Here is a 267,544-nt window from a genome sequence, read left to right as displayed (position 1 = left end):
CATTGATAGTTTTAACTTATTTGTGTGGGCTCATACATTCTCCTACACACTTGGACTTGTGAATCATTTTCTGAAAGACTTGTGTAAGACAGGGCAGAGAAAGATTGTTTCCAGTTTCTTTTTAACCACCTTTATCCTGTTTAAAATTTATCATGCACATATATTAATTAGTTTTAACCCTGTTTTAAAAAAAGGAAGGGAAGAAAAAAATAGTTTAAAATTTGATTAATTAACTTTCCTTATGTACAGTATCCAGCTGGTTTCCCAATTACAGTGTCAATTCAGATTGGTGACAGAAATAATTACCCAAAGTCTATCTTCAGGGGAGAAGCAATGCCGTATTTGAACATCGGTCTATTTATGATGAAACTGAAATATGTACGGAAACATGACAGACCTTGCAGGGTGAAAACGCTCTTGAGAACCTCTAGCACCCCGTAAAGCCACTACCTTCACTAGGCTCCGCCCACCTTCTCCAGGGCACACAGAGAAGGGCAGGATAGAGAGGGGATAGGGCACTCCCCGTGTTGGACAGCAACCAGACAGGAACCCATCTTGAACTACTACTCATGTGCCTGAGTTGCTCGTGTTTCAGACGTGTTTGCCTCACCACAGGGCGACCCCACCCCAAGGATGCATGATTATAGAAAGAAAAGAAAAGCATCAATGACTGAATTAGGGAGTAAATGAATGAGTGAGTGAGTGAATGAGTATGGATGAATAAATGAATGAGTATGGATGGATGGATGAATGAGTAGATGAGAGGCTGAATGAGCACTAGCTCCCAGAAGAACTGGACAAAGATTTGATAAGGTTGAGGCCTGTCTCTCACTGTGATACTTACCCGCGTCCATGGTTTGCAAACTAGTCCCAGAGGCTCTCTGAAGAGGGTTCTGAACCAGAAGCATCCTCATCCATCGCTCATGTTCCCTCCTCCCTCCACCCAGTCCTCATACCTGGGGCAGAATTGTGCTGTGTGCAGGAACCTTCACACACACTCAAGGACATGCCGCCTCCGAAACAGCTCCCACGGTTGCCCTTGAGAAGGAGGCTGCAGAGTGGCCTGGAGCCAAGTGGTGATGCTACTCATCTGGGCCAGAGGCCAGAAGCAGGATTGGTGTCCCCTGGGATCTGTACGGGACTGTGACCCTCTCTCCTGTCCTCCCTCCTGAAGCTACAGTCATGGGCAGACATGATCATGTCTGAATGAGTGAGTTTAAGACACCACTGAGTTCTCTCAGTTCTCAAGGAACACCTGAGATGCAGCGGTGGGGCCGAGGAAGAAGAGGACACAGGGCTCAGCACAAAGAGCCAGCCAGCTACGGGGCAGGGGGAGCAGTCTTTCAAGTGATAACTCACTGTAGAAGTAGCCATAAGTCTGCCTTGGGTCACAGGATAGAGCTGGGAGCACTGAAATTCAATCAGACGTGCACCCTGAGGTTGCCACGGCTCATCTGAGAACAGGTCCAAACAGAGATCTCTTGGTCCTAGGTAAGGGTTAGCATCTCATAAGGAAGCAAGTCTCGGGGATCTGGATTTGAGCCCCTGAACAATGATTGACTCCCTTTATGGATCATACACTGGCCTGTCAATCTCCCCCCGCACACACATAGGCTGTGTGTGCTGCTTCCCATGTGGATCCTGATGCCCCCATGCCCTAATTCTCCCCTACGTTGTCTCCAAGATCCCTCCACTCCCTTTGCCTCTCTTGCCAGTCCCAAGCTCTCACTAGGGTTGCAATTATTATTAACATTTTAAGAAGAGAGAAAAAAAAGAACATTTAGGTCAAAGAGAATATTTCACATATATTATTAACACACTGTTCTCTTTATCAACACATTTGGAAAACGAACTTTTTTTTTCATACTCTTCTGGAAGGAGGGGCCCATGAAATCAGAAAAGCCTCTTCTCATGGAGCTCCTGAGGTCTGGGACTCACCCCGTAGCTTCAGTGCCTGTCAATGAAGGTCACCTTGTTCTCAGAGCATTGGCTGTGTGTTATCTGGGCAAAGTGGGACCCTCGCCCCTCACCTCCAAGGTTCATGTAGCTTGGCAGCAGCTCAAAACTCATGTTTCCTAATAAATCGCTCCCATTCCTACCGAAGAGGGCTCAGGGAGAGCGGCATCACACTAGCAGTCCCCTAGGTACCCTTTCTTCTCAGCAAAAAGCTGAAAATTACTCCCTAGTCCATGGGGAGCCACAGGCAAGCCAGGTGGCCACGTGAGCAAAACCCAGTTGATTGGCCCCTGTTCCCAAACCCTCCGAGAGACTTTGGACATAGAGACAACTGGTGGAGGAGGCTCATAAGAGGTTTACTTCCATACTGAGCCTTGAGGTCCTTGAGAAGTAGCCCCAGGAGAGCATCATGCCACATGGTGCAAATTTACTGTCACCGGGGCCATAAGTACAGGGCTACCACTGTCCTGCTGGGGGATAAGTATCCTGGTAACACAGGCCTATGTTAACTGGGTGGGGCCTGATGCTACACCTCTGCCATCTGGAAGTTTCCTTCATTGGTCTGCTGAGTCTGTCCTCAGTAACAATATCTGCTCCAGCAGAGGACAGAGCCTTCTCCCAGCTGCCAGCTGCCTTCCTGGTTTCTTAGGAAAACAGTCAGACTACGGGAAGCGGTGGGGCACCAACTCTGGCACGGTCTCTAAGTGGGGCTCAGAGCTTAAGGATGCGAATATGTGATAAAGATATCAGGCCAGGCCCCGCAAGAAGGATGTAGCTAGGAGGGTGAGGTCACAAACATCCCAGGCCAGTAAGCCTGGCTCTGCGGAAGGCCAGGGTCAAGAAGTAGGGTTACAAATACACTGGGTCAGCAACTCATTGCTGATTGGTCCTCCTTGGTGCAAGGCAAGAACAACTGAGAGGAGTCGGATCTTCAAAAGGCATTTGCTGGGGTAGGGAGAGACTGCTTTCCTGTGTTCCATCAGGACCCACCTAAGTCTATCCAGTCGGAAAGACGCTAGAATGGAGACACAGATCAGTAAGAGTGTCCCCGATGGTATTCATCAGTTGGTACCTGTTGAGTGGCCCTAGAATTTCCTTGCTCAGCCTGTATGGTACTTGGGGACATCTCACCCTGAAGAAAGTGGCCAGATGTTACAGGAAATGAGGGGTGTCTCATAGTCCCTATACCTTGATGCCAACAAAACTAACTTGCAGGCCAATGGCTCATGAAATCCAGGAGCCTAAACTAGGAAGCTCCCACCTCATTTTGCAGCAGGTTGAACAAGTCCAAAGACTCCAGAGGTCACCCAAGGATCCTAGGTGCTGTTTTGCTCCTACTCAGGGCTGGAGCTGAGCTCTGCTACAATGAATTTGGAATCGCCTAGGAGATTGGTACAGAACATCTTTTTGGAATGCCCATAAGAGTGTTTCTAGAAAGGATGAACTGAAATCTACCCTGGCTATCCTATCTCCACAGGCTAGGGGGTGTGGCAGGAATAAGAGAGAAAGAGGAGGAAATCTCATAGTGTTGATACTCTTTATTTCCTAGATCTTATGATGTGAGCCATGCCTTGCCTTGTCTTGCCTTCCCCATCATGGTGGAGTGTACCTTCTGAAACCACAAGCCCAAATAAATCTTTCCATCCTTCAGTTATTCTGTCAAGTATTTTTTTTCCACAAAGATAAGAACAATGATGCACAAGTCAAGGGCAACAATGTGCTTCCCAGGGAGGGGCAGACCAGGGTGGGGCCAAGAAGGCTGGGGCAAGATCTGCTGTCAACTGTGAAGACAAATGAGGGACAAGAGAGTCACTGTGACTTGAGAGAGCTTGGAGAATCCAGCCAAATTCTATTTCTACAAATGAAAGATGATAAGAGGCATAATTAGCTAATGGAACCAGGACAGGCCACGCAATGCAGTGTGCAAGACTGGGAGCCATGGCACTTCTGTGTTTAAAATACAAATCAGCCCCAAAAGCTGTTTTGAAGAGGAGAAAGAGCTGTACACAGGGTCCGGCCAACAGCCCAGTCAAGCCAGTGGGACCCGCAGCTCAAGCAAGCAAGATGTGCCAAAACAGGAGGTGGCAGGAATTGCCATGTCCACGGCTCTTTACATAGTACATCACCTCAGCATTCAAGTTTTCTTTCTTCTTTAATAAATTGTTAAATTATATGTATACCAAAGTCACTTCAAAATATAATTTATGATTTGTAGTCAATATATGTTTGACTTGTTTTTGTTTTGAGACAGGGTCTCACTATGTGACCATGGCTTGGCTTAGAACTTTCTATGTAGACCAGGCTGTCTTTGAACTTATAGAGATCCACCTGCCTCAGCCTTTGGAGTCCTAGAATTAAAGGCATTCGCCACCACACCCAGGTACATGTTTGATTTATCTATTGACTGTACCTACATACCCAGGTTGAGGTAACTTGGTGGGAACTTTCATAGGGTCCTGCTAAGCCCTTCTTGAAATCAATCATCAACATTCACAGGTTTGGGACTTTAGTGGTGTGTATGTGTGTGTGTGTGAGAGAGAGAGACAGAGACAGAGACAGAAACAGAGACAGAGATACAGAGAGAGAGGAAAAGAGAAAGAGAACAGAGACAGAGAGAGACAGGGAGAGACAGAGAGACACAGAGAGAGAGAGAGAGAGAGAGAGAGAGAGAGAGAGAGAGAGAGATATGAGCAGTGAGCAGATGGGGTCATCTGGAGCAGAAAAGTTTTAAAAACCCTGCTCCAGATGACCCCACCTCCATTTTCATCCAGGCCACAGCAGAGAGCACTTCTCCTCCCGTCCCAACAGAAGCTAGTGAAAAACAAACCATAATAAGCAGGCCATTTGGCTCACTTTTTGAGCCAGCTGGGAGGACCCCCTCACGTGCTGTTTCCTGCTGCTGCATCATTAGGTCCTTGAAAGGCTTTTCTGGGGCGATCTACTTGCCCACTTTTGATCCGTATCATTAGAGTGGGTTGAGCTGGCAACTTAGGAGCAGCAGCGGCGGCGGTGGTGGTGGCGGCGGTGGTGGTGGCGGTGGCGGTGGCTGAAGCAATGAGGCAGCAACTGGCGTTTCAGAGAGCAGCCAGGGCAGAAAAGACAGGGGCAATGGTGATGGAGATAAGGGTTGTGAACATGAAACTGGGAAAGTCCTAGGGACAGGCTGACACCTAAAACCAAGGATTTCAGCTAGTCAGGTCTGGAGTGGTTGTGGGATGTAGAACAGAGAGATTTGAGGCTGCAACACTAGCCTTGCCACACAGTGATGCAGAGTGGTCTCTGCTGCTGCTTTTAGAGCTTCTGGAAACGGAGAATGATGACACCTGCTGAGGTCAGTGTGATATCTCCGAGTCCTAGAATAACAGGTTCCCAGTCCTCAGGGCTCAGAGCCCTAAGTCTCTGCTCCGCCAGCCCCTGGACAGCCCTAGGCCTAGGACCCTGGAGGGTAGGTGCTGAGGAACCTCCTTCAGCCAATGACCTTTGAGATGCTGGACCAAGTTGGGCGTGGCTCACACACCTGCTCTCTCTCCTCTCTTGCCTAGCTGAGGGATTCGGTTCCTGTTCCCATTCACGCAGAGGACTGTGATCTGTGAGTCCCCCCTAAATAAAGAACCCCTTATTATACTCAGTTCTGAGCTAATGTGGGATTACTCTATGCGTGTTCACCTACATCTGCCGTCCAAAGTGGGTATGAGCCCGCACTTACTGGGACCAGCTCATCACTTCCTGCAGCTGCCTCCTGCCTGCTGCACGATGCTACAGCCTCTCCAGCCCCCTGGGTTTTGTTCCCACCATGATCCCGCTGCCGTCATGTCCGCTGACTGCACACAGGCCCTGTTCGCAACTCATGACTGCTGGCAAGCTTTGGGTTTCTTGATATTCTGGACACCAAAAAACTATCTCAGTGTACAGAATTGTGTTAATTGTTCTTAATAATTGCTCTTAATTTGGCAAGCAGAGCGTATTTGTCAGTATTCAATCAGGCACCAATGCGCAGCACCAACGGGACTGTTCATGGCGCCACTGGTCGTGACTCTCCGCCACGCGGCAGCAACCAAGACACCCGCTGGCCAATAAAGATTATTACACCTACAACAGTTTACTGAAATCTTCTAACAGAGGTAAGTATTAATAAATTAATAAATTTCAAAGTTATACAATTACAGACAATATCACCATGCAGGAATTTAATAACCATTTTGCTTACAAAATAGATGGTATTCTGCAAGGCTTATGTAATTTTTATTATACATCCATTTATCTGATTTTTGGAATTAGCTTTGTTTTTCATAATATATCCTCAAGAAAATGGGGGCCCACAACAGCGACTCCACCTGGTTGATACGATGTCATGATGTTAATAATAGCACTACTTTAAGACTGGTTTTCGGTACCAGCTGTCAAGATGGTTCCAACTTGGTTAGCTGAAATGGTGCCCCTTCTTACAATGTTTTGGTCAGAACTCCAAATTAAAACTTTAAAAAACCCTATTGACTACTCAGAGACTATTTGCAATTATACAATTGCAAATTGAAACTTAACCATCATTTTAGTTTTACAGGATCTCATAGAAAGAACATCACCCCCATGATAACTGGAAGTAATTCTAAAAGATGACGGCCCCTCTCCCAACAGAGTTTGTCCTCAGGGTTAGGAACATACATCAATTAGGGGTTGATTATAACTGATATAGGATTGGGGACTGGGGTGGAAGTTTTGTAGGCTCAGGAATCTCACTTTTTTAAAAAAGGAAAATTGAATGGAATAATAGATAGATTAGTGTGACAATACTCACACTATTAATAGTGAGTAATAGAGCAAATACGTGTGAGCTATTATTTATAGGCAACTTACATTGGTATAGATTCTTGTATATTAATACAAATTCAAATTATATTTGTTATATTGAATATGCTTCTATTTCTGTTTACAATATTTATACCCCTATGCAAAATTATTTTGTCATATTGTATGTATGCATGTTTCTACCTCTGTTTAAGATATTTTGTATATTGATATAATTTTAGGACATATTTATCATATTGCACTATACGTTTCTACCTCTGATCAAGATTCTTATATATTGTTTACATTTTGAGGTCATTTAAATAACTTAGAGTTCTGTTGATGTGAGACACAATTGTTCCTGTCAGCACTGATTTATTCCCAAGAAAATGTTGAGCACCAAAAACACTCCATTTAGAGCCTGTTTTCTTCCTGGAAAAATTGGTTTTGGGGCAAGGAACTGCCCATGCATCAACCACTGACAAAATGCATGGTGTCTGGACTGGACAAGCAGGTTACAAAAAAAAAAAAAAAAAAAAGACTGCCAAACCTTGCCAAGACAGGGTAAGACAGTTTTGAAAAATTTCCTACCTCTGAAAATGGCCAAAGTTCCAACATTGCAAATGAGACTTTGGGTGATTGCCCAGGTAGCCAGTCTCTGTCATTTACTGCACATTTTGGAAGCTGCTTGATTGCACTTCCTGCCTATTGACGTAATATTAGCTCCCTTCTCAGATCTTCAATGGGGTTAAAGACTAGATAGTCATAGTTACTTTCATCTCATGACTTAGCCAAGCTATTTCTAATACAAGACTTAGACTCCTTAGGATAGAATAATTATTAAAACATTTGGTATATGTTTCTTGCTTAAAATTGTTAATGCTGGTTGTAATTCTAATTTTTATACTTGACGTCTCTTCTTATTGTATATAGTTTTGTATTGGGTTTAGAACTTTTTTATTTAGACAAAAGGGGGAGGTGCTGGGGAACCTCCTTCAGCCAATGGCCTTTGAGATGCTGGACCAGGTTGGGTGTGGCCTTAGGTATCAAAAATGTGTGTGCTTGCACACCTGTGTGCTCTCTCTGTCTGTCTCTTTCTCCCCCCCCCTCCTCTCTTGTTTCCCATTTGTGCAGAGGACTGTGACCTGTGAGCCCTGCCTAAATAAAGAACCCCTTATTATACTCAGTTCTGAGCTAGTGTGGAGTTACTTTATTCGCGTTCACCTACAGGTCTGAGGTTGCTAGCCTATGCGTGATTCCTATCCAGTTAGGACAGACAAATAAGCCAGTCAGCTGGAGTAATGAGAGGATAAGGCAGGCAGGAGGCAGGGGCAGGACAGGTAGCCTGGGCCGGGGGACAGGTGGCCTCGGTGGGGACAGGCGGAATGTGAACCTCAACAGGTTCACACTCAGGCTGAGTGCAGGGTCTTTCCCATTAGACCAAAGCTGCAGACTGAACTGTCTAGAGCCTCCTCCCCAAGATGGACACAGACCATGATGAGCAGAAAGCTAACCACGAGCCCTGAGAACCTGGGAGGGCAGGTGGCACAGGAGTGGTCTGGAAAGGGCCTGCACCTGAGCTACAGCCTCAGCTCTTGGGAGACGTTCTCATGACTGCATTTCAAGATGAATCAATTAACTTGATTGATAAATATCACCTCAAGTCCCATGAACCAAATTTCCACTTACCCTCTCTTGGAGATCCTCAGCCTCATCTTGGCCCCCAGGTGGACTCCCTGGTGTCATGGTGAACCTGTGTGTTTCAGAAAAAAAAATGTATGAACGACAATTCTGAGCAACGAGGGTACATAGTTGCTTTTCCAAAGCTCCTCACACCTTTCCTGTGTATCTGCAAGATGCCTGCGGGTGAGAGGGTTCCTTGGCACCTCATGGGACATGGCACGAGCAGGTGCTTCTTTCTGGAGAAGGTCCCACCTTGAGAGCTTTGTTTTCTCGTGCCCTTTGCCACTCGGAGGATGGACAGTTCTCACCAGTGTTTATGGTCAGCTGGCTATTTTCTTCAGATAGTCGCTAACCTACAGAAACACTGAAGGGTTTGATGACATTGCAATTTTTGAGACAGGGTCTCATGTTACCCAGAAGCTAGCCTCAAACTTGTTATGGAGCTAAAAGTAACCTTGAACTTCTTCTTCTCCTGCCTCCACTTCCCAAGAGCTAGGAATCCAGGCATACACCACCATCCAGGTGTCTTAGGGTTTCTATTGCTGCAACGAAACACCATGACAATAAAGCAAGTTGGCTGGGGAGAAAGAGGTTTATTTGGCTTATACTTCCACACTGTAGTCCGTCATTGAAGGAAGTCGGGACAGGAACTCAATCAGAGCAGGAACCTTGAGGCCGGGGTTCATGCAGAGGCCATGGAGGAGTGCTGCTTACCGGCTTGCTCATCCTGTAGCCAGGACCATCAACCCAGGTTGGTTACACCCAAACCCATCAATCACTAATTAAAGAAAATGCCTTACAGACGTGTGTATAGCCTGATCTTACAGAGGCATTTTTGCAATTGATGCTCCCTCCCCTCTGATTTCTTTTTTTTTTTTTTTTTAATTTTCGAGACAGGGTTTCTCCGCAGCTTTTTTGGTTCCTGTCCTGGAACTAGCTCTTGTAGACCAAGCTGGCCTCGAACTCACAGAGATCCACCTGCCTCTGCCTCCCTAGTGCTGGGATTAAAGGCGTGTGCCACCACCGCCCAGCTCCCCTCTGATTTCTGTACCTTGCGTCAAATTGACATAAAACTAGCGGGCACACCTGGTTTATGAGGCACTGACAATCAAACCCTGGGCCTTATGTGTGTTAGACAAGCACCCTGCCAACTGATATGCAGCTCAAGGCCCCGAAGCACAATGTAAGAATTTGTATTATACTGCCTTATTTGTGTACATATGTGTCTGTCCATGTGTGTATTTGTGTGAGCACGCAGTCCACAGAACATGTATGGAGGCCAGAAGCCAACCTACAGGGGTCAGTTCTCTCTTTCCACCTGTGGGTCTCATGGAACTCAAGTTGCCAGACTGGGAGACAAAAACATTCACATTCTGAGCCAACTCGCCCACCCTAAAACAAATGTTTTTAAAGAGGTCAGGAGCAAGAGAAATGTCTAGACCAGACCAAACCCACAATCAGAAAATACCCTGTGGCAGGAGCCCCGTGACAGATGCTCTGGCTTGGAGCTAGGCATCTTTCTGACCCTGTAGTAGAGGAGGCCAGGCTGGCATGGAACCTAGCCTCTGACTAGATTTTTGTGGGGCAGCAACAAGAGGAGCTCTATGACCAGGTATGAAGTGGGGGCCTTGGCTGTAGGACATAGAGCCTGTCCCCAGGCTGCATATCCCCTGGGCAGGGCTGGATGGCCCCCTACATGGGTTTGACTATTGGCAACAGTGCCTTCGATTGCTGGGCCAGTACCTGGGAGCCTGTTTGCTGCCATTCAGGTCTGCTGCCCTCCACCAAACAGGGAGGTCACCAAAGGCCACCCATATACTTTTGACCCCCACCCCCCCCATGTGGCTGCCCCACAACTTTGACATTGATCAGAGTCAAATCCTCCTCGGGCTCCAGCATGGGAAACAAGCGCCAGGTGTTTCGTGATTTTTCTCCTGCAAGGAAGAAAGGAAGAAAGGGAGAGAGAGAGAGAGAGAGAGAGAGAGAGAGAGAGAGAGGAAAAGGGGCAGAGAATAGGGGATGGAGAAAGACACACAGAGAGAGACAGACAGACACAAATGCCACAAAACCCCAAACTTCCTAAACCTGCAATATTAACAACTGTTCTCAAGAAAGAAACCCTCAGCCGGGTGGTGGTGGCGCATGCCTTTAATCCCAGCACTCGGGAGGCAGAGGCAGACGGATCTCTGTGAGTTCAAGACCAGCCTGGTCTACAAGAGCTAGTTCCAGGACAGGCTCCAAACCACAGAGAAACCCTATCTCAAAAAACCAAAAAAAAAAAAAAGAAAGAAACCCTCTGTAAGTTCCCACCAAGATAAATTTAATACAGAGAACCAAACACTCATGCCTCGCTCACACGTTCTACCTGGAAACATGGAACCTGGAGAGAGATCAGGAAGCCAACTCACGGCCACCAGTGGACTAGAGTGATTCTCAGAGACCCCATGTCTCCTCACAGAACTCAGTGAAGTTGGAGCATCCCATCACCCTGTTAGAGCTACAGCAACTGGGGAGCCCATTCCCTCCAAAGACAGCCTGAAAATGGACAAGGGAAGGGTCAACATGAAGATGGCTGTCGGGGAAAGGGCAGCATGGATGCCCTGCCTACTGACCGCCCTGGGCAGGCATAGGGTTAAGGGCGGATGGAGGCTGTGATGTGTGTGTGGATGGGAGCCCAGGACATATCCTGGACAAACCCTGGGATTCCTAGCGCCTTTCTCCAATGTCACGGTCCTGTAAAGACATCACACATCACACCGGGCAGACATGTTCCAGAGACACGTGGGTAATTCCCCCGACTCCTGAGACATCACAGGATTCAGCAACCACTGCAGTTTGACTAGGACAGAGCAGGGCAGGGAGACAGAGGCTGAGGTGAAGCTCCGTACATCCCAGGCCTGGTAGCACAGGGAAGATGACTCACCCAGACAGGCAGGAAATAGAACAATGGGAGTGCGAGGCTCTGCCCAGTGACAGTGTAGCAGGGAGTCACAAAAAGAATGAGATGGACAGAAGGCGAGTGCTCCAGAAACCTGAGTACAAGACTCCGGGTCTCGCCCTCTCAGAGTGAAACGCAGGTTAGATACAGTCACGAGTCTGATCTGTGAACTGGAGAACAAGGGTGCACATGAAAGAAAAACAGAGGCGGCACAGTCATGAGAGATGGCGCACACCAGGACAGCCATTCTCTGAAAAATTAAAAACAATTCAGATATGAAAAAAATTAATTGCTGACTCTATGGCAGATTTTTCCCCTAAACCGAAGTGGAATCTGTGGATGTGCAAGGGTAACATTTATGATGACGTTTCTTAAAAGTCAAAGGGAGAAACAGATGCATGCTGGGAGTATAGAGTTTGAAACCATTCTGTGTGATCTAGAAAGGGGAAAACACCGAGCGAGGAAAATGCTGGTTACAGAAACAGCCTGCCCACTCTCCTCCAACGACAGCACACCTGCTGGGGAGGGAGGGAGGGTGTGAGCAGGGATAAGGGAAGGAAGGGGAGAGGGAGGCGGGCCCAGGAAAGTGATTGAGCTTGGAGTTTCAGAGCTACCATCTTGCCCTTCCCACTGGGTACCACAGCAGGGGATCAGCATCCTCTTCACACGGGTCTCCATCTCTGGAGAGAGGTACAGCTTCAATTCACAATGTTTCTAGGACAATGGCACAGTTACTGCCACACAGGGCTCACACAGGGCCAAGTACAGAGCAGTGCCATAGGGATATTAAGAAAGATAACTCCAGCAGCTAAGGGCTCCATGGGCTTTGCTGCGTGAGAAGAGACATCAGGACTGTTCAGAAGCACCCTCAAATCTCAAGGATGTTCAGAGCAAACTGCCTTATGTTTTCTTCCTTCTGTTCTTTGTGAAACCGAGCCAATTAGTTATTTCTTTGAAGGTAAACAATAGGTAGACCTGGACCCCAAGCCTTAAGAATCCTAGAGCTACAGGTCCAAACTGTGGTGTGGTCTGAACATTGATTCTTGAGTCTAGACAGTCCAGAAGAGAACCGACAGGTTCCAAGTTGTCTGGGCTCCAGTTTCATTGCACTGGCAGGCAGGGTTTCTTAAAAGGTATCCTCAAGGGAGCCTTCCTCACAGTATCAAAGTAGCCTTAGCAATCACGTTAGCATTTTCAGACTTCATCCCCTACCCAGGGCCATCCAAGAAAGAGGGGGCACTTCCATCTGCAACTTCCAAACACTGACCACAAAACAGCCTCAGTGGTAGAAGGGGTTTGCCTGCTCCAGAACAGGACCTGGGCAGAGGCTGGGCCCTGGGTTTCACAACACCAGGGCAGACACTCCCATTGTGGAGGGTGTATCTGCCTGGGGGAAGATGGACAGCCAGGCAGAGCAGGAGGAGGGGATATAGATATGAAGTCACAGGGAAAGGATGGCCGCAGTTGGCCTATCAAACCCAGACAGCACACAGTAGAAAGCAATCACTGCAGATTCCCAGTCACTGAGGCAACTGGGTATGCTGCTACCTCCATTCCTTCCCCTTAGCTTCTGCCCTTCCCTTAGAGCCAGAGCTGCTGCCCAACCCACATCCAGAATTCTTGCCAAGGCCCCTGCCTCCTTTACAATCCCTCTGCAGTCTGTTTTGCACGTGCCAAGTGGCTGGCTTTGACCTCTGACCCAGCTGCACAGCTTGCTCTGGGGAAGTTTGACCTGTTCTCCCTGAAAGCAAAACAGCAGGGCCGTGAAGATACTCACTTTACACGAGAGGAATGTGATGGCTGGTTGTTTACATCTTATAAAAATACCAAGAGGGCTCAAGAATGACAGCCACAAGGGATTTCTTTACTGACTACAGGGTACCAGAGACTGGACCCAGAGAGAATGCTTTGCTCTCCCAAGGTCACAGACAGGAGCCGGATCTTACCCCAAGCAAACTGCATTAAGGCAGACCTCTGAGCAGTTCTGAGATGCCAGACACACCTTCCCTCCTTTCCAACTGAGACGGGAGGAGGGTGTGCACGCTGAGCCGGCTCAGACTGGAGTCTGAAGGCTCCCCTGGCAGGGCCAGGCTGTGGAGCAATCTGATTAGCGCACAGCTCGGGAGCTGTGATCCGATTAGGCCCTCAGCCCCATCCTGGTTTCCCTGGGTGGAGGTGGCTGGAGACAGGCAGATGGCGGATGGGAGAGGGGTCTGGTTTGATGCAGGAGATTAAAATGCTTCCCTGGGGAGCTGCCAGGGTCCGCCTGGCCTTGGCAGCGGAGCTAACCTGGCAACTGGAGAGAGGTCCATTTGAAAAATTAAAGATGTGAGGGGGGTAGAAATATCTCTGGAAATTTCCGTTGGTGTGCCAGTGGTGGGGACCCAGCCTGGCCACCCCCATTAGGTTCTGTTACAGACTCCGGTCCTCCTTCCAAGCCATCTACCAGGTACCTACCCTGGGTCTGCCCAGGAAGTGAACAACACGGGGTTTGTTTTCAAACCCAGACATATTCAAAGACAGACATCTGCAGCTGCATGCAACTTCCGGCCTCTGCTCCACTCTACCCAGACTGCGGGCTGCGTAAGCAGAGTGGACGAGGCCTGGCCTTTCCAGTGGTAGAGCTTCCGCTATGTGAACCAGCACAGGTTGCTGGGTTTGTAGATTTGGGGAGCTCGAGTTAGTTATCACTTTAAAATCCAGAAAAGAGTGGCTGGAGAGGTGGCTCAGTAATTAAGAACACTTATCTTCCAGAGAATCCAATTTAATTCCCAGGAGCCACATGATGGCTCCCAACTGTCTGTAGCTTCACTTCCAGGGAATCTGGACTCCAACGTCACCAAGACACACATAGTACCCAGACAGACATGCAGACATAATACCCATATACGTAAGATAAAATGATAAAAAATATAATTAAAATTCAGAAAGAAAATGAACATACTGTGAGGGATGGAGAATAGCCAGGTTCTATGGTCCTGGAAATAATAGTACTACATCATAATTTGCCCCCCAAATCCTCATGCCCAGTGTCTTGTGTCCCCCTCTCAGATTTATTGTGGCCAAAATGGCACTCTTAACATACAATCTGACACGGCAGCTCTTACAAAACTGTCTTTAAGATCGATGTCATGAGCTGGGGAGATGGCTCAGTGGTAAAGCACTTAACTGCACAAGGTTGAGAACCTGAATGTGGTCACAAAATCCATGTAAAAATCCTGGGAAGGGGACTACAGAGAGAGATGGCTCAATAGTTAAGAACACTGGTTGCTCTTTCAGAGGTCCTGAGTTCAATTTCCAGCAACCACATGGTGGCTTACAACTATCCATAATGCCCTCTTCTGGTTGATAGGCAGAAGTACAGGCAGAACACTGTATACATAATAAATAAATAAAACTTTAAAAATAATCTCAGGAAAGGGTGGTTCATACTTGTAATCCCAGGACCGGGAAGGTGGAGCCAGGTAGACTTCTGGTGCTTGCTGGCCAGCTGGACTAGCCTAATCGTTAAGTTCCAGGCCAATAAGAGACTCTGTCTCAGAAAAATAAGGCTCCTGAGGAACAACACTCCAAGTAGACCTGTGGCCTCCACATGCATTTGTCCTGCTACACACCTGAACATGTGCCTGTGCACACGAGCGAGCACACACACACACACACACACACACACACACACACTAAGATCAAGATCATGTATACATTCCACCCAGAATTTCTCTGTGGTCTTGGAATCTGCTCCTTTTTTCTGGCATCTGTCATCCTGATCTGGCCATTGTAGATAAACCTGCCCTTTTCATAGATTTGTGGAGGTCAAAGGGCGGGGGGGGGGCACTTTGGCTCCGTCACTCTGTGTGATCTCTCTAAACATTGCCCACGTCGTGTGGGTCAGTAAATCATCCACTTTCTTAGTTGTATAGTGTTTCCCTCTCTGGATGAGCCCAGCCTACCCACTCATCTACACAAGGAGAGTTGGGGTCTAGATTTTCATGTCATAAAGCTGATCAAAACTTACTCTCATTTCTCTCTGGGAAACATTGGAAAGCCATGGCTTGACCACAGAAGAGGCCCATCATTATATTTTATTTTACTGCTTTGTGTGTATGGGTGCTTTGCCTTCATGTATGTCTGTGCACCACATGTGTGCAGTAGCCAAAGAAGCTGAAAAAGGGCATCAGATACCCTGGGACTGGAGTTACAGATGGCTGCAATCAGACATGTGGGTGCTGGGTTTCGGACCCAGGTTCTCTGCAAGAGCAGCTAGTGAGTGCTCTTAACCACTGAGCCATCCCTCCAGCCTCCCCACATTTAACTTTTGAAGGAACTGCCGTGCTGCGTTCTATAGAGGGAGTGGTTATTTTCCCACTACTAAGAGGGCAAGCCACCCTCTTCCTCACACCGCTCTGCATGTTCTGCTTGCTTTTGTCCTTGACCACATATTTTTTTTTTCTTTCTCTGGCACTTTTATGAGGTTCCGGGGACATAAGGTCTCCTACACAGTAAGAGCACTAGAGTGTGTCTTTAAGATTCCATAGGTCAAAACCATTTCACTTTGCCTGTTTATATATTTCAGTAAGATTCCTTGTATTTATGCCTGACACATAAAATATATTTAATAAGTAATTTTAATTACAGATATTAATATTGAATGTGAAATATTAAATACAATGAACAAGGAGCAAAAATAAACAAGGTCTCTGCAAGTTTCCACCTTCCAAAGACAATTAGTATACAGGTCACATCACTACTAATTAGAGCTCTGTACCTGATAATATTATGATGATTTCTAAGGTTAGTTATTTAATATGAAAACTTATTGATGTAATACAAAGTAATCATTGAAGGATTTTGTTTTCCTCACAAGATTGTATATGGTGTGTGTGTGTGTTTGTATGTGTGTCAGGAAATTTATGGTTTCATAACAGTCTTTAGAATAATGAAGTACATTGATCTTATACTAGATGAAATATGTTACCTGTTACTATTTTATAATTGCAGAAATAATCACTCTTGTCTTTTCAGGTTAAAGAAAACTCATGCTCACTCTGGAAAATATTCGTAATGTGTCTGTTGGCTTGTCTAGTTGCCACAGCCATTACAGCTCTGGCCTTTTTTTTTTTAATTTATTTATTTATTAAGGATTTCTGCCTCGTCCCCACAACCGCTTCCCATTTCCCTCCCCCTCCCCCGATCAAGTCCCCCCCCTCATCTGCTCGAAGAGCAATCAGGGTTCCCTGACCTGTGGGAAGCCCAAGGACTGCCCACCTCTATCCAGGTCTCGTAAGGTGAGCATTCAAACTGCCTAGGCTCCCACAAAGCCAGTACGTGCAGTAGGATCAAAAACCCACTGCAATTGTTCTTGAGTTCTCAGTATTCCTCATTGTCCGCTATGTTCAGCTAGTCCGGATTTATCCCATGCTTTTTCAGACCTAGGCCAGCTGGCCTTGGTGAGATCCCGATAGAACATCCCCATTGTCTTAGTGTGTGGGTGCACCCCTCGTGGTCCTGAGTTCCTTGCTCGTGCTCCGTCTCCTTCTGCTCCTGATTTGGACCTTGAGATTTCTGTCCGGTGCTCCCGTGTGGGTCTCTGTCTCTGTCTCCTTTCATCGCCTGATGAAGGTTAATATTCCTGAGGATGCCTATGTGTTTGTCTTTGGATTCACCTTATTTAGCTTCTCTAGGAACATGAATTATAGGCTCAATGTCCTTTATTTATGGCTAGAAACCAAATATGAGTGAGTACATCCCATGTTCCTCTTTTTGGGTCTGGCTTACCTCACTCAGGATAGTGTTTTCTATTTCCATCCATTTGTATGCAAAATTCAAGAAGTCCTTGTTTTTTACTGCTGAGTAATACTCTAATATGTATATATTCCATACTTTCTTCATCCATTCTTCCGTTGAAGGGCATCTAGGTTGTTTCCAGGTTCTGGCTATTACAAACAATGCTGCCATGAACATAGTTGAGCATATACTTTTGTTGTATGATAGAGCCTCTCTTGGGTATATTCCCAAGAGTGGTATTGCTGGATCCAGGGGTAGGTTGATCCCGAATTTCCTGAGAAACCGAAACACTGCTTTCCAGAGTGGTTGCACAAGTTTGCATTCCCACCAGCAATGGGTGAGTGTACCCCTTTCTCCACAACCTCTCCAGCAAAGGCTTTCATTGGTGTTTTTTATTTTAGCCATTCTGACAGGTGTAAGGTGGTATCTTAAAGTTGTCTTGATTTGCATTTCCCTGATCGCTAAGGAAGTTGAGCATGACCTTAAGTGTCTTTTGGCCATTTGAAGTTCTTCTGTTGAGAATTCTCTGTTCAGATCAGTGCCCCATTTTATAATTGGGTTGATTAGCCTTTTACGGTCTAGTTTCTTGAGTTCTTTATATATTTTGGAGATCAAACCTTTGTCAGTTGCAGGGTTGGTGAAGATCTTCTCCCAGTCAGTGGGTTGTCTTTTTGTCTTAGTGACAGTGTCCTTTGCTTTACAGAAGCTTCTCAGCCTCAGGAAGTCCCATTTATTCAATGATGCCCTTAGTGTCTATGCTGCTGGGGTTATACATAGGAAGTGGTCTCCTGTGCCCATGTGCTGTAGAGTACTTCCCACTTTCTCTTCTATCAGGTTCAGTGTGTTCGGACTGATATTGAGGTCTTTAATCCATTTGGATTTGAGTTTTGTGCATGGTGATAGATATGGATCTATTTTCATTCTTCTACAGATTGACATCCAGTTTTGCCAGCACCATTTGTTGAAGATGCTCTCTTTTTTCCATTGTATACTTTTAGCTCCTTTATCGAAGATCAGGTGTTCATAGGTTGACCACATATTTTTTAAATGGAGCTGGGGCTGAGCCCAGGCTTTCTTCATGCCTGGCAGGTGCTGAACCAACGCGGTACATTCAATCCTGTTCAGTTCATTTTTATTTTCACCCCTGCAGCAGGTGTTGGGCTACCTACCTATCAGGGGTTTGCTATGTCCCTAATGAATGACAACTTTTCGTAGACTTTTTTGCCACCAGCAAAATCTTTTCTAATATGATTATTTTCTTTTAAAATAAACCTTATTTTCGAGGCTGGAGAGATAGGTCTGCAGTTAAGAACACTGGTTGCTTTTCCAGAGGTACAGAGTTCAATTCCCAGCACCCACATGGTGGCTCACAACCATCTACAATGAGATCTGGTGCCCTCTTCTGGCATGCAGACATACATGCAGACAGAACACTGCATGCATAATAAATAAATAAATCTTTTTTAAAAAGCAGATTTTAGAAGTTAAATTTTAAAAAGAAAGGCACAGTGTTGGGGATAGGGAGATGACTCAGTGGTTGGGAGCACTGGCCACTCTTCCAGAGGACCCCAGTTCAATTCCCAACACCTACATGGCAACTCACAGCTATCTTTAACTCTAGTTCCAGGGGACCTGACACCCTCATACAGACATACATTCAGGGGGAAAAAACAAAACAAATAAAAACAACGCACATGAAATAAAAAATAATTTATAAAAATAAAATAAATAAACCCTATTTCCCTAGCAGCTTTTGATGCACAGGGAAGCTATGACGCTTCCTCGGAGTCCCCACAGGGCCCACACCAGTCCCACCATCAGCACCTCCCACTGGAAAGAGAAACTTGGCCTAGTTATCCACCAGGACTAAGGGACTGCCGCCAAAATCTGTCCTTCCGGTTTCCTCATTTCCCTCTTCTATCTTTTTCTGCTCGGAGATCACATTCAGAGACACACTGAAGACAATCCACACCCCCTCAGGCCCTTCCAGGCAGTGACAGTTTCTACACTCTCCTTGGTTTTGCCCTGGCCATACTGGTGCAGAATGTCCTGCACGAACACTTGTGGGTGTCCACTGCTTTCTTCAGAGTCATCTGGGCTCCTGGTTGTTGGGGAAAAGACACCCCAAGTACAGCCAGGCAGTGGTGGTGTATGCCTTTAATCCCAGCATTCAGGAGGCAGAAGCAAGTGGATCTCTGCGTTCGAGGCCAGCCTGGTCTACAGAGTGAGACCCAGGACAATGGGGACTACCCTGTCTCAAAAAAAGCCACATATGAGAATCAATTTCATCGCCATGTAAGGAAGCACACGGTTAGCCCAACTCAGCACAGTGTTGCAGGCCTGGCCCCTGCTGCAAGTGTCCAGGTCACTCAACTGCTCTATCTCTCCTTTCTCGGTGTCTTCTTCAGAAGAGAGTGTACCAGCAAACACACTCAGAGTGGGGCTTGGTGCCTGCCCCCTAGAGAACAGTCTCGCGGACTTTGTCTGTGTTCTCCTTTACATATTAACTCACCCACTACCTTGGCGTGGACTCTACTTTTCCACGGGTTCTATAGTCTGGCAATACTTCCCAGTGTTGGCCTCTGGTGTCTCCCTTACGGCTTCCATGCCCTCTCTACTGCCCATCAGCGTTGTGGTCCCTTGCTGTCAAGTGACTTCATACCCCTCGGGAGCAGACGCTCCAGGCTCGTCATGTACATTCATCGCTCAGGCTGGAGGCTCAGTCACTTGTCCTTGGAACCTTGGTTCCTGTCACAGAACGCAGATTTGAAACCAAGATCCAGGGACCTAAAGATGCAGCTGCTCAGGCGGTAGAGCGCTTGCCCAGCTTGCTCTGGGCAGGGTGTGTGTGTGGAGAAGGGTTCAGAGGTTGGCAGACCGCCTTTTATCTCTTACCTCTGTCTATGACTTCAGCCATCTTTGCCTCTCAGGCTCCTACCTCTGCGTCCTTAGCTGTAGGATATCAATCCCCAAAGAGCTCGGGCCTCCCTGCCCTGGTTTATCCTGATCTGTATCTAGTCCCCATCACCACCAACAGCAAGGGCAATGCCACATCCCTGACATCCAGGTCCCCAGCACCACAATGCCAAGTACCCGACCTTCAGTTATTTGAGGAAGAAGAGATTCGGGCTCAGAATCTACAGTTATCCCTCAGGTGGGATAGAGAATCTCAGAACTCCCTTCTAAACCCTCTCAAAGACCAGGCCCCTAGTAATTATTCAGACTTCCCTCTGAGGCATGTGTGACCTAGGAGCAGGCTTGGTGTGCTGAACGCTCCTTGTAGAACTGAGGGAGTCTTGCTGGATTCAGAGAATATGTTTGGAAGTACACCTTCCACACCTGGCCTCAGCTCTGATTTAGTGACCCAGTGGTGCACGCCTGGGAAAGGGGACTGTGATGTCATTTTTGCGCACAAGGACAGACACGAGCCCTGCCCTAACTGGAGTCTGATTTCCTCATGCACAGTGCCTCGGCAAAGGGGCGAAGGTCACAACCTGCCCCTTGTTACTTTAGTCTTGGGTCTGAGGCCATGGCCATGAGTCATCCAGGTCTTGAACTTGCACCATCGCACACGACTGCCTGGTGTCAGCGTCTCTCCATGTACAGTGGACAAGTGCAGCAACAGGAAGGTGGGGAGGGGACAGAGTTCAACCGCTTCCTGTCTTTGGTTCTTTCTTCTCTTGATTCCAAGAGTGACTGAGAATCAAAGACATCCCATAGCACAGGAGATCTCAGAGTGGCTAGAAGGGGGGGGGAGGGGGTCTCTGTCACTGCAGTCACCATATGGGGCTGTGGTCACTTATTTGAAAAGTCAAGCCTCAGAGCATTTGGCTCAATGACATAGTGGCCCCATCACTTCCGGAGCTTGCCTGAATCCTGAGGGACTCCCTTCTTTCTCTTGTCCCAATACTGAGCTCATTCCCGTGTGGTGGGCTCTAGCTGCGGACCACCACCTGGGTGCCTACCCCCTGGTGGGAAGCATGGGCTGTGAAATGATGGGGTTAAAATATATTTCTGCTTTGCCCTGGGCCACGGTGGCAGTGAACTCTGTGTCTAGCGATTTACCTTAAAAATATCCCGGTGTGCGAGTGAAGCCATGAATATTCAGGCAGTTCGTTCTTCGCTGCTGTTAAAAAAGAGCAAGGATGCGCTTTGAGAGCGAGTGTGGAGCGATCTCCAAGATGTTCAGTGTACAAGCCGCTGGCTTGCTGTCCAGTGTGTGTGTGCGTGCGTGCGCGTGCGTGCGTATGTGCACGCGTGTGCATGTGTGTGTGTGTTCGTGTGCATGTGTGTACTGGCCAGACTCTGCCTGGTAGCCTCTACCTGGGCACCTCGACCTAGAACTCCTAAATGGAAGCCTCTACCTGTGAGCTCTGCCTGGGAACTTCTGCTCCACACAGGCCCCTTGTTTCTCTGAATGGGAGCCACAGGTGGGAAACTATCCACACTGGGAACAGGGTATGGGTGGTAGGAGGGTTTGTACTTTTGTTTAACCTTTGAATTATGCAAATAAACTGTCCATTTAATAGAACAAAAGCTTTAAGAATTTTCCTGGCCAAAAATCCAGCCTTGATGGCTCACACCTATAATCCAGCACTTAGAAGGCTGAGACAGGAGGATCACTGTGAGTTCATGGTCAACCTGGATCTTACACCTCAAAAAAAAAAAAAAAACAAACCAGAAATCTGAATAAAATCTTTCAAACTCTAGAAGCTGGAGGCTGCTGCTCTTGTTTCGTATGCGTGGGTAGGTGTGCGGTTGTATGTTGGTTCCCTCTTATCCTCGTGATGCTCAAGTCCCCGTGATGCTCACCAGAGACACGTTTAGAAGGCTGTGGGGCCTCTCTGGGTCAGGGCTACCCAAGGGTTCTCTGGAGTGTCCAAATGCAGCGACCAAGTGCCAAGAGTATGTCTGACTCCATGGAAACCAGAGTAGACATTCTACTTAATTTAAAAGGTTACTTAGGCAGGGCAGAGGGTGGTCCAGCATGGGATGTCTGGAACAGCCCCTGCCTCACCCCTGCCCTGGAACAGCCCCGCCTCACCCCTGCCCTGGTATAGTTGGACCACCTCAGAGACCAGCAACCAAGCTAAGCCCAGAGTTTCTACTCTGGGAAGACAGAGAGGGCAGGGGGAAAAGAAGCGTACAGATAGTCACTACCCGCTAGCTCAAGGTCCTGGCTACAAGAGGCCAGGTAAAGGCTGCTCCTGGAGGTGAATCAAGGAGTCCAGAGCCACCTGCCATAGCCACTTCATACCACAGTCAAGCCCAGGTCAATCCACTGTACAACCCAGCATGCCAGTCACCAGAACATGGCTCCCCCGCTTGCCAGCTTGCTGAATGAGTCCTGGTGGACTTGTCTACCCAACTCCCCTGGAGAGCCTCTCAGCCCTCTGGCAGTTCTCAGGAGTCTCCAACTCTATGACAACGAAATCAAGTCCTTTCTTCTTCCCTGGGGCAAAATCAGAACTCAGTGACTGGAGGTGGCTAGCCACACCTCCAAACCAGTCACAAGGTGGGCTCGAGGCTGGCAGTCCCACCTGAGTATGCTTGTATGATAGCAGAACTGACAGACAGTCCAGCAAAGGAGCCCCCGCCATAGCCACCCTCACCCTAACCATCACCACATCCCAGAAACTCCTGCACTTCCAGCGGCAGGAGGCTGGGCATCGCTTGGTTTAGTCTGTGCAGCATTTCGAAAAGAATTCAATTAGTTTTAATTAGTACAAATTGAATCCATTTTAATTAGTTTTAACTAATTGTAAACTCTTAATTAGTAAAAAGTCAGGCTTTACACCCAAGAATTTCAGACTGGAGGCTCCTCTTTACGAGTTGGAAACAACATGGACATGGCAGATGTTGAGGGTGGCCATCAGGGCCTGACTCCTTCCCAAGACCTACGTGCCTCGCTGACTGCCTGCAATATGCCTGTCAGCTTGCATTCCCACCTGGGGATGCCTGTGTGATGCTTGCATCACGTGGACTGGGCCCTAAAGGCTTCTGCCTACATGATAGAACCCCATCACTCCCTACTCTTTCCACAGTAGAAAGAGTAGGGGCCTGAGAAGCTGTTCCTCCTGGCTCCCCAAGTCCCTGGTCCTGCTTCCCAGCTTTGTGTAGTCCTGTACGAGTGCCCATGTCATCTGGGGCTCTTTACCATGACCTATGAACTTTGAAGAGTTGTTCTTTGGTCCCTGCCCATAAAATGCTGAAATTCAGTACCTCTGCCACTCTCATCTCATCTACACCACCCCCCCCCGAAATATGTGGGAGCCAGGATGCTGAGGCAGTGTGAAAGGACTGCCCCTGCCTGGCCTCCCCCACACCACCGTGCCTCTTCCATATGCTGTCCTTCCTTACCTGTCTTGGTCCTGGGGGCTCAGAGGACAAAGAATGTAGACTGGGTATGGTGAGAAAATCCTGTAGGTCTGGAGTCAGGGCCCCGGATTTGGGGGGGCGGGGTCCTCTTGCCTTCTGTGCCCACATCAGGAACCCGCGTTAGCTCAAAGCCTCTCAGGCAGCGGGGTGGTAAGAGTCTCGAGGACACAGGGTGGGTAGACGGGCAGGCCAGCAGGCAGACAGGCCATCTTCCTACAAAGCCAATGGAGGCCGTGGATCAGTGCTGAGTGATTTCCCACCACCAAGAAGCATCATTCAGCTCTGTAACCATGGATCCCCAGCTCTGTCTACAACAGCTATGACCCCCACCAGCTAGGATGGTCCCTCAGGCCAGCTGGCATCAGAGGACCTTGAGTAGAGGGGACAGCTACAGACACTCAGCATGCATGGGCAAAGCAGAGGGTAGCCCACCCTACCCAACATGAGCGGGTATATTAGCTCACATTTCCTCCATCTTAGATGGCAGCCCAGCCTAGACAGGAACCACATATCCCAGGGTTCCTAGGGGCTACAGTCTCTGAAGCTACAGTCCTGCCTTTTGTAGTCCAGTTCCTGACTCTCACAGGCTCAGGTGTTCCTGAATCAGGGGGCCTGCCTGGAACCTGCATCCAACCTCAGCACCTCTGCCTCAAAGAAAGTGCTGAGCCAGGGACCCAGTGCCAGACTTTGACAGGGTTCCATGTCAACCTTGAGTTTCAAAAAAAACAACTAGAGAAAATCAAGTTCCCAGAGCGCAGCATGAGGAACCATCGCTAAGAAATACTGATGAAATGTCAGGGTGCGGTATTTCAGAAATGGGAAACTGTGGTTCTTTGATCCTTGCCAAGTAACGGTACCCTCAGGGATAGAGGGAGGCAGAGGAACCTTGATGGTTCTAGCAGTTTTCACTAGAAGAAAGAGAATCAACGGATAGTGGTAGAGTTGGCTAAATCAAGACAGGACACTGAAAAACCCAAACACTAGGGCAATTCTTACCAATCTGGCAATGGTGGTCATGGAAAAATGAAACTCAGTACTATTAGCAATAGCCAGAGGCAGAAGCCACCCACGCATCCATCATGGGTGATAGGGAAAGGGTATTAGGCCCACTCACACAATGGACTCTTATGTATCCTTAGAAGGGAAAAGCTGTCTAGAATATGCTACAGCACGGAAGGGCCTTAAAGACATTGTGCTAAGTGAAACAAGCCAATCACAGGAAAGATGGTGTCTTACTTAGCGTTTATATTGCTGTGAAGAGACACCATGACCATGGCAACTCTTACAAAGGAAAACATTTAATTGGGGCTGGCTTATAATTTCAGAGGTTTAGTCCATTGTCTCATGGCAGGGAACATGGCGGCACGCAGGCAGAGACGGTGCTGGAGAAGAAGAAGAAAGTTCTACATGTTGATTCGCAAGCAATAGGAAGTAAACTGTCTCACTGGGTGTGGTTTGAGCATATATGAGCCCTCAAAGCCCTTCCCTTGGTGACACTCTTCCTCCAACAAGACCACACCTCCTGATAACGTCACTCCCTCTAGGCCAAGCATTCAAACACGAGTCTATGGGGTCCGGATCTATTCAAACCACCACAGAGGCCATTGATTTCACTCTTGAGGGTCCTGCCATCATCATCCCATTGACACAGAAAGAAAAGAGGTGGCTGCATGGGATGGACAGAGGGAAGGGGGTCTGTGTTTAATGGAGGCGGAGCTTCAGTTTGGGGCAATAGGATATTCTAGAAATGGTGGTTATGATTGTACAGCAATGTAAAGGACTTCCGCTGCTTGACTGGTCACCTGAAAGTGCTTCAAATGATAAATGTCATGCTACATGCATTTTACTGTCCATTAAAAAGAATAAACTCATAGCAGACAACAACGGGGCCCGTTAGGGTGGGATGGGGGTCTGCTCTGAGAACGAGGACCATCCTGCTCTTCATCCACTGGGACTTGATCCCTGGGGATCATGTTAGCAGGGAGATGCAGCCTCAGACGTGATAAGTCTTAGATGTGTAACAATTATTCTCCCTAGAATAGTGCTCTTCAAGTTTTCTAACGCTGCAACCCTTTGATATAGTTCTTCATGTCCTGGTGACCCCCAACCATAAAATTATTTTTATTCCTACTTCAGAACTGTAATTTTTACTACTGTTATGAATTTTAATATATTATGTAAATATTATTGTATATTATGTACTATATTATTATATTGTATAATATTTACATATGTAAAATATGTAAATATTTTTGGAGACAGCGGTTTGGCAAGGGGGTTGCAACCCACAGGTTGAAAACCACTACCTTAGAACAAGGAGAGACTGTCCCCATGAGCTCTGTCAGTTCCTTTCTGGAGACACACTGGCTTCCCAGACCCTCTTGGGGGAAGACACGCCCTCTAGGGGAGGCCCCACAGCCTGCCAGCCACCAGCTTTAGCAGGGCCATGTCAAAAGCTAAGCTTCCCTGAGCTAACGAAGGCCTCCCCTCATCCTTAGATTCATCTTTGGATAGAGCCAGGTGAACTTTGGGGGTGCTGCATTAGGGTGCTGTGCACACACACAGTTTGAACTTGAGGAATTTAGACCCTTGGGTTTGCAGGGAGGTAAGAAGCTGGGTGTCCCAGGCCACTGTAGAAGAGATTCAATGCTCTTTGTCGCCTGAAATGTCTTCCTGCTGGCAACAATGAGGGTCGGCGGCTGGTTCCTTCTATCTGGGGGCCCCAAGGATACCTCCAAGTCAAGGATAGCATCAGGCCAAGATTTTGGAGGTGAAAGATTCTCTACCTTTCTGTCCTGGGCAGAGTACCTCCTTTATGCCACTGTGGGTGGTGTTGGTGATATGTCCCTCATCCTGGGAGTTTTGGGACAGTTGCATCCTGGGGTTGGAAGCCAGAGATGTCTTGGGACTATCTTGGCCTGAACTTGGGGAGACATTATCCCAAGGGGAGACATTAGGCCCAACCTGACCTGCTAAGACCTCCCCCCCCCCCCCCCCCCCCCCGCCCCGGACCTGCCCCGAAGCCATCGTGTAACCACACTGCCCCCTAGTGGCATAACCGCACACCTACATGCCCTGGCAACCATCGCTAATCAGTTCTGTTGGGTTTTGTTAGCGCAACATCACCGCTTTCAGCAGTGAAGGGAATGCTTCCTGCCACAGTGGAGCGACACAAACACTGAGATCCGAGGGTTCTTTGTAGGGCAGCTCCTGCTCAGTGATGTCTAGTATGCTACCCGTCTCTGCACTCTGGAAGAGCTTGCAAGGCCCGGTAGACCAGGAAGAGCAGAAAAGCTCCCTCATCCCAGGTCCCCGGTCCTTGGCTCCCCAGCGCGCAGTTAGACAACACTTGGCACTTGGTTTTCAGCTGCTGAGCTCTCACCATCTGTGCCCGTGCAGGCAGCAATGGTGGCTCCTGTGAAGTGGGTCAAGGAGTCTGGCACTACACTGGACGCCAGTGGCATGAGAGACTAGAGGATGTCGCCAACCTGTGCCTGATTATGGCATCTCCCTGAACCACAGCCAAATGCAACAGATGCCTGCCAAGGCCGATCCCCACCCTGCCTTGAATATCTGACTCTTTCCTGGTTAATAGGCCCATGTTAGGATTATTTTGATTGATTCCTTGTTTTAAGATCATTACAGATTCACAGGCAGCTGCACGAGGTGGCACAGAAAAGCTTCCCAGCATCCAGGTGAAGGGTACCCTGTTTTCCCCATGAGGAGCGCCGCTGAGTTTTATGGCAAGATCGCATCACTGCAATCCTGGACCAGTAACTGATGCTAGAGGGCTTCATCACATCGGGTCTAGCCACTCACAATATTGAGAAGATGAAGACCCCCATCCCCGTCATCTCAGCCTGTGTGATTGGGGGAAGGGAAAGAGGTGCTGCCGGTTGGTTTGATCACTGGTTCAGTCTTGGTTCAGCAAGGAAGCTCTGAGAACTCTTACTGCCCGAGGCTTCAGCGGATGCCTGTTGAGGTGAGCGTTCCCCTGGGCCATGACATCATCCCAGGTGATGTGATTATCTGCTCTCACGTTCCTGGAACCTAAGGGGACTGCGGGTCTGGACAGTGTCTGGAGAACACACCCTGGTGTGTTCTGAGGATTGTTCCTGGTTTCTGGGGTCTCGCTGGTTGGACACATTCCTTGGGTGGTTAGCATGCCTGTGTGTAGTGGGCCAAAGTACCATCCAAAGTGAAGAAGTCAGATACAAAACAGAGCTGCCAGGCTTCTTCCTGCTGTTAGTTCTCTCACGGCTAAGGCAAGGGTCAGGGCTTTCCGAAAAGGCAGCTTATCGGGATCTGCCGGTTATAATCAGAAACCACCAGCCTTGGGATTTACAGAAAAGCACAGAACTTGAGGAAAACACCCGACTTGATTGTCAGGACAGCTCTGCCAGGCTAGCTTCTGTCCCCAGTGCCAGCTGACTACAGGAAGTGGGTGCACAGTTGAGAGACTACCCAGGCCAGCTAATCCTCAAAGGCCAGAAGTGATCCTGCCCCAAGCTGAGCCTTCGCTCCTACCATCACTGAGGACCAAAACTATTCTGTCCTACCCTCTCTCTATTGTGAGCAGCCTGTGGGTACCGGGAACAGAATCCAGATTCTGTAAGAACAGCAAGTTCTCTTAACCTCTGAACCATTTCTTCAGCTTCCCCCACCCCAAAAAACCCATAAATCACAGATCTTAACTCTGCAACACCAAACAGTAACTAAACAACAACAAAAAGTACACTAAAGCCTAGCATTGGGGGGCTGGGAAGATGGCTCAGTGGGTACAGTGCTTGCTGTACTGAGTGTGTCCCCAGTACCCGCATAGAAGCCTGGTTAGCAGTGCGTGACTGAGACCCCCGCCCTGGAGAGTGGAGACAGGTGGGTTCTAGAGGCTGCCTGCCTAGACAATGTATCTGAAATGGTATGCTGCAGGGTTGGTGAGAGACCCTCTCTCACATAACAACACAGAAAGGCTGGCAAGATGGCTCACTGCTGCTCAAGGCTAGGGCTGGAGTTCAATTCCTAGGACCCATGGGGTTGAAGGGAAGAACCTACTTCCACAAGTTATTCTCTGGTCACTACATGTGCTCTACAGCAGGTGCGTGTGTGTGTGTGTGCGCGCACACACACACACACACACACACACACACTAAATAAAATACATTTTTTTAAAAAAGTGGAGAGAGATAAAGATACCCAATGTCAACATCTGGAAATGCATGAGAAGAAACACATTTGCACATGCATGTATACACAGAGAAAAAGATCATAGCATTGAAAATATTTTAATTCTTCGTCTGAGTCATGGACCAGAGGAAATCAAACAAGACCAGCATCCTGCTACTAGACCAATAGCCATGAGACCATGTCACACTGCTGATGCTCCTCACCAGAGAACATGCTGAAGAAAGTTAATCATTTAGTTTTCCTTAGTGTTATTATTCATGTGGAAATCTGTGTGGCTGAAACATACCAGACCTGAACCCTACATCTTGACTCTGGGACATTGTGTTCCGCCTGTGACCAAAGGCCAGAGTATCACCATCCAGCTGGCCAGTCCCTACCACCCATGGCCTCCCAGGACCCAGGTTCCTGCTGCTGTCTTCTTCATGGCTGGGTTGGCCTGAATCCAGTAGGACAGAGAGGAACCTGCAATCTGCCCCCACCCGAGGCCTTTTGCCCATGTATAGCATAACAGAAAAATCAATGTTATTGAGGTGTGGTTCACAGACAAGAGCCGCACGCACCGTTGATTAAAGGGGCTGTGACTAATGTTCACGCCCTTCCCATTCTGCCTGTCAGAGGGCTCCCACCTGAGCCGAGAGCCCAGCCCTCCTAGGATCCTCTGCTAACCACAGGCTTCCTACCACGACAGGACCTTGTCCCTGGACATCACACACAGGAGGGACTCTTGCCCAGGCTTCCTGTCACCAAGACTCAGCATTCCTGTGACACTGAGGAATCACGCAGTGCTCCTGTCACCATGGAGGCATTGGGATTGCCCTCTATATCCTGTGGTATGCCTGGGTTGCGGCTAATTGTCAGCAATTTTGAATTCAAGTATGACAACCCTGTGTGCATGAGCGCCATGGGAACACGTTTTGCCCTGTGTGAGCGGCACAGGGGGTTGTACACACTGGACTCTTTCTAAAACAGATGTACTGTTTTCACTCCCGAGATTGCTGCATGTCCTCACCAGCACTTAGCATTGTCTGATTTTTAAATATTAGCCTTTTCTGAGAACACGCTGTGGTCCCCATTGATCGGTGATGAATGATAGTGACATCAGGCATATTTTCACAAGCTCAGTACCCATCTGTTGAAATCTTGCATAATTTGTTTTTATTACATTTATTGTGTGTGCGCATGCATGTACACATGTGCTTGCCACAGCACACGTGTGGAGGACAGCAAACAATTTGCAGTGGTCAGTTTTCTCCTTCCTGTATGGGTCCTGGGAATTGAGTTCAGGTCGTCAAGTTTGGTGACAAGTGCCTTTAGCTCATCTGCTGGCACAGATCTTTCCTATTTTAAAATTCAGGCATCTCATCTTCCTAGTCTTGAGCTATGAGGGTCATTTATGTATTCTATACATATGCCCTGTATGTCTATTTTCTCCCAGATGTAGGTTGCTTTGTTATTCATTTATTGGTACCCTTTGATGTCTGCCTGGTAATTCTTCATTTTGGAGACTTTGCTTCCTGGATTCTGAATGCCTGCCTAAAGGAAGGATTCTTGCCCTTGGCATTCTAGATGAGGTCCCAGAACTTAGCACAACAGTTTGGATGCTGAATGTCCTCTGAAGGCCCGTGCATTGAAGGCTTTGTTCCCAGTGTTCCCCATTACAGAATGGGGATGGTACTTTCAAAGGATGGAACCTAACGGGAAGTCTTTAGGGTCACTGAGTGCACGACCTTGAAGGGGACTATTGGATCCAGCCTTTGCCTGGTTCTTTTTCTTCCTGGCTGGCTGATGAGCAGTTGGTATGTGGCTCGTCTGAAGTTGTTAATACAGGTGCATTGCTCTTCCCCCACAGGGCCTGGAATGGCATCCTGGGTGAGCTCCCGGTTTCCCGTTGTTTACTCTGTTCCCACAGGGACCTCGGGGGTTCTTGAACTCCTTGACATCCAAAGACTGTCTTTTTCCTCCGCAAGATGCTTTTGTTGAGAGCCAATCCTTTACAAACGCCTTTATTGTCCTGTGGTCTCTATTGCCATGTTTTAAAAGACAGTTTCATGTAACCCTAGGCTGTCCTTGAAATCACTGTGTAGCTGGGGTTGAAGGTGAACTCTTTTGTTTGTTTGAAACAGGGTTTCTTTGCACAGCCCTGGTCCTCCTGGAACTCACTACATAAACCAAACTAGCCTCAAACTCACAGAGATCCCCCTGCCTCTGCCTCCTGAGGGCTAGGATTAAAGGTGTGCACTCCCAAAGCCCAGCATTTAGTTGAGTTTCGGTTTGTTTTCGACCATGAACTTTTGACCCTTTTCTCTCCACTTCCCAACTCCTGGGATTGCCAACAGACTCATTAGGATTTTTGTGCTGTGAACTGTGGTTTTCAGAAAAGCCAAGATGTCCCACGTGCTTGTATTGGCGATTTCACAAGACTGATCCACTGATTGGAGCCTCAATGTTGCGAAGCTCCGAAATGTTGCGGATCCAGAGCCAATTTATCTCAGGCTATTTTAGTCTCCTGACAGCAGCCCATTGCCCTTGGCTGTGTCTGACCCAACACCTTTTAGATTATTAAGTAAAACCTTTAGAATATGTGTGTGTATGTGTGTATGCACATATATATAATTTTATTTACATTTTGACCACTGTTTCTCCTACCTCTTCCCCTCCGAATTCCTCTTCCCACCTCCCCTCTGCACCAGTTCCCCGCATCCACTCCTCCCATGGATAGCAAACAAACATGGCATATTAAGTTACAATAAGACTGGGTGTCTCCCCTAGTATTAAGGCTGGACAAGGTAACCCAGTATGAGGAATAGGGTCCCTAAAACAGGCAAAAGAGTCATAAACAGTCCCTGTTCCTACTGTTAGGAGTCCCACAAGAGGATCAAGGTACACAAGTGTCACATATATGCAGAGGGCCTAGGTCAGTCCCATGCAGGCTCCCTAGTTGGCGGCTCAGTCTCTGTGAGCCCCTGTGAGCCCAGGTTATTCGATCTGCGGGTTTTCTTGTGGTGTCCCTGACCCCTCCGACTCCTACCACCCTTCCTCCCCATCTTCTGAAGGATTCCTTGTTAGGATATATTGACAGCTTCCGCCAAGCCCCCAGCTAAGAACATCATCGGACAGCATTTGAAGCCTAAAGCAGAGACGCTCCTGCTTTTCTGTCACCTCCCTCCCCGATGTGTTTGCAAAATGCCTCAATTTATAACTTTCTTTTGTTCTGTGAGAATAAAAGTTCACGCCACTGCTTCTATGTTGGAGCATGTTATTCAGAGCAGCCCGAGTCTGCATTCCTGAGCCATGGTCCCTCATATTGGCTCAGAATAAACCATCCCATTCTCATAGGGGACAACGGGACAGATGGGGGCACCTTCATATTCTGTATTGTGAAGACACACTTGAACTGCACATTGTAAAAAGAGGAGTCAGGGAGCACATGTTACTCACAGCTCTGTGTGGACACACCTTAATTTTTTGTTTGCTCTCCCAGTTAACCCCTCCCGGTCCAGGCGGCTCTGAGGACTATAAGACTAGCACCAGCAGAGACCAACTCCTCAGCATCACGAGAGCTGCCTAAGCCAGGCATGATGGCCATGCCTTTAATGCCAGGACCTGGGAGGCAAAGAGGCAGGAGGATATCTGTGAGTTCATGGCCACAGAGTTCCAGGACAACCAGGGCTGTTACACAGAGAAACCCTGTCTGGAAAAAAACAAAACATAACAGACAAACCAACAAGAAATGGAGTAGTCCCTTAGCCCAGGCACCCACAGAACGAGGGAAGAGGGTGAAGGATGGTATCATGGGAAAGACAAGCATCACACGTTCAGGAGCGTGCCTGACCACCCGACCAGAGTGCCGGGGCTGAACTCTGAAGGCTCGCCACTTTAGGTTCCTCCCATTTTCTCCCCGGATAGCTGCTGGCCAGAAATGAGATGAAAGGTTAATGTCTAGGAAAGGGGTGGAGGAAAGGCCTGACCAGGCCAGCCTGGATCCTGAAGCCTGAAGTGGTACCAAGGACTGTGACACCGAGGCTGTGCTGAGGGGCCAGGGACAAGGAGGGCCTCACGCATCACCTTTCAGGACTTCAAAGGTGTGTGAATGCATACGTGTGTGTGTGTGTGTGTGTGTGTGTGTGTGTGTGTAGCACAGCAGGCCCTTCACCAGGTTGCCTGCTCTGTCCTCCTTCCTTGCTGATGGGGGTCTAGCATATGCCTTTCCTCCCCACTGAAAGCATCCAGACCTATGTTAGAGAGGAGGCCCCCTAAGGGGACCTGAGGATTGGGAGTGGGTAGCAGGTCTCCTAAGGTGCCTACTCAGACCATCCTGAGAACGAGAGACAGGTTTGAGATGACCTGCCCGGAACAGGAAAGCAGAACCTCCTAAGATGAGCTTGGGACTCTCTGTTCCACTAGGGCCTCTCAAACACGATCCTGAGCTCTCACTGATCTGGAAGTGAGTGTAGAGCCCCCCTGGCAGAGGAAACAGTTGCCTACTCTTCCTGTCCCCATGCCCATCCTAGGCCTGTGGACCTGTGTGCCCATGCCCATCCTAGGCCTGTGGACCTGTGTGCCCATGCCCATCCTAGGCCTGTGGACCTGTGTGCCCATGTCCATCCTAGGCCTGTGGACCTGTGTCCCCATGCCCATCCTAGGCCTGTGGACCTGTGTGCCCATGTCCATATGCTGGTTTACGCCTTGCTTCAGCAGCCGCATGCCACTGAAGCAGGGGCTGTGGAGGAGGGATATTCACATCCCACTGCCTTTAAGGCATTCGGGATTCATCCTGGCCACAGCGATGGTACGTATGCTCCTCCAACACATAGCACCAGGCCCCTAGTGTTCTACCCTGTGCTGTGGATACGCCTCGAAGTGCTCCCTCTCTGCTCTTTCTCTCTTTTTCCATACACCCCTCCCTTGGCTCTCTACTTTAGACCCAGGGTTCACTTTGCCAAGGTTGGATGGTCACCTTAGATCCCTTCCCCCTCACTGGATATGCTTTAAACTGACCATTGCCCCCGATCCTAAATGGCAGTGGGACTTAACTCCTCCACTGGCTGAAGGCCATCTGGCTGCCCTTTGGCACTACGGGCTCCTGTAAAACCAAAAATAAATGCTTGCTCACTCCAAGGGGGAAGAACCAGGGAATGGTCACAATCAACTCAAAGCAAAACCAAACTCCAACAGTATAAACAACTCAATGTCCAATGTCTGGGGTTCACTCACGGTCTTCCAGGCTCCTCAAAAAGGTCACCTCTCCGGCTCTCCCTCGGCAACACACAGTTTGTCTTCTAGGCTCTGGCTGGCTCCACTCATCCACTGCCGCTGTTCTTGGTGGCAATCCTGTGGCACTGACGTCTCCAAAACGCTGGGGTCTTCTGCTGCAACTGGGGTGCCCTTTCACCAATCGCCTCTCCTGGGCTCTCTCGCGTGGCTCCAACCCTGGCACACACTGCCAAGCTTCAGCTGGTCTCCATGACCCCTTCACACCTTCAAAACCAACATCACCTGGGCGACTCACTGAGCTCTCGACATCCAATGACTGACTTTCTTTCTTTCTTTCTTTCCTTTCTTTCTTTCTCTCTCTCTCTTTATTTTCTTTCTTTTTTTTTGTTTTTTTGAGACAGGGCTTCTCTGTAGCTTTGGAGTCTGTTCTGGAACTAGCTCTCCTAGACCAGGCTGACATCGAACTCACAGAGATCCGCCTGTCTCTGCCTCCTGTGTGCTGGGATTAAAGGCCTGTACCCCCACTGCCTGGCTCAATGGCTTTTCTATAGCTCAGTTCTAAAATTCTTCTACAGTCCTCCCCAAAACAGCATGGTTAGGCCTGTCACAGCAACACCCCACTATCCTGGCCCCAATTTGCCCTAGTTAGACTTACTACTGCTGCGATGAGACCATGAAAGGGTTTATTTGGCTTCCATGTCCACATCAGTGTTCATCATTGAAAGAAGCCAGGACAGGAACTCAAACAGAGCAGGACCTGGAGGCAGGGGCTGATGCAGAGGCCACTGAGCGGTGCTGCTTACTGGCTTGCTCCTCATGGCTTACTCACCCTGCTTTCTTACAGAACCCAGGACCACCTGCCCAGGGATGGCACCACCCACCATGGGCTGGCCCCTCTCCAGTGATCACTAAGTGAGAAAAGCCCCTCCAGCTGGATCTTATGGAGTCATTTTCTCAATTGACGCCCCCTCCTCCCTGATGATGCTCGTTTATGTCAAGTTGCCATAAAGGCATGGTTCAGACTGGGAGGGATGGCCTCTCCCACCGGTATACACTGAGATTTCCACTGTGTGTTGGGCTACGTTTTGCTGCTTACTGGTCTAGGAAGGTGGGTTCTTGGAAAGCAGTCATCCCAGTAGAGATTGGCTTGGCTCTGGTGCTGTGGAGATGTGAGGCCTGGCTTTCCTGGAGCTGGGCAAAGGCTTGGTCTGGAACATTATGGACTTTGGGACCACGGTTGCTGGGTTTCCTGGCTGGAGTGGGCCTGGCAGGGGAGCCCCATTCTGTTTTTACTCTTCCTGGATCTGTCCTAGGTGGACCCGAATGCTCTCAAGTAAGCCTGAACTGTGGGAGGTATTGACAATTGGGGTTCTTTCCTTCATGAGCCCTGCCAGGGGCTAGGATAGTGCCAAGTGCCCATCTCCTTCTTCAAACTCCCCTGCACAGCAGAACATAGCAGAAGTGCCACTCAGTCTCACTGATAGTAGGTTTAGAATTAAAGGGCTCCCCAGAGGCACCCCCAAGTTGAGGTGGACTGCTTGCTCCTAACCTCAGAGCCCAGACCCCACAAGACAGCCTTGCCTCTCACACTTCTACTGAAGAGGTAGGGTGTTTGTGGACTGACTTTGGATGATGCTGGGTGGGCAAGGACACTTGTTCTCTGGGGACAATAATGCTGATATGAGGAGACAAGTTGGGACCCTCTGCATGGGTTTGGTATCATATGGGATTCAGCTGCAGAGCCCACCCATGCTCCTCCAGATGTCTGTGGATCGTGAACTTGCAACGACAACTGTGGCTGGAAGCTAGAAGCTTCTGAGGTTGGGGCTTGGCTTCTGGTTCTTCCTGACCCCTCCAGCACATGGCACCATCCTGGGTCCCAGTCTTCATTCCCACAGCCCAGACTGAAAGCAATTGCATGCTTACACAGCACTTAAACAAATGATAGGTTATCATATATCCAAGAAGCCATTCCTCAAAATACTTGATCCATTCCCCAAGAGGACAGTGCTATCTCTCAGAGCCAGCATCTGCTGTCTTAGGAGGCATTCTAGAAACCTCCTTGTTCTACCTAAGTGGTTGTCTCCAAATGATACAGAGTCCATTCTACCCTTAGCCCACCCCACGGAACAGCTCCTTCAGGAATCCTCACACAGTGAGAGACTGGGTTGAAGGGAGCCCAGTACCCCGGAGTCCATGCTGAGCTTGTCAGGGTGCTCACCCCTCCATGACATATGGGTCATGTGGACTGGGTACCACTACCTGATCCTGTGTTTCTCATGGAGTCCCACGAGGGCACAGACCTGTCTGGCACACAGAAAGTCACACTCCGCCCCCCCCCCCCCCATTCCTCCATCCTGTCCACGGGGCAAGGTTCTTATAGGCTTCTCTTCGCCACTTACTCAGGACCGGTGCCCTGAGGCCTTGCCCTTCAGGCTGTAAGTAATGTCCTGATGGTACAGAAAACTGACAAGGCCAGATATGGGAGTCCTCCAGCTCTCCCTAAAATTCTTCCTGCTACCTGACTTACAAATAATTTGAGAGCTGTTCCTGTCCTTTCTACTCACAAGGACTCTGGCATGGTAACGTCAAGGGTCTTGCAGGTCTCTCAGGCAGGCTTGAGACTGTTTCCACTCTGCACATCAGGAGGTGGGGCGGAAGGCAGGGCACATGCATCGATGCTGCCAACATGCAGAGAGGATGCCTCGTGATACCACCACTGCTTTCCACAGCTCTAACCTGAGAAACATTCCAGCTTCCTAGGCAAAGCCTTGGGCTCAAGGGCTGAGTTCCCTTTGTCCAGTAACTAGGTGGCCAGTACGTTTGCAAGTACCACTGAGGACCCAAGTCCAGAGGGGTGTGGCCGCCATTGGCTGGGGGAGGAGCTGTGCTGTTGTGGAGAGAAGCCATCCATAGCTGGGACCCCCATACCCACAGGTGACCTGTGCATCTAACCACCCGGCATCCTACCACCTTGGGATCTGGTAAGCCAGAGTTGCTGATGAGTCATTACCCTTTGGACCCATGCTCCTCCCCGTTTGCTCCTAATGGGTATGGTTGTGACCCCCGCCCTGCACAAGTACTCCACCAAAGCCCATCAAGAGAGAGCTGGCTTGGGGACCCTGCCCCCTCCTACCTCATCCCAAGCTGCCAGCGGCCTTCCATTTGCTGAGTATTAGCTTAGTATCCTTGCTGGAAGGGGATTGGGAGGGGCGGGGACGTCAGAGGATGGGGGCAAGGGTGAGGTCGGTGGCCTAAAACAATTAGGCCTCTTCTGTCCCTGTTAACAAAATCTGGTTGATATAAGGTGGGTGGGGTGTGTGTGTGTGGAGAGAGAGAGAGAGAGAGAGAGAGAGAGAGAGAGAGAGAGAGAGAGAGAGAAGCGCCAGATGCTCCGTTCCTGGGCTTGGGGGTCTCCCTGCACAGCCAAGCACAATCCATCGGTACCCAAACGAGGGGCGTGCACTGGTGGTGCAGACAGTGCAACTCTAGCCCGCAGTCCATGGCTGGCCAGTGCCCAGGTCCCTGGACTACTTTAGCAGGTGGACCCGGGGCACAGAGCACGAGTTTTCAGACGAGCCTGAAAGAGCCGGAGCCGACTTCTGCAGCTAGTAGGGACAGGGGCGGATCCGGGGAGGGGCCTCGGGCCTAAGCCCGGCAGTCACCTCTGTGCTCAGCACTCGATCAGACCCGGCAGTCGGCTGTGAGTCACGACCCAGTCCATCCGGGTAAGGGGCTCGTTATGGGGCTAAGGTCGGCCAGGCGCGCTGGGGCCGAGGGGTCGGGAGTAGAGTAGTCGGGGGTGAGGGGTGAGGGGTGAGGGGCGGGGAAGAAGCGCAGTATGGAGAGCAGTGGCGTGGGGAAGGAGCACGGGAGAGGGGACGCAGGGAGAGCGTCCTGAAGGGGCAAGGAGTCTAGAGGTGTAGAGTGTGGAGTCTGAGCGTACAAGCTGGCAGACGCGCCGCACGCCGCCGCTCAAGCCACCGAGAAGCACAAGATCTAGATGGTGACTAACCGCGCAGTGTGGAGAGCGCAGGCACGACTCTTCTGCGGGTGTGGCCAGGTGTTTGCTCCGCCCCCTAGTACTTCCGCGGCTGCGGGCCCCCTTCCCGCCACGGTGGCCACGCTTTGGGGCGTGGTCAGTCTAGGTAGTCCCGCCCCTCCACGCTGCCCTAGGGCCCGCGCGGGTTTGTGGGTGTTGTAGTGTGCATGTGCGCGATCCAGACTGTCGGTGCTGACTGAATCAGGTACGGGCCTGTGGGGTGCAGAGCTGGGGAAACAGATCCAAACTGTGAGTGCCTGGGGAACAACGGGATAGCACAAGGCGCGGTTCTGGTTCTTCAGGCTTCCTGACGATGAAAGCGGGGCTCTGGCTGAGTTCTACACTAAAGGGTACTAGGGGGTCACTTGAGGCACTGAGAAACTCCGGGTAAGGTTTGCGGCGTACCTACAACCCGTGGAGTGAATGAAAAGCGCATGCGGGGTCTGCTGGGTGGAAGACCGGCAGAGATCTTTGGGATGCATAGGGGCAGTTGGGTGCGGGCCGCGGGCCGGTGTCTGCGGGGTGTAGAGTCCTTGTGTGAATGCCGAGCACAGGCGAGTACCTCAGCATTGGACGCCTAGGTTCCAGCGCAATGGTCAGTGCTGGCGGGCACCCTGGGCGCATAGTTGCAGACCGCTCCCCAGGGTAAATTCCCCAGGCTGCCTGGTGGGACCTCTGAGCGCCATTTCTCTCATCATCCCTCTGGAACCGAGTTTCTTTTGCCTTTAAAGTACCTTCCTGAGGTCAGGAATCGCCTGCCCCAGCCGCCTTAAGAGCACTTGTTGTCCGCAAGGAAACCCCGCTGCTCACGCCTGGTACGTGGCCAGTCTCCAAGCCCCATTGTTTAGCTTAGAGGTTTTAGGCACCAGACAGCTCTAACAACTTCCCCTTGGAACAGAGATTCCCGCAGCCTGCACAGCCACCTGCAGCCAGTGCTTGGTGTGCTTCCAGCATCTCTGTGACAGGAATCATTCCCAGGACTCCGTCCACATTCCTCTTGAAAACTCTTGAGGAGTGTGGCTAATAGCCTGAGCAGCAACCATATTCATGAAAACTCCTCACCCTGTGAAGCGCCCAGGCCCGACCTGCCTGTCTTCAGTATGCAGGTCAGAACCTAAGCAGGCCGTGAAGGAAGTTGTTTTGTGGCTTCCCTCCGTGAAGATAGACTAAATCTATCAGTTGCTTGCCTGACTTTAAAGAAGTAGCCTCCTCCCAGGGAGACTTGAGGACATGAACCCCAGCAGCCCAGATGAACCAAGCAGAACACAGGCAGATACTGCGACCTAGCAGAACCACATGTACCCCACAACAAGGGACTGCTTTGCACCTGCCGACTTCTTTCAGAGAGGCCTGTGTTCTGAATAGGCCGAGGCAAGAGGTGACTCTGGGCATCAGAGCCTGTGGCAAAGATACATTCAGCACTCAGCTTTCACAATGGGGGGCAACAGGGCTCCCCCACCCCCCTAACACGAGCCTTCCAAGATTAAAATAAACCTTCCTGTTTTAAGACAAAATGAAGGTGCTGTTTACTTTCGCTTTGATTTCGGGGTGCCATGGAAAGAATTTTGTGAATGGATGTGTTCCACACTCCCTACCTGGTCTTCTCTAGGTTGCTCAGAAAGGACTGTGTCAAGCCCCTCCCCTATACCACAGCCCTACAGGGCTGCCGAGGGTTTCTTTCAGTTGCCTGGAAGAGGTTGCAGGTTATGAAGCAACACTGCATTCGTATGGGGTATGGAGTCCAGGTTCAGATGTCATGCCTGCGTGGCATGAGCTCCTTCTACATTCAGTTTCTTCAGCTAAGCCGATGACGGGATCTCCCATCTTGCCTCTCGGGATGGGTTTTGTCTGAACTGAGCCTAGCTCTGCTAGGAAGAGCAACCTGGGCGCTGCTGTAGAAAAGGGAGGCATTGCATCATAGCCCGACTGACTCTGTAGGAATGATGCTGCCTAGGGTAGAGTAGAATAAACCGACTGGCAGTCTCTGCCTAGGTAACAGTCCGGGGCTTTAACAGTCCCTGGTTCCTAGTCACCAGGCAAGTAGGCATTTCTGTTGAACAGGTGTTTAAGGTGAAGGCATGGTCTGGCACTGGACTGTAGCCTTGCAATTGGTTCCCCAGAAATAGGAGATGCCTGTGTGTCCCCTGTGAGCACATCCTTGCCAGTCATGTGGTTTGAGAATAGTCCCTGAGATCTCAGAGGATCTTGCTGTGATGGGGTCATGTCCCCTTGAACAGATCTGAGTGTGGGCTTGGTGGGTAGGTAGGGTTTTCAGGACCTTAGAGGACAAACAGGAGTCCATTTCTTGGGCCTTGAGCACGAGAGCCACTTGCCCATCTGAGCAGCAGTCAGGGTGATGCAGCTCTTCCAATCTGATAATCCTAGATGTTCGTGTCATGTGGGTTCTAGGAGTTCTTGGAGTGACCCTCTTCCAGCTGTGGCTGGGCATTGAAGTTCTGAAGCCAGATCTTCAGACAGACCCCTGGGTAAAGCCGTGATAAATTCACTGTGTCCAGCTCCGACCCCCATCCACCTGGGTGTAGAAGCCTCAGGAGTCTATGAAGCTATATGTATGGGGTAATATGGAATTTGCTCTTTACTGGTGTCTGATAACGTCTGCTGTCTCTGGATACCAAAGGACACCAAGTAGACATGTTCCTTTCACCTCTGGGGATGGCACCTTTCCGATGAGGGCCAATTCCTGGGGCTTCCTAAGCCCATTCTGGGCACAGAGTCCTAGACTTAGCTACATTCCTGGCCACCACTGAGCCTGGGGACTGCTTTGGTTGAGCAAATGCAGTTGCCATGGACAATTGTTTAATCTGGCCAGCCCCAGCAATATGTGCTGGGGAACTGCTGAGCTCTGTTTGCATCTGCCTTGGCCTTTCTGGAGGGGTCAATGCCAAGGACTGAACCTCCTGGGTACCCTGTCCTCCTCGGCTGTTTGTGTAGCTCTGGGGAAGTTTTGAAAAGCAAGGCCAAGCAGGACAGAGGTCAGTCTGTCCAGCTGAGGAGCTGAAGCCTGCGTTTGTGTCTTCTCCAGCCAGGCCCCCTGCCTGGCTGCTTGTTTCCATTTGGGTCCTGTCCCAGGCTCTGTAGCTTCCGGGGCCACATTCCTGCCTTCTGGACCCCTGGAATTATGTACCCTGGCTCGCCCTTCCTTGCAGTTCCCAACAAGCAAACCCACAAACCCCTGCTTCTTTAGGGGCCCAGGTGTTACCCAGCTTTTGCCTTATCACAGAAACAGGATTTACAGGAAGGGCTCCTGGGCAGTCCTTACAGCTGCATGGTATAACTCTGAGTCCCAGTGGGACAGCACACACTGAGGACCCTACAGGTCCCTTTTCTTTCTTGAGCCTCTGTGTTTTGTGGGAACTCAAGAGGACATCCTAGGTCTTAGTGTAGGGTCCGTTGACTGAGAATCTGAACCCCCAAAGTTCTTACATCAAGAGAGTCTTCATTTGTCCTCTGCTCAGGGGTTGGAGAGGGTTCTACCCTAGTCCGGATCTGCAGATACTTCCTGGAGCAGACTGTAGTGAGGAACCTGTTATAGAGGAGCAGGCCATCAGTATAGCTCCCCCCCCCCATGCCACACACTGCCAACCTATCTTAGCTCCCCAGCTCCTATATACGATACCCACCCTCTACTCCAGGAGCAGGATAGCTTTATGATAACTCCCTTTTGACCTACACCAGTGCCCTGTACAGAAAGCCTGAAGCACATGAACCTGTGGCATAGATGCGGCTGTACAAATGAGCCAGGATAACGTGGGGTCCTGATGAGGGGATGCTGCTGCTGCCTTTCCGTTAGGAGATTGGCAGTGACCACCTACACCAGAGCAGCCTGTGTCCGGGACAGAATCAGGGAGAGAAAAACACACTGTCCAGGCTAGTCCTTATGCACCACAAATACCTGAGAGTGCTTTGGGCCTGTATGGCGTGAGGTCAGAAGGTCAGCAACTAGACAGGCCACACTGGTGGCTGGACTCCACCTGCCTTTGGGAGGAAGCCTGTAGTCATCTGAGCGTCAGCTCCACCCCCTCCTCAGGCTTCAGTCTGTTTCACTCTCGAAGTCCTACAGAGAACTATGGAGTCCCACAGGTCAGCTCCTACTCTGTCCCATAATCCTTTCCAGAGCTTGCTTTGCCTTGCCCATGGTGACTGTAAGCTCCTGGTGAACTCCTGCCCTTCCCCCACTGCCCCTCCTTCTTATGACAAGTGTTCTTTAGAACTGTATTCCCCTGCTGTGGGGAGAATGCATGTCAGATCTGTGTACTCATAGCCACCCCCACTGACCTCCCTGTTGTGTCTTGGGGCACCTCTGGTGTCCTAGCCTAGCAGAGCCCCCTCCTCTTGTCCTCGCTACGCCCAGGATACCGCTAGAACAGTCGCTATCAACACCAACTGACACCAGCTGTTCCTAAGACCTGTAGGGCCACAGGCTACCAAGCCCCTGGAATGAGGCTGAGGTGCTTCCAAACCTGGATTTTAAATGTTATTCACTTACGTAATAAAGTAAGATAATCAGTTTACATGACTTTGATTAACAGTTAAATAGGTCTAGGTGACTGAGGCTTGGCTTTGCTTGAAGACTCCTGGAGGCTGTGCTGGCCTGGTCTGAGGGATTAGGCTCCTAGTAGTTCTTAGGTTGACAGAGCCGGTTGATTTGGGTGTGGGGCCAGCAGCCCCTGAGGTTGACACTGGGTCTCAGCAGAGAGATTGGGGACTAGAGTGTCCCTGTGGGCTCCTTTGCTAACCCCAGACTCTTGGCTTTTCCTTCCAGGTGGAGTGCCATCTTTGGTCACCTAGTCTCATGAGGAACTGGGCAACATGGTGCCCAATGGCCAGGCGGCAGAAAAACAGGCATGCGAGGATCCCAGGCAAGACCGTGAACTCAAGTCCTGGCGATGTCTCGTGTTCTATCTCTGCTTCTTTGGCTTCATGGCACAGCTGCGGCCTGGGGAAAGCTTCATTACGCCCTACCTCCTGCAACGTAACTTCACAATTGCGCAGGCATGTTGTCGTCGGAGGGTAGGGGAGTAGCGGTGTGGGCTGGGAGTTCTTTTCCTGGTTTGATATATATTTGCAGCTAAGGCTGCAGGAGACTACAGGGGCCGGAGAAACTGAGTTGGTCCACCCTAAACCCCCCCCCCCACCTGCTCTACTTGGCTTTGATTTGTTAACCCAGCCAGACTACGTGTCACTGGGCTCCAAGAGAGGAAACTTGTGCCTGCTTTGGGGATGAGGAAGAATGCAGATGAAGGAGTGCTGACCTTTACTGCCGGGGTGGCTCATCTGCCATCCTGGTGAGAGAGCCCATGTCCAGCTACGCCCCACCTTGCTTGGCACCTGCCTCCGGGAGGGACTCAGCTGTTTATGTAAAGAGATTATTGAAGGCATTTTCTTCTTACTCAGCCACGGGAACAGAGGGTCCTATTGAAACTCTGCTAATGAGCTTAAATCCAAGCAGACCGGGAAGTTGTTTATTTTTTGAACTTGTGCTTCATGCCATCTTTTGATAGGGCTAGATGAAGAAGGGGGAAGAGAAGTCTCTGAGGTGTGGCTCCCTAGCTGCCTGAGGTAGCCTGCAGCTGGCCTGGGGATGTCAGCAATCCATCTCAGCTTGAGACCTCCCCTCCATACTGACCCAGGTTCTGTTTTGAGTCCTTGTTGCTAGTGGTTGGACTGAGTTAGCCTTAGCATGGGAGTCATTGGGACCTGAGTCCCCGCCTCTGGGAGCCTGGGAGTACCCATCCGGCTCCCCTATGTGCCCATTAGTCAGATTTAAAGTGAGGTCTAAGGGGGTCCCTGCTGAAACTCATCCTGGCCTAGGAGGAAGTGCCAAGGGAGAGGTCAGGCAGACATCTGGGCCTCACTGAGATAGAGGCTCTCCCTGCAGAGCATCCAGGGGGCCTAAGGCACCTGGTTTGGTCAGCCCATGCTACTACTGGGCCCTGGCACCTCCCCAGGCAGCAATGTGGAGTCTGAGACAATGCCTTCTGACCTCCGCCCTGCAGCAGGTAGCTCCCCCATCTTGAGCCACAGCAGGAGCGAGGTGAGGGTGGCCCCCAGAAGTTAGCCTCGGTGAAGGCCGTGAAGGTTGGATTTTGCAGGCAGCATGTCCACTTCTGCCTTATGGGGTGGGGTAGAGGGATGGCCTTGTCCTCCTCCAGCCTCCCTCCCCTGTGTCCTGCCTAGCTGTCTGCTGTGCTCCCCCACCCCCACCCCAACCCCGTTACTATTCTCTTGCTCTTCCTTTTCTTCCTGTAAAGAACTGAAGAAATCTGTACTGGGGTCTCCTGGCCATTGTACTATTTTCTACTTAGGTTTAAGAAGAGTGCCAGTCAGAAAGCTTGGGTTAATATGACCCACATGCAATGAATGGTAGTTGCTCCCAGTTTGCTAGCTTTCTGTGGGTTGGGCCTGGAGTCTGCAGTTTCTTAGGCTGGAAGACTGTCTTGGTTCCTAGACACCCTTGGATCCTGAACAGCCAGGTGTGGACATGGAAGGTACATTTGTCGTCATTAGGGAGACAGGGGCAAGAAAGAATTTGGCTTGCTAACTCTACTGGACTCAGTGGAGCAGCCAGTGTCGCTAATAACCAGTACTTGCCTACCCGCAGGTGACCAATGAGATCATTCCGGTGTTGCCCTACTCTCACATGACCGTGCTGGTGCCAATCTTCCTGCTCACAGACTACCTGCGATACAAGCCCGTCCTGGTCCTGCAATGCCTGAGCTTTGTATGTGTCTGGCTGTTGCTGCTGCTGGGCAACTCTGTACTACACATGCAGCTCATGGAAGTCTTCTACAGCATCACCATGGCCGCACGTATCGCCTACTCCTCCTATATCTTCTCCCTGGTGCAGCCCTCCCGCTACCAGCGCATGGCCAGCTACTCAAGGACAGCCGTGTTGCTGGGAGTCTTCACCAGCTCTGTGTTGGGCCAGGTGCTGTTGTCCCTGGGATACCAGTCCCTCAACTACATCTCCCTGGGCTTTGTCATCTTCAGCCTGGGCCTCTCCCTCTTCCTAAAGCGACCTAAGCACAGCCTCTTTTTCAACCGCAGTGCACTGGTGCGAGGAGCCTCGCCCTGTGAGCTGGACCAGATGCACCCGGGCCCTGAGCGACCAGAGCCCAGGAAACTGGAGCGAGTGCTGGGCATGTGCAAAGACTCCTTCCTGGTGTGCATGCTCCGTGAGGTGGTGGAAAATGCACGGCAGCCCCAGCTGCGCCTCTGGTGCCTCTGGTGGGTCTTCAACTCTGCTGGCTACTACTTGATTTCGTACTACACGCATGTCCTGTGGAGAGAAGCTGACCGAAAGCTCAACTACAATGGTGCCGTAGACGCTGCCTCCACGCTGCTGAGTATGCGCTGGAGGCCCCTTGTCCTTCCCAGCTGGGTTGTAGTCCAGCCCTATCACTTGCCCTGGGCTAGACCACCAACATAGGCTGTCCTGTGCTTTGCCCTACCCTGCCCTATTTCCAGAGCCACCCTAACTAAGCCTGAACCCCTACCCATCTGTCCCATGATTCTACTTGCCTAAGCTCAGCCATGGCTGATGCTTCCTACCTCCAGGCGCCATCATGTCCTTCTCCGCGGGCTTTGTGAAGATCCGTTGGGCTCTGTGGTCAAAGCTGGTCATCGCAAGTGTTATAGCCATCCAGGCTGGGCTAGTTTTCTGTATGGTTATCATGTCCACCAACATCTGGATACTCTACGTGGCCTACGTGCTTTTCCGTGGGGCCTACCAGTTCCTTGTGCCCATTGCCACGTGAGTAGGATGGTATGGGGAGAGGCTTCTGGAAGGTTCTGTTGGGGAGCACAAGGCAATGTGGACAGTTGTGTGGGAGGTCTAACCCGTCTAGACACTCAGCTGTGTCTACTGCATTGGCTTTCCTGGGCCCCACAACCCCCGTAAGGACAGTGAATCCGCTACCTCCCCCAGTTCCCTCCCATCTCCGCCAGTCCTTCCTGAACCTCTCTATAGTGTTGCTGACCCATAGGCTACCTAAAGTTGACTAGCATCCCACCTCCCTCTCCTGTTGTCCCTTATCCTCACCTTGGAGACCCTGTTACACTTTTTTGCCGGCATTTGGCCTGCCCCTCTCCTGGGCTTGCCCCACGTGCTCTCCCAGCTCCTCTGAACACTGTTGCAGAGTTTGATGGTACTTACTGCAGGTGATCTCTCCGGATGGCACTAGCATGCCTTTCCTGAGACCCTATCCAGACTGGAACTGAGAGAGCACACACTGCTGAGTGTTGAGGACACACTCAGCTCATGCCACATAGGCATCAATCATGCTTACAGAGCTGGGTGTGGTGGTGCATGCTTTTAATCCCAGAACTCAGGAAGCAGAGGCAGACTGATCTCTGAGTTCCAGACCAGCTAGATATATGGTGAGACCTTGTCTAAAAGAAACTCAAAATAGACTCTCAGACATATACTCATATCACCAAACAGACAACACACATACACCATCCATTCCATGTGAACCGGCACCATACAATCTATGTGTACAGTGTCCATGTACATGGGTTAGCATACCACATGCTACAGATAGATAGATAGATAGATAGGTGGATGGATAGATGGATAGACGGATAGATAGATAGTCACAGATATACACAGATTTCATACACCATATGTACTTAACACTGCACTGTGCATAGCATATGTACATGTGCTCACACCACACACAGGCACTTGCCTTCTTTTGCCTCCCTGTCCTCTACCCCTCTGGAAAGACTTTGGCTCTTACCTCCCAGGGCTGCATAATTCTAACACTTTCCCTCCTTGGACAGCCTGCTCACATTCTCTGGCCACAGCCACTGGCATACTTCTTCTCTCTCTGGCCACACAGCCACGGGCATACTTCTCTCTCTGGCCACACAGCCACGGGCATACTTCTCTGGCCACGTACTCCCGCCTCCTGAATTGAGAGTACCTTTCCGTTCCCAGTCTCCTGGAGTCAGTCTCTCTAAACACGTCCTGAGCCCCACTCCTACCCTGGGTCAGCTACCGTTCATTGGTGGGTGGGTATAGGGAGAGGCTGGGACCAGGAGCAGTGCTGTGCACAGCTGTGCTGGATTGGGGCTGGAGTAGGGGACTTGGTAGTTGTGGATGGGGATTTTAGAGTTGTGTGTCCAGGAACTTAACCATGAGTCTGGTGGTGGGTGGGGTTGTGTGACTTGGTACGTGGTGTGTCCCTGAGTAGATGAGGAGTCTCCCCGGTTCTGTGTTCTTCGTTTATTTGTTTGTTTGTTTAATTAGATAGCATCTCACTGTGTAGACCAGACTGGCCTGGAATGACAAAATTCACCTGCTTCTGCCTCCTGTGCTGGGTGAATGACCATGAATGACATTTGTCACCGTTCCCAGTCTGACTTTGTTCTTGCCCCTCCCTGTCCTACTCAGTGAGTTTGAGTAGCTTGAGTATGTTTTGGGTTCTTTGTTCGGTTGTTTGGTTGGTTTTTGGTTTTTCGAGACAGGGTTTCTCTGTGTGGCTCTGGCTGTCCTGGAACTCACTCGGTAGACCAGGCTAGCCTCTAACTCCGAGATCCGCCTGCCTCTGCCTCCCGAGTGTTGGGATTGAAGGCGCACGCCAGCCATCACCTGGCCACAGTGTGTTTTTCACCTCTCAGTTTTCAGATCGCGTCTTCCCTGTCTAAGGAGCTCTGCGCCTTGGTCTTTGGGATCAACACATTCCTTGCCACCGTGCTCAAGACCGTCATCACACTTGTGGTCTCCGACAAACGGGGTCTGGGCCTCAGTGTTCAGAGACAGGTAAGCCCCATCTTCAGTCTCATCTTTGGGGGAGGGAATCCATTATGTGGCCACAGCAAGGCCTCCTGGCATCCACGTTCTGTGATCCCTTCTCAGAGAGCACAGATCCATCCTCACGGGAGTATACAGAATGTGGCCCACATCGGAGCAGGGAGCGAGACTCTTGGGACAGGCTCACATTTCCAGGGGCACTTGATGTGGCAAGGTTAGCCACTTTTATCTACCCACGAGCCTCTACCCTGCTCCTGTCCAGGTTGGACTTAGCCCCCAAGTGGCTGGGCCTCCAAGGTTGACTGAATTGTCAGCCATTTCTGAGGAGTCTTTATCAGATCTTGAATGTCCTTTCCGGGGCCTGTGTCACTGAAAGTATACCGTCACAGTTCCTTGCCTTTTATCTCACACGTAAAGACCTGATAGCCTTAAGCCCAGGTTGAATGATAACTGAAGTGTCCATATCCAGGAGGGAGCTAAGGCGGAGCTACTTGGTTGGAGTTGGCATCAGGTGGCATTGGCCTATTGACTTCTCTTGGGATACTTAGTTTTCCCACCACAGCCAGCATTTTTCTTGTATCTGAGAAAACTTGACTCTTCTGTGAGGGGGGCGTTGTGATGGAGGAACTGGGCATCTACCAAGCCAAATGGGCTTGGTAACATGAGAGGGAGTGGTAACCGAGCTCCTTAGTGACTGCCCCAGGCTGTGGCTGGGCAGTGTCTTAGCAACCTGTGAGAACTGTTGGTCTTCCTGGAGCCCAGGTTTCCCTTGCCTGGAGGCCTGCCAAGGTTGGTTGGTGTATGTTCATGAAAAAGTCCCAACCCGCTGAGGATCCCTAGTTGGTACAGCCTTGTCACTGAGTCTGGCTGGCCAGTGAGGAAGCACAGATGGAGCAGGTGTTTGCAGATGCAGAAACAGACCATCCCGCTGGGAAGCTGGCTGGTACGATTTGAATAGACCTTTGAAGTGGGGATGCCAGAGTCTTGCCATGTAAAGCTTGGATCTGCTCCAGCCTGGCTAAATCCCTCGGTGCACACCCCTTCAGGCTGGACCCAGAACAGGCAAGTCTTTCTTGACCCACAGGGTGGTAGATCCAGACTGAGAAGCGGACATAATTCCCCGATACCACCCAGCTGCTCTGTGTACCCAAGAGCCTTGGGTTGACTCACAGTACTGGGTGAGGTCCTGGGTGGGTTGGGCTAAGAAACAGTTCACTGGCTTGGAAGGGCGTAAGTTCCTCCTCGGGGAGACTGTCTCTGTCCTTAGATGAGTAGTGGCTCCTCCAGTGGGAGAGCCGTCCAGAGAAACCCCGGGGGGAACCTAGTGTGGCCCAGCTTACGCTCACCATGTGATTTGTCTTTCAGTCACTGGCCTCTAAGGCTGGTGTGCTCCTTCTGTCTCCCGTCTCCCTCCACAGCCTTCCTCTCATTCAGACTGTGGGAGTCAAAAGGGTGGGACTTAGAGACTCGTGCTGCCTGTGTTCCCCCTCTTGCTTATGCCCCCCACCCATTCCAGCTACCCTGCAAGAGGCCCCCTTGCTAATGAGCCTCAGAGGAGTGGGGTACGGGGCTCAGTAGGAAGGGTACTGGATCAGCTCTTTCTCAAAGGCCACCAGAGAATCCCTTCCCTTCTTGGGGGCCCTTGTTCAGTCCTACTCATTAGCACAGACTGTATCTGGGGACCCCATGAGGGACGAGGGGCATTCTGGCTTTAGTCCCTGCTTCCTCCAGTCAGAGTGTGAGACGGGTACTGGCTTTTCCCTGGCTAGTGTCCTTCTGAGCATTGGGTTTTGTTCACAGTCAAGAGAGACACAGTCTCCTGCTCTGCCCTCTCCTGCCTCGCACCCTGAGTTCAGACAAGGGCCAGGGCAGAAGTTCAGGCAGTGGGACCAGAGCCGGAGACCACTGAGAACCAGGGTGGAACTTGGGACTGTGGCTGGGAGTCAGCCTCGATATTTGCTCTGTTTTTTAAGTTTGGCTTCATCCTACCCAGAAATCATGCAGCGATTCAGGTGCCTCGTGCTGTTCTCCTGCATTAGAGTCAGGATGTGATGTTCAGTCAGAATCCAGAAGATGTCACACACACACAGAACCTTAGGGTTGTTACATAGCCATAGCTACTCCCTTATCAACCCTAGAGATAGCTGTTCTCCCGGGCAGGTGACAGCTCTATTCTCCCGTGTGTGTGAGCTTCTCTGAGACAAGGGCAGATGGCTTCTGTAATTGCTGCAGGCTGTCAGTGTACCTGGGATAGCTGCTGACCTCGGAAGCACTATGGGCTGTGTTCAGTCCTTGGATATTACAAGTTCTTTCCTAGGTTTGGTGTGAATGTAGGGTTTATTTCTCTGGAAGGAGAGCCCGGAAGTGGAACTGAGGGTTCCCAGTGGGAGCTATTCCCATCTCACCAGCAGGGTATGAGAACCATTTCCCCAGATCGTGATCAGCATGCGATGCTACTTTTCCCTATTAGCCATTCTCATGGGTTGTTTTTAATTTGTGTTTTTTCCCCTTGAATTCACTTATGAAACCAGAAACCAAACTTGTGTTGTCTGTCTCTTTAGGAGCCAATAGCGGGCTGGTGTTTGGCGACTGCACGTGTATTACATTACCAGTTATGTGCCGTGTGGCAGCTACATCACCACGCCCTCTGTTGTTGACAGGCCACTTGCCCTGATGTTTTGCACATAGACCTTCAGAATCTCCTAAGACAGTGTTAATCAACTTAACTTTTCACCATCAAATTTAACGTAGAAAAGACAAGCCAGGCATGTGGAGGGGGCTGAAGCAGAAAGATTATGAGTTCAAGGCCACCTGAGCAAAGCAAGAACAAACAGAAATCAAGGACAGGAAGGGCAGGGTTTTGTTTGCTGTGGGGTCTCCTGTGGGAGTCCTTCCTCCTGTTTCATGAGCTCATCTCTCGTCAGTTCCTCTTGGTTCTGCTTCTTTGGCCTGAATCTTTGATTCCTCTTCCATCTCTCACCTCTCCTGATACCGTCTCCCTTTTTGTATTTCTGGGGCATTGTTGCTGCTTTGCTGACCCCTTTCATGGTTGCTCTGCAAATCTTTCTCAGATGACTTCAGGCCCTGCCGAAAGCATGAGGTCTGCAGCTCGGATGTGCTGAGCTGCAGCAGAGGTCAAAGACCTCTCGGTGTTGTGTGTTGAAGCTAAGGGGTCTAATGCCTAATCCTCACAGCCCTGGCAGTGCAGGTTGGTGCCCTTTGGGTAGAGTAGTAATTCTAACTCCCATAGTGGACCCCTCACTGCCCAAGGGCAGGACATCTTATTTCTTCTGTTCAATGGCATAAGGTCAATTCCACGTGGTCCCCTCTAGTGCAGAGGGCAGCGAATACCTCATAACTGCCAGATGTGTGTGTGTGTGTGTGTGTGTGTGTGTGTGTGTGTGGTAGGTCCAGTCACTGACACTGAATACTGACCTTATAAGGAACAAGGGTGAGAAGTGGGGTCATTACCACCCCATGGGATGCAAGTTTCTTCCTAGGAGTCTTGTCTGGCCCCACCCCACATCCTTTGATTTTGCTGTGCCTGAGGTAGGGTCAGGTGCTTTCAGAAAAATGTCTGGAAATGTACCTTGTCCTGGTACCTGCCCTCTAGCTGGGCTCTATCTGTGCTGGCTCTGTGGATAGAGAGAACAGCTATTCTGGACTTCTGACTGCTTCAGCTCAAGATCCATGAAACAAAAAGAAATAGCCAGCACTTGCCACTTGCTGGATCCTGAGGCTGGCTGATGCTTTTCTCCTCCCACCCCCAGTGAGTGTTGCCCACAGCACCCAGGGGTTTGATTGACCCGGGAAGAACGGGGAAAGGATGTCCATCCTGTCTTCTTGGGAACAAAAGTCTCTCATGAGTCATTTCTGGTTTACTCCAAATGTGGTCTTTTATGAAAGGGTCCCAAGGGGCTTCAGGATACTCACCTACCTCCAACTGGATCACTGCAAGTTCCAGGACCTTCATGGACATTTGACAGTAGTTAGGTTCCTCCCTGGGAGGAACATATCTGGTCCTTCAGGAAGGGGCATGACCTGTGCATGCCTGGCTCTTCTTGGTCACTGCTGTGCCAAGCAAGTCAAGGTTGTGCCCAGTTCCGATTAAGGCCAGGACCTAGAAGCCTGGATCATTGTCCTGGGGGCTAAGAAAGTCAGTTTCATGCATTAGAACCTGGGGACCAGTCCCCGAGGACCACACAGATGTCAGACCTATGTCAGACAAAAATCCCTGGGGAAGTGATAGGTACCCTTTGTAGTTGACCATGCTGTGGGGGATAGAGGGCAAGGGACCAAGCACTTTGGTATCTTCCCTTGGGCAAGGCCTATGACTCCTCTGGCCACCTGGTGGCTGAATGATGGAGAACCTTGCCCCTAGATGGGGCAAGAGCCGGCAGGGGTGGGGGAACAAAAACCTTAGGTCACCCAAACTCTCTTTCAGTTCACTATCTACTCCATGTACTTCCTGGTACTCTCCATCATCTGCTTTGTCGGGGCTGCGCTGGACGGCTTGAGGTACTGCCAGCGGCGGCGCCACCAGCCCCTGCCCCTGCCCCAGGAGCTGAGCCCCTTGGAGAATTCTGTGCAGGTACTAAGCCTGCAGGATGGAAACCTAAAGGGACCACAACCCTCAGCACCACCGCTACTCCCAGAGGATGGTGTGGAGGACAGCGTGGCAGGCTTGAGACTCGAAGCCAAGGCCTGACCCATCTTGACCTTCCTGGCTTCATCCCAGTTCAGCGGGAAGAACTCCTGACTCAAGCAAGCAACCCCTCCCATGTACCTCCATCCTGAACCAGCCTGGGCGGGATGCTGTAGACAAGACTGTACTGTCTTGAGTCCCACTGCCCAAGGCATGTGGGCAGTGTGTTGCCTTCAGGAACCCCTGAAATGTTCACAGGATTCACCTTAGGAGCCACCTGCTTTAACTGCGGGACAATAGTTTGTCCTTGCTGATAGCCTCTGAGGACCCTAAACCCAGCCTACTTCCTGCTTTAGCTGTGGCCAAAGCCCGCTGGGAACACTCAGAGCAGCTGCCTGGCTTTATGGGACCCATATGCCAGGCCACTGTGAACCTGAATTGCCTATTGCTTGCCAGGAAGAGCCTGTATTGGGGTCAACTGCGCCTACCAGGCCAGCTCGCCCTTAGCCCTTGGAAGCTCAGGACAAATTATCTCTGTCCCCAGGGCTAGTGGGGTACAGACACCAGCCAAGGCACGCTGGCCCTGCAGAGTGCTGGTCCTTCTATATCCTGGCTTCTGGCTATGCTGTCACTTCCATCATAGGAGGTGCTTGTCTGGATGACTATCTGATTTTTTTTTAAATAAAAATAAAAAAAAAACTGACATTAAAATTGAGAGCTCCTTTTGGTTTTTCTCTAGTGAAAAGCTGGAGTCAGGGGTTGATTAGCCTCAGCCAAAGCAAGGATACATTGCAGAGACTAGGCCCTCGGTGTCCTTGAGTTGACCTCCAGCTCCACTGCAAGATCTGACCCCCCTAGGGCATGCACGTCATATCCGTTCTGGCTGACTAACTCAGCAGAGAACCAAATTGCTGGTTATGGGGGCTGCTGAGTCAATTATGCCTCTAGGACCTACCCAGAGGTCCACTTGAGAAAGGTCATCTTGGGGACCCTGGGCTGAGGAAGAGGCTACAATCAGGGCTGGCCAGACATCCAACTAGTGATGGTTTGTGAGAACACTGGGCCAGCTGCATTCACGTCTGCCGCAGCACCCTGAGAGCCTTACTGGGGAGGGCTAGTTCCATCCCTTCTGGGCTTGGGGATCTTGTAGGACACGACTGATGGACACAAGCCTTGTCCTTTGCTTCAGGCAGAGATAGTGTGTGGCCACCCCTGCTATGCCCGTTCACCCGGGGCAGCAAGATGAGCCTCTCGCAGCCAAAGCCCTCCCCCGCAGCACCTGCCCACCCTGGCCTGCGGCTCTTTAGCCCTCACCTGGTGACCCATACTGGCTGAAGACGGTCACCTCTCTTATCCTGGGCCATTCTGTCAGCCACCAGCTGTTCTCCACTTGGCTGGAGGCTTTGGACATGGCCTTCTCTATTTGGCAAGCACAGTCTCTTAGAGTCAGCCTCGGGATGAAACAGTGAATACAAGAGGATCTTGGGCCCAATGAACAAATCTCTGCAAAATTTGGAGATTTATTTTATCCGTGTGAGTGTTTTCTTGTGCATGCACGTGTGTATGTATGTGTGTGTATCACATATGTGCCAGGTGCCTGTGGAGGGCAGAAATGGGTGTCAGATTGCCTGGAACTGGGGTGATGGATGGATGGATGGGATTTAAGTTGCCATGGGGGTGCTGGGAGCTGAACGCTGATCCCCTACAAGACCAGCAAGTACTCTCAATTGCTGAGCCATCTCTCTAGCCTCCTCGACATGATTTTGAAGTCACCTCATGTGCATTGCTGGGTACCAGATGGCGGGTACTGACGGCATTTGTACACATCTGTGCAATACATTGTATACCTGTGTATGCCCGCACACCTTGTACATACACACTTGCATATGCCTTTGTACACATGTGCACAGACATCTGTGTAACTAGGCATACCATGCACACCTCTGTGTACCACATACGTACACAACACACACACATTTATGCCTGCCATTATATGCCTCTGCACCCTTGTGACAACCATGCACATTTGTGTCTAACTGTGCCTAGTCTTTGTATACCCTACCCATCCAAACCTGTGCGTATACACACCTGACCACGTGTGCCACCACATGTACACATGCATGTCTGTTTGTAGAGGCCCGTATCCATGGACACATGACTATATCCACACTCACCTGTACTCCCTCTGTGGGCCTCCAGCTGGGGAGCGCAGGGACAGAGGCTCCCACGTCTCATTTTGGATGATTTGTCCTTTTCGTAACAGGGAAGGCAGCTATAAACCAAGTGTCTGTATAAAAGGTCACTTTTATTTGGTACCTCTTCGAAATGGCTTCATATCACACAGTCACAGAACTAGCCCCATTGGATTTGTCCCCATCCTTGGACATCAGAGCCTGAGGCAGGCATGGTGGCTCTGATCGGCCACTTGTGGCCCTGAGCACACATGTCTCTCCGTCAGAGAGGTGTTTTGTGCAGCTGCTTCAAGATTCGTGGGCCTCGGGCTGGTGAGCAAGGACAGGGTGCTCTCGGAACCTAGCTCTTGGCCTTGGTTGGGCTTGGGTTTCACTCTGGATGGGATCTCATGGGTCACCAGGGAGGCCAGTCTGAGAGACCAGCCTGAGGGTGGGCCCCATGTCGCATCTGGCCCCCAGCAAAATGAGCATGCGGCCTAAGCCTGACCACACTCCTGGCCTCTGCACAGTGACGGGACAGGGTTCAGATCCGGTCGTCACAGTGAGTACTAAGCTTGGAAACCAGCTCTGGCGGGAAGTGTTGTTACTGGAGACAGGGGGAAGCAGAAGAGGTGGTTCCCACCAATCAGCATGGGTGGTCCCAGTTAGCACCTGGGTGAGCAGGTGCCTGCCTGTACTGTTGGCAGTCACTGGGTGCTGAGAGGAAAGTCCCAGCTGCCCTGCGCTGTCCCGTGGTCTGTCCCCAGCACGCACATGGGACTGCCTTTTAAAGGCTCTGTGCCCGGAAAGATGCCAGGTTAGAGAAAGTCAGCAGGCTTGGGGCAGCAACCCTAGGGCAGTCCCCTGCCGACACCCAGCTATGGCCTGACTTCGCCCTAGAGCTCCACCAAGCATGGAGGAAGATCTGTGACCCCAGCCTGGCCAGTTCAAGTGGGAGAGGAAGAGCAGGAAGTCTATTTTAAATGTTTAAAAAAATATACTCTTTGGCTTCCTTTTATTTCTCGAGGATTACATAAAGTGTGAACTACACAGGATCGTATCCCAGCCAGGCCCTGGGCGCTGACCAGATGCTCCCTGCACTGTGTCCGTCCTGTGCCTCCCTGTCCACCATTCTAGCTGGCAGAGGCCCTACTTGGAGAAGGAAGTCATGAAACTATTCTCGATGCACAGGACAATGTAGGCGTTGTGGCAGCTCGCAGCTCTCTGTTCCAGCAGCCTGCCTGACAGCAGGGAGGAGGCCTGACCTGTGGCCTCACTGGCCTCAGTCCGCCATGTCTCACAGTAATTCTCCATCAGCCTGCGCCCGCTGGGGTCTGAGCCGTGCCATATACTCTTCTGAGGCCTGCAAGGCATAGAGGCTGTCAGCAACCTGCAGGCCTGTCCTTCCAGGTCTGCCCTCTGGAGCAAAGAAGATGGGAGGCCAGCCGCTATATTTGGGGGCAGTGGGACGACAGTGAAGAGCCCCTTAAGGACTTAGGTCACTTCCCAGATGTGTACTCTTGCAGAGAAAGAGGGTGTTGGGGTGTAGCCTGAGCCAGGGGATCTCTGGGCTAGCCTTTAACCCACTGACAAGACCAGGCTTCTGAAACTCTTGTTTGATAAATGCTAGGAGTGAACCCTGCTGCCAGGGTTTAGCCACTCAGCTCTGCCCACGGCTCATGTAGGGGCCAGGAGGGCCCTCGTGAGTGGGGAAAGCAGATGGTCAGGACTCAACTGCCGCCTAGGGACTTTTGTCTAGCTCCCCGAGCCACCCTTCAGAGAGCACAGTCATTGGAACAGGTGTCTGAGCTGCCAGGTGTAGAGACCCTGGGTAGGACGCCATTCTGAAGATAGCCCAGCCGTTTGTCAGCATTTCCGGTGCATTCTGTGACCAAGGGCTAAGGGCACGGGAGCTGTCTTGCAGAATCCATCCTTTTCCATGACACTTACATGGTGAGCAGTAGAGTTAATTTAAGTAGTCACAGGTGATGAACAAACATACCTGCCATGGCTTTGAGGGTGCTGACGGGGTAGTGTTTGAACATACTGTGGCCAGCCATTCTCATGGTCTTCTAAGGGTCTGTGACTTTTTTTTTTTAAGTTTATTTATTTATTTTACGTGCATTGGTGTTTTGACTGCATGGATGTCTGTGTGAGGGTATGGGATCCCTTAGAACTGGAGTTACAGACAGTTATAAGCTGCCCTATGGGTGCTGGGAATTGAACACAGGTCCTCTGGAAGAATAGCTAGTGCTCTAACCCACTGAGCCATCTCTCCAGCCCTGTGATTTTTCTGTATAGACTGTGTCAGTCTAGAGATAGAGGTCTTGACACCCTCCATCTAACGCTGGGAGACTTACCAGGCTGGGTGTCTCAGGACATCTCTGCCATCGAAAGAAAAGATGTGGGCCCCAGGCCGCAGTTGCCCCTGGGAGCCAGAAAACAGGGTGTCCCAGCTGGCAGATAGCACCTCATCCTACAGGAGACAAGCAGACTTCAGTCACTGTCACATCAGGCCAGAGGAATGAGTATTAGGGCAATCACAAGAGACCAAGGAACACGTTGAGGCAGAGGAAGCCCTTCTCCAAAGGTACACCCCATCACAGTGGGTGAGACCCATAGGTGCCCTCCTGAGCCTGAGACACTGGGATCTCTCAGTCCACATCACTGGTTCTGGGAAATACTCTATAAGAACATCAAGAATCCCAGCTCTTTTTATCATAAAGACCCAGGAATAAAGCCACACGATAGATCCTGTGGCAAAGGGCCAGGCTAGGTGGCACACAGAATTGGTTCCAGGCCACTTTGAGTTATGTAGTCAGTAACATAGGAACCACTAGAAACATCCATGGGACAAGAACCAGGGCCCTGGGAGGTTATGGGGTTAGAGGAGCTTTGTGGGGACTGTTGTGGGCATTTTGAGATCCCACTATGACTTCACACCTAAGGATAAGGCATGGGTACATCTGGGGACATGCTATGGACTTCTCAGAACAGACTCCACCCACCTTCAGGTTGACGATAGGCACAGTCCCCCGGTCAGCACGGCGCACAATACTGTAGAGGTCCTGCAGCCTAGAGGACAAGAAGGCACGGAAGGTGCCAGCCAGCCCCACGGCTCGGGCCTGCTGGAAGCACTGGAAGTCGGCCCCACGGATGCCATGCATGCCGCCTGACAGCGGGCTGTTCAGTGCCACCAGGTGGAGCTGCAGGAAAGGTCACATAGGATTATATTAGCAATGTCACAGGGCACACAGGCAGACTCCACTGAGTGTGCGAGACAGCAGTAACCTCGGTGAAAGCCTTCAAGCAGCCCTAGCTGGCCCCTTTCAGTCCAGGATATTGAAGGACAGGACGTCTGAGGCACTGTGGTTCCAGTAGCTCCCTAAGAGAGCTGTTAATAGCTATGAGCAGTGACAGGGACCAATTCAGTCTGCTGGGACTGGAGCAGCTGCCCATCCCTGGTTGTCCCAGCATCCTCTAGGGCAGAGGCACAGCACACATATGAACCAGTGTTTTCTCCTCTGCCATATTAAGGACTAGCAGGGACTGGCTCATAGGTGTTTGATCTCATGGATAGTCATTAAGGCACCAGAGGGAAGGCAAGTCCCTGGCCTAAGGGGATGCGTAGCCCACATTAATCAGAAGCTCACCCATAGATCTCTTTCCACAGTATTTCCTCTGGCAGCTCTGGGGGAATTCGCTCCATCCTGCCAGGACTAGGGCTGGATGAACACATGCCCCTTAACCCTGGACACTCACCACTGGCTGGAAGTCCTGGTGCGTGTGAGCAGGTGAGCTTGTGGGGCGGGCTGGCGGCTGGTGCACATAGGCACTGTGGTGGTGTGGAACTCCAGGGTAAGGTTGTGGATCCGGCAGACGTGGTGGGTTGACTAGGATGTCATCTGCCCGCCAGGGCCGAGCGGTGGAATAGGAGTGCTCCCGCCGGGTATACGGGCTGCCCTCGTGAAGCTGCACCAGTGGGGGCAGAGCCGCTACCTCATTGCCCTGAGAAGGAAGTACACAGTGCCTGGAGTAGCTCCTCATCTGGTACGATCCCTTCCCATGTCTGTTCTGTGCTCTTGGGTAGGACAGGGCTGGGCCCAAGGTGATGGGAAGAGAGCTGGACCCTGAGCCAGCCCGAGATACTTGAATGGATGGCACTGCCCTCTGTGCAGGTCCCCAGTCCTCCCTGTGCTTGGAAGACAGTTGTCACTCATCACAGCCTCCTTGGGGTTCCTGGCTACTGCTCAGGCTAAGACCCTACACTGTATTAGTCAATCATCACATGTTTGAACTCACTGAGAAGCTGGCTCTGGAAGTGATGTTGCCCCCCCCCCCCCATTTCACACCCAAGCATCTTGGTCTCAAAGTACCCTCCAAGGTCCCTCAACTGGAGATGGCCCCACCGACTGTGTGGCATGGAGGAAAGAGAAACAGCCCAAGAGTAAAACACGGTGCCCTTGAAGGCTAGAAAGTAAGCCATTTCCAACCAAGGTGACCATTGTTTGTCCCGTGGCATAAATGCCTGGTCAGCTGTGGGTAGCTCAGCCGTAAGCTCAGCCATGGGGAGAATGCTCAGTCAGGAACTCCAGCTGATGCCCCAACTTCCCCAGTCAGTTTCTGCTGGCTGCTGTGAATGTCCAGCCTGGTGACGTCACCTCCCCAGAACTCTCTTGGGAACTCCAGCTGGCTGCCTTATAGCACCCCCCCCATCATCAATTTCTGCCAAATGTTTGAGTAACCAGTTTGAAAATGCTTTATTTATCTGTCTATACGCTGTTATTTATTCTTTTACTTCTGTTTGTTGTATACTTTATAAATCCATTCATTCCAAGCTGAAAACTAAAGCTATTGTAGATCGTCCTGTACACTGCACAGAATGATCACAAACCTCCAGTCACGCATTTGGCTCCTGGACTTCAAGGAACCATGTGACCTTCCCGAGCTCTGCTACCCACGCTAACTTCTAACAGCCACACAGAGAGAAAAGGTTCCTCACCGTCCCATGTGGGAGAGCTGTCCGGGCCTCCAGCTGAAAGGCAACAGTGGGGGTTACTACAGCAGGCTTCAGGCCAGAGCCTCTCATCTGTCACCCTCTTCCCACGGCCCCTCCCTCTGGAAGAGGCCTATAGAGAGACAGGGATGTGACTACACCTCACTGGTTGGCACTAAGTGAACAGTGGGCACTGGTTAGACCTACTGCTGACGCCAAAGACTCTCCCAGGCCAGACAGAAGGGCTGTAATCAGGAAGGCACTAAAGAACAGGTCTGCCAGGCCCATAGACACAGAACCCAAAAGCTGGTACCCAGCAGCCATCATGCATTTCGAGGCATCCCACCAGTACTAAGGGCGTTCATCACAGTGGTGTTTATTATCATATGTGTCTACGCATAATACACATGTGCGCATGCCAGGATGTGTGTGTGGAGGTCGGAGGAAAGCTCTGCAGAACTGGTTCTCTCCTTTCACCTTTTGTGGGTTCTAAAATCAAGCTCAGGTTGACAGGTCTGTGTGGCATGTGTCTATGCCCACTGAGCCATCTGGCCGGCCCAGCAGTGGTGTTTATGTGACACAGTACTGGGTTCCAGAGCATATGTAGCCTTCATGCATCTTGAGGCCACCATGCCAAGACGAGCCCTGATGCTTTGTCGCATTGCATGCCCTGTAGAGGACAGCTAAGGACCTTGGCCATGAGCCACCTGGGCTCTAGAGTTAGGACCCTACCTCATGTTACACTGCTGTGGGTGGAATGTGAACTCTACCCCCCTCTGCCCCCAACCTAACCCAGGGTTATGTTGAACATTTGTTGTCTGGGAAGATTGTGGAACCTTTAGGAGGTAGAGACTCACTGGAGGAAGTAGGTCATAGCCCCACTTCCTATCTGCTTGCTGCCTGACGACAGAAGCCATATGACCAGTTGTCTGACACATCCTTGCCACTGCACCTTCGTCACTCCCAAGGACCGTACCTCAAACCATGAGCCAAAGTGACCTGCCCTCCCTTAAGGTACTTCTTGCTGGGAATTTGGTCTCAGCAATGATAAAAGTAACTAGTAAACATTCATTTACTGCTAACCCCAAAAATGCAGAGGAACTTGCTCACTATTCTTTAAAGAAAACCTTCATCCTTCTTGTGGCTGTTGGGGGGATGGTCCCTGAGAACTCACCAGCACCTTCCGGAAGCCATTTCTAACACGTACGTAGAGCTCTTCCCTCTCAGCCACGAAGATGAGCCAACCCTCCGGCACCTCGCGTACCTTGTCCAGCATTGTCTGGTATGTGGCCCAGATCCTCACCTGCTGGAACCCCAACCCAAGCCCAATGTCAAACCTACTATCCCGAACACCCAGAGCTCCCAGGATTTGGGAGACCAGAGAGTGACTCTCAGTAGGCACCCATCTTTGTCAGGCTATCACCAAGAAGAAGGAGTAGAGGTTGTAGAAGTGGGTACCTTGGGGACCCCATGATCCCAGACACTGGTCTCTGCACCCAGTTGACTGATGGGGAGGACTTCCTGAGATGCCACCCACCTCCCCAGTCCTAATCCAGATCCTCAGACCTTGGCCAACTGAACACTTACCCCAGCGGAAGCACCCATGGCTCCTGGGGGACCCGGAGGGCCAGGGGGCCCTGGAGGACCAGGAACACTGACAGCTACGAGAGAGATAAAGAGAGAGATAAAGCTGGGAACTCCTGGCCCCATGGGTAGCCCTCAGTGACCCAGGCCCAATTCCCATCTCCTACTTACTCTGCCTATGAGGACCAGGGAACGAGGGAGGTCCTGGCGGTCCTGGCGGTCCTGGGGGTCCCTGACGCCCCTCATAGCCAATACCAGGAGGTCCCTGAGGGCCAGGAGGGCCAGGTGGACCCCGAATGCTCTCTCCCTTTGGACCCTAGGAACAACAAGAAAGCCTTCCACTGTATCCCGCATGCGCCAGGTTGGGACTACCTGCTCATAGCCCTGGAGTTGGAACCTTTAAGACCAGTACGGCCTACCTACCACAGGGCTCCTTTTTCTGGGGATGTGATCCCAGGACAAAGAACCATCCCCAAGGCCTCCCAGTGTTCCTGTTCCCTTCAGCCCTCATGACAACTATGATGGTACACCCTTGGAGTCTGCTCAATGCTGCTCAAAGCCAGGTACAGTACCAGATGGGTAGCAGCAGGAAGAGTGGCCACGAGGAACAAATGAGGCCACCAGGATCCATATGCCCACCCAGCTTTGTGCCCAGAGGAGCCAATAGATGTGGGGTCTTAGACAGCTGAGTTTGCAGGGTTTGGTCTGAGTCTTTCAGGGCACACAGCCAGGCATGATGTGTGGATGCCTGCAGGAGGCCTGGGGTTCAGGCTTACCGGAATCCCAGGGTAGCCAGGCGGGCCAGGTGGTCCAGGCACACTTGAGCCGAAGAATCCACCACCAGCAGCCCCAGGTTCTCCCCGCTCTCCTTTCTGTCCAGTGTCCCCTCGGTCTCCCTTGTCACCCTACAGGTGGAAATAGTTATCTGAGCCAGGTGGGGATGACAGGCTGGCACCGGCCCCATGAATCATGGCACCTCCTTGGTCCCCTTCCAGATCCAGCTCGGCTCCCACCTCCTGCTGTCTCGACCGCACCCCCACCAGCCTGGGACAATGAGTGTCCAGAGGGAAGGACGCTACTGTAAAGCCAGCGTTCCTCATGGAGCCAGAAGAAAAGAAAGTGGCTTGGTTGAATGTCAGTACACTCTTGTCACCAGGGACAGAGGCACCTGCCTGGACACCAGCCACCCCATCAACTTGACCAGCAATCTCACCCACCTTCATTTCCGCTTCCAGGTGGAAGAAGTCGATGGGGAACTGCCCTGCAGGGTAGAAAGGGAGGTTGGAAGCGAACCGAGATGACAGTATCGACTCTACGGTTTATACCCCCCTCCCCTCCCCCACCTCCCCTCATGGATTGTGTAAGGATCACACATCTTCTTAAATTACTCCTGGTTAATGGATTTTTTTTTTTGTCATGGTGTTTCTGCAGAATTGCACCTATAAATGTTTATGACCAGCCATTGGCTTTTCTAATGGCTGTCTGTCCGGTGGCCTGGAGAGATGCAGTCCTTCCTTCTGTCACCCCACAGATCCTCAGGGCTGTATACAATGGAGACTTGGTATCTGTGTAAACTGGCTTCTTCTTTCCCTAGGCCCCTTGCTTCAAGAAGCCTGGTCCTGTTCCTGCAGGCATAGAGTCAGCAAGGCCCAGGGTCCCTCCTCTAAGCCATTCCCTGTTGTCTCTGTGAGTTTGCAGGGGTGGGGAGATGTTTCGGCATCTTCAAAGAATTAACTTCATCTCTGGATTTTTTTCTTTACTCTTCTTTGATCTCTGTTATTTTATACATAAATAAAACATGACTTTATTTATTTCTGTCTCTAAAATGCCTTCCTGTTTTCATCAAATGTGACGTTTGCTTCCCAGGACCTCAGCCTGGAGGCACAGTAACATTCCAATTAAGGCTGTATTTTGTGAAGAGGGGTTAACCCCTTTTTTCAGGGGTAGCAACCTTGGGTCAGGTTTTCCTGCAAGGCTGATGTCCTTGTGGAGTCTCTATCTTGGAGGCCCTTCGCTGCTACACAAGATGGTCAAGAGCAGTGATTCCATGCCCACCCCCTGCCCAGCCATCTTACAGGTGTGTCACCTGGGATTGGAGGTGACGGTAGCCACTAGAAGGACCCAAGCCTCAGCCCCTGTCCTAGGACCTCTGTAGAACTGGGCCATAGTCTATGGGATTCCATGACCTATGAGCAAGGGGTCCCACTGACCCAGCCCATAGGAGACTTAGAGGACCCAGCTATTCAGCTGAGAGAGGCTTTGCCAGAATCACCACCCCAGGCTGCTCGGGTCTTTTGCTTCTCCTTTGATGTGCAAGCTGCCCGGAACAGGGCTGCTGCTGGGGCAGTCCTCCAATGCAGGTGCTCCCTCACCATGGGCTTGTACTAGGTTCACGAGACTACCCCCCCCCCCCGCCCCCAAACCTGCAGAACACGCTTCTGCCTGTAGGGACTAGTCCCTGTGACTGGCATATGGCCAGAGATGATGTAGTCAAGCATTGGTGGCTGCTGAGCCCTTCCAACTCCAGGTTAATTTTTTCCAATGACGGCATGGTTTTCTTCCTTGTCTTCCCTATCCCGAGGTTCTGTGATTGTAGGCACACGAGTTCAGTTACTGGATTATTCTGGCAGATGGACTTGGATCAAGATGAGAGCCTCTTAAATTCCAGCCTTATTTCCTAAGATCGACTCGGTCATACACGCACACTTGGCCGACCATTGCTTGCTCCCTTCTCCTGGGACAATTCCCTCTATCCTGATCCTCTAACTTGCCCATGTCCTAAGGGAGAGGTCTCTCTGTGTCTCTCTGGGGAGCTAGTCCACTCCCATCCAACTGCCAACAGAAGCGCCCATGTTCAGCTGCTGAAAACCTGGGGGTTCAGATCTATTTTGCCCTCTACGTGCCTCTGCTCTGGGCTCCTTCTTCCTCTTTGTCTGGATTTGCACCAAGCTTTGCTCTGTGTTTTTGTATCATTTATCTGTGCATCGGGCACATTCTTCTGTTTTTGGCTTTCTTTCAAGTTCATCTGTACCCTTGACCTCAGCTAAACATCAGAAGGACTGCTCCAGAGAGTCCGGGAGTGGCCATGCAGCCTGTCCTCTTCCTGCTGTGTTGGTCAGCTACTGCCTGCCTCCCCCTTTCTGGGCACCGCTTGTCTCTCCCAGGAGCCTCGCGCTGCACATCAGGCTGCTTGCTGCTTAGGCCACCCTCTTGGTGCAGAGTCATACTCCTGGGCTGTGGAATTCTGTGGCGTGAGCCTCCCTCTGATGGTCTGAAATGTGCAGGGTCTTCCGGCTTTCCTCACCTCTGACGGTCTTCTTGTGCGTCTTTTCACTGTGAGAAACACTGCAAATCTTTTCTCAGTCTCGAAACTCTGGGCCATTTTGCCCTCAACTGCTGTCTCTCTTTGGTTCTCCAGTGACAAGCACGCTAGACCCTCGCTGTGTCCTCCCTCTGTGGACTTCATCTCTCAATCTGTGCTTCCATCGGCAAGGTGCTGAGATGGCCACTCCCAGCTTACCCTTGCTGTCCTCGGGGGAAATCATGTCCCCCAGTTCTCTGAACTCTTGTGTCCCAGGATTTACCCAGATAGCCCTCTGCTCTCTGAGATGATTCTCTTCCCTTTTAGCTTTGGGGCATGGTACACTCTAAGTCTTGGTCCCAGTCTGGTACCCACTTCCCAGGAGGCCTGGGATCTGGTCTCTCCATCTCTGGTTCAATCTTGGTTCCAGTGCCTGTGTCTTCTTTACCACACCACACACTGAGTGATGCTGATGGGGAGAATCGGGCTGGTTTTGAGCAGGGATCCCACTTGCCCATGAGTGCTAATGCTTTTGTGGGTCAAGGGAGTAGCCTCAGCTCTCTTCCCGGCTGGTCCTCCCTCCTTCTCACAGGAAGCGTCTCAACTTTTATCCTGCTTTCCCAGATGGTTTTGGTGGAGACTGGTCCCTAGATCCAGGTCTTTTCAGGACTTAGTGAACTTAGAGAAAGCATGTGCTTTGCTCCTCCAGAGCGTTGGGCAGCAACCATGGCGTAACGGGTATCCAGCACCCCCAGGTTCTAGTGCCCCACCTGGGGCTGGCTGTACCCCACAACCCTCAGCCTAGACCATGCAAGTATGCTCACCTGGAGGCCCAGGTGGGCCCACCTCTCCTTTGTCACCCTTTGGTCCTGAAGGCCCCTGCACACCTAGGGGAAGAGACCCCAAATCTATCAGGGAAAGTTCGGTCAAGGCCCCTCCCACTAATGTCCCCAGTCCTGGCTATTGTGTACATAGGGTGAGGCTAGACCAGAAAGGCTGTGGAAGGATGTGGGAGTAGGGGACATAGTTAGAATCAGAACTCATGAAGAGCAAATGTGTGTGCTGGGGAGAGCCATTACTCTATGTCCCTACTGACAGATGTCTGGGGCTGTCCCTGCACTTCTCTGAGAAATCTTGGATGGTCATGCCCGGTACCAGAGCCTCTAGTTAGACTCCCTGGACAGCTATGCCAGGTGTGTGCTATTAGGAGTAGGGTAGGCTTGAGGACGTGACCCGGGAACTGGATACCCAGAGTTAGTAGAGAGTCAAGTCCCACAGCTTCATCTTTTTCCTAATCAGTTTGAGGTTACTATCCCATTGCCATCTTCCTACCGGAGCCCCAGACTTCCGCATGCACTGTGATCCCCAGTGCCCTCACCTTGCTGTCCTGGTAGTCCAGGTCGGCCAGACTCCACAAACGCCTACAAAGAACAAGCAGGGAGGGGGTGGGGATGGGGAGGGGTTGCCGAAGGACAGTGCTCTAGAAAGCAAGACTACCAGGGTCCCCAAGGCAAGAAATCCCAGGGCCCCTCTCCAGAACCAAACAAGAACCCTTTCCATAGGCACTCTGAACGGGGCCAGGGTCTATGTCCAGAGTCCTTGTCACAGTGACCTGCCCTCATAGGTCACCTCTTCCCCTTGTTAAGGCTGGGTTTGAGGCTGTCTCCAAGCTGCAGAGTTACTCCTGTGGGGACTCACTGCTTGTCCACTGCCCCCAGGTGCAGCCTACCCGACAGACCCATTCCAGAGATACCCAGAGAGGATTCCAGAGGCAGCAATGGGAGAGAAGCCTCTGGAGAATGAAGCTCTGGCCACTTACATTGCTGTCATAGATGGGCATTCCCGGAGGACCTGGGGGGCCTGGAGGCCCAGGGGGGCCAGGCAATCCCTGTGGAGGGACAGAAGGTTCTGGTTAGTCAAGGTCACAGCTAACCATCAGTGTAGACTAGGGTAGCAGACATAGGCTGAAATTCTTCTGAGAAGTGGTCAGATCAGAAAGCTGAATGCGTTTGATGATGTAAAAATCAAGACTGTATTGCTGACTTATCCATGTGCCTGCCAGCTGGGCCTGCCTATTTCCTGCCCGGGCCAGTAGTTGTACTTCTCCTGAGATCACTCAGGAGCAGATAAGTCCCTCAAGAAGGCTTTGACTTGAATGAAAGGGACAGCCTGGCCCGTGCTCTGACGGTTATACACTGCTTCTGCAAAAGGCCTCTCGAGGACCCGCGTAAGGAATTGGCATGACCAGGTACCTTGCATGGCCCACCTTCCCCAGGACAGCTCCACGGGGGGAGGGGGGGAGGGCTGTGAGCATCAGGTGCCTCAGACTACGGGATACACTCCCCATAGGGAAAATGGTATTTAACCTGATTTCAAAAATCCTAGCTGAGAATAAAATCCAAGAGCCAATCTTTTCCATTGGGATGGATGAGATTGGCCCGTGACTGCCGGTCCTGCAGCTCTGCAAACGCCGGAGCTTGCTCTTGATTTTGCACGGGGTTAGTAGGCATTAGTGCACAGGGGAGGCAGCTGGCAAGAAACCAGCAGCAGCCATGATCATCACAAATGTGAACTCTCTGAAGTATTCATATCTGGATTCCCGTTCCTATCTCTGTTCTGGGCAAAGCAGGTGGGAGGTGGGAGTCAGAGCTGGACACAGCCATGCTGGGGGGGCCCCTGAGTCTCTGAGTGTCTGCCTCCAGTAGAAAGGCAAGCGAGGCTAAGTCCCTAAGGCAGCAGATGTTTCAAAAGACACAAACTTGTGTTGGTGGATCCAGAGAAGGTATGCCCTAAGACCCCATGTTTCTCTCTCCTGGGTATAGGAACATGCAGATGTGTGCATGTAGTTGTGAGTGCCCACAAACACATGTGAGTATTTATGCAAGTATAGTCAGGACAAACATGTCTAGCTACATCATCAGCCATTTCAAACAGCCTGCTAGATGACCTGAGAGGCCCTGACCTAGCCCTTCTTGTTCCCTGGTGTTCCAAGCCATCCATTTGCCATTGCAGGACACTTACCCTCATGCTGAACCCAAGGCTGGCATCTCCAGGCTCCCCTTTCTCTCCCTTTAATCCATTTGTTCCGGGACGACCCTGAACAGAACAGAGTAACAGGGCTTGTTGGGTACTGGACAGCCCGTACATAGCCCCCTCCTTCCTGGGTCAAGGCTTCACACTTTTGCCCAGAAGCTAGAGGAGGCAGGAGACTGACTAGAAGGTCCCAGGTCAGAGCCCCCTTTTTGCCCAGGGCCTTCTATGGGGTGCCAGATGAAGTGTACTCTTAGCCCAGATAAGTATTAAGACATTGGCCACATAGATATGATTGCTGTACCCAAGGGGAGGACAGGAGGGGCCACTGTCCACTTTCTCCAGAGCCCAGCCCTCTGCAGGCCCCAGGTGCTCTCCACCCACTATGTCCAAAATGTAGGCCACCAAATCCTCACCGGCCGTCCAGGGAAGCCGATTTCACCCTTGTGCCCAGGTCGCCCATAAGGACCCTACAGAGAGAATGTGGAGGGTGAGTGAGGTCTCCTAGTGAAGAGGGAGGGAAAGAGCCAGGGTTGCCATCTCTGAGAACTACCAGTTGTCATCCAGGTAACCAACCCCCACCCCATGTTTTCAATGTGGCAGTTGATACAAACCCTGGGCCATGAACCCAGTGTAAAGAAAAGGGCATTACTCACCGGGGGTCCTCGGAAGCCTGGTTCTCCCTGAATAGATAATCAGAGGTACGTCAGGGAGCTATGGCTAACCCTGCCCACTGCCTTCTTGAGTCTCTGTACCCATGTGGATGTGCTAGGCTGGCAGCCAAGGCTGCTGGCTATGCCAGGACAGGACAGAAACCAGCACTGGGACCAGGTCTGGTCTGAGACACAGATGGATGCGCCCTGGGTTGGTGAAGGTGGGACCCAGCTTGGACAATGTAGAGCTAAGTAAGGTCACCCAGGTCTTCTTCACCTACAGAGCCTCTGTGAGCAGGGGGTTCTCTGGGCCTGAGGAATCATCAGCTCACTCCCTGACAACACTGTAGGCCAATGAGGATCCATTCCTCATAGCCACCAAGGCTTCCCAAGGCCCTTCCCCTGGAACCTTCTTGGGAAGACCTGCTGGGGTAGAAGTCTAAAACGGTCTGAGGAGCAAGTCCTGCCAGCCAAGCAAAGGCTTGGGCTCAGGTTGCTGCAAGCTCAGGGCCACAGGAAGGAGGAGGTCTAGATACCTCGGTTATACAGGGTGGATGGTTGCTTACTCATGGGGTGCCCCCAGCAGGCTTTGGGCTCCTTCATCTCCCACAGGCAAAGGCCAGGAGGAAGAATGAGCACACTGGGCCATGGCCTATATCACTAACCTTCGTATAGGTGAGCTCAGGCCACAGCAGCAAGGGGATAACACAAGCCATTGGCAGGTTTGGGGTTGTGAGAACACACCCAGGATGGTTGCAAGAGGCAAAGGGAGGGGAACAGAATTAGGCTATGGGGGCTTGGGAAACCCATTCTGGAAAGGTTTGAGTGTGTTGTGATCCTGCCTCTCTGTGAGGACGCCCCCATTCATGCTGTCTTCACAATGTCAGGGAACCCCAACCCCATTCTCACCTTGGCTCCTTTCTGGGCAGGGCCCAGGGCTCTGCCATCAGGGCCAAAGATAGCACCTGGCTCGCCTTTCTCACCCTGAAATGGCAGGACAGGAAGGACAGGTCAGGGCTCAGCCATAAGGCCTCAGATACCCCCAAGACAGAAACAGAGCAGAAGGGGGTCCAGGCCTACGTGGGAAGGTTGTGACCAGAGCCTTCTGAGTTAAGGTAATAGAGATGTCATGTCCCAGTACCCCCAGGGCCCAGCCTGCCTCAGGAGCCTTCGGAGCAGGTCTGTGGTTCCTAGGAAAGGAGCAGATGGTACCCCAGCCCCTTACCTTGGGCCCTGGAAGACCCTGCTCGCCTTTGGAACCCAGGTCACCCTTCGGCCCAGCAGGTCCCTACAATGAAGACCAGATAGAAATGAGGGTCCCTGACCCAATATCCCTTGGACCCCATGTTCCCCCATATTCTGTCCCTGTGGTTGCTCACTGTTCACAAGGCAGCCCCTTCAGTGTCCTGAACAATTATAGATGGCGAGGGCACCATGCAATACCCTCCAGCCCCCATTATCTTCCTGATAGCATCATGTCCTCAAGGACAATGACCCAAGCTTACACTACCATCCTGTGTGTACCAAGCAGAAACCATACCCACCCCCCAGTGCAGAGCATTGCTGGGCAAGCATGCAGCTCTGAAGTAAAGCCACTTACAGGAAAGCCTGCGTACCCTGGCTTGCCCTGTGGAAAGAAAGGCACCGTGAGTTTTGGGGACACACTGCTCTCACGGGTGTTCTAACCCAGCTCCCCGGGACCCTCCGTGGAAGCAAGATGGCACTTACCTCAGGTCCTGGTGTGCTCACTACTGCTCTCTGTCCCCACGCCATTGGGAAAGAAAAAGTAGAGGAAAAGAAAGCTGCATTTGAGTTTAAAGTCACCTGTATCACACTAGCCACAGGCACACAAAAGGCATGTCCAAAGTGGAATTTAGGAAAAGCCTGTGCTTTCCGCAGTATGCCTGGGTTCTCTCTGCAGGTGCCCAGGTGACAAGTGACCCATTTCCTGGGGAGTCCCCTTCCCATGAAAGACCCTCCTCCCAGCATGGAGCAGCCAGGGCTGGCCTCACTCTCCAGTCCTGTTACACACTTAGCCTGGGGCACACACTCCTGTCCACCACATGCAAGCAGCCCCACCTGCTGGGGGCTTTTCTAATGCTTCACTCTTATACCAGTGCCCCCTGGATGAAGAGGACCAGCTGTTGTTTCTGGCTTTCCCCTGGTCCCAGAGCCCTGTGACCGTTCAGTGCCTTTCTCCCAGGACTGTACTGTCCCCCTCTCAGAACTGAGGGTACCAGGGCTGCAGAATGTGAAGTAACCAGCCAGGGTCACTGTTGACAACTGTAGCTGGGATCTGAGCCCAGTTGTCACCCCAACCAAGCTCTAGCTCTATCTAGGGCGGCCTGTTCCCTGCGGTCTCAGCTCCCGTGGGCCCTGCATCTAACAACCAGAGACTTGGGCTTCTTGCTGCAGAGAACTGAGCACAGGCAGCAGCTTGACCACCAGGTTCTGCATTGGGGCTTGGAGGGACCCACTGACTTTGAGGCTATGCCACTTGACTATGTTGCTGTAGGCACCACAAAAGGGCAGTGGTAGCCTTTACAACCAAGAAGGTCAAGAAGCTTTGGCAAGGAGAGAGCTTCTAGCCAGCACGGCCTTCTCTTGAGAAGCCAGCGCTCCTCACGCCATTCTGATGCAGTTATGATGTGGGAGTGTCATATATCAATCTGTTGATTTCATTGGTTAAGCAATAAAGAAACTGCTTGGCCCTGATAGGTTAAAACATAGGTGGAAGGAGTAAACAGAACAGAATGCTGGGAGGAAGAGGAAGTGAGCTCAGACTCGACAGCTCTGCTCTCTGGAGCAGAGATGCCGTGCTCCCCTCTCCCGGGCAGACGCACGCGATGAAGCAAGCCGCCAGGTCAGACATGCTGAATCTTTCCCGGTAAGACCGGTGCTACAAAGTTTATTAGAAATGGGTTGATCGGGATATCAGAATTAGCCAGTAAGGGCTAGAGCTAATGGGCCAAGCAGTGTTTAAAAGAATACAGTGTCCGTGTAATTATTTCGGGGTATAAGCTAGCCAGGCAGCCAGGGTGCTGGGGACGCAGCCCCGCTGCTCCTATTACTACACAGTTAGGTCAACTATGGGCAGTCCCTAGACTGAGGGATGAGCCCTGCCGCATTCCACAGTGTACTTACATCCTCATTTGACACATAGACCACAGGCCCTGGAGGTCCTGGGGGGCCAGGGAGGCCTGGAAGCCCCACTCCGTCTTTTCCTGTGTTTCCCTGGAAGAGAACCGTAGAGAAGTAAACATTCTAGTTCCTCTGGCCAGGACCCCAGAGCCTACCCATAGCCCAGGTACTAGGTTTGTAGACAGTGGCTGAGAGCTACCCCTGCTGACTTAAGGGTCTCTCCTCAACTCTCTGAGGTCTCATGGGTGGCCAGGTGGCTTAGGCCTGAAGCTGGGGCATGATGGGATTCCTCACCCTGAGGCCTAAGCAGTTCAACTCTGTTCACTGTGCACCTAAGGCTACAGACACTCACCTTTTCTCCCTGGGTCCCTTTCTCTCCTTTTGGTCCCTGCAGAGACAGAGAAAATGGGTCATCGTAGACAGAACCAGAATCCCTTCAGGGACCAGCCTACCTGGGCCTGGCTTCCAATGCAGATGGGGAGTCTGTGTTGCCTTGAACCTTGGAGAATAGAGATGGGCACCCAAACCCTGTCCAGCCTTGCAGTTGGCTCCAGGGGCCACAGTGTAGTAGGTAGGGGACACAGATGTCTGGGACACCCCAAGGGCCACTTGAGATGCCAGTTCTCTTCCTGGAGGCTTCTTTTACGCCTTTCGCCTCTCACTCACCGGGGGCCCAGCTGCACCCTCTCTTCCTGGGAGGCCAGGGATGCCCTGGATTCCATCTGCTCCAGCTTCTCCCTGGGGCAGACAAATAGAAGGGCCAGAGTCAGCCCTGCAGCAGGCAGCAGAGACTCTCAGAGAAGAGGTCACAGCAACCATGGGTGTGACCGTAGCCTAGGTTTCTGCAGGCTTGGCTCAGCCCCTGGATATATCTCCCTCCATGGATATAGCATGCCATCCATATGGGATGTGGAAGATGAAGACAGGGAGGATAGTGGCAGGGAAGGGGATGGAGGGAGGAAAGGGGAGGAAGCTCATTTCCCACAACTGGTGCGGGTGTATAGGGTTGTGCCCTAAGGTGGAGGCTTGACCTAGGTAGTTTTCTCTGAATCAGGCACATTAAATTATAAAGAAACAAAAGTATAAGGAACATTGAGGGCAAGACGGGAGGGAGAATGAGGCCAGGACTGTACAGGCATCTCACTCCATGCCTGGTATTCTCAGGCTGCCTCTGAGATGTGCTCGACACATGAGGTTTGTGGGGCATGCCTGCTGGTCCTTACAGGCCCCTCACCATCCCCAGTGGACAATATATACCCCACCCTGGGGGAAGTACCTACCTTGGTTCCAGGTTGCCCTGCCACTCCAGGATCCCCCTAAGTGGAAAAAAAGTTCTATGAGCTTGGGGTGTCAGCTGGCTCACCCCCAAACCAAGCTACATACTTCTTTGTTAATCACCCAAGATATCCCGGCCCCAGCACTTGGGCCCTTCTAGAACCCTCGGTGACCCAGGGGCCCACACTGGTGGACGGTACAAAATATATCCTAGCATCATGGGGATTGGATAGTTCCTGATATTGTAGAAGCTGGTAGCAAGTACCCCCATCCGCACGCCTTTAATCCCAGTACTTGGGAGGCAGAGGCAGGAGGATCTCTGTGAGTTCGAGACCAGCCTGGTCTACAAGAGCTAGTTCCAGGACAGCCAAGGCTACAGAGGAACCTTGTCTCAAAACAAAACAAAACAAAACAAACACAACAATGACAAAAATAAACAAGTCCTCTAAAGAGATTCCTTAAAGAAAAAAAAAAGTCTGCCTTTAATCACAGCACTTAGAAAGGAGAGGCAGGTAGATCTCTGGGTTCGAGGCCAGCCTAATCTACATAATCCAGGATAGCCAGTGCTACACAGAGAAACCCTGACTCAGAAAAAAAAAAATCCAATTTGGGCCCATCTAAAAATCCATCCTTTGAAATGTTCATTCAGTGTTTTGTAAGTCACAGAAAAGCATTCTAGAAGTAGGGAACAGCAGAGGCCAGCTAGGCAGTAAGGACACCCTGGTGGGGACTATTCTGCTGCTCTCCACCCTTGCCCCCACCCTGGGGAGCCTGACTGGAGCGCAAGGGAAGGTGGGGGCCAAGGACGGAGCCTAGTCTGTGGCTGGTGTCCCTAAGGATGACATGGGGAGCAGAGAACAAAACTCTCAGATCCTCTAGGGGAAGGGGACACCACCCTACGGGTCTCTAAAGCTGAGAACCATCGAGAGGTTCTGGTCTCCTCAAAATTTTAGCATGGTTCAGATGTGTGCAGGCAGGAATCTCATTTCCTGGGCTTGGAAAGATAGGGCATAACCCCGCTAATGCTCAGTGCATGGGAAGGCGCATGTGGCTATTTTTCCATGAAGCCGCCTGCTGTGTTTTGCAAACTTTCATGCTGAGCTCACAATGTATTAACTTGCTAGGCAGCTCTCCAAGAAAGGCCTCCCTCACTCACCTTGAGTCCTGGCAACCCCGGAGGTCCCTGCCAGAGTAAAGGAAACAAGTGTTAGTGAGTGACCCGGATCTGCTTTATCCCACATTCATTAGCCCTTTCCAAACCTCATGACCCCAGGGACAACAAAAACTGAGGCACAAGGCTGGCGTGACGGGAGCTCTAAGCAGAGCCTTCTATTGCTAAAGCTATAACAGGGGCAACTGAACTTTAACTGAGTACCCGGTTGAAAGCTACATGGGAGTTCTTTCTGTTGTCCTTAGAACCTGTCTACATTTGAAATTGTTTTAAAATAAAACTATATACTGAAAAAGTTACAAAGAATTATAGCAACGATAACAATGCTTTACTGTCACGGTAGCATCTGCCAGTGGTGGCCCCAGAGACTAGAGGTCAGCCTGATGTCCTCCAGGACATACTGCTGTTCCTCAGGGAAAAGCGGTATCCTAGGCAGGGCTGTAGAGTTTGTGCATGCCTGCACACAAGGGCCCTGATGTACCTGCCATTTGGGGACTTTGGGACTTCAGCTCCTCTTTGCTGACCTAATCCAAACTACACACAGGTCAACAGAAAAACTTGGGGTGACTCCCCCAGATGCCCCACTAACTCAAGCCTACTCTGGCCAAATATCTGTCACTTCTTCAAATTACAGCCATGGAAGAAATCAGAGAGGGAAAGGCCTATCTACCTGTCACCACCCCACACTGACCCCCCACCCCTAGGGACAGTTTGTGAGCAGGTCTTTCTGGGGTGGAGGGTACTATGGCTCACATCCCCAGGCTTCTGGCGGTTCCTTGCCCTACATAAGGCTGTCCCAAAGCCACCACTGGCCTGGGACCCTCCTCCTACCCCAGCCCACAGGCAGTACCTGCAGCCCATCGGAGCTTCGGGCTGTTGGCCAGAAGGGCATCCCAGAGCCTTCCATATCATCCTGGAGGGAGCACAAGAGGGATGCTCAGTGACTGAGCCTTACTAAGAAGGAGCCTTTCCTGAGGCCAGGAAAAAGGAGATGGGGGAAAGGGAAGTGGATGACCGACAGAGCTTGGGTCGTGTGTGTGTGTGTGTGTGTGTGTGTGTGTGTGTGTGTGTGAGTGTGTGTGTGTGTGTGTGTTTTATTCAAACCCTAGTGGGCACGCATCCTACTCAGTCACAGGGCTTTGGCCTGTGTGTGTGCAAGAGAAATTGTACTTGGGTTCATAGGCAGGTTTTCAGCATGGAAGGGTTGGGAACAGCACCCACAGACATCTGAGCCTAAACACATGTGCTTTGAGTGCAGTGAGGCCAATCCAGAACAGATCTAACCCATTCAGGTACTTGGGATCACACATGGAAGCCCAAAGAAGGGAACAGGAGAAACCCACGTGTGACAAGAGCTGTGCCCTGCTTAGGGAGTTCTGCTCAGGCTGTGAGCTGTCTGGAGGAAAGGCAGCTGTATGGCCCAGGCTTTCTGGGGGCCCCCCAGTGACTCACGAATCCAGCTGCAAATCCTGGTCCTGGTGGCCCCGGGGGGCCTGGAGGTCCTGGTGGTCCAGTTGGCCCAGGGGGTCCAGCCATGCCAGTCTTTCCAGGCACACCGACAGGCCCAAGATCTCCTTTGCTCCCCTGCACAGACAGAAGGACAAGGTCACTGTGGCTCTGGGCCTCGGCTAAGCTACAGGCAACGCAACGAACAAGCACTTCCTTGCAATGCTTTTCAAAAACCTGAAAACCCAGAGATAAATCACCTGCCACAAAAGCCATACAGGCAACTCACTGACTTAAAACAACAGGGTGAAGTGAGATTCACAGGCACACAAGCCTGACGTCATGGCTTTGGCCACAGCTCAAGAATCACAAAGCAGGCTGTCCACCATAGCCTGTAACCTTGGGTCCCAGCTCTTTGACAGTTGAGAACAGGGATAGCAAGAAGCAGATAAAGCAGGTAAGGAGGAGGGACAGGCCACTGGAAGGTACAGGGAGAGCAAGGTTCAGGGTGGGTCTGCAGGGGACCCTGTAGCCACCAAGTGCTTGGGGTAACGTAGGCACAGGTATTACTGTGACTTTGCGAGTTTGAAGAACTTGGGGAGCAGAAGCAAACACAGGTCATGTCTAGGAGTCTGAGGGATCAGATCAAGGAAGCAGACTGAGGCAGGGACTTGGCACTCAGGCAGGGAGGCCCTGGTTCAGAAAGCCCTACTCCAAGCAGGTTAGCCCTGAAGTTGGACCTGGTAGGCCAGCATGCCCCAGGGACCCTGCTGGTAGCCAAGTCACCTCTATGAAGTGGGAACTGAGACCCCCCACCATTCTCTCCTGGGCCGCTGAGAGGCACGAGTGATTGTATGAGAGATGTCCTGAACCCAGCTGGAACACAGGCAGCCTCGCTTGGCGTGAACCTTCTTATAAAGGGTCTAGCTGAGTTCAAAGACAGCCTGGGCTACACAAGATGCCACCTTTGGGTTCCTCCGGAAATAATGAGGATGCAGGCGTCTATTGTGGGTGTGGGATCTCCAGCTATGGATGTAGCTACTCCATTTCAGGTGGGTACCAGGTACAGCGGTTCACTCTTGAACCTTCCTCTTTAACCTCAGTAAAACACTTCATTTATTTATCCTGGAAGACTCTCCTTATGTGCGTGCGCAGATACAAGGGCGTGCGCGTGTACAGACAGGAGCACCTGAGTGCAGATACCAGTGTCTTGTGCAGAGACACAAGCGTGCGTGCAAATTTACATACTCAGCCCATGCCAGCCCATCTCTTATTTCTTTCTGACATGTTCATCTACCTTCTGATGCCCCTGTTGCTCTCGTCTCCCCGCCACTGGATTCTTCTATCAGCCCCAGCCTTTTCTTTGAACACCAGCCAGGATGCCTCTCAGAACACAGGAGAGCCAGCATGGCATTCCCTGTGCAACAGTGGGTGAGGATGCTGGGAGTGCCACTGAGGACCTCGATGAACTGGGCAGCTAACATCCTGAGGTCCCTGGTTGAGGCACCCCAGGAATTCCCAGGGAGCCTTCCCTTGTACCTGCCTACTGGGAGCTCATTTCTAAACCCAGCACCTCTGGTTCCACTGCATTTGCAGAACAGAACTGAGTAGATAAAGCCACACGCACATGCGCGTGCGCACACACACACACACACACACACACACACAGAGACTATGCATTCACTGGCTGGTGCCCCCTACATCCTGCCTAAATACTTTTATCAAGCAGGTAGCCCCAACTCTGCCAGAATGAAAACTGACTCATACCTTGGGTCCTGGGATGCCCACCTCGCCCTATGGGGGATAAAAGGATAGGATTACAATAAATTCAGACATGTATGTAGCAATCAGAGAAAAACAAACCAACAGCCCCATGGTGACTGCCTGCCTCACAGGATCCTGTCTTTGGTTTATGCTGACTCTAGTGTTCTCAGGGCCTGTTCCTGCTCCCTCCCTTGTCTTTTAGGGAGGCTAACCTCTGGGAAGCTCAGCAGGGAGGGGAGCCCAGAGAGCCCAAGGCCAGAGCCCCTAAGCCCACCAGCCCCATGAATGCCTCTAAGAACACCTCCTGAGCCGGGGAGCCATTTAGGCTTAGTTAAAAGCAGAGACAAGCTCTGGGAATAGTCCATTTAAAAGGATCTTCTGATGCTCCCCAAGCATGCGGGTCTTCCTCATCCCATCCCAGGAAGTGGTGGGAGCAGCTCTCCATCTGACCCCCCTCCCCCGGCAACCCAAGACCACAGTAGATTGTGGTCAGCAGAGATTGGCCGGCCTCTGAAGGCATCTACCAATCCAACTACACTGAAACCTGAAATCACCCTTTCAAACCAAATGAAGGGCCGCCCCCTAAGTTGCGGGTCCACATATGGAGACCCTGACTTGAACCCGAGCCCTGCCGGCCCCACGACTAAGCACCTCCCTAAGCTGAGGATGCAGGCTGTGTCCATGGGCTCACCCTATGGCACACACTCCCCACAGACCCCAAGCACGCAGTGCCCACCACCCACTGGCTACAAGTGTGTGCTGAGTTACACCACAGGAGCTCACTTACAACACTGCCTTTCTGGCCAGCCACTCCCGGTGGGCCCTCTTTGCCTGGAGGACCTGGAGGTCCCTGGGGGACAGAAGAACAAAGAGATGGGTGGACAGGATCCATGGTGAGCAGGTAACAGCTGGTACCCAGCCTTTCCGAGAGCCAGGATATAACCCCCCCCCCCCCGCCCCCAGGTGTATGCACAGCTCAGACAGCACAGTGTAGAAGCCCCTGTGTGTGCCCTTTAATGGAGCTGTTGATTATACTGGGGAAACTAAGTTGGGAGGCTCATGCATCCATTCGGTCTAGAGTGGGTAAAGGTGTGTCCCGGAGTCACCTAGTGTGTCAGTACCCTAGAACTAGAGGGTAGCCTACCCCCCCCAATCCTGAGAGTGACCCCAAATGAGACCAGCCTCCACCTCGAGGTGTGGAGACTGGAGCATGGGAATCCTGAGGTAGATCCAGCGAGAGACCTCATGTCATTCTCCCCTCCCCTGTTCCTAGCCAAGAGGATGCTCTGGGGAGGGGAGGCAGCAGAACTTACCGGGGGGCCAGGAAATCCGGGGGGCCCTTCCTTCCCAGGCACACCAGGAAGGCCTGCAGGTCCTGGAGCATAGGAGCTGTTGACCCCAAAGCGCCCTGGTTCACCAGGCAGTCCTGGGACACCAGGGGGTCCTGGGGGGCCAGGGAAGCCTCGTGGGCCCTGGACACGAGAGATACAGTCCATCACAGAATATATAGGCATGCTGGACAATGATCACATCCCCTGCTAGTCTTACCCCACCCCCAAGGGTCCCCCCTAATGTCTCAGATATCCTGCCCAGTGATAGTGGGTGTGGGGTGCAGCCACTTACCCTGAGGCTCTCCATATCACCACTGAAACCAGAACCTTCCATGTCAATGAAGGTCTGAGGGAAGGGCGAGAGAAGCCACCACAGGACATAAATGCATCATCCTGAGTACCAGATAGCATCACCCAGCTGTCCCCTAACCACCCAAAGATGCCTGCAATGGCAGGTGGGGCATCATGCTTTGCCCCACAGACTGGCCACCATCCCAAGCCTGCAGCAGGTACCCATGCTCTTGGGCCAACAATACCAGGAACCGGTTCGTAGGGTTGAGTACTGGGACCTGGTGTGGAGGAGGGAATTTACCAGCTTGTCCTGTCTGAAGGAGGGTCCTGGTGGCCCTGGAGGTCCTGGAGGTCCTCGAACTCCAACACCAGGATCTCCCTGGGACATAAGACAAATCTGTCACACTGAGGACACTGAGGACACATGGTCCCCACTCTCAGTTAGGAGCTGGGACAGGAAAGGGGCCATGCTGTGGTCTGCACACACGTACCTTCTCACCCTTGGGGCCCACTTCTCCTGGGGTTCCTGGAAAGCCTTGAGGCCCAGTGTCACCCTGGAAGACAAGGATAGGAGTTAGGCAGAGGGAAGTATCTCTCTTCCTTCATACAATGAATCTTGAGCCCCAAATGCTTCTCATTCAGGAGCAGAGGGCAGCCCTTCAGGGATTCTTGGAGGCCTAATAAACCAGGAAAGGCCATGCCACCAAGACAACCCCAGAGGAGAAAAACAGGATTTAAAAGTGACACCACTGGCTATGGATGGCACACATCCTCTTCAGAGAAATCATCTAAGGTAACCACAGATCTCCATGGCGGAGTGTAAGTCCACTGCATGTGTATGGGATACACATGTGTCTGTGCAAACGTGATGGACACATTGGGCTTAGGGAAACCTCCACTTAACACTGAGCCTGGACTGCACGTAGTTTCAACACAGCTCTGTCTGGCACAAAGAGCTCCCTGTGGCCACTCTGGCAGCGTGGGGGACCCCATCTCAGCACTGTGGCCCCTCTCTTGCACCCCGAGTTCCCCACTCTTTGTTGTGAGCCCTCACCCCAGCCCCTCAGGAAATCTGGGAACAACACTCTGTGGTTTTGGCAGTCACATTGTGCCTGCCTTTAGCCACCTGTAGTTGGTTAGGTCAAAAGTACAACCCAAGCTAAGCCTCCTTTTTAAAGTGTCCTCTCTGGGAAACCATGGCCCTGAGCTGTATACAGATGGCCCGTGGATCCCGTGGAAACACGGTACAGTGTCTGGTACAGAGAAAAAGCCAACTTACCGGCCTTCCATCCTCACCAGGGTCACCCTGTAACGTGCAAGAGAAGACATGAATGCAAATTGTCCTGAAGCCACTACACAAGACTGGGCACAGAAAGAGACCAAAAAGTGAAAAAAATACCTCTAACACGTAAACCTGGCACCCACTTTCCTTTTTCCTCCAGACATTGGAAAGTATCTTGTTGTTCTGTTTTTATTTTTTTTGAGACATGGCTTCTTTGTATAGCCCTGGCTGTCTTGGAACTTGTTCTGTAGACCAGGCTGGCCTCGAACTAACAGAGATCAACCTACCTCTGCCTTCTGAATGCTGGGATTAAAGGCAGGTTGAAGACTATTCTTAAATGGACTGATCTTGTAAAATTTGTTGTTCTAGTAAGATAGGTCATAAGACCAACTGTTATTTCGCTTTTGTAATCAAACTTGCTCACTCTGCTCAATGACTAGGACAAGGGCAAGACATTTATGTTCAAATTAGACCCCGCCCACATGTACACAGAATACATTTAATCGTGTGAGGTCTGACTTCATAAGCCATGGATTAACATAACTAGATGCTGCATCTTGGGAGTTCTCTTGGTTGCAGTCCTGGAGCCATGAGTAGCTGGCACCACTATTTAATAAAGCCTCCTTTTATTAAAATACATTCATGGTCATGGCAAATCTCTAAGTGACCCAGACCCACAACAGACAGCACTTCTGCAGTAGAGTTTAGGTCCAGGGTTGACTTGGGCATCCCTGACCTCCATGCTCTAACTACCTTCCGGCTCTAGTGCACAGCAGAAGGCTGGTAGAAATCCCAGCATCCGAGGATGCTGCTGCTCTGATCCCAACCAACTCTCCCACCATCCCCAGTCAGAGACCTCAGCTCCAGCCCAGATCACAAGGGGAGGCCAGGACTCACCGGTTCACCGTCCCTTCCTGGAGCTCCATCTTTTCCTGGTGGCCCCTGAGGCCCTGGGGGTCCTTGTGCTCCAGGGACAGGTTGTGCACTGGGGTTCTGTACCACTGGGCCTGCAGGACCCTGGGGACCAGCTGGGCCAGGTAAGCCCGGAACACCTGGCTCCCCCTTTTGTCCCTTCAGAACTCCCTAGAGACAAAGAGGATATCGGCTGCCACAATCTGCATACAAGTTCCCCTCATGCTGCTGCTACATTCTCAGGGACCTGAATCTCAGGCCTCCAGGGAATACGGAGGTGCAGGTTGGGGGTAGAAGCATTGTAGAGCACAGGGCAGCAGGCCAGGGGAGGGAGTGTGGGCCTGAGGTCACAGTGAGAAGCCACTGAGGGTTCCCAGGTGCCCTAGGACAAGGTCATGGGGAAGTGACCTCACCTTTATCAAGCCACTTCCATGATTCTGGACGCTCTCTTCCCGTGTACCGCTTGTGCCAGGAAGGGTCTCAGCTGGGAAGAGGTAGAGGTGGCATGGTCAAGCTTCAAGCAGCCCCAGGCTCTTGGCTTTGCTGCCCAAGCTTTGCTTCTCCACCCAGCAAGAGCCCCGGGGACGAGGCTATGAGAACAGCCATTTGCCTTTCCGCCCACCAAAAACCCTGAGGACAGGGACCAGGGGAATGGTGAGTGGCAATGGTCACCTAACATGGGCAACAGGACAGAAGCACCAAAGTCACCACAGCCATTTAAAGTAAGTCCAGTGACAACCGAAACCCTCGAGAAGATGCCTGAGTTTGTTTTAACATCTCTCCAGCAAAACTCCTTCTTATCACGTTCTCCTCTTCCAACGTGCAATTTGAAAAACAGAAAGCCAGCAGCAATTCTGAGATGAACCCCAGAGGTTCACCTAGAACCCACCATCCCCATGGTACCTCTGACACACCGAGGCACATGTGACATACATATGCACACACACACACACACACACACACACACACACACACACGCCACTTCTTCTGCAGAACTGTCTGGACATTTGTGGCATTTGCTATGACCTCTGCCTCGAAGACTGTGGTGTTTCGCAAGGGCAAGGCTATCATTCACAAGTCGGTCACGATCACATTCAGGGATCCAACCTTGATAAACGAGCAATGACTTGGTAAATGGTCCACACTCCCCTGGCTTCTCTGAGAACAGTAACCATGAAGACGCCAAACGAGGATCTCCTGCTATGTTGGTTCCATGTCTTTTACATGTGTCCAACACACGAGTGCTGCTGGAGCCAAAGTTGGGCCCAGTGAGCCTGCTACCGGGTTTTGGACAGTCTTTGAGCTGAGAGTGGGTCTTACAGATGTGCACAAACAAGAAACACTTCTAAGGTCAGAGACAGAAAATGCCACAGAAACATGGCTGACCCCAAGCCTGAAATAGAAGTTGGCCAACAACAGCAGTTGTCATTCCTTCCTTTGCCTCCCCTCAGGAGCCTGTCCTCACTGGAACCACAAGACAGGTCCTTCCTGAAAATACAGAGTACCATTCCCTAGTGATTAATAAAGGGCTTGTAGGGTGATACCCGGAGGCAGATCTTAACCACATCTCACTAGCAGCAGACAGTATAGACTTTTATCACGCCAACATGTCACACCTCTTAGACTCCAATTACGTCTCTAAGTAGAGTTTCTACTATTTAGAGGCATCTTGTGCTCCTCGGCTGCGGCACCGAGCCCCCCACCTTGGGTTAGAATTGATGATCACACAGTTATTCACGGCTGAGCTCAGTCCCTAGCAGGATATAGGATCTGTAGCCACAAATGAGCATTGGTCAAACTAGTGGACGTCCCAGGAGCTGCACAAACAGCGTGCTCAGGCCCCTTACTCATTCTCAGGGCTCTAGGGAATGCCACTCCTAGCCTCTGAGGCTGACATTGTTCTCTGGGGGAGGGGCGCTGCTGATGGACTTTGCCCACAGCGGGTCATGGGTTCATCAGCTGCTTAGTAAGGAGTAAGCCAGGTATCTGATCAGGATGACCCGGCCTCCCCCATCCACCACAGCCAAACTGCGCCACCTGCAGGAGCCACTGCCGTGTTTGACCACAAGAGGGCAGCATGGGCTCTCCCTACAGCAGCAAAGCTTTCCTGGAACTTCAGGTTCTCCAAACCTAAAAAGCACTGCCTTAGGGGGCATTTAAAACTGTGCAAACATGGCTAAGAGAAATCAAACAAGACCTAAAGAAAAGGCAACAACGGGTCTCGAGAGTCATTTCTCTGCCCCATTGAAACTCCAGCAGGCTTTTTCTTCTCTGCAGATGTGGCAACAAGCGGCCAAGACAGACAGGGAGAGCCATGGCTCAGAGAGGTGGGCAACAGACAGGATGGTACAGAGAGATGGGCGTGGAGATCTACAGCACAGAGGAGAGACCGGAAATAGACTCAAGTGTGGGAGGCTGGTGCCCCACATCTCAGAGTCGGCTCAGCAGGGGAAAGGGGGCTTCAACAGTGACAGAAGTTGGGAAACAGTTTTTTAAAGATTGAAAGTAGGTCTTTGGATCACCTTGGGCAGAGTTTCAGGTGACACTAGAAGTGAGATCTTTGAATTTCAGCAAAAATTAGAAAAGTTAGGCTTTTCTAAAGATGCTGTTAAGAAGATGAAGGTGGATATTGTGGCTCACACCTGTAATCCTAGCACTTGAGAAGCAAAGACAGGAGGGTCACAAGTTCAAGACTAGCTTAACACATGCTCACACACACACAATCACTCACACATACATGGAGATATCTCTCTATCTATCGATATCTATAGATATCGATAGAGAGAGATGTTATATCTATATTATATATATATGTTATATCTATATATTAGGTATTACATATAGATATTTATATAGATATAGATATATATCCTCAGAGGGTAGGATAGGAGAAGATGAAGAAAAAAAGGGAGTCCGGCAGTGGTGGTGCATACCTTTAATCTCAGCACTGGGAGGCAGAGGCAGGCAGTTCTCTGAGTTCGTTCAAGACCAGCCTGGTGTACAGAGTGAGTTCTAGGACAGCCAGGACTACACAGAGAAACCCTGTCTTGGAAAAACAAAGAAAGGAAGAGAGATAATATGAAGAAGACAATGATTGTGTTTAAATCCAGAATCTCAAAATTCAACAATAAGACATCATACAGCCCATTAAACTTTGGCATAAGATCTAGACATCTACTGAGATGTAAGCCCACAAAAAGATGCTGGTTATCACAGAAACAAGGGAGAGCACAGGGCAGGCCACCCCACTTCCATAACACCCATGTCTAATGACCTCACTGAGGTGAGGTGCACAGACTCCCACCTACTGGGTTGGGTAGTAAACACACAAATCATTAGCAAATGGCTCAGCAGCAGCTGAGACAGAAGACCCAGAACAACATCCTCTGAAGCCACCTCAAGCCGGACATAGTGCACACACCCATCGCCAAGTCCTCAAGCTGGACATAGTGTACACAGCGATCACCAGGTCCTCAGGCTGGACATAGTGTATACACTCATCACCAGGTCCGCAGGCTGGACATAACGCATACAGCCATCACTAGGTCCTCAGGCTGGACATAGCGCATACAGCCATCACTAGGTCCTCAAGCTGGACATAGTGCATGCACTCATCACTAGATCCTCAGGCTGGACATAGTGCATACAGCCATCACTAGGTCCTCAAGCTGGACATAGTGTATACGCCCATCACTAGGTAAACAGACAAATACACTGTGATCCGTCCATACTGTGGATGATAGGCCAACCACTGACTCTCTATAATGTCAATGCTCTTTCTCAAAGGGGCACAGTGCCAAGCAAACCCAGATGCTTACTGCTTTCCCCTGCGTGTGAAGTTCTGGGAAAGGACAGCTCTCTGTGCTGACAGAAGGCAGAGCAGTGGGGGAGTGGGGCTGCCCAGGGGAACCTGGCAGGGTAGGGGGTCATGCTTTGTTATCTTCCTGAGATCCACGAACACTGACAGAGCTCACCTCAAGGCCCGTGGGCTCACGCAGCCCAGGTGGGATGTAAGTCCCCACTCATGAGTCAGGAAGTGGCTCCTTTCCAGCCCTGCTTGACTTGTGGGTCAACAAAGAAAGGCAGCCATGGCTGGCGACAGGTGGAAATCTAGACCTGGGGTCACAGCTGGGAGTACTTGGGTTTGGTCAGCATCAGGAGGAGCTGGAGCTTGTTCTCCTTAGAACCTATGGAAGCCCTGGGGAATCCCAGACACTCCCAGAGACTCCCAGAGACTTTCATAGGCTCCACTGCGCTTCAGGCCAACAGAGCTGGAAGGAGACATTTATGCTGCTATGTTACCAGGTCTGTAATCAGCAGCGCAGAGAACAGCCCAAGACACACCATTCATAGCTGACACGCCTCAGGCGTTCCCAGCCCTGCCTCCTGCAGACCGGGAGCCTTGTGCATGTCGCCCAGACATCGGCTTCCATGCGAGACATATATCACCCTATAGGCTGACCTGTGGCACAGCCTGGACTAAGGATGTATTTTCTCCTACATCTCTCCTCTCTTGGACTAATTTACACTCTCCCAGCAAACCTGCTGGCCCTGAACCAGGAGATGGCATGTCTGGAAAGGTTCCTACACACGACAGACAAAGACAATACAGAGAGAGAGCCCGATGAAGGACATGTCACAACTACCTGGTTCAGAGTTCTCCTGGGGCCCAGCCAGAAACCTGCCTCAACAGGACCTTCTTAGATGGCAGAAGGGAGGCAGGTGGGGACAGGGTTGGCCCTGATGCAGTCTTCATCCAATACACCACACACACACACACACACACACACACACACACACTCACATATACATGCTCACACATGCACATATACACTCATGCATACACGCGTACACACATAAACACACACATATATACACACTCACACTCATACACACACTCATGTTCACACACACATACAAACATACATATGCACATACACACCACACATGTACACACACACTCACATACACACAGAACACATCCAGAAAAGTTTTACCTCCTATAGACTCTACCGTGGTTTCTTCCTCCGTTTCTTCTGTTCTAGAATCTTCCGTGGTGCTGCCTCCAGCCAGGGGCGGGGAAGTGACAGGGGGTGGCTGGGGGAGCCTGGGTGCTAGCGATATATCCTGCAAGAGGAGAACCAGGAAACCTGGCTGTGTTATTCAGAAGCACAACTATCCCGTGCATGTATGAGCCGGCAGTTCCGTCTGGCTTTGGGGTTTACAGCTTATGAAATGGGTTGCTTGACAGGGTTTTGAGGAAGATGAGGAAAGCATCACTCTAGTTGAGATGAATCACCAGGACTTCTGGCAGAGCTATCTGCTGAAGGTTTTCATCAGCCTGGAGGCTGGGTCCTACACCTCAATAGTCCTTAATTCCTAAAACTTGGCATCGCCAGAGGACCAGAGGACCAGGGACAAAGAGCCTTTCCGGGTCTAGTACAGATACTCCCTGTGGCTGGAGAACATCAGAGATGCTTAAAGTAGGGTCCTCGGGTATCACAGTAGGGTGTACAGAGCAGGTGTGCTCTCAAGGAGGGTCATGACAGAGACTTCTCCCTGGGCCGCCCCCCCCCCCCAAGCACTGGCCCAGCACTGACTTCTTATTGTTCTAATGGAGGCTGTTGGTCTACCCTGCAGATCCTCTGCCTTGTGCCAGTTTCAAACTCACCCAGGGGACCTGGTGGCACACAGCAGCATGACCTATATTCCTGATGACTTCTTATCGGTAACAGAGAGGTCCAGGTAGATGGGCCCTGGGGAGTATCTAGGCTGGGGTAGTGTTGGGGCTTGAACAAGGACTCCTCCAGACACTCTTGAGGCCACTGTCACACCACAGACATCACAGACCAGGGTGGGCATGGGACACCAGAGGTCTGCAGCTTTCACCCTTTGAAGGGATTGGCTAGGCCCTTCTGGGAACCCCTCACACAGTCCCTGCCTGTGACTGCAGGGTCAAGCTCCTGGCTGGAGTGAGCAGGTTACGAGGATGGATGACATGAGTGCCCAAGCTAGTTATTAGCTGGTCTACAGACAAGACGATACCGATGTGACATGGCACTCATAGGCACATCTGTGCTTCCAGCATCTGTCATGCCCAGGGCACCGTGTATAGAAGCAGAGTTTTGCAAATCTAATCCACATCTATGAGGAGAAGAGTTTATGACCATCAAGGGACACAGAATGTAGTCCCAGATTTCCAGATGACTATGTTCCCTATCCCTAAAATTTGCCTGTCTGCCCAGTCCACAAGTTAAGGGGGCCTCAGCACCTCTTCTAGACGTGGTGGCCATCCTTAGGCTACTTAACATCCTGCAGTCTTCTTGGCCCTAACACCCAAGGTCCACCTTAAAGACAGGCTCTTCGTACTAGATGCTGGGGGCCCAGAGGGGCCCGGGGGTTCACTCAAACATCCTTTTCCTATCTAGAGTGCCTCTGTGTTCTTGGGACCCTGGACTGGAAAAAGCATGCAATGAAATTCCCTGCAATGTCACTTGTCTGGTCCTCATGTTAGACACAAACCAGTTATGGTCCCATACCAGCCAAGAGCATCAACAAAATGCTGAGTCACCTCTGATGAGAAAGCTCTCTTTAGAGGAGAATTTCTGGCTCAGGACAAGAGGCAGCAGAGCCAGAGGGGGGACACAAGATCAACCTCAGACTGGTGCCTCCCTGCATGACGCAGGACTGCTGGGATGTCATACACACTTACACACGCTATGCACAGACCATATTTCCCCTCCCCTGCCTGAACAAAGAGATGGCCTCACCACCTACAGGCACTCACCTCCTCCCTGTGTGGCTTGCTGCTTTCTTCAAAGCCACTTCCAAAGTCTCCAGATGCCTGCAGGGCGTGAGAGAAGTGAGGAAGAAGTCAGGACCAGAGGTCCCATGACAGGATAGCAACTGGACAGCAAATAAGACTCCTCCTAGGTCGAAATCAGTCAGACTTGCTGCTCGGGCAAGCCCAGTTGTAGACCAGAAGGTTGTAGATCAGGCTTGTGCACTCTTGCTCTGTGACGTGACTGCCCTGTCCTTGCCATCCATAGGGGACAGGTAAGGGAGGTAGGAAGCTGCCCTAAGCAGCCCCAGTCCAGGCTGACACTGAAGAAGCATACGTGGAGCATACATACGTCACAATAGTGTCCCCCACCCATCATCTGCCTGGACAGGCTGCTTTCACGCTCTCCCTCCCTACAGCCTCCAGGAGCTCTTTGGAAGCCAGGGGCCAGCCCTTCCTCTTGCCAAGGTGGATAACTTAATATAAACCCAAAGGAGAAATACTACCTGGGCCCATAGAACCCATAGTGACATCTCGATGTCAAGGTGGCCCAGGAAGAATGGACTTGCAGACACCCAGCACGAGCAGCATGTGTCATGCCCACTGGATGGCATGCTCATGAGTGAACGTTACCCATGCACTAGAGACTGGCACTAGACAGAAGCCAATCACATCTCTGATTTTTCTCCTGGAAAAGGTAATAGCTGTTGTAGAATATTATTTTAAGATGTGTGACATTTGTTTATACTACAGAATGTTTGTTTAATGATGCAAAGATGTGTTACATTCTTTATATAGCATTTGTTTAACTCTGTGAAGCTGGGATTCTTCACCTGTCTAAAACACCTGATGGTCTAATAAAACGCTCAACGGTCAATAGCGAGGCAGGAGCAAAGATAGGCGGGCTGGCAGGCAGAGAGGATAAATAGAAGGAGAAATTAAGGGGGACGAGAAGGAGAAGCAAGAGAACAAGGTGAGGACACTAGGGGCCAGTCACCCAGCCACCCAGGCACCCAGGCACCCAGGCACCCAGTCACCCAGCCAGTCACCCAGCCACCCAGTCACCCAGCCAGTCACCCAGCCACCCAGTCACCCACCCAGTCACCCAGCCAGTCACTCAGCCAGTCACCCAGTCACTCAGCCAGTCACCCAGTCACCCAGCCAGTCACCCAGCCAGTCACCCAGCCAGTCACCCAGTCACCCAGTCACCCAGCCAGTCACCCAGCCACCCAGTCACCCAGCCAGTCACCCAGCCAGCCAGTCACCCAGCCACCCAGTCACCCAGCCAGTCACCCAGCCAGTCACCCAGTCACTCAGCCACCCAGTCACCCAGCCACTCAGCCACCCAGTCACCCAGCCACCCACCCAGTCACCCAGTTAGCCATGGAGTAAGAGTGAAAGGAAGATTACAGAAGAAAAGGAAAAAGCCCAGAGGCAAAAGGTAGATGGGATACTTTAAGAAAATCTGGCTAGAAATAAGTCAAGCTAAGGCCAGCCATTTATAAGCAATAATAAACCTCCATGTGTAATTTATTTGGGAGCTGGGTGGTGGGCCCCCAAAAGAGCCAAGAGGGTAAAAGACAAACAACATTTTGGCATTCCAACATAGAGCCAGGCTCTGCCCAAGAGGAACTGGTGACTGGGGTATTGTCATGTGCTATCTCCAGTGGGACATCCCCCCAATCCTGTCCTCTGGCAACAGTAGATTGTTTTCCTGATGATATTATACACATGCACACAGAAAACAGGGACACACAGAGATACAGTGCATATAGATCACACATGAAAGATGCCCAGCACACCGAAAATAAACATAACCAGCAACACGCAGAGAGACACACAGACTACTCGGCTCACATACCGCACATATAATAGCCGAGCTGTGCAGAGAGACAACACACAATATAAAGATAACAGCAGACAAAAAAACAAAGGCACATACACAGCAAGCAGAAAAAAAATACAAAGACCAGATGTACCCTACAAAAGACACACAGTACATCAAGAGCTACACACAATCACACAACAGACAGACATACCCTCCCATAAACACACATCCCACATAGCATCTAAACATACACACAACCAAGCACGTATGCACTTTCCACAGTGTGACCTGTCCATCACACGGTGTCGCTGTGGCTTGGTCTCTGACATTTACATTTTCCAGGTTGTCCGAAATGGCAAGTTAAGGCGAGGAGTGATGTCTGAACAACACATAGGTTCCTGGTACCCTACTGGCATCTTTTGGCTTTTCCCAGCATATCACTTTGGGACCCTTGCTCACAGGGGGAAGATACCCTCCCCCCCCCCAAGACACTCACCCTGTCTTCATCATCATCATCTTCATCCAAGCAGTGCACAGGGCTCACCCGGGGGTTCTGTCGTATCTTCAGCTCTGAGATCTTCCCCTGGAGGGAGGCAGAAGGTCATTAGTTTGAAAATGAAATGTTGCTCAATGGATCAGGTGTTGGGCCCCTCAGTTGCCAGCTGGTGGCACTGTTTGGGAAGGTGGTGGAATCTTAAGGAGGTGGAGGATCACAGAATTGGGTTACTGGGAGACAGACTTGACACTTTCCAGCCCTACTCTGCTTCCTGGCTGCAATGTGGCCAGCTGCCTCAGTCTTGCTCCCCCTCACGGTCACAGACACCTCTCAAACTGCAAAGCCAAAATAAATACTTGCCTTCTTTTCTTAAGTGGTTCCTGGTCAGATATTCGGTTACAAAAACAGGGAGAGAGAGTAAGACCCTGGAACCCTGGAGGCAGGTGCTCGGGCAGAGCCTCTGACTCGTGCTGGCTCGCAGCCTAGCCTGATGCTACCAGGGAAGCTCCCTTTTGTCAGGAGCAGACTCATTCAACAGCTTTCAAGTTGTGGCAGTTTCTGGGCCAAGACAAGGGAGGCCGTGAGGATCAGATGCACCCAGCAATGAACATCTCACACTTCCTGCCTAGATCGCTGGCTCTTACCCAGGCTCCGGGGTGTCTGTCTGAGGGAGCTCACACGCACTTTCCCCGTATTTATGTTCTTACTTTGATTGTACTCCATTACACTAATTTCAGTTTACTAAATAGAGACAGCACTTCCTCATTTCCAAAGAGATTTTCTAGACTCCTGTCACAGCCAGAACTGAGTGGATGGGGGCGGGCAGACTTCCATGTGGCCCAATGGGGAGAGTCTCCCTCTGGCTGTTCAGTCGGCTTGCATGAACAATACATATCAACACTAAGGGAAGGCTGTGACTGTCCTAACAAAACTTGACATGGAGACACTGAAATCTGGATTCCATACCCAGTTTCACACATCACAAAATAACTTGATTCTTCCAGCCACTTGAAAATGTAGCCATCACCCTAGCTTGGGAGCCTTGAGGGAGTCAGTGATGGCTGGCCCATGCTGCAAGAAACAGGGCTTGACCTCGCAGGACCAACATTGTGACAGGGGGGACTCCATGCCCTTTATCCCATGTGCTATGGTGGTCTGAGATTTGGGAGGCCTCTAGGTCAGGGGAAAAACAGAACTGACATCTGTACCCCCTAAAAAGATCAGAGGAGCAGCATTAGACCTGCAGGTGAAGAATGATCTGCCTGTATTTGGGTCCAAGGGGATTCTGGGAGTTCTACCAAACTAGTAACATCAGGACAACATATAAGTAAGTACACACAGTTGTGTGAGAAGGAGCATGTGTGTGTGTGTGTGTGTGTGTGTGTGTGTGTGTGTGTAAGGGTGGATATCACCCACGCCCAGGAGCCCTGCACCAGTCAGTCACAGTCACATTCACTGGAAGGGAGATGCACACTTCCTGTCAGCCAGCTTTTGGGGTCAACACAGCATCTGGGGACAGAATGAACATCTTCAGAAGCCTGCTCAGAGCTGCAGCCGGTGCCTTGGTGACAGTGGAGAGCTCCCAGGGTCAGGAGGAATTGGGCTTAAACACTAGAAAACTGCTTCCTAAGGGCAGAGCTGGCCAGGGGCGTTTCGCGTGGTCTCAGCAAGAGACACAGCGTTCCACACAGACGGGCTCACTGCTGTGGACGGGCCACACTCTCTGCCGAGGCTGTGGGTGCCTGCGTCTGGAAAAGGCCTCCAGAGGGCAGAAAAGACTTGTGTCTGCGCTGAGTTCAGCTCTGTATCCTGCCCTTGTGACTCCTCCACCCCCGCCTGGAGTTCTCCCAATGGCTAATGGGGACGATGTCAGTTGTACAAAAACCATAAGACCCACTGCAAATATTGAATGGACTTGGACCCAGAAGTTATGCAATCTGGACCTTGGGAAACAGGGGACTGTGAACATTTAGAGACGAGTGCCACGTGAAACTCTTCCTGCCACGCCGACCGGCAGTGCTTCAGCCATGGGGAAGTCACTCAGAACAGATCCCCGTCAGCAGGGGGCACAGCGCCGTCTTGGCTCACCTGGGCCTGCCATGGCAGAAGCAGTGTCTCAGCTAGCAGAGGTCAGAGGCTGAAGCCATGAAGTGGGGCCACCTGCTAGTGTGGTCTCATGGGCTGCATCCTCGTTTCCCCATGGCCTTCAGGGTGGCCTCTTTGCCCCACCCTTTTCCCCTCAGCCCATCTTCCCCTCCCTCCCTCCCTTTCTGACCTCCCATGGCCAGTTCCTGCTGCGGTGTGACCCAGCGTGCTGCCTGCTCTGCTTGCTAATGCCTGACATCCATCCCTGCTGCCCTCACACTCATTGCCCCACGTGGCTTCACGGGCCTCCGGCGTCAGGTCTCCGCTCCCGTGACCAGGTCCCGACAGGCCACGTCATCACAGCCAGCCTCCTTTGGTCTCTTACAATGCCCAGGAAGAAAATGGCGTACAAGCTGTGGCACTGTACCCACCACAGGCTACTTGAGATGCAAGAGGGGTCCGTGGAGCTTTATTTACCAGAACACTGAGCAGGAGCCAGTGGGACAGACTGCTGAGAAGCACGGGGAGAGACAGACTGAGAGTGGACCCATGAGGGCTCTGTCCTCAATCAGGAGCGGAACTGCTGGGGTCAGATTCTGCCCTCTGCTGCCTGCTCCAGCTCCCATACAGGAAGGCCTGTTCTGACATCACACACTTGAGGGCTGGGGCCACCTCTCAGCACCAGCACACGCATCCATGACTCTGATGATGGAGCCACAGCTGCACCCTGAGGAAAATTCATTGCCTCAAGTCTAGATGAAGGAAATGAAAATTGACCTTGAGATGCCCAGCTGAATGAAAACACTAGGAAAGCTGTACTTTGTGGGGTCTCTCCTGGGGTCAGAGGCACCAGGGGTTGCGGGGGGGGGGGGGGGGGCGTTGCTGGAGGTGGAAGAGAAACACAAAAGGAACCTTAAGCCAAGGTATGGACCTCATAAAGACAACACAGGGCTGAGCTGGGCTCCATGGGAAATACTGGCCCAGCATGTGGGAGGTCCTGGGTTTAGTCCTCCCTAGCACCCACACTAGGAAAGAAAGACAAAAGAAAGTCAAGAGAATAAGAAGTAGAGGCACCTCTGACAGGCAAAAATAGTCGAGAAGAATTATAACTACAAGTCATACAACATAACCAACAGAACACCTGCACTGAACACAGCCGGAAGCCACGCTTTGAGGGAACTGGTAACCAGAATGACGCTCACGACCAAACTCAAATGGATAGACAGGAAGACAATGACATCAAACTGTGAGGACCACCACCCAGCAAGGACCAGGTCTAGGTAGCTGTAGGCACAGCCCGGCTCTCCCTGGTAGTGCGTGGATGCAGGTAGGGCAGAGATGACTCAGAGGAAGCCTAGCTCCCCATCCCACTGGATTCCCTGCCAGAGCACTGGCTCTTCAGTTCCCTGGCTCCCTGACTCCCAGAGCTTTGGTCATGTCATGAGTCATATGATACAGTGACTCCTCCCCCAAAGGCCACAGCACCAAGTCTGCAAATCCAACTATCTCCTTTTCTGCCACCAGCACATCTCCCTCGCTCCAGCCGGCATCCTTTAAACGGAAAGGATCCTGAGACCTAGCGTACAGCAGCAAGCAGGGTCAGACTGCTGAGGTCAGCGGGGGAGGCGTCTATGGTCTGCAATGACCAGCACAGTTCCCTGAATGCTCTCTGATTCTCTCCTTCAAACAACAAAGAGTTTTCATATCCAAGGTTGTGGGTTTTTCTCTCCAGACCCAAAATTAACCAAACAAACTCCTTAAATGCCCCAATGGTGTTTTTTTAAGTGAACAGACAAATGGCAGGCTGGGAATAAGATGTGTGTATACACAGCCAGAGCTAAGTTTCTTTTAGATATGGAGAGCTGGATAAATCAATTAGGAATGGCTGAATTCTCCCACCAAAATCCAAAGGGCGGGGGGAGAAGCTCACGTTCACAAACACACTGAGAAATGAAAATGAAAACGATACAGCGTGTCTACATATCCAACTGGCAAACCTTTTTCACACAGCCCGGCAAGACCCAGGCAGTGATGAGGCCACCTCTCTCAGGGTGGCTGTGCCCCTCCATCAGCACCACCGAGTCTCACGTACCCTACTTCTCACCAGCTCTGCCGGGGAAGTCAGAGACAGACAGAACCTCTGAGGTCTGCCACCCCCTTGGGAAATGGTGGCAATAGCACAGCACAGATGTCTCACTCTGGAAACACTGATGCTCAGCTTTCTGGGAATCGCATTTGAAGAGCAGAAGGAAAACACACAGGGGCCCAGTTTGGTGCCAAAGTCCCGGTAGCTCTTGAACTCCGTGGGTTAAAAGTTCCTGCCAGAGGCAGAAGGTCAGCTTTCAGAGCTGTGGACACAGGACTTAGAACAACTTACAACAGCAGGCCCTTGTCTGGGTCATAATTGACTGTCTGTCCCTGGGGACATGTCCTTCCTTGCACACACAGGGACCCCTGTCTGGGTTGGGCAGGGGCGTCCAGCTGCTGATGGCTGGCGTACTGGATTCAGGAGCCATGAGTCAGTGCCAGCTGAGGGTCCCCACGCACTGGTTCTCAAGAGGCTGGGCTCCCAGCTGGGATCTCAGGAAGAGTGCCCTCCTACGAGAAACGTAGGACCCAGAAGGGACAAACGCAGGGACATGGAAAGAGTCACGGACCTCTCACTGTCACCCAGTGGGCCCGGAGCGAGTCGCAGTCTTCATTAAAATAATAAACATCCCGGAGCAGCTGACCTAAGCAGGTCTGTTGTGTGACGTCCCAGTCCCCATTCCCAGCAGGGTACTCCCTCGACTGTGCAGATAAAGGAAGACCCTCTGGGTGACTGCCTTTAATGAGTCATTTTGGTCATTAGTTTTGAGAGAGGGTCTTAAATGAGCCTGGAACTCCAGAGCATTCTCCTTCTGGCTCCCTGGTGGGTTAGGTGTACGGCCCCAAGCCTGTTTCTTCCACAAGATGCCTGAGCACTTGTTTTCCAGGTGAAGTAGCTGAGCCCCGACTAAGCCCTACACTCTCCTAGACTAAGCTTGCTGTCTCCAGCTCACCCCAGGCCCTGGCTCATATCTGGCGCATACTCAGGATGGGAGCCCGAGAAGAAACGGCCTCCAGCAGCCATTTTGTGGGTCCTGGGGTCTCAAAGAACTCAGAAAAGCCCAGTGGGGCATCCAGGGTATCAAACAAAGAACAAAAGTTGGAACAGAAGCCACTGCAGCCACAAGTGGGAAAGCCACAAGTGTGGGCGTCCAGGCTGCAGCATCAACTGGAGGAACTTGCTTTCCCTGGTCCCCCGGCCCCCTCCTCCCCTGGCTCAGCACACAGCAGGGCAGCATAGGTTACCTGGAACTTGTCAGGGTCAGCTGCTCCAGCCTGACCCACGAAGAGGCCAGAGTCGTGCTCCAGTTCCAGGCCTTGCGGGGACCGAGCAAACGGCACCTTCTGGAACTCTTCGCAGTCTATGTAGAGAGCCACAGAGCGGCCATCCACGCTGAGCGCGAAGTGTGTCCACTGGCCAACAAACGCAGGCAGGTGGAAGCTGGCGCCCGTGCGGGTCTGGCTAGCACCGTGTTCCGTGTAGAGCAGTGAGATGTTCTGGTAGCCATCTTGCACCCCCGAGAGCTTCACGCCCAGCGAGACCACTGTCTGCGCAGCGTCTGTGATGGCAAACAGCACCCCTGCGGCCTTTGTGGCCGGCTGAATATGAAACAGGATTGAAAAGTCACGGAAGAAGAGTCTAGGGAAGTGGTGCTGGGCCACCTGGCCACCACTGGAGTCTGGTCCAAAGACGTAGGCTGGCCCGACGTCGGGGTCTTCGATCTGTTGGATCTGCGGGGGCAGAGGGTCCCCGAGGAGCTGTGGCAGCCCCACCTCCTCAGCGATGGTCTCTGCAAAGAGAAAGACATCCAGTGGGGTGGCTGCACGGGAACAGACTCAGTCACAGTGGCACCCTAGGAGACACAGACCACGAAACCACCTTTATCCAGGTCTGCGTGGCCGTCTCTTTGTGTCTCTCCCTGTTTTCATGGACTTCCGGGCCAAAGCAAATATCCCAAGAAGGAAGTGAGGGGATGGGGCATGGAGTCCCCCCACTCTGACTCTATAGGAGGACAGACACAGAGTAAGACCTCTCTACGGCAAAGAAAGAGGAGGCAACACAAGGTAACTCCTGTCTGAAGCTCCACCTGGTCTGGGAGTCAGCTAGAGACAAATCGAACCTGGGAGACTCAAATGGCCAGGCTCCAAAGTCAGCTTTCCCTGGCTTTCTCTCGTCATTATGGTTTCTAGGTTAGCATCAAATTCTCACTCTGGTTCCCCACACGCCTGTTCCTCAGGAGCTCTTCCGTGGCCATTTCTGCTCCCTGAAGCTTAAGACCACACTACGGTGCAGAAGGCTGTCTGACAGCTGGCAGTGCCAGCCCAGTACAGACTCTCCCGGATCTAAAACTCTTCTAAAGTGCCCCGGGGTGGCCAGTGATCCATTTCACTTACAGACTTCACTCCTGGCACCATTTTGAGTTGGGCACAGATGTATGAGCTCTTCTCGTCTTTAGGCCAGGCCACCAGGGCCACTCAACACACTCAAGCAGTCCAGCATTACAAAGCCTGGAGGAGGCACTTGGGCAAGGAGAAGATTCACGGTCAAGAGCTCTCCTAGGAAGGAAAGGCTGGAGGCAGGCAGTATGTGCCTCATTGGTAGTATGTGAGTGTGTAAGGATAATATGCCTCAGATCAGGCTGTGGGGCTAGAATAACAAGGTCCCTACAGAGTAAGAGATGGGAAATACTGAACTCCCAACTTCACAGGGCAAATGGAGTCACCAAGCCCCTCAAAACCAGAAGACAAGAGTCACCATAGAGCGCATCCCTTAGGGGACAAAAGAACAGCTTTGTGTGCCGAGGGGGCATCCTGAACTGCTGCAAGGGTGGCCATAAGTCACATGCTCATCCTGTCACATGCTCTTAAGCCCTGAGTGCTGACCAGACATGGTGCTGGCCAGGAGCAGAGGGGACACAGCTTGGTGGGGGCACGACTTGCAAGAGCTGAGTGTCTGCAGCCTTCAAGATGAGAGCAGAGAAGGGTGGTGGGCTAGCCTTGGGAGCTCAGTGATCTGTCACAATCATAGCTGCTACAGTGTTTGCTTCTCACCAGAAATGCTGGGACCCAGAGTCCACACTTGAAATTCTGTAGCCAAGTCATGCATGCTGCCTGAGTGCTGGAGATGAAGCCGTTCTGCCCCTCCTTCTAAGACAGCAAAAATCCCTGGCGCCCCACTAGCCCAGCACACAGGACTCTACAGCTGCTGGCTTTCTGGGCTGGAAGGCACCAGTGTGTGCCAGGATGACCCCTGGGTCCTTAGAGACCTACAACCAGCTCTTCCCAAGCCCTTCCCTTTCCTTTCTATGAAATTCTTTTCTGCTCTGCTGGGAGTAGATGCCAAATGCCAGGGCAGTAAGATCACTGGCTCTGCTCCCTGGTTACAGGATCGTAGTGGGGGAAGGGCCTGGCTGCCTAGGCCAGGAAGCTCGTTTGTGGTTAAGGAGCAAGGCCTGTGCCATGCTCTGAGGGCTCAGAGGCCTTCTGGAGGACGGTGGTCCCTTTGCAAGCTGAGACTCCTCCAGCCACCCGTCTGACCTCAGATCCAGGAATGGGGGTCCTACCTGGTTAAGTCCACCTCCCCTGAAGTAAGCAGATACAGTTCTGAAAGGGCGGTATTTAAACATGGACACCCTTGAGCTACATGTGAAACCAATTACAGCCAGCATCCCTGTAGCACAAATAATAAAAACCCAGAGACAGATATTGGGGTTCAAGTTGAAGATCAGAAAAGCCAAGCGGCCAGCCACTGGCTCTTACCTCCACTTCAGACCGAAATGAGCGAGCCTGCCTCCACAAATCCTCAGATTGAGACTGAGCATGAGACCAGTCTCCTGGCATCTTATATTCTGCTCTAGCACTAGGATTAAAGGTGTGCACCACCACTGTCCGGCCTCTATGGCTAACTAGTGTGGCTGCTGAGGTTAAAGGTGTATGCCACCACTGTCTGGCCTGTATAGCTGACTAGTGTGGCTGTTTTGCATGCTGATCTTCAGGCAAGCTTTATTTATTTATTTATTTAGGTTTTGGCTTTTTATTTATTTATTTATTTTGCTAGTGAATATATTTTTGGAAGCAGAGATTCTTAGAAATATTGGTTTCATGGGGATTTTGGGCATGTGATGAAATTCACACTCTTCTCTATGTACAAAGGAAATTTATGCTTAAATACAATGCTCAAAATAGAAGAAAAATAAGTTTGTTTATACATACACACATACTTTTCCAACTCACTTTGTAAGAACAATTGTTTCCTAATTACTATTTCAATTTTTGAGGTAGCAGTGAACATAAATATCCTTTGAACTATTTATAAAACATTCATAACATATTAAAACACAAATAATGTACCACTATACATCCCCCCCACAAGAGCAGTCAAGACCTGGCTCTCGAGGGACCAGTAGGGAGAATATCTGGTACTCCCACCTGACTGGACCAGGCTCCTGGTGGTACAGGAGCCCATGCCAGCCTCCCTCCCGGGACAACAGCCAGTCCATTTCCCAGTGCGACTTTCCAGACCCTTGACTTTACGGCATCTTCACTGCCAACCTCAGCAGCAGGGCCTAGTTCTAGAACATGAGGGCAGACGGCATAGCCCTTAGGCAAACATGATGAGAAAAAGACCCTTCACTGGGACCGTGGCAGGCTGGATCATCAGCACCAGGACAAGAGTGCATCTCTAAGCAGGTGACACTCCCTCCCTCATCAAGGATCCTGGCCAATCCAGTCTGCCCGCCCTGGAGAACGGCCTCCAGCTAAGCCAGTAGCCCATGGGCTGCTCAGGGGTCCTTGACTCCTCCAATTCAATGAAGCAGATCTGTCTCTCTATATGTGCCGGGCTTCTGACAGCCAGGGCCCCCCAGCTCGCCAACTGGCTCTCCAAGGGATGCAGCCTGGGTACAGACTGTGCATCCACCCCTGGGCTGATCATTCACTTCCTCGCATATGCTCTGGGGCTGCTGTGTATAGGACTCAGGCTATGGCAGCCTGTCCCTAGTCTCTCTGGGCTCCCAACCATGTAAAACCCAGACTGCAACAGTCCTGCCCCAAATCACCTAGGCCTGGGTCCCGGCTGAGCATCCTGTGCTCCTAGAGTCCAGGGACAAACATTTTCCTTGAGTCAGAGGGAATCGTGGCAGTCCTTCCCTGCTTCTAAATTTTGTGGTCTATTCAGACACAAACATACAGTTGCTGTGTGGGGACTTGGGATGGACGGTAACATCTGTGCTGGACTCAGCCTGGGTACCCAATGGTCACCTAGTAGACAGCGGCAGAATCCAGAGGTACAAGTCCAGCAAGTAGTCCAGTGATGTGGGATGCCCCTCTGTATGCTGTAAATGTTTTATCACTATTGGTTAATAAAGAAGCTGATTGGGCCTATGGCAGGGCAGAATAGAGCCAGGAGGGAAATCCCAGAGAGAGAGGGGGAGAAAGAAGGTAGAGTCTGAGAGATGCCAGCAGCGGCCGGGGGAAACAAGACGTGAGGTAACAAGCCATGAGCATTGTAGTAAAGTATACAATAATAGAAATGGGTTAATTGAAGTTGTAAGAGCTAGTTAATAATAAACCTGAGCTAATTGGCCAAACAGTTTGTAATTAATATTAAGCCTCAGAGTGGTTATTCAAAAACCAGTGGGTGGGAGAGAAACCTCCAGAAACATTCCAGCCTGCGACTGTCTACACTGCTGTGGGGAAAGGCTCAAGAGAGTTATCTGAACTACGCAGCCAGCATGGAGAGTTTTATTACATCCACCCAGGCCACTGAGCTGTAGGCGATGAGCTGCACTAGATTCATTGTGGAATGAGGCCTTAGGGGCTAATTTTGTGAAGCCTTGAATGCAGCCGTTTGAAGAGATATTCAGAGTCCTTGTGGAATTGAGAAACTATAACCAAGCCAGAGCAGGGAAAAGGCAAAAGCTGGGGGGAAAGGAAATACCATCATCAATAAAAAGCATAAATGAGAGGGTGGTTTGGGTTCAGGTGGGCCAGCAACCTGAATATACTGTAAATTCTCAGGTGGAAGACAGACGTGAGTTAGGCCAAAAGTGTCCAGGTAAACACAGACAACGGCACAGCGAAGAAACGTCTGGCAAAAATTGCACAGGAGGCCTGAGGGGAAAGAAGCAGACAACAGGGACAAGGCAAGCATTGCAAGCACACCGCCTAGAACAGGGTCAGGTTGAAGCCGACCTTGTCTGGGAACTGCCCACATGGGTACACATGAATCTGTACAATGCAACTCATGACTGTTAACTCCAGTTCCAGGGGATCCTGAGCCCTTTTCTGGCTTCTGCAGGCACCAGGTATATAAATAGTACACATATATACATGTACCAAAACACACACATAAAATAAAAACAAATTAATTATTTTTTTAAAATCACCTAAACAGAGAGTAGAGCAGGAAATGAGGAACAGAAGTATTAGCACAAAGCAGCATTATCAACAGCAGTGAAATCCTCAAGAGCAGCAATTACAATAAATGTTAAACAGATTGAGTGTCAATCTAAAGAGAAGAGATTTGGGCCAGTGAAAGTAAAAGTGTCTGCTATTGATCCCAGGAACCCACACGGTGGAAAGATAAGGAAGAACTTCTTATCTCTGTGGGCGTGCACAGGGCACTGCCAGCCACAGTGGCACCTAGGCTCCTCTCCGGTGCAGATGTAACATGTCCAAGACAGACACATGTCAGGCCACTAAAAGCCTCAGCATATATAACATATACTCTCCAACCACTTTGAGATCAAGTTAGACATTAAAAACAAATAAAGCTGGAATACTTACGAATTTGTGAAGTTAGACTTCACACCCTTAAACAGCCATTTTAGGATACAAGAATCGAGAAAGACACGAAAAAAATATGTAGAAACGATAAAAATTAGAATGCTGTACACACACACACACATACCAACAAACAACAACAACAACAAAACCCAAAAAACCTGGTGGGGCAATTTTTTTTTTAAAAAATCATTGAAAGGGGAAATATGTGGTTACAAACATTTTATTAACAGACAGTGGTCACAGATGAACAACCCACTGTGCATACAGAATTAAAAAAAAGAAAAAAAGGAAAAACCAAAACAACAACAAACCTATACCAGAGCAAACAGAAGGGGAAAAATTAGGGAGAACAAAAAGCAAAGAACGGGAACACATCTGAGGGAAATCAATGGAACCAAAGCCAGTTCTTTGGAAAGATCAACAAAACCCATGGACCTTGTGAAGCAGACCCAGAAAAGAAAGTGACTCGTGGCGAAGGTCAGGAGAGTGAGGCCATCACTAACTGTGGGTGGAACAGGCTGTGAGAGACCATGGCAAAACCAAAACGAAGGGGGCAAATTCCTAGACATACAAAAGCTACCAGACTGAGCCATGAGGAAACTCAATGTTTGGACAGACCCACAGCTAGGCAGCAGACTGGAAGAATAATTTTTAAAAATCTCCAACAAAAGCCCTGCCTGGGCCCAAGGGTGTTGCTTTTGAGAAGTCTGTAAAACATTCAAAGAAATAACATCAATTCTTCTAAACTTATCCCAAAATACTGATGAGAGAAAACTTTCTATCTCATTCTATGAGATGGGTATTACTCCAATTCCATAGCCAGGTAAAGATGCTAAGAACAAGAAAAAAATCTACAGGCCAGTAATCCCAATGAAGAGTGTCTCAAAAATTCTCAACAAAATTACCAGCACGTTTTTCGGTATGTTGAAAGACCCGTGCATGCAGGTTAAGTGCGTGTATTCCTGGGATGCAGGGGTAGTCTGCACATAAAATCCATCAGTTCAATCATGCTGCATGCAGATGCAGGACAAGCACTGGGCAAGCTGCAGCACCGTTCCCCGATGAAAACACTAGAGACCGCCGCATCAGATGAGCCACACGTGTAAGCTGGGTGATGGAGCTCCAAGTTGGTAGAGCACTTGCCTAGAATGCATGGGGCCTTAGCTTCAACTCCCAAGTGGACATGGTAGTACATCCCTAAAATTGCAGAATTCCTCAGGTGAGCACTGGAGAACAGGAACTCAAAGTCATCCTTGGCTACGTGGTAAATTTGAGGCCAGCCTGAGCTACATGAGTCCCAGACTCAAAAAGATAGAAACCTTGTCTATAGGAAGCAGGAGCAAGGCAAGCTATCTTCTTAGCCATTGTTCAAGCTTTGTGCATGGTGTGATGTGTGTGTGTATATGGTGCGTGTGTGTGTGAGAAAGAGGGAGAAGAGGAGGAGGAGGAGGAGGAGGATGAAGAGGAGGAGGAGGAGGAGGAGGAGGAGGAGGAGGAGGAGGAGGAACAGCAAAGGCGGGGCAGGTTGGAAAGGAAGAAGTTGTCAGTAAAACCTTGAATATCAAGCACCCAAAGACTCTACAAGCTTCTTAGGATTATAAGCGGTCTGTGCAGAAATGAAACCACTCTAAAGAGACCCTTGTGTTTCTCAATATGTCAGACTGTTGAAACAAAAGGTCCCAAAGAAATGGGAATTTTCCCCCAGGAATTCCACACCGGGAGAAGGAAAGGCACCTGCCAAAGGGGGAATTTGTCTCCTGGAAAGAGATTTTACAAGATCCTCACATCTTGTCGGACCACCTTCCAGGATGAGATAGAAGCCCAGCATCCATCCCAGAGGGACCAGTGATTGGAAGGACCACATCTTGACTGGGGCTGCTTAGATGTGTACTTCCTTGGCTCTCTGTTAAACTTTGATCTCGCATCAGGACCTGAAGACAGACTTATGAGGTCTGCTGGATCTCCTCCTCCTCCTTCTTCCCAATGTGGCCGCTGAATAAATCTCCTTTTTATGCTTTCCATTTTTAATTTGGCTCTTTTAATTGCTTTTTGAGGATGGGTGACCAGACCTGAATTGGGGCACAGGCTGTGACTTTCAACTTTGATAACAGAACAAAGGGACGAGTAGGACACCCCTGCTAACAGAGAAATCACTGTGTTCATCCACAGCAACAAGCCGTCTGAAAATTCCACAACATAGTAACACCAAACAGAATAAAATGCTTAGGACCTGACTTAGCCAAGAAGGGGAAAGTCTTGTGCAGTGAAAACCACAAAAGATTGCCGAAAGACATTAAAGGCAGATAAATGAAACACCGCCCCCGCTCACGGTTCTGCTGGAGCAAACCAAGACTAAGCAACTCATACATAACAGAAACAAATTTCTCACGGCAATGGGCACCAGGCCAAGGCATTTTAAGACCTAGCCTGTGTTTCCAAGATGGCTCCACCTCACTGTGTCCTCAGGAGGGGACAAAAGGCTGTGTCCTTGCACACACAAAGTAAAGAACAGAGGGTAGGTAGTACACACACACCCTCTCCTTTCACGGGGGTGTTAAGCTCATTTAGGAGCCCAGAGCCCATAGTCACCTCTCCATGGCCACACCCCTCAGCAGCATCAGATTCTGGAGAGACATATTCAAACCACAGTCGGTGTAAAAGCCATCTGAGGTGACCTATATATTCTAAGCAATCCTTATCAAAATCCCAGTGATAGTTTTGGTTTTTGGCACCATTGGGGACTGAACCCAGGATGTTGCCCATGTGGGGAAATGCTCTACCACAAAACTATAGCCTCAGGCTTTCCAATGATAGCTTTTACAAAACATGAAAAACCCATCTTGAAACTCAAAACTGAAAAACCCAAATCTCAAGGATAGAGGAGGGGGGCTCGCTTGTTCATCCCGCCCGCCTGGCTAACTTAGACCTGAAATAATTACACAGAAACTGTCTAAATTAAATCATTGTTTGGCCATAAACTCTAGCTTCTTATTGGCTAACTCTTACATCTTAATTTAACCCATCTCCATTAATCTGTGCATCACCATGAGGTCGTGGCCTACCAGCAAAGTTTCAGCATGTCTATCTCTGGTGGTGGCCCCATGGCATCCCTCTGACTCTGCCTTCTTCCTCCTAAGTTCTGCCCTGCTATAGGTCCAAAGCAGTTTATTTATTCATTAACCAATAAAAGCAACACATATACAGAAGGACCTCCCACACCAACGCACTCTTAACAAGAGTAAAGTTGGTGGACTCACAATCTCTGGTTTTAAAACTTCCTCCAAACTACAGTCACCAACACTGTCTCTCCGGCATAAGACAGATATGTGAACCCAGTGTAGTGTTGCATATCTGTGATATCCTGTAACCATCACCAGAAAGGCCAAGCAGGGTCTCCTAAGCTATACTAGACTCTTCCTCAAGAAAAAAGACAGACAAACCCACAGCCCAATGAGATAGTATCAGCACCCAGAAATCACAAATACGACTAGATGATTATTTGCTCCAAAGCTATAGGCTTTAGTGTTGGCAGGTCCTCCTCACACTATGACAGTTTAAGCTTACATTCACACACACACACACACACACACACACACACACACATATACACACACACACATACACACACACACACACACACACACATGTACACAACACACAGTTGGTTTTCAAATGGATGGAAAGCTATTCTCAATCCCAAAGCCCATACCTTTTCTACCATCAGGGCTGCACCCACCTAGCCAATGCCCACAGCATCCTGGCTGTATAGCATCCTGGCTGTGTAGCATCCTGACTGTATAGCATCCTGGCTGTGTAGCATCCTGGCTGTATAGCATCCTCACTGTGTAGCATCCTGGCTGTGTACCATCCTGGCTGTATAGCATCCTCACTGTACAGCATCCTGGCTGTATAGCATCCTGACTGTATAGCATCCTGGCTGTATACCATCCTGTCTGTATGGCTTACACATGCTGCAGCTTACACATAGCAGCCTGGAGCCTCCAGACTGGATAAAAAGGAAAAGGCAACTTGAGCTCTCTGCTTCACTGATGGTGGTCTAACTCCTGCTGCCTCTCCCTCCTGTTGCCACACTTCCCCTGCCAGGTAAACTGTACCCTCAAATCGTGAGCCTAAATAGACTCTTCCTCCCCTGAGGTGCTTCTGACAGGTGTATTGCCCTAGCAACGTGAGTGGTAACTAGTGTAACATTTGATACCCAGCATGCAGGAGAGCATTTCAGACTTGACAACAGAGGAAGCCGAGTCAAAACAGAGCCAAGGACTAGAACACACATTCTCCCCAAAGGCAGATACATGGATAGCAGGGCTTGGGAGGGTTTAGTGTTTAAGAGAGACGGAGTTCCAGCTTGGGGATATGGGCGCTCTGGAGATGGGTGGCTGGTGGTGATAGCACTCTCCTCTATATGGAGCAGTGATCATGCAGTGTGCTTTATGCTGAGTACATTTTATCATCATAAAAAGATGTGAAAGCAGTGACTTCCCCGAGGCAGGAGGATAGACGGATTATCTGCCAATGGAAAGGATGGTATCAAGGAGCCAGTCTTTGGGCTCACTTGGAGACTCTGCTGGCTCCTGAGGTGAGGCGTGCAGAGGCCACGCTCCCATTCCTCCTCAAGTATCTTCTGCCAAAGCTGGCCAAGGCCAGAATCACGACACACACTGTCCCCACCTGCCTGAGCTGCTGCAGTGGGACCAGGCCCTCTGGGCTGGATCCCATCTCAGCTGTCCCCATCGGGAAGCAAGTGTTGTGGTCTGAATGAAAAATGTCCCTCAAAGGCTCCTGTGTTAAGGCATGGCCCCCACATTGTGCTGCTTCGGGGAGGTGACTAGGTCATGAAGGGAGTCACTTCTTGTGGTTGGTTAATCCAGGAATGGGCGGTTAAAGATAGAACCCGGAAGAAAGGTTTGTGGCGGTCTGTCTCTGAAGGCCACTCTGTCCCTGGTCCCTTGCTTTTACTGTTCCTAGATAGAGTGAGCAGTTTTGTTTTGCCATGCCCTTGATTGGGCCTCACCACAAACCATAAGTAATGCAGCCAGACACATACGGGCCATGAGCCAAAGCAACTCTTTCTTCCCTTAAGCTTTTAACAGGTAAACGCCACGGTGGCAGAAAGCCGCCACCATAGGTAAGCCCTGTAGACAAAGACGCCAACACCTCCATGTTGACAGCAGGAGAAAGAGATGACCCACAGACTGGAAGTCTGTCAGCCAAACAGCACAGGAGGAAAGGAATTCACACAGCTCAATATAAAAGCAAGCGACTGGACTTTAAAATGAACAAAAGACCCAGGCAGACACTTCTCCAAGAAGACCCGAGAGGTCTACACTTGCTCCAGGTCACAGGTCACCAGAGCCACAGACGAAATCCACAACAGAATGCCACCACACAACTGTTAGCAAGAAGCAACAGGTGGTGGAGAGAAAGGAGGAACCCTTTCCATTGCTGCCGGGAGTGGAATCTAGGTCAGTCACCAGGGGAGACGTGGAGAGGCTCGCTCACACACACACACACACACACACACACACACACACACACAATAGAGCCACTGTGATCTCCAGCATCCAAAGGGACTGAGGCCAGGCTGTGGAAGACACACCCATATCCCAGTTTTACTGCAGCCCTCGGTAGTCACAGCAACCATGACACAGAACCCACAGGGGTGTTCATGGACATGAGAAAGAGAAGGTGCTGTGCTCACACACAACACTGAACATGAAGGAATCCCATCCTGTGTCAACACAGAGACACCCGGTGAGCACTGTGCTAAATGAAACAATCGGGTCACAGAACAAACACCATGTAACTTTCCAGGTGGACTCTCACCACCTAAAGACGTTGAACCCAAGTGTGGCTTTCCGGCTGGTGGAGGTGTAGAAACAGGGAGACATTAGTCCAAGGCAAAGGAGCTCCAGTCTGGCAGTTGGGCAAGTTCTGCAGACCTGGTGTGCAATGGGTGACTACAGAGGGCGGTATATACCATGTGCAAAGACTTAGAGAGGGCTGGTGTGTGGTTCAGAGACCCTGCCTGACATGTGGGAGGCCCTAGGTTCAATCCCCAGTAACACACACACACACACACACACACACACACACACACACACACACACCTGCTCAGAGAGAACGGATTTTAAATGTAACCCTGGAAGATGATGGATATGCCAAATAACTCGGTGGTCACTGTTTCATATCTGCATATGAAGCCCTTGCACTGCACACTTTAATCCTTGGATGTTTATCAGGTCCAGGAGGTTCTCCAGGTTCCTGCCCTTCTATGGCTGCAGCTCACCTAGGCCCTAAGCCTGGAGAGCCCCAAGCTGCACAAGGATCTGGGAGGAAGCACCATACACAGAGTATTTATCTGCAGGTTGCTAGGAGTGAGAGATAAGCATTCAGGTATTTTTCCACGGAGGGGTCTTGTCTCCTTGGATCAAAGTTAAACAGAAACCCGAGTTAACTGAAGCGTCCTAAAGACCAGCAGCCTTTCGAAGACTCACATTTGATTAAGGAGCCAGATAAAAGTCTAGGTGAGAATAGCTGGGAGCCCGTAGGGTCCTGGGTGGAAGGAGCACCTGGGGCATCTGCGAACTTCCAGAGTGATGAACCCCACATAGCCCCCACAGCATACTCCCACCACTTTCCAAATGCTCCACGACCCGCCAGCATGGTCCACGAAGACCAGAGGTTCAGTCACACTGGGTGATTCTTAGTTGCACCTAGTATGTCTGCAAGCCTGTTGCAAGTGCAGGATTTGAACCCCCACCCCCAGACCTTGCTTTCTCCCAAGAGCTTTTCAGGCTCCCTGGGAAATTATACCTGTCTCTGTTGTCATTCATAGGGTAGACACGGAGGGGTGAGAATGAGGTCAAATGCCTGGTTCCATGTAGCCCCTGACTCAAGTTCTGCATCATTCCCAGACCCCACTCAGTCAAAGGGTTTCCTGGAGGTGGCAGCGGACCCAACAGTAGCCCTATTCATAGGCGGCTGGAGGTCAGTACTAGTGGAAGCAGGGGCGAGGACCCTGGGTACTATACTCCTGCACATCCCTCATTCTCTCCCTGTATACACCCAAAGGACAAGCTGATATACCTAGGACCCTTCCCAGAGACCCAGCTGCATGCTGACCAGCAGATCTAGCCATGTGGAAGAGCTCCCGTGGGGTGACCCTAACTCCCAGCTATCACCTCACATACCAGCTGAATGCTGTCATGTTTCCGCTGATACCCTCCTGGTCTCCTTCGGGGGTCAGAGGAAAAGACGTGGGTGTGGAGCTACAAGCTTGGCTAGACAAGCGAGCACAGAGGCCCCAGGATGCTAGACAGAGCCAGGTGTGCAAGGCGAGGTGTGTAGACGCAGACGGCTAGGCCTGTTGCACCAGGCGTATATAGGTAGGTAGTTAGGTATTTTTCCATAATACACCTTGTCTCTTCAGATCAAAGTTAAACAGAAACTCAAGTTAACTGACGTCAGGTGTGTAAGTCCAGGCACAGGGGGGTGCTGAAGTGTGAGTACAAGGCCAGGTGTGCAAGGCCAGGGGCTTAGAGTGAGCAGAGGGTCAGGCTATACCCACTGGCCTGGGTGAGGGGAATGGGGCAGGGCCCACATTATAGTGGGAAAGCCCCACCATGGATCTGGTCAAACCCTGAGGAGGAAGTGCATGCTCCCTGGCAGGAACTCATTATTCCCAATCCCCGTGCCCCCTGGTGTAGTCAAGGACTGTCCCTGCCCCAGCACCTCCCACTCTACAAGCTCACAGCTGCCACTAAGGGGTTAGAGAAACACCATAGGGGAGGGGTGAAATCTTCGTCCTCATCTTTCTTTCTGGTGTCCTTTTCCATGCTGGGGTAGGAGTGATCAGCCTGCCACAGAGGCCCGGCAGGAGTGGGGCTCCTCTGGAGTGAAGGAGCCCGGGAAAGAGAGGCTAATAGGCCAGAGGAGGTAAGGACTCTCCTACTCTGAACCCTGAGTTTCCATGGACGTCTCCCCCACCCACCTTGCCTGGAAAGGGGCCTTTGCTCAATGAGGCTTGGCACCCAGATGTGGCCTACAGGGATGGGGAGCATGAGTGCTGATGGACCAGTCCCCAGGACCTTGCTAGGGATGCAGCCCAAAATGTCCAGATGTTTAGCCCCTGGCTGACCAGGCAGCCGCAGTTAAAGACATCAGTGTCCCATGACGCTCCACTGTAAGGACCTCATGTGCCAGCTCTGGCCCTGCACCTGATGTGGCTGAGCCCTCACCCAAAGGAGGTGTGGCCTTCCTTCCAGCACCTAACAGGACCTATGCCTTTATAGCCTCTGGCTGCCCCTGAAGCAGACACATGGCCAGGCCCTCCTAACCCTGGCTAGCAGCCCACATGATTCCCCATCATCTTGCGTGGCCCCAACAGAAGATGAGGTAGGTTGTTCTCCTGTCAAGACACATCCCCGTGGAGCTGACCGTGCAGGATGGGCTCTGCCAGCTGTGGCCAGGTGCAGGCCTCCGCCGGGAGGTGGCCCGAGCCAGTCCACGTTCAGCTATTTCAAGGATGGAATGTGTGTGGGATTCATTGTGACACCAGCCCCACCCTCTCAGGTCCAGCTGTGGCCCCTAATGAAGCCTTGAGCATCCCCTGGGCTTCTGCACAGCCCAGGTCTTTCCTGGAGCAAGACCACACATCCAGCTCCTCTGCCTGTAGCCTGTCATTCACCCTCTGAATGCATCTTCTCAGCCAGAGTCCTGTTCATCCTCTGGGAAGCGACCCCAGGGCTATAGGCTCAGATTTTACCCAGCTGTGTCACAATAAGTCCCCCCCACACCTGTTCCTCCACTGCAGTTCCTCGTGTGCCTCTTTCCTGGGAATGAGTACTATCTATCTAGGGCTTGACCTTGCCCTACCTGTAGCCCCTTACTTGCTATACCAGGCTCTGAGCCAGCAACTTGTCAGGAACCATCCAAGTTCATCCTGCTGGCATCCAACAAGATGATTCCCAGCAGAGTCCCAGGGAACCCTCGTGGCTGCATGCCTACAAACTGACAGCAGACACCCCTTTGAGCCCAGCATAGCCTCCCAGCTCCTGAGCACATTGGCTAGAGGGCAAGGCCGCTTCCCCTCCCGCAGAGGACAGATGTCATGCCCTGCAAGCTGGCCAAGGCCTCCCAATGCAAACAGTAGCTGGAGAGTCAGGAGCACAGCTTGGGAGCACTATCTAGAGGCCTGGTCCCTGACCAGACACAAAAGGAAGCTACCTGGGACCTGGTCCAACTGTCCCTGCCCTGCCTTGATCCTGGGACTATCTGAAGAATGGCCCCCTCCTCTTTCCTACCCATCACATAGCATTGTATTGCAGAGCTTCAGATCTTGGCTTGGCAGAAGCACGTGGATTGTATAGGAGGCCAAGGCCTATGGTCCTCCTTGTGTGGCTAGCATTTTTCAGCCCTTTGCCTAGGCTGGCTGGGGCTACAGGGAGAGCTTCAGACAGCGTGACTCAGAGGCTAGGAACAAGGACGGAGCAGCTGGAATTCAGTAGGAGTCAAAGCTCCTCCACCACACTATGCTTGGGTTCTCCATTTCCAGCCTGTGACCGAGGCAGCACCTGGCTAACTCTGCGAGGACTGTCTCTCTGTCTCAGGTGATGACCTGTCTGTCACACTTGCTGCAGACATAGAACCTGTGGTCATAGCCACCCCCAGACCCCAGGCTCCTCCCCTTCACAGAACCCCATACTCCAGCACCTCTCCAGTGCCATCACCAGGCTCGGTGAGGCAGGGTGGGGATCCTATGTCAAGCTTTTCATCAGCCCTGGCTGAGCTCTCTTGACAAAGCCAAAAGGAAAGGGGAGGACGGTGGCCACTTGGTTACCTGCAGCTGGCCCAATGAACACACAGTACCCATCCTCCTGAGAAGGGAGCGAGGCACATTTGACAGGCAGCCTGCCCTCATCTAGGTGCTTCCAGCATCCATCCTCCAGGACCTCACAGAACTGACGGCAAGGTGGCAGGGCAGGTGGTGGGCCTGGGCCACACGAGGGAGCCAGCAGCAGACAGAAGAACCAGGCAAGGAAGGGATGGCAGTTTGTCTGGAGGAGGTGCCCCCATGCCTGTGCAGTGGCCTCCACCTCCTCACTGTTTTTGTGGTCTAGATGATTAGGCAGCCAGAAGTGTCCAATACCTAAGTGGCTGCAGATGGTCAAAGTGGGTGGCAGAGGCAGGCATCGGCTGGTAGAGGTCAGAGAGCCAGTTCCCAGCACTGCAGAGTCATTGGAAAGCTCAGAACCTGAAGAGGTAGCCACGTGGGAAACCCAAGCACCAGGGAGCCCAGGTAAAGCTGCTACTGGAGAGAGCTGGGCTGAGGGGTCAGAGGAAGGGACAGAAAGTAAACTGTGCACACTCAGAGAAGCCGTCACCAGGGGACCCGTCACCAGGGGAAGCAGAAGAGGTATGTGCCCGTGGATGTCAGAGTGGACATCAGAGTGCCGGTGCTGCTGGCTGGGCCTGGATGCCACAGGCAAGAGTCTGTTCCCCTCCAGATGCTGGGGCTGCCTTGGGGGCTTCTGGCTCCCCCAGGGAGGAGCCCTGATTCGTGTAGGAGAGAGAAAAGCTCTACCTGGGGGTGCTGATGGCCCTGGGGGTCTTCTCAGTGGCGCCTGGAGGCTGTTCAGGGAGGGAGGTGGCTGGGTGGGCACAGCCAGGGTGCCGACCTTGGTTGTCTGAACATCTGGAGAACTTGGAACGCCTCCGCTTTGCCAGAGAGTGGTCTCACCCTCCTGGGGGGTGCTGGAGAACTCGGTAGGAGTGAGGAGGACCGTAGGGATCGTGGAAGCCGAGGTTTCTGTCCCAGCAGAGTTCTCAGTAGCCGTGTCCTTATCCCACAGCTGAACGAAGCTCCGGATGCCCTGGGCCACATTCAGAATCTTGGCTCCAACGCCGGCAACATTCTCCTCCTTCATGTCTGGGCCTGCGGCAGAGGCCGTCGGGGGAATGGGGAGGGCAGGAGCTGTAGGGGTCCCATTCTGGCCAGCTTCCCGATCCTCCAGGGGTAGCCTGGGGTCGGCAGGAGTCGTCTGCTGATCTGTAAGGCCATCCTGGGGGACCACGTGCGTGGTGGGGCTCCCTGTGGACTGCACAGGTGAACTGATCTGGGGCTTGGAGACCGGATCGTCGGTCTTGGTGGGCCACAGCCACACCAGAGGCCTGAGGGAATTCAAGGGATTCAGGGGATTGTTGTCAGGCCTGGCAGGCTCAGGGCAGCAGGAGAGCAGCAACAGCAGCAGCCAGAGGCGTCTGCTGGGGTCGGGAGCCATCAGAGCAGTACAAGCCTCTGAGCTGGGGCGGCTCCTGTGGTCCTGGAGGTGGGGCCTGCCAGGTCCCCACCCTCCCCCACGCATGCTTCCCAGTCTCACTCCTCTGCCACTTCCCTCTGGCAGAAGGGAAGGAACCCAGCCTGAGAATCAAGGTGACCCACCAACTGGTACCTTCAGATTCCATTTAACTCCTTCCTTTCTGCACCTCCAGGAGCAGCCACAGAGCTGAAAGGCAGTCAAGGGATACCCGGTGGAACTCCAGTTTATACCACTTAGAGCGGCTGAGTTTTCTGCTGAGAGTGTGTGGGGGTGTGGGGGGCCTGGCCAGGGTCCTTGGGGACACAGAGGCCGCGCCCCAGCTCCTACTGCCTGCATTGGAGAACACCCGGAAGTCTTGGCTGCTGGCCACCATTCTGTGATGAAATGGAGTTGGAAGAATGCTCAGCTTGCTGTTACAGCTGTTGCTTCAGAGACAGGGTGGGTGTCTGTTCCTTCCCTCACCCCCTCCTTACCCCCAGCCCCCCAGTTAACCTGCTCAAACCCTAAATCCATCAATTTAGCCATCAATTCCTGTTCCTTGGATGCCAAGAGTCCCCACTGGGGCCTTGATGGGCATATTACTTCTTTCTCTAGTCTTAAATTCTCTCACTTGACCTGCCCTGTTTTCATTGGTGTCTCTAGGTCCTTGCAAGTGTTTCAAAACTAACCCTTCTCTTGGGAGTTTCTTCCAATTGACCGACTGGAGCAGCAGTTAAGGCTCAGGAAGAAGGTAAAGGAAAATGTATGAGGTTCATCCAAAGGCTATGATGTCAATGGTGGGCTTCTGCCTCCTGTCCTACGGAGTCCAGCTCTGTGTAGAGGGCATGGCATTGCTTAGTGGCCTGTGGGGACATTCTAATCACCCCAAGTCCTTCAAAGTGAGGCTAAGGAGAGAGTCCTGCCCACAGCCTCAGTGGAGTCCAGGGGCTAAAACAGAGCTAGGGGCCAAGTTCTTGTTGTGCCTTGGGGCGCCACCATTATCAGGCATCCCCTCAGGCTATGTTCCGGGAGAGGCGGAGTCAGGACACTGAGGTTGCTCCAGCATAGCTCAGGCGCACACTTCTCCAGGTCAGTCCGCAGTTCTGTGCTTTGTGTGCTGAATAAACCAGGAGCTGGAGGCGGCTTGTCAATCCCGCAGTTTGCTCTGGTCCCATAAGAAGTGGGACGGGACCAGGACCACTCACGGCGCCCATGCTCCTTACTCTACTGCATTTACCCATCTTGGGTGCAGCTGGGGTACATGTTTCACCCATTTCAGTCGTGATGGGAGCGAGGCAGAGAGCTGTGCCCTGCGGGGTCCTGGAAGCAGGACCATGGAATGTGAGGGCTTGCGGGGCATTCTGTCTCATTGGCTTCATTTCTGTGGATGTTGGGTCTGATGGGATGGGCTTGGCTTCTCTAGGATGTCGTAGGTACCCCATATCTGTCTGGACCCTTCCAACCAGAGCAGCACCTAGGACCCCCAACCCAGGAAAGGTCTGCATTTATGCGAGAATATTTCTCCTTCCCAGCTCTGCACCAAGTCCAAGCCAGTATGGATCCCAGCTATCCTGGGACAGCAGGGACAGCTGCTCAGGCTTCCTCCAGGCCCTCAGTGTCCCAGCAGGATGCTAAATGAGTGACTCCAAGGGAGGGCATGGTGCCTGGAGCCTGTGCCCTAAGGGAGGGTGGAGGAGGGCGTGGTGCCTGGAGCCTGTGCCCTAAGGGAGGGTGGAGGGCAGTCTCAGGACCAGGAGGAGCCTGGAGGCAGGAAGTAGCCCTCAGGGAAGTCCCCTCAGTAGATGGGAAGGAACTGGACCAAAAGGAACAGGTTAGCTACAGAAGAGGAGGGGCAGGAACTCGGTCCAGGCAGATACCTGAGAATGAGAGGCCAAAACATCACCATAAAAACAGGTGCCCAACAGCCAGCAGGCAGGAAGGTGGCGAGGATCACCCTGAGATGAACACTGGAAAGTAGCCGGTGCCAAGGATGGCCACCCTTAGTCCCATTCAGAAGGGCTCACCAGAGGGGACAGAGCTCAGCCACTCTCTCCCCAGCACTGGCTTCACCTCATTCATCCTTTCCCTGCCCTCGGCCTGGGGTTCCCAGCAATAATTCAAAGTGGGACCGGACCCCACTCCAGCGCTGCTTCCAGCTGTCACTCGATAGATTCTGTGGCTTCCTTCCTCAGTTTCCCCAGTAACGAAAGAATCTAGATGGACAGAAATGTCTTCCCATTCGTTCTCCACGAAGCTAGCAATCCTAGAGAAGGGAGTACAAGCATGGCCTCAGCAAAATCCCCACACCAGCCAGACACATGCCAAGTGCCCTGTAAGAGCCCATTCAGCGGAGTGAAGAAATAGAAACACAGAGGCCATGGGCCTGGCTCAAGAGCCCAGAACTTTAAGAGTGAAGAAATGGCACCTGGCAGCCTGGACATGAACAAAACCACACACATCCACTCTCGTGTAATGACATGCCATAGCTTGACCACAGGGTCTACACTATGTGGCTTCTCTAGCCTCAGCCAGCGGGCCCTTCCTGGCCCTACTGTCTCTATGCTGTCTCCAGTTACTGCCACCCTCCCCCAAGGTTGAGTGCAGTGGCAATGATGCCCTGTGATGAAACAGCCCCAAGGCATGTCCCCAACTGTCCTCACATCAAGTGTGGGGAGTCATCAATCAATGGCTGTCTAAAGGGCAGGGCTGTGTTGTTTGGATCAGAATCCAGCTGCAAACAGCTGGAGACCAAGTCCCTCTCTAGCAGCCGGGCAGTCATGTGCACACATCTGTGCCCCTGCGTTCTACGTCTCCAAGTTAATCCCCCACGACGCTCACATCTGTCGTAGACGTGCCCAGTGAACAGTCTGCTTGAAAATTCCCTAATGTGATTTCATGCCTCCAAGTGTCGCTGGAAAATCCCAGGACAGAGTCCAGAACCCTTCCCCTGCATGTGCGGGGAGAGGGGACTCAGCCCCAGGGCAGGGAAGACTCAAGCCATGTCCTCGTCCCCTGTCTCACTCAAATGGTTATTCCTCGAACCTCTTGCCTGGCAGGCTGGCTGTGCACCCAGGGACTCAGCAAGAAATTCCTGGGCGAAGCCAGGAGCCAGGGGTGGAAGCAATGAAATGGCAGCAGCTCCTATTTCAAAGGACGTGTGTAGGAGGGCAGAGGCCCTCTGGCCCTGAGTGGCCACTGTGCCCAGCACTCACTCATGCTTAGCATTCCCTGACCTTGCCGCTCATTTCAGAAACAAAATATTCAGCAATTCCCTCACGAGCACCATGGATGGATCCATAGCTCAGGCCCAAGCTTTGGCTTCCATCAGGAGTCTTGTGCAATCCATACATATGCACATGTGCACACACTCACGGACACACATTCCCACACAGGTGTACTTACACACACACACACACACACACACACGTACATGCCTATTCAATACACTCAAACACACATGCTCATGCTCACACAGTCACACATACACAAATGCTCATAAAAACGCATGTGTATTCAGGGAGCCAAGGTCCGAGCCTACCAGAGGCTGTCGTCTCTGTCACACCCAGCCCCACCCAGTCCTTTGTAAAGGGTCCCATCTGGTATCACTCTGTGTGCCCACAGGAGACCAGGTCAGGGTTTCAAATGCCATATCACCCTTTTGGGAGAGAGGACAGAAACTGAGGAGCTGGGAGCAGCACTAACCTACTTCCCTGCCACTGCCTGGTCAAGAGAGACCTCAGGCCCTTTGGAGAGGGACCGAATAGTGTTATGTAGGATGCAGGATCTGTGAGAGACATGGAGGCTGCCTGGCCCAGATGATAGCAGCCACAAGGCCAGGGAGAGAACCCAAGCTAAAGAGAAAGAGATCCCTACACCCAAAGGAAAGGTAGAGGGGGCACTGTCTAAGGTTAAGAACCTGGTGAGGAGGAGAGAGGCCTAGGCTAGAGTCCCTGCCCATCTGACTCAGGTTCATTCCCTGGCAGGTGCAGGTTGAGGGCTGAACATGGGGGCTGGGGAGGGGGGCTGTGACCCTGGAGCAAACATCTGAGTTCTTGAGGAACTAACTCATCACAAGCTCAGTCACACTGCCCCCCCCCCCGGCAGCCACTGAGAGTACTGCCTATCAGCCCCCACTCCAGCTCCTAGAGAACAGGAAGAATTGATCAGAAACCTGGGGATCAACACACAGTGTCCCCCAGGAAAGCAAAGCCTCAGAAGCAGGCCTCCCGCACAGTCCAGATTCCCAACCCTCGGCCTGCAGCTCCCTTTCTTCTTTCCGGAAACTGTGAGAACAACTTTCCTAGAAGCCCACGTCCACTGGCAACCCGTGACTTAAGGAAAAGCCTGAGGCCTTCTTGGACCACGCCTGAGTCTGCCCTTGGGCTGGCTTTCCTGCTGTTGCCCATCACCTTGTGAGGAAACACGTCACTTCTACCCCTAGGCACCCGTGCCTGACTTGTTTGACATAGCCCAGGTAGTCTGTCAAGTCTAACCATCCCGGAAGCCATAGCTGAGGCTCCTCTTCGCAGAGCTACTATAGTGTGGAACCTGGAAAACAAGCCATTCCACGGGACCACACGTGTGCTGACCTCTAGAGAGCCGTGTTCTATCCAGCTCGCTTATGAGGCAACCGAGCAGCGAACATAGCGCAGAGGACTTCCTGAGACAGAGGGCCTACGTGGCCTCCAGGACTGGTGCAAGCTTCCCTACAACAGCCCACAGTCAATGCTAGTCCTCTCTTGGCCACTATAGTCACAAGTGACTCCTCCTGCCAACAGGGCTCAAGAGTTGGTCAAAGGGGACAGTAGCAAAACTCTGGGGAACAGTCACCTCTAGCGAACCTAGAAGCACTTGGGAGGACAAATGAGTTTATCTCAGTTTCAGAATCAAGGTACCAAGATAGGAGCGGTCCCTCACCCTTGCCTGCCAAGGTCCTTGGGTGTGCCACAGCAAGTTCTTGCCATGCAAGAAGCCACTCCCTCTGCACCATCAGTGCCAGCTCTGGAATGACAGGGACTCGAGGGTTCTTGGGCACTCGAGAGCTACCAAATCGGGAACCTAAAGGTACCATTTCAGCTGTGTTTCAATCCGGCAAATTCCCCCGCCAATGCCAGGAGCCCAGACTGTCCCTGCTACTCTGCTACTTCCTACTTGCAAACCCCCCTGGTCCTCCTGTGTGCCATGGCGCATTCCTATAGCTCAGCTAAACACAACCCCTACACTCCCAGCAAACACCAAATCTTCACTAGGACAGGGTCACTTTGCCTTGGGGGCCACACCCTCCTCCCATCACCATGGGGACAAGGGGGACAAGCACCCATCTGAAAGGAGTCATTAGCTCTGTGTGCATCATTCCTCCCAGCACTCAGTCCCTTCCAGAAGGTTCCACCCTCTCACTGCAGCAGCAAGACGCACCCCTGCCCCAAGCAAGGGTTTGTTCTGTCTTGTTGGCCCGTCTGGTCTGGTTTGGATTCCTGAATAATGCAGTCTTTTATTTTCATTAAAAACTCCAAGACACCCACATTTGAGCAGGAACTGGCTCTCAGCAGAGTGAGCCGTTAAGACAGAAGAGGCTGTGAGCCTCAGGGTGGCTCTGGGAGACAGCTGGGAGTTCAAGGGTCAGAAGCATGTCCATCACTGCCAGGTGGGTCATATCTTGTGCCGAAGCCACCCTAAGACAGCCCATAGTAATCTCTGGAGTCCACACATCTCCACGGGCCTCTCAGGGCTAGCCACTGCCTGTCCCAAAGCTGAGTAGGGAAGAACAGTGGTGGAGGAGCCAGGAAGCGGCCACTGCCTGCATTCCTCGTGGCTCTCCCCCATGTCCACCAGCCCGTGTGAACTAGACCACTCTGGTAAGATTCAGGTCTTCTGTGGACTCCTTCCTTCGGAAACAGAGGCCACATGGGGGCCTGAGAAGGTCAGTCAGCACTGGAACAGTGTCCTGGTCCCACTCACTGACTCAGTCAGACCTGGCAAGTGTCCCCAAGCCTCTGAGGGGACACTGTCATTCCATCAGGAGACAATTCATCTCCACTCTTCTCTGTGCCAGAAACAACCCCACCATCTGAGCACAGCCATAAACTCTCTCCCGGTCACTGCACTCATGGCAAAGTTTTCCAACACAAGGATAAAGCATGGACGCTCTGGTGATGCCCCTTTAAGGCTCCTCCACTCGGAAAGGGCTCACAGACAAGCTGCAGAAGCTCCACGGGCTTCACAGACCAGGCTCCACACCAGTCAGGCAGTGCCTTTTCTGGTCCCTGACTGGCCGTTAGAGTCCCCTGGAACTTTGCCAGAGAGTAAGAAGAGGTGGTTAGCTGGACGGTGGTGGTGGGTGCACTTCTTTAATCCAAGCACTCCGGTGGCAGAAGCTGGAGGATCTCTGTGAGTTCAAGGCCAGCCTGGTCTATAGCCCAAGTTCCAGGACAGCCAAGACTATACAGAGAAACCCTGTCTCAGGAAAGAAGGAAGAAGGGAGAGAGAAAAGGAAGAAGGGAGGAGGGGAGAGGAAAGAGGAAGAGGGGGAGGAGAAGGAGAAGGGGAAGGAGAAAAAGAGGAGGAGGAGGAGGCAGTGGCAGCAGCGGTGTGGTGGGGGTGGCAGCTAGACAATGAGAGGCCAGGTGACCAGGGCTGCACAACAAGGCTCCAGGCTCTTCCCTCCCTGGTAGCTCAGTCACTGAAAAGCCTGCACAGCACCCACACACACACATATACCCCCAAACCAAACACCAACATCCAAGGCAAAAGAGGACACGTTGCAACATCCCATGTAATTTTTAACCACCGGCCTAGAACCCTCCTTCTGTCTCCACTCAGTCCTGTAACCCTTCCCCTACCAGGCAAGAGGCCAAGTCAACCCCCACCCCACCCCACCCCCATCATCATCACCCAGGCCCTGGTAGAGCACGGGAGACTGCAGGTGGGAAGGAGAATCTCCCAGTCCTCAATCCAGATTCTTCACTAGTGACATACCAGTGATACACTTTTGGCTCCGGATTAAAGGCCAAGCAGTGCCCAGTGCCACCCACAGGCTGAGGGTGTCTAGGAACACACAGGAAAGCTGTGTCCAGTGGGGTCTCCACTGAGCCTTCTTGAGGCAGGCAGCCAGGGTAATCAGGATGATGGACAGAAGCAAAAGGGGTTGGAGAGGGGTGGAAGGGGACACACGACAGGACCAGGCTTCCAGAGCTGTTCAGCCCTTTAGGTAGTCCTTTCCCCTGATCAACCATCGCAAAGACACATGGCCATCTGTCCAGAGATCTCAGCAGAAGCCGTTGAGATCATCACACTCCCCCAGATACATGGGTATCCAAAGATGCCTGTGTCTACCAAGTCAGGGTAAGGAGGAGGCTCCCAGTCATTGTCACCAACACATGCCACCATGCAGCCATTCTAGGAGGCCAAAACCAGATGAATTGGTGGTTCAGAGCACACAATGCTCTTATAGAGGACCCAAGTTCATTTTACAGTACCCTCATCAGGCAGCTCAGGACTGCCTGTAACTCCCATTCCAGTGAGTCTGACGCCCTCTTCTGGCCTCCACAGGCACTGCACACACACAATTTTTAAAATAATAAAATATTTTAAAATGAAACATATTTAAAGCATCTATAGCACATATTGGGATGATGGGGTAATGGGAACATCTGAATATCTCCTCTTCGTTGCATGGCAGACAGGTGTCACAAGCTTCTCAGGAAAGAGAATGATCAGAGGACACAAGCAAGAGTGCTAAGGGTGCAGCTTATCACAGGAAAAGGCCTGCAAGTGGACATACAAGGACGTGAGCCCATATGTGGACTCCCACGGCTGTGCGGAGACACAGACACAGGCATGGATATGCATACATTGGATTGTATGTAAGTGGCAGTATCCAGAGACACATGTTGCTCTCTGTGCATGAACTACAAGTAAATGACAGTGTGCAGAGAGATACATATGGCTCTGTGTGCCTGGGTTCCATTTAAACAGAAATGTACAGAGAGACATGTGTGGTTCTGTGTATGTGGATTGCATGTGTACATGTCTGGGTACGTTCATGAATATATATATATATATATATATATATATATATGTGTGTGTGTGTGTGTGTGTGTGTGTGTGTGTGTGTGTGTGTGTGTTGTGGTCGGAAAGAAAATGACCCCCAAAGGGAGTAGCACTATTAGGAGGTGTGGCCTTGTTAGAGTAGGTGTGGCCTTGTGAGGAAGAGTATCACTGTGGGGTGGTATCACTTTGAGGTCTCCTATGCTCAAGCTACTCCCAGTGTTACAGACCACTTCCTGGTGTTGGCACGATGTAGGACTCTCAGCTCCTTCTCTAGCACCATGTCTGCTTGCACACCACCGTGCTCCTCACCATGATAACGGACTAAACCTCTGAAACTGTAAGCCAGCTCCAAGGAAAGGTTTTCCTCTACAAGAATTGCTGTGGTAATGGTGTCTCTTCACAGCAATAGAACCCCTGGCAAAATGGTATAGTATATGCTATGCACAGGTGATACTTCTGTGTACAGATATTCATGTACATGGATATGTGTTGGTGTGTGCACAGGGAAGAGGGAGCCTTTAAGAAATGTGGCTAAAGCCGGGTGGTGGTGGTACATGCCTTTAATCCCAGCACTCAGGAGGCAGAGGCAGGCGGATGTCTGTGAGTTCGAGACCAGCCTGGTTTATAGAGCGAGTTCCAGGACAGTCTCCAAAGCTACAGAGAAACCCTGTCTCGAAAAACCAAAAGAAATGTGGCTAAATTTCCCGTGGATCCAAAAGAATGCAGCAATTGTTTATTAGGGAAACAGGTTTCTTTCTGATCCTCTTGGGACACTCCTTCCTCTCTTCCCCTCAGGGACTCAAGATGACTCAGCAGAGGTGGGAAGAGATGCATCACCCCCCAGGGCTCAAGACATTCTTCCTACAGAGCCTTCAAAACCACCAGGCAAAGTTTCAGGAGAAGTTGAGTGAGATACTGCCTTACAACTAAACTAGAGAGCGGTGAGTGGGGGCCCACGAGGGACCTAACCTCTCAGAGTTGAAATTTAAGTTCACTTGCCCAAAACCAATCTGAGTGTTCCCTGATGACAGCAGACTCTAGAACCATCCACACCTGTCCCAAACACAGCCTTCAAGAACCAAGATTATTTAGCTATTCTGGATCCCACGAGGCTCTGCACAGCTGGAATTCTGGTGAGAGTTGCGCGGATCTGTAAGCAGCTGGGCTGCACTGCTGACGCCTTCTCAGAATGTCCTTGATTGCTGTTGTTTAATGTTTGTGTTGTTCAATGGTTTCAAAATACACTTTACACTTTTTTTGTTAACTTTATCCCTTGATATTTTATGAATTTTTGAAGCTATTATAAGCAGGCTTTTTCTCTCGACTTTTGAGGGCTGTCTGTTGCCAGGGTACACACGCGCTGGCTCTTGACTATGGCTCTGGTGTCCTGCAAGCTTGCAGAACTCATTAGTCCTGACTGCTTCCTGGTGGAGTCCTTGGGACTTTTTATAATTCAAGGCCCAGAATCTACAAACAGAGATGGTTTCACTTCTTGCTTCCCAGTGTGGGTGTCTTTTATGTCCTTTTCTTGCCTAATTGGCCTGGCTGCTCCTTCGGGACCGTGGTGAATGGTGAATAGGAGGGGTGAGAGCGGACAACCCTGCCTTGTTCCTGACCTCAGAGGGAGTGTCCAGCTTTAGCTGGGTTAGCGCTCCGTTTTCCATAAATGTCATTTAATAAGCTGATAAAATTCTTTCGGGGGGGGTGGATTTTGCCAAATGCATTTTCTGGATCTTTTAAGAAATCCACAAGATATTGTTACTCTATTGATATAATGTGTTGTATTAATTTCAAGATGTTAAGACAACCTTGCTTTGCTAGGGTAAATCCCACTTGGTCATTGGTATATAATCTTTCTGATGTATTGCAGTCTTGACTGGCCTGAAGTTTGCTCTGTAGAGCAGGCTGCCTTGAAACTCAGAGACTCACCTGCCTCTGCCTCCCAAATGATAAAATTAAAGGTGTGCACCACCCATGTCTAGCCTGATTTGCTATCATTTTGTTAAATTTTTCTGTCTCCATGTTCATGTTTGTTACTGTAGTTCTTTCTTTCTTTTTCTTTTTCTTTTTCTTTATTCCTTCCTTCCTCCCTCTTTCCCTCCCCCCCTTTCCTTCTTTCAATGTCTTTGCCTAACTTTGCTACCAGGAATAATCTTGTTTTATCTCAAAAATGAGTCGGGGGTGGGCCAGCTGGGGCTACATGGTGAATCCCTGTCTCTCTGGGAGTGTGGGGAGTCCCTATTCTTATGTCTTTTGAGAGTTCCTGAAGAGCTGGTAGGTGGCTGGTTTTTCTTGACAGACCGTTTTCGAGTTATTCAGTCTCCCTTCCTGCTTTTGGTTTGTTGTCTCACTTCCTTTTCCTGTTGCCAGGATTAAAGACCCTGACAAGAGTAACTTCAGGGAGGAGAGACTGACTTAGCTCACAGCTCTCAGATCCATCACAGCAGAAAGCTAAGGCACCATGAATGAGTCAGAAGCAACTAGGCACAGTATAGCCAAGTCAGAATAGCGCATGCTTGCCAGCGCTCAGCTCACCATCTCTGGGATAGAGATACAGTCCAGGATCCCCTGCCAGAGAACGGTCCCAGCCGAAGATGGGTCTTCCCCTATTAATTAATGTAGTCAGGCAATCCCTGGCAGGCACGCCCAGAGACCTCTCTCTCAAGTGTTCTAGATTCTGTCCAGTTGACAGTTAACACTCACACATGTCGATCAAGTGTCCATTTCTTGCTGACTCAGTTTAACAAGATAGTATCGTTGTAGGAACACGTTCATTTCACTGATCACGTAAGTTGATTTCATCTGTTCGCAGCCCCTGTGTTAGAGCAAAGCTGGGGGACCGAGATGTCTGAGTTTCAACACTTAACTGCAAAGGCACCATAGAGTTGGACAAGCAGAGGTGTACAAATCGGAACAGCAGAACCAAAAGAAACCTACGGCTACGGTTTGCTGCCTCTTGATGTGAGCACCAAGACTGGCCAGTGGGGAAGAAGTCACCTTTGAACAGATAGTACAGTAAGGCAGGCATGTGTCAGGGACGATGCCAACCCCAGCCTCACACCATTTACCAAAGAAGACTCAAAGGTAAGAGCTAAACACACAAAACTCTTGGAAGAGGAGATGGGAATAAACCTTCGTGCCCTTGGATGTGGCAAATTCCTACACATGACCACAAACAGCTTGAGCAACAAAGGAAAGAAAGGCAGACCATGCCTCAGGGGCATGAAATGTCATCAAGAATGGAAGAAAGCAGGCTGGAGAGATGGCTCAGAGGTTAAGAGCATTGCCTGCTCTTCCAAAGGTCCTGAGTTCAATTCCCAGCAACCACATGGTGGCTCACAACCATCTGTACTGAGGTCTGGTGCCCTCTTCTGGCCTGCAGGCATACATGTAGACAGAATATTGTATACATAATAAATAAATTTATTAAAAAAAAGTTTCTTTAAAAAAAAAAAGAATGGAAGAAAGCCTTGCATGTGTGTGCTTGATAAGGATTTGTAGCTGGGATATACAAAGAACTCACAACACAAAAGTAGTTCGCCAATTCTATTATTAGTATCAAGGAATCCAAATAAACACCATTTTCAACAGAGATAAACTACCAGTACAGTCAAAGACGCTAAACCCTCAGCCACTGAAAACGCAAGTTTTCACCCACTGAGGCTTCCAGTCAAAAGGACGGAAAGATGGCAGAGCCGGGAAGCTGGCCCAGTGCAAACAGCCAATCACTCATCTGCTTCTGACCAGCGTGAATGTGGTCCGTTGAACAATGGAATATTATCCAGCCACATAAAGGAATGAAGCACCGGCATGTGCTATGCTATGGATGACAGATGATCTAGACTTCCCCAGAGACACCTTGCTGAGTGAAAGGAGCCAGACGCCGTGAGTCATTCACACAGAATACCCAGGATTGGCAATACTCCGGCAGAAAGCCAGAAACTGACGGAGGGGAAGAGGAGGGGAGGGGCTGAAAGCCAAACGGTTTAAGGAAACGTTCTAAAGTTGATAGTATTACCTCGGAATGCGCCAGAAACAATGAATTATATCTCTAAATGAGTGGGTTGCAGGCTTGTGAATAACGTCAACAAAGCTGTAAAAAGCAAGAAAACACCCACATTTCCAAACCCCAAGATCCTTAATCTGCATGTATTTGATCTTTAATGAGGCTGGTGTTTCTCGAGGATTTCACGAAATGTTTCTTTCACATCTCTTCGGTCTCGTTTTCTAAGGAAGTTATTCATAATGTCCTTAAATTACAAGTTCCCTTAGTGATACAGTTAACAAGCTTTCCCAACGCAACAGCGGCCTTTTCAGGAACCAGACTGCTGCTAAGGGCCTCTGCGGCCCCCACCGCGCCTCATCCTAAAGGAGCCACATGGGCTCCCAGCGCTTGAGGCTTGCTTTAGACATAGCTGCCGGGATCAGACCCTCCACCCACTATCACATAAACCCCCTACCATGACAACAGAGAGGACAGTAGCACTCTGTGCCCTTCTCCTCCTCCCATCATATGGACACATTTTCCTTTAGCCTTCAGCAACTACACCCTGGCTGCTCTGGGTTTTTGGATGTACCACACAATGGACGGTCTCAGTATCACAGCCTTAGAGCGCTAGCTATGGAGAAGCCCACTGCAAAATGCAAAAAGGTGGCTGTGGGTGACCATCAGGACAACTATGGGAGGGGAGGGAGCACAACAGCCTAGGCAGAGATGACATTTCCTTCCTAGGAGCCTTGGGGCTGTGATGCCAGGCCCCTGTGAGATGCACCGTGGGTTGGGCACATACCAAGGGCACTGCCCTGCTGCCCAGAATCAGCTGTCCCTCTCTGTGACCTCACACAGAGAGACTGGGCTTTCCCCCAAGCCAAGACTCTTGACCCAGCAAATTAATATTTGACTGGACACAATCACCTCATCCTTCACATGGGAGGGCAATGGCTCTCGTGGGGCGTGACTCTCACGCACCAAGTATAGGCACAGCACCGTCCTCACTTCCAGGACCTGAGTACCTAGGAGAACACACGGACCAGAGCAGAGGCAGGAGCCTGAGGCCTCCTGCCCAGGGTGGGGGTCCTCGGTAGTTGTGGGCTGCAGATGGTAAATAGCACGGAGGCCTCCTGGATGCCCTGGCTAGAAAGCCTTGGTGAATGCCCCATTTGGCTTTTAAGGCTTTAACAGTTGTTTATTAACTGGATCCTTTCACGGAAGGATGGAGCACATATTCACGCTACTAGATTCCCAAGGGTGGGGAGACGAGGGCTTGCCGTAATTGGGTTAGTGGGGCCTCAGTAAGGCCATGGGGTCAGGCACACCCTGGAGCCAGGACCCACACTGCATTACCCACAATTCTCTTACAAATCTAATACCTTTGCGATCCCACAGCCATGGCCTGGGCCTGCCTGGGCCACTCAGCGGTCCAGAAGGTTGGCTGGCTCTTGAGACTATCACTTTCTGGGGCCTGGGAACCTCAAGATTATGCTAAGCATAGACACTATTGCTTCCAAAGAAACTGGATCTGGCCTGGAGTTATAGCTATCACTTGACACAAGGCAAGTGTCTTCTTCCCGTGTACACATACGATGGGAGTAGGGACCCAGAGTCTGTGGCTGCCTGTCAAGGCCATTGTCAGCAAGGCTTCCCAGACACCTGACCTGCAGCTGGCCAGGGCAGAGTGAAGTCCCTGGGAATCAGGACAGTGATAACAGGGAGGGTGCAGCAACAGGAGCTGATGTGGGATTCCCCTCTGTATGATTGGTTAGTAAAGAAGCTGCTGTGGCCTATGGCAGGGTAGAATAGGGCTAGGACGGAAACTAAACTGAACGCAGGGAGAAAGAAGGCGGAGTCAGGCAGACACCATGGAGCTGTCAAAGGAGAAAGATCCAAGCCAGCCGCCAAGGAAACAAGACATGCAGAAAACTGAGATAATGCCAGAGCCTCACGGCAATACATAGACTAATAGAAATGGGTTGATTTAAGATGTAAGAGCTAGCTAGACATATGCCTGAGCCATTGGCCAAACAGTGTTGTAATTATTATAGTTTCTATGTGATTATTTGGGTCTGGGTGTCCGGAAAACTAAAGTACAGTCTCCGTTTACAAGGAACCACAATCCCTCCTATATCCACACCCATCTAGACCCCTTTCTCTTCCAAGACTACCCCAGTGCCTGGGATATATCCAAGTCTATCTATTGGGGAAACACACAGCACAGCGTGGGAACCCTATCACCATGGAGGAACTGGCTGAACTAGCCAGGCTAAGCGCTCAAATGAGGATGGACTGGAAGCCAGAGGGGCCATGGCAATGCAGCTGATGCAGTCAGGAACTACACAGCCTCATGACTTCTTTACAATCACGAGTTCAAAGCCCACAAGCAGACTTTAGATTCAGGGAGAAAAAGAGAGCCAGGCTCTGGAGAAGACTCTGGTTTTATTCACATCCATCGCATGCAGTGGCCAGGGGGGCAGTGGCCGGCCATGCACTGCAATATCCAGGCACAGGCTGCCCCTCCAGATAGCCAGAAACAAAGCCTGTCCACACAAAGTCCACACAAAGTCACACTGTTTGAGCAGTTGATCACAGCCCTCTGGGGACGATGCTAGGTGTTCCTGGGGACAGCTTTGGGGAGCACCCTACAAGGTCTGACCTCTCCTCTGGATGGACCCCGCCCCAGCCCTGTCTCACCTGTTCCTCTGCATCCACACTCTCCCCTGCATTCTGTAGGGGATCCAAAGCGGGTGAGGAGTATGGAGACCAGCCAGATGCTGCAAGAGAGCCACTAATGCACGGGATGTTGCCAGCTCCTCTCTGTCCTATCCGTTCCCTCCGGGGGGCCACACGGGGGCTCTTCCTTCACTGTATCTATGGCCGGACCCTCCTATGCTCACCAAAACCTCCCCTTGGAGACTCCCACACCTGGTGCCTCCAGGCCCATGGAAAGTAGATAAATGTTGGACCTTGGTTCTGTTGACTTTAATAGCTGGTATGGAAAGACAAACTTGGGGCTGGAGCTGATCTCTCTTCAGCGTTCCAGGGCTAATGGGAAAGAGGAAAGTGTTCGGGTCACTGTGGAAGCCGAGCTTCCTTGTCTCACCCAGGACCTGTGGACAGCCATGCAAGGACAAAGGAACGTGGCAAGTGTAATCCCTCAATGATCCCAAAATGAGACCCCCTGGATGACCAGGTTGGGCCTGGATTTGACAATCATTATTTCGAGGGGGATGCAGACCCAAGAGGACATCACGTGAGAACAAAGGCAGAGGGTTACACTGACATGGCCACATCCCAGGGACCCTGGGGCAGCCAGGATGAGGCCTGCAGTCCTGTTTGCAGCTGTTTAGGATGTGGAATTTGCTATGAGGCCCCAAAGGCACAGTGGGAGCGGGAAGAAAAGGCTGAACTTGCAGGGTCACAGTGGCCCCTGCTGGAGGCAGCCTAGGCTGGCATGTGGTCATTGCTCTAATTCACATCACATGACTGTAATCTCATTTTACCAGGCGTCCTGGCCAAGGAGTGGCCAGATGTCCAGCTGGGCCTCGCTGTCCACAAGCCTCCTTTCCGCTCCACACAGGGCAGCCCTTTGATTTCCTTGGGCCTTGGCCACCGTCCCAGGCTGTTCATTAAGCAAAGGGGGCCCAGCCCTGGTACCTTACCTGTCAGAGGCCCCATACCCCAGAGCCACAAACAAAGGCTTCTGCACATTTTATTCCTCAGAACGCTCTGTTTGAAAACTTAACGACAGTAGTATGGGCAGATATACATGGTGAGAACAGAAAAATATCCAGGGACCCCACAGCTGGGACCGAAGCGGGCTTTCCCTTTCTTCTTTCAGTCGTGGGGAAACGGAAGAGGCAGAGGCAAGAATGGGACTTGGAAGAGTGGGAAGGGAATATCCGGGGATAAGCTGTCACCACCTGAGTGTGCCCGCACACTGCCAATCTTCCATGCAGAGGCACCTGCTAGCCAGCCCAAGCCAGAGCTAACAGCAGAGCTGGGGTTTTTCTCGCTATCTATCCTTTCTCTATTCTCTTGCCTTCTTTCCCCTGACAAGTTGCTCTCAGTGCTGGCACTTTAACCACACATCAATATGGCCCCAGGACCTGGTCCCCTCAAAAGCTACCCTGGGATTCTACCTCCAGGCAAAACCACAATATCTTCCACCTTCCATGATCCCCCTCAACTGGCCCCAGGGAGTCTGAGGCCTCTCCACACACAGACCTGAGAGCTACTTGGACCCTGAGGGCCCAAAGTGTCTCCCCTAGGAGAGTCCCCTGTGCTCTCCAGAGCTATTCACACAGGGTGCTCATGTGGGCACAAAAAGTCTGCTCGGCCTCCCACACTGCTCACGCAACAGAGGCCGGGAATGTCGGCCTACTAAGGGATCAGGTGGGGAGACATGCCAAAGGCACAGAGAGAAGAAAGGCATCTGATGGCACTAACTCTTTGCCAGACAGTGACTAACAACAAAGATCTGGAAGCTGTGGAGAATTCTGCCCTCATCCAGCAACAGGAAGTTGTGGAAATTCCCAGGGCCAGGACGAGGGCAAGAGGCCCTTGGCAGTCTGTGTCCTGGAGACCCGTTGCTGTTTTAGCATGGTTGGAAGAAAGCGTCTCCTGAGGGAGGGGGCCACACTGTGCCTGGGCCCATGGCCAACGGTCAATTCTGTTTTCCTGGATGGCCATCCGACTCTTTGAAAACGTCTAGGTGATTCTCAAGCACAGCTGGGTTTGTCCTGAAGCCTCGGCAGGAGGGTAGGGACAAAGGTCCCTGGTTACTGGAGGTCAGTTATCTCTGGACCCCAGCCTGGACAGCTCACTTCCTCACAGTGGTAGCTCGGAAACCCACCAAGGGCCTACTAAGCCAATGCTGGCAGCTGATTTCCTGTCTGGTCACTAGCCACCTCGCCAGGTGGCACATGGTCAAGGATCACAAATAATTCCACCTAGAATCCATGGAATGCAATTAGGAAGGTTCAGGGATGCCAGAAACCAAGCAACCCAGCAGGGCCGGGCCACACACCCCTCATTCTCCATCTCCTGCAGCCTGGAAGCCAGGTGGGAGACACCTGGGCGTCAGCCAGCCCAGCCTTGGCATCCCAAATCTGCTTCCCACCAGCTCTGGGTCACTGACAACATGGGAGAAGTGGGTGGGTGGCCCAGGCCCTCACCCAAACATTTCCCAGGGGCTTTCTCCAAGTTCCACCCACACCACTGAGGTTGCTGAACCGCAGGCACGCCATGATTCACTGAGCAGGACCTAGTGAGCACTGAGCTGCCCACATGAGTCTCTTCTGAGAAACCTTCAAAGTCGGGCTTGGGCATCCTGAAGTGTGACAGCCTCCACATGTCCACTGAGGCAGGGACCCCAGGAAAACACTGTGGATCTGCAAACCCCAGGAGGTGCAGTCCTGCAGGCAAGACTGTCCAGACAGGCTCTCCACCTAGGCGCACACTAGCCACTAGAGGGAGATGCAGACACAGCATTTCTCAGCTGCTTGCAAGCTTTTCAACTAAGGTGTTTGCTTTGGCTCTTGGCAGGATACTGTGTCAGGAAAGAAACCTCATACAGTAATTCAGAAAGTGAGAGAATAACTTCTCAGCCCACAAAGCACACATAACACCTCTGTGCACACCTCCTCTGCTCTCACACACTCACACACATACACACACCGATGTGTCAGAGAGCAACATACGCCCACACTGACAATAGATACACGCACAGAACACAGCGACACACCCCACAAACTACACACAGACAGACACACAGGTACGTACATACGTGCCAGAAACACACTAGACACAGGCCCGCTGCACAGGCACACCTAGGAGGCGCCCATAGGCAGAGATGGAGCCTGATCCCTATGGTGCCCTGCCTTTATCCAGGACGTGTCGGGCCACCCTCAGATGAAGGCATATGGGCAGTTCCAGTCGGTCCAGCAGCTCTGAGCCTCCATCCCACCTGCATCACAGCCTGATCAAGCAGAGCTGCAAGCATGGTGTTGTGCCGTCTCCATCCCACCTGCATCATAGCCTGGTTGAGCATCACAGAGCTACAGTATGGTGTTGTGCCGTCTCCCGGCAGATGGCACAGGGCAAACTCCAAGATTGGGTAGGACCCTGGGGTGAAGGCATGGAGACCCTAGAATCCAGACAGCAAAGCACAGAGCAGCTCCCTTGCCCTACGCTCCACACTAGGAGAGAACTTGGTCCCTCCACCAGTGCTGGGGAGGAACCCAGGCCTCCTGCCCACCTAACTGGGTAAGCACTCTCTGATTGAGCCACCGCTCAGCCCAGCCTGGCTGAAATGATCCATTTTATCTTTTCCTCTGTGAGCTCAGCAGAACTATGCCCACAGGCCTGTCCTAATCCTTGGGGGCTATGACTGCTGTGCTTCCTGGCAGCAATTCCTCTGCAAGGGGACGTAAGGGACACTGCAGGGGTCTTCACTCTGGAAGCCAGGGAGATGAGGCAGCCTAACCCACAGGGTTCCCTTAGGAGGGAAGAGAGAAGAGGTCCAGTTTGAAGGACTCCCCACCAAGGCCATGCTAGCCTCGAGGCAGAAGAATCACAGGGGGTGAGTGGCTTCTAAGTGACAGAAAAGGCAGACCGGCTTCCCAGCAGGAACCTGCCTGTCACACTTCCTGACTGTAGCCAGTCACACACATTTCCTGCTTCCAGCTGGGCACTGATAAACACTTAAGCCAAAGGACTCAAGGTTGCTTATTAGAGCAGCCTCAGGAGGCCCAGTCTTACCTGTGTGAGGCTGTGTGAGCCTCCTCTGCAGCCTTGACCGATCTCCGGGATCCAGAGTTTCTGTGCCTGTCTCCACCCTGCGCCACTCCCACCGTCCCCTGTCCCAGTGACTCCCAGTTGTCTTCTGAGGCCTCCTCTGCAAGAACGTCTCTGTGTGAGGCCCTGGGATATCCTAAATGAGATTTGAGTGTTTCTTGGACTTCCTATTCATATCAGGACTCTGGGCCCCGCTTCTCTGATCATGGGAAGGGCTGGTCCTGCCCCTTGTCTGTAATTGACAAATAATCCTGTAAAATACAATAAAACTGTCTCGGCCACGCCAAGTAGCCATAAAGGTTTCAAGCATGTCACTTTTTAAACTAATCTCTGAACAAGCACTTTGTGGACTGCCCTAGGCTCAGGCCTCATCCTGAGGAGCCTTGGGTTTCCATCTGGAAGTCATCGTTACAGGCCAGCGTGGAGCATCTTCCAGCTGCAGACGGGTCTGCTAATGCCATTCGGCAAACACGCTGTCCTCCGAAAGAACTGAACAGAGGCTTCATCCCACGTGAGGCCCGGGAACTGTGGGCTGGCTCCACACAGAGGCCTCAGAAGCACACAGAGATCAGCAGCCATCAAAGGACCCAGGAATCCACCTTTCCCTTTGTGGGGAAGAAGCTGCCCACACACAAGACCAGAGCCCAGGGGACATACTTTGGAGTGTGTGCCTATGTGAGTGTGTAAGATGCAGAACACACACCCCTCTGGAACCCTGGAGACTTGGCCCATCATGCTTCAGGCAGACAGGACTATGAAACAGAGGCTGTGTGTCTGCCTGGCTGCTGGCCACAGGTCCGCTCAGTTCCACTACCTTCCAAGTCTGCAACCCCCACAGTGAGACAGTGAGCTGCCCATGTCTTGCTAGCCCCGGTCTGCAGGCCTCAACACAGCCCATTCTGCCAAGTTAAAGGTTGTTTCACTTGGTAATGGGAGCTAGGAATGGACTCTACTCTGAGCTTCAAAATCACAAGGACTGTGGTCTCAGGGACTTACAGAAGACACACAAGACGGACATGTTTTATAAGGGGCATCATAGACAGCGCTTCATTACATGCACCCTGTAAAGGATACAGGGATGGCTACCTCTAGGGCATGTGCACCAAAAAGGTTAAAGGTGACATGGTCACCTACTGCCCATCTATTCCTGACCCCACTTTGCAAAGAAGTTCCCCTTACAGCTTTAAGAAATTAATGACTAAGACCACCATCACTCATATAGATGGCGGGAGAAATGAGGAGGCTTTGTAGGTGAGACCGTTAAATGTCTTTAAAATCTTTCTCAGCATTGTCTTCAAGGGTCCCAAATCATTTGACCTTAGAGACATCCCCCAAGAAGACCCACAGGCCCCCTGTGCACAGAGCCTTCCCTTCTGACCAGACCCAGGTGAGCAGAACTCAGGCCTGCCCTGGCTAGCACTTCCTATTCTGGTGTGAAGGACAAACAGACAAGGCCTGGGTACCCGCATACTGCTCAGAGGGGCTCAAGGGAGGAGCAGAGGGACTTGGAAGGCAGCATCTTCATGGCTGCCCTGGGTAGCACACAAACTACCCTGACAATAACAGGACAGCCATCCCCACATGCAGCACTCACCAAACCTCTACACCTCTTGACTAAGCCACTTCCTCCTCCCACTTGACAAATATGAGCTCAGTGGGGTCTCCCTCTTCTAAGTAGGTGACCCTACCTCCCAAGCTAACCCGCACGGCTGCCTGGTCTCAGTGGGTCTCTGCTCAGGAGAGGCCAGGACTCTGTGACATGGCTGAGCACTGGACGCTGAAGGGGCATCAAACGGTTGCTCCTCCAAACCCACGACCAGCAACACCACCCACAGAGGCTCCCAGAGCCCTATCCACAAAGGGCACCTACCTCTGCAGGGGTGCTGTGCCTATCTATTCCTCTCTCTGCACATCTGCAGAAGAGAAACACTGAGGCTTAAAGAGGGCATGTGACCCAGTGGGGCCTCTGAGAGAAGACGGGGTGTTGTGACCCAGTGGACCATCTGATGGAAGACGGGGTGTTGTGACCCAGTGGACCATCTGATGGAAGACGGGGTGTTGTGACCCAGTGGGGCCTCTGAGAGAAGACGGGGTGTTGTGACCCAGTGGACCATCTGATGGAAGACGGGGTGTTGTGACCCAGTGGGGCCTCTGAGAGAAGACGGGGTGTTGTGACCCAGTGGGGCCTCTGATGGAAGACGGGGTGTTGCGACCCAGTGGGGCCTCTGAGGGAAGACGGGGTGCTGCGACCCAGTGGGGCCTCTGAGGGAAGACGGGGTGTTGGTGGTCAGTGTAAAGAAGACAGGACAGAGCTCACACCGGACTGGGGACTGGAGCCCTGTGCACACTGCTGCACTCCGGGCTCCCACTCTCTGAGAAGTGGTCCCCAGACAGAGGCACCGTCAGGTGGGCAAACTCAGGTCCTTAGCCTCCTGTCTGTGGACTTAGTATTTTAAAATCTTCTAAGAATGTCAACTATAAAGAGCTTTTTTTTTCTTTAACCAATGTCCCTTTATCCTCCAAGTGTCTATCACCATCTGAACAAACAGCAGGGCCCCCTCCTTGTCCTTCTGGATACTGACAAGGTCAAACAAAGTTAAACATTAAAGGGTTCCGGGACCCTTTCAGGAGGGAAGGGTTGTTGTTATTTTCTTTGGCTGAGCTGATTTCAGAGTTCCAAAGAAGACGATCGTCTGTGGGAACGGCTGGCTTTCAGACCCTGTCAAGGGAAGGGCCCGGGGGCCTCTGCCTGCAGGAGACATTTCCGGGTAGACTTTTATGGCATATTCAGTCACTCTAGAAGTCCAGAGGGTGGCGAGGGGACTAGGCAGGGTGTTAGAACCTTCTGTGTTCTCACTCTTCGGTTTCTGTCACGGGGAACATGACGGGTCTCAAGCAGAAGCTGTGAATCTTCCCCTCATCATCTCACCTTGAGGTTCTCAGGGCTCAGTGTGTACCTCTCAGCCTGCACATGTGCTGTACTGCATCCTTAAAAGATACACTTCAGGCCCAGGGAGGGCCCGAGAAAGCGTCCACATCCACAGTGATAGAATAGAAGGTGGTTCTGCCACTAGACCAAACAGAAAGCAACTGTTTGCCTGCTGGTCCTGGCTATTCCCTGAGCTGTGTGGCCCAGACAGGCCTCCTAGAGTCCAAGAACAGAGAAGAGTCAAGCTGGAGGACCTGATGCTTGGAGCACAAGGGTCACTCACATAAAAATAAGTGCAGATGAGGAAAGTGACCAGTGTGGCTCTCTCCAAAGCCTGTGTGAGCAGAGGTAGCATCAGGAGAACACGAGTGAGTGAGTGTGTGTGTGTGAGGGGGTCCCACCTGCAGACGATTCATCACCCCAGATTAAGCACCATTTACTCCTTTCGTATTTATTCAGCTTAAACCCAAAAGCAACTTACTTGGACCAAGCGGCCTTACGACATGGAGGCTGGGGTCAGCATCTTAGCTATTACCTTCTCCTGGAGTACCAGCTCTGCCAGCCTTACCTCAGCAAGACCCCATGGGGGGGGCACCAATTGCCTAGCTCTGGCAGGACCCTGCTGGGATCCTCCCCAAACCCTAGCTAAGTCATCCTACTGGAGGTGGCAGGAAGAGGCCTGGGGTCTGCTCTGGAGTGCTGGGAGGGAAGCCAGTGGGCATGGCGGGAGGGACCTATGGGGGCAGAAGCCCACAGAGTACTGGTATCCATGGGGCTCTGACTTCCTGGGTAAGGGAAGAATAAAGATGGCTGACACCCTGGGCTGGAAAGCAACCATTGAACAGAAACATGCTGGCCACACCACCCTTCTCCATTCCCACGTGAATTCATGGGTGTCCAAAGTAGGAGCAGCTGGTGTGTCTCTGCTGTGGCCCCAGAGACCAAAGGCAGTGACTCCAATGTCCCCGCCACCACTCAGGGCTCAGGCATTTAGACCACATCAAAGGCAAACACTGAAAGCCTTAGTGACCACATAATGCCCTCTAAATCCAAGACCTTGGGGAGAATCATACAGGCTTGAGGGGCCTTGAGAAAGTCACAATCTTCCTCCTGAGCCATAGCAGTCTGGCTTCTCCCTGGTTCGCACAGCTACCACATGGGCAGGTGATGCCTGTTGCCTCCCTGGTCCCTGTACCAACAGGTTCTCAGTGGGAGTCACTATTCCTCCCTCCTGCTCTCGGACCTCAGTGAAAGCATCCATCAGGCCATAGTGGAGAGGACAAGGAGCCTACACCCTGCTCTGTGCCACACCCCTCCCCAGACAATCTACAGACTAGACAAGCCACTGTGACCAGAATGTGACTCTCCCCGGCCAGCCGTCCAGATACAGACGCACCGGAAGAGGAATGACCCACCCTGTGGGCAGGTAGTTAGGGCTGGCTGTGGACTAGATATGGAAGGACCCCTTGGGGTTTTTTCTCTGCAGGGGGCCGTTCCTGCCCTTTTAGATTCTGTTGCTTGTCTATGGATCTGACAGGCTCGCCCACCTGACCAAACCTGCCTTTCTGGACATGTGCTCGGCCAATGAAGACCTGGGCCCGGGTTGCCGCAATAGCTGCCAGCTGCCCTCAAAGCTCCCACTCTGAGCACTTTACTAAGAATAAAAGTAAATACACACTACCCACCCCAGGACCCCAGGCTGAGAGGAGTCTGCTCTACATTCCTGGGCTTCCAGGGACTTAGCCAGCCACCCACGCTCTCCATCTGCCTCCGTAACCAGATCCAGGGTCACGAAGAATGACCCCAAGCCTGCCCTGGGTGGGCCTAAGCCCACCTCCCTCCTCGACTGCTTGTCCAGGCTCAGTGGAGAATCATTCCAGGATGTTCATTTTGATTGAGCCACTCAAACACACAGGTGGCTGAGGTCCAGGGCAGGCAGAAACGCCCTCTTCCTGCTGGTGACTCTCCACAAAAGGCCTGTCAACCACCAGAGCACTCCAAGTCATGGGATAGGAGCCTTGGCCGGCTAGGAACCATAGCTCTGACCCACAGGGAGAGCCCAGCACACACAACGAAGGTAAGAGGCCACTAGCGAGGCAGGATACCTCTAGCCATGGGGGTCACACCCTTGGACACGAACACACATAAGTTATCCCCACATAAGTATCCAGCAAGGCAGTAGAGCATGCTGGGAAACCAAGGAAAGAAGTGTCGGGGGTGGCCAGGGCTGGCCCAAGTGCCAAAGCAGAAGCTCCAGGAAGGCAGAAGAACTTAATATCAAAGTTGTCATCAGTGTCAAGCAAGGTGGCCATCCTATACCTTATCAAGAAACTGAAACCACAGGTCCAAGGGACATTAACAATGGGGATAGTGATCTGAAAAGAAAGCAACATCCTGAACATGGAAGAAAGAAAACACCTAGTACTGTCCATCCCTGCAGGGAGCCTGCAGCCTGAGGGAGTCACATGATCTGTTATGTGTGGGCTGTGTGAGCCTGGAACCAGAGAAGGATCCTCCATCCCCTTAGTGAACCTTGGGGATGGGCAGGAAGAGCTGGTGTCACCAAGACAGGGAATGTATTCAGAGCAGACAGAGGGGGATGAGGATGGATGGATGGATGAATGGGTGGATGGATGATGGATGGATGGATGATGGATGGATGGGCAAACACACCAGTGAATGAATACACCCTGAGAACTGTCCTTGATTGACAGTCTTCCCTATTTCTCCTTTCTCTTCCACAGGGAACTACCCCTCTCTCACAGGGGCACAGCAAAAGACCTGGATTCCCACAGTGTGGATGAGCTCCAACCCAGGGAATGGAAGTCCTCTATCCCTCCTAGGCACCTCCAAGGCCTTTGTGCCTTGGGACCTTCACTGTGATCTCCAAAGGCTGCTACTTAGGAGCCATGTGGAGAAGGAAGCCAGGAGAAACCAGGGCTGTAAAGAGGCCACAGTCTCCAATCAGAGACATGGAGTTCAGAAGACACATTTTCAAAGAGAGAATAGTGCAATAGATCACCAGGCAGCCGGCAGAGTGCAGCCTGACGCTCACTACACAGGCAGACCTAGAGATACTACGGTCATGAAGAAACCAGTCTCCAAGAGCACAAGCAGATTCCATCCATAAGAGTCCAGGACACACCTGGAATATTCTGCCCAGCAGGAGTCGACATTAGACAGAGTCAGAGGTGGCACAGATTAGAGGTTTCCTGGGACCATCAATGATGCAGGGTTTCCTTTTGGGACTATGAGAATGTTCTCGAACTAGATTGCAGTGATTACTACACAACATCAAATACCCCTGAACCATTCACTTGAGATGCTCAGTTTTCTGCTATGAGAACTTTCCCTCAGTGACAAAGTAGAAGGATCCTATTGTTCCCGTGCTGAGAAGACAAAGCACAGGACACTTGAGGAAGCCACCACCACGTGTCACGGTTGCTCTGGAAGTCTCCTAACCTGTAGACCCTTTCTGTACACACCCTGCGTTCCAGTCAGCCCAGGTGGCCCCTCCCAACCTGCCTTCCCCTGGAGTCTGCTCAGTTAAGTCTCCCAGCAAACATAGCACTGCCTGAAGCCCCAGATACCTTAACCTCCTCTTCCTCAGCCCATCTCTGTTAGTTACTTTTGCCTCACCTAATACCTGACAGAGACAAAGAGGAAAAGGTTCATCCGGACTTGGGTTCAGAGGTACTTGAGACCATCACGAGGGGGAAAAGCACAGTGAAGTTTATGGCCGTGGGAGTGTGAGGCAAAGGCTTGTTTCCCAGGTGCGGTCAGGAAGCAGAGAAACAAGGGACAGAATCAGGGACCAAACTTCCAAAGGTTCACCCCTAAAACTCAACTGTCAGGCAGGCCCTACCTCCTAAAGACCCCACGGCCACAAAGCATCACAATCCACGGACCACATGCTTAAAACATAAGTCCATAGGAGATATTTCCATTTTATACCATATATTTCTTTGGTCGGCCCCACAAAGGCTCCCAGCCATCTCTCATAACACAAAATGTTTTAACAGCCCTAGCACTGTTCCAAAGTCCAGAATATCTCTTGAAGCACAAGGCAAACTCCTTACCGGTGAGTCTCAGTAAAAATCGGAAAGGAACTGCATAGTCACAAGACACAGTACACAGAATAAACACTCCCACTCCCAGAGGGCGGAATGTGGGGGATAGCAAGGAAAAACATGGCCAAAGCAAGCAAACACCAATCCCTGCTGCTTCGTGTCCAGCATCTGTGGGATGCTGGGCTGTGAGCGCCAACTGGCTTAGCTATAACGCTGCCATTAAGGGCCTGTCACTGGCAGGAAACACAGCCTCCCTCTAGGAGTAGCTCTCTCTACCAAGTACCTACAGCTTTCCTTGGCAAATAGTTCATGTTCTTGACATTGTCCATGTCTTAGGGTCTCCACTTAACTTGGGTTTCACCCTCAAAACTTCCTGCATCCTTGCGTGTTTGGGGCCTCCACAGGCGCTCGGAACCCTGCTACACACTGCCTGGCCTCACAGTTGGGTTTGTTTGTTTGTTTGTTTGTTTGTTTTTAAGCCCTAGAACAATACCTCACAATTCTTTTGTTTGGTTGGTTTGGGTTTGTTTTTTTTTTTTTTTTTTTATGATAGGGTTTCTCTGTGTAACCCTGGCTGTCCAGGACCAGGCTGACATTGCACTCAGAGCTCCACCAGCCTCTGCCTCCCGAGTGTTGGGTTTAAAGGTGTGAGCCACCACTCCACCTTTCTTTTTTCTTTCTTTTAACTTCAACTCTTAAATGCTCCTCATGCCTGTAAAGTCAGCACTGCACAGACAATACCAAGTTCTGCTGCCTACTCAAGAAGCGGCTGGAACTGCTGGACCACAACTGCAAAGACCTGCCGTTGACTAAACCTGAACAAACCTTTCCCTTGGTAGCCCCTGGCTGGGCACCCTTTAGCTCTTGTCTTTTAAATGCAGTTCTAAAGCATTTGCATTTTGAAACCCCAGAGACTTTAATGGGAGGGATCTCTGCCACATACATCAGTCCATTACTTTTCAGCTCAACCTTATTCCAATTTTCAGGTTATAGGAAGAAGGCCATCCTGTTCCTCCCACGGTCCTGTAACCCGGTTCCTAGTGGAATCCTTGTTCCCATCTGAAACCTCATGAACACAGTGTTTACTGCCCACTTCTCTATCAGTCGGTGGATGGGTCTTCCATGCTCCCACCAGAACTGTCCACTACCATCTGTTTACTGAATTCTAGGTCTTCTACCAACCACAGTCCTTTGACAAATCAGTCACGGCCTGTAGACCACAGCGATGGCTCCAATTCCCAGGTGCAGGTTTCTGCTCTCAGTTAATTTTGCATAGACCAGACCGAAATGACGTCGGGATGAAAGGTTTGTTCTGACTCAGTTTCAGGGAAGGGGTTCAGGGCGGTGGGAATGTGAGACTCTGGTTACCCACGAGATGCAAGCAGCCATGACTCAGTTTCAGGGAAGGAGACATGACGGGGTTCAGGGCGGTGGGAATGTGAGGCACTGGTTACCCACAAGACACAAGCAGCCAGTCAAGACGAGCAGGAGCAGACTCCTCAATGCTCTCCTCCCCCTACCTTGCTCTACTCCCAGGAGCTTGTCCTCACCCTTGAAAGACTCCACAGCTTTCCTAGCATTCAAACCATGTGCCTATGGGGACAGCTTAGATCCAACCCCTAACACCTTCCAGCCTAAGCGGGCCCAATCCAGCCCACGGGAGGTACAGGGCACCACCCTGAACAACATAGCAAGGTGCACTGTCACGGTGCCCTACAGTGACCAAGCGTGGCTGCAGAGGATGAACCACGTAGGAAAGGTGGTGCTAATGGCCTTGACTACTCACTCTGAGGAGGCCCCCAGGGTCACCATCCAGGACGCTTCATGTCCACCCAGCTCTTTGCGGTAAGGGACCAAACTATCGAGGAGGCTGCTTCGGGCTCTCAGGCTGCTCAGGTGAGTCACTTCATTAGTCAGGCCGGAGCTCAGAGCCCAGGAGTGGCCAGGTGCCAGCGCATTCCTGAGCCTCCTGCTTAGCAGCGCTCTCAGCCTGAAGACCCAGAGCGGGCCCAGCGCCTGCCCCAGCAGACTGATGACAAGAAAATGGGAGTAGAGGAAACAGAGAAGGGAGCGCAGTGTGACAACCGCCAGAGCTGGGTGTTCAGAATCCCCCGGGGAACCTTCCCTGGACAGAGAAGAGAGCAAATCAAGTAACAGCAGGTCCAGACAGCGAGAGCCGGCACGGTTGGCGGCCCACAGCTGAGTTCATGGTCACTGCAGATGTGCAGAGCCTCAGGAAGCTCTACTCCCTACCTGGAGTCTGCGCCCGTCTGCCCACACCCACACAACTGTGGAGGCTTTGAAATTAGGGGAGAGCATGGAGAAAGAAGAAGCCTCTTCGGAGGATGGGGGGTGGACGGAGCTGGAGAACTCAGCCTTGAGCCCTGTAGATTCTGGTCGCTTAGATGAAAATGGGAGCTGGGGGAAACACCTCTGGACAGAGAGTGAACTATGGGTGGTCTCACTCAGCCTCCCAGGTCCATAGCCACCTTGAGTAATAAGAGATGAAGAAGAATAGGGATGCAACACAAGAAAGCATAAACAGGAAGTATGGTCCTTTGGCCAGTGGGCAGCCCACTCATGACCATGGACTTTGCATACTTTACTTGACTAGGAACCTCATGAGCATACCTGAGAACCTGGCTTAAGAAACGGCAAATATACAAGCACAGTTTAGAAAAAAAAGGTTAAAAGGGAAGTGAAGAGCATTTGGCGCTGTTAGGAGCCCATCCTCCTGGGTGGGCTCTCAGCCAATAGGACAGGGTTTTGGAGGAACATCCAGCCTGACAGTTCCTCCCCCATCCCTCGTCCCACCCCCTTCTCATCCCCACTCATGGGTGTGTGTGAGAGTTTCAGTGTCATGGAACACGGAACACAGACACACACACACACACACACACACACACACACACACACACACTTGATTTATCTTGGTTTCTGTAGCCCTTAAATGAACCACAGATCCCTGAGAAAAGACAGAGGCAGCCCTAGAACAAGAGCATGCCAGGCAAGAGACGGGTGGCACCAATGCCAAGAAACACAGCCATTAGGAGATGAACCTATGGCAAACCCAAGTTATCACCCAAACGACATTCTCTGCTAGCAAGCCATGTCCCATGAATAAACGACACCACCCCAGCCGGCCAGAAGTGCAGCCCACAATTGGTACATGGTAGCTACAAGCTCAACCCATATCATGGGGCACATTTCCTAACTCCAGTTTGGTATAGCTTCCAGTATGCTCTGATACCCAGCCAAAAGACTCTTACAGCGGAAGCAGAGGTTCGGCGGAGGGCATGGGGAAGGGGGGGATACGTCACATATAGACAACCACAGCTTCTCAAGTCTCCTTGGCTGAGGCAAAGGTAAGAAAGGCAGGCAGCGCTTGGCCTCAGGGAAGACAGCACACAGGGCTCCAAGGGATTCTGTGCAGATATACCTGTTCTGGTGGAAGCTCTACCCCCCACCCCCTTCCCCATCTCTCGCCAAACCCTGCTGTGTCTCAGAAAGCCCACCAAATGATGTCCCTTCCCCCAGAGATGCTCAAGACCACTCTCACAGGGTATTTAAACCCCAGCCCCTTAAATAGACAAATGTTTTTTTGGGTCTCTCTTCCCCGTCCTATCTCGGGGGGGGGGGGGTGGCTGGAAAACTATCCAGGAGCATTTTATCCATTAAACCTGGGCTTTTTCTAATTTGGTTTGATTTGGTCTGATTTGGAGTATTCCATCGGCAGACAGGCTCATCAGGGTGTAGAAACTTTTCAACAGCTACTACCCCAGTCTCTGGCCTCCAAGAGGTAGAGCAGGGGGTAACTCCCCAAAACAACTGCCCACCTGCATGGCAACCTCCTGACCTCATCCACAGAGGAAAGGCATGGGTCTCAGGAATGGGCCCTGAACGTGGGAGGAAAGGACACAGAATGACCAGAGCCCTCCAAGCTGAGCTCACACCAGGCCAAGCTGAATCTCTTGTAGGGCCACAGCCTGAGTGAAGACTCTTATAGCCTGAGTTGGAGCGAGCTGGGCAAAGCCTCAAACTTGCGGTAAAGAATGGCCGGCCAACCTATACATCCAGAAGAAGACAGACAGAGGCAGCCCACGTCCCCAGCAGATGCTACAGACCCACAGGCCAGGTCTCTCCTCAGTAGCTAGCACTCCAAGAGACAGGCCAGCACCTCTCAGACAGGACAGGATCATATCTGCTTCTGGAGTCAGGCAGGGCCAGTCTGGGCAGCTCAGCAAGTACACAGGCTCATGCTTTCCTCTGGCTCATCATGAAAGCCGTGAGATCTGGGCCTGCGAGCATCCCGGAAGGGACTGCCCCTACACAATGCCTTCTCTGTCGTGAGGGCTCTGTCATGACATCATGAGTGCCATCTCCTGATGCTGACTCCACCATTCAGGGCCACAAAGACCAACCAAAGGAAACGTGTCTGCCTGAAAACTCCAGCCCTAAGGCGCTCTTGGGAACCTGATGGCTTAGGGCCAAAGTGCCCACTTGCTCCCCTGCGAGCCAGTTTGAGTAGCCAGTGGCTGGCCAAGTTGTGGAGGCAGACTTAGGGGTGTGTTCTCAAAAGTTGCAAAGCCCCCAGAACTTACTCCAGGAAGCGCCTATCAGGACACGGCCACCTCTCTCAATGTTTCCAGGGTTCTTTAAGGCTTCTCTGCCATCTAGGAAGGTACACTGTCAAAGCTGCCACTGTAAGCCTTTTACACCAGATGTGGCCCTGTTAAGAGACACTCAGAGCCACATTCTTTTTGTTGCTTTGTTTTGTTTTTTGAGACAGGGTTTCTCTGTGTAACAGTCCTAGGTGACAGGGAACTCACTTTGTAGACCAGGCTGACCTCAAACTCACTGAGACCCTCCTGCCTCTGCCTCCCAAGTGCTGGGATTGAAGGACTGTGCCACCACCGCATGGCCCAAAGCCACATTGCTCGGCTTGCTACCTGGGTCCTCACCCCATCATTGGTGGATCACTGACTTTGCCCAGAACACTGGTTGGTCCAGCGCAGAAGATTTCCCTGCTTTGTGGTCGCAGGGCACGGTCACTCCTCACCTGAGTGAGCTGGGATCCAGCCCCTCCCTCCCTTCCCCAGCATCCTAGGGTCAGTTCAGACTTGACCATGTTGGCAGATGTCAGGAGGTGAAACCCTTGGCCTGGGGACTCTGTAGGCTCACGGTGCAACTCCTGCTTCAATCACGCATTAGACATAGTGTTAGCAATAAAAGGAGTGCACAGGGAACCTGCTTCATTGCAAAGAAACTCAAATCTTCAGGGCTCCCATGCAAAACAAGTGGCTTAAGAAGCGGGGGAAAAAAAGAAAAAAGAAAAGGACACTAACGTACACTCAGGTCAGAACCAGGAAGGAGGCAACCCTTTTCTAAATTCTCCCACATCAGAGGGAACAGTGTCAACCAGAACAGACATTGTGTCCAGGCCTGGGCAGCAGGTCCACTGTCAAGGTAGGTCCTTGACCCTTCACACAAGATGGCAGGCACTAACGAACCGCTCTGTGATTTCCAATGAGGACAGATGCCTTGATGGGACCTTTAGCATCGGTCTTTCCTCCTCTGTCATCCTTCCATCTTCCTCCCTGCATCCTATGATATGAACAGGGTTTAAAACTGAAACCCAAGTTCAAATCAAGGCTCAGTCATTTGTTTGGGGGCCCTGAGAAGAACCCTCACACTGGGTCTGGTCTGGTCACCCTGGGATATGGGGGGGATGGGCCCCAGTCCCTCCACAGCAGCTCTAGGCACACTTCCTTCCTGTCACCCTAACCCCAGAACCTGCCATCCTCATTCCTCCCTCACCAGGAGCCAGACCTAGACAGGCGGAGAAGCTGGGGGATGTCAGATGAGGGTGCCGGTAAGACTTTTCCCCACTCTGGTTGGGCTCCCTCTCTTCCAGGACACCTCAGGTTGCTGCGCAGTAGACACACAGGACAATGATGGGAAGGTGGCAGAATCCACATGGGGAACAAGAAGGTTTAGGGGTGAAAAGTCACAGAACAGGCCCAGACACCTAAGCCGCTTCTTCACCGGAAACAGGAGTGAGCTGGCACTGTGTGGCCCTGCCAGCCACATCAGCCCCCATTAGGAAGTGTAAATCTGTTCAGCTGCCTGGGCAAACCACAGGTGACTGGTCAGATGCTACCAGGAGGCTCTCCCAAGCCCACAGGTCAGTACCTAACCCCATAGGACTGTTCCGCCAGCCCCAACTGCCGGGCTTCCCAGACTTGGCTGTCTGCTGGACAGCTGCCGACAACCCAACACCATGGCTGTCTGCCCTGCGCATCTGAACCTTGGGGAAACAACTGCACCCACCGCCCACATCTCAGATTCCACATCCAAACGCCAAACAGAAGAAGTGTTCTGGCCGGGGGAGCCGGGCGTGCCCACCCACTGCCTGTAAGGACCATGCACACTGCTGATCAGGGTAGAATCCAAACTGGCAAGCTCCAGGGCACAGTCAGCCATGCCTTTTGGAACATCATAGCCTGGAGGGTAAGCGGGTTATTCTTCAACAGGGGCAGCTTCAACTGTTAATGTTTGACAGGAGCTCGAGTCAAGAACTCGGCGCTAATAGTGACTCAGTGGCCCAGAGCCCACAGCGTTGGGCCACATCTAGGGAGAAGAGGGGGAGGAGATATCAGGTAGACACAGACTCAAGAGAATGAGGCCACATTCCAGAGGAGTCAAAGGCCCAGCTTAAGTGTGACTCATGCTGGCTCCCACACCTTTCTCTCTGCCAAGCAACAGCAGAAGGCACCCATTTCAGTAAAAGATGGCGGCCCGGCTCAAGAACCGGATGATAGCAGACATGCACATGGCCCTCCTCAATTCCCCTAAGCTCAGAGGCCATTTGCAAATTCAATTTGCCTTGTGGATAATGAAAAGGGAGCCGCTGTGCCGGTGATTTAAACCCCAGTCGGATTACACGCAGTTAGACTCCCTTCTCCCCACGGGGTTCTACAGAACAGTACCCCACCCAAGTGGCTACATCTGCCTAGGGTGCTAAGCCAGTGTCCCAGAACTGCTACCCTGTCAAGAACAGAGACCAGCCCTTGCCTCCTCCCCACCCTCTGCCTCTCACCCCTACCCTGCACTGAGTGATAGCCAGGGAGCCAGTGTATGTCCATCCTGAGCTGAGACAGCCAAGCACACAGCAACAGTCTCTGATCCTGCTCAGGGACTGAGCGCCAAGCACACAGGAACTGAGTACCAACCTTGTCTGCTCTGAGTTGGCTGTAATAGCTGTCAGGGCAGCTGGGGCTCTGCAGAGACAGGGGAGAAAGGAGGTGGTCTCTGGAAGATCCCAGGGATTCAGCGTTCATTAAGCCTTAGGTTGATACGTACATACATATCACACACACGTACATAGATACATACGTATGCACACACATGCTAACATGGGATGAGATGAGGGCTACCATGCCATGGACAGCATGGAGCATGAACGAAAGCCCTACAGGTTTTACGTACATGGCATACAGTATTTAGAGATCCCAGAGGCAGGAGACTGAGGAAATAACTAAGCTGGTAAAGTACTTGTCATGCAAACATGAGGAACTGAACTTGGTCCCCAAAACACCATTAAAAATGTGGTCACAGGGGTACACACTTCTAATGCCAGTGCTGGGGAGGCAGAGACAGGGTGCCTGGGAGTCACCAGTCAGCCAATCTAGCCAAGTCGCTAAGCTCCAAACCAATGAGAAACCCGTATCAAAAAAACAGAAACAAGCCAGGGCTGTTACACAGAGAAACCCTATCTCCAAAAACAAACAAACAAACAGATATAAGGGTCTGGAAAGATGGCAGATGGCTCAGAGGTTAAGAGCACTGGCTGCTCTCCCAGAGGACCTGGGTGCAATTCCTAGTACCCACATGATGGCTCATAAGCACCTATAATGAGATCTGGTGCCCTCTTCTGGTGTGCAGGCTTACATACAGGTGGAACACTGGATACATAATAAATCAATCAATCTTTAAAAAAAAAAAAGAAGAACTAAGAAAGGTGAGCAGCACCTGAAGAATGACACCTGAGCTTGGTTTCTGGTCTATACACACACACTCTCAAGCATCAACTCACGCATGCATACTTGCACACATGAGTACACCCATGCACACATGTGCCCCTCCAGTCTTACAAAGAGTACCCGAAGGACCAGTGGGTGCCGAAGACCAAGTGTTACAGGACAACAGGTCCTGAAATGTTAGGGCCTGAGGTTTGTGCTTTGTCTTGGTTTAATTCTTGATTTTTTTTTTTTTTTGAGACACTCACTATGCAGCCTAGACTGGCTTTAAATTCAAAGCAATCCTCCTGTCTCAACCTCCCAGGTACAGAGACGATAAGTGAGCTCCTTCCCACATGGCAGGGCCTTGGAGTTTTAAAGCTGCCCTCATTTCGCTCATCCACCTGGCTACTTGATTCCTGGGAGGTGAAAACAACCAGGGACTCCACAAAAGGATGAGAATGTGTATAGCTGGCTAGCTCCAAACAGCATGGCCTTCCTTCCAGCCAACAGCTAACCACCAACCACCTCTGCTGTTCACCGGCGAAGCATGGGGTCTGATTGTTACTGCAGCTTCATCTACACATACCCATGTCTGCTTGTCCATCTGCAGAGCTGCCTCCTCCCTGCCTTCCCAAGGGTACCGATGTGAGCTACATGGCTTGGTCTGTGTGTCTCTATGGCTGATGCTGACTTTCACCCAGGACATCTGTGAGGACAATATTATATTACTTAGGGAAATTCTTTGGCTGTGAACCCAGCAGGAGGTCCCTATATAAGAGGCACAGATAGCTGACAACTGATTTGAACTGTAGCCCTCCTGTAATAAAGGCAAAACAAACACTTGGGAGGGCCACACTGCCTGAGGAGTCCAGTCCTGAGGCACAGTCCAGTCCCACGGAAAGCCAGCCTATCATTCTCTAAGGAGCCTGCAAAGTGTGGAGTGGACAGGCAGACACGAATCCCCTGGCACTGTGCAAGGGTTAATGCAGTCACAGTGGGAGCCAATAGAAGAGGTGGGGAGGAGGGGTACATGGCTGGAGTCTTCAAGTCTAGTGGAGTAGAGCACACCACAGGCAGAAGCCGAAAGAGGCTGCCCTCCGGTCCCTGAAAAGACAGCAATCTGCAGTCAGGACATATGAGCAGCCTGGGACAGAGCAGAGCAGGGGCCTGTCCTTGACCACAGATGGACCCCACCAAGGTCTTTGCTGCCCATGGCTCCTCGGGTTACTGCTCAGCCTCCCTGACTCCACTGTAGACCTTGGGGAACAGTGAACCCACCTTCACTTTACACCTGGTGGAGTCCAACCTCTTGGTTGCCAGCCTTCTGCACAGGGGCTTCCCTTACTGCCTCTGCCCTACTTCCCACACCAGAAAGTTGTATGGAATAGAAGGCGCTGGGGTCCCCTGGCCCAGCCCCAGAGACTTCACCCCCACCTCCCACCAATTGTAATCCTGTTGCTGGGATACAGTGCAGAAGAAACCCGATCTCAGGATTAGCGTCTAGACGGCACAACCTTTCCCCGGGTTCTCCACCTACAATTGGGACCCAAATCCGCAGGCACTGTGAGGTGATAGCAGGAATAAAAGAGGAAGTTGGTTTTTGGAGCCTCGTGGGGACATTCCTCAGCCAGGGCCATGTGCTACCTGCTCTGGGGGCTGCTGTCCGAGGCCGAGGCCGACCTAGGGCTGTGAGCCCAGCTGCCTGCTGACTCCACACAAAGAGGCTTTCATCCCCGGAATGTCACGTCTTCAATTAGCACAGAAAGAGCTGAAGAAGAAAGAACTGGAGATCGCGGTCTCCCAGCACTGGGCTCGCCTGCAGGGAGCCTGTCTGTTAACCCTGTGCTGCCCACAGTCCTGCTGGGCAGTAGGCACAGGAGCTAATGACCAGGTGTCCCACCTCACACTGCAAAAGCGTCCAACAGGTGCCCAAGGCTACTCAGGCAGGGATTCTCCAGCTACCAGCCTAGGACAGCATTACCTCAGCTGGCGACTGTCATGTGGGCTATGGAGCCAAGGCTAGCTCTGAAAGAGAGAACCCCCTTGCTCTTCCACAGCTGCTCAAGCACATGAGAAGTCATTCCTAACACGAGGTCTGGGAGGGGGGGGGGGACAGGACACACCTGATCCTAAGTTCATGGTCCTCCAGAAGTTGATTCCAGGTTCTATGTGCCCATAAATGGATCGAAACAGCTCATCTGAGCATCTGAGTCAGACCCACCTGAACCAGCAGCCAGGCCCAAAATAAGAATGTGGTTACGGATGTGATTAAACAGCCTGCATCTGGATACTGGTGGCTCAGTCAGGCATAGCAATGCGTGTGGGACATCCCAGTGCTCAGGCAGGGGTAGGGAAGGGTGAGTTCAGGGCCATGTTAAGCTACACTGTTTCAATGAAGAAACTAACGCTGGAAAAGAGCACGGCAGAACACACATGTGTCAATCAGTGGCTGAGACAGGGGGATCAAGTCTTTGAGGCCAGGGTGCAGTCTGGCGACAGCTCCTCCTGCAAGCACATGCTCGCTGAGGCTCTGAGGAGGTTTTTCCTCTATCAGCCTGTGTTGCTGGCCTTCATTTGAAATGTCCAGTAAACCTGCTAAGAAACACGCGCACCTGGTGGAAAATACCAAGTCCAACTTAGAATCCAGCTTCTGCCACACAACAAGAACAGGGAAGGGCAGCTACAGCCAGGCACCCAGTGGCCCCAGGGAGAGCGCTCACGTGAACTCAGTTCACTGTTCTCTGCCCTAAGAATGGAGCAGGCCACCAAGAGGACCTGAGGCTCAGCAGGAGGGTAGAGAACAGCCTCCTGGGCACTCTGTATACCTGTCACAAACCAGAGCACTGGCCTTCCATGGACCCAGAAGCTGTCTGACCTATCTCTGAGAGAACGGGAAAGAGAGTGCCTAGGCAACCCAGCTTCCCACCCCGCCCATCTCTTAAGACAGAACGAAGCCAGTTTATTGCAACCCCCATCTTAGGCTAAAGCCCCAAAAGACCATGGCCTTGGCTACTCTGTGGAGACCATTACTTCTCCATCCCCTGGCTCTGAGTGGTCCAGGAGGCCTTAGTGGGTCTGTGCAACACAAGCCCCTCTGTAGGGATCCTTAAAGGTGGAGCCTGCCATGCCAGAGATGCAGGCCTAAAGGAGGGACCACACAGAGGAGATGCACAGGGGAGGAGCTACACAGGGAGGATGCACAGGGGAGGGGCTACACAGAAGGGATGCACAGGGGAGGGGCTACACAGAGGGGATGCACAGGGGAGGGGCTACACAGAGGGGATGCACAGGGGAGGGGCCATGCAGAGGGGATGCACAGGGGAGGGGCCACACAGAAGGGATGCACAGCGGAGGGGCCATGCAGAGGGGATGCACAGGGGAGGGACCACACAGAGAGGATGCACAGGGGAGGGGCTACACAGAAGGGATGCACAGGGGAGGGGCTACACAGAGGGGATGCACAGGGGAGGGGCTACACAGAGGGGATGCACAGGGGAGGGGCTACACAGAGGGGATGCACAGGGGAGGGGGCTACACAGGGAGGATGCACAGGGGAGGGGCTACACAGAGGGGATGCACAGGGGAGGGGCCATGCAGAGGGGATGCACAGGGGAGGGGCCACACAGAAGGGATGCACAGGGGAGGGGCCATGCAGGGGGGATGCACAGGGGAGGGGCTACACAGAGAGGATGCACAGGGGAGGGGCCATGCAGAGGGGATGCACAGGGGAGGGGCTACACAGAGGGGATGCACAGGGGAGGGGCCACACAGAGAGGATGCACAGGGGAGGGGCTATGCAGAGGAATTGCAGAAGGGAGCCAGTGTTAATAGGGAACCAGTCTTAGAGATAGATACACTGGTTGGTTCCCCTGGGAGGTGATGGCGCTGAGCCTTAGATAGCCATGAGCCAAGGAAAACAGAGTCATGGATGAAAGAGGCAGAGGAGGATACGGGATGTGAGAGAGGAATGAGTAAGTCACAGGTGAGCAATCCGCTCGGCAGGAGGTACCAGTGTCTCCCAGTGTCAGGAGAAAAGGACCAGGAAGGTGCTGGTCCAGTGCCCACTAGGGAGTTCCTGTGCCAAATGCGCCTTCTGCAGCCTGGCTCCCTGACAAAGCTGGCAGCTCTGCAAGGAGACCTGGAGAGGCTGGACAGCAGCAGACACACTTAGGGCTGCTCTGTCATGCATGGGTGAGACGTGAAATTCTGTTCCAAGTATTTTGCTCAAAAATATACCTTTTAAAGCCGGGCAGTGATGGCACATGCCTTTAATCCCAGCACTTGGGAGGCAGAGGCAGGAGGATATCTGTGAGTTCGAGGCCAACCTGATCTACAAGAGCTAGTTTCAAGACAGCTAGGACTGTTACACAGAGAAACCCTGTCTTGAAAAAAAAAAAAAGAAAGAAAGAAACTTTTAAAATATTAACTATTCAATACTAACTGTGCATACGAATGCCTCAGGAACTGATCTCTAGCTTGGGACTCTAGGTACCACATGGAGTTGCACCTCCTCCTGTGGGCCATGTTAAGGACTTGAGGATCCCTGGGGTAGAAGAGAAGGTGAATTGTTCAAACAGGCATTGGTCCTGCTAAAGGTCACGTTTCTAGGCAGATAACAAAGCCCAGGAGGAAGCGCATGATCACTAGTACTTGTCGTCTGAGGTCATGCCCAGGGCCAGAAGAGACTGAGACCACAGATCTCCGAATGGTCAATCAGACACAAGGCCCATAACTGCAGACACCCCTCGGTCACTTCTTTCCTTTTTCATGAAAGAAGGTGGCATCCAGAAATGGCCACAAAAGGTTCAGTGCTGGCGGGTGGTCTCCTTTCCCTGGTACATGTGTGTGTTTCTTCCATTCATTTATTATGTAGCTGCAGACCTCATGTGACAATGACAGACACACAAGCATTAATGTGGGAAACCATGTCATTTGATGCTCTTGGCCTGTGTGGACACAACTGGGTGTCACTGGTTCAGGAGCAGGACTCATCAGCCACACGGAGGTCACCAAGACTTCCAGGAAAAGCTTGGGGTGGAGGGTGGGAAGTACTGAGGAAGAGTCATAGGGGGCAGGTCTGGGAGAGGCTTGGCGCAGGATTCCTCATGGAAGGGGCCTAGTTCCGCCCGACACAGAAAAATCAGAAAAATCAGTCCAAGCCACAGCCTTGCTGGCTGAGATCAGATTAATGGTGTGCAGGCTGTGTGGTCACTGATAACAGGTTCAGCATGGGATGTCAGGTGTTTTAAATATCCCCTTAAGTGTGGAAGGAATCAGAAGTGGGCACAGGCCATGTTAAACAAAGGCTGGGGGGCGCTTCAAGAGCCACAGTGACAGCAGAAACCCAAACTGCCCAGCCACAGGGCAGCAGGCAGGCAGGCAGGCGAGTGGGAGGGCAGGCGGGCAGGCGGGCAGGCAGAGAGACAGGCAGCCGGTCAGCCAGGCAGGCAAGCCAGGTCTGTAGAGTTTTACTCTAGGACAGCTCCAAGGAGGAAAGTAAAGAACTTCAGGTGAATGGGGAGTGGTGGCGCACGCCATTGATCCCAGCACTCTGGAGGCAGAGGCAGGCAGATCTCTGAGTTCAAGGCCAGCCCGGTGGGTACGAGTTCCAGGGTATCTAGGGCTACACAGATAAACCCTGTGTCAATCAAATGAACAAGCCAAACCCCAGGTGATTGTTGACAAGGAATGGGGAGCCCCAGTGAAGGTCTCAGGGGAGCCCAGGCTGCAACAGCTCCCCAGGAGGAGAGGTTAAAGTGGCCCAGAGCCTACGTGATGCCATTTGGTGACATTCTGGTCAGGTCTGAGTGAGTCAGGACACAGCCCAGGGGGACAGAGATGAGCGTGTATGCAGGGTAAGGAAGGCAGCTGAGAGTTGCTGAGCAATGGGCCACTCCATCTCAGCAGCTTCCTTCCCAGAGCAATCAATCCCCTGACAGGAAAGAAAACGGCTGGAACCCTTCACTGAAACTAGAGGGCAAAGGTCAAATAGAATGCTGAGAACTCAAGAGATAAAGCACAAGAAAGAATTGTATCTTTCATCTTATCTCAGAAGGAATCCTGGCCTACTGGTACAATGAACTGCAAAAGGAGGAAATGGAGTCTTCCAAAGGGGCTGGGGAAATAGGCCACCACACCAGGAGGAGCTGGCTGTGGCCTTATACTTCAACTATTAACTGTTGCCAAATAATCGACATTCAGAAACAAATTTGGCTTGAATGTAACACCTGCTGAGAAATAGGCTGGCCACAAAGGATGGGGGGGGGAGGGCGGTACTGGAAGGCTTGGAAAGATGAGGTGAAGCCATTAGGGGCCCTAGAGAAGGATGGGGACACTGGGGGGCTTGAAGAGAAGGGATAAAGGGATGAGGATGATAGAAGTGCAGGGGCAGGAAAGAATAGGGGTGCTGGGAAGGCTCGAGAGGAGAATCATGGGAACCTGGTAGGGATTGGAGGGGATATATCTGAAGGCAGAGAGGGAAGAGATGGGATGTTAGGAGGCTGGCAGGTTAGACATTTGGAGCTCAGCATCAGCACCTCGATCTAATACACACTGCTCTGAATCTTCACCCTTGATTCCTGACCTCAAGCCTTGTGCTATTTCCCTGGACACCCGAGCACGACAGCATTCCTATTCCGAAGTTTGCACGTGGCTCAGTCCTCCAGCCAGCTCGGGGCCCACAGGAGAGTTGCCAGGGCTCGTTGACTTTTGAGTCCAGGCTAACATGGCTGACTCATCACTGCGGACCCCAGGAGAACCTGGCATAGTCAGTCTGGTGCAATGCAAATAAAAGACGTAATTTAAAACTTGCGAGGTGGTAGGTGCAATTTGGTCACTTTCATAAGGAATAAGGTCCAGTTCCTAGATCCACATCTGCCACCGTGTCTCTGCAATAGACTGACTAAGGGTTTGTCAGGTTAATTCTGGATAACTGCGGACATATGAATCACTCTGGACAGCTGAGGCCCGGGCAGTGTTCAGAAAACCAGAGACTGGCAGCCGCTGGTCCACAGATAAGCTGATGGAGTACTGATAGCCTGCTGGGCACACAGCCATCTGCTTTCCTTTTGGAAAATGTTGCCAGTCCCACTGCCATTACCTCTCCGAGGCTGGCGTGAGCTGCTCTCTAGGGGTTGAAGGTACCAGACTGATAGGCAGAATGGAAAGGAGCTGGATTTTGTACTCAGTATCTCATTGTCCAAGGCAGTTGTCTGTCTGAGTTGGGATAGACTGACCCACTCTGCAAAGCCCAAGCTTGTGAGTCCTGTCTAGCTGAACTCCCTCTATATCTCAGGGACAGCAGGGAAAGCATTGGTGGCCATCAGTTCTCGGCAGCCCGGCAGCCCAGCAGCCACTCCCTGAAAGGGGGTTTCTGCTCACGGGCAGTCGCCCTCCGCTCTCCCACTTTGGCCAACTGGCTCTAAGCACAAGCCCTGAGGTATAGCCCAGAGGTTGCTGTGCAGGCTATGTTGGGGGGACCTGCCAACGAAAAGCCCACTGAAGGTCAGGGAGTGTGCTCAGGGTGGGGACTCATCTTTAGCTTGTTGATGGAGCACCTTCAGCCTCAAGTGCTATGCTAGTCCCTAGCTATGCTTTAAGGAACAAACAGCATCCTATCCAGGGGATCTTAGAGTCTCCATAGCATCCTGCTTGGGAAAAGACCAGACCTCAAAACATTTCAGAGGTCCTTGCACCAGGGCAGGCACCTTATTCCTCTAAAGTTGCTACTTCCTCCCCTTCAGCGACCCAATGAACTTCCACATCTGTTTCCAAGGGTTACGCGAACAAACGCCCACAGTAAGCAACACACAACACAAATGTATCCTATTACAGTTCTGGAGGTCAAACATAGAAAATCAAGGCACTAGCAGAGGTGGGGGTCTCCAGACTCTAGGGCAGACCACTACAACTTGCCCAGAAGGTGTCAAGAGGCAGGTATGTCACCTATTGGCTGCTTCCGTATTCAAGGTCAGCGGCACAGCATTCTCTGAATTGTGTGTCCTCAAACACCCACCTCAGGTGCCTACCCTGCAATCGCATCAACCACAAAGGCTGGTCATCTTCCCTCCCCAAAATCCTCACTCTAAACCCAGGTGCAATGTGCTTTTGAACTTGGAAGTTCAAAACAGTCTGCAGATGAGGATGAAGACCACTTTGGGGGACACTCATTATTCAACCTAAAATACATTACAGATGAGTCTCCCATCCTTAGAGTCTGGTCTCTCCTCATTAGTAGATTGGTTGTGGCACAGACCTGACTACTAACCGGGGAGCTGTCCACAAGGGGCCAGGCCTAGGCCAGCATCAGGACCAGGGTTCAAGCCTTGTCTATGGGTCTAAAGGACTGGCATCTCCCCTCTCCCACTTGCAACGACAGGAGAGGGAGAAGCAGAATGGGTGGGTGGTCTTCTCCTCAGTTACAAACCTCTCCTGGCGCTCCACTTTGGGGTTTGCTTTCCCTTTGGGGTAAAAATTCATTTCATCAAGAAAATAATTAAGTTGTGGGGAGCCTGAGGAAAGGGGTGCTCCCGGAGACAGGGCTGCTCTCCAAGGACCCAGAAGGAACCAGAGGTCATCACTAATGCTGCCTCCCAAGAGCAGGTGACCTAAGACCCCACCAGCAAGATGTAGTCCTAATGCATAGTGAAAGAGAAAGAGAGACAGGGACAAGCAGAGAGGGGGTCATGTGGCGGGGGATTGAAGTCTGGGCTCAGAGACCATTGGGCTCAACATAATCCCTCCTCCTCCTCCAAGGGTTAGTGGCTCAGAGAACAGTAGTAGCTCCTGAAGACATACAAGTGAGGCTGTGAGCTCTCAGATCTGAATTCTCCCAGCTTGGGGGACCTCACTGTTCACGGGACCTGTCCTGGGCCTCCTTGTCTCATCTAGAACCCTTTGCCCATTTGGGAATGTCCTAGTCACCTGCCTTCACAGACCCTCAGGCATAGGCTAGGCACAGATGTTTCTACAGGGGAAGGAGGTGACCATAAAGGAACCAGGGCCACCTCACAGTGAGAAGGGAAAGGGACGCTGCAGACAGACAGAGGCCTTGGCCTTACCCAGACCCACAGGCAGGGCTGGACCCCAAGCTTGCACAGACAGGAATTAATCGAAGGTTCAGTTCCTGGATGAAAAGCTAAGGTGACGAGGAAAAGGAAGCTGAGGGTTTTTTTTTTTTCTTCATTCCTCAGATAGGGCCTGAGTCTAGAACTCAAGCTCTGGATAGAACCCTAAGAAGAGGTACCAGCCCCCAGGAGTCTCCTGATGGCTCTGTGAATTCTCAGCAGCTTCTCTTAAATTATGCCAGCCCTAGAAAGATACCTGGTAAGTGGATGTAGACAGGTGGCCCTGGAATCTCTCTGAAAGGAGTTGGAAAGTAAGAGTCATGACACCAGGTACCTCAGGTTGTCTAGGAAGAACTCTGGGAAGCAGAAGTGGCTGTTTTTCCTAATGTGACGTGTAACAGTAGCAGGTCCAGCGACAGCTGGTTGAGACACACGTCCTACTCTCGTGGATGCCAATTTTTCCAGGGGACTGCCTGACAACTAGGACAAGGCCCCCACAGGGCATTATGGGTCCTCTGAAGCCAGCCGAGGACTGTCAGGACATCCTGGAACTCTGTGGACCAGGCTGGCCTTGAACTTACAGAGATCCACCTCCTTCTGCCTCCCCGAGTGCTGGGATTAAAGGCGTGTGCCACCACCATCCAGCACAACTATACTTTCTTTAGGGTGGGCACAGATTTCACATTGCCTCGTGGCAAGTGAACCATCACCAGCCCACTCAAAGGGTCAAGAAGCCATGTAATGTCACGCCACACTGGGAACAGAGCCACCATATCATCCTCCGCCTATGAGGGCACAGCTGATGGCCAGGCTTCCTGCCAGATGTAATCCCCAGGATCTGCTAACGCTACAAGGGTTTGCTACAAGAACTGGGCTCCAGCAGAAAGCAATAGACACTCATTGTACATCTCTCTTACAGCAGCGCCCAGCCCCCTGTGTGGGTATCTGGCTTCACTCAAAGCTTTCCAGAGCAGGCACCCAGCTTCATGGAGTCCTTTGCCTGCAGATGAGCAAAATGAGCAGACCCGCTCAAGACAACCTCCCTGAGCGGAGTCCATCCTTCAACAGAGTCTGCCAGTCTAGGCTTCCACCACCAGGGATGAGTTAGAAGTCATGACAAATGCTATGTATGCATTATAGGCTGACCACCAAGCAGGCCAACACACAAACACGGCATGCAGAGTTACTGCCACAAGCAGACACAAAGAAATACCCCCGAGAGAGGAAGGCGGTGGTACGATGGTTAAAATAGCATAACTTCAAAATGTTTGATAAAATTAGTAATGTTTTTGAAGTGCCGGTAGCTAGCTCTGGCATGACCTGAGGAAAATTAGCTCTACCCAGCTGGAAGGGCCCTACCTCTCCTGAAGGCCCAACCACAGCCCCCGCACCCAACCCCAGCTCTGACTGGAAGCATCCAAGATAAGGACCGTGAGAACACGGAGCTGGACGGAACCCAGGCCCCTGGCACTCTGCCTCCACAGAGATAAGAGAAGGCCCTGCTGCCCGTCGTCGCCACTCACTCTTCCCTCAGCCCCCAGACTCCTGGCGTCTGCAAGCGCACGCCGTCTACCTTCCTTCTGTCTCTCAGAGCAGGCACCCGAGGCGTCCAGAAACCCAAACAAGAGAAGAGAAAATCAATGACTGAATGGGACAGCAGCGGATTGGCATTCACCCTAAGGTACCTGCCCGGTGACCAGTGTGGCCTCTCTGCCCACGTCTCCAGGTATGGACGAGCCAGAGGTGAAGGGAAGCCACTGAGGTTGCCCACTAACGCTGGCAGCCACTCTGCTGGCAGCCACTCTGCTGGCTGGCCTCTTTAGCCACCTTAGAAATCACAGGTGCTGTTCCCATGAAGACATCTGGCTTACCTAGGATGAGAGACCTTCGGAGAAAGCAGGGCTACTTCAGCGGACCCCTTCATCTGAATGGGTTGGGGCTTTGTCTACCAAAGGCCCTAGAAGACTTGCACCCTCTCCCCACATCCATCCAAACTCTCAGTAGAAGGGTAAACACCATCAATACACAACCATCCCTATCTCCATCACCTCCCCTCCCCCAGCCCCACCAGGGCCAAGCAGCACAGCCATCCGAGTGCAGGCAGTGATTTCCCAGAAGGCATTCTCCATGGAAAGGGCTGCCTTTGTCCTAGAGGCATGGAGCACCTGGATTCTGGTGTGCAGGATTTCACACAGTGTCATATCCCTGGCCACTAAACCCACTCTTCTTCCCAAGTCCTCCACATGGAGGCTGAGTGGAAGGCTAACTACCACAACATCAAGGCAAGCTCTCACTCTGAGCTCGCTCCAGGTCGGCTTTCCCATCACTGCTCCTGCTCACAGTGAATGGCTTTGTGCTGGCAGGCTTTTTGAAGATGGGACCCTGCTACAGAAATCTGATACCGTTTCAAAGACATTTAAGCTCAGCTTTGAAATAGGAGGCCGGGTGGCTGCTAACTATGAAGCTACTCAAAAACCAAACAAAAACAGTGAGTGGTTCTAAACCAAAATTAATGGATAGATGATGGGTGGATGGATGGATGGATGGATGGATGGGTGGATGGATGGATGGGTGGATGGATGGGTGGGTGGATGGGTAGGTGGGTGGGTGGGTGGGCGGGTGGATGGATGGGTGGGTGGGTGGGTGGATGGATGGATGGGCAGGTAGATGGATGGATGGGCGGGTGGATGGATGGGTGGGTGGGTGGATGGATGGGTGGGTAGGCGGGTGGGTGGATGGATGGATGGATAGATGGATGGATGGATGGATGGATGTGGATGGATGGATGGATGGGTGTGGATGGATGGGTGAATGGATGGATGGGTGTGGATGGATGGGTGGATGGATGGATGAATGAATAGACAGACGGATAAGTAGATAGATGGATAGATAGAAGAATGGGTAGATGAACAATGTGATGCTACCTGCAGAATTTAAACCTTAGCAGGGTATGGTGGTGCATGCCTTTAATCCCAGCACTTGCAGGTGGATCACTGTGAGTTTGAGTCCAGCCTGTTCTACAAATGAGCTTCAAGACAGCCCTGGCTATTATGCAGAGAAACCCCATCTCAGGGGGTAAAAAAGAGGAATTTAAACCTAGGCTTTACCCATAACCCACCACTGATCCCCCTCCACAGGTAGCCTCATCTCATCTTCTTGTAGAATCTCTAAGCCTTTGTCTATCCGGCACCTTTTCTGTGGGACACCCTAGAGTCAAACCTCACCATGGCCAGAGCTGGTAATTAGTGACCCAGCACTTCTTACATGTACCTCCAGAACATCCTGACCTTCTGGAAGCTGGGGATAGCTGAGGACCTGCTACAGGCTGATGCTGGGTATCCATGACCTGACCAATTATAACACCTCCCCACACACATACAAAGTACCCACAGGGGATCAGCCTGGTAGTGACCCCATCTGCCAGCATGGAATTCCGGAGAGGTGTATAGGCTTGTGGGCTGCTTCTCCACGCTAGGGTTCTGACTGCAGCAGCCAGGATGCTCTGCTTAGGCTTGTCCACGTGAAGGAGCCAGGGAGAAGATACGCTCCCACAGGCAAGGACTAGACAGACGCCTGCAGCCTGAAGCTGACCTGACTCAGCGCAGCTGTGATCAAAAGCCACCCCACACGAGCACAGACCCACCAACCTGACATGCATCTCTCAGCCAGCAACCTGACTCCCACATCCCCATCCAGCCCACCCTATTGCTACAGACAAAAAAATACCTAGAGTCCCTGCCTAAAGGGGCTGTCTATCCCAGGAGGGACACAGTGTAAGTTGCACAGATACATTGTATGTCATGAAAACAGTCCTACAGTGAGATGGGGAGACATGATGAATCATAGGAAGACACAGAGCAGTGTGGATGAGAACCAAGGGTCCTCAGCTGCCCAGGACACGTAGCCAGGAGCTCTTTCTTCTCTCCTATGATGGGGAACCCATGATTCAAGGACAGGTGACAGCCCCCATACCATCTGACACACAGCACAAAGCTTGCCCCATCTTCTGCTGCCTCAGAAAACAGACCTGCATGACCTCACTCCAGTGCCAGGGAGCCTGCCAAGATGGCTCCAAGAAAGGAATCCAGGCCTGACCAAAGCTGAATCCCAAGCCCTGAAATGCTAGGGTGGGAGATAGAGCTAGAGAAAAAGCTGGCCTGGCCAGAGGAAAAGAGCCGTTCAGTCCATGGGGTGCATGCTAGGTGCCCCCAAACTGGTCTATTATCTAGCCATGCCACTTGTGTTTTAAAGTGTACCAAATTTTTAAACTTCATAGCATACCAAATATATTTTTATTTTCCTAGTGTTTGACACACACACTGCTCACACATATATATACACACGCACACACATATGCTCACACATACACGTGCATGTGCACACACATACACACATCCTCACAACCACACACACATGTTCACACATACACACAAACATACACATGCATGCACACGCATGCATACGTGCATATGCTCACAATACACACAATGCACACATGCTCACACGCATACACAAAAATACACACATGCTCATACACAACACACACTCCAGCATCCAATCTTGGGAGTTTCTGCTAGGCCCTATGCAGTAGGTCTATCTGGTGGCAGCCAGGAAACATCATTCCACTTTAGAGTACCGGGCTCACCCTTGAGATAGACACTATTGTTGCTACCTGTTTCTTCTCTGACTGAAAAACTGAAGCTTTACCCCTAACAGAGAGCCAGGGTAAAGCTCTGAGCCCTGAGTCTACATCTCTGGTCCAAGAGATGTTCATGGAGTAGTGGTCCTCGCACCATGAAATCACACAGGACCCTGACCCAGGGAACCCACCCCAGATGGAGACAGAACTCAGCACTTTACATGAACACAGAATATGTGTGTGTACATGTATGCATGTGTGTGCACACTGTTCTGGCATGCCCCATGATCTTCCATGCATGAGTGTATATTGTGTTTCTCTTTGTGGATGAAGTTTCATTGGCGGGGAGGGCTTGCGTGTGTGTGTGTGTGTGTGTGTGTGTGTGTGCATGTATGGTGTGCATTTGTGTGTGATTGTGGGAATGTGTGCCTGTTCATGTGCACTTTTGGGTGTGGAGGTTTGAGATCGGACAGCTCTGATTGTCCTGGAACTCGCTTTATAGACCAAGCTGGCCTCAAACTCACAGAGATCCTTCTGTCTCTGCCTCCTGAGTGCTAGGATTAAAAGTAAGAGGCACCACTGCCCAGTTCGTGTGCACATTTATGTATGAATGCACGTGTGGGCGTGGCACAAATGTAAATTAATTTATGTAAATGAGTGCATTGTGGTTTGCATTGTGTGAACATGTATGCTATCTGTATGCACATTTCTGCATATACATTTGTGTATGAACGTATGGGCACTGGAGCCCTGAGCACATACATGCATAAATATTCATTCTGTATAGTACATTTTCCAAGTGGAACAGTGGAGAGGGAGGCAGCACTCTGGCCTGATCAGCCTGCACTCTGGGGAGGTTGGCTCACTCCTTCTAGGTTTCCTTGAAGAGGGCTTCCCCTCTCTCAGTCCTCCTTTCCTTGAAGGAAAACAAGAGTACCCTGAAAAACAAGTTTTGCTGAAATTCAAAACTATCTTGAGGCCTTTGCATTTGAATCCTGAAGACTCCCCAGTGGGTGAGCCAACTGGGAGCCCTTTCCCACTAACTTAAAGCCTAGTGTTACCAGTGCCCAGGTGCTCTGTCCCTGCAGACCTACGGCGGCGGCGGGAATGCAGCTCCAGGGCACTGCTTGGCAGTGCAGTGCGCTAGCGCACCCCTGGGCAGTGGGACGTCTTGGAATCTGGTGGGGGAGTCAAGCACCGGAAAAGCTGGGGACAAGCAAGTGTAAAGATAGCTCCAGAGTGGCTGGCTGTGAGCATCCCCCAGATGCCTCCTTGGCATGTCCTCTTTCCTCACAGACCCCTCCCGAAAGTCCATAACCACATGGCACATACGTGAGTCCACAAGAGAAGAAACTACAGACAGATAGGGACCCTATATACCCTAGGAATCACAGGCGGTGTGGCAGCTTCAACACCAAAGGCAGTTTAAGGGTAAATGTACAATCTGCTGTTTCTGAACCATCTGAGCATCTGAACCACAGAATCACAGGACTAGTGAAAAAACAGAAGAGGGCTTTGCACAGCTTAGAGACACTGGGAGACACAGCACACAGCGAGGCCTCAAGGTAGGTGGGGGCAATTTCTACATATCCCAAGCAAATCATGCACCTTGCCATCCGGATTTCAGGCATATTAGCTCTTCCCCCAATAACTTAAAGCTCACTAGTTATCTTGGTTCAGGGGACTCAGCCCCCATAGGATGAGGAGCCTTGGCCCTGTTGGGGGAGGGGGCGGTGCAAGAACACAAGCCCCCGCTGAACAGCTTTTGGCTCAACCTCCAGGACACAGAAGTCTGCATTCCACGGGCCTCTCTAAAAAGACCTTCCTGCCCCCGAGGGTACAAGGCTGAAAACCCCAACAACAGTCACAGCGAAGTAGCCAGAGACACGCCACTTTCCCCAAGCATATCCTTAGATCTCACCAAAGCTTACAGACACACAGGTTTGTTCCACCCAAAGGCTAAAATTAAAACCCATCACACCTTTGTTTTCTAAGCTTGAAATCAAGTCTAGCTGGGGGCTGGGATGTGCTGGTTTCTCCAGCATCTTCCTTTGTCATCAGTGGTTACAGAAGAGGCCCCAAGCTTACAAATCCCTGTCTGCAGCCCCTGCCAGGCCTTCATTTGATTAATAGCCCCAAGTGCCATGTGGTCAGTAAGAACGGCCTGGCCGTAGTTAATACAAATAAATGAAGAATTAGCTGCTACCAACCAACAGGTGTTTTTCAGATCTGCTGTTTAAAAGAGCCTGGACTGCTATTTAGCCAGAAGTGACTAAGCCACAGAAGCAATGAACCAAGTCATTTTTCCCTCCCAGAGTGATTCCCCTCCTCTTTTCCTCTTTCATCCTTCTTGATGCTGTGACAAGAGGCCGGTGACCACCGCAGGTGACACCGCTAACCAGAGGATACGCAGAGTACCGATTTGGGGAGGTCACCCGCAGGCGCCTTTGTGATAAAGCGCGGGGGTTTCCAGCCTGGCAGTCTGGCATTGCACCAGCCCCCTACTCAGGGGCTTTGTGGACATGCTGAGCAGGAGAAGAGCAGCCAGTTTTTGGCTAGTTGCTGAATCTCAGAGCAAAGGAAGTTCTCGGTGCGCACATGGGACAGCGGAGAAGGCAACGAATCCGTGGGCTTAGGAGCATTGTTGCCGGTCTGGCTGCGCTTGGCGCTCAGCAGCATCAAAGAGGACCGCGAGCAACCCGACACCACCGCAGGCGCGGGGGACAGGGGCTTTGCGCAGCAGCGGCGCACAAAGACTAGCCGGCCACCGAAGTCCGGCCATGGGCAAACGCGCGCAGTTTTGCCTCAACAGGTTGGAAACTCCAAAGATGACGCTATGCACTTAATGATCTTCCTCGGTCTTTCTCAGCCGTGACAAATCCCGCCCACGGTCCCTCCTGGGAATCTGGAGGGACCCCGCGGCAGCCGCTAGCTCAAGCATTGCTGAGAATGAGGCCAGGGAGGGCGACGATGGCGAGGTGGGCCACTGGCGGATGCCTCCGCTCCTTACTGGCCTCAGGCAGCGCGCAGCTGACGAAGCGCACAAACTTCTCCCCAGAGCCGCTTAAGTTTGGTCATTCCACGAGGGACTCCAGAGGCGGACATCTCGCACCACCCTGGTCCAACCGCACCCCGGGAACCCCAGGCGCCCGGAGTCTAGAGAATGAATGGATAGCATAAGTGAGCGACACAACGCTGAAAGTGCCGGCACCGCGAGACTCCTGCGAGCTCCAGCCAGCACCCGCCACCTGCGTGTAGGCAGGGACCCGGCCCCTGCTGCCTCCCTGCCGAACGCGCAGAGTGAAAGGTGGCTATCGCCAGGATAAGCCAGAGACCTGCACAAAGGGCACGGGAGGCCGGCGGGCACTGGGGCACCGAGTTATATTTCCACCCGAGCTTACCTGGCTTTGCCCAGGCCACGCGTACCACCAGCAGCAAGACCAAACTAGTGAGCACGTCCAGAAGGTGCCGCCTCCGGAGCCTGTGCCACCTGTGGACAACAACCACAGGTTAGCGGGACCCGGGCGTCCCCCACCCCCTCGCACCCTTTAGCCCTGCACCCGCCAGCAGCCCGAACCTGGGCGCCATCTCCGCAAGCCTGGCGGTCTGCGCCCCCCTGATGTTGCGCCAGAGCCTCGGGGAGCCGCTTGCCCACAGCGCTCCGACCGCTGCAGCAGGCTAGGGCAGGGGCGGGCAGGGACGAGCAGGGGCGGGCCGAGGCGGGGCGGGGCGGAGACAGCTCAATGGGCGGGGCGCTGGGCGCTGGGCTGGGCCAGGAAGAGCCCGGTGAGTGGTCGGGTGGATTGGGAATCTAGGGACAAGCAAGTTGGACAAGGACAGGTATCTAGTAGCCCCTGAATGGCAATCTCTCCCTCCCCTCAATGTGTTCAATGCGTGTTCTTCCTCATACCAAGCTGCCTCGCGAAGCTGCCAGAGGCTACATGTGAGATCCAGGCTCAAACCCAGAGCAAAGTGTAGGGACAACCCACATTCATTAATTCCAGTCTATTGCAGGACATGTGCTCAATTCGTGAGGTGGACTGCCAGGAAGGCAGGCTATTTGAAGAAAGACGTCTACCCCCAGTGGCCACTGGAGAGAGACACTGGTCACTCCTTACCCCTCTCCTGCAGGTGTACAGGTGTTATGAAGCCTGCCATGCCCAGGGGTGACCCCTGCCCCCACCCCCACCCCCACACTTGATACACCCAGAGAGAAGGAAGCACCTTCGAGGACACACACACACACACACACACACACACGACCCTGTTTCTCTCCCACCAGGTTGGCACTCTTGGCGCCCTACCTCCTTCCTCCAGCAACTAGACAGCATGACCCTCCCGGCAAGGCCTTTAACAAAACCAAAGAAGCTCACATCCATCACACAGCAAATTGAGATTCCAGAAAGCCATTCCCACTAACCTAGCCACATTCCCCCAAACTCCTGGACCTCATCTTTGCCCATCCCCCACTGTCCTTCCTGGCCTGACTCCTCTGGACCACAGTGAAGAGCCACAGCCTGACTCCCCAGCCCCTCTCACAGCCCCACCCCCAGCCTGTAACACCTCAAGTGATTCCTTTTTGTTGTTGTAGACCAGAGACCAAGTCCTTCCCCCTCACCCCTCAGCTCCACCCCAGGCCCTCCTAAACCTCCCAGGCCCCTCTCAGGTCTCCCCCTATTACCTTCTGACCCAGGCTGGCTCTGCCCTCCCCCTGCCCGCTGCTCTGCTGCTGCAGCCCGAGGCCTGCTTGGGATTCTGATCCTCTCACATCATCCTCCGGCTTCAAAGGCCGGATCCTGCCCCGGACCCAGGGCCTGCCTGGTCTCGCCCATCCACCTGGCCCACATCCCCACTTCATCTGCCTTCAAACCTGGAGTCCCCGTCCAGGTGAAAAGGGCACAGAGAGGAAGCCGGCAAGCTAGAGAATTGTGATCTGCAGTGTTACAGAGTCAAAATGATTGATGGCCCCGCACTCATTTTCAAAACTATTTCAGGGGAGGATAGATCTAGGCACTGGCTGTGCCTGGCAGGTCTTTGTGTTTCTGAGCACCCCAAGTCCAAGTGTGTGTGTCTCCACAGTTACACACAGTAGGTGCATGTGTGTCGGTTGGCATGCATTCATGTATGCATACATGTAGGAGCAAGTCCTGGATCTCAGTGATCCTGTCTCTCTTTATTAACATGTTTACCTATCCGGAAGCCATGCCCCAAGTGAGGAGTCTGGGGCAGGCGCACAGGGTGGGGAGGGGGCTCTTGGCTCTTCTGCCTGCCTCCCAGGCAGGTCTACTTCCACCACGATAGAGCCAGCGGCGAGAGCTCAAGATAGCCGGTGAGAGCTCAACCGTGTGTCCAAAAGAGCAGGCCTCTGCAGGTGGCAGGATGGAGCCCCCCCAGGGCTGTCTGCAGTTTCTCAGGGGAACCCCAGAAAAGGGTAGGGACCATGCTAGTCCCAGTCACCTTTGGGCTTCAGAGTTAGCTGACAGCCTCCTTCCCCTGTTGGACACCTCTGGGCAGAGATGAGTCCATTTGGGGGGAATTTGGTGGGGGAGGACAGGGAGCAGTAGGAGACCCCAAGCCTGGTTGTCTTCCCCAGACACAGAGAAGATGATTCTGCAAAGGACCTGAGTACCAAACGGTGGCAGAAAAGGGAAAGCACCAAGATGAGCTCTCAGATCTAAGCATCGTGATTGGATGCAACGCTGGATGCTAAACACATTCTCCACTATCCTACCCCGGGCCGTCACAGTGTTCCCATCATCCCCATAACATTCACAATTTTCTCCTATTAGAGTTTTGTTCCCTTCAGAAACACAAGGAAGAAGTAATTGCTAAAGATGGGGGAATGGGCAATGAAAATACAGATGTGCACTTAGGGAATTCTCAGTTAATGCTGTGTGCCCTCCTCTTCCACATAAACATGGGATTTGCTCAGGGGAGCAGGGCTCAACCTCCTGCCCTTAGTTGATCCTCCGCAGCTGGGGGCACAGAGGAGAAAACACAGAGGGGGGGAGGGAGGGAGGGAGAGGGGGAGGGAGGGAGATGAGTCCCCAACATGGTGCCTGGTTTTCCTAGCACAATGGGATCAGGCGCAGGTTCTGCTGCTCCTCCTGTGTCCAGAGAGGCACCGTGGAGTTGGATGTGGACCACATGTGAGTCAGCTTCCTACCGCTGTCGCAAAATACGTGAAAAACATCAACTTATAAGGAAGGAAGTCTTGTTTAGGCTTGTAATTTCTTAGAATTCAGACTATGGTTGGCCCAGTCACCTTGGGACCTTAGGCCAGGCAAAACATCATGACAGGAAGCCTGTGGCAGAAGAGACTGCCCACCTCACGGTGGTCGTAAAACAGAGAGATAGATACTGGGAAGACTGCAGTCCCAACAGTCCCTCCAACAGCATGCCCCATGACTTAATTCTCCACCAGGCCCTTGACTTTCCTCCACCTCCCAATGACACCAGAGGCTCAGGATCAAACCTTCAACACATGGATTTTTGGGGAAACATGTAAAATTCAAATTACAATGGCCACCCAAGTAAATTTTCACCAGGAAGGGGACACCACAGAATAGGCCAGGGAGTTGGATAAAGCACAAGTGTATATCAGAAGTCTAGTTTCAGCCACGCCCCACCCTGGAGTCCTCAGACGTGAGCACACACAGTGCGGCTGCTCACGTTCAGGCTGTGGGCACCCTCCTGAAAGGCGCAGAGAATTCCTGTGCTCTGGCCCCTGCTGGACTATGTCCCTTGGCTCTATGACAGTCCATCTCGGCACGGCACTGGTGACCATGTGAGCTGTCCTTTGACCATGTTTTTTGCTTCCTTGCATAGCCACACCTCCTCTGCTTTGTGATGCTCCAGGTTCATCGTGTGGGGTCATCTGGCCCCTTTAGGTCTGCCCTCAGCTCTGTTCCAGGCCTGGTCCTGGTAGATAGTTCCATAGAATTGGATGAAAACCTCGGACCTATGCGCCTAAGGGTGACAGCCCTCTAGCCCGTCTCATTGTGGCCACGGCTCGGCAATGTGGCGGTCTTTGACAAACATCCCTGAGCTGGATAGCTGAACCTCCCGAGCTGTGTGTGGATGCGTCACGGCAGAATTTGGTCACTGTGAGTGGATGGTAGGTCACTCCCAAAGCAAAGCATCATAGCCCCAGAAGGAGACCTTAATCAAAGATGCTGCCGTGGAAGAAGCCCTGTCCAACAGCACATGCAGTAGAGGGCTGGACCATTCACGGGAAGAGGGTCTGCAATGAGAAGCAGTTGTCTGGAAGTGGGGCAGCTGCACAACTTCAGACTTTGCTTTTCTACAGTCCACAGTTGCAAAGGTTTGGAGTAACCACCTCTTACGCCATTTTCCGGGCCCCGTTTGTTTACTTTCCTGAAGCGAGGCGCCTCACAGAGGACATCCCACAAAGACCTAAGGCCTCTGTTCCCACAGGACTGAGGCTCCAAGGGAAGTATTCATACCTTTGCTGGTGCTCAGAGACAAGGAGCTCCAAGTGGCTTCTCACTCTCCTGCCCAACAGGCAGCTGCCACGAACCATTAGCAGTGAAACTCGTGTCTGGTCTTCTCATGCTCATTTCATGGGTATAACTCAGTTAATGGCAATGGTTCTCCACCCATGAATCGGAACCCCTTTGGGGTCCAATGACCCTTTCACAGGGGTTGCATATCAGATATCCTGCATATCAGATCATTACATATGATTCATGAAAGTAGCAACATTTAGTTATGTAGTAATAAAAGTAATTTTATGGTTGGGGGGGGGGGGGGTCACCACAACGTGAGGAACTGTATTAAAGGGCCGCAGCATCGGGAAGGTTGACCAGTGGGTAATGGCCTGGTGGACCTCACTCCAGTCCACAGGGTGCCTCCCTAAAGCTGGGAGGACCACTCAGCTCAAAGCTATCCCAAGCAGCGACTGGAGAAAGGGCTTGGTGTTTAAGAGCACTTGTTCTTCCAAGGGATCAGAGGGGACCTGATATGGTCCTTACTATCCAGATCGTCCTTCAGATATGTGTTCTTCTAGAAACATACAGTTGTTTCGTGAAGTTTCAGAAAAAGAAAACAGAAAAGAAAATAAATACCCATGGTCCTAAAACTTGTTTATTTATTTTGTATGTTTTTGTTTTTTAAAAATTCACAGAGTACCCCAGCTCTTAAATGGCTGGCAGGAAACCAGTGTACCTGACTTAGCCATCCCATAATTAATGAGTTGGAAGATGTTTTTAAACTTTTGCTTAAAATAATATACTTCCTTGAAGGGACAGAAATACAGCACCCAAAATGGAAACCACCATGTAAGGACTGAGGAGTGGCTCTGGCAAGCTCAGCAGTCAACTCGACCTCTGAGTGGGAGAAGCAGTAACTATGAAGCCAGCTCCTCAGGGGCTGCCCACCTTCACACATACACACACACACACACACACACACACCCCACACACACATATACACATATATACACATATACACACACATATATACACACGCACACCCACACATACATACACACACATATACACACACGCACACCCACACCCCCCATACACACATATACACATGCACACACCCACACTCACACATATACACATACACATATATACACACACATACATATACACATACACGTGCATACACACATATACACATGCACACACACATACACATACATACACACCCACACACACATACACATATATACACGCATACACACACATATACACACACGCACACCCACACCCCCCATACACACATATACACATGCACACACCCACACTCACACATATACACATACACATATATACACACACATACATATACACATACACATGCATACACACATATACACATACACACACATACACATCCAGACACACATACACATACACACACATACACACACACACACACACACACACACACACACACACACACACACAGCCTGGGGATGATGTGAGTTTCTCCCACGACAGAGGACAGCTTCCAACAAGTCCACCCACATGCAGGGGGAGGAGAAGAAATGTTTGAAGAAATAATGCTTGAGAATTTTTAAATTAATGACAGACACAAAATCATAAATTGAAGACGCTCAGAAAACATTTACTAGAACAAATGCCAAAAAATTAAAACAAACAAAATAAAACAGAAAAAGGAAGTCATGCATATTGCATTCAAACTAGAGAAGAAAAACAAAACAAAACAGAGACAGTTTGTTAGATTTCTGTAGAGGAACAGAACCAACAGTGTGTGGGCGTGGGTCTATGTGTATACATATGTATCTATACAAATGCTAATCAAGAATCATCACATCGGCTTACAGTTGGAGGCTGGATAGTCCAACATTGGCCATAATGCAGAAGAGCCAGAGAACCCAGTAGCTGCTCAGTGTGAGAACCCGGGACTCATTCAAGGATGAAAGCCTGGAAGTGCTCCTGGGACCCCCTAGTATGAATGCTGGAATCCCCTAGTATGAACGCTGGGATCCCTAGTATGAACACATATTGGAAGGCTGAAGAAGCTGGAGCCTGGTGTCCATGGGCGATGGTAGGAGGCACAGAGAGGCACAGCCTCAGGAAAAAGAGCTCGTATAGCTTGCTGACTTCACCACTGGCAGAAGCAATCATGTCCAGGAAAAGCCTTTTCTCAAGTGATGTCCATAAGCCATAGTCGTCAGTCCAAGAACTAACTCTCCAGTCACACACAAGTGCTCTGCTCACCATCCCAGAGTCTCCATCATATCAACCGATGTCGTTCAACCACTGCTGGCAATCAGAGAGACATAAGGATGCCTGAGAGAAACAGGGACCACAGCAGAGTACCCCAGAAGCAACAAGTTCATCACAGCAGAGCGGCACCATTGTGTTGCTAACAGAAGGTACTGATTCAGAGTTCTTTTTAAAATTACTTTATTGCATGGTACTGGGGATCGACTCTGTGACCTTACACACACTGGGAAAGTACTCCTACCACGACACTGACACCCTCTCCCAGCCATCCCTTTACCTTCTCTATCTCACGGCTTCTCTTTCTGTCTGTCTTTCTGTTTTGAGATGAGGCCTCAAGTAAACTGCCCATGCTGGTCTTGAACTCTCCCTGTAGTCCAGGTAGACCTTGAACCTGCAAACCCCTTGCCTCAGCCTCCAGAGAAGACAGACTACAGACCTGTGCCACCGGGCTTGGCTCATTCGTTCACTGAAAATATCTTTTTAAATATTAAAAACAGACACGACAAACGAGACAAACCCATACAAACGGGATCTGTGTAGCTCATGCTGTTTTAGAAATGAGCAATGACGTGCTTGAGGCTGAAAGACTGTATCAGGTAGCATTAGCTCTGGAAAGACTGATGAGTATTAGACGCAACAATAATAAAATGAAACTTATTTACGATACATTCTATTTGTTTTTTGTTTGTTTGCTGTGTTTTTTTGAGACAGAGTCTCACTATGTAGCCTTGGCTATCTTGACCTCACTATGTAGACCCAGCCGACCTTGAACTCACAGTGTTCAACCTGTCCCTGCCTCCCAAATGCTCAAACTAAAGACATTACCACTATGCCCCACTTCTGATGCATTTTAATTGCTGCAAACGATAGCTGTTTAAAAGAAACTCAATGGTGCCATTCTATGTTGATAGCAGATGTGCTAACAAAACATATGGTAACGATGTCGGGAAGAATGAACTAGGAAAACATTGTCCTGGATCCTCACACTGTGTGGACAAAGGCTATTTGAGGGTAAGCTGAGTATAAGTTATACCAATTGAAAATGTAAGGGCAATAATAAATAAATAAGTAAATAAATAGAGTCCTTGATGACAATAAAAAATAATTCAAATTGTATTTTGAGACGTATTAGATAAAAGTAAGAGGGGAAAAAGTCACACGAACTGAGAAAAAGGAAAGCAAGAAACTAAATAACTTGTTTTCAGATGACCTAAGCTCATGTTTAGAAACCTCCAAGGTCTTCACCAAAATTCTCCTTTTTAAAGTTGTGGGATATAAAATCAACTAAGTCACCCAAAGAAATGAAGAAAATTCCACCTGTAGTAGCATCCTCCCAAATAAAATTCTTAGAAAGAAATTTTAATGAGGAGGCAAAAGATCTAGATGCTGACAACTGGAAAACAGGGATAAAAGATGCTGAGGAGGCCGGGCGGTGGTGGCGCACGCCTTTAATCCCAGCACTCGGGAGGCAGAGGCAGGTGGATCTCTGTGAGTTCGAGACCAGCCTGGTCTACAGAGCTAGTTCCAGGACAGGCTCCAAAGCCACAGAGAAACCCTGTCTCCAAAAACAAAACAAAAAAAAACAAAAAAAAAAAAACAAAAAAAAATATGCTGAGGATACAAATAAATGAAAGAGAGCCTGTGATTATCTAGTAGGAAAATTAATATTCTGAAGGTTCCCATAGCACCCATAGTGGTCTGCAGGTGCAAGACAATCCCCATCAAAACTTCAAGAGCATTTTAAAAAATAGAACTAGGAAGGAGAAAACACCTAAAATTCGTAGGAAACCACAGAAGACCCCAAATAGCCAAAGCAATACAGAATATGAACAAAGCTGTAGGCATCACACTGCCTGACTCAAGTACAACACTGTAGAAATCTCAACACCATGGTACTTAGAATAAACCAGAGCAGTGAGCTCAGAAATAAATCCACACATTTATGATCACTTTTTTTTTAATGAAGGTTCCAAGACCACTTGGTAAGAAAAGGACAATCCCTTTAACAAATAACATGGGGGGGAACGACTGTATCTATGTACAGACGAATGAAGTCAGCTACACCTTAGACACACTATCTGTAAGAGTCGGTTCAGACTGGATTGAGAATTACATGTAGGTCCTTAAAATATTGAACTACCAGAAAACTGGGCTCCACCCATGAGTCTGGGCAAAACTGATGCATGGATCTGTACAAAGCTCCCTACTTGGGTTTGGACTATCAAAATGTAAAAGATGGGCAAATGAATTATATCAAGCTAAAGGGTTCCTGCTGAGCAAAGGAAACAACTAGCAAAGTGAAGAGACAGGTAAAGAAATGGAGAAAAAGTCTACCAAGTGTACATCTGATAACCCCCAAGGTAGACAAGAAGTCTGACAACACCAGTAGCCCACCACAGAAATGGGCATCGGATTCAGAGGCCAGCTCTCAACAGAAGATGCAACAAGTGACCCACAGGCCTAAGAAGACATGTCCAGCAACACTAAACATCAGGGACATGTAATCAGATGTCACCTCACACCTACAAGGAAGACCACTGTCACGAAGATGAAAGGCAGTACAAGCAAGGATGTTGGGAAGAAGGGAGTTCTTGAACACCACTGGTATAAATGTAATTGGCACAACCACTGAAGGACAGTATGGCAGTGTCTCAGAGAAGTAAAATCAGCGCCACCGTATAACTCAGCAATCCAATGTCTGGATACTTATGCAAAGGAAATAGAATTGGTGTGCCAAGGAGACATCCTAATTCCCGTGTCCACTGCAGCACCGTTTGTAATCAAAAGAAACCAATCCATGTGTCTACCAACAGATGAGTGGGTAAAGAAGATATATTTGGTACAACCCAATAAAATACCAGTCTGCCATTGAAAAAGGAGAGAGGTTTGCAAAGGTGACAGCAGAGCAGAGTGTGGAGGACACTGTACTCCGTGAAACAAGCCAGGCACAGATGGCAGACACTGCGTTACCTGATTACCCACAGAATCTAGCTGAACCCAGCCAGAGAAGCAGAGAACTGAATGGTGGTTGCTAAGGGATTAAAGGATGTAAAAAGATGAGTTTTTTGTTTTGTTTAAAGCTATACATACCCAAAAGAATAAAAACACTAACCTAGTTGTTTATCTGTTGCTGTGGTAAGCACCATAACAGAGACGTGGAGGAACACTGCGTACTGGCTTGCTCCAGTAACACGTAGTTAACTTTTTTATATGGCCCAGGACCACTGCTTAGGGATGGCCCTACCTACACTGGCCTTCCTTCATCAGTGAGCAATTCAGAAAATGCCTTAGACACATGACCTTGGGCCCCAGTTGACTGAGGCGACCCTTCAGTTAAGGTTCTGTCTTCCCAGATGACTCCAGGTTTGTGTCAAGTTGACAGCTGAAGCTAACAAACACAAGCCATCCAGAGATAAACTTAATATGTCTCAGATCTCTGTGCCAAAAACCTATAAAATGTTACTGATATTGAAGAAGCTATAAATAAAAACATAGTTATAGCATGTTTTTAAGTCAGAAGATTGAAAAGCTGTTAAAATTTTGTTTTCCCATAAATTGATGTGGAAATTAACACAAGCCCATGTTATGCTCAAGCAAATTTGCTTTGTAACTGCCAGCATGCTGCTTGTACATGTTGTACAAAAATACAAGGGACTAAGAGGAGCCCATGCTATTGGAAACAGCAGCAGCAACACTGCCAACATCATCATCATCAACAACAACAGCAGCAACAGCAACAACAACATCAACAGCAACAACAAAACATGTTGAGGAATATGTTCAATTTTTTTCAATATTTCACTATAAAATTACACTTTATAATTTACTATGATAACCAAAACAGTGCAGTATTGGAAGAGGGGTAGAAATACCACTGAATATAAGAGATTATAATAGTAAACTATGTCAGGCAGTGATGGCACATGCCTTTAATTCCAGTGCTCAGGAGATAGAGGCAGGTGGGTCTCTGTGAGCTTGAGGCCAGCCTGGGTCTATAGAATGAGTTCCAAGAGAACCAGGGCTACACAGAGAAACCTTGTCTCAAAAAAGCAAAAACAACAACAAAAAAAAAAGAAAGAAGAAAAGAGAGAGGTTAATCCAGAGACGAATCCACATGAACATAATCAATTTATCTTCATAGAGATGCCCAGAATTTCCTGTTCTACCAGTATCAGCTCAGATGTGAGGAACAAGCCCCGTATGGATGAGACCACACAGAACCCCACAGTCTGAGTGCAGCTCTGAGGCAGCAATCATTTCCAAGAAGGAGCCACTTTGTGTGCAGGCCATGCATCCAGGCGCCCATATCCATGGCATTGCCTCCAGGTGTTTCCAGAGCATGCCGAGACCTGCAGTTCCAGGAACAGTGAGGCACACAGGAATCACTTTTGCCACGAGCACCAATGACTAAAGCACTAGAGACTAAAGTTCTGTCTTTATCAGATTTCCATGGCAACCACGTGAGAAAGCTACACCCAAACCAAACCTGCCCACAGAGACGAGAGATGGATGCATCCCTTTCTTACTTACTAGTAAAACTCAAAAAGAACAGTGCAGATGATGTCAAGTCTCAGAAAAGGCAACTGGAAAGTTGACTTCCTGCTGGTAGGGGCGTAAATTAGTGGAACTTCTTTGGAAAACTGGCTATATCCAGCAAAGTGAAGGATGCCAATCCTTCCCTTTGGGAACACACCCGACAGACATAGCTATACATATCCCCTAAAGACATGGACAAGAATGTTCACAACAGAACTGGTCATCAGAGTCCACAGCCCATCCACAGCACAGTGCAAAAGCTGTGTCACATTCACAAGTGAAGAGCTTCAATGTGAAGATGGTGACACACAGCAGGGTGGGCGAGGCAACAAATACCACCATAGCGCAGATGCTAAAAGAAATTGTACTCTGTGATTCCATGGACACAAATTTTCACTATGTAACGGTCAAACATATTGAAAGGCATTATTGTGGATCATAGTAAACTGGGAAATTCCCCAATTAAGTTTTTAAGATAGTTATGTCCTCCAGAACTATATCAAGCATGTATACTGTGTGTATATATGAACACGAGCACACACATGCACACAAAAGTTATATCTCACCTATACATTGAAGTGTAATGTCCTCTACAGTGGCAGCCATATATACATTTACTAGACATCAACAAAGAGGAAGGGGAAAAGCAAAAGAAGGGTGAAGAAATCAAATTCAATTCAAGACAGAATGTGCAACAACTTCTCTAAGAGCCCTACGAATACTAAGGCCATTTTGTTTTGTATGTGTATATAAAACGACCTTCCTAGCATTGACAATTATAAAATCTAAATATCAATCAGCTCTGAAAAAGGTTAAAGATGTTATGTCCCAAAATATTAAATATTCAGCCCAAATTTAATTTTTCATGTAAAAATAAGCAAGCACGTCTATCTCATTGATATACCAATTTGACTTCATGTTAATACATTATAAAATCTTATGTGTAGCAAATAATTATTGTAAACATCTTTAAGATTTATTAACAATAAATGTTTGATTTGTATGCCTGTTATACATACAGATATACCCACACAACCAGCATTACATAAATGTTTCAGATGAGAAAAGGTTGTAAGTGGAAGAGTTTAAAAGGTCCTGGTCTGCCAGATGACTCTAGTGAGGTCTACTAGGTATCTCCAGCCTGGTATACTAGATGTCATCAATGAGGTCTATAAGATGTCTCCAGAGTGATCTACCAGATGGCTCCAATGTGATCTACCAGATGTCTCCGGAGTAGTCAACTATAGCTCTCCAGCATGGTCTACCAGATGGCCTCAGAATGGTCTACCAGATGTTTACACGGTAGCCTCTCAGATGTTTCAAAAATGGTCTACCAGATGTCTCCAGAGTGGTCTACCAGATGTCCCATACTGGTCTACCAGATGTTTCTACTGTTTTCAGTTTCATCCACAGATGTCCTTAGAATGGTCTACCAGGTCTACAGATGCTCCCAGCTTGGCTCTCCAGCATGGCCTATGAAAGAGATATCTGAATCTCTGTCTAGGTTAAGAGGCCATGTGACAGCAGAATACAGCATGCTGCCCCTTGGTGGCTCCTCTCTGCCTCACCTCACTCTCCACCCCTCTGCCTGGCTCTTCAAGAATAGGTTCTCTGCCAGGAAACCTCATCTACAATGAGCATCTGGAACAACCCATAATAAGGCTGCATGGTGTTTGGGGGTGATTTTTATGTTACTGTTCTTTAAATTACACACATGGAGAGTAACAACACTTCTGAACGCATGAAGTACATTACAACAAGCAAACAAGAAAAAAATGATTAAGACCAGAAAGACCAATGTGAACGAGTTCTCCCATAAAACTGAACTCTCTAGCAAAGTTCTGAGTGGAAGACAGGCCATGCAGACAAAACTCCCTCTGTCCTCAGAGAGCCCTGGAGACATTGGAATGCTCTTGTTTCCACCCCCAGCTCAAGGGGAGACCTGGGGGTACAGGAAGGGGCTATATGGTGAGATAAACAAGGGATTGGGAAGTCCAGGACTCAGTGAGCTGAGCCTAGGGAGCTGCCCAGGTGCCCTCCCTAACCCAGGGTTGCATTGTTATATAGTTCATTGTGCTCTGAGGCTGCTCAGCCCTGTCTGCACCTCATCCCCTTCCTCCCCTTCCTCCCCACCCCCTCCCCTCTCACATTGTTCCCTCTTTCCTCCAGCTCCACCCTGCCTCCGCATCTGCTTCCCCCTTTCCTGTTTTCTGCCCAGCCCTCACCCCTGCCTCCCTCTAGGGGTTTCTGTAAATGGAGGAAGAGGGAAACACAAACTCAGGGGCTAGCCCAAGGAGAGCTCAGGCGAGGCCACATGGCCTTGGCCAAACCTGACCTGGCTAGGCACGGCCTTTCAGCAGATGTGGCCTGTCACTCACTTGGGCCCCGCATGTTACACGACATGACTATAGAAGAGTCCTTTCAGAGACGCAAGTTTATTTTTTCAGCTCCAACTCGGAGCTAAGCAACAGCTATTGTGTCCAGGAGTGAGTGTATAGACTGACAACAGAACTCTTCAGAAGCTGGCCAGCTCTGCTACATGTGCTGAACTACGAAGCAAGCAATAGCAGAGAGATAGCGCACGCCTGTAATCCCAACACTTGGGAGGCAGAGGCGGGCGGAGCTCAGTGAGTTCAAGGCCAGCCTGGTCTACAAAGCAAGTTCCAGGACAATCAGGACTGTTACACAGAGAAACTCTGTCTCGAAACAACAACAACAACCAAAGTCTGAGTTCAGTCCTGGTGGGACTAGCAAGGGCTTTAATACAGAATAGGCCTGAGGGCTTATAAGCAGGGAAGGTATTCTCTGTGTCAGTAAGGACACCTGGAGATGCACAGAGGTGGCAACAGGATGGATGAGCAGTATGTGACCTGCAGCAGGGACATTACAGGACAGAGTCGTGATTAGTATTTTCCTGCTCTTTCCTTGTGTTTATTTACTTGTTTGTTTATTTTACTGTGTAGGGAATTGACCCTACTGTGTACACATGCTAAGTAAGCACTCCACCACTGACTGGCCCTGGCTCTCTTGTTCTAGATACAGTAACTTCTTACACAAGCTGTCTGCTCTACCCTCCCAGGGCTTGCCTATAGACTTGTACAGAGGCAGTCTGAAGTGTGCCTAGGGGTCGTTTGAGGCAAAGGCTGAGCACAGATGGAGCTCTTTCCCATTCCTGACACCTCAGAGATCCTAGTTTACTCTGTTCCACATCAAACTGGCCTCATCCAGGGGTGTCTCCTAAGATGACCCCACTATGGGGTCAGTCTCTGCCTGAAGTTCAATGGGCAGCCAGGGCGTCTAACCTCCAGATGTGCTAAAGCCGCCAGGCATGTTTCCCTCTTGCAGAAAGAACATGAACAGGGTCATAGGAGTCAAGTTGGTGTTGTATCTGGCTGCTGACTCCAGCTTTTATAGATTTCTTGACAGGGAGGCAGTGCTTAGTGAAGCTGGTCAGTTTCAGGGGCTTCCTGAAGCTATTTTGGGTTAAGTCTTGTTTAAGGGGCTTCCCCAAAAGATACAATGTTTCCAGCTTAGAGGAAACTGTTACAAAGTAGCTACTTGACTTTCGTATTCCTGAAACTCCCATTCCATGTCCTTCCTCGAGCCAGCTAGGAGACCATGGATCTTCAGCCACACATGTGAGTGTGGCCATATCCTCAACAGGTACAGCTTGTGAGGTAGGAGGCTTGCCCTCACAACCGCAAGGTGGTCTGTGAGAGATGGAAGCCAGGGGTTGATTCTGAAACTCAGTGTCACCTGTGGCTGCTGCTTTCAGACACACATGTCCCAGGCGGTCATCAGAGTCTGCAGTAGGACCCAGCTATGTGTGATTCCCACGGTGGGCCAGCCTGCATCTAAGCTCAGGAGGTAGGGTAGCAGGGGACGGGAACAAGGGTACAGCCTCGGACAAGGGTACCCTGATCCAGTCTCCAGGTAACTTCTGAGCCGTCCACCCCACTTTGGGCATAGAGAACCTGGACTTAGACAGGAAGTAAGGCAGGTTGCCCAGCCTCTAGACACTGGAGTTTTAGAAGCACGACTTAGCTCTCGAGAGTAGGGACTAAACCAGAATGTTAAAACATCGTGCGTGATTTGAAGGCGTTTCAGCAGCGCTCAGACCTCCTCAGCATGGGCTCTGGGCTTCCTACTGCCCAGCCCATGCGTACTCCCTGCTTTCTTATAAAGACCACTGATGGAGGCATTCCCTCTACTTTGTGCTTCTCCAGTTGCCAGAGAGCTCTTTCTTGTCTGAACTTGAACCACCACCATGTGACTGCTATCCCAGAACCTAAATCTGTCTAATACTATATTAGGGACTAAAGAAGAGAAGGGAGAGTTGTCATTACTTTTAGGCACTATGATTGATACTATTAAAACCCAAATAAATATAGGCATGTTATTATACATCATAGAACTTACTGAAATCATCAGATAGAATATTATGTACAAAGCGCAGCTGTATGCTAGTGGCAGACATTCCCCTCCCCCAAGGTATAACTAAAGAACACAGTAATAGCAATATCATAGAACAGCAAATATTGAATAAATATTTTTTAAAAGATGTATACAATCTCTGTGGTAAGAGTTATAAACTTCACTAAGATGTTCTTTGAAACACCCCTTCATGATAAACGTCCTGGGGGATCTAGGAATACAGGAGGCATGTCTCAATTAATAAAGCAATATGCAGCAAGCCCACAGTCAACATTATGCAAAGTGGGAAAAAAAGCAAAGTGTTTTCACAAAAATCAGGAACAAGATAAGGATGTCTCCAGTCCTGCTCAATACAAGTCACGAGGTCTTGCTAGATCAAAAAGACAAGAAAAGGGGTACAAGTAGGAAAGGAAGATGTCAATATCCTTAGTTGTAGAAGATATAATTCTATACACAAAAAGATCCCAAAGACTATCAGAATAGTCCTACAGCTGATAAAAACAGTTAGCAAAGAAGCAAGATACAAAATTAACATAAAAAATCAGTAGCCTTCCTATATACTAGCGATTCCCAACCTTCCTAATGCTGTGACCCTTTAATACAGTTCTTCATGCTGTGGTGACCCCAGCCATAAAATTATTTTTATTGCTACTTCATAACTGTGATTTTGCTACTGCTAGGGATCATAATGTAAATATCTGATATGCAGGGTAGCTGATATGCAACCTTTGTGGGTGCTGAGACCCAGAGGTTGAGAACTTCTGATCTAGGCTACTCTTGAGGATGTCTTCAAGCTTTATGGAGATCCCCTTAAAAACAAAGGCAAAATGACCACCCCACTTGCATTTTCTCCCACAATACACATAGCAAGAAGACAAACCTTTCACCACAGCCTCAACAATGACAACAAAATCATGGGATTAAATCTAACCAGGTCAAAGACATAAATGAAGTGGTGTACCATGTTCATGGATAGGGTAGCTGTGATAAATTCAACAATTCTCCCAAAATAATTGCATACATCTAGTGCACTTCCAGCCCAAATTTCATGGAATTTGATGGAAGTTTTCTAAAGTATACATGGAAAGTGAAGGACCAAGGGTAGACAACACTTCTGAGATAGGGAGGGAAATCTTCCTATTACATTGTAATGGTTGATACTGATTGTCAACTTTCCAAGAAGGTTCTAGAATCAACTGGAGACAAACCTCTGAGCATGCCTGTGAGGGAGTTCCTAGATTGAGTTCCTCGAGGTAGAAAGACTTGTCCTCCATGTGGGTGGCATCATTCCAAGGACTGAGGTCCCAAACTGAAGAAAAAGACTGTGAACTAAGTGCCAACTTTTATTCTTTCTGTTTCCTGTTGGATGCAATGTGACCAGCTGCCTCCTGGACCTGACATCGCGTCTTCCTCACTATGGTGTGCCCTCAAACTGGACAAATAAACCCTCCCTTTCTAAGGTTGCCTTCGTCATGGCTTTTGTTATAGCAATGAGAAAAGGAACTGAAACCCTTACGATGGGATCGTCACAAACTCGTACAACCAGGGTGATGGACTGATTAGACAAGTGGCTGCCTGGGTGGGGAGAGAACTGAGGCGGCTTGTGCAGGGGTGGAGCAGACTGTCTATCAGTGGGAGAGGGGAACTGATAGGATGGAGCTAGAAAAGGCGTGCGCATTGTATGGAAAAGTGAACGCTCCTTCTAGGAGATCAAGTTCAATGTCAGAAATGAAAGACAAATTCCAAGTGGAAAACACAAGTGACTCTCCCTTAGAGTTTGGGAGGGGCAAAGTGTTCATAAACACAGCACATGAGGTTTAGATCAGGGTCCCAGCGAGAAGCAGAAGACACAGGAGGGATGTTTATGGGGAAGTTAAAAGAGATGTTATGTAAAGGCCGGTGCAGGGTTTAAAGAGCCCCACACAGCATGTGCAGCCCCAGAGCACACTGCCTAGGAGTCCTGCAAGAACAGCTGTCCTCCAGGAAGCCCACGACCGCATCCCCCTCGCCCTGCTCCAGGCTCCTCCCAGAGCCAACCTGTGATAAACCCCTCAAGAGTCCAGTCTATCCTAGTCCTGGGTCCAGGGGGTTGCAGAGGACAGGGGATGGCTGTGGAAGTGGGAAAGAAAGGTTAAAGTGGAGGATGTTTGTCGTTTACGAGCAAATTGTCAACAGGAAGAAATGTTTAACACTCAAAGTCAGGTCATGAGGTTTTGTAGGGGACATCTACGAGTAGCCAGCAAGTGGCAGGCATCTCAGAAAAGTGGGAAAACAGAACAGGAAACTCACATGGCTGCCGATGGAGGCAGGGGATGGAGATCAGCCACAAGCAAGGGCAACTGGAGACCAAGAAACAGAAGGGAGCAATGCGCAGCTTCAGGCCCAGTTGAGAAAGATGAACCTCTACTTTGGGAACAGTTTGGAGACTGCCCCATAAGTTTGACCCCTAGGAGCTACAGCTGGACTCCTTGGTGTGTATGCATGTGTCCATGGCAGCACAATTCACATGCATGAGATTCTGTACTTTGGAATTGGCGGCATCATGAGGCAGTATACAGCCATCAACACAAAGCAGCAGCTGTGAGGGCTCCCTCACACCTCCGTGAGAAAGGGAAAAGAGGGAAGGCCAGTAGCCAAAAGTAGCAGAAAGCCCATGAACCCTTCTATTCCACTGAAGATGCCACAATGCAAATCCACCAGAGCCATGCAAGTCAGTTGGGGAGAGCAAGTGGGTGAGGTGAGAATAGCCAAGGGTGTCCCTGATGGGGAGACAGCAAATTGACTGGAGTTAAAGTCAATGTAGGCCACAACCAGGGTCTCATTGGCACCTCGGTCGCTTGCCACATCATTTAAGAGAACAGAATATAAAGTAAAAAATATACATGGGTCCTCTATGTGGACAGGCGGAGGAAATAACCCTCTCAGGGCCTGTAGCAGGCCAGCCTGGAAGCTGAGTACCTAAACTTGGAAGGAAGAGAGCTGTCTCCTGCGGAGGGAATCCTGGGGTCCATCTCCTCCTACAGCCTGGGTCCAGCTTCCTCACCTCTCTAGAAGTTCCACTGGTCTATCTGGGCCATCCTGGAAAAGCCAGTGTCCAAAATAGCTTGTGAATTCCTTGGAGCTGGAGAAAGCTACGACCTCAAGCCACCAGATCTTTGGGGACTGTATAGATGTTCCCGAGCAGGGTCTGTCTCTGATATCTGGCCTGGAAATCCCTAGACAAGAGTTCTGGGGAACGCTCCTTTTAGGGTATTGTGCCTGGGACCGGGAGCTGTTCTCAGAGCAGGGAGGTTCTGGTGCAAGCAGCCAGCATTCCATGAGCAGGGTTGGAGATCTGGGCTTCCCTCTTCCTGGGATCTTAGACCATGTCCAAAATCCAGGTCAGGAGAGGAGTGTGGCAACAATGTCTTACCACCCATCACTACCCCCAGACACACACCATCTTTAAACAGGTAAGAGAAGCAGGCCAGGGCTTAACCAGGCACCACCTAACTTCTCTCCTCTTTGTTCGCTATACATGAGTCAGGGACTGCCAGGACTTTGCTGTCTCCATTTTCTTTCTTGTTCAGTTGAAGTTTGTTAAATGAGCAACAGCTTCACTGTGGAAGCTTCCAGTTTGGCAAGAGTCTTAATGTGTCCAAATATTCCCCCAGGGCTGAAGTTTCAGCACAGACATTGGGGGAGTCCCTGGGGAACTGTCATGGTGAGGGTGTCTACAGTCACGTTTGCACTCTCTCAGTCTCCCACACACAGCCACACACTTATACACACAGTCACACGCATTGGTACACCACAACTGTCTCACACACACAAGGAGGCAGAGTACTGCCTGTGGCCCTAGCCAAGAGTGTGGGGTCACATTCTTCATTGCCCAGTGACCTTTGTCTATGAATAACCATAACAATGCTACAGCGATTGACTTTGCGGTTTGCAAGTAAATTTTGCTTTGCAAAGTAAATTTTATCCAGAATGGGAGTGCACAAATATGAGACTGTGGTCATTGAAACATGACTGTATTTTAAAGGAAACGTCAGAGAGGCCAGAGGATTGTGGGAAAGCAACGTTGTCCGCCTCTTCTGCTGCCACAGGGTCCCCAGGTGCTGTGCAGCAGGCCTGTGAGTATAGTGAGATTTCATTTGTATTTCCACAAATAAAGCTTGCTGAAGATCAGAGTGTAAAAGAACCACCCTTACCAGCCAGACGGACCAGGCAGTGGCGGCACACACCTTTAATCCCAGCCCTAGAGAGAAATATAAAATGGGAGGGGATGGATGGCTCTCACTTCCAGTCTCTTTCTGAGATTCCTGGAGTCAGGATCACCATATCATACTGAGGTAGAGGTAAGAGCCAGTGGCTGGCTGTTTTACTTTTCTTACCTTCAGGTTGAACCCCAATTTCTGTTTCTGAGTTTTTATTAATCATGCTATGTGTGGGGTAAACTGAACCCTTCTGACCACACAGAGAAAATGCTGAGCTGGGTAATGCAGTAGAATTTAATTCTGTGGGGAATGGCCCTAGTGCTGAGTCCATAGCCCAGAACTGAAGGGAAGGGAAAAGAGAGCCTGCCACCTCTTGTCAGATCACAGTGTCTTCTAGACAGCTTTTATCCTCAAGTTACAGGTATGTTGCTCCCATCTCATGAACCCTGAGTTAATGAGGCCGGTTCCAAGCATCCCCCTCATTACCCAATGCTAAATGCTATCTTTAAAGGAGAAACAAAGGCGCGATTTGTCCCTGGATGAATCATCTGCTGTCCCGGGGGATAGCTCATTTTTAAGTAGCCAGGATTTCTTCAAGGTCACTGTGACTTTTGTGGGCTAATAGTGCAATGTTACTGCGTGGGACCTGACAGAACAGAGACCTACATAGTCTGGCGCTGTTGAAGTCTGAGTTGGTGTGGAGGTTGTGGCATTCACAGAGACTTGCTGCTACAAACCAAACCACATTTGCAGCAACATAGCTAAGGCTCTTCCCCGCGGGCACTCGCAAGCACAGACCAGGTAGGGGGAAGAGCCCTAGAGCCAAGGACCACCCACCTTCTTGGACACTTGAGCAGCCCTGTCCAGCCCTGGCTTGCTGGCTGGGGAATTCACAATGGAGGGATGCGCCTGACCCTGCATGCCCGTTGCCATGGCAGCCACCCCATGCTGGTGGGCTGCACAAGGGCTGGATTCCTGACATAGCTGGGAGCCCAGGTGGGGGTGGGGGTGGCTGGAGCCTGGACACTTAGAATGTGGTTTCTCAGAACCCTGCATGGGCTGCCCACTCTTCCACCTCAGTATCTGCCCTTCCCCCACTTGACGCCCAGCTCAGCTCTGGCGGACATGGGAATGGATAAAATCTGGGGATGAAATCGGGAAGTGTATGTGTGTGGAGTGTGTGTGTGTGTGTGTGTGTGTGTGTGTGTGTGTGATGTAGAAAGTTAAGTTTCTCTCCATCTGAGACTGCATGGATGGGCTGCAAGGTCCCTTGGTCACAGACCTTGCAATCCAATTGAGCAGGATCCAGCTGTCTGTGATGAGGCAGGCACACTGCCGTCCTGGCTGCTGCGGAGGACTGCGTTCAACTGTGGGTAGATTCTGATCCCAGGTCTTCCAGAAGCATGAAGTTAAAGCAGCCCTAGAGGGCTGCAGAGGGACCATGCACCTGTTCTAGCTCCACTCATCCCTTCTTCTCACAGTTCAGGTACAGCAGCGTCTCTGTCCATCCAATGGCACCCCATCTCTGTCCGTCCAACGGCACCCCATCTCTGTCCTCCAACAGCACCCCATCTCTGTCTGTCCAACGGCACCCTATCTCTGTCCATCCAACGGTACCCCATCTCTGTCCGTCCAACTGCATCCTGTCTCTGTCCGTCCAACGGCACCCCGTCTCCACCCCTTTCCACCTCCAGCCTCATCTCTCACCCTTCTCTTTCCTGGACACAAAGAGATGGTCACAAGCCCTTAGATTCTAAGGCTTGGAAGGTTGCAGAACACAGAGACGATCCATAAGGTCAACCGCACTACACATAGTGAGGGGAACCGGCACTCGTCCTGCCACTGTGGCTTGACCAGGTCACCAAACTCCAAAGGGACAGAGCCTGGCTGCCAGCGTCCCTGCTGACTGCTGTACCCTGTCCCTGCTTCTGGAGTATGGGAAACAGAACTTGTGGAGAACAGGTGGATCCACCGAAGACTCCCTGCAGGAGACAGGGCTCTGGCCAAGCTGCAGGGAGCTTGGAAGACAGAGGCAGAGCCCTCTTCTTTTTGGAGGTACTGATGCCTCAAAACTTAAGTTGATTTTCTCATTGCTAAGAAAGCACAGTTGGTTAGAAAAACACAAAAACAAAAAACCCAAAAAAACCAAGGCAGAGGATTAAGTCAACTAAGGACTATGGGTAAACAAACAAAGACAAAGCACGCAAGCCTTCTCGGAATCACAGGAGCTCTACCATCGTGTTGTCCACACCTGGCAGCTGCCACTCATCTAAGTGACTGACATAGCTTTCAGCCTCTCCCAGCATCCCGGGTGGCTCCCCTAGTGCAGCTCCCCGACACCCACATCACGGGTGGCTGTGCTATTGTTGGCTTGGCTCGCACCCAGTCAGAGACGTCATTTCAGTGACTACGTCAGCACCACTATTTGACTTTTTAGCTCACTAAAATGTTTTGCCTCTTAGACCTGCAGATAGCTGCCCTAGCTCTCAGAACGTCCACTGTTCTAGATGCAGATCCCTTGTCTTGCCAGCGATGGCAGGGACAAGGGACAGCTCAACCCCGCAGCCTACGGGGTTCTGTACAGAGAGCTTTACTAACACCAAACCCTGACTTTGGGCCTCCACATGGAAAAGAATTTCAGCATGAAGCAGAGTTACTTAGAACTTTTGTTTTTTGGGGACAGGGTCTCTCATTGAACCAAGAGCTCACCCACCAATTGGCTACACCCGCTGACCATTGAGCCCCAGGGATTCTCCCATCTCTACCTCCTCAGTGCTGGGTTACAGGTGAGTATCGTCCTGCCCGGTTTTTTGTTTTGTTTTACAAGGATTCTGGGGAATCAGACCCAGGACCTCATACTTGCATGGCACACATGTTTACTGACTGAGCCATCGCCTCAGGACATCACACTTGCAGGACACAGGCATTACTGACTGAGCCATCTCCCCAGCCCTCCACTATAGTCACACGTAGGAATTAAAGTTATTATCTTCAAAGGGTTCCTAAGGAATTTAAGTGAGATCCTTACAGGATCTTTCCCGAGGGCACCTGACATGATTACAATTGCTAAGTTCAAACCCTAGATCTAAGGAGTTCAGGAAGCTATGCTATCTCTAATGTAAACAAGTTAGCAGTCTTGTTTGTGACATTCCCAGAAAGTGTCTGGGGAGGGGTGGTGTCCTACCCAGATGATACCCATTCAGGACTTAGGCCTAGATCATTGCTATTTTAATAAGAGATCTTTTTCTACATAAGGAATGCTATTGCTATATTAGCAGCATCATAGCAAGTGTGCATTGGGCCTGAGACCCCAGCCCTGCTGTCATGGACAGAGGTAAGGCCCCCGCTGCCTGCTGTCGCTGTGTGTAGCACAGAGTGTGAGCATACACATCAATCCAAACCAACTTCCCAGCCTAGACAAATGGCTGAGCCTGGGTTTGAGATTCTCTACGTGGCTGGCTTTAGAGGTTCAGCAGGAGGTTAGCTTTAGGATTTGGTTTATTTATGAAGTCGGAAGGATAACAGCTTGGGGGCTTCCTCCAGAGTTCTATGTCCTAGAGTGTAAGGGAGGCCCCTCATTGCTTCACCACTGTGCAGACATTGGTGGGGGCCTCCTGGAAACGCGGCTTTTATTTTGTAGCAAAGCAAATGTTCTAATGTTTTCTTTCCTTCAACAAATAAACAGCAGCTCCGACATATGTCTGAGGAAGACTACAATAATAAACACACATAGTGTGACGAACAGGAGGAACCGCTCTTCACTCTCCCGAAAGTCAGGTCCCGGGGAAGTCTCAGAACTTAGGCTCACTGTAGATCCCTGGAAAACCAAGATGGTCCTGTGTTTTTGTGACGTTGAGTTCTTTTCTCTGACCCGGGAGGGTCTGGTAAAGTGGGAATCTGGAGTCTGATTCTCCACTCTCAGCTCCAAGGAAAAGACTCTGTACAAAGCCATTACCACATATTTTATCTATGCTTTAAAAAAAAACAAGACTGCCATATTGACACCCCCCCCCACACACACACCCAGGGCATTAGTCAATCCTGTTACACAACGTGGGGCCAAGGTGAGCACAGCAGGTTCTTGCCTTGAAAGAAACATACAGTGACCACACCAGCATTGTCCCTGCAGGTGCTGAGTGCTCTTGGGCCTCATGTGGTCCTGGAATATGGCCCCCAGACCCTCTCAAACCGAGAGCCGGTACTTCTTGGGCTTCTACTGCTACCCGTGACTCAAAAGCATCGAAGTTGCTGTTGTAGAGGTCAAAGCTTTGCCTAGGGAAGTCTCAGCAGTGACACCACGTCCCCACTGATCATGACACGGTTGACGCTGAAGGCTGAGCCAGGGCTCGGAGTCACACTGCTGTTGGGAAGTCTGCTAAATGACTTCCATTCTTTTTTTCCCAATTTTCAATGTGTTCTTTCTTTCCCATTTTTCAATGTGAGGTTGGAAAAAGAATGGGAAAGAGAAAAATTAATGTTGAACTTCTCCAATGTGAACTCCTCAAGGAAGAAGTAGAGACATCATAGCAGGAGGGGGGGAGAAAATGGAGGGCTAAAGAGGAAATACATCTAAGCGTCCTCCTCTCTGCTTTGCTCAGTAGAGCGCCTGCCAGGAGCTGTGTGGGTCCTTGTGGGTAGCATCCACTTCTTTCTACTCTGGGCAGACCCAATGATCCGTGGCAGCCTGGAGGGTGGGAAGGGCCCTCAAGTCCCCCCAAGGCAGGCCCACTGAGGCACCTTCCCATTTCAGACTATTGTACCTAATGCACCAATGTTGGGACAGCCAGAAAGAGAACCCGACCAAGGGCCCCAATAGATAGGTGAGAACATGAGCAGGGACCCTCAGCAAGAGGGTAGGGTACTAACTATGGATTCTCAGCAGAAAGATAGGGGCTTGACCAGGTCTCATCTGCAGGGGGGTTGGAACATGACCAGGAGGAGGATGGCTGAATCCAGGAGTCCTTCAGGAAGAAGGGCAGGAGTTGATAATACCCTTGCCTGGGGAACCTGGGTCCTTCGCTGGTTACCTACTGAATCAAATGGCTCCTCTGGCTTTGACATGAGGATCTAGTTTGTTCGAATGACTCCTCCCCCTTTAGTTCTTCACCCATCAGAGAGATGCCCGTGGGGAATGTTCACAGCAAAATCTCATGCCAAGGTCTTTGCCCACGGACCACTCAGGTTATGTGGGGCAATGAACACAGACCTGGAGGTGGTAGGCACCCATCTCTCTCAAACTTTTGATTCTGACCCTGGGATCAAATTCTCAGCAGCCACACCCTCACAGATTGCCAAGAGGCAACCCCCTCACGTGGGAATTGTTAGGTATTAAGTCCTTGGTTCCTGGGTTCCTTGGCCGCCGATGCATTAAGTCAAATCAAACCGAATTGATAAATCCAGATTTAATAAACAGGGCAGTGCAAAGCAGAGCAGCCCCAGGAGACTCTCAGGAAGGCAGGAAAGAGAATATGCATGGCAGATCTATGGGCCAGGTCTACATAGCCAGTAGGCGTGGTCCCAGGCATCTCCAGGGGAGGAGCCGCCAGAGGAGCCATCCATGGTGGGCTCCCTGGAATGCACGCTCCCAAACCAGAGATTCCAGACAGGATCACCAAAGCTTCTGCCGTCAGTGTCTGTAGGAAGGGTGAGGAGAGTGGAACCTGTTTCCCTATTAAGTGGAATGCTCGCTAGACCTCGCTTTGAGAGGATGTGGTCTGGTGCTGAAGAGATAGCGCTGCTCCACAGCCACCAGAGCAGCAACCAAACGCTACGTCTCTGATGCCTGGCCCTGGGGGTTGGGGTGTACATTCTCAGCGGCAAGCTGGGAATGCAGACTGGGACCTACTCTCTGAATCCCACCTTTGCGGAATTTGATTCCTCTTATTCACACTGACCAAGCTGTGTGATTCTATTTTGAACCGATGTCAGCAAACCTCCAGGCATTGAGGAAGACCAGCAGCTAACCTGCTCCCTCCCCTGCCTCTGCCATTGCCATCAGACCATGCCCAGGCTAGTCTGAGGGAGGAGAAGGAGTGCGTGCTGCCATGTGAGTCACCAGCCAACCAGCCCTGGATATGAACGAGCCCGGACAAGACCAATACAAATACAAAGATGTGTCACGCATCCCAGAGCTGGCTGCTACAGCCAGACGGCTTCTCCGGCAGGAATGGACATCTGCTTCCAAAGGAGGTGGGACTCGTGGCTAGCTTTAACAAGAAGACTGCAGAACCAGACCTTTAGAAAATACCAAAAGTTCCAGATGGATTTTAATTAGTTAAACTATTTATGCAGAGAGTTACATATTTACCTGAGTGACTATGCAGCCTTTGCTAGGCCTTCTATGGTATTGACATCAAGCCCAGACACTACATTTGGTACCAGCAAATGACACTATTGGAATCCCCAGTCACTGACCAGTGTCCTTTGCTCCAGGATACCTGGTTATATTTTGCCAAGTGTCCCTCAATTTCTCAAGCCTGGAATAGTTGCTCAGTCTCTGGTGCCTTTCATGGCTTTGATACTCTTAAAGAGCTCTTGGCAAAGCCCTGCAAAGCCTCTCAGGGTTAGACTGGGGTATGAACTTCCGAGAGGAGCTACAGGACGGTGGCTTTCCCATCACACTGGACATGGTCCAGGTCACAATGACTTATTACAGGTCTTGGCCTCTTGGGTGAGGTGGCACCCTCCCAGTTTCTCCTGTGCAAGTCACCGTTTCCTTCTTCATCCTGTGGATGAGAAGGGGATCACTAGATCCAGGCGACATTAAGGGCAAGAGAAGCTAAGTGTTACCTCCTGGAGACAGGAAATAGAGCACGTTAACACCAAAACCATGCAAATGTCCTGCCTTTCTTTGGAAGTTCTACTAATGAACCTTAGCACTGATCCATAGGTCTTGACCGCAATAGTGATGTAATAGTTTGTTTCCCTCACTCCTTTTAATTCAAATGTGCTAATACGAAAATTGTCATTAAGTTTTCTATTTCCCCTCATTCATTTGGTTTCAGATTATGAAGTTCAATCTGTACTTTGCAGGTGTTTATTTTATTCTAAGGGCTGTATGTCAACAATATCTTTACGTCTGCAACTATGTATCTTCTGTTTAGCAAGAGAACTCATTCATCAAAGAAGGCAATGAAGACATTCAGACAAACAAAAGCAGAAACAATTTGTTTCCACTAGAAAACAGAAATATATTCCCTGAGGCAGGAGAATCATACATCAAAAGAAATTTGACTCTGGAGTCATGGCTCAGTAGTTAAAAGTTCTGCTACTGCTGAGGATCTGAATTTGGTTCCCAGCACCCACATCGGGTAGCCCACAATCATTCCATCTCCAACACCAGGGCTCAGATGCCCTCTTCTGGCCTTCTTAGGAACTCACACATGCTTGTGGCATTTATACAAACACACATAAACAAAAATAAATGAAAAATCTGGAAAAGGCTGCAAAGAGCGATGCAGAACAGGGAGCCGTGCAGGGCTAACCTATCTAGTGGGTAAACTTAACGTGGGTTAAAATTTGTGACCTTGGACTGGGACTGGAGCTGGAGCTCAGGTGTTAGAGCATGGTTCTCGACCTGTGGGTTGCAACTTTCTGGGGTTTCAACAACCCTTCCACAGGGACTGCATATCAGATATCCTACATACCAGATATTTATATTACAATTCATAAGAGTAGCAAAATTACAGTTAAGAAGTAGTGACGAGATAATTTTATAGTTGGGGTTACCATAATATGAAGACCTGTATTAAAAGGGTGCAGCATTTAGGAAGGTTGAGAGTCACAGTGTTAGTGTTTGCTTAGCATGTACAAAGTCCAGGATTTCATCTCCAGCATAGCACAAATAAAGCAGAGTGGTGCACGCCTGTAATCCCAGCACTTGGGAGGTAGAGGCAGGAAGATCAAAAGTTCAAGGTCATCCTTGGCTGTACACTAAGTTTGAGGCCAACACAGGCTTTTTGAGACCCTGTGTGGTGATTTGAAATAAAATGCCCTTGGCAAGGCAATGTGGCCTTGCTTCAGTGGGTGTGGTCTTGCTGGAGGAAGTGTGTCACTGTGAAGGTGGGCTGTGAAGTCTCTCATACATGCTCAAGCTATCACCCTGTGTCTTGACAACTTCCTGTTGCCTGCAAGTCCCGATGTAAGGACTCTCAGCTATGTCTCCAGCACCATGCCGTCTTGTCATACCATGATGACAATGGACTAAACCTCTGAAAATGTAAGCCACCCCAGTAAAATGTTTTTCTGTTACAAGAGTTGTTGTGGTCATGGTGTCTCTTCACATTAGAAACCATAATTAAGACACCCTGTCTCAATTAAATTAAATAATTTGTGAGCTAGTAGCAGAACACACTACTGTGTTCTCCATTGCTCAACCCTCTTCCCTCGTGCCTCTGTACAGGGAGTCCATGTGAGCAGCTGAGGTCACCATTCAAGGCCTTTCAGAGCCGTTGTCCAGGGTCTACACAGCCTGGGCGTAGGGGCCCTGAAGAGTCACCTCAAGACTCTTTCAGGTTCCACCGTCATGGTCCTTGTTTCCTGTGGCTCTCAGCTGGCTTTTGTTTGAGAAGCTGCCCACCTTTCTCTTCATCATGTCCTCCACTCCAAACCAGGGACACCCTACAGAGACATCTTCCAGCTCAAGATGAGACAGCACACTGTCTGTCTTAGGATTTCCACGGCTGTAATGAAACACCATGACCCAAAAGCAAGTTAGAAAAGAAAGGGTTTATTTATCTTACACTTCTACATCTCTGTTCATCACTGAAGGAAGTCATAACAGGAACCTCAAGGCAGGAGCTGGTGCAGAGGCCATGAAGGGTGTTGCTCACTGGCTTGCTCCCCACGGCTTGCTCAGTCCACCTTCTTATAGAACTCAGGGCCACCAGCCCAGGGGTGGAACAATTTACAATGACCTGGGACCTCCCCCATTAATAAGAAAATGCCCTACAGCTGGATCTTATGGAGGCATTTTCTCATTTGAGGATCCCTGCTTTCAAATAACTCGAGTTTGGGTCAAGTTGACACAAAACCAGCCAGCACACTCCCCTTCATCTCATAAGTTTGGGTGGGCCCCGGGTAATTTTGTAGGCTTTGGGGTTTAAAATGAGGGCATAGGGCATTGTTCCACCCAGTGCAGGAACAGAATTAACGTTCAAAGTTCCTGGCATTGTCAGACAAGAAAGTAGTAATTCTTAAAAGTTAGCCTCTTAAGTCAAGGGGGCCTGTCATGTCTAAGCAACTGTTAATAGAACAATAAAAGGCAGATAGCAAGCAAACTGTGTGGGAATGTGGAGTAAAGACAACATTGAAAAAAACTTAAAAGAGGACCATAAAAGAGAGGAAAAGGGAACTGGGAAACAAGAAACCAGCCGTTACCACAATGCTGGGAATTCCATTAGACAAATGACACACTAGACATCAAAGATTGACAGCTAGGTTTTAAAAGAGGTAGCAAATGCAAATGAACATTCAGAAAGGAGCACCCGGCCCTGTCAAAGGAGGGTGCCCAGTGCGAGGCAACCTGTAAGGAAGGTGGCTGGCTGTAAGACCTTACAGCGGTCAGTTGGCCAATGAGGTGCTAAGTATTGAACATCTGTAGGGAGACTGTGAACCCAAGCACTACCTCCTTTCCCAGACTCTTTACCACTCTAAAGGCAAAAAGTGAAACGAGGAGTGTACAACATAACAGGAGGAACCGGCCGGATGCCTCAGTGGACAAAGGAAGCCGGGCTTACCTATAAGATCTGCTGACCTGCATAAAGGAAAGAGAAAACTGGCTTCCGTGTGTGCTGTGGCATGTGTTCACATGCATGTACACGTGTGTATATACAACAAGTAGATATAAACAGGACTTTTTTTTTAAAGGAAAGACATAGTCATGACGTCTTCAGCAGCAGACCTGGGACAATGTACATGGGACCATGTGGCAAGCAAGAACTTGGGCTGAAGGCAGCTCAGTGTGTGGGAATAGATGCACAAGGCCCTGGGTTCCGTCCTCAAATACCTGGGGGAAATGTAAGAATTTCAGCTATCGGGCTGGAGAGATGGCTCAGTGGTTAAGAGCATTGCCTGCTCTTCCAGAGGTCCTGAGTTCAATTCCCAGCAACCACATGGTGGCTCACAACCATCTATAAAAGAGGTCTGGCGCCCTCTTCTGGCCTGCAGGCATAGACACAGACAGAATATTGTATACATAATAAATAAAATAAATATAAAAAAAAGTGAGTTCGAGACCAGCCTGGTCTACAGAGCTAGTTCCAGGACAGGCTCCAAAGCCACAGAGAAACCCTGTCTCGAAAAACCAAAAAAATAAAATAAAATAAAAATAAAAAATAAAAAGTTTAAAAAAAAGTAATTCTAAAAAAAAAAAAAGAAAAAAGAATTTCAGCTATCAGAGCTACCAAGAGGATGAAAAATCAGAGAGTTGTTCATCCCCAGAATGAACAACTGGTTGGTGTAAAAGGCATGGAGATTGTTCAGGTGAGTAAGACACAGACAAGATGCAGGTTTAGCTGCTCAGGGCCCAGATAGCGTCCTAGGAAAAGCTCAATCTCACAGATCCCCCTTGCCCCAGAAATGAAAAGTAAACCCTGAGATACCTCTTGGTAGCAAGGCCAAAGGAAAATCACCATTCTGAGTGTCAGAAAGGACGTAGGACCTTGCACACTGCTGATGGACAACAGGACCATTCCCAGCTGTGTTATTCACACTGACCTTGGTTGGAAACACCTTGACGCAGGACACAAAGGAGGTCTCTGAATGTCTCAAAGTGGCCCAGGCTCGGGCAGGCAAACAGAACAAGTCAGATGTAGCATCATGGAGTCAGCGCCATGTGAGTGTAAGCATCTGACTCAGGGGTGTCTCAAGAGGTTCTGTGCCTCTTGCACCTCTCGCTCTCCCTGTGTGTGTGTGTGTGTGTGTGTGTCCCTCTCCATCTCTCTGTCTGTCTTTGTCATCCTGTCTTTGTCTGTTTCTATCATTTTTGCCCTTTAAAAATTATTTTTAACCATGTATATATGTGTGCATTGTGGGCGTGTGCATTTGGGTGCAGGTTCCCCTGGAGACCAGAGGTGTTGGATCCCCTAGGAGCTGGAGTTACAGGCAGTTGGGAGCTGAACTCTAGTTCTCTGAAAAAAAAAAAAAACAAAACAAAACAGTAAGTGTTCTTAAGCAACTCAGCCTTCTCTCCAGCCCCCTCTTTCTGTCTCCCTATTTGTTTCTTTCTTTTTCTGTGTCTATGTTGCTCTCTTGGTCTCCATCTCTCTGTTTTCATCTCTCTAGCTCTCTGATCTCTTCCCTGTCTCTCTCCCCCTATTGTTGCCTGTGTGCTGTCTCTGTTTCTCTGTGTGTCTGTCTCTGCCTCTCTGTGTCTCTGCCTCTCTGTGATGCAAGTGTGAGTCTTACGTTACTTTTCTTGCACCATGACCATTTACTGGACAGAAACTGCTTAGAAGAGGGTTTATTTTGCTCTTGGTCTCAGAGATTTAGTCTATGGTCACTCGGTCCCCCTGTGCTCGGGTAGAGCTTCATAGAGTAGTGAGAATGTGTGGTGGCCATTGCTCACCTTGTAGAAGGACGAAATAGTAGGGGCCAGGGACCTACTTCCTGAACTTCCGAGGTCCCAACCTTCTAGTGTTCCCACCCCAAAGAGCATCACCAACTGGAACCAGCTTTCCAGGCCTGAGCCTATGGGGGACACTTGAGATTCAAACTGTGACCTGGAAGGAAGTGGTCTCCTTTTTCTCACCCTGGGCCACACCCCTTGGCCTGGCCGGGCTCTGGCCTGTCACAGCAAGGCTGCTGAAGCGCACCCCATGTCACCTGCACAAGCCAGTCCACACAGAGCCTGACACACAGTGGGAGCTGGGTCAGCATTTGCAGAGCGAATTAAGGAAGGGGGTGGAGCCAGTGCTTGGCCAACTTTGCTGCTGCCTGCTGAGTGGCTCGCAGGGACCCTGCTGAGTCATACCTTCCCCTGGCTTGCATTTATTTTTAATTGTATGTTCTGAACAGATGGAAATTCCTTGGCTGTTGGGAGTGAAACTCTGGATATTTGGGAAATATATCCACAGAAGGAAGTGGCCGGGATATGACTCATACAGCCCTCTGAACCCTTTTGGGGTGAACGGACGCCAGTAATTCCTGCTCAGCTGCAGCGGAGCAGCTGGGTTAAAACCCAGCAGTGCATGTGTGGGGAGGGTGACAGGGTGCGGGGGGAGGAGTGGGGGGGAGGTATGGTTCAGAGTCAGTGGCCGGACCTGGCTTTGTTCCTTCCATGGAGAGCCTATGACACGGGCAGTGTCGTCCAGATGGGCTGGCACAGTTACCCGCCCATGCATGCTTTCATCAATTAGATAGGCACCCATTCCAGGGAGAAGCTGGCCAGCTATCACATAGAGACAGGCCAGGGAGGTCCGAAGGGTCAGGGAGGTGACCAGTCAAGCTCTCTAGCCAGGAGATAAGTGCAAAAACTGAGGAGGAGGGTTTCAAGTTTGGGGTCCAGCTGCCCAAGAACAAGGAGAGCTGTTTAAGAAGGAAGTCAGGGTCAGGCTTGGAGGTGCACATCTGAACTCCCAGCACTGTGGGGGCGGAGGCAGGAGGATTACTCTAACCTGGGCAACAGAGCGAGCCTTGTCTGAGACAAAGCAAAGCAGGGATTTCCGTTCTGTAATCATCTTAAAGAGGGGCAAGTGAGCTGCAGTTTGCTCTGGCCTCAGAGTGGTGTCCCCGTGTCCCTAACAGTAGTGATCACAGAAGCTAGGCCACATGGAACCCCCATGATTGATGGCAATTACCCCCACCCCCTGCTGTGAAGCAGAAGAGGGAGGATCAATGTGCCACACACACTCACAAAGAGTTTTCTTTTCCTCTTGTTCAGGGAAAGGTAGCAATCTCACCCCCCTTCTCTCTCTCTCTCTCTCTCTCTCTCTCTCTCTCTCTCGCACACACACACACACACACACACACACAAACACACAGAGGTCAAGTACTCATTTGGGAGGGCCTATACCACCCTAGGTGGGGTGAGGGAGCAGTGGTAGAAAAAGAGAAAACTTCTGTATTCAGGATCTTGTCAAACATTTGGGGCTGGAGCAGGGGCCTACAGAGGCCCTGGAAGCAGGTCATTCCTCCTCTCTTGGGGCAGAGGCCTGCAGTCCACTGGTTTGTATCTTTTGGGGGGAGGGTCCGAGACAGGGTTTCTCTGTGTAGTCCTGGCTGTCCTGGAACTCACTTCGTTAACCACGCTGGCCTCTAACTCAGAGATCTTCCTGCCTCTGCCTCCCGAGTGCTGGGATTGGTGTGCACCACCACCGCCCAGCTAGTTTGTATCTTTTGATTCCCTGGGTTTTACCTTCACATAAACATCAGCGTTCTGTGCCTGCCGTCTCTTCCGCTTGGCAGCTTTCACTCATCTGAGACTTGGCTGCTGTTCTGTAGGGTCCAGAGAAGGGGCCATGACACATCCAGCAGAAATGGACTGAGCCTCTGTGAGTGCAGACAGCTGGAATCTTCCACAGCATTCCAAGCAGAGCAGAGGCCTCTCAGGTGAGGCCTCCAAGTTAAGGAACAGATGGCAACAGATAGAGGTGATGCCACTGAAGTCCCAACATCGAGCAGAAACTGACTGGGGAAGTCCGGGCATCAGCTGAAGTTCCCGACTGAGCTTTCTCCCCATGGCTGAGCTTCCCACAGTTGACCAGCAGGTGCATTTATGCCTTGGGACAAAAAATGGTCACCCTGGTTGGAAATGGCTCGCCTTCTAGCTGTCCTCAGGGGCACCACGTTTACTCTTGGGCTGTTTCTCTTCCCTCCATGCCACACAGTCAGTGGGGCCATCTCCAGTTGAGGGACCTTGGAGGGTACTTTGAGACAAACAGGCTTGGGTGTGAAATGGGGGGAGGGGACAACTCCACTTTCAGAGTCAGCCTCTCAGTGAGTTCAAACAACACGTGACAATTGAATACCTAGTACGAGGTTTTCATTCTCTATGTCACTCCTTGTCCTTCCGGGTCAAGGTTCAAACCATGCAAAAAGAGAACTATTGAGATCGGGGTCACCCATGAGAGGCCTCAGGACTAGGGTAGGTGAGAGCCAAACTCACCTGGCAGTTCTCAGGAAGAATACTTGGCCCTGCCTGCCCCTTCCTGCTTCCCAAGGTGGCCCGCTCCAATCGAGGACCATTACAGCCCATGGGCCCTCGAGTGTGTTTCCAAGTGTGGACGAAAGTTCATTCAGAACAGAAAGTAGGAGAAAAGCCAGACTCACTCCACCCTGGTCCTCTGGGCACCTCACTGGCTTCTGTAGGGCCAGCAGGGATTGTGTGGGTGTGGGGAGGTCAGAAGTGCTGGCTTGGGGAGAGGAGGCTGGAAGCAAGGTTAGAGGGAACTGGCAGCTCTCCAGGCTCAGAGGAGGGTCAGTGGGGCCTGGGAACAGAGTGGCCCTTGGGGATGACTCAGACCCAGCCGGTGGAAGAAGGACATAGCTAGGCCCTTCTGTAACTGTACTGTAGGGCTGGGCAAGATGGCCTGGGAGACTAACAACCAACCTGGCTCCCTGCCCACATCCCAGCCCTGTGGGAACCCCTTGCCCATCCCAGACATCTGTAAAACCTCCGGAGGCATCTGTCCTACGCTAGTTCTTCCAGCTGAGCACAGCTGAGGTTCCATGCCTTCTGCACCCATCCCAAGTGCACCACGGCCCATCCCAAGTGCACCACGGCCTGTCCCAAGTGCACCACGGCCTGTCCCAAGTGCACAACAGCCCGTCCCAGCCACTCATCCCAGATACACATGCTCCTGTGTGCACGCAGGAGTGTGCATGCCCGGGTGTGTGCACGTTGTGTGTGACAACATGTGCATGTGTGTGAAGGAGTGCGGACATGTGTGTGCTGTGACCATATACACCTGTGTGAAGACTGGTCCCACGGTTGGTTCCCAGGCCAGGCGGTGCGTGGCTAGCCTGCATTCAAGACGTTTCATTTTCTGCTGCATCAGACACTTTTCTAGGGCTGTGATCTTGGCAGAGGCCTGAAGAAGGAAGGTGATCTAGAGGAGACGCCTGCTGGTGGGCACGGCTCAGGAGACATCTCGGGGTGTCTGTGTACTTGGGTCATGTGAGGCTTGCCTAGATAACCAAACGTCCCCAGATCTGGTTCACAGTAAAGACAGCCAGTCCAAACTGTTCAGCTGCCCCACGGCTGTCAGGAAAGTACAAGTTTGTGCCTTTGGAGGTGAGAGGGCACAGGGCAGAGTAACTGTCCTCAGACTCCCGGGGTCTGCCCTGGACAAGAATGTGTGAGCCAAGGCATGCAAGTGAGCGGCCCACCAGCGGGCAGGGATAGAGCCCTGCAGTCTAGTCCTGCAGAACAAGTGGGGTGGACAGGAGGAAGTACCACTGTTCCCATGTTCTCGGACCCCAGCTCTCAGCAAGGCCTTGGATATCAGAGCCACACAACCAACACAATACCTGTCTTTGCCAAGGTGGTACCTCTTTGTAGAGAGGAGGGACAGGCTCCTAGCTGAGGGTCATGCAGACCTGGAAGTGAAGGAAGGTTAGCATAAGACTGATCACAAGTTTCCAGACAGCAGCTAAGAGGAACCACGTCCAGAGCTCAGGGACCGCCATGCAACCTACTTTCTTCTGCTCCATCTTTCTGGAGCTCATAAAGAAAATATGATCGAAAATAGAATCTACTCTCAACCCAAAAGGCTTCGGCAGGGCGATGAGGGAGGAGCTCTAACTTGGTCTCAGAAGGCCCCTGAAGGCATGGCAGGAAGACTGACTCAGGCAGCCGCTGCCGCCAGCACCCCAGGGCTCACAGCTTGCTGAGTCAGGCCTTCTCCACCCCAGCTGTGTCTTCCAGGGCCCCCAAGGAAGAGTCCCTGAGAGTGAGACCGATAGAGCTCACCAGCCATGGCAGTTTGCCTACGTCTAGAGAGAATGGAGAGACGCGGCAAGGAAATCAGAGAGTTTCTCAGATCACTCTGAGGGAGAAAATGTCCCTCACAGGAAATCGCCTGATACACAAAGAACCAGAGAGTGTGACCCTCCAGCTGAGGAGAAGGCTGAGCAGGTCTTGGCATCATTCCCTTCAGCAAACAAAAACACCTGGATTTCCTTGAAACAGACCATCATCAACAACAAAACAAAGAAAGAATCATTTGCCCAAATTGCAGCCTTGGCGTGATTATGCTCAGGAAGGGGGGACATGGCACCAGCGCAGATGTGATCTGATGGAGCCTGCACCCCACAGCAGGGAAAACTCAGCTGCTGAAAGGTCAGCCCTCACCCCAGACCCCAGCATCATATGCTTCAGACAACCGACAACGGCCTCTGGTGCCTGCGGGGCGCCTCTGTGAGATTCAGGCACGAGGGCAACAGAGGTCATCGAGGATCGGACCTCGTTGCTCAGCTCCATAGCAGCTGATCAGCATCGAGCATCCCGGTGAAGCAAAGGTTCTGGTCTCTTGTCATCACAGCAGATTCTTCAGCCCCCCAGAACCAGAACCAAAGACTCTGGGCCCAAAGTAGCAAATGTCCCCGATAGAGTCTGAGCAACTCAGACACCCTCCAGCATTCCACAAGTCAGGCCTCCATCACCTCCACCTGTTCTCAGCGTTCTCATCTCCCAAGCTCCCACAGAAACGCTAGTCAAGTTTTGAACCCTCAATGACTTTTCTAGACCAAAGTCCCAAAGCCCTTCCACAATCCTCCCGAAAGCAACATGGTCATGTCTGTCACAGTGATATCCCATGATCCTGGTATCGACTTGTCTTAGTTACGGTAACTACGGCTGTGATGAAATACCATGATCGAAAGTAACTTGGGCTCCCGGTGGTGGTGGCACACGCCTTTAATCTCAACACTCAGGGAGGCAAGGGCAGGTGAATCTCTGTGAGTACAGGGCCAGCCTTGTCTAAAAGTAACTCGGGGAAGAAAGAGGTTAATTCACTCACAGTTCCACATAACAGGAGCTCAAACAGAGCAGGAACCTGGAGGCAGAAACCTGGAGGCAGGAACGTTGAGGCCGGAGCTAATGCAGAGGCCGTGGAGGGGTGCTGCTTACTGGCTTGTTCAGCCTGCTTTTTTACAGAACCCAAGCCCACCATCCCAGGTGTAGCCTCACCCACAATGATCTGGGCCCTCCCCCATCAAGCACTAATTAAGAAAATACTCTACTGGCTTGCCTACAGCTCAATCTTCGGGAGGCATTTTCTCAGCTGAGGCTCCCTCCTCTCTGACGACTCTAGCTTGTGTCAAGTTGACAAAACTAGACAGAACAACAGGGATCTCAGGGTCCATAGGACTCTTGGGAGCCCTGGGGTCTTAGGAAAGGATGTCCTTGCCCAGGTCCTCTGAAACATTTCTCTTCCCACCTCTTGCCCAGGTGTCTTGACCCGGGATTGAAGACAAGGAAGCCACGGTACCCTGTGGTACCAAGAATTCCTTCCCTATGTCTACTTGCTTGTGACCCAGACCTCTAGTGCCCAGACAGAGCTCACTGTGGGGGTCCTGGGTCCCCTGGACAGGGGCTAGTGACGTCTCTTAAGAAGGGGGAGTGATGCAGGCTGAGGTGCACACATGCTCACCCAGAAGGCATCATTAACAAAAAGACCAAAAGCCAAAAATCCAAGTTTGTTCACTATAAAGAACATCTGATTAGGAAGAGGGGAGTGGCCCCCCTTTGAGGGAGTGAAGGTCAGCTTTGAAAATCTGCAACCTCAGCATCCTGCCAGCAAACAGCCCCATGAACTTGGACTCAGGGCCTCCTTGCTGTGATTGTGAACATATGGCTACTTCCCTTTGAAGGAAATAGCTGTTTCTTACTCAGCTTAACCCACCACACACACACACACACACACACACACACACACACTGCTTTGTTTTAAAATAACTTAAGGCAAAAAAGAAAATTAAAGTTACAGTAACAGAGAGAGGCTGTTCCGAACCTTCGCCCTTCTTTGCTGATTCTTTGCAATTGGGCCCATTTCTTTTGTCTCCTCACCCCATAGCAGTGGTTCTCAATCTGTGGGTCGCAACCCCTTTGGGCATGAATGACCCTCTCACAAGGGTCTCATATCAGATGTACTGCATGCCATACATTGAAACTGTGCTTCTTAACAGTAGCAAAATTACACTTAGCAACAAAAGTAATTTTATGGTTGGGGGTCACCACAACATGAGGAACCGTATTCCTAATGGCCCAGCATTAGGAGGATTGAGAACCACTGACCTAGAATCACCTGAGAAGAACTGCAATTGAGAAGTTGTCTAAATTGGGTTGGCCTATGGCTATGTCTGGGGGAGTGTGTGTCTTGATTATTCATTGGGTAGGAAAGACTCAACCTAAAAGTAGGTGGCATCATTTCGAAGGCTGGGCTCTGAGCAGAATCAGAGCGAAGGCAGCAAGCTGAGCATCGGCTGGTGGGCGCAGGCAGCATGGATGCACAGGGTTCGCTCAGCTCCTGAGGGAGGACGTGATTAGCTGTTTAAATTCCAACCTGGCCTTCCCCTCAGTGATGGACCATAACCCGGAAGTGTAAGCCAAATAAACCCTTTCCTTCCCTAAGGTGCTTTTGGTTGTGGAGTTTTTACAGAGCAACAAAAACTAACAGTGATAATCAGGACCTCAGTGGCAATCACACTTTAACATCGGACATGTATTTCTCTGTCCTGCCATACCGCATTGGCTATCATGTCTGGTACACTGCTGAGCAAGAGCAGGCATCGTGCCTTATTCAGAAGTCAGAGGGGGACAGGCATGGAGACAGTCAGCATTTCACACCTAAACCTGATTTCGGCTGTAATGGCAAAGAATCTCAGGCAGAAACCTAAGTGACCAACCTATACATATTGACACGCCCCTGGGATACTGAGGTCAAACTGTTGCAGACTGAATTCCTATGTGATGTTGGATGTGTGTGCATGTGTGTGCCTTGTGATATAGGGTGTGTGAACGTGTGTGTCTGTGAGATATTGGCTATGTGCATGTGTGTGCACTGCGTTCCACACTGGGTGTGTGTGTATGCATTCCAGTCTGATATATGGTGTGTGCGTGTGTGTGCCTATTTGATAGTCATGTGTTACACATCTGTGTGCCTGTGTGATAGTCAGGTGTGTGTGCATGCACATACATGTACTGTTGGTGTGTTGGTGTGCCGGTTTCATGGTAAAGCACTACAAACAGGTTTACACAACAGAGATTCTGCATCTCAGCCTCTCAGGTCAGAAGCCTGGGAGGAGGATGCAAACAGGCTGACCCCTCTGCACTACGCTGGAGGGGCTGGACCAAGCTCTGCTCTGGTCCTCCTGCTGCCCATGCCTCCACTGCCTGCTGTCTTGCTGTCCCATGAGTGTAAGTCACTGGCCTCTGCATCCATTTTTATGTGGCATTTTCCCCGTGTGACTTCCTGTGTCTGTATCTTCTCTTTACATCAGGATACAGTCCACCCCAAAGTCCTCATTTGAAGCAGACTATGCCTGGAAAGCCCCCATCTCCTGAGAAGATCACATTCACAGGCCCAGTATTGTGACTCCAGCATTGAACACTGACTAGCCCACAACAGCACTGATATGTCATGCTTTCGCCTATACATGCACACATAAGCACGTGTGTGTCATGTGTGTGCATGCTTGGTAAGTGTACATGGGTGCTGTATGTGGTATGTTTGTGCCTACATGTGCATGCCCTGTGTATGCTGGATGCATGTGTCATGTGTGTGTGTGTGTGTGTGTTACAAAACTCAACACAGCAGGCAATAGTAAATCCTGTTCGTACTAACAGATAAAGAAGTGGAGCCCAGTGCAGGGACAGGACCACAGGGACCAGGAAACCTGGCAGTCACCTCTGCTCTGACTGTGACTTACACAAAGATGCTGAGGCGCCGAGCCAAGCGCTACCCACTGTGGCCCTCTGGCCATCGGTGGGAAGAGGTGAGGATGAAGGTGTGTGAACTTGGGCTGAGGGAGGCCGTGGGCCATGAGAGGCAGAGGAGGCAGGTGAGAGGACTAGTGGGGCAGGCACAGAGCTGCCGGTGGAGCACACTAGACTTGATGGCTGGTCTCTGAGTGAGCACTAACAGTGTGGGTGTTACATGCTTCATACGACAGGCTGTCCAGCCTCGGCAGCTGGGCTGGGAGGTGGCCTCCCTCTGCAGAACTGCTCTCGAGACATAGAACTCTGGCTTTCATCTCTCAAGCACCCTCCACACAGCCCTCTTTGATGAGCCCCCGGGGCCTGCAGTTCCCCTGCAGCTGGAACTGAGCTGGAGAAGGGGATATGGGCTGTGGCACGGCCTTGGTTCAAGTGTTCAAGTTACTGCCTCTGAGGCTAGCCCATGGCCTCCAGCCAGCCCTGGGCAGGAAGTAGGTCCCAGGTGCCTGCATCTAGCAGGGTGTGAAGCCTCCTAATGTATGGAAAGAGGTCAGGTTGGGGCCATGCTGTCAGACTTTCCAGGGATGGGCTCCCATTATCTATGTGGGAGGAAGGAAGTGGTCCTGGGAGGGGCAGATAAGCCCTCGTGCACCCCACAGGAAGGGTGGATGGTGCACACTGCCCAGACCCTCCTTTTCTCAGAATCTGTGGGCTCAGGTTAACCCCTGGAGGCTGTGGGAGAAGAGGCTCACCTCTCTGGGCCACACAGACAGATCCACCCACAAACAAGGGCCTCTCAGAACTTCCAGGGAAGGAGACGGAGGTGCCCATCTTAGACCCCCAGGCATGAACAGGTTGTGCAGGGGCAGCTGGGCAGGTTTTTCTGACACACACTGGCCCATTCTCATCCAGTATTCTTATGGCTCTCCATCTAACTGCTATTTGTGTTTCCATCCCCGCTGGACCTCAGGCGTTCCGAGGCCCCTTGCTGGTCTCTCCTGGGTCTTCTCTTTGCAGAGTCCCCAGTGATCCCTGGCCTTTGGGTCTGCTGCCTGTCCTGGACATGTGCTTGTCATGGGGGGCTCTGAACTTGAAGCGGTCACAGTGAGGAACCACAGTGGATGGAAGAGACAGAGGACAGCCCTCAGGGATGGCTGTCCATCCACCCCACCTCCCACCCTGACTGAGCCCTTCAGTCACCTACACCCTAAGCCACCAAGTCAGAACTTGGGAGAAACAGGTCTCCCCTCTTTCTTGGCCCTTGTTCATTTCCTGGCCAATTGTGCCCTAGGCTCCAGGGGCTTCAGCTTCCCAGCCTGCTTCTTGGTGTCACTGCAGCAGACAAAAGCCTGCCCTTAAATTCCGTGACATTTTAAAGTAGTTATCTGCTAATTCATCACCAGGCAAATTGTCCAAGGCTGGTTGATATCTGTAGAGATTAGTGGGGATTGAGGGATAAAAGCCAGTTCTGATTCCTCTAGGACCCGAGGGGCGGGTTGGGCAGGCCTCCTTGTCCCCGGAACCTGGGTCAAGGGAATTCTAGCCTGGGGTAGCCTCAGGAGCTCAAAAGGGAATAGCGGGTGTGATGGAAGATAAAGCCCAGACTGCAGTTAGCACAGGTCCCTGCTTGCCAGTGCTAAAACCATTCTGGAGCAAGCCAGGCCTGGCAGTCAAGGAATCTAGACAGATGCATACACTCTTGTGTGTTCATGTAAAGACATATGCCGTGGGCAGATAGAGTGTACATGCAAACACACACATGTGCACACATGTATAAGCTCACATATGTTCAAGCTACAACTCATGTTTATGCATCCATGCATGTTGAATACCTATATGTGATGAGACTGTGTGTGTGTGTTCGGCCTGAGCACACATCCAGAGTATGTACATGTGAATATGTGTGTGTACACACATGTGCATTTTCAAGTTCAGGAGCCATATCCTCGAACAACGCAGAAGTGAACAGAAGCGAGCCCAGAGCTTTGCTCGTGCTGGTTATCTGAAGCATTGGAAGAACCAGGCTGACATGTCAATTCCCTCAGGGCCCTCGAGTCTCCAAGAGGCTCAGTAAGAAAGATGGATGAATCCTGACAGCTAGAAGGCCTCTGGAGTCACACATGTGTGCACGCATACACACACACAGGCACAGCCTATAGAGCTTGTTCCTGGCAGTCTCATGAAGCTTGCTTCCTGGGAATTACTGTCTTCACTAACACAGCAGGAGGAATGTAGGCTGTGGACAGACATCCTCAGAGGCACCCACCAGGTTCTCAGCTGAGGGCACATTGGTGCTGCTCCTAGCGCAGGGGTGAGCCTTCGGCCTAGAGAGCTTTGCATTCCTATCCTGGGCTCATGAGCGGCACACAGGTGTTGAAATTAAGTGGTTCCGGGCTAAGGCCCAAGAAGCCGGGAGCGCTGTGGGTACATAGACTCGTAGAGTTAGTAAGAGGAAGGGGACTGCTAGTCCCCATCGCTCTGACCCCCAGCTCTGCTGTGGACGTGGTAGGAGGTGTGACTGGCTGGATTGTTGGTTGGACCATGAGTAGCTTCTACCCGACTGTCATTTCTATGGCAGGATCAGCAAACACACAGCAGGGTATCGAACTGGGCTGGTCCAGAGCATCAGTGGAGCCATGAGTCTGGGAAAGGATGCTGCCTTCCTCACCACAGCACTACGTGGGTCTCCAGCATCCTCCATCTTCCCAGGAGCACCTGCACCACGCCCTGTACCAATCACAGGGACCTTCATTCTGACAATTGTGCAATGTTCCATTGTCTCGATAAACCCACATCCATTCACCTCTCTTGGGATGTTATCAATCTTTGCTCTGCACAGTTGGAGTCTCCCTGTATGCACAAATCACTCACTCCCCTGACCATGAGGCCACAGTTTCCTAGCCTGTTTTATGTGGACAGTGACACTGCCCTGTCGATCAGCAGGTCCCAGGCTCTGTATGCCGGATGTCCATCCCCATGCTCCCTTCTGGACACTTCATTGGTTCCTCTCTCACAGCCTGGGAACTGGTTCTGCACGGCGTGAGGAGTAGCTCTTTCCACCTTCTAACGGGGCTTCCTATGCTGTAGGGATTTCCTTGGCCCTTCCACAGTCTGTTGGTGAATGTACCTCTGCTGGGAGCTGTCACCTGCCTGTTGGCTGTAGCTTTGCACTGTTTAAGCATCCATTGGTGAGGCTACCTTTCCCTTGCTCGGGTGACGGAGAGTGTCCCCCCTTACTCTTGTCTCTGCACCATCACCTCCCACCCCATGCCGTACACACCTGCACGATTCCCAGGAATTTTTGGTAACCTGTAGATCTACTTTTTTTTATGACTTTTGTGATTTGCCTCTTAGTCCTTGAAAATGGCATCCCTTCATTTATTTAAGTCTTCCTTCATCAACCTTAATAAATAGTTTATAGTCTCCAAACTCTTGTGAGGGGAGATGGGTCAGTGGGTAAGCATGCTTGCTCTGCAGACATGAGAATGTGAATTAAAATTCCTGGCCCCTATGTAAAAAGCCAGGCCTGGCTGCATTTGCCTGTGACCCCAGCTTTGGGGAGAACAACACAGGTAGGTCCTGGAAGCTCACTTTTCGGCCAGCCTAGCTGAATGGTGAACTTCCAGTTTGGTGAGAGACCCTGACTCGAAGGCAGTAGGGCAGAGGGTGACAGAGGACGACATTGGAATCCTACTATGGCATTCCACGTGTGTATGCACAGGTTTTCACCTACATACTCACATGTGCACACACACACATAGACACACACATGCACACATGCAGATCTTTTGTGATTCTTATTAACTATTTGGTGGTTTTTCGATGCTATTGAAATCAGGTCTAACATGGTTAGCTTCTCCACGCTCACTTTACCCAGCACCTTGCTGCACTCACCTTTTAAAAACAGCTGCTTTACTGAGATAAACTGCACGAGTCCTAGCCTCACCGCTGTAAATAAAACTCGAGAGCGTGCCGAGCATCCCCGCAGATCTGTATCCGAAGAATGCAGCCGGCCTCAGAAGAGCCGCATCCCCGCACAAGAAAAACAGCCAAGACCCGCACCACCCCAAAGAGAAAGCCACCAGGACTGGCACCAACACTCAACTCACCTTTAATTTAGAGGACTTATCTATGAATTCTTTGGATGTCCTACATACACCGTCAAATTCCTGGGCTTGCTGCTACGGGGCCTGCAAGAACAGATGGGAAAGATTGATAAGCCGGGACCTGCTGGGAAGGGAGTTGGGTTTTCTCTTTTCTTTTTCTTTATTTCATTTTTTAAAAAAGAAAACAAGCAATCTTTTTTTATTTCACATACCGGTTGCAGTTCCCACCCCCTCCTCTCCTCTCACTCCCTCCACCTGTCCCCCCATGTCACCCCCATCTGCTCCTCAGAGAGGGTAAGGCACATTGCTTTGAGGAAGGACCAAGGCCCTCCCTACTATATCAAGGCTGAGCAAGGTATCCCTCCAAAGAGAATGGGTTCTAAAAAGCCAGTACAAGCGGTAGGAATAAATCTTGGTTCCACTGCCAGTGGCCCTGCAGTCTGCCACAGAGGGACTAGTTTGGTCCTATGTTGGCTCCTTCCCTGTCCGGCTGGAGTTGGTGAGCTCCCATTAGCTCATGTAAGCTGTTTCAGTGGGTGTCCCCATCATGGCATTGACATCTTGAAATTTCCATGCAAATGGCTAGAACTAGAAAAAAAATCCTGAGTGAGATAACCCAGACCCAAAATGAACATGGTATGCACTCACTCGTAAGTGGATACTAGCTGTAAAGAAAAGGATAATGAGCCTATAGTCCACAACCCTAGAGAAACTAAGCAACAAGGTGAACCCTAAGAAAAGCATATATAGATCCCCTGGGAAGGGGAAACAGATAAGATCTCCTGACAAAATTGGGAGCATGAGGGTAGGGGGAGAAAAGAGAATGGAAGGGGAAGAGGGGGGAGAAGGGGAGGGGGAAGGAGAAGTTGAGGGAATGGGATGGTCAAGATGGAGGAGGACAGAGATGAGAACAAGGAAAGAGATATTTTGATTGAGGGAGCCATTGTGGGGCTAGTAAGAAACCTGGCATTAGAGAAATTCCCAGTAATCCACAGGGATGACCCCAGCTAAGACCCCAAGCAACAGAGGAGAGGGTGCCTGAACTGGCCTTGCCCTATAGTCAGATTGATGACTATTTTAAAGGTCACCATAGAACCTTCATCCACCAACTGATGGAAACAGAGGCAGAGACCTACAGCAGAGTACTGGGCTGAGCTCCCAAAGTACAGTTAGGGAGTTGGTTTTTTTTTTTCTTTTTTATAAGTAAGACAATACTTTTCTTTTTTAAATATTTATTTATTTATTATATATACAATATTCTGTCTGTGTGTATGCCTAAAGGCCAAAACAGGGCACCAGACCTCATTACAGATGGTTGTGAGCCACCATGTGGTTGCTGGGAATTGAACTCAGGACCTTTGGAAGAGCAGGCAATGCTCTTAACCACTGAGCCATCTCTCCAGCCCGGGAGTTGGGTTTTTAAAGGCCAGTTTATAAATTTACTAATGCAAGCCCAGATACATTTGGCCAAGGCATATAGACAGTTGAGTTTTAACCGAAGTTTCCTCTCATCCAAGGTGTGAAAGATTTATTTTATTTTATGGGTATGGGTATTTTGCCTGCATGTATATATTATGTGTACCACATATATTGCCTGGTGCCACGAATCCCCTAGAATTGGAGTTAGACAGTTATGAGCCACCATGTGGGTGCTGAGAATTGAACTCAGGTCCTCTAGGTCCCACTCTCTCACCTGCTGAGCCATTTCTCGGCCCTGCTCACAGTGCCATCTTAAAGACTATTTCTGGAGCTTTTTCTCTCCCCTGTCCAGAGAGTGTCCTGCAGGGAAGGCTGGTGTTGATGCAGCCAGCAAAGCTGGGCCCAGGCAGGCCGCCATCCCTTGACAAACCCAGAATCCCACTGAATCAGCAAGTCCACCTGATCAAGCTTCTTACCCAGCCTGCGGAGCCAGCACAGAGCTGACAGTGGGGGACAGTGAACCCCAAGTCAGCCCTTCCCTTGGTGCTCCAAGAGCAGAGCAGCTACCCTCTACAGAGGGGCTGCTCTAAACCTGCGGAGCTGGGACAGTGAAGAGCATCAATCCCCTGTGAGATACAGTAGGAGGAGGAATCTCTATGGAAGGAAGCTGCCAGCATACCGTAGAGGAAAGTGTCTTAACAGCACAAGGACTTTAGAAAAGTTTGCGTGCTATTAAAAATTGGCATAGCCGCCAGAATAAGATTTTTTTTTTTTTTTAAGACAGGGTCTCATACAGTCCAGGCTGGCCTCTAACTCCCCGGGTAGCTGGGGATAGCCTTGAATTTCATATCCTCCTGTCTCCACCTCTCAAATGATGGGGCTAAATATCTGCAAGGCTAACTGGGCAAGCCGTCCCCTCCAAAGAGAATGAAAACATTCCCCCTCCTCTTTCATCCCTGCACCCCGCCCCGTCCTGAGACCTGAAGATGACACGGAGGGTAGAACAGAGAGCCACTTGGTCCCACTTGCCGAGCCTCTGCCCAGCTCCAGTCTGTGTCCACAGAGCTTGCCTTACTTCCCAAAGGGAGGCAGCAAGGCTGACACCTTGGTGGGAAAGATGACGGCATCTTGGCAGAAATGAGCAAACACGCGGACGTGTGTAAGGGAAAAGCGCTGACAGGCGCCCTCGCTTTCTTGGTGAATTCCAGCCCGTAGAGCCAGCATGCTCCTCTGGAGCTAATGGAACTCTGAGTCAAAGATTCCATTAGGGTGTCAGCTTGCACCCAGAGGAGGAAGTTCTGGACGACTTGTCTGCGAGCTCAGATAAGATAGGGATAGACAGATTGTGCTGTGGACGACCGCCTGGAGAGTGAACAGTGGCTGCCTGTGAGCACGCTTCCTTCCAAGGCTAATATTTTCAGAAGGAAAAAAATATAACAAAGGTTATGACTGTTACGTTTTAAATCTTGACAAGGCCCTGTTTGATCATTAACCTGCTAAACAGAGCCAAACTACTGGTCACATGTCATTCTACATTTGTCCAGCCCCACAGAGTGCTGGAGAGGGCGGATCCACGGAATCATTACTAAGAGCAGACACGTATCTGCTCAGCATCGTGCCTTCTATGAATGGGCACAACGAGGACAAGGAGAGCCACTGGGATGACATGGGTTTCTACAAACCTGAAACTGCCCTTTAAAAGAAAACCTACTGGACCAGAGAGATGGTTCAGCGGTTAAGAGCATTGGCTGCTCTTCCAAAGGATCCAGGTTCCATTCCCAGCACCCACATGGCAGCTCACAACTGTCTGTAACTCCAGTTCTGGGGGTTCCAACACCCTCACACAGACACAAACACACAGGCAAAACACCAATGAATGCACATTTTATTTATTTATTTATTTATTTATTTATTATGTATACAATGTTCTGTCTGTATGTATGTCTGCAGGCCAGAAGAGGGCACCAGACCTCATTACAGATGGTTGTAAGTCACCATGTGGTTGCCGGGAATTGAACTCAGGACCTTTGGAATAGCAGGCAATGCTCTTAACCACTGAGCCATCTCTCCAGCCCCTGAATGCACATTTTTTTAAAAAAAGCATCATCAATTAAAAAAAAAGAAAAGAAAAGAGACCCTATACCAACTTAAGAAAACATTAAGTGCTCCAACCACAGCCCCCTTCTTGAATAAACCTTACAGGTTTCTCCTAAAAACACCCGTTACCTAAAATGTCAAATCTGAAGATTTCTGCACGCGGGCTTGGGAGGGCTGGCGTCTCAGGAGTTCTCTGGGTGACCACTGTGTTTCTGGTTGTTACCGAGCATCCATACAGGATGACCTCCAAATGACCTCCTTCACTTGGGTAGGCCATGACAGTGGCTGTAAAGATCCTTTCTATTACACTTCATTTGAAAACTGCTTGCTATAACCTGGGCTTTTAAAAGTGGGTATCCCTAATGCTACTAACTAGAAAATCCCATTGTGTTTTTATTTGATTTCATTATAGTACTCACGTTCTCTAAGGCCTTTGTACATGTAAGACTATAACATTTGAACTTGTAAGACTACAACAACAAGGAGAAAAAGTCCTCTTGGTTTAAAATCTGAAACTCGAAACCATCTTCCTCATTACCACAGGTCATGGGGCTCATAATTGCACCTGAATGGAGGGAGGGCTGGGTTTGGCTTACAGTTTGAGACTGTAGTCCATCATAGTGGGAAATCACAGCAACAGGAGGTAGGGTAGCTGTGGTTACATCACATCCACAGTTGGGTTGTTGAGCTTAACCTACATCTTGCAGGCAACAGGAAGTGTTCCGTGACACTGGTCAGCATCTTGAGCATAGGAGACCTCAAAGCCTGCCCCCACAGTGATACACTTCTCCAACAAGGTCACACCTCCTAACAGTGCCACTCCCTTTGAGGGCTATTTTCTTTGAAACCACTATACCCATAGAGGTTCTAGGAAGAGGAGGAGAATCCCAGACGCTTTCCCCAATGAGCCCTGCAGTACTGAAGAGGGACCCAGATCTTACCTAGGCCCTTTGGGACATCGAGGGAGGATAGGCATAGCACCATTTAGTGCCTAACTGAAGGAAAGCCCTCAGTCCAGCTGCATTTGGGCCCAGGTTCCTATCAGAGGAGGTCCCCCTAGGCCAAGCTGCAGAACCGTGACTGTGTTAGGGACACAGCCAGGAATGGACCGGTCTAGAGACAGCTGGGAGCATTGGCGGGACACTGAAGAGAGCAGGCATACATAGCAACCAGATACCGCAAGCTCAGCTGAAGCCAAGCTCCACAAACTACTATGGTAAGAAGAGCACTGTCGTGGCTACACGCTTTCTCCCAAAAACCCAAATGTCAACATCCACTCTCGGGACCCCAGGATGACACTGCGTTCAAAAATGGGGTGCTGAAACAGATCATTGAGGCAAAATGAAGGAATCAGCATGGACCCTGATCCAACATGACTCTGTCCTTACACAAAGAGACCAGGACACAGATGCACAGGGGACAATCACCGAGGACACAAGAAGATGTCATCTACAAGCCAAAGAGAGAAGCGCCCAGAAGGACCTACCCTGGGACACCATCTTAGACTCCAGACTCCAAAGTAAGAGATCAAGTGACCCCTGAGTATACCACGGTCTGGTGTCTGTCATGCCAGCTCCCAGAAGTCCAGTTGCCTTGGAAGCACAGGGAATTGTTCCTCCCAAAGTGGTCTCTGTTGGCCACCAGCAGAGGAAGACATGTTGCCCTATGGAGCCCCACGTGCCCCACAATCCATACAGTGTTTGCCCCAAAGAGATGTAGACATCAGTGTGCATTTGCCTGTGTCTATACCAGAGCCTTCATGGAGAACTCACTGCAGCTTTGTCATGGTGATAAATGAAAGGATCAGTCTTTAGATATCAGACTGTGGGGGTTTTTGTTTGTTGTTCTCTTTTGTTTTAGGCAACCCTATGTAAGCTTGAGTCATTTGACTCTCAAGTGAGAAAATGCAAATCTGTGGGGCATTTCCTTGGTTAACTGTAGACAGAGACTACACTTTTGTTTCCCAGACACCCAGACATGAATAATCACACAGAAACTGTATTAATTACAGCACTGTTTGGCCTATTGCTCAGGCTTATATGACTTAAGCTCTTATGACTTAAATTCACCCATAATTCATATCTATGTTTAGCCACGTGACTTGGTACCTTTTCTCAGTGAGGCATTCTCATCGTGCTTCTTCTGCATCTGGCTGGTGACTACATCTCTGCCTTTCCTCTTCCCAGAATTCTCCTAATCTGGTCACCCTGCCTATACTTCATGCCTGGCTACTGGGCAATCATCATTTTAATAAACCAGTACAGTGACCAATCTTTACAGTGTACAAGATTTAGGTAGGAGAGCTCAGTCCACTGTGAGTAGGTGGTCCTTAGTTGTACAAGAAAGCAGGCTGAAGCCAGGCATAGTGGCACTCACCTTTAATCCTAACACTTTGGAGGCAGAGGCAGGCAGATCTCTGTGAGTTTGAGGACAGCCTGGTCTACACAGTGAATTCTAGGACAATCAGAGCTATATAGTGAGCTATATATTGTCTTTAAACAAACAATATATATACATTGAGCAAGCTAGGAATCAATGTTCCTCCATGGCATCTGCTTGAGTTCCTCCTTAGCTTCCCCCTATGATGGATGGACTAGAACCTGGAAGACAAATCAGCCACTTTCTCCCCCGGTTGCTTTTGGCTGGCAATGGTGTTCATCCCAGCACTAGACAGCACACGAGGACAAACCGTCAGGCAAGCTGTGGTCCATCTGTCAGCAGGCGTGACTCGGCAGCAGCGAAGGACTCAGCCTGCTGGCTCAGAAGCTAGGAGCTGAGTGAAAGGGCACTTAGAAAAGACACACAATGATGACAGGCTAGTGGATGCTGGAGGCCGATGGGGAGGGGACAGGGAAGAAGAAAAGGTGACACGGGGGGGGGGGGCGTCTGTTTGGGCAAAGGGCCGTCCTGGATCCTGGCTGTGGTGGCACAAATATGCCATGTGCTCAAATAGCTCTGTCCCACGAGAAAAGGGACTGTGCTACTCGAAGCGCCTCAGCTGGATCGCGCACATCACACCATGGCTTCCGGCTTCTGGGTGTTAGAGGGCCTGTCTTTGTCTTTCCGCTGGATATGGGCTCTGCGTTTCCGTTTCTCAAAAACTCACTGGTTTCCAAACGTGGCTCTGACAGACTAATGGGCAAGTGCTCAAAGAAGAAAGGAGATACCCATGAACACCTCCCAACAAGAGGAAGTGTGTGCTGAGCCTGGAGCGTCAAGCACCTCTTCCTCAGTGGAAGGACTTGGGAAGCATCCCGACACCTCAGCAGTATGTGTGTGTGTGTGGGGGGGGGGGGATGCCAGCTAGAAATGGAATCACAGAGTGACCTCCAAGACACACCTGGTTCTTCTGTGGCCTTGAGGTCCTTTGGATTTGAATTTAATCCCAGATCTTCCCCCGTGTAAGGGATGGATGAGGTTCACTGTGACCTTGAGTCATGGGACTCTGTCTCACTCTCAGAGAGCAAAGCAGAGGAAGGCAATGACAGTCAAGGTCACCGGCGTTAATAGGGAGCTCAGTGCCCAGCATGAGGTGACTGGAGGCACCTTGCCCCCTCCCTCGCTTTCTCCTTTAAACGCACAGACATCCATGGAAGTTGCCTGTGAGAAACCAGCTACACTGGCTACATTGAGGGGAATGAGTCTCCCAGAAAGCTGCTCAAAGGTGGCAGGATTCAAGAAAGACAGAAACCGCCATCCATGGAAAGAGCCAGAGAGCCCCATCCTGAAATGCCAGGGACGCCGGGCAGCTAACAGCCCGCGGTTTGCTGAGTGCAGACCGCTCAGCTGTAATTTTCTGGTTTTGACAAATATTCTGTGGTTATTCAGGATACCCGCCATCAGGGCTGGAAGGACACGCTGTGGTCTTTTCAGCTTGTTCCTTAATTGAAAATTATCTCTCAGACAGCAAGGTTGAGGGAGACCGTCTCTGATTTCGTGGTCTGGTAAGGGGAGGTCTGTGTACCCATGGACAGAGGCAGCTGAAAACAGATCCCAATGGGTTTTGTAATGTAAAGAGCTGCGAGCCATAATTACCAGCTGAACCTGAAAGTCCTTCCTCCATGCTGGAGTTTCACAACAATGAAGCAATTATTCCTCAACCAGCAAGCAGGCAGGTCCTGAAAGCAGCCCCCACCTCCGATATCAGGAATGTCCTTCCTCCCAGGTGTGAGTGCCTCTTCTGGGTCCTTCACATCACGCTGCGGGCTCTGGATACTAAAAGGTCTTTGTCTTTTGCCAAGATATGGATTCTGCATTTCCGTTTCTCTAAGACCCACTAGCTCTCCAAAAATGGCTCTCCTCAAGGTAACCACTCTTAGGCCATCTGTGCTATGTGCTGTCCCAGTGGCCACTTGGCATGAGTGCCCACTGGCTGACTGCCTACCGGCTGACTACCCACCAGTCGGCCGATGAGCTGGGAGCCTCACCAGGACTGTTGCTGTTTCAAGGCCTCCAGAGCACCAGGGAGGGTGTGCCCAGGGTAAGTGTGGGTTCCCCGCCACTGCAAGCCCTGTGAGACACATAGAAACACTGCCTCTTCTTCCCCTCCAACTCCCCCTGCTCCTCTTTCTTCTCCCACCCCCTCCTCATCTACTCCCTCCTCCATGCCCAATAAATCCAGTATAACTGTCTTTTTCATAGGTGGCAAGAAGGCTTTCTGAAAGGCTAGGAGAAGAGGGAGTTTTGCCACACCCTAGGACTCTTTCACTTGGCTTCCGGTCCCAGGGGTCTGCCTATTTTTTTTAAGACCTCTTTCCTCCTCCTCTTCTTCCTTCTCCTCCTCCTCCTCCTCCTTCTTTTTCAAGACAGGGTTTCTCTGTGTAGCAGCCCTGGCTGTCCTGGAACTCACTCTATAGACCAGGCTGGCCTCGAACTCACAGAGCTCTACCTGCCTCTGCCTCCTGAGTGCTAGGATTAAAAGCGTATGCAACCACTGCCCGATGGACCTCTTTCCCAATGTCCTATACCCCCACAGGCCCTGGAATGCATGCTGGGTCTCCACACATGCTAGACACCCTCGTGTCCATCTGCAGCCCTTAAGCTCAGCCTTCTGTGTGCGTGTCTACCACCACCCAGCCCGGGCCCACACACCCGGGTGTTGACTGAAGCCACTTGTTTGCTTCCTGGACGATCAGGCCCAAATAAACACACTGAAACTATATTAATTTCAATATTGTTTGGCCAATAGCTTAAGCGTATTTCTAGCTAGCTCTTATATCTTAAATTAAGCTATTTCCATTATTTTATATTTTACCAAGAGATTTATGGTTTACCAGCAAGGTTCCGGCATGTCTGTCTCCTGTGGGGGCTACTTGGTCCCACTGGCTTTGCCTACTTTCTCTTCTGTCATTACTTGGAATTCCCACCTTATTCTGTTCTGCCCTGTGATAGGCCCAAGTAGCTTTTTTATTCACTAACAAAATACATTCACAGCATACTGAGGGGAATCCCACATCATCTGGGTGTTGACAACAGCCTACACCTGGACCCTGTCCCAGCCTGCCTCTGGTCATACTTATGTACCTCTAGGCACCTCCTGACCCCATCCTTCTGAAGGCTGGTGTCTTGGTGGCATCCCCAACTCCCAGGCAGTCTCTTTTTCCCTCAGAAGCTCTCTCCTACAGCACCTCTTCTGCCAAGGACACTCGAATTTTCTGTCTCTGCTTCTGAGCTCAGACCTGAGCCTTTCCCTACCTCACCAACCCCATTGTGCATATCTGCTGTAGACAGTACCTTCAGAGCCATTACCGTCAGTCAGACATACTAGGTTGGGTAACACACCATCTCTTTCTGCGTGTGTCTTGGGGACAGCACCGGCCTGCGTTTTTCTTCTCATCTATTCTCTGCAGCAAACCAAGCTCCACGCATATGGTGGGCACTTTAAACACTTCCAGAACACTGGACAGAGTGGCAGGTGACTCATGAGCCCATTGTCCTCCCACTGTACTGAGGTCCATAGGACTGCTGTCCCTAGCATAGGAGTGGTGTATTCTGGAAGAAGTGACCAGGGGACAGACTTTGAAGGCCAGCCAGATAGGTGAACCAAGCCCAGAGGCAGTGGAGCAGCCAACAGAGGCTTGTCATCATTGTCACCTATGACTGGAAAACAGGAGGGGGCCAGATGCAGCAAAAAGAGCTAGCAATGTCCGTGTGTGTGTGTGTGTGTGTGTGTGTGTGTGTGTGAAGTCTCCAGAGATGCTGAGAGACACCCCATTTGTGGAAAGTGTCTCATTAGCACCTGTGGTGTAGAAGGTAGAGCTTAGAGTTGGGGACCAGATGGTCCTGGCCTGGAATAGAACTTATATCCAACGTGTATCTAAGGTTAAACAGAGAGATGAGAAGAACTGAGCAGCAAGCACTGAGTTCCAGGTCCAGGCTGGAACCCAACGACAGAGGTGGGATGAGCAGGCCATGAGTGTCAATGTTAAGTATGACATTTATTACAAAGCCCAAGTGTCCTGAAGCAAATCAGTGGGTACTGATGGTAGACATTAAAGTCAACCAGAACCAGGTAGGGCTGGCTGGCTGGCTGGCTGGCTGACTGGCTGGCGGCCAGGGCGCTTCTGTAGCAGCATCTCCCGTGAGGTGCCGTGGGTCTGTGTGCCTCATCAGAGCAGAAGATGCTGTCTCTGAATGCTGTGTCAGATAAGCCTGCTGGGCAGGTCCAGGACCATGGCCAGAGGAGAAAGGATCCTAGCTTGCTTGCTATTGCTGTGATAAACACCATGGCCAAAAGTTGGGGGAGGAAAGGGTTCATTTGAAATTACAGCTTATAGTGCACCATTGGGGGAAGTGAGAACAGGAACTCTCAAGTCAGGAACCTAGGGGCAGGAACTGAAGCGGAGCCCGCGGAAGAGGGCTAATTACCGGCCTCTCCTCGTGGCTTGCTCAGACTGTTTTTTGCATATACTCCAGGACCACCTGCCCAGAGGCAGTAACACCCACAGTTAGCTGGGCATCCCACACCAGTCACCCATCAATGTCCCTACAGGGCGACCTGACGGAGGCATTTTCTCAGTTGAGTGTCCCTCTTCCCAGGTGACTCTAGCTTGTGACAAGTGGACATCAAACTACTCAGCACACAAGACAGAAGAGAGCCCGGAGGGGGCTGGGCACAGCATAGTCAGTCAGTCCTGTGGCCTGGAGCGACAAGCCCTGCAGAGACAGAAAGCCAGACATCTCTGAGAGTCACAGCTGCAGATGGCTCTCTGGGGCTCTGGGAGAGAACAAAGGCCCTGTGTGTCTGTCCAGGGTGAAGCCCTTGTGGAGGACAGAGCCCCTTTCAAAGCCAGCCAACTCCCACCAAGTCAAGGCCGCCTTGGCCTTGGGGTAGAGGGGCAACCCTGACGTGGCTGACGCAAGCGGGTGATTCAGAGCCATCAGCAAGGTGGCCACGGCTGCTAGGAGTCACAGGGAACAACTTCAGCTGGCTTCACCTAATCTCAACTCTGACTCCAGAAAGTGGGCCTGGAGCCCGGGAAGGAGCTGGTCAGAGATGTGGGGGTGGGGACAAAGGCTGTGACATGTCAAAATGTACCAGTCATGGCCAGCTGCAGGCGGCAAGCAGGTAAGCTGAGCCAAAGCCAAGATTGAGACACCAATGAACTCAAAACCGAAAGGACAGTGGGAGAAAGGCCTGGCAACAGATGGACCACAGCATAACATAGGGACCATGGAGACCACAATGAATGAATGGATGATGACAGCCCATGGCATCATAACCCACAGAGACAAAATCCCACAAACAACCATGGCCCACAGGAACCACCAGCCTATGGAAATGCAGTGTTCGGCAGCTAGGGGGAGTCAGCTGAGAATCTGGGGTGCCATTGTCCCCCTTGATCCTGAAATATGACAGAAAGGCAATCAGCCATATGCTTCCAGCTCTGGTCACTTGGTCATCTCCTATCTAAGACAGTAGGAGCAGGTTGGCAGAGCAGCCAGATGTCCACCAAGACGCACCCTCTGTGAAAGTTGTAGGGACCTAGGAAGGTGCCCTCTGTGTGGGTAAACTGCAGCAGGGCCTGTCTCCCACCTCTCCCTGGCTCCCCCCCCCCCCCCCCCGTTCCCAAACCAGCAGCGTCTTAGCTGAGCCGGCAGATAGCTGCTGGAGAAAGGGCACTACATTGTGGCACAGGGGAGGTCAGGGTTGTTCTGGAAAGTCATGTTCTGCAGCAAAACTCAGAGAAGGCAACCTTGGAGGACACTGGTGTAGAGAAGAGATGCTCACCCAGGGGGAAGGCAGCTTCCCGTCACACTAGACTCTCTGGGGAGGCCAAGTTACAGGCATGCCCAACCGTCTGGCTCTCAGACATGGCTCCTAGATGAGACCCTCAGAACTTAGTGCATCCCTAATCTAGAAGAAGGTGTCCAGGGACTATGCTAATGGGGTAAGGCAGTGCAGGTTTTAGGGGCTATCTGGGACGAGCCATTAGGTACCTCAGGAAAAGATGAGGCAGATGTAGCGTCCACAACTCCCAGCAGGGACAAGGTAGAAAAGCAAGGCCAGCATGGCTTGCCCCTTTCGGCTCATGCCTACCCAGGCCCTGGGAAGGAATGTGTAGAGTTCTCTGGCAGAGATCACATGAAGACGATCTGGAGACCCTAGTCATACCCAGAACAACAGCCTGCAGGAACTAGGGTTTGGGCAACCAGGAAAGACCACAGGTATGTCTGTTCAGCAAGCAGGTGGCTGTGTCCCTGAGAGCCCCTCAGGGACCCCCAGGGAAACACAGAGTGAGCGTGTCCCACAGAATTTCTGTAGGTGGCCTTCCCAGTGCAGACTGTGTTGCCTCCTCCCTAGTAACCCCAGGAGGCGTGTTTGCCCCGGGTCTTCAGTATGACCAGCTTCTCACAGACAGCCTTCCTCTAGCTAATAGATCTGTTTCCAGGCCCACAGATCCACGACGCCTGGTGGGCAATACCCAGGCTTCCCAAGGCTGCAGGGCTGCATGGTGTCATAGCATAGAGACACATTGCAAGGATGAACAAGGTGTGGCCAGGACCTTCAGGAACATTCTTAATTGAAGATGGCTCAGATGGCAAAGCACAGTTGTCACTACCATGATTGCTGTCAGGATCATCAGGGTCAGTGGGACAGGGAGCTGCTGTGTCCAAAGCCCAGCTTGTCTATGGGTGCCTGTGGAGTCAGGGTGAGCCAGAGCCTGAGCCCATCCCTAGCAGCTGCATTTGGAGGCAGGCTGACTCCCCTCACTGGGGGCATAAGCGCCTCACTCATTGCAGAGAGATTCACTGAGGGCCTATTGCATGCCAGGCGTGGCTGTGATATTTCGGCTCCATCAGTGAGCAGAGCAGATGGAGACTGAGATCTCAATCTTCCTAGGATCTGTGTTTCCACAGAGGACCAAACAGTGTGGTTGTCAAGATAAAGAGGCAAAGTTCACCATGCGTGCCGGCTAGTTTGAATGCCAACTTGACACAAGCCAGAGTTATCTGAGAGGATGGAGAAAATGTCTCTGCAAGACTGACTAAAGGGCATTTTCTTTCTTTTCAGGGGGGAGGGGGATTGCTCTAACAGCCTTAGCTGTCCTGAAACTAGCTCTCATAGACCGGGTTGGCCTCAAACTCACAGAGATCCACCTATCTCTGCCTCCCAAGTGCTGGGATTAAAGGTGTGTGCCACCACTGCCTGGCAGGGCATTTTCTTAATTAGTGGTTGATAGGGGAGGATCCAGCCCACTGTGGGTGGTGCCATCCCTGGGCTAGTAGCGGTCCTGGGTTCTGTAAGAAAGCAGACTGAGCAAGCCATGAGGAGCAAGCCAGCAAGCAGCACTCCTCCATGGCCTCTGCATCAGCTCCTGCCTCCAGGAGCTCCATTTGAGTTCCTGTCCTGACTTCCTTCAATGATGAACAGCGATGTAGAAGAGCTAAACCCTTGCCTCCCCAACCTGCTTTGGTCATGGTGTTTCATTAGAGCGATAGGAACACTAGGACAACATGTGCCTGTGACTCATGCTGAAGAAGAAAGACAAACTGGGGGTAGAATCATGGGGTCAGGATGATTGTGGCTCAGTGAGCAGGAAGTTGGAGGTGAGGTGCTGGAGGGTGGCTGTGCTGAGCAGAGAGCAGTCAGGATGAGTGGCGTCATGTAGTGACAGAGAGAGGGACCCCAGGGAAGCTCACATAGGTGAGGTGCTGTGGCAAGCACGCCGGACAGCGGTGTCTCAGGAACACTAAGGAAGCAATCTAAGGGAACGGCTTCAGGCTTGGGCCTCCCAGGTGAGCACCACACATGGAGGAGGGAGAGCAGGGAGGACTCAGGCAGTGACAATGTGAAGAAGGAGGCAGGCGAACTAGCTGGAAGGGTGTTTAAAGACAGAGCCGTTGCTCAGCAGGCTGCCCAAAGCACCTCAGATGACATGCAAGGCAGCTTTAAGTGGAAAGGGGGAAAAATAAACAGAGGAAGCAGCTGGTTCGGGGATAAACAGTGAATTCGAGCTAACCCAGGTGGGAGAGGAGCACAGCCAGGAGACCATCATCCTGGGACAACCCACACCAGTCTGCCTTTGGATGCCTGGGACAGCTGTGGGTCTCTGGCTGGGTCCTGTCCAGATCCACCAGCACCGAGCCTTCAGAAGTTCATCCCTCCACACCCAGAGGAGGTGTGTCTGAGAGGGCGGAAGTGAAAGGTAGTGGTCTCCTCTACACCAGCAGTTCTCAAGCCGCACCGTGACCCCTTTAAGGATTCACGCGTCAGACATCCTGTGTATCAGATATTTACATTACGATTCACAACAGTAGCAAAATCACAGCTATGGAGGACCACAGCATGAGGAACTGTATTTAAGGGTCGCAGCGTTAGGAAGGCTGAGAGCCACTGCTCCACGCCGTCCAACAAACAGCTGTTTAACATGGCAGGTGGGGGGTTTGCAGCTGTGAATGAGCCCTCACTCCAGGTGTCAGTCTTGTTATGGAGACCGGGAAGACTTTGAGGTCCTCACACAATGTAAGGGTCCTGGCCACACCCAAGGTATCTAACGCATCCTTCTGCAAGCCCTTCATCCAGACACGTAGGCTCAGGGACCAAAGCTGGAGGGCGCTAAGGAACCGCACTGTGTCAGGTGGGGAACCAGCCGTTCCTAGCTACCATCACTGTGTCCTAGGGTCCTCCTGGATAAGGTCTTTACTTAGACCTTGGCAAAGCTAGTGGGGGTGGAGCTGGGTGCTCTCCTCACACCTCTGTAGACTCCTCTTCAGAGGAGAAGGCCCTGATAGACAGAAGCCTGCTGTGGCAGAACCCAGCCTGTCTCCCCACCTTCATGTCATATGTCACCATGGTGTTGTCCAGCAGCCAGCAGGGCTGGGGAGTCTCAGGCACCTCCCACCCTGTCTTAGGTCCTGTTTAACATTGGGCTGTGTCCATGCATCTGCTGGCCAGTGACGGTGCAGAGAGGACACAGCTAGCCAGAGCCATGGCTCCCATTGCTAGCATGTGCCTGTGACCCAGCAACCCTCTGAAGAGGACGGGAATAACCAGCCACCACACATTGGGGTGAGTCAGATGAACCGGTACCACAGCGGACCAGGAGGAAACACCCCCATCAGTCTCCGGAAATACAAACTGATACACACCTGGGGTGCATTCTCTCTACTGAGTGACTCGCCCCAAAGTTTGATTTTTGAGCTACCAAAACTTGTGTATTCTTTGGGCACACTCCAGGTATTGGGTTGGGAACGTCTAAAAATAAGCCCTCACCATTGGCTCCCAGTATGGCAAGGACTTGTGCCTCTACAATGAGGTCACAAGGCTCTGAGCTCTGTCCCTCCTCCCTACACTGTCCAGGCCAAAGTGTCCTCGCCTTTACAGAAATCCAAGGGACATTCCTAAGAAGCAGGAATGGGCGTGGCCTTGGTAGGAGTAGCTGACCATGTCCTCAACTGGCACAGGGCAAGTTGTCCCTGGCACTCAGAGGGCACCTCGAGGCTGGACAAAGCCCTATAAGGAGCTCCTGATCAAGACCAAGCAACAGTACCAAGAATAGACTCAGCTGACCTTCGGAAGGGCCGGCGCCAGGGTCTCAAAGAGGGCGCCAGGACAACCAGACGGGCTGGTCAGGCCCTTGATGCCGGGTTTCCTTCCTGCTGACTGCCCGCTATGGCCGTGGTATCCTGAGGCTGGGGGCTGGGGTACCCAGCAGGGCAACTTCTGGCCACAGATGCCAGGCCAGATGCCACGCTGAGCAACTTCAGTACACACGATCACCCTTGTTTCAGCTCTGAAGCTCGCACATGCTCCCTCTCCCCTCCTGACACAGGTGGCCCCTCCCCCACACCCAGTTCCTTCTTGTCTGCCTTGTGCCCCCAGAGGATAAGTCTGGCTGTGCCCTTTGACCTTGACCTGACTAAGAAATGAGTCATTAAAGCCCTGCTCTCTGGAATCCGTGGGACTTCAGGCCACCTCCCATCCAAAGGACCCTGGGAGGCAGTGGGCAGCCACCTCTAAATGGGATCCCGTTGTTAAGGATGGAAGGAAGCCAGGGCAGACATGTGGCCTGCTGGATCCCAGAGCAGGAAGCAGAGGAGAGGACAGGCAAGCTGTGTGAGGCTGAAAGCCAGAGAGGGGTGGGAGGATTGCTGTAGGGACCAGCTTCTCTTCCTGCACACCAGGACCATGTTGTTCTAAGGCAGGGCCTGTGTCAGCCGTCCTTGATGGGTGGGAGTCCAGGGTGAGGAGATGGGGTTCTCACGTTGGTCCCCTATGGGAAGGTGGCTCAGGGGACAGTATGGTGTCTGGTGTAGGGACCCCTGCCGCTGGAGTACTGAGCAGAGACTGTTTCTCCTTGTAAAGAAGGCTGAGGGGAGCAGAGGCTGGGGACAGGGGCATGGGCTTGGAGCTTTGAGGGGAATGAGCACTGGGGCCATGGCTAGTGCTCTCGGATGTTTTCAAGTCCCTTGACCACAGGTATGTGACTCTAGCATCAAAGGCGGGGTGGGTCCCCTTAAAGGCTGTGGAGACCCACAGACCTCTTCTCCAGGGCATTATTCCCAGTGGAGATGGGCCTCCTCTAGTCAGACCTGTAGGGAGGTAGGATTGTTGGCTGTTTTTTACTCTTTGGCTCTTTTGGGGGCCTACCACCCAGCTCCCAGATAATCATACATGGAGTCGTATTATTATTTATAAATGCCCAGCCTTAGCTTGGCTTATTTCTAGTCAACTTTCTTAAGTTAAATTATCCCGCCTACCCTTTGCCTCTGGGCTTTTACCTTTCTCTATTTCTGTGTATCTTTTCTCCTTCGTATTCCATGTCTGGCTGGGTGGCTGAGTAGCTGGGTGGCTAGCCCTGGCATTCTCTCCTCTCCTGTTAGGGGCTGCCCAGACACTGAACTTTCTATGATCTCTTGCCTGCCGGAGTAAACAATTTGTTTCCTATGCTTGCAGCTGCTCTGAGCACGAAACCCTCATGAGTTCCTGATAACAAGGAAGTGGTTTCTGGTGGGCTTACAGCTGAGCCATCCCAAGAGCTAGGGCGTGGCCATTAGTCAAGGAGAGCCCTATAGAAATTGCCTTGGAACATAATAAAATTGGCATTGTTGTTTCAAGAGTGACTCAGGTCTCTGTGTATTTCTTAATCCCCAGACCCTTGCCAGACTGCGGTTCCAGGTGGTGCGGGCACCACACTCTCCTTTCCTCATTCCTCAATATCTCTTCCCAGATAGCTCCTCTTTATTCTCTCTGCCTGCCAGCTCTGCCTATCCTTTCTCCTGCCTGGCTATTGGCTATTTAGTTCTTTATTGGACAATTCAGGTGTTTTAGACAGGCAAAGTAACACAGCTTCACAGAGTTAAATGCAACATAAAAGAATACAAAACATCTTTGCATCATTAAACAAATACTCCACAGCATAAACAAATGTAACACATCTTAAAATAATTTTCAACAAGGTGACTCAGCCTAGAACCTGTGATCCTGAACTGAATAGATTGTGTTTGGCGGCCTCAGCATCACTGGTACTGGGGACATCAGCATTACTGGTACAGGGGGCATCAACATCACTGGTACCGGGGACATTGGCAACACTGGTACTGGGGACAGCAGCATCACTGGTACTGGAGACATTCACATTCTGTGCACTTCTTCCATTTCTCCTGCATCTGAGGCACCAACAATGTCGCAGGTGAATGACCTGACTCAGGGACACAAACGACTACACAGACATGGAGGACGGACGACTCTATACTGAGTTAGAGTGTAGGGAGACTGTCCCAGGGTTCATTAAGAAGTCCACACAACTGATGTTAAGACCACGTGGGAATGGGGACAACACACCTCCCCAAACTACGCCAAGGTGGAGACGCATCATGAGCCTGTTTCTCTCTCCCTTGGACTTGAACATCACATCCTTACAGCTGAGTGAGAGACAGAGTGAGCGTAGATCTGGATTTACCACCCCCATAGGCGTGATGGGTGCTGTTTGTACAGCCTCACTTTGGTGCAGTGCTAAGGTATTAAACAGCCGCTCAGGGAGGGCCACCGAGCAGCACAGGTATCTAGGGCTCTGGGCAGGAAAGAGGTCTTGGGCCCCAGTCTGGACCTGGAGATCAGTGGCTGTACTTGGACAGGAGCCATCCTGAGGACTGTGGAGGTTCCTTCAAACACAGTGAGGCACACTGCAGTCAGGATCCGGATATTTCTCACACAGCATGCAGCCTTTGCCAGGGCATCCTAGGTCTGTGTGGGCAGGATTGTTACATTCTGAGAACACTGAGAGGTGGGTGGGGACCAATTCAGCTCTCCAGGGCATGGGAGACAGGCCTGGCAGCTGGGAGAGGCTGTGGCTGGCAACCAGCAGAGGTGGCGTAAGCACAGAGCCTGCTGTACAGCCCCACCCACACTGCACGGAGAGCCTAACAGTACTGTCACTGGAGGGCAGCAGGTTCATGCTTGCTGGTATACATTCTATGAGTCGGGACAAATGTTTAGTGACGTATATCTGCCATTACTATGTCATATACCAGCTCCCTGGCCCTAGAACTCCGTGTGTGCAATCCATACAACCCCACCCTGTCTCCAGAACCCCAGAAGCCCCAAATCTCCTCCCTGTCCCCAATGTCTTGCCATTGCAGAGTGTCACACTGTAGGAATCTTACAGCCTGAAGCCTTCCAGACTGGCTCACTTGACAGCGTGCATTTAAGCCTCCCCTGAGTTCTTGAGGGTTGTGCTTGGTGGAGCATTTCCTTCCGGCGCTGAATGAGCGCTGTTCTGTTCCCTGGCTGTGACCATTATGCAGCCACTAACTAATGGCAGGACAGCTCTGTGGTTTCCCAGCCTGGCAGTTGGGAATGCGACTGCTGTGCACAGCTATGCAGAGATTGCATCGGAATAACTCCTCAGGTCCTGTGCACAAGTACCTGGGGTGCATTGCTAGGGTGTCGGGGAAGAACCTGCCCAGCTCTCTTTCATGACTGCTGTGCCCGTTCTGGCTCCTTGCAGTGATGAGGAAGAGCTCTTCTACTCCCTGGCCTGGCCAGATTTTGATGACACTGGTGTAGGGAACTTGGAAATTGGTATAGGAAATCTTTTTTTTTTTTTTTTAGGAAATCTTTTTTAAAGATTTATTTATGTGTTTGTTTATTATGTATACAGTGTTCTGGGCACTAGATCTCATTACAGATGGTTGTGAGCAATCATGTGGTTGCTGGGAATTGAACTCGGGATCTCCGAAAGAGCAGTCAGTGCTCTTAACCTCTGAGCCATCTCTCCAGCCCGGCTCCCCTAACTATGGAAACTCATATCTCGTTGACTTGTTTGCATTTCCCTGATGCTACCGGAAACGGGGTCTCTTTCCACCTACTCGTTTTAAGCTTCCACATGACTGAGGAGGAAGTGTTTGGGTCTTTTTTAAATCATGTTATTCATTTCTTATTGTTGGGTCTTAACAGTTCTTGGCTTGTTTGGGGTATCGTGTGTCATTTGCAGAGATTTTTCTCCAAGCTTTCCTTGGCTCCTTATTCTCTCACCAACATCTTCCGTGGAATAGAAGCTTTGTTTTGTTTAGATTTACTTTTATTTTTATTTATAAATGTGTGTATGTGTATGTGGCTGTGGCTGTGTATAATGTGTGCATGTGGCTGTGCCTGGGTATACATGTGTGTGGGGGTGCCCTTGGAGGCCAGGAGAGGATGCTAGACCCCCAGAGCTGGAGTCACAGTGGTCATGAACAACCGCTCTAGTTTGCTCTCTGTGGCTATAATAAAATACTGAGCAGAAGCGACCTGGGGAGGAAAGGTTTTTTTTTTTTTTTTTATTTTATCTGACATTTTCAGGTAACACTCCATTATTAGAGAGGTCAGGGCAGGAGCTCAAAGCAGGAACCTGGAGGCAGGAACTGAAGCAGAGGCCATGAGGAATGCTGCTTACTGGCTTGCTTCCCATAGCTTACTTAGCCTGCATTTTTTTTTTTTTATCGAGATAGGGTGTCACTGTAGCTTTGGAGCCTGTCCTGGAACTAGCTCTTGTCAACCAGGCTGGCCTCGAACTCACAGAGATCCACCTGCCTCTGCCTCCTGAGTGCTGAGATTAAAAGCGTGCACCCCCATGACTCAGCTCAGCCTGTATTTTATACACCTCAGGACCACCTACTGGGGGCCACAGTGATCTGGGCCCCTCCAAATCTTCCATGAATCAAGAAAATGCCCCATTGACTTTCCTACGGGTCAGTCTGAAGGAGACATTTTCTCAATCGAGGATCCTTCTTTTGAGATGACTCTAGCTTGTGTTAAGTTGACAAAACAGTAAACCACACATCCATCACATGGACATTGGGAACCACACCCAGGTCCTCTGCAATGACCATATCTCCAGCTCCAGAACAGTAACATCCAACATGTGGCTGAAATCAATGTCCAACCAGTTCCCGAGACCCAGGGGCCTGCCAAATGGACACACAACGCCATCCCCTGGCCCTTGCTCTGACTGGGTATCCTGACCTACCTGCCTACTCTCTGGCCACAGTGGACACATCCTCAGCCATCCTCGCCACTCTGTTTCGTCCTCCTGTGAGTAACCACTAATCCCCAAGGACTTGATGAGAGTCATCCTTCATGTGTAGATCTGCCTGAGGGAGGACACTTGTTCTGCCCATGAGGCTCGAACCCTGAAGTCCTGAGTGTGGCTCACCTCTAAACTCTGACACATGTCCTGCGTTCTTCCCCAATAGACCAAAGAGAGGGTCTCACGCAATGCTGTCACACAGGGCAGAGGTAGGGTTGGGGTTCAGAGTGAACAAGGCAGGATTCTCAGTTGTAGGCTGGTTGGGGGCAGAGTCCCTGAAACAGAGACCTGCACACTGCTCCTATACTCTTCAGGATGAGGGGCAGCTCCTGACTGCCCCTGGACACCAGGGTGTAGGGTCTCAACTCCGCCCTACCGGATCACCTATCTTGTAAGGTAACCAGTTGACATAGACAATGGACCTTGGAATAAAAGCTGTAATGAATTACTGTGTCAACGCCTTCATTTAGCTTCTGGCCTTCTTCAGGGTTTGAGCCTCATGAGCAGAACATCCTTAGAGTGACCAGGCTCAGGAGCAAACCATTCCAGCTGCATGGGTTTCCCAGGGGTCTAGCCATTAGCCTCCCTGAAGTTTCAGCTTGCTCCACCCTCCAGAAATTGGAGCTTCCTGCCCTGGGCAAGACCCTGTGTCCACAGCAGACCAGCAGCTGATGGACATCTATTTATTTTGGCCAAAAGGGTTTTTTCGGGAAATGAGAAGTGGACAAAGTTGTTTAGTCTCCCATCCCGCTGCTGACTCTGGGAAAGGCCAGGGTGCCAACTATGAATTGGGGTCAGTGGGCTGTGAGAAGGAAGCCTCTGTCCCGAGAGCCACTCACTGAGCTCTGAAGACATGCCTTCTTCCTCCTTTACTTTGGGAAGGACCCAGAACTCAGATGTCTAGATGATGTCTGTCATCTGCATGCTGATGTGGCTAAACATGGCCCTCCCTTACCTGGTCATCTCCAAGCTGCTGTGCCCCCAGCAAACTTATGCTTATATTGTCACTTGGCTTATGACCTAGTTGGCTTTTCTCCCCTCTGCCATGGTGATAAACACCATAACAAAGGTGACGAAGAGAGAAAGGGTTTGTTCTGCCCACCCTTCAAGGGTGCAAACCATCATGGTGGAAGTCATGGCATCAGGAGCTAAAGCAGCTGATCACATCCACAGTCAGGAAGCAGAGAGTGATGGTGGCAGTCCAGGGTCCCAGCCAGGGAGTAGTGCCACCCACAACTGGCAGGCCTTCCCAGTTCAATGAACGTAATTCCCCTACCAGCATGCCCAGAGGCCCGTCTCTAGGTGGATCTAGATTCTGTCAAGTTGAGAGTTTACAGAAATCATTTCAGCCTGTAATGTCCCCTCCTCTCCTTCACCTGAAGACATGTAGAGAGTGCCTGCCAGTGGGCACACACGAGGAGAACTGTGTGAGCATGTCAATGGACACAAGGCTGTAGGTATGTGCATACGTGGGTGCCGACTGTGCATGTGTGCAGATGTATGTATGTGCACACACATGTTCCTAGAGAATTGCCATCACCCAGGCCCGTGCCTCGTGGGCATCTGGTCCTATCCTCATCCAAGGCCAGCTCCTCCCATCCCTGTCACTCCTTACAGGCCTAGTACACTGGGAGTGTCTTAACTGACCGCTCAGAGTGGCCTTGAGGAAGAGAAAGGGTTGGTTCTGGTGTCCTGGGGTTGTCACGAAAAAGTGTCACACTGTGGAGGGAGGTCCCCAAGGTTCTTAACTTTGGTCTACATGCCAGGCCCGAGTTCTGCTGTCACAGGCTATGTCTATCCGCCCTTTCCACAGCCCAGAAGGTCCTGGAGTTCAATATTGGGTTCACGCCACCTTAAGTTCTGCCTTTTAGGTCATGTGAAATCTTGGTGCGATTTCTTCCGGTCTCCTTTACAGGAACACAGCAGTGTCAACATAGGTACTGCTTGAACAGAACCAGCGATCCATCCCCAGAGCCCCACCGATCACATCTACAAAGTCCCCTCTTAAGGAGGATCTTTGAGAATGCACACAGGTACAAAGGGACCCGGCCTTTTCAGCCACACGTCTGAGCACAGAGACATTCTCCTCTCCTCACAGGCAAGCACAGAGAGCTAGAGAGGGCTGCTGAGGTCTGTAAGGAACCTTGGCTAGAGCCAGTACCCACAGACATCAGAGACCAGCACCCACTGCTCACTGGGAGCCTAGATTCCTTCAAACCTCCCAACCATAGTGAGCCATGGGCCAGCAGGTATCATAGGCTTTGCCTTCCGAGTGTCGGTCTGCCGAATGCCATCCCTGAGAACACAGGTCCACCTCATGTTGCAGACACTCAGAAGCGTGATTTCACAATTCTCCAGTGTTTACAGTGGTGTGTTTCCATTGCCTCGGCACACTGTAAACACTCGGGACCCGGCTCTCAGCTGCGTAATTGTGGTTTTGGAGTACAGTTCCAACAACGCTCTCCCGGAGCCATGAGGTCCATGATGCCAGCGACCCATGTGCAGCCCCCCGCTTTGCTGTTCTCGTCCTGCCGGAGGCTGCCCTCTTATTGGGCCTCTAAAGCGTTACAGACATCTCCTTAGGGAGAAGGAGCTGGGTTGGCCAAAGGGTGGCTATGAAGAGGGGCAGCCAGCTCCCCAAGTCACATTCATGTCAAATCTCGGTCCTCCCTGATATGGCAGCTCTCCGTCCATGTGCATGTGTGCAAATATTCTCGGATGTGGGTTTGCAATCCAAGAATTCTGTACACAGCACTTCCATGTGTTTCTAAAGTGTTTGTGGGTGCTCACATATGTGCCTGGAAATTCTGTGCATGCATTTGTGTGTTACTGGAATATGTGTGTTGGTACATTCGTGTTATATATACACGTGTGTGTGTGCTCGTGAACTCTACCCTTATTTCTTTTGTCTCCTTCACCCATCAACCTCCTAAGGCCAGCCCCGCCTGTCCCCAGTGGAAGTCAGTGAAGGCAAGGCTGCGTGCCCTGGCACAAGGGCCAGTCTTAGGCTACTGGCATGTGAGGGCTTCCTGTTCCTAAACCCAACTCAGCAGCTAGTCTGGCGAGGCCTCTCCAGTCCAGACGCTTCCCCTGCAGTGAATGTCAAATGTCAAAAGCAGCCTGAGGGACATGGTTCCCACATTTCCTCATGGCCGAGACCAGGCTCGAGGGCACGTGATGGGTGAGCACAATGGTCCTTTGTATACATGGGCATCTGTAGCTGCAGCCCAAGGAACACAAATGGGCTGTCTGGCTGCCTGGCTGCCCCTGAGGACAGGGCTTTCCCCCTTGCTCCATCCGTACCCAAGGCATATCCTGCCAATCCCCTGCGCTTTGTCTTGGACTGTTGGGGGCAGGGGACATTGCCTGCAGCGGAGGCTACTCTCCTAATAGAACAGCTTCAGGCCAACATATTCTTTTTTTTTTCTCAACATATTCTTAAATAGAATAATTTGCAATGACTGCTCAGAGCCACTGGAACAATCAGAAGTGGGTCACAGGGACCAGTGCTGGCTGAGCTGAGCCCCAGGCCGGAAAGGGGCAGAAGCAGAAGCAACTGCAGAGCAGCAGGGCCCTGAGCCTCCGTGGCCTCTGAGGATGGTGGCCTGGGTTCCACTCGGTCCAGAAAAGCCTTTCCCTGCAGGTGCCCTGAGACTCTGGGAAGTAGGAGGCTCCTTCATCACCCAACAATATTGCCCCTCACCCCTCCTTCCTAAGGGGTCCCCTCTCCATGAGAGAGACTTTGCCTTTGTTTTAGGGAATCCCCCGATCATCCCATATAGTCAGGGAGTCCAGTAGGTAAGGGTAACAGAAATTGGAAAAAAAAGTGTGGCTTGCAGGAATGCTGTATCCAGGGTAAAACCCAAGACCCTGAGATAGGTGCATTGGAGCTATGAGCATGTATGTTGGTTACCTTTTTCTGTGCTGTGACAAATACAGGCTAAGGCACACTTTAAGGGAAGAAAGATTTATTTTGTCTTAGTCCATCAGAGCAGAAACACATGGCGGTGGCCCTACCTCCTCGGGGACAGGAGCTTGTGGCATGCATCGTTCCTCACTTTTCAGCGGGTTTGGAAGCAGAAGGCTAAACCCAAAGGGAGCCAAGGCTAGAGCCCTGAGACCCCACGCAGGGAGCCACTTCCACAGCTCGGCTCCGCTTTCTAAAGGCCCCACAATCCCAGATAACATCATCCGCTGCGGAACAAGCATTCAGAACATGAGCCTGTGGGGGGACATTGCACACCCAAACAATAGCAGGTCAGCAAACCTTTGGGAGCTGGGGCTAGAGGTGAGGCTTGCAGAGGAGGGCAGCTGCAGTGAGTCCCCAAGGCTAGTCCTGCGTTAGCTTTAAAGTCAGCCAGGTCAGCTGGGCACTCACCTTTGATCTAAGCACTCAGGAGGAAGAGGCAGGTGGATCTCTGAGTTCGAGGCCAGCCTGATCTACCTAGCAAATTCCAGGACTGTCAGGGTTACACAGAGAAACCCTGTCTCAAAAAAAAAACCACAAATAAATAATAAATACATAAGTAAATATGAAATAATCAATGAATTAATTAAGTCAGTCAGCCAGCCAGGTATCATGGAAGAAATCTTATTACCAGAAATGGATGAGGCTCAAGGTAACTTCACCCTGAAGCAGATCCCTCTAGCTGTGACATCAGAGATACGATCCTTGTCTGATAAATTGTAGTGGGACAGGCCTGGGACAGACAGTCCTCTCCCCAATGGAAGGAACAGGTAAGAAAGGAGTTGCAGGTCCTAAGTAAGCCCGAACTCAGTGGACCCGACTCCACGGGATCCGAAGACCGCCACATACTGAAGACTCCTAGACCTGCAATCTGACTGGACTCCATGGCTGGCTGAGGCAGTGTAAGCTGTAGCCCTTACAGGTTGGTGTTTCGTGTCTGAGGCACTCACAGGCTGGCATTGCACACTGATGTATCTTTAGATCTGAGATCTCTGAGTGGGGGTGAGGTCTGCTCATTGCTCCCCTAAGCATTGCCCCAGTGGGACTTATGCAGGATCCTTCCCTAGGCCCCAGGGCTTCACGATCTCCACATGGAAATGGCTGCACCCACACAGCTCTTGGGTCCCATGAACCTGCTAAGCTGGCCTTATCTGGACACTGTGGACACTCCGCACTTTGAGTGCCCAGGAGAACCTGCAGCTGATCCTGTGCATGAATACATCAAGGGGCGGTGACCATCAGAGCTGACTCCTGCCCCATCTCACAGGTATGGTGGTCACCTTGCACACACCTGCCGCTGCTTGAACATCCTTACTTACAGAGAGCCCACCTCTCTCAGCCTCCCCTTCCTCAGACACTGGTTGCTTCGACTTCTCTGAAGCTGAGCAACCGCAGACTTTTCCAGGAGCTTGGAGACCCCAGGATTAGTGAAAACCAGGTTGACCCCAGGTCTGGACCTCCATAGGCCCTGAACACCTCCACGGTGGAGGTGGGGTTGTCTCCTGAAGTGAGAAGAAACACAAAGTACTGCGGAGTTGGGACTGTCCAATACAACTACGCAGAGACCGAATGGCATTTGCACGGGTGGTGATGGCACCTACGACCTCTAAGCCTTTCCCTCTGTCTGTCCCTGGTGATGCGCAGCAGGCTGGGCAGGGACCCCTCCTGTACCACGTGAGGCGGGATGCTGGAGGCTGAACCCGTGCCAGGTGCTGAGTAGGACAACAGCTGATCCACCTCTGGCCAGGCCCCAGATGAGAGACATCTGGGGAATGGTCCAGGCTTACAAGAAGAGAAAGAAGAGTCATGAACCTTAAGAGCCCTGGGCTCAGCTTCTCCACACGCCCACTTCCTCTGCTTAGCGCCATAGCTGCTTTCCCTCCAGGCTGGTCAGTGGGGACCACTCCTGGGGTAGAGACTGTCCCTGGGGCTGAGGAGCTGACAGTTTTCTGTGAAGAGCGGGCATGCTCCTTCTGAAGGAGAGGTGGCTCAAGGGACTGCCTCTGTGATGCAGAGAAGGACCAAGGAGAGGCACAGGAGGCAAAGAGACTGGCAAAAGGCAGAGGGGTATAATTCAACGGGGCAGGGGTGTAGCAGGTGACTCTCTGGGACCAGAGCCAGCCCTTGGGTGACCAGATGAGGAAGGACAGGGTCTGATCATAACTGATGGGATGTTGGGCCACTGCCCTGACCCAGGTGGATGAGATACCGGGAGTGGGAGAGCAGTGGAGGTGTTGGAGCAGGGCAGCTCCAGGCACTGGCCAGCCCCGGCCACTCGCCTGGTGTTTGCTAAGCTCCGAATCTCTCTCTTGCCTGGGGCTCCTGGCTTCTGGAGTCCACGATGGAAAGCTGCAGCCTGTGGGCCTTGTCGGCTCAGTGATGAATTGACATTCCATCCCTGGGAAATGTGTGTGGCTCCCGGAACCCCAGCTGTGGGAAATCTCTCCCAGCCCTGGCGCCGTAGTGCAGAGAGAGGGGATGGGGACCACACTGCCCTATGGCCCAAACTCCCAGCAGGCCCTTATGGGTATGTGGGCACAGACCTCTACCCTATAAGGTGGTATCATCTGAAGTCACTTTCCTGAGCAGTGCTTGCCCACGCGCTGAGGGAGACAGACAGAGACTGGAAATGAAGAAAGAGGCAAGGAGGGGCAGAGCAGCATCGGAGGCCCCAGACTGCATTTCTCTCCCCTCTCTGGCTGTTTGCCTCTAAACTTCAGAACATTCTAGCCCAGGTCCTCGAGTTCACAACTTTCTGTTGCCCTAGAGGCACAGACATGACAACCCTACAGGACTGTCAGCTCTGCCTGGGCCCTCGACACGCTGCTGTAATTTCGGTGTGTCAGTAGTCCACATTTAACATAGTCCACCGTGTTGTGAGCTGGTATTCTGTGTTCTTGCCTTGGAGTTTTAGTTCTAAACACTTAGAAAATATTGCCCATGTGAGACAATCTCATGCTAAGGTCTCTTTGAGGCCAGAAATACACACACACACACACACACACACACACACACGCATATACACAAAACTTTAAATATATATAACTTCACATTTTCTTTTAAAATTATTTGTATTGTATATAAGGTGGGTGATATATGTATTCTCATACATGTGTGCAGGTGTATGTATATGCATGTGTGAAGGCAAGACACATACATACATGCACGTGCATATATGTATGTGTGTGCCTACTATACTAGCTATGGAGGTGGGACAGTTAGCCTCAGCTCTACTGTGATCCCTGGAAGATTTGGCAACAACCATCCAGGTTGTCCTAAGAGCACTATGGCTAACCACCAATGGCAGCAAAGGCTGCTCCTTCCCATTAACCTCAGGGGGATGTTGGGCCCATCTAGTGCTCACTGATGAGGACTCCTTTACAGAGGCCTCTGTGCAGCTACATCACTAGCTCAGCCCTAGAGGGACCACATCCTCTTGAACACCAGGGACCAGAGCTGCTGGCTCAGTCTAGCACTCGGGGGAAAAATAAACTTGTTTGTAGTTTCACGTATCAGGGAAAGTTGAGTAAAGAAATTAACAACAAGACAGAAATAGGTCAGGCAGTGGTGGTGCATGCCTTTAACCCCAGCACTCGGATCTCTGTGAGTTCGAGACCAGCCTGGTCTACAGAGCGAGTTCCAGGACAGTCAGAGCTAAACAGTGAAACCCTGTTTCAAAAAACCAACCAATCAACCAACCAACCAACCAACCAACCAACCAACCAATCAACCAACCAACCGGAAATAGGAAAGCTGTCTGTCTAATGTTGGGGGGATGGAGAAAACCGGCAGAGCGCTACCCTTAGAAGGATGCCTGGTCGCAAGGTTTTACGTGCAATGTATCTAACTCCTGGGAATGTCTCTATTATGGAGACAACGTGGCCAGCATGAAAGTAAGAATCATGCCAAAGACCTAAGTGAGGAGCAAGATGGAACCAATTCTGAAGACCCCGTAAGCATCTCAAAGTCTACGTCCCAGTCATCCCCAAGGGCCAACACAGTAATAACAACTCGTGGGAGGACAGGTTTTGAAACTCCATAACTGATCTAGATGGGAGGGGAAGGTGGGAGATTTGCAGAGAACACTTAAAGGGCAGCTGGGACTTGCTGTGCGATTGCTGTCCTACGTCACCAGGCAGGAGACCGCAGTGGCCTGTGGGTAAGGACTAAGGTGCAGCACCAAGTGCACAGCAGCACCAAGTGCACAGCAGCTCCTTTGTGCACTGAAGATGGCATGTGGTGGCACTGTTAAAGGAGCTAGAGGGACAAGGGTAGACTAGGAAAGTGGCCGTGGGCTTCCCAAGATGGCTGCTTCTTGTTCCCGGAACACATCTGGAGGAAAAGCATCATCAGGAAGGCATGGGCAGGGCAAAGGGGAGGGTCCAGTGGTCCTATAAAAGACATCCAGCCATAGGCGTCTCCCATCTCTAACATAGGAAGCAGATATTCTCTCCTTCTCTGTGGCTTGTTCTCGTCTTTTCCAGTTGTTCAATTCTTTGTTCGTGAGAACGAACCCTAGATCCACTGTTACACTTCAAAGGTACTTGGGGGGTGGGTGGAGCAAAGATATGGTTCAATTGGTAGAGCGTCTGCCTGGTATGTACAAGGCCCTGGGTTCAATCTCCAGTACCACATAAACCGGGTGTGGTGGCATACCCCTGAAATCCCAGCACTTCAGAGGTAGAGAGGTAAGAGGATCACAAATTCAAAGTCATCCTCAGCTATAGAAGAAGTTGGAGGCCAGCTTGGGATACATGAGACACTATCTGAAACAAACAAAAAACAGTTTCCCAACAAATGTTGTGACATTGGCTGTACTTAGAAAACCATTAAAATCCACCTCACACAGCCCTGAGAGTAAATGAAGGGCATTGTCTGGCCCATGGGAATCTAATACAAACACACACACATACACGATGAACAGGTCTACATTCCGGGTGGGAAGAAGCTGCTGCCAAGGCTAGAAGCTGGCCATGTTTATGAGATCCAGGGACCGCAGGGGCATGACCATCCTTTCCATCGGCTTAGACTTGTACTGGTCCAGCATCAGCATATGACATCAGGTCAGGTCCACCTGGCACAGAATGGTCTCTGAGCCGACCCCTGCCGTGGGTGAGGCTACAGACAAGCTTAAGGTTTCAAAACCAGGTGGACAGCTCACTTCTGGATACGAGTTCTTGGAGCTCCGCCCTGCCACGGCCAGCCCCTGCTGTGTTAGTCCCGTGGCTCCTGCAGAGGGCTCCACAGCACCTGCCCAGACCACAGACAAACACAGCATCCCTCTATCCAGTCTGTTTCATGGTCAGCCCTGTAAGCTTGGGAAGTTGATGTTGACATGATGTTACGATCCCAGTGATACACTGGACAAACGCAAAGCCCAGCCCTTCAGGGTCCCCAGCCAGGTAGGCATTAAAGTTGGTTGGCTACAGCCAGTGTAAGCTTGAGTATTGGCTACGGAAATATCTGGGCACAGTGGAAGATGGATGTCTTCCTATGTCTGTGTTACCCTCCGTCTTCAGGCTACGTCTAAAGTCCATCCCTTCTCCACTCCCTGACCTTTCAGAGAGAGGAACTCAGCCTGCTGCTCCAGGCTCTGCAGTCTTTGCTAGACCTGCAGCCTGCAGCTATGGAGCCCCTGGGGCTGCATGCAACTGTGATCCCAAAGTGGAACTATAGGTCCCTTATGAATCAGAAAAGCTCTGCTATGCCTCGTTCTGGGGAAGCCCTGCCTCCACCCACCTTGCCTGACTGTATCTCTCTACATTGCCATTGAGAGGGAGAAGACAGTCCTTGAGCCCAGTCCTCCAAACACAGCAAGCAGCTTGTTTAAATAAAGCAATTTACGCACTTTGTGACATTTGCCTATGTTTGGATCCCAGATAGGCCTGTGGGGTAGATTCTCACAGCCCTGAGCCACTCCAACCTTCCCTAGGAAAATGTTCTCCACACACTAGCTCCTGGAGAGTAGCCACGGGAAGGCTAGATTTCCTCTGTGGGGGAACCTCTCTCATAGCTTGCTCCAGCTGTGCTGAGACAGAGGCCCTCAGGATAAGGGGGAGCCCCAAGTGCAGGGGAACCCCTGGGTCCATGGGTATAACTGCTAATAATAGTCCAGCCCTCCAGGACCTAACTTGCAGCACAAGACCCACATCCCACGCTACCTTGGCCACCCCCGCCCACTCTGAAGGAACCCCATGCATGGTGACATCTTGGGCATTGATGGCCTAGTTCCATGGGCACCTCCTCAGCTGCAGAGCAGGCTGGGCCATCTCTGAGGGCTCCCTTGGCAGGCAGTCCTAAGCTCCTTTGAGAAACCCTTCTGAGCATGGCCTGTAGCCATAGATACAAAAACCGGAACTCCCTGCCCTGCTGGTGACTCACAAAGCGGTCACCTCCCAGCACATTTCCAGGGACAAAGCCAGGATTTTATTGCCATGGAGTTATGATGAGTGAGGGGGTGGAATTCCACACGAAGGCCCCAAACTTCAACCCGTGGATCCTGGTAACCGACTCCATAAACAGAAAAGCAGGGTTGGTACGTGCGTGTCCATGCCCCCAGACACCAGTTCCCAACATCTGGACTCCTGGTCCGTGGCCAGTCCATAGCTTCCCGCATCAGCCTGGGGAAGTTTCCCTGTCTCCCACGGGCAAGAGCTCAACCCTTACCTGCTTCATAACTGTGCTGTGGTCTCTAAAAGTGTTACAAGGAAGTTTCTAAGATGCCTCCCCACCCCTCCGCCCTTACCTCCTTGTGGTTGGTTTTGGGTGGCTACCAATTTGGCCCCTACTGTATACCTCTCAATCCATTCATACATATAGTCCCTCCGGGGGGCCTGTGCACATGACTTCAACATGGTCACATGACCACATGACCACATGTCTGTCCCTGAGCACGGCAGGCAGCCAGCCTCTTTTTGTGTCTTTTCCCATTTGTCCTGACTGGAGTCCCACCTCCACCCCTATCCCTGTACTATGGAGCACCAGCCTTCACAGGGGTCAGACTGTTCCAGAAGAGGACCTTGTTGCTTCTGGGGGCAGCTGTAGGACCTGTTCCTATGTGTTCCCCACCTGGGGGCTCAGTTCTCTCAGGGGTGGGGACACAGGGTGTTTGCCCTACTTCTGATATCTGTAGGAGACAGATGAAGCCTGGAGTCCCAAGGGGCGTGCGAAACTTTGGGCATTTCTGAGTGTGGCCCTGTGACCGACCTACAAGATGTACTTGCCTAGGCTGAGAGAGTAGGGGGCATCCCCACCTTTCTTAGCTCTGTTTTTATGGGAAGCCTTAGAGGTCAGGCACCAGTTGTATGGAGGGCCAAGGCTTGCTCTTGGGGTTCTCTAGAGACAAGACTTGGGTGGTCTGGACCTCTTTTACCGAGTTGAATTCTGGACTCAGCCCTGGTCTGACCACCCACTCTTCCCACGGTGCCAGTAAGGCCCACAAGTATTTCCCTACTCCGCTTGAATAGCAGCGGAAGCTTCCAGAGAAGGGCTCTCTTGCCCTCTTGTGGTCGCAGCGCTGAGGTGAGGTAATGAGCTCCCCGCTCTCCAGGCATCCAGACGTTACCTTCACCAGCGGTTACTGCAGACAGGGATAAAAGAAACCCTCTTCTAGCTATTCCTTCCCAGGACACAGTCTCTCTCTCTCTCTGTTTCTTTCTTTCTTCCTTCCCTCCTCCCTTCCTTTTTTTTTTAGGGTGTGGAGGGTTTAGGTGGGTTCTGTTCTGTTTGAAACAGGGTCTCATGTATCCCAGGCTGGCCTGTAACTCATTGTACAGCCAAGGGTGACCTTGACCTACTAATCCTACTGCCTCAACCTCCAAAGTGCCAGGGTTACATACATGCTCCACTATGCCAGGGATCTGCTGCAAGCCCTGGGATGGAACCCAGACCTCAAGGGTGTTCGTTCAGTTGAGATGATCTCTAGTCCCCCCACAATGGGGGTAAGTTCACACATGAAATATCTAGTCTGCAGCACGCAAGAGGACGCCCCTCCTCACTTGACCTTCATCTAAGGCACGAAGCATATGTGAGAAAAATGCAGAAAAGGGAGAGACACGAACGAGACCGACAGACTGACAGGTGCTATCTAAGTGTCCTATGGGTATATAACTGGGGAGGAAAGGGTTTATTTGGCTCACACTTCCATATCACTAGTCATCATGGATGGAAGTCAGGACAGCAACTGAACACAGCAGGGACCTGGAGGGAGACGATGCAGAGGCCATGGAGGGGAGCTGCTTACTGGCTTGGTCCTCGCAGCTTGCTCTGCCTGCTTTCTTATAGAACCTAGGACCACCAGCCCAGAGATGGCATCATCCACAATGGGCCAGACCCACTCCCATCAACCACTAAATAATAAAATGCTTCACAAGCCAGCACAGGCCTACGGCCCAAGGCTTTGTGAAGTCCTTCCTTGGCTCACTAGCCAGTATCAGGAGTGTCTTCTCTTTTCTTAATAAGTTTTTTTTTTTTTTTTTTTTTTTTTAAATTTCTGTTTCTAACCATGTGTCCCTAGTGCAATCCTTTGCCTTGGGCAGTAAAAGTTTGGAATTGGCTGACCTCTGAGTTCAGACTCATGACCTGGGTCTAAGCAGACTAAACCTGCTTTCGCTTTTCCTCACCTCTTTTCCAAATGCCAGCCAAAAGCCTAAGCATGCTTGCCCTAAACCCCTGTAACCCCCTCATCTCTCTCTCTAGCCCCAACCCCCTTCCCAGCATGCAGAGGCTTGCCAACCTTCCAGAAAGCACAGCTTTCTCTCCTCCTCTTCCCTTCCCCCTCCTCGGGCAGCTGCCAATATGTTTAGCTTACCTACCCTGTTATTTTCCTCTCAAACCCCAATAAAATCATTCTCAAGTTCCTTCCAGGTTCATTTTAAATCATGTATCTGTGAGACGAAGAATTCAAAAGAGGATCTCAGTTTCCCTTGCAACAGCTGGGCTTTTTGTCTTAATGAAAACTCAAATTTCTCAAGGGCATATTAATCCAGGGGGCACAATAATCAACTCTCCAAGGCAAAGAAGACTGGGAGCATAGAGAGAGGAGATGGAGGCACACACCAACATGGAGAGCCTCTGCACACCTCCTCTGTTCTGGGAAGACACAGGCACAGGAACATGAATGGACTCAGGCCTGTTGGTGGTGACACGAGGCCCGTGGGCTCCAGGCTGTAGGTACAGGGCTATTTTTCACAAGAGATCCCAAGAGCCACCCACTGCAAGGGCTGAAGATTCCACTGTGAATGAGAATGACCCTTGGGTGGAACCAGTGAGCCAGGATCCCCAGGGTTAGAGGCAGAGCTATTGCCGCTCTGTCCTGCTTACATATTGTGGTCAGGCTGGCTCCACACCTTGGTTTGGGGGCACTTTTGTGGCTCTCAAGAAAGACTGGCTTCTATGTGGATCATCCCCCACACACCAGTGCCAGGCTGCAGGAGAGTGTATCCCACAGCTTCAACTCAGATCTTTAGAGCAGTGTTTGTCCTCAGACTGACTGTCCCTCTGCAGCGAGCAAGCCCAAGAAGGAGAACCTCGGAGTGGAGCTATTACTGGTAGCTAGGGTTTGGGTATTTCCAGCTTCTGGCCTCTTAGGCTAGGAGCTGAAATAAAAGCCCACATCAGTTTACAAAATTAACAAGAAAAGCATTTAAAGCAAAATGAATTCCATACGTTTAAATCCAGTTCAGGCCAGACTGATGTCCTGGAAATACACTGTGTCTCAGTTACTTTTCTTTTGCTGTGCTAAGACACTATGAACAAGGAAACCCATGAAAGAAAGAGTTCGTTTGGGGCTGATGGTTTGATCCCATGACTTCCATGGCAGAGGAGCGTGGCAGCAGGCAGGAAGGCATGGTGCAGAAGCAGCAGTTGAGAGCTAGAGCCAACTTGAATGGCACAGGCTTTTGAAACTTCAAAGCCCCCTCCCCCGCCCCGTGACACACCTTCTTCAACAAAGCCACACCTCCTAATCCCTCACAGTTCCACCAACTGTGGACCAAGTATTAAAATACCCGAGCCTATGGGGTCCATTCTCATTCAAAACACCACGGTTAGAAACTGCTGGCTGCAGAGTTGGGGGCTGGTCGTTGCAGAAACTTAGCCTATGGTTCAGTGTGGGATGTGTGTGTCACTAGATGCCTGTGGAGTTCTGCAATTGTTAGGCATGTCGTTCGGAGAGCAACGTACATGAACAGGTGGACTGCCAAGCAAGAAATCATTACAGGAAATGGGCTGTGCATAACCCCAACAGAACACCAAGCACAACCTGGCCCATTTACTAAACTATTTGCTATGCTTGCCCACCTCAGAATCACTTGAGAAGCTACATGAACGAGTCGAAGGCAAACATCCTCCCCTGTCTTTAGGTGCGCTTATGTCCTCTCCCCCAATCCGCTACACAAAGGTCTTGCATTCTGTCTGGGAGAGAAACGCTAATTCTTAAAGGGCTGAACAAGAGGTACCTCAGCCACAGAGGAGGTTCAGCCTGTAGTCCTACAATTAACCTCCAGCAATCCAGCAGTGTAAAGGGCCATGCTGGAGAGTCCTGGGGTGCTGAGAGTTCCTGTCAGGTCTACAACTGCTTTTCAACACTGTCTAAGCCAAGAAGCTCGTGGCAGCTGGGGATACTGCCCCTTTTGCAAATGTACATATGTCCATGTTTCCAGGGTAAATGCAAGGACGGACGGGTGTGGACAGACTGGTGTAGTCTAAGTTTCGTGAAAAACTGTAGGACTCCCAGCACCTCCTCAACGTCCTGACCCAGAAGCAGATGCCTTGATCACTCTGGACGGGCTGGCTGCAGCATTCTCAGCCAGCTACTCGAGCTACAGCCAAAGCACGGAAAGAAACTTGCTCTGATCCACACGAAGTCCACAGTGGCCCCTTCCCTTCCCCCAGCCCCCAAACACCAGGAAGACCATCCTATACTCCACCCTCTCCGCCTTGGGAGCACGCTGCAGGTTCCTGAATGGATGATCCCATTGATGCTCAGCATCAACACTTGGCACTCCCTCTTGGGATAATTCTGGGAAATCTGCACCCCCCACCCAACTACCTCCCCTACTGCAGCTCTGGGGGTAACTCCAGCTAGGGTCAGCCAGGACAGAACAGTAACTGTCAAGATGATTCCAGACTTTCAGCAGTTTGTGGGAGTCCATTGTCCCCTAGCTTCACCAAAGGGTATCTCCCAAGCTTATCATTGATGTCACTTCTCCAAGATCTTAGGACTTGAACAAGCCTTCCGTGTCCATGTGTGTATACTCTCTCTCTCTTTTTGCATTGGGTCATCTACATCTTTTTGAGGTACTCCAGAACTTTAAAGATCTTTCTATGACTGGACATAAGCCCTCTATTAGGTAATTTATTGTATTCTGAATGCTTTCTCCCAGTCTATGTTTTCATTTTCCTACCTCTGCCTTTCAAAGTTTAGGTTTTACTTTCCGATTTGAAGCTCAACTTATCACACTCGGTTCTGGATACTTCTACGGGGATGCAGCTTAAACAGCAAAGCCACAGAGTCACTCAACGGAGGAACAGGCATTTCCAGCAAAGTTCAGAGCTGTCACCTCACTACATCCGTCACGTCCTCCGACCCCAAAGCTGATCCGCGGAACGGGGCGTGCTCTCGGGTCTGGAGTCCGTCCCCTCCAGGAGACCTGGAGGCCAGTTACTTGGTCCTCTTTGCCTCGAAGGGTCGCTCACCTAGCGTCCTGCCGAACCAGTGCCTACGGCCAGCTCCGCCCACACCCGGTATAACGGGACCGTACAATACCAGGGGACCGGAATGGAATGCCTGGCATAGTGCAGTTCAGTAGGTACCGGGTGAGACCCAAGAGAGCTCCCCCTGCACTCGTGCCATCCTGTGCACCGAGTGATACCGACCCTGCCACTCCGCCCGGCCTGGCCGCGGCACTGCAGCTCTGCGAGCGCGGGAAGACAGCAGCCAACGGGAAGCCCCGCCCCAGGCCACACCCTCCCCCGGAATACGTGAGGCGCGTGCGCGTAGTGGGCCGCTCCGCGTTGCCGTAGTTACTAGAGACGCGCTCCGCAGGGCAAACCCGCGCGCTTCCGGAGTGGGGGTGTGGGGGTGTGAGTGGGAGGGAGCACGGTATCCGGAAGTGCGTGGCCGCCGGGGCCATGGCGGCGCTCAGCGTCGTCTGCCTGCTGCTGGCCGTGGCATTCTGGCGGCCAGTCTCAGCTTCAGGAGAGGAGTTCTGGCCTGGCCAGTCTGCTGCGGACATCCTGTCGGGGGCGGCGTCCCGCAGACGGTAAGTGTGTCCACGCCATGCCGGGCGGGGCATCTGGGACGGGGTCAGCAGTGGAGCGGGGGCCAGCGGGGCCGGGGCTGCGCGAGCGGACTGGACGGGTGAAGCTTGTGCGGCGAAGGTCGTCCTGGCCTTGGTAAGGATCATGGCTGCTCCCGAGAGATCTCTACCAGAAGGTCCAGGAGCGAAGGTGGAGCCCGGCTCTGGCCACGCTGGCTGGCCCAGTGTCGGCTCAGGCGTCCTGTCCCGAGGCCCATCTTGAGCCCCAGCGGTAGGACAGAAGTTACTGTGTGCTTCCTCTGTGGCTGGTATTCCCCAGACTGGAGAGCAAACCAGAGGTTCGGTGCAGGTAAAGCCAGTGACGGTGTAAGTGAAGCCTGCCCGGGTTGGTTTGGTTAGAGCCTGAAGTTTTAGAATCTACATCGCTATAAGACTTTCTCAAGTATCATTGTGTACTGTGGAGTTTTTCCATCGGCCTCCCAACTCAAGGCCTGTGTCTTGCTCCCTGCTCAGGTACCTTCTGTATGATGTCAACCCCCCAGAAGGCTTCAATCTCCGCAGGGATGTCTATATCCGAGTTGCATCGCTGCTGAAGACACTGCTGAAGACCGAGGAGTGGGTGCTTGTCCTGCCCCCGTGGGGCCGTCTGTATCACTGGCAGAGCCCCGACATCCATCAGGTCCGGATTCCCTGGTCCGAGTTTTTCGATCTTCCGAGTCTCAATAAAAACATCCCCGTCATTGAGTATGAGCAGTTCATTGCAGGTGAGGTGGGCATCAGACTGGGAGGCTTTTCTGATGCGATGTCAGGCGTCCTGGCTCAGTCTTGCGGGCACTTCCCACTTAGCCAGGCTGTAGTGCTTCCTCAGTGGTTTCTCTAGGAAAGCAGGGCAGAACCGCCATGGCAGGTGTGGTCAGAGTGCTGATGAGGAAGCAGCAGGAAGACCATCTTAATTGAGCATGCCCACGATGGTGGGGAGGGGTCTCTGAAGAGGCCTCCCGCTTGACTTCGCCCCCTTCCACCTTTTGAGAGGTGTCGAACTTTCCTGGGTAGAGAGGTGTTTAGAGTTGACTGTGGCTTTGGTTGGAAGACAAATCCTTTCTTCTGCTGCACTGGAGGCTCCAGGAAGGAAGGGGTTCATTTAGAGCCTGGCTGGTACCAGTGGTGAACATCAAATCTTTATTCCCCCGTAACCTCTGCCCCCTGCTCAGAACTGCTGCCTCAGGAGGATATCTTTCCAGGACGTGGTTCTCTCCCCACATCTCATTGCTCTCAAACATGTTCTGATGATAGTCAGTCCTGGGAACACAGGAACACAAGCCATATTTTTTCTTACTTTTTCTTGCAGACTGAAGATGCAGAGTCAGTAGATGCATGCTTAGAATATGTCTTTTCCTAGCCCAGCTCCCAAACTTGCTTGTGGGTCCAGGAAAACAAGAGCTGGGCTTGGGTTTTTAGGGTGTCAGACTCAGCTAAGTTAGCCTGACCTTTGCCTCAGTCTCAGGGGCCTGGAGAAGCTGCCCGTGCCTCTCTGTGGGGGCAAGGCCAGTGGATTGCTCACTGTGAAAAAGGTATACTCAGAGCCCCTTCTGTTTTGTATGGCACCTGAAGGCATAGGGCTGATTCTCCTTGCTGCCACCGAACCTCCCTCCCTCTGGCTTTAGTAGGTCTGAGGAAGCCTACAGGGAAGATGGTGCCTGTGCCTGTGCCCTGGGCGTGAGACTGCCAGGACAAAGCTGTGCTGGGGCCCAGCTTTTGTTGTACAATCAACGCTGGGCAGCCGCTTTAGCTTGGGCCTTGGGTCCATCCGCCGAAGGCAGGCCTCATGTAGGGTGAACGTGAAGACCTAGAAACTTCCTTTTTGTGACCTACCATAACTGGGCTTGTCTTCCAGACAAACGCTCATTGGTACTTTGGATCTGGCAGGTGGTTCTGGTAAAATGACGGTGGTAATGGGGTAAAGGGAACGCAAACCTTGCTGGGACTCTGCTCACTGGGGGCTAATGATGAAGCAGATGTGATGATAGGACATACTGGGGGCCTCGAGGGGTCAGCATATGCTGGGGGCCCCCAGTGCACAGCAACAACAGGGGGAGGGGTGAAGGTAGGCCTGCTCCAATGGGGACTAAGAGAGGCTAAGGAGACCTCAGTGAGTTCCCTTCTGTCCTCCTCGCCCACATGCTCATGCCATTGACCTTGCTGTCTGCTTTGGAAGTTTTCTCAAGCCTTTGAGGGCTAAGGAAGCCTTCCATAAATCACGAAAGTCGTTCATACTGGATGCACAGCTCCCCACGCAGCTGTGCTTCCTGTTGTGTGGCACACTCTCTGGGGTCCCTGTTGTGTGGCACGTTCTCTGGGGCCCCTGTCGTGTGGCGCGCTCTCTGGGGTCCCTGTTGTGTGGCACACTCTCTGGGGTCCCTGTTGTGTGGCACACTCTCTGGGGCCCCGTCGTGTGGTGCGCTTTCTGGGGTCCCTGTCGTGTGGTGCGCTCTCTGGGGCCCCGTCGTGTGGTGCGCTCTCTGGGGTCCCTGTCGTGTGGTGCGCTCTCTGGGGCCCCGTTGTGTGGTGCGCTCTCTGGGGTCCCTGTCTTGTGGTGCGCTCTCTGGGGTCCCTGTTGTGTGGCACGCTCTCTGGGGTCCCTGTTGTGTGGCACGCTCTCTGGGGTCTCTTTCAGAGTCTGGTGGGCCCTTCATCGACCAGGTATATGTCCTGCAAGGTTACGCCGAGGGCTGGAAGGAGGGCACCTGGGAGGAGAAGGTGGACGAGCGGCCCTGCATCGACCCTCTCCTCTACTCACAGGACAAGCATGAATATTACAGGTAGCACTGTGGCTACAGGCCCCATAAGGTTCACAGAGACTGTCCCGAGGCCACCCCTAAGCCCTGGTACATCCTGTTGTAGCTTACCTCATACTGTTAGTCCTTAGAGCACCTCTCTGAGATACCCTCACCCTATTTACTTTATATTTTGAGGTACTGGGGTCGAACCTAGGGTCCTGTGCTTGCTAAGCAGGCTCTCAACCACTTGAGCTACGTCTCCCCCATTCTGTGTTCAAAGACAGGCGATGGTGTGTCCAGTGGAGGTCTTTTGATTTCCGCCCTTCCTGTCCTAGCCTCCAGAGTACTGAACGTATAGTCACGTACCATCCCCAGCTCCTCTCTCCTTTTATGTCCACTTGAGCATGACATGGGAATGGTGATCTTAGCCCCAACGTCCTGCCTGTCACTTAGCACCCTCCGTGCGTGACGTACGGGGGTCCTCTTGGAAGAAGAGTTATTTGGAGAACCTGGCTGTCCGGCTGAACCGTGACTGCTGTCACCTCCTCCTCCCCTGCCTGTCTCCTGTCAGTGACTGGGAAATGTTGAGTTTTGTGGGTGTTCTCTTAGTTCTTACGAGAACCCTGTTGTCCATAGTGCTAGCCTGTGAGCCTCAGAGCGAGGGGCAGTTCCAGTGGGACTGCAGTCCGGCATGGGCATGCACGCCCCTCGTCTGTTCCTGGACTGACAGACAGGCTGGGCTCTGTCTTCCAGAGGCTGGTTTTGGGGCTATGAAGAAACAAGGGGCCTCAATGTCTCCTGCCTGTCCGTCCAGGGCTCCGCTTCCATTGTCGCGCCTGTACTTCTAAAGAACACATCTGCGCGGTAAGTGCCTGGGCCTTTCACTGTGATGGCTTTGTCCATCACAATCCTGACACCTCACCAGGCCCCTCCCTGCACCCCAGCAGTCTGTGGGGTGCCCACTTCCACAGCAGGGGGACTAGGCTGGGGGTGGGGTGGGCCGTGGGAGGAGACTGTGTCCTGGAAGGAGACTCTTAGAGAGATCCCAGCCTGGGGTTTCTGTGCTCTGTCACCATAGGTTAAGAGCAGGGTCTGCACTATCCCAAACACCTTGCTCAGTAAATCACTTTATCCTTACACTGTCATCCGCCTCCTGTGCCCTGAGAGGCCGCTGTGGCCGCTGGAGGCCGGACACACTCGTGGCTTCCTTTTGCATTCGTCTTTGGGGGTACCACGAGGATAATAGGCTGGCCGAGAGTGTGTATGGGAGGCTGTGAAGAGGTGACGGTGTGGCCATTGGAGGTGCACAGCTCCGGGGCCTGGTAGGGTCCCCGACACACTTGTACCGTTGGGGCCCACGGCTTTCCCATGTGCTGTTCTTGGAAAGTGCAGGAGTAAACATTTGAACTCTGAGAATCATTGAAATCTTCATTTTTCCTCCTTATTTAAATGCAGGTCTGTGATGTTGGACCGAGCTGAAAACCTGCTTCACGACCACTATGGAGGCAGAGAGTACTGGGACGTGAGTACCTCCCAGCAGCCTCAGCGTGTGTTCAGTTCTGAAAACCTAACCGTCAACAGCAACTTTCAGTCTTGCTGGCTGAAACCATGGGCTGTGCCCAGTGGGCTTTCTCCACCCCACAGAAAGAGGTCTGCTTTCACTGCAGGGCCTGCTGTGGTGCGGAGTGACTCGCAGTTAGGGCCAGCCTCGAGTACTCTGTTGAGCAGTGCTCTGTGCCATAGACATAGTGGTCTTGCCACGGGTGACACCCAGCCCTTGACGTGTCCTCTCCACACTGCGGGTGGCTGCACTTGCGCCACTTCTCCTTTGGTTGGGAAAGGGGACATTGTGTGCAGCGAGTCCTAACACCACTAGCCATTTCTGCTTGGAGGGGAGCAGTATAGCCAGGGTATTTTGAGGACACTGGCCGGCTGAGCAGGTGTCAGGCTGGGAGCAGCCACCCTGCTCCTCTGAAGCATGTGGTTTGCAGCAGAGACACAGTCATCCAGTTCCGTTCAGTTTAGGAAAAATGCAGCCTGAATCAGGCAAAGGGTAAAGCTAGGAGCTGGGTGGACCCTGAGCCGTTGCTAGCCAAGGGCAAATGGTGCAGGCCAGCCTTGCAGCCTAGGCAGGCCTGGCTCTGGGGTTGGCTGGGGGGAGGGTGCTCCCTAAAGTGGCCCCACATGGGCCTGTCTCCATCTCTATGGGTGACACCACTGCTGCCGAGTGCCAAGGGATTAACCAGAGGCCCTGTAGGTGGCGGTGGTGCAGGCAGCAAGAAGCACAAAATGACCCAGCTGGGAGGGCTGAGGAGCCTTGCCAATGGCAGACTGCGGAAAGGAGGGGGCAGGGGGTAGATAGTGAAGCCGTGACTGCTCATTCATCTGAAGGCCTGGTGACACTCGGCCCTGTTCGTGCAGACCCGGCGCAGCATGGTGTTTGCAAAGCACTTGCGGGCCGTGGGGGACGAGTTCCGGAGCCAGCACCTCAACTCCACAGATGCCGCTGACAAGATGACCCCGGAGGAAGACTGGACGCGGATGAAGGTAGCTGGGCCGACCCTGGCTGAGAGGAACTAGGGATGGTTCAGCTTTTAAGCTACCATGTCTGTCCTGTGGCGATTTTGTTCCAGACAGGAGTGGCACGCTGGGGGTCAAGCTCCTCTGAGTCCTTGAGTTAGAGACATGACTCATACATGTCTCTGTATTGAAGTGGGGACATTTTTGCTAACATAAAATCGGATTTTTTTTTTTTTGGAAGTCTGCAGATTGTGCCCAACATGGTGGCATATACCTATGACCCCAGTCTTCAGAGGCGGAAACAGGAAGGCTATGGGATCTGGGCCAGTCTGGCTCTATAGAGAAACTGTTTGAAAAATAAAAATATTTTTAAAATAAGGAAAAGAAGGAAGTGGGTGGGTGGGGGCTGGGGGGTCCTTAAGCAGAAGTAGGCATTGAAAGATAAATCATCAGCATTTCTCATGGCCTCTGCCCCAGAGCTCCTTCAGCCCTTGGGTCATGCATTGTCCTTGTATGTGTACTTCCCCCCAAAGCTGGGGTTCTGGTGTCATCTTTCCCTTCGACTGGCATTGTTGGGACCTCCTCTGCATCACTGGCTGTTAGGACCCCACTGTACCTGATGGTCTCTGGGTGTTCTATGCTTGGATGGCCTTGCCTAGAAGAAAGTATTAAATAGCTTTTCTTTTTTCATTTTTTTCTGGTGGTTCATCTGTGATTTTTTTTTTTTGTTTTTTTGTTTTTGTTTTTGTTTTTCGAGTCAGGGTTTCTCTGTGGTTTTGGAGCCTGTCCTGGAACTAGCTCTTGTAGACCAGGCTGGTCTCGAACTCACAGAGATCCGCCTGCCTCTGCCTCCCGAGTGCTGGGATTAAAGGCGTGCGCCACCACTGCCCGGCTCATCTGTGATTTTTATTTCACTCAGATAAAGTATTTGTGATGATTGATTCCTTCATGGTCTTCTTGTCAAGATGATCCTTTCCCCCAGGGGAATCTGTGTGGGACTCAGGCCGGAGGGATACTTTCAAGGACATGTTTGTCCCTCTGGCTCCCAGGACACCCAGGGAGCTCTCCGCATCTTTTCCCCACCTCCCTGTCTTCTGTAGGTCAAACTGGGCTCAGCGCTCGGCGGCCCCTACCTTGGAGTCCACCTGAGGAGAAAGGACTTCATCTGGGGCCACAGGGAGGACGTACCCAGCCTGGAGGGTGCCGTGAAGAAGATCCGCAGCCTCATGAAGACTCACCAGCTGGACAAGGTGTTCGTGGCCACAGACGCCATCAGGAAGGGTAGGCAGTTCTTCTTCCCCTGGTTGGGTGCTGGGCAGGTGCAGGTGTTCACTGTGCCCCTCCTGGAGAGTCAGCAGCCCCTCCTTCACCTCGCAGAGCAGGAAGAACTGAGGAAGCTGCTACCGGAAATGGTGAGGTTTGAGCCCACGTGGGAGGAGCTGGAGCTGTACAAGGATGGAGGTGTGGCCATCATCGACCAGTGGATCTGCGCTCATGCCAGGTGCCTGTTCACCGTGTCGCAGAGGGGGCTCTCGCTTGCCCCGGTTCTCAGCAGCTGAGCAGGTGGCTGTGGCTGTCCACCTTCTCTTGCCGTTTGGCTCCATTGCTCTCTAAACGGTAGCAGCCTGCCCACTGTCTCCTTGGGCTGCTAGGAACAGTAGGTCTGGACCCTTCAGGTCTGTCATGCACACACTCTCCATGGCGTACGCCCGGATCTCTTCTGCTCCTGTCTACCCCAGAGACATACCCTGCCCAGGCCGCTTGGCCTCCTTGGTTTGTTTGTGCCCCTGAAGCAACACAGGTCTGCCTGAGACCAAAGGCCTCTGTAGCCATGCTCTGGGAGCCCTTGAGGGCTGCTGGCCTTGCAGCTGTCTTCTGTGCATCAGCGGTGGGCACTCGGGGTGGGCTCAGGTTAGAGTGTCCCGAGTAGAACAGGAAGCAAGGCAGAATGTGTGCCTTTCCCTGTGGCTCCGGATGCTGAGGTCTAGAAGGCTGGTGTGTGCCTTTCCTTGTGGGTCTAGATGCAGAGGTCTAGAAGGCTGGTGTGTGCCTATCCTTGTGGGTCCAGATGCAGAGGTCTAGAAGGCTGGTGTGTGCCTTTCCTTGTGGCTCCGGATGCAGAGATCTAGAAGGCTGGTGTGTGCCTTTCCTTGTGGCTCCAGATGCAGAGGTCTAGAAGGCTGGTGTGTGCCCACCTTGCCCATTGCTTTGCTCTCCGTGAATGTTGTTTTTCTGCTGTGTTCTGGCCTCTGCGGTTCCCGCTGCCACCATCCCGGCACCAGGGACAGGCGGGTGAGGGTCTTTGTGGGTCTAACTGCTGTTCATTGCAGACATGGCCTGTGCAGTGTGCGTGATGGAGAGAGCCGAGCCATCCTGTATCTTCCCTATATCTATGGTCCTATATCTATTATTGCTCTCTGAGGAGGCTCTGAACTTGTGCTTTTTTTCTCTCTGCCTGGGGTTCTGCCCAGGATCTATTAGACACAAGCGGTGTCTCGGGAACTGACTGCAATTCCCAGGTCAGAGGGAACTTCACACAGCTGACTATAGCTGCCTCTGTCATCAGCACAGCCCACCCCATACTTGTCTCCACAGGCGATGCGTACTTAAGGTCCCAGAGTTCCAGGACAGTCATGTACTATAGCACTCCGGAGCTTCTCTTGGATCACTTGGTCACTAGGTGCCAGAAGACCAGGGTCCAGGGGTCAGGACTGGCCGCATCTCTCTGTCACCCCAGGAATCTGAAGGACCCTGGAAAAGGGGCTTCCTTAGCTAAGATAGCAGCTTAGTAAATAGCCCCTGCTACTGCCAGTGTGTCAAGATGGATGCAGAGTCCTTGGTGGTGGTGTTTAGTCAGGTGGAGGTCTGGCATTTGTAGTAGAGAGAAGGGGTGTCTTCAAGGCAGTGGGTGCTGAAGCGTGGGATGACCGATGCAGGTGCCAGTGCAGAGGGCGTCAGCCTCTGGGTGTGTGTGTGTGTATAGCGTGCACAATTGTGTATGTGTAATAAATTCATTGCTGGTCCCAGGTAACCTCTTGTTACTCTGCAGGTTTTTTATTGGCACCTCAACCTGTGTGTACACATGTATGTGCATGTGTGTCTAATCTATTGCTCTGTGTGTGTGTGTAATAAATCCATTGCTGGTCCCAGGTAACCTCTTATTACTCCGTAGGTTTTTTATTGGCACCTCGGTTTCCACATTTTCTTTTCGGATTCATGAAGAGAGAGAGATCTTGGGGTTGGACCCCAAGACGACATACAACCGGTTTTGTGGAGACCAGGAGAAAGCGTGTGAGCAGCCCACACACTGGAAGATTGCATACTGAGGGCCACCTACCTACCACCTGCCAGTCACTCGGTCACAAGGTCCCAGAGCCTGTGTTCCTTTGTGTTCATGGGCCAGCATCTGCCTGTCTAGACCCTGCCACCTTCAGGACTCACAAACGTGTCTTCTCTCAGGACTCGAGAACCATGTCCTCATCACGGATGCCACGTGTGCTAGTCCAGAAATGTGAGGACTATTTACCAGCCCCGACAGGCCTTTCAGCCCTCAGGGGTGGATGCTGGCTCCTGAGATGTGGGTATAACTCTGTCTACTGAGGTGGTCTCACACGTGTGCCAAGTTTTCGCCTCACTCTCCACCTGTGTGGTGCCCCAGCTAATTTCCTCCTGAAGTGGACGGGCTCAGGTACCGTTTTCACGGGAAAGTGGAAACCTCAGAACAGCCCACGAGTTGCCAGTGACTCTCTCACCTCACGTGGGTCCCCAGGCTTTGCACCCTGCTGAGTAGAATTGTGGTGACAAATGACCTTCAGAAGGCCCCGTCTGAGACACAGCACTGCTTTATGAAACCCTTCCCTAGGCCTCATGCTGCACACAGGAGCGGAGTCAGCACAGCCTTGGCTAGGGCACCCCAGGTCCTTGACCTGGTGCTCATCCGTACGCCTCTTCCCCAGTGCTGTGCACTGAGCAGCCCCCACTCAGCTCCTGCCCAGGCCTCCGTCCCAAGCACCGAGGTAGACCCTGAGCACAGACAAGGTCCTGTGGTTCACTCGGCTGACCAGTTGAATCATGTATTTATTGTTTCCCATTTGTACATCCAAGTGTATTAATAAACTACTTTTTCAAGAAAGCTGTGATCATAGAAATTTTTCAAGAAAGCCATAATCATAGAAATGGTGCCTTTTAGGAACTGAGCCATGTAGACTGCAACTATGCCCTTTTGGGAGAATGAGGGCTCATGCCTCCTCACAGTGTTCAGCACAGACCCCTTTCGGTTCTGTAGAAGGCAAACTTGCCAGGTGTGCAGGACAGAGCAGCGTGTCCTGGAGCCTGGCATTATTCCTGGCCCTGGGGACCAGCAATATCTTGTCACTGTCCACTGGTTCTCATTGTTGGAGTGTCTGGTAGACTGTGGGGGAAAGCGTTCTCCAACTATAATCTGGAGATCCCATCTGGACTCCAAGGGGTGGCAGTATGGCCTTTGTGCCTTCTAAAGGAGTGGCTAGTTCATCTGATGGCAGCAGTGGCAGCTGCAGCAAGGAAGACCTGGTGCCAGGACATAGCCTCCTGCTCTACAGTGACAGCCAGTGACAAGAACTTAGGGGCACAAGATGGGGCAATGGAGTGATGTGCTGGGCCAGGTCATCTCAGGATGGCGGCACCATGTAGCAAGGATCTAAGCCAACATGCCATGTTGCTCCAATGGAGAGCAACTAAGAGGCTCCTGGCCTGCATGAAACACGAGTATATCAGTTGTTTTAAACAAAGAAGTGGTCTCTGAGCCAGAAGACACACCACTCTGAGCAGTGCCTGGTGCTGTGGGCAGCAGCATCTCTGGGCAAAGCTGGGCAGCCTTGTAATGTCTGTGATAGACATGTTTTGCCACAGGAATATCAGTTAGCCTGCAGCTCAGTTCCATACAAAGTTAGGTTGCAGTTCACCCAGAACAGGGACAGCTCTTAAGCGAGTTCAACAGAAGACCCAGGAGCCAGTTACGTCCAAGAGAACCCAGGGGCCGGAAGTCCACAGCTGAGAATGGATGCGGTCATTTGGGTCAGTGCTGTTTTATAGGGTTTGGGGACACTGACAATTGCAACTCGGATGGATGTGCTAAGGTACATGCCCCAGCCCCTTCTGCCCCAGCCATCATGGGACTTTTTAACAGTGGACAGTGGAGTCTGACTTCCAGGTCTCACCCGTGCAGATGGCATAGCTGGTGTCATCCCCGTCGCATGGGCTGGACACAGACTTGTCCTACTGGGCACTAGTCTGCACTCAGCACTCCCTGTGTGTATTTTTAGTGAGCCAGCTGTGACAGGTTACAGATGGCCCATGACCCACTCTTCCCTTCTCTCAGATGTAGCAAGATGAACCCAACAGCCACACCAGCCTAAGCTGTTACCTCTAGCAGTCAGGGTGGGGGCCTTTGTGAACTCTGGCTTCTGGATCTGTACTGTGTCAGGAAGCCTTAGCCCTAAGCTGTCTGTCATCTGCTGGCAGTTTCCAGGCACTGGTCATACAGCCAGCACTTGATCTAGGCCCTGCCATCACGAAGCCCACGGCCACGAGAGAAAATAAGCATCCTAGTACGCCATAGTCCATATGCAGCAGAGAGACAAGGCTTCCTGCCCAGATAAGCAGGGCAATGCTGAGGATAGGTTGGACCGGGGAAACTGAGTTCTTATAAATCTCAAGGTGGGGAGAAAGGCCAGTGGTCAGAAAGAACAGTGGGGTTGTATGGTCTTTGGTGCTGCCTGTAGTCACGCCTGGGGTCTCCCAGAACAACGGGCCATTGTAGACAAATGGAGGAACCCACAATGTACCAGTTCCAGCAGTACCATCTAGGCAGGCATCACAGCACAGACCAGCCCACTCGGGGTCTCTGTGCAGGGACCATGCCGACAACAAGTAGCCAGTCATCCTTGCCGAAACCACAGGGTGGTTTGTTCCGAGGCAGTAGCTAATTGGGACACCTAAGGCTATAAATCAGACACACACTGCCCGGAACATCTGGGACTGAGGCACCACAGCCCCTGAGGAGCTGTGCTCATCCATTTTGGGAAGAGGTTTATTTAGCTCACAGCTTTGGAAATGTCACGGGGCCAGCTCCATGAGGCCCCACCTTGGCCGTGATAGCTCACGGGAGCTAGTAGCCATGCCAAAGTAAGTAGGAGGATGGTACCACCACACAGACGCTAGGGAGCTGGGAGGAACTGAACTATGGCTCTCAGGACCCTCTCAAGGTGATAGAGGCTTCCCAGAACCACCCAACCATTCAGTGAACAGCACTGAGACTGGAGGACCTCCTGAGCTGTGGACCTAACTAAATATTCTACTTCCCATGGCACTGCCAACTGCACAGCAAAGGGCACTGCAGCTGCACAGCAAAGGGCACTGCGAGTGACTGCATGCCTAGCCAGAGCAAGAGCGAAACTCAACACTGTCCTCAGACCCACAGCAGACAGCAAGCTGAGCCGTCCACAGAACCACTGTCCTCATGGTCCCAGAAGCAGAGACTTCAAGACTGCGGGGGTTATGCCCGTCTTCTACTTGGGTCATCCATCCCATCAGGGGCTTATGTAGGCATCCTTGTTGCCAGCTTTTGAAGTACGACTTGGGAGGAAGGGACACAGATCCAAGACAGGCCCCAGAACAACAGGAGACCAGCAGGGACTCCAGAGGGACAAACACATGTGACAGATGACAGACAAGAGCCTCACATCTGGAGCTCCAAGATCACAAAATGCAGTACTATCCCCTCCATGCCGTCCTGGCTTGTAGGTGACACCTCCTCCCTGTCCCCACAGAGCCATCCCTATGTCCAGTCTTCTTCATGAGGACATGGTTGTGTGGGATTTGGCTTGTCCTGGTGACCTCAGTTTACCTTAGTCACCTCTGTAACAGCCCCATTTCCAAACAGGACCATGTTCAGATGTACGGGAGGTGAGGGTTGAGTTCAGCAGTAGAGTTTGAGAAGCCACTGAGCCCTGGTCCCTCACAATGCTTATACGTCACTCCTGACTCCAGAAGTCAGGGCTGAGCCCAGATACCTACTCAGAGCCAGCTTGTCCTGGAGGACAGAGTAGCCAGTCCACTGAACTTGGAGCCTGCATGGTAGGGAGAACCACTAGTGTAGTTTAGTCAGGTCATGTCTGGCAAGTCCATGACAGGACGTGTACCAAAGAGGAACAAAGAGATGTTTCTGAGACCTGCTGCCCAGGGCCGGGCTGGACATCTAGGGCCACTGCTCTCACTCCTCATCTGCCCTCTGTGGGGTCCACTGGGTGGGTGGGAGGTCAGGAGTCTGTGGGGAAAGCTGAACTGGCATGATCCTGGCTGGACCGGAGCCTGCTTCTCTTCAGAAGTAAGCCAAGGCTGTCTGAATTCAATGACTGGATTGTAAGCTTCAGGGAGAAGTGGAGCGGGGGGGTGGGAGGGGGATGACAAGATGGGCAGGAAGCACATTTGGGGACTGTACTGAATCACACCTTGGTCGGTTCCAGTGCCATCTGTCTCTGCTGTGCAGCCATTACTCCTCTGCTGCCATCAGCTAACTAATGGAGGCTGCACTAAATGGCCTGTGACAGATTCAACCATTGGCTGGAAGGAAAGGCCTTCTCAGGACAAAGAAGGGCTCACTTATCTTGTAGATGGCCGTCCTCATGCTACACAGAGGGCAGGCCTGCAGAACGCATGGCACCATCAGCTCTCCCCGTCTCAAAAGGAACACAGGAGCCTTGCAAGCCCTTGGGATCCGAGGGCAGCAGCACCTCCAATCTGTCATTTCTAGAACATGTATCTGCTGCTCTTTTTTACGTTTTTATTATCTGAGAAGAATTTAACATTGTATGCCCCATCACACTCACCTCCTAATCTTGTCATGTCCACTCCCTTCCCCTGAGACCCCCTTCCACAAAAAGCAAGTCCACTTTGTGTTGTCCATATGTTAGCTGGAGCATGGTCAAACTCCCAGTGGCTAGCCCCACAAGGGAGGATGAGTCTTTCTCTGCTTGCATCCACACCAGAAGCCATCAGCTGAGGAAAGCCAGTTGGTGGACAGAGCTGGACAGGGCTAGTTTACCTGAGCCCATACCATATACTGCAGTGCTGTGGCCCAGTAAAGGGTGGAGCCAGCTCTCTTGTGAGGGGTGAAGCCGGCTCTCTGAAACCCACAGACATTAACTTGGCTTCAGGTGGCTGTCCCAACCATAGGCATCTGCACGGGTTTTAGTGGTAACATGGGCCGCAGACATTGACAAAGCCCTTGGCTGTATCAGAACCACTGACCCAATCACGGCCCTCAGTGGCTGCATGGACTGAGCCTCAACATGGTCTCGGGTCACATCAGCATAGCTCCCCAAGAAAGCAGAGCCTGAGGACATCACCCAGGCACTGTGCAGCGGCGCAGACTGCACCATGTCCCCATGGCTCACAGCCCTCTCTCTGACCTGTCACTGCCATCATGTCCCCGGTTCAGCCTCTCTCCCTAGCACAACACACCACTCTGTGTTTCTATCTTTCCTACCTCTCCATCACGTGTTTGTCATAGTGGTGCCTGCCTGCCCTGAGCTGCAGGTCCAGGGTAGCACTTTGGTGACTTCCAGAGCCTGGGGCCATGGGGACCTGCCTGCTCTTAAGAAAAGCAAGCAGGTTTGTAGAGGAAGCCACAACAAGGCAAGACCATGGACCTTCAGAAAATGACACCCACATCCATTCTGCAGGAGTGGCCCCTCCAGGATGGGGTAGGAGGGGCATGTGCCACCCTTTCTGACTCTCCATTGCCTCAGGGAATGACAAGGATGAACAAGCACACCCAGGTGACTTTGGTGCCTGAGTGAAGGGTAGTGAGGCCGAGAGAGACACAGGTCTGGTAGAGGCACAGGCTGGGGCCGGGGCTGAGGAGTAGCTGATGCTTCTGTCATCAGGTCCAGTGTTATGGAAGGTCCAGCCTAGGCTCATAGCAAGTCCCCAGGGGACACAGCTATAGATGCAGACAGCTAAAAAGAAAGAGCCAGGCCACGTGTCCTGTGTCTTGGACGCTGAGTAGGAACTTCAAAGTGTCTGAAGTCAGTGACTAAACTGTGGGGATGGGGATGCGAGCTGGGGCTCCCCACCGAGGACCTCCATGCCTGGGAACCTCCAGCAGGGTCATTTGGAAACCATTTTGGATACAAGGCTGGTCTAGAAACCCTGAAACTCCCTATGCAGACCAGGCAAGTTGGCCTCAAACTCACAGAAATCCACCTCCCTCTGCCTCCCGAGTTCAGGGGTTAAAGATGTTTGTCAACATGCCTGGCTGTTTTATGAACTGCTGATGTTCTGAAAGTCTTGATTGCTTTTGAACTACCTACAACACAACCCTTTCCTTGAGGGATGCTTTAGAGATGATTAGTTTTTGGAAAAGATTGTAAAAATCATGAAGATGTACATGTACCGTAACCCAGCGATCCTGTCCCTGGGACTTCAGCTTAAGGAATGGAATCTGGGGGCTAGAGAGATGGTTCAGTGGTTAAGAGCAATGGCTGCTCTTCCAGATGACCCAGGTTCAGTTCCCAGTACCCACATGGCAGCTCACAATTGTCTGTAACTCCAGTTCCAGGGGATCTGACACCTTTACATCAATGCACAGAAAGTTAAATCAATTATTTTTTAAAAGAAATGGAATGGGCTTGTACATTAACTAAAAAATTATACAGAGTATTGCCGTTGCTCTTGATTACCCAACTAGACAGCAAGACCTTATTGCTGAAGACAATACTCATCCTGGATGCAGGGCATAGAGAGATCAACCTCTACTGACTGGCTATGAGGTCTGCTCCGCAGGACAGATTTCATGCCTGGTTCTGTACCTGGTTAAAAGCCCATGACTAAGAGATCATGCTCTGGAGAGAAACCTGTTATTGCTATGTTAACAGTCAAGCTGACTTCTGAATATTTATGCCTATGCCCACAGATTTGTGTGGCTCTCAACTTGGTCAGAAAGACTTCTAAAAGAAGTAGCAGCTGATGCAGAGACGCCTATCTGGTCAGAGTGCCAAGTGTGAGTAACTGTGAGTGCTCACCTCACCTGTATTAAATCAGCCCGGCAAAGGCTGAGAGAGCAGCAGAGGAGTGGGGAGAGCGGAAGTGCTGAGGGATGGAGGGGCAAGTGAAATGACGACGTCCGGACATGATGTGGCTGCTGCACAATCAACCATAGCAAGCCATGCATGGCTACTTGCACAAGACCGGCACAAGATCAAGCCAGTAGAAATGACAACACAAATGGGGGAGGGGCCTCAAGGCCCCACCCTAGGCAGAGGGGCCATCAGCAGTTGATGGCTGTAGAGGGAGGGAGGGAAGGAGGGAGGGAGGGGAGGGGAGTCCTCCTCTGAGAATGTGGCTGCTGGGAGGTTTCCATACCCCAGCAGCTGGACTCACACCCATGGACATATGGACAGGACTAATTGGACTCAGAGTTATTAACAATGACAAATGGGGGTACGGAGTTGGGAGGATGACATGAAGGGCACTAGGAGGAAGAGCTGGGAGGGAGGTAATGGTGGATGGATATGATCAGAATCCATTTTATGAATATATGAAATTCTCAAGGAATAAATAAAATATTTAAAAATCACAACTGGAAGGAAATCACCATGAAGAAAATTATTAAAGTGTTATATTTAAAAACTGACTGCAGGTGCAGTTATGGAAAGGTGTTTTGGCAAATTACCCTACTTGTTCGCTTTTTTTTTTTTCCCAGAGAGACTCATTTTATATACTCCACGTTAGCCTTGAATTTGTGGCGATCCTCCTGCACTAGCCTCCCAAGTGCTGGAGTTCCAGGTGTACAACTTCACATCTAGCTTCATTACTGTGCTTCTAATAATAAGACAATAAACAGTATTGGAAAGCATAATACAAAGACTGAGCTTGGGTTATAAAACAGTAGCCCCTTATTTTTAAAATTTTAAAAATAGTGTGTGTGTATGTGTGTGTGTGTGTGTGTGTGTGTGAGAGAGAGAGAGAGAGAGAGAGAGAGAGAGAGAGAGAGAGAGAGAGAGCGCGCCCTGGAGATAGAATTACAGGTGGTTCATGATGTAGGAGCTGGGACTAGGGTCTTCTGCAAGAGCATCTCCAGTCCTATTGTCCTATTTTTAAGACTATTGCAGCCTTGTTGATAACTCAAACTAGTTTTTAAAGATTTGCCCCCCAAAAGACCTTGGGGTCTGAGTGGAACTAAAAAGTCTTCAATGGAGGAGAAGACCCTGAAAAAAGAGGACAGTGCCTCAGGACTCAGAGTTGAAGCAAGGGGTAGAACTGACAGTGGCAGGATAGACTACTGGAATAAAGAGAACAGAAACTCTCCATTGTTTCCAAAGGGTTCACAGTGTCTACCTGGTCTCCTGTGTGGGACAGACATGGCATGGGGCCACAACCAACCAGCGCTCTATTTCTCAGTACCCTGAAGCTTCAAAAGCCTTCACTCTCATCTCACTGGGACATAGCTTTGAGTTATTTGCTGTTTCCTTGTTGACCAATCTACAATAAAACCCTTTGCTCAACCAAAACCTGGGGTCCAAGCACTGGTTTCCATATGCGCCAGGCAGTGACTTTCTTTGGCATCATCTTGAGGCATACAGAAAGGTATTTGTCTTGGAGGGAAATCATAGAACTATGATCAATATAAGGCAAGTAGAAAGATAGCAAACAATGTTAACATTTGCCTGTAACCACAGTACGTGGAGACAGGAGGATCCAGAGTTCCAGGTTGTCCTAGGCTACACAGCAACTTCAAGGCCAGCTTGGCCATGAGAAGCCCTATCTCAATAAACCCCAAGCCAAAACAACAGCAGCAAGAGGTCTGCAGAGGTCCAGCTGGGAGATGCGGATGCTCAAGCTTGCCTTTAGCATTTCTGGCTCATTTTAAGATCCTTGCTGAATGTACTGGGGTGCCACTGACCAGGGGGTGCCGAGATGCACTTAACAGAGCAAGCCCATGCCTGGAGTGGTCCTCTTTCCAGAACATGCAGTCAGAGGACACTGACCCCACAGGGTCATTTACAAGATCACCATGCATCAATGTGCACAGAGGTTTGACCCTCCGTCCACAAGAGAACAGAAGAGAGATCAGGACAGGTGAGGGGCTACATCTCCTTTAAGCAGAGCAGAAAGGTGAATTGCTGCCAGCAGCATCATCCCTTAAAGCACCTCAGGGAAGAGGCAGCACATCTGCCGTAGGCTGGCTCATCCACCCCATTACCCTCATTGGCCATTAGTGAGGGGAAGTGGGGCTCGGCTGCACATTCAGGCTTTGGTAAAAAACGTGTCTGTTCTCCGCAACTTCCCGGCCGTGAACCCATGGAGGGTTTGCAGCCCCCGCAGTCATTCGCTCTTCACATGGGCTCTGAGCTCTGCTGCAGAGGGCCAGACGCTCAAGTTCACTCCTGCCTCCTGACCAGCCAGCCTCAACATGCCTGTTCCCAGAAGGGCCAAGGCTCAAGGGTCAGCTGGGGATAGGTCAGTGGTTTGAGAAGCTTCAGGGTCTGCCTCCACTCTTACGGTCACATCAGGAGGTCACCTTGCCCCACAGGACAGAGCTTCCTGGTGCCAGGGAAGGGGACAAACGGATGCTACAGCCCAGGGTAACACTGGATAAGACAAGCCCTTGTAAGGGACTTCTAAGAGCATCAGGCATTCTGAAAGAATATAATGTGCTAATGACAGTCTGTCCTCCCCCAACCCCCAAGCTCAGTGCTCCCGCTCCTTACAGAATCAGCGACAGCCACGCACTAAGGAGGCCCTGACTGCAGGACCTTGAAAGTCCTCCATGAATTTTCACAACAGGAGGGAGGAATACAAAGGCATGTGAGAGGTATTTGGGAACCTCTTGTGGAGGCTGAGGTACGACCTGAGCACTGACCCATGCAGGGAAGAGTCTGAGGTGAAGGGAAGGGTTGATGACACTGGCTGGAGACATACTTGGGCCCACTGTCATCCAACACAGACTGAAGCATGGGCCCCAAGGCCCCACCCAGGAACTCAGTCCTCCCCCTGGCACTAAAGATCTGCACCCCTGTATCAGATGGTTTGTCCTGGGATGTCACGGGCTGAGGCTTGGGGTAGAGATTGGTGTGGGCAGGAGTTCCCAGAGGATGTGGACAGAACAGTTCATACTCATCTAAACCGAACACCTTAACTGTCATCCAGGTATGTAACAATGCTGATACCCCCCCCCCCCAGAGCAGCAGAGGCCACAGCACCCTCCGGGCACTAGGCACCTCCACCACATCTGCACAAATCTTGCACACCTCCCTAGCTTGGCTGTGATGTGGCCCACCATCCCCTTGGCCTGGGAGGTCAGGTGCCTCTCCTGGATGTCTGGCCCAGAGTGCTACAACTGGGGCAGCTGATTCCCCGAGAGGCAAACTTGACCAATGTGAGGGGCCCGGGCTCCCTCCTGTCTCCCTCTCTCCCAGACTCTTCAGAGAGACATTCTTCCTTGCGGCCTGTCCAGAGAGAATAGGCAGAGGGGTAGATGAAGACAGTCCTGCTAAAACCACTATCATCTAAGGTCTTCTCGGAAGGGATGATAATGGCTTCACACTACAGGGAAAACTGCTCTCAGTATCATACAGCTTTGTAGTGAGGACCTAGGAACGAGGTTCACTTATATGAACTATCAAAAAGGTAAAATATTTATTGAGCCATAATGACCTGAGCTTGATCCCCCATATCCACATAAAAGTGTGTGGGTGGGGGAAACAACTCCACAAAGTTGTCTTCTGACTACGACATGTGCATGCTGTGTCATGTGTGTCCAGATAACACACACACACACGAATAATACAATTTGAAAATCAGATGACTTTGTAGAAAAACTTTACATGATTTAGAGACCAAGAGTTTAGGTTTGTCATGCTCCAGAGATGTTTTTAGTGTCTGATGGTGGTGTCTGTCAGCTGGCATGGTGTCCATTCTATCTGGTATACAGAGTTGATATCTATTTAAAGACTGACACACAAGACTCTGTGCCAAGTGCACATACATGCCGCATTCCAAAGAGTTTATAATTAAGTTGAGACATTATTAGAATCTTGAAATAAAAAAATCTAATTTGACTTTCCTTTCCTTTATTCTAGGCCTTAAATAAGTAAAAAAGAAGTAACAATTGATTTTTTTAAAGTGCTAATAGCATACCTTATGATTCCTAGGCTGTCATTTTTATCAGTCTAAGGATTATTCTTTTGTTATAACTAAAGATATAAACAAGTTATACATGTTCTAAACCAACACCTGCTTATAAGTCATAGACATATATGTTCTAAGCTGGTTATAACACAAAAGTTACTTATAGGATTTTCTAAGATCAAATTTTAATGCGCAGGTCTTTTCTTCATATAATGTGTGAGTGTTTTGGCTGTATGTGTGTATGTGCACCACAAATGAGCGGGCTAACGACATAGACCAGAAGCTTGTGTCCGAACCCCTGGAACTGGAGTTACAGATGATTGTGAGCCACCATGTAGGTGCTGGGAACTGGGCCTGTGTCCTCTGCAGGAGCAGCAAGTGTTTCCCATTGCTGAGACATCTCTCTAGCCTCTCCACACTTCTTTTTGTTGCTCAAATTTGGCAGAGAGATTATTTTTTGACACTGCCTTTCTTCCTATGTGGTATCAGATCAGTACAGGTTATATCAACCCCTAGCCACAGAATAAGTACTCAGTAATGCTGTCAGGGAAAAAGTTCAAGACCTGAATACCCTACCAAAATAAAAAATTAGAGCCCCAGGATCATGGAGGTTCTTGGGCATGTTACTATCTCTCCAATAGGTGGAGCTGTTGCTCACCTTTCTGCCTTGATCCCCTTTTGTATTCTGCAAGTCTTGGTAGGCCCAGGAATGTTGTTCCTTTTTTAAATTCATGCTCTCAGATTCCACATATCAATCAAGTGATGGACAACCATAAGACTGTCCCAGAGCACTGGACAAGAAGTGCTCAACAGGAGATTGCACCTTGAGAATGAAAATGGCAGCCCTGGCCCCTATAGAGATTGTCTCCAGGTTTGGTAATCTTGTTCATGGCTGACTATTCATGTGCCTGCTTTATAGTGTTTGTTTCATCTTTTCTGAAGTTCTAACATAGCTGTGAACAAGGCAGAAACAAACTGGGAATTCCATCCCTGAGGTTTGCAAAACTAAAAATTCACCTTCCCATAGGTATAAAACGCTGCTTTGTCTCCCTCTGGCCAGCACAGCCATGCCCTGGCCAGCAGCTAAAGTAACATTTTCATGCCCTAAAAACATTGTGTGCTTTGCCAAGACAGCCCTCCCTCCCTCTCTCCAGTTCTGGGCTTCCACAGATCGTTTTGCTGTTTCCATAGTTCTGCCTCTCCTGAAATATCACAGTCATGCAGTGTTCTGTCTTTTGAGATCAGCCTGTCACGACGCTTCCTTGTCTTCTCGGGACTTAGAAGCTTGTCTTTTCAGCACTAATTCATGTCCTTTCGCCTGGATGAGCTGGTTTAGTCACCCATTTGTCTACTGAAGGGCTTGTGGGCCCCTTCGGTTTGGGACAATTATAAATAAAGCTGCTATTGTCAGCAGGATCTACCATTTATACTGCTACCCAAAGCCAGGGAGACAGTAACTAATGAGAGAAAGTAGACTCAAGGCTGGCGAGAGCACACAAGAAAAACAGACTTTCTCTCTTAAGCCTCCATCTGAGGGGCAGTGCTCAGGTCTCTCCTTCCACCATGGGGATTCCAGAGATCAAACTCGGGTCTGAAGTCATCCCCAAATCAGGGTCTAGGTTTTCTCCTGGGAGTTTGATAGTTTCACATTTTATACTTAATAACTTTTGTGATGGGTTTACGGTATGTCTAGATTCAGTTTTCTACGTGGGTGTCCAGTTGCTTCCGGACCATTTGTCAAGGAGACCATCTCTGCTCTGTAGGGCTGTCTTTGTTCCTTTGTCAGGGATCAGCTGACGATTATCAGCTATCAATAGGGCTCTTTTCCCTTCCACTGACTTACTTTTTCTTCACATACATCCCAATGGCACACCTGCTTACTTGCAGTGGTCTTCCTTGGAGACCCACCACTTCGGATTCTCAGGTTTCCACTCAGAGTGGAGAGGCCTGGGGTGTAAGCACCTGGCAGTGAAGGCGCACACAGCCTGTTCCTCCAGGCAGGCAGTCACTCAGCATGTTTCTCTGCTCTTAAGATGCTGGCTGTCTGCCTTTCTGACTGCTGTTGTTTCTTACACTGAGACAGGAAGGGACCACCACAGGTCAACGCTGGCCCTTTAACCTGTTATCCAGCCCAAACCATACATGGGACAAGCTTTGTCATCAAACACCAGATCAGGCTCCACGGCCAGAATGTTTGCAGACCAGTCCCTTAGGACTAAACCTACCTATAATCAGTGGGGTTCAAGATGACCACACAAATGACAAAGTCTGTTGACTTTGTTACTATAGGAGGAAAAAAAAGCAATTAAGCCCTCCGGCTTCACCTGCTCATAGCTGAGCTAAGGTTTTGGAAGTCACACGGCTGAACCATGTGTTGTGTTCTTCCCACCAGCACATAACATGGGTTAGGGTAACAGGTACTTTTGCAACAACTACCACACACACAAGTACTTGAGGCTATACTATCCGATGGGTGACTAAGATAGAATAAAAGGCACATCATGTCTGTACCCTCTGCTGTTTCCATTCAGGCCAGTCTCTCCTCAGTTTTGCATGGAAACTTTTCACTTGAGTGTGTTGCTGAAGCCTAACACACAATGAGGTTGGCCTGCTGCCAGTGAAAGTGAATGTGTCTTCTGTCCTGCCGTGTACTTTGCACCCACGGTCCCTCACCCTTATCCTAAGACCCAGACAAAAACACGAAGCCAGAACAGTTCTGAAGACGATAAAGCCAGCTGTAGCTCAACAGTGCCGAAGCCAAAATGACTGCATACAACAAGAAAACATCGTCTGAAACCATGGCCATGGACAACTGCCAAACACCCTAGTCCACTCCAGACGCTCAAGTAACTGCGAGCTGTTCCCTCTGCTGAATGGGATGGCCAGGTCATGTCTTAGATCATGGCGTCTGCTCTTACTCTGAAGCTCCACTCTACCCCACCATTTTAAATAATGCCTGTCTTGTTCAATATGTAGCTTGATACATGTCACAAGGTCCCATTGTGTGCTGTCAACTTCTTCCCAGTCCAGATCCCACTCACCCATGAAAACAAGTTCCACCCTGACCCCAGACGACTAAGTAACAGCTGCCTAGTCTTTATTCTGTCTTGTAGAGAGTTGACTAAGATTGTGGAGCAAAGATCTCAGCCTAATTCCCTTGATTTTTTGACCAAGGCCTTTCCACTGTCCATCTTCCCTCTTAGAGTCAGACACGGTACAGAGTCCTTCTTCACCAAACTGTTTCACAAATGTGCTGAAGTTCTGTGGCTTCAAGAGCATCACAATCTTCCTGTGATGCAAGGCACCCTGTCCATTCCTGGGCAAAGGCCTGACAGGGCTCCCAGGCCACCTGGATGGCCAGGTGAGAGAGCCTGCTGTGCAGCTGGGAGCACACTGTGGTCACTCACGGCTGCAACCAAAGGCAGTAAGAGCAAAGCTGAAAACAACAAAAAATTCTAATATGGGGCTCTGATCATCATCAGTAGCTCGGCCATCCACCTTGTCACTAGACATCAGCTATGTCCACAGCGTCGGTGGAAGCACAGAGAGACAGGTAGTCCCAAAGACATTCCCTTCCCTTCCATTCACAGGAGGCAGGTGACGGGAGCTGTAAGGCGTGTGCAGCACAGGCTCATCCAGGCCGCACATCGACTCAGACAAAGATGAGGGGTGAAGTGACAGGGCGGATGGGGCCCTGCCTGGCAGGTGACAAAATTCAGCTGACAGCATTTTTGCTCTGTAACAGCTAAATACCAGGAAATCTGACATATGCCAAGAAAAGACAGCTTTCAACTATATCCCTTAAATGGCTTTCTGGAAAAAAAAATTACTGCCCAGGATTACTTAGTTTGAAGTTGTTTTTATAGGAAAAGTTCTAGAATGTGTAACAGTGCACTGTAAGAAATGTTTTCCCTCTTGCCAAAGGCAAACCCATGTCCGGACTGGATTCCCCATCTCACCAGGACACCCAGGCATCCACATTAAGCTGATTAGCGCAGGGTGAAAACAATCAAACACAAAACAAGTTTGAAGGCTGCCCTCGTCTGACTTTGCTAAAAACATCCCATCTCCACACAAGCCCCCACATCCACACTCTCTTGTCCTACTTCTCTGTTTTGCCTCTGCCGGAGAAACTCACGTTCTGCACTTTAAGGAGAAGATGCAGATGGAGCTGGGGGGGGGGGGGCAGGATGTACTCACAGCAGAGGGTCTCTGGCCTTAGAAGACGCTGGCGCTGCAGCTCAGTTGACACTCGGCAATGGCTGGGCGCTTTGAGGTCTTTGGAGCAGCGGAGTTCCTGGCAATCTACCTGCAGGGTGACCACTTTGCAAACCACCTGGCTACAGATCCTGCCTCTGCCACCCACACTGGAGAGGTCCTGGGCAGGCTCAGGAGGGGCTCACAGGCAGGGACTTTGGTCTTGTTCACTATCCCTTACTTTTAAATGTCTACAGCTGTAGATACTCTGCATCAGCCCAGCCTTCCCTACCGTGCAGCCCTGCTCCAGCACACGCACTCTCTCCTTGCATCGCTCCCACTTCCTGCTACCTCACCCCAGGTTTCCAGCTATCGGGCCACTGCTCTGGCTCTCCCTGCATCCATCCGGTTCTTAGTCTGTGAGGGCTGGGTGACTGAGGTCTGCTGAGATCAGATTTAGCAGGCATGCCACCCCACTCCACCCTCCACTTGGCAGAACAAGCTTTGTTGATGATTTCCCACCTCGGCAGAGAATTTGACCCTATGTAATGTTCTTTTGCTTCTCAAA

General features: G+C 51.1%; 3 protein-coding genes and 1 long non-coding RNA gene across 11 annotated transcripts; 3 read left to right on the top strand and 1 right to left on the bottom strand.

The window, feature by feature from the left end:
* The first annotated feature begins 37,598 nt into the window (after window positions 1–37,598).
* On the top strand, window positions 37,599–62,927 carry Slc19a1 (solute carrier family 19 member 1). Of its 4 annotated transcripts, none has more exons than XM_041634389.1 (6): window positions 37,599–37,647; window positions 42,745–42,974; window positions 44,584–45,328; window positions 45,540–45,735; window positions 47,607–47,748; window positions 62,131–62,927. In XM_041634389.1, exons 2-6 carry the CDS (start codon window positions 42,792–42,794, stop codon window positions 62,434–62,436), a joined length of 1,572 nt encoding a protein of 523 aa, XP_041490323.1. In that variant the 5' UTR covers window positions 37,599–37,647; window positions 42,745–42,791; the 3' UTR covers window positions 62,437–62,927. The 4 variants fall into 4 exon arrangements, with proteins under 4 accessions (XP_041490323.1, XP_041490327.1, XP_041490324.1 ...); XM_041634393.1 differs by lacking the exon at window positions 62,131–62,927 and adding an exon at window positions 52,184–53,076; XM_041634390.1 differs by lacking the exon at window positions 37,599–37,647 and adding an exon at window positions 38,120–38,166.
* Window positions 55,554–163,320, bottom strand: Col18a1 (collagen type XVIII alpha 1 chain). 4 transcript variants are annotated; one of them, XM_041634388.1, is made up of 42 exons: window positions 163,257–163,320; window positions 163,081–163,169; window positions 95,256–95,800; window positions 89,838–89,924; window positions 87,520–87,576; window positions 85,730–85,859; window positions 81,146–81,216; window positions 80,718–80,903; window positions 79,818–79,844; window positions 79,030–79,092; window positions 78,840–78,917; window positions 78,540–78,593; window positions 78,230–78,388; window positions 77,704–77,766; window positions 76,920–76,946; window positions 75,159–75,290; window positions 74,557–74,619; window positions 73,692–73,718; window positions 72,541–72,576; window positions 71,927–71,998; window positions 71,613–71,648; window positions 71,264–71,353; window positions 69,848–69,877; window positions 69,720–69,746; window positions 69,345–69,407; window positions 69,029–69,103; window positions 68,123–68,149; window positions 67,883–67,936; window positions 67,458–67,532; window positions 66,256–66,324; window positions 65,815–65,857; window positions 65,261–65,323; window positions 62,353–62,396; window positions 61,912–62,040; window positions 61,307–61,451; window positions 61,139–61,212; window positions 60,726–60,857; window positions 59,558–59,590; window positions 58,318–58,563; window positions 57,564–57,761; window positions 56,916–57,031; window positions 55,554–55,918 (listed from the first exon to the last, which is right to left on the bottom strand). In XM_041634388.1, the coding sequence occupies exons 1-42, from the start codon at window positions 163,265–163,267 to the stop codon at window positions 55,705–55,707; spliced, it is 3,960 nt and encodes a 1,319-aa protein (XP_041490322.1). In that variant the 5' UTR covers window positions 163,268–163,320; the 3' UTR covers window positions 55,554–55,704. The 4 variants fall into 4 exon arrangements, with proteins under 4 accessions (XP_041490322.1, XP_041490319.1, XP_041490320.1 ...); XM_041634385.1 differs by lacking the exons at window positions 163,081–163,169; window positions 163,257–163,320 and adding an exon at window positions 110,656–112,250; XM_041634386.1 differs by lacking the exons at window positions 163,081–163,169; window positions 163,257–163,320 and adding an exon at window positions 110,656–112,250 and having other exon boundaries at window positions 60,726–60,854.
* Window positions 112,372–121,082, top strand: LOC121435225. The gene is made up of 3 exons (XR_005972559.1): window positions 112,372–112,573; window positions 112,778–112,865; window positions 120,959–121,082. It is a non-coding gene; the product is annotated as an uncharacterized LOC121435225 (long non-coding RNA).
* A 79,841-nt stretch (window positions 163,321–243,161) lies between the features above and the next one.
* Pofut2 (protein O-fucosyltransferase 2) lies at window positions 243,162–252,728 on the top strand. 2 transcript variants are annotated; one of them, XR_005972553.1, is made up of 9 exons: window positions 243,162–243,313; window positions 243,824–244,074; window positions 245,985–246,129; window positions 246,841–246,951; window positions 247,543–247,609; window positions 248,509–248,634; window positions 249,708–249,888; window positions 249,990–250,108; window positions 251,780–251,921. XR_005972553.1 is itself a non-coding variant. In XM_041634267.1 (9 exons), the coding sequence occupies exons 1-9, from the start codon at window positions 243,183–243,185 to the stop codon at window positions 251,931–251,933; spliced, it is 1,290 nt and encodes a 429-aa protein (XP_041490201.1). In that variant the 5' UTR covers window positions 243,162–243,182; the 3' UTR covers window positions 251,934–252,728. The 2 variants fall into 2 exon arrangements, 1 of the variants encoding a protein (XP_041490201.1); XM_041634267.1 differs by having other exon boundaries at window positions 249,985–250,108; window positions 251,780–252,728.
* Window positions 252,729–267,544: the final 14,816 nt, after the last annotated feature.

This window comes from Microtus oregoni, unplaced genomic scaffold (assembly GCF_018167655.1).
Source record: "Microtus oregoni isolate MIOR12 unplaced genomic scaffold, Mior012 000046F_ref0000063, whole genome shotgun sequence".
Lineage (NCBI taxonomy): Eukaryota > Metazoa > Chordata > Mammalia > Rodentia > Cricetidae > Microtus > Microtus oregoni.
The sequence above is the reverse complement of the archived record's forward strand: the minus strand, read 5'-3'. Positions and strand labels throughout refer to the sequence as shown.

Bases quoted from the DNA above. Each gene is read 5' to 3' on its own strand.
- Pofut2 (XM_041634267.1), top strand. From the start codon at position 243,183: ATGGCGGCGCTCAGCGTCGTCTGCCTGCTGCTGGCCGTGGCATTCTGG. The intron at 248,635-249,707 runs GTAGCTGGGCCG...TGTCTTCTGTAG, and splicing joins AAGACTGGACGCGGATGAAG to GTCAAACTGGGCTCAGCGCT. The intron at 249,889-249,984 runs GTAGGCAGTTCT...TTCACCTCGCAG, and splicing joins CACAGACGCCATCAGGAAGG to AGCAGGAAGAACTGAGGAAG.
- Slc19a1 (XM_041634389.1), top strand. From the start codon at position 42,792: ATGGTGCCCAATGGCCAGGCGGCAGAAAAACAGGCATGCGAGGATCCC. The intron at 42,975-44,583 runs GCATGTTGTCGT...GCCTACCCGCAG, and splicing joins GTAACTTCACAATTGCGCAG to GTGACCAATGAGATCATTCC. The intron at 47,749-62,130 runs GTAAGCCCCATC...GTCCCCTTCCAG, and splicing joins GCCTCAGTGTTCAGAGACAG to ATCCAGCTCGGCTCCCACCT.
- Col18a1 (XM_041634385.1), bottom strand. From the start codon at position 112,180: ATGCGTGGGGGAGGGTGGGGACCTGGCAGGCCCCACCTCCAGGACCAC. The intron at 89,925-95,255 runs GTAACCTATGCT...GCCTCCCTCCAG, and splicing joins CTGACCCTGACAAGTTCCAG to GGGAAGATCTCAGAGCTGAA. The intron at 79,093-79,817 runs GTAAGTTGGCTT...CTTGTCTTCCAG, and splicing joins CTGGTGAGGATGGAAGGCCG to GGTGACACTGGGCCTCAAGG.